The sequence below is a fragment of the Echeneis naucrates genome, chromosome 1 (genome assembly GCF_900963305.1).
Source record: "Echeneis naucrates chromosome 1, fEcheNa1.1, whole genome shotgun sequence".
Taxonomy (NCBI): Eukaryota; Metazoa; Chordata; class Actinopteri; order Carangiformes; family Echeneidae; genus Echeneis; species Echeneis naucrates.
The window spans coordinates 23,516,475-23,744,415 of NC_042511.1; the positions used below are offsets into that span (position 1 = coordinate 23,516,475).

Sequence of the window (227,941 nt, forward strand, 5' to 3'; positions counted from 1 at the left end):
TGTGTATACGTGTGTTGGCGCACGTGTCGATCCTATGCACATGCGCACCTGCTGGACTGCATATGTATACTCAACGATATTCACGTCGCTACCTTTATTAAGGGGCTTGTCAGCAAGTTTATGCCTCAGATTTTGAAGAAGGCATCAATTCTCACAATAATCTTAAACTAAGATTTTAATTTGTGCTTGGATGGCATACTTTGTATGAGGCATATTGGCTTGATGATTAATTCTACCAGTATTTAGATTCTACATTATTTGAAAAAGTAGCTCTCAAGGTGGTCCTCTGCATGAATTTGGAGAGATGACCGGTTTGGTAGCGCAGCACAAAGAAACGTTTCTCAAATGTGGACATTGTATGGTTTTTCTCAGGGTTTGCGGTCAGTTGTGCAATCCTCTGTCTTTGGGCTTAAAAGGAAAAGGGGCAGATGGAACTGGCCAATCCAGAGAAGTAAATGAGGTGTTTTGAAGAATCAGCCTGAATAGTTTTCTTATCGTCCAAAGGAATTGTTTTGAGGTCTCATTTCAGAGTAATATTTCAATGTCTGGCCATAGTTATTTTATATCAAAAAGCTGAAGTGAAAACTTCCCTATTGTCTGGGATCTTATTACCAAGCATGAGTCATTTTTTTTTTTTTTTTAAATGTGCCAGCCTCCCCTGTCAGGATGTTTTTTGTTCTAATCCCCTTCAGTTAGTCCAAGGTACATCTGCAAGAAAACACTGCCCAGTTATTACAGTATACATTTTCATATTGCCTCCCCAAATGTAATTCAAACTGTGGTCTCCTTTGTGTTTTTGGTTAATGCTAGCCATGGAAGGTATTTGGTGGTAGCTTTGATACATCAGTTTGAAGGCTGTACTGTACCAGATTTGCTACTGCTTTTGTCAGCTCCACTCGATCTAAACCCAGTGTGACACCACCATGTTTCATTTTTTATGTCCCGGTGCACCTTGCCCCTGCTATTATTCTTTATGTATCACCTAACAATTTAATAGCTACAAAGACTAAAAATTGGTCATGCACAAGCTGCACGTTAGTCAGATGTTTTCTGTCTCCTCGTGGCCTTAAGGTTTTCATTAGCAGCAGTGTGAGCATTGTGTTGGAAGGTGGTCTCCATGTCGGCCCCAGTGATGGCAGGTTTGAGTCAGTCTTGACATTTTTATATGCACAAGAAACTAGTCACTGGGAAAAATTAAACGCAATCTGTGTTTGCTACATGCGTGGCATTAATCAGGTTTCTATGCTACTCCTTCAACATATTTACAAGCAAAGCCGAGCATATTTTCAGTGTTATCAGTTTCCTTCTTGCTCTTTGATGTATTTTTGGAAGATTCGGGCTTAAAGCACAGTAGGAGAATGCGTTGTGAGTTGGTAACCAATGTCAGACGCATCTATTTTCATGTTATTGTTACTTGAACATCAGATTTCATTCTTTTGAGTATACAGTTACTCATTCCAGGTGAGCACATGGAAGAAAAACCCATAAAACTCAATGCCTATGCGACCAAGAGACAATTGTTTTACCAAAGTTCATCTAAGTCTCTCACATGAAAAGACACAATTAATGCCTTCTTACAAGCATGTATGTAAAGACACAGAGTGTGACAGAGCAGTTGTTTTCCTGGACCCAGACCTCTCTCAGCAGGAATCATCACAGCTGAAAGGGGTCACTGCCCTGTCTGCCGCTGTATGTTTCCATTTCATACCTCAAACCCTCCCTCACATTGACACATGGAGAGAGAAGCTGTCTCTCATATTATCTGAAACCTGCACATGCTCTTTGTACGCATGCTTTGACCAATCAGCACAAGCACAGTAAACATAAAAACAGTTGGAGCCCTATTATACGCCCTAAAATACATAAACACAACTTCACTATCTAAATACTCCCCTTACAGCCATTTAAAGTAGACGACAAATTAATGAAAGTCAGTGACCATAAACACAAGCTAAATGTTTGTACTTTCTTATGGGAAAAATCATTTTATAAATAATTTAAGAAACAAATGACACATCAGGACAGTGTAAAACGCAAGTTTATCTTTAGCTAATTGCAAAGATGAAGAATAGAATTTTTTCGGGGGGTGACGTCCCCACTGTCCCCTACATTCCAGATGCTGATAGCAGGGTTGGACCACCAAGGATTTTAAGTATACTAACTTGCCTTAAAATGGACGAAGGCTATGATAAAATGTTTCCCTACTGCTGCTTATCCATCCTCTCCTTGTCAGAGAGATGTTTCAGTCTGTAGAGCACCTTCTATTTAACAAGTCTATTAGCAGAAGATGTACTCGATAACAACATTTTACAAAATTACAGCATTAATATTCTGTTATTTGGAATTATTTGCAGAATGGTCTATTCAGTAAAAAAACTATTTAGAGTAAAAAAAAAAAAGTCTGTGGATAATGAGTGACCTGAATATTGTTTAAGGAAAGTTACCGGTTACCTTTAATATCTAAAGGTATTTTAAATCTCATGCTCTGCACCCCACAGCCTAAGCCACCACAAGCAATGTCACATGACCAACAAGTATTCACTTTACTGGATCAATACAATCCCAGCGTACAGTCTTCAGTCTTAATATTAAGTCCATAGTTACTGATGTCACCAGTGGGACAACAGCTAGGCAGAAATGTATTCTCAGTCTTCACAGGCTTTTAGGAGCAGGTTTATCTCTCCGAAATAGAAAGACTTTATTAGGTATTGGAAGATGGAGAAATATCTTGAAAACTACTGGATGGATTGCTGTAAAATCTCCAGTATTCTTGGAGCCAAATGGTGAACTGTGAGTCGTTTTTCTTTTTTCTTTTTTTCTTCTAATGCCACTATGAGAGTTTAGTAAAATTGGTATTATGGATAGATAAATAAACATAAAAATAATTAACAGGAAATTTGGGACACACATTCATGTTCATGAACTTGCTCATTCCCTCATAAGGTCAAATGTTTAATTTTTCCATCTCTTTTGAATGACCTGCACTTTTGTTGTACTGTTGAGTGCTACTTGCCAAATGATGTCCTGTTAACATGCTAAAGTGAAATGATGAACCTGGAAAACATAATACCTGTTCTTCATTACCATGTTAGCATATCATTGTGAGCAGTTTGAAACACCACTGAGCACCAATGTAGTCTCACTAAGCTGTTGGTTGGACTAGAGACTTTGGTCCAAAAGTTTTAGATGTTTTTTTTTTTTTTTTTTTAATCCATCGTCCAATGGGTTTGTTTTTTCTATAACTGTGAAAAATGATGGAGAAAATACTGGCCTATTCAATTTCATTGAGCATCAAGAGCAGGGAGATGTTTAACCATGACAACTGAATGTAGGCAAGAGAAAAATACAAACAAAAGATGAAAATGTGTTATTGGGGTGAAAGACTGTTCGAAATAAGAATTCAGTGTATCTGTGTTAATGTGAAGGTGGTGCGTGCTGGACATTGAAATGTCAAAATCTGGACAGACAAAACCAAAACTATCTGTATGAGGAGAAAAGGATAGCATAAGTCTTAACTGTGGATGGTAATATTGTCATATAAAAGGGGGCCTAAATGAGCAGGTGTTTGGCATCGATACGCGCAGATGTACAGTTTGTGGTTGTATGTCGTAAAAGGCTTTGCTGAGAAATATAAAAAAGACGTGGTATCTTGCCAACATCAGGCCAATACCAAAATCAGTATTCCTTAGACACAATGTCTTTGATTAGTGAGGTTGTTATGATTTTACAGGCCAAGACAGGGAAGCCATATGGTATGTTTTTTTTTTACAGTGCTCAGTGAAGCCTTTATGTTCTTGTGGTGGACTGGGCCCACCAAAAGAGCTGTGTAAATTCTGTAAATCCAATGGAGAGTTGCCTGAACTTGACAGTACTGGTGCAAAATTAGAGGATAGATTGGTCATAAATAATTTGTGCACCACAGTGCAACATTCTGATGCGTTTCAACACTTGTCTTTGCTTGGGAAAGTGAATTTTTTTCCTACCAGTCTTTCACAACATGTGGCTTGCATGCTGTTTCAAGGAGAAGGAGACTGCCAAGTATCCCTGCGTACTCCAAATATTTGTGTGGTCAACTGGACAGCGCTGTTGCGGTTGGATCATCACTCTTGAACCGATTTCATATTATACACTGTGCTGCTCAAGTGTTGTGCATTTATTTTATTATTCAATGAATACAATGTGGCAGCTTTTCAAGGCAGAAAACGTTCTGGTGTCATGGGCTAGGGAGCAGCATGAATATTTGGTACACAGTGACGCACCTGAAGGAGCAATAAATTTGAGTTTGATGTAACAGTGTAACATTAATACTGTACATTTTTTGAAAGCCAGTCACTCTGAGAGTTAATCTCAGTATTTGCTTTGGAAGGTGCTGAAATGTTAAACTTTTAGAAGTCTGAGTCTATAATCTGTAGTCTGTTTGAGGTGGGGAAATGCTTTCACCCACGTCTCTTTTTAACAACCCTTTACCTTCTTCTCACATTGCTGTGCTGTCTTATCATTTCTTAACTCTTCTGAAATTTTGATATTAGTTAATATGGGGCTGCCCTACAAAAAACAACAACAGCAACTGACAAATGCAGTTGGAAATCACTAAAAGCTCCTCTCTTTAGGGTTTATGAGCCTTGATACAATTATAATATTGTTTACATCTTTCACAACGTATGGTAAATATTTTGAATTAACGTCATTCAGAGACTCCTACAGGTCAAAGTACTGCTCATCTTTGGCAAATTATTTTTTAATTTGTTGTTTCAGAAATTCAGTGCTTGGCCTGTGTTTTTCAAACTCTGCATGATATATATTAACTCAGAAATGTGCACATGCCCTATATTTATGGTTTGTATATACATGTCAATGAGTACTGTGGTGAAACACAAGAAGCAAACAATTTGTCCTCAGTGAAACAGTGCCATACAGTGCCAGTTGTGATTAAAATGCAACAGTACATGCTAATTGGAGCTACTTTCAATTTTTCGTGTATATCAAACAAAATATTTTCTCTTTATTTCAGCCGGGTGAGAAAATTTTCTGCAATATTTTCCATTATCATACTTTAATTCTCGTGCTCACAAGGTTTTGTCTCACTAACTCTTGTTGGCTACCACAACCGGTACAACATTATCTGGTGACCAAAATAGTATTTGGCAGTATGGTTACCCACAGTCACAGCGTACAAAATTCTATAATTGTTGGAGTCCAGCTCAGTTTCAGTAACCTCCGTGTTGATTCATAACTGCAGTAGACCTCCGGCTGAGATGGAAATGTAACATGAGAGCGAAACACAAACGTGAATGTATTTAAAAAAACCTGGAGGAAAATCATTTCATTTATTGGCATTGGTGTGGTCTCCAAGATCAACTGTAAAATGCTGGACAAACTTAAATCACTATGCCTGCAGCCTCATTAGCAAGCTGCAGATGGAGGGAAGCCATATTTTAGCGAATGTTTGTATACACAAGTGTCACAACTTCTCCAGTGGCCAAACACAGAGGTGTCATGTGTTTGTACCTGTCTTTGTTGAATGCTTAGCAACCGGCGGGTTCGCCATTTATGACTCTTGTAGCTTTACATGACTAAGTTATTTTCCGTCATAACATAGCATTTCAAGAATTGCCGTCATAGTTTAGAAAGTTCAAATACTCATAAAGCGACCTTCGATGTTGAAAAACAAGTCTATGCCAGTCTCTGTCATTTAACATTGTATCACTAATACTAACAAGTCAAGTACTATGATATTCTGAGGATAATGTATTTGCAGTCGCCTTCAGAATACCTTGGTTTTTCATTTTTGTCGTCCACATGCAACATTCTTTTGTTATGTTGCTTTGTATAAAGTATATGAAATGAAATCTGTGCTATTAGCCTTACTTGACTGAGCTTGTGTCTACTCTTCAGGAACAAATAGATGGAGCAAGAGGTGAAGACGGCGAAGTCATCACCACCAACTGATGTCGTTTGCCAGTCAGTAACGCTCACTCCTGACCCTCTTACCATTTAGGGGGCCATGGACTGATATGAGTGTTATTGACCCGGAGGCCATGCGTGGCATGTTTGGGGTCTGCAGAATATATCCCAAGCTTTAACCTATACAACAGAGCCAATTATAGCTGTGAAAGGCCAAACAATACAATCCATCAGTCAGGTTTCTGTGGTAAACAGGAATAGGCGGCCCATGTCAGGGTGTAAACTCCAAATCCCAGAGAAGCTAAGGGTCACTGGAGCTGTTTGATTGTCTAATTGGGGGATTGGACTGCATGAGTGTGTGAGTCTAAGTAAAACTGAGAATAAGAGATTTTAAAAAGTAAGGGAAAATGTTTGGGTTAAGGAAAAGTTTGACTGCTTTATGAGGATCAAAATGGCCAACTTGGATTGAAGGTTCGGGTCAGGCATTCAGTTGTGATGGTTGTGAAGGTTGGAGGAAGGTCCTAGCCAATAGTACATCGTGTCAATCTCTGGTCCTGACAAATATAGTAAAACAAGGATATGTGTGTGTGAGTGTGCATCACTGCTCAAACACCACGGGTCTGGAGGTACCCAGACACCTAATGAATGTGTGTTTGTTCTTCAGACCCCACACACCTCTGTTTATTTGAACATGGGATAGTGTTCCTGAGCTGTTTTATCCTTCTTGTGTTTGCCACTTAACACGTGCACCGCAAGGTTGGCTCATGCAGAACCGTGCACCACACAAAAAAATAAAAGGAGCAAAATATTGTTCAGTCTGATAGACAAACAAAGTTTTTCTGGTGGCTTGTGGATACAGTGTTCCTCTTCATTATTGTTCAGTCTTGATTATGAAGCAGGGTAATAATCCAAACAGCTCCAGTGTAGGCGCTGCCAAAGGCAATGGGCCAGCGGAAGATTGGCGGTCGGTTTAGTGTCAATGATGTGGTGATGTGGGTCAGGGACAGCAGCAGCAGCGGTCATTGCACAGTGGCTAAGAGCCCAGTCAGACCACCAGGGAGGAGGCCTTCACCTCTTTCCTCAGCCATCAATCATTTATGTACACATAAGCAAAGATAGATACAAGCAAACACAACCGGACGTTCATCGTTGCACCGCAACATTAGGTATTATTACCGTTTACCTTCAACCAGAATTAACTATATTCAAGAAATCTGAACACAATTTACACTTTGCTCTCTATTATTCATGCCAGTTCTGTAGGTCTCCAACAATGATTGATGCAGGTTATTCTTAAATCTGTATTTTCATTGCAATGCTCTCTCTAATTAGATTATTATTATTTTTTTTTTTTTGAGGGGGTCAGTCACTCAAAACTGTCAGGAAATGAGCCCTAAAAGCCAAGGTATCCTCAAATGAAACTACTTTGTTATGACATCCAAACAAGTTTGAAGGCGTCATGTTCATAGTTGTACAGTTTCACTAAAAGGTGAGATTGCCAACATAGAGAGGAACAAGATTAGAAAATACAACTCCAACTTTTATTTTTGTCATTATACTCAATCAGCACTGTAATGATCAGTGTGTTAACTGTACCAAAACTCACAACACAATACATACAAGAAAACTGATTCCAAAGCCTACTGAGTTCCCCAACTGAACAGAGATCTAATATAAAATCACGATGTATTTCCCAGCCTGATCTGTGTGTTCAAAGCCACCACAGTCGGAGCAGACAATACTCATCTTTTTCCATCTCATTTGCCTGTTTCTTCCTGCCGCTTTGGATTACCTTTACACCAAACCTGCTCAGCATTGCATATGTCAGTAACTGTGAAGTGTGTCTTTGACCTTTGAGACCTCAGTGTGTCTTGTCTGGAGGCCTGCTATTCATCTGGTGTTAGCTGTTTCATGCTGATATCATAACTGACAGTTGTTAATGTTATGGTTATCAGCATGAATTTCACTCTGACAGTGGCGATGAGAGTGATGAGATGTCTGATTTCAGTATCAAGATGAAATTAACGTGTTTTTTTCACCTCATCATGTACCTGTATAAGACCAGTCACAGGTTTAAGATTAACTACATATAAATGCATGTACACAAACAAATACACAAACTCTTACATTCATAATTCACAGCAGCACTTTCTGTTCCCTTATTGATGGTGTGATAGTGCTAGCTAAGAATCATTCCTCCTGAGTGTTCAGATGTCTGACACACTCTACTTCAGCACAAGACCTTATTGCCCACCCAAAGAGGTTACAGGGATTCTCGACTGCCCACTCTCTCCCTAGGTGGGTGGTCCTCTGGGGTATGGCTGAGGCACAGGTGGAGCATTGCAGGGGTGCTCACAAAAATAACCCCCCTCTCCCCTTCACAACAACCCCTCTTTTCTTTTCTTTTTTTTTTTTTTTTTTGGCCACGCCTGCTCCACAGAAAGGTAGACTAAATTTTGCAGAACCCTCCATTAGACCGTTAAGGCACCAAACACTGAAGGTGAAATGTTGACATACACAAACCTGTGTGTTAGCAATGCTGGGAGAGGCTCAGCAAATTACACACATGTACAATACAGCTTTCTCTGTCATTTCGGCCAATGTGAGCTTCTGTGTTTTCATCATTTTTGAAGGCTCTCAAATTGCAGTCACAACAAGCTGTACATAAAATATCATTCCTAATAAAATTTGAATGCCATGGGCAACAAACTCTTGTTATATAAAAAAAACCACCCCTCCCCAACCAAAAATATTCCCATGCTCTGGTTTTGTAAATAATTATAGTTCTGCTGAATGTGTTTTATAAAGTTTACATGGTAGGTTCAGTGCACCCTATCTGTTGTTTGGAACCCTGGAAACCACCAGCAAGATGTTGACATATGGCAGCTCTGGTGTAGTGCACAAGGCATGGATTACTTGGGACCATAATAAACAGGAGCATAAAGAGGGATCTGTGTAGAAGGGGTTCCCTGAAAGGGGTGATTCTGCTCAGACTTCCTGGTCTTAATATCAGTGGTGCTGTCTCCAGCTTTCCGAGATACTTTAATACTCTTGCTAGAGATGCAGAATGAAATCACATGGATATTCATTCCATAGAAATGCTCTGTGTGACTTGGTTGGTAAGAGGCTGCCAGCCACCTGCTCATATATGTTAACTGAGTGATTTATTGACGCCGGTTGGGACTAAAGGAATGAAGATAGACAAAGAGCACGTGTCCCGATAAACCCCGAAGAGACAGGATGTCAACAATATCTAGTTAAGATATTCATTCAGTCAGCCGCTTATCCATTTCTGGGTTGCGGGTGGTGCTGGAGCCCATCCCAGCTGGCATCTCGAGCAAGGGCGGGGTACACCCTGGACAGGTTGCCAGTCCAACGCAGGGCCAACACACAGAGACATACAGAGACGAACAGCCACTCACACTCACACTCACACTCAGACCTGCAGACAGTTTAGAGTCACCAATTAACCTAAACATGCATGTCTTTGGACGGCTCTGCATAGAATGGTCCCAGGCCCAGGAACTGAACCTGCGACCCTCTTGTTGTGTGGCAACAGTGCCAGTACCACTATGCTGCGGTGCTGCCCTTTGGTAAAATAAGGATGCCATGTCATGCGGTGATGTATAAACTCCTAATAGAGGCATATTTGTGCATGAGTCAGCAGGTGTTCCCCATAGAGGAACTGCCATTTTAGTTGGCACAAAGAGCTGGCTGTGTACTCCATCCACCTGCACTTAGGTACAGAGAGGCCAGAATTTCTGATTCAATGAACCATTTCTTAAAAGGTCGAGTAATATAGTGGTCTACATGCATTACACCTGTACATCAATTTGTGAGCATCCCAGGGCACCATTAATGGCCAAACATGCAGTAATAGGTACTTCAGACAATGACAGGAATGTCAAGGAAACTGCCAACTTCATGTGAGGTTAATACCCATTATCAGAGTTCCTACGCTCTGATGTCCCGCATAACTTCCTGCTCAGATCTTTGCGAAGGCCAGATGGTTACATTGGCCACTGGGGATAGCAAAAAAAAACCCAGAGAGACAGTTTTACAATGTGCAATTACGGGCCAGATAAACTAAACGCTCAACAAAGCAAGGCATTTCCAGATCTGGGACTTCTAGACTTTGATAAGGGCCAAGCTGCATTCCTTGGCCAATTTACTGTCTTCAAAATTGAAATACCAGTGCTAATGAAGACTCTTTCTGTTGCTTGAATGGGAGATCGTTGTCTCACTTTAATGACAGCAGAGTATTGTAGATATACTGTAAAGCATGCTTCACTGTTCCAACTGTGGAACCATCAATGTGTGCTTAAAAAGCTTTGCAAAACATTCAAAGCTGTCTGATTTGTCTTGGGTTTGGTCACATGCCAATTGATGCTAAAGGGGATAGAGTTTCTTATCCAATGAGCGGGGCCCTACATATTGCTACACTCAGGGCTCTGCCTGTTTTGTTCCACATTAACATTTCAGAGAGATCAGACGCCTGCCCTCTGTGTTTTACCCCAGGGAGAAAGAATCCCCCACAAACTGACACTGATACAATCTCCAGGTAATGGCTGCCTGCCTGCAAGCCACAGGGTGTCTGAAGGTATACTGTGTCTGTGTGTGTGTGTGTGAATCAAGGAGGCATCCAGCACCACTGGTGTGGTCACAAGGCCAAAGTTCACACAGAAATGTGTGGCCTGGGGTCGAGAGGTGCTTTGGCCTCCGTTAACGGTGAGGGTAGAGTTTCAACCTCCACCCTCACCCTCTCCTCTTTCTCCAGGCTGCTCTGCCACTTACATTTCCCACCATGACACGCGTGACGACCCCCACCTTCAAGTCAGGTGACATCGGGTTGATGAAGGTGAAGGAACTGCATACAACAAAGCAGGGCACCAGAGAGGTAAAAAGACGGATCAGTGGTTGATGGGTTAGATATGTTATTGAATTTGATTTGAAAAGAGTGATTGTAAATGAATGGCACTCATGTGTGAAGAAAGATGTCCTACCATTTACAGCAAACCCGTCCATCATGGAATATCAGTACTACCACTCAAATTCTTAGCTATCAGTTTGAGGTACGGCATGCAATTTGATAATATTTCGTAGGAAATGATTCCTATAGTCTATAGTTACTTGCTACTTTCCAGATTAAAAAAGCACATATGTAATATACTTAATATTATAGTTTATGGCCAGTATATAAAATAAGAATTACTACAGTTTCTCCAACTGGGAGTAAGCTACTTTTATAGAGTAGCTTTGCTCTTTTAGTTACCCGTCCCGATATCAAAACGATTCTTAGGTATTATGGATACATAATATGCACTTTGTGCACTTTTACTCATGTATTCAACTTAACTTCAGTGAAGAATATTTTTAAACATTGGAATAACTTTTTTTTTAATCCGGCAATATTTCACTTTGGCCACCTGAGGGCAGCCTAAGGAGCTGTGCCCCACAAAGGTGTTATCGTGCTAGCAACAGTTTCCTGTTTAAACATTCAGCAGATGCAGAGCGATATTATAATTTGTTTGTCCCATGAATATTGTCCTTTGAGTTCAACTCAACTTTGGTCTGCACCAACTCCTGGGGCAAAATAACTCTGTTTAGCTCCTAATGCTTCAATATGTAAATAACTAAGTTGCTAGGTTTGTTTGCCCACAGCTTCAGCAGAGCAGGTACAGTTTTGCTTCTTGCCTATGGGGCAACGCTGAACCAAAAGAGGCTGCTGTGAGTTACCACTTTCACATTAAAACCAGATGTGATCTATGGTTAATAATAAAACACTGATTGGAAAGACTTGAACAAAAAGGTCTGAATAGTTCATCCACCACAACGTTCAGCACTGTTTTCTGGAATACAAATCAACACGAAAACACAACTCCGATGTGCTTTTCCCAACAGTTTTCGTAGCAATCTTTTCTGGTAATTTATGGTATTAATTGGCTCATCCCACGCATGTGGCTACAGACACACATACTCACACAAACACACAGACACATTCTCAGCCGGCCCTATTCAAGTATTCCCCAGACAGTATGTGATCCTCAGACAGGACAGTGCTTCCTCTTCTTGTCGTCAGGTCTTGTCTGAAGGATCAGTCAGACGAGGTCATCCAGACAGAGAGGGGAAAGAGGAGCTCTCTCCTTTATGATGCTCCTGAGCCTGGTCTGAAAAATTTTGTTTTTTCAGTCGCATCCAATCTGATATTACTAGCAAATGTTGTTGACATCTTGTTCACATTCTGAATGTGTTTTTTGTGCTTCAGATTTTCCTTTACTGTACTCTTTCAGACTTTCCCCTTCTGTCTGTTTATTTCCACCCTGCTGTCCATGTTCCTACTTCTTTTTTGTCCATGAGGGAGACTTTTCTCTGTTGGTTTTATAAATTTCACTTGCACATAATCACTTTAATATGATTTCCTATACAATGTGCTTTCTCTTGTATTTTATGCCTTTGCAGTGTTGCCTCCTCACCTCTTTCTGTTTCAGTCTTTCTTCTCTGTCTCACTGCTGGTGTTTTTCAAAAAAATAACAAGGTCTGGGGCTGTGCGTGTGCATGTGTTTTGCACTGGCTGCATAGACTGGATGGGCTGGCTGCACTGGGCTCGCTTCTTGTGTGGTCCCCCGGCAAACTTTATGATTTATTCAGCTAAAGGCAGAGGAGCACGACCCCCAGTGACCACAGAGAGAGAGCTGCACGTGGGTTTAATGATTTCACCACAAAAATGTCTGCTATGGCTGGGCCTGCGTGGAGCTCAGAGCCCCCCCACTGGCTGAATGGTGGGTAGGGGAGGGGGGTTGAAAAGACAGCTCGGCTGACCGGCCTGAGTCAATTCAAACGCTTAGCACTACACATCTACTGGGAGGGATTATGAGGGATGGAAAGGACAGACAGAATGGTACATCCGATTGGCATGTCCCAAATGTCTTAAACTCCTTCCTTTCAGCAAATGTTCAGTTATTCCTGCATGTGTGTTCTTGTATTTTATCGCACGTTCGGCGTCGTCTCTCCGTCCCATCTCTCCCCTGAATCTTATAGGCAGTGGGAGATTTCAGAGGCATTATTGAAATGTGGACACTGAGGATGATGTAACCAAGCTTTCAAGAACAGGGAGAGGGGCAGAAATAATAGGGGGGTGGGAGCGTGGGGTGGTGGTGGTGGTGGTGGGGGGGTGTATTTGGCATATTTTTCTTCACTGGTGTCCAGGTCTGCTGGCTCAAGAGAGTGACTGCTGAGGGCTTGGATCTGGATGCTACGCTTGGTGCTGCTTCTCTCTCTGTCTGTTTGGCTACAACTCCCCAGAACAAGATGATGTCATTCACAGGGATTTGTGAACATTCTTGATAAAGACACAAAAACGCAGGGGCGAGCCTAATTATACCGCCCGAGTGCGAGCAGGTCAGAGAGCTACACCATTCCTCTTTCTGACTCACGATTGCTTGCTTCATCTTGATTTCTTATCTTTAGATTCTTTAAAGATGACCGTTTCCTTAATCTGCAAATGGGAACATTTTATGGAAATGGATGGAATTTATGAATGACTGTTGATGGGGCTTTTACACTGAACACGCCCTTTTGCATATTTTCTACATGCCACAGAAGGCAAAGAAATGTTTAAATAATATAATAATTTCATTAATAGTGGCCAAATTCCATCTAGCGGCTTCAGTTTCACGGGCCAGGCCTTGTTCATATCTGGCTCACGCAGTCATGCAGTCTTGGCTGGCTGGGATGTGTGAATAGTTCAAGTCCCCAAAGCAATTCAAAGATGAGCAGTCAATGACTATGTAGTTGTTTTATTCCCTCTCTTTTTTTTTTTCAAGATAAGCGATCAGATCGCTCACCATTCATAACCTTGTAATGTTAAGATGCTTCTCCTGATTTTCCTGTATTTAAATAAGTTCAGACCAATAGCCTTTTTTCCAAAGGCGATATTATGACTTTAATAGCAGTTCTAACTGACAAGAAATTCTAAATAAGTATATCTCATTCAAGTGACTTAGTTCCACAGACTTGTTAATATGCATGATGTCGTGGCGTAGTTGGATCCATTGGAGTTGAATTTGTATCACTGTGAAATGACAAGTCAAAATGCTGAAAAAAAAAAAAAAACAACAGAAAAACAAAGGATATTTGACCAGTGACACCTTATAACCACTGACTCCTGAGAAAGGTATGAAGCTCTGCTGCTGATGGATGTTTGAATTCTCAGCTTCAAGTTAAATCATTCAATTTAAGCTTCATCCATGTTGCATTCTTGGACCGATCCAATCTCCTGACACAACAAAGTTGAACCTTCCCACAAAGAATTCCCATGGATTTACTCCCCCGATATCTGCGTCCAGTGGAAAAAATGGATTTTCCCACAATATTTCAGTTTGAACTGATTCCTGTTGTGGACAGAAGCTCTTGCGGGGAAGTGCCATTTACAGCAGGTTTTATTCTCTGTTTGCACCAATGCCTTGCGAGCATCCCTGCGTGTGTATCGGAGGGTGAAGCCATATCGAACCAGTCATCATTACAAGCTCATTCCACAACCCCAGGAGGGATTACACAACTGTCAGTGCATAGTGGGTGTGACACAGGCTCTTCGGTCAACCCCGGGCTCTGGGTTTTCGGTGAGTAATGAGTCCACCCAGCAGAACCTCAGCACACGCCCAGGGCCTAAGGAAATGTATGTGCTCACCACGTCTGGTATGACAACCCCCCTCCTCGACTAGCCAGGAACAGAAACTCATATCTGCTGCTCTGTCTTTGATCCCCAGCAATCCCTCCCACAAATCATATTATGTGGTTTTCATATGGTGAGCTATGTACGGCTTACTTCCAGTGGCATCGTGAAGGTCTGCAGTAAACAGACAAATGTACATAGTGCATACATATGCCTCATCTCTGCCTGTCTGCTACTTCTTTCTCTATCTAATTTTTCCATCACACGCACACACGTACACACACACACACACACACACACCAATGCTACCAGATCCAGACATAAATCAATATGACTCAAAATGCAAAGAAAACATTGACCCAAAACATACAGGGATGATGAAGGAACTTATTTGCTCACTGTGGTCTGCGATGATATGTGAATAGACTGTTATGTTTGCTGAGAAAATGGAGGTGAACTAATTGATGTGCAGGCTATGTAATTTAATGTTCAGGGGCCTGTTATATTATAGTCAACTGGGGATTTCTCATTGTATAGCTCTGTGGTTAGATCCTGAACACACCCCCGTGCTTGCGCGTCATGGGAGAAAATGCGGCAAAGGTAGGGGAAAAAGTACGGAGTCCCACTTTGCAAGTCATTTCAAGTTATAACTGGAAAAATCAGGGGGAAAAACTTTGAAGTCATGAACATCCAGGCAATGAGACAGCTCTTGTTCGTCTCCACTTTTTCTCTGTCTCACCTTGAAGTTCTGGTTTCCTCCTCCCTCCCACTTGCTTACTCCTGCTCCTTGGAAGGATTTGGTAATACTAAGCAGTTCCAAGTGTGACATATCCTCACGCTCCTGCCCTCCGGCACTCCCCCTTATAACCCCCTGCCACCTTGTCCCTCTTTGAGGAGCGTTTGTTTTGGGCCTTGTCACCCCCCGTGCGCTGTGTGGGTCCGGCCACGATGGTGGCGAAGCGTCTCTCGTTAATTACCACACTCTTGATGAGTCACAGGAGAGACACAGAGAGAGTGGCCTTCTCAGCTATTTTTGGCCCCTGACATTGGCCCCATAAGAGACTTTCCCTTCTGGGCCTACCCCTCTAAGTCCCTCTGATCTCTGGACCTCCTCAAAAGATGAAACGCACACTTTGAGGAGGGCCTCAGTCCCTGGACCCGCTGCTCTGTTTGCTGGTCTGGTGTGAACAGCTGCCTGTTTTGGTTTGTGTCAACCACACAAACATTCATACACACTGTGTTTGGGTTTGAAGGCCTCTCTCTGAAAGTCCTTCGTGTCCTGTGAATTATGACAAACGTTATTATGTTCCCTTTCACATTATTTTAGGCACATGCTGCCGGAGTAGATTGCAGTGTTTTCCTAGAGCATGGGTCATTTGGCCATCCAGTGTTTGAACAGCTGTAATGAACACTCAGCATTAATAACTTCACCGTGGAGCGAGAGAAAGAGAGTCCCCATGAATGGAAAACTAATTAAGAGATTCATATTAGTTCAGTCTAAAAGAGTTTGAGTGACGTTTCGCACCTGAATTTATTGCATCAAAATGCCTCTTCCATCTGAGATCTACACAATTGTTGACTTGAAGCATCACATCCACATCAAGCCTGTTGCTCGCAGCTGTCATATGCTGCTCTGATAATACCCACATCCATTACGAGTCATCAGGATGGGAGTGGGAGTTCTCTGTTTCTTAATGTTTGTTGGTGGAAGGAAATAAAAGAAATCTTCAGGGAGAGAGTGCTTGCTAAATTTCCATTTGTCACTGATGCAAATAGGTACATTTATTAAATTTTCATAAAGTCACAAAGGGAGCAGTTAAAACTACTCACACTGCTTTTAGGCTACCACAGCATTACCCAAATTAGACTTTATGTGCCACTTTGTAATGACTATCTAGGGCCCCAATTTTACCCTTGACAAGATTTAAATAAGGAGCCATTTGCTCTGGCATCAGTGGTGTAGGTAGCAAAGTAGCAGCCTGGCTGGCTGGACATGTGCTCTCAGGCAGAGTAATCTATCATTACCAGTGTAATAAGGGGAGCTGACTTCTTGCTGTCTTACAATTGAGAGCAAAATGAATGCTTCCACTCAAAGTGATAATCATGAAGGCTTGCCAAAAGAAATGCAGCCAGAAATGCTCCACTGCTCTGTTTTTCTGCGTTTCATCCCAGTGGGTTAGGAGGGCTCATAGTTAGCTGATTGCTGTCTAATTCAGAGCTGACGTCAACAACTGCTGAGTCTTCCAAGGTCAAATGGCTGCTACTATATTTGCAGTTTTTAATGTCAAGATTCGAGATACTTGTTTTGTTTCTCGTTGTTTCCATTTATTTTTGCACTTAAATTACCTGTTTTAACCATCTATCTGTCCCTCCCTCCCCCTCTGTGGGGACAGTGCCCTTGATTTTTGCCTCATGTGTTTGTCTAGTTTGACCAACTTTATGGTAAAAAAGCAGGTTGGGTGGCTTTGGTCCTACCTATTTGGCGCCACGTGAAATTATCTTGGTCAATATTCTTTCCAGCCTGCCCCCCCATCTATCTGTATTAAGCTATTTCTTTTCCTGTCCAACTTGATTCAACCTTTTTGCCTACCTAGCTGCTTGAGGCCCTAACCTGTCATCCAAGAGAAAGAACGATATTACACTGTAGACCATCCAATATTGTTCTTGTCGGAGTATTATTATGGTAAGCTGTGTTGGAAATCACTCATTGTTGTGTGGTCTCGCTCCCATTTTCCATTGTGTGGTCAAGAGAATTGAGAGTGCCTTGTACAGTCCTGCCCAGTCAACAGAGCAGGGGGGCCTCACAGCAACCCAGAGTCATTTGAAGATGAGGTTTGTGGCTAGTTTCCACCCACAACGCCAAGCTGTCTCTGATTAAACCGAGGATCTAATTTGAGAAGGGGGCTAAAAGTGGGTTCGGGGTGTGGGGGTCTGTGTGGCGTAGCCGTCCTCTCCCAGAGGGCTCTCTGCTCACGGGCTAGTGTGCTTGACTTTCTCTCCAGAAACACATCCTGATGGAACAAATAAAAGAATTTCTACATGTAGAAATGGTGATGAATGGGACAAGACCAACATCCTCCCTCTGTCCTGTTCTTTTTCCTACTAACTGTAGAGGAATCCCCCATCTAAACCTCTCAGCTCCGATATTTAGGAATATGCCCCTGACTCCGCTTCCACATAAACATACACACACGCACACACACACACACAGAGTCTCTCCTGGTCCCAGTAATCATGACGTAGGTTGACCCTTTGACCCAAGTGATGTATTTCTGTGGAAGTGTGTGTTCTGGCTCCAGTCTGGGTCATGCATTGTCAGGAACTTTGATGAAAAAAGACAGGCTATTATTTCATGCCATAGCTGTCCCCTCGGCCACCCCTCCCCCAAAAGAGGGATACTTTTGAAAAATGCTTGAGTTCATATCAAAAACCACAGTTAGTACTCCAAAATCAAAACGCCCTCCCACAGAGTCCAACTGTGTGCTACCAAAACGCATTTTTCAAGAATTTAGTGAAATAAAAACTTTTGATCATCTTCCCTTCTTCTTGTAGGCTTCCAGTGCCTCCCCCATATTATTCCATTAAGTTCTTACGGACTCAGGTTTCTCTGCGGAGGTCATTGTAGTGCTAATGTTCTGCAGGGTGGGGAACAAAGCTCAGAGCTCCTGAGGGAGGAGATCAGGCAGCTGCAGGCAGGGGGTGTGAAGGTTTAGGTTACCTGCTCGCTGCCTGAATACACTGACTCTTCTCCTCACAGCTCAGGACCACCTGGGTTGCTGGGGCTGCTCTTCGAGGAACCAGATAGTGCGGATACAAGCAGATGGACACATAAAGCAGACTGTAGACATGCAAACACACTCACGCACTCATGCGCGCACACACAATAAATGATGATCGCACACATATTGAGGTGGTGAACCTACACATCTTCAGCCTCCACTGACCCATATCTGCTGAGCACAACTCCCAAGGTCTTGGGTGGACTTCAAGAGGTGTGGTGGCTGTCAGTGATGGTTGACCCTACACCAGTTCCCTGATATCTCCTGTCACACATCACTGCTCAGGAAGCACTTTCCCTTCTCTTCTGGTCTCTACACACTTCATCATCCTGTCTGACAACAACAAGGCTAAGCCCACAGATCTCTGACCAGCATGTGTTCATGACTGTGTGTTGTTTATGTTGAGTACCCCTTTTGTGGTCGGGGATTATATGCTAGTTTTCATTTTTACTCTTAAATTCTGTGCTTCATTGAACAATGATATTTAAATATATTAAAAAAAGACAAACAATCAATGACAGGGAATCAAAGCTTTTAAATGATCATGACTAATGGTGTTCAAATGTGAATCTGTACTTTGGTAGCTGTAATTGGGAAAAAAAAAGATAAACCTGAAACGGAAATTCAATCGGCCAGTGAATATTATGTGATTTAACTTGAACAGCTATTACAAAAAACTTTGATCTTGTTTTCACCAACCGCTGTTTCCAAAATCAAGAACAACTCTTGAACCTTTTCTTTTCAACCAGCTTGTACAAAAAAATATTTTATTGAAGGCACAACTTTCTATTGTGGCTGAATCCATAACACACAAGCATGCAGTCTAACATGGCAGAGTAAACTCATCGTAGCAATTGAAAAACCCATCTAACTTTCTTCACTTTTTTCTCAAGGTAATCTCATGTCTTGTGTTATTGTTTTATTTATTAGGGCGGGACATGTATCCTTTCCTTGTTCGTCGATTATAATGTTTCTATACATAACGTTTAAAATGGCCAAAATTGGTGTGAATTAGAAGTATAGAAAAATGAATGGAGTGGAACACCACAGTAATGTTATCTGTCCATATTGTAGTCCCAGTATAGCACATGTGTACATATGAATTACTTTATTACAGTCGGCCACAATTTCCACCCATTGGAAAGAACAAGTAGATTAAAAGCCTGCTGAGTATAGTTCTTCTCTTAATATCTGGAAGCATTTAGATGTTGTTGTTTTTGCTCAGAAAACACTTCAAAGTGGAAAGAGAACTGTGGTTGACCACAGAGGAATAGATATGGCTTCTGATCAGCTCGCTAATTACCTTCCGCAAAGTAAATATGAATAAAATAAAAACATTGTGAGCCACCCTGGTGTAAATGCTAGCTGTTACACACAAATGTGGTCTTCAGATTCTTTATGATCGAGAGTGGTCTGTGTGCGCTCTTTATGTGGGTTACTACACTCTTGCTGTGTTGCTCTGCCACTGCAGAAACACATCCTTGCAATATCATCCCTACTCAGGCCTCCCCTTCTTAAACAAAACAACAACAACAACAAAAACCCCTTGTTTAACACACAAGATGATGCAGCCTTGATTTGGTTCTTTACGCTCTATCAGTGATCGGAGATCACAGCAGTTTCTCCCCCTGGCCTTTGAAACATTTGTCACTCCCACTCTGTTTTCACTTTTCTGTTCAATTTGATGATCGCTGTCACAAAGCGTCATACTCTACGCTTCATGGCATACAAATGTAGCTCTGCTTCAGAGAATATGAGAAGTTGGTGGTGGACAACAGGTCTTTGGTGTTGCTCACACACTCACACCCTCTGCACTGTCTGCAATTCTTTACATGTCTATCACAATCTTGAAGCTTCCTGCCAAACCCATGTTAATGTTGCTCTTGACTGCAGTCCAGTCTGGAACATTTGGACTGCGGTTTGACATCCACTTGTGCAGAGGTCAGAATCGTGGGTCAGGATGATGATGTGCCTCCCGAGCACCTTCCTCTCTCTGTAATGTAATGTAAACAACTCCAAGTGCATTACACTGGGCTGCTTCCTGCTGCTATGTGTGTGGCATGCTGTGTACGTCAGCTGATGAGACATAGTGAGCCTGTTTGCACAGTTATAAATACATGGACTGTGAATGGAAGCAGCCAAATTACCAAGAACTGTTCTGATTTAACTGTCAGAGACTGGTGTGGAAAATCTTACAGAAATTGATTATGACATGAAGCCGACAATGACGTGAAAATTATTTTTGGATAAATGATTGGTTCTTTGAATGTGGACGCCAGGAGTGAAGATATTTTGCAACATGTTTTCCCTCCAGACTGATGAAATCAACAAAACACAAAAATTCAGACAGGAAAAAGCTGGTGTATGTCAGTTTTAAATGGACTTCAGGCTTCATTGAAGTTCATTCTTCCTTTTTTTCCTCTTTATATCTATAAAGCATGAAAGTCCAAGTCAAGTAATAATGGCAATGTTTGACACACTTCATTGCAAACTGCACACCAAAGTCAGTCAAGGAAACATGAAAGTGTGTTGCTCTGGCCTAAAATCCTTTAATTATATTATTTATTTAATTATATGACCTAGTAAAGTGTGGAGCTAATATCCAAAACAACAACAATGCCTTTAAGTATAGATTCTACAAGTCTCTGTATTATGAATATTCCCTCATGATGATGGTGGTGAAGGGCTCCATCTACAGGTGCTCCTTCACCAAGTTCAAATTTCCTACGAAAAGGAGAGAATGGGAAGAATTGAAATGTTCATAAGAAATTAAGCATAAAGGTAAATCCTTGTCTTGGACCTAGGCAATGGAGAAAGGAAAAAAAAAAAGCATTAGCTGCACCCCAGTTGCATAATGGTTGAGATGCATTCAAGATAACCACAATGTTCACAGTTCAACACCCAGCCAAAGGCCAGACCAAGGTTGCACGTCATTGCCCATGAGTCCAGCGAGTCTCAGCACGGATTGTTAACTGACCAATCAAGGCTTTGTTCATTTATTGATGCTAAACTGGGGCGTGATCAAAAGACTGAGTCCATAGCAGGCTTGCTTCTCAGTCGAACAAGTCAATTTTTGTGAATGATACCAAAGCATTCCTTTACTCCATAAGAAATCCCTGCCAAAGGGTCACATTGGTTTGATTGTGGTTTCCTTCCACATCTTTCCAATGTCAGAAATGGTACTCACAGCCACTTCATGCAAGGCAGCTACTGGGATGGAGATACGATGGGTCAACCATCGTTGTGCAAGACACTCAAATTGCTCCTAATGGTGAGGACGGGGAATTACCCAGCAGCACAACCACAAATGATACACAAATAAATGTCTGAATTAGAGGCAAATCGTAGCCTCGCAACTCATTTGCCATTTTCCATATCAGATGAAATTATGTTTGCAGTGAGAAAATAAAGCAAAGCATGACAAATGTCTTGTTTATAACATAACTCAGTGGTTGATTTTTAAAAACTGACATTTTATGCTGTTGAACTATCTAAACTTAAAGTGTGGCTATGATCAATAGTATCTTTGATTTGTGAGCAAAGCCAAAAAACTCATTGAAGTGTATCTGTGGCGAGACAAAGGGCAAAGCAAAGAGAGAAAGTGGTAGAGAGCACGGTGCCATGACCTGGAGGTCATTGGCAGTAGATAATCTGCTATGAGAACAACTGATAGCCTGTCAGTAATGATGGGGCCTAATGCTAAAGAAGAAAAAGGAGGGGAGCTGTAGAAGAAAGAAAGAAACCTACTGAGAACTCCCCTATGTTTTTTGTCATCTGTGTGCCAAATTAGGGTGAGAGGGGAGAAGGGGTGCAGTGGGGGGTGGGGGGCAAAAAGAGAGAGTGCAGATGGACCACACCGACTGACTGGTAGGACTAATGTGGACGTTTTCTCTCCGGGGTCAGATATTTAGTCCTAATTAGCTGGAGGAATGCAACGCATGAGAGCGGAACAGATACGTTACCGTTTTGGCCGGAATTTCCTCTCCTTCCATGGCATGCGCTGCTTTAACCTGATTAGGTATGGCACTTATCAGAGAAGATGAAAGCACTCGAGGGATCGGTGATGCATTGCCGGACACCCCTTCTCTGCTCCTACTTCACCCCCGTTTCCACCATGACCCTCCCCGTGGTCACTGCTGGTCGTGCCATGTGTCGCAGTACTGGGAGGACTTGGTCCATGATTTACATTAACACTGACACCGTGCCCTCTGCGTGGCGTTTGTTGCGGAACATGATCAAAAGGAAGTTGTTGGTCATTAACAAGCAGGGAGAATTTCTATAAAAAGAATTTTTATTGAAGTAACTTAAAAATGAGATAAACAAGTTTTATGAGGTGGAGAGAGGGCCATGCTGTTGTGAGGAAGTGAGATAATTTTTGGTGTGTGCACAAAGTGGAAATACAAAACCTGGTGGGAGCGAGTCAGAGCAGATTTCATGGTAGCACCCCACTAAAGAGAAACTAACTTCTAATACTAATGATGAATTTAGGTGTTTCATTAGCTGAAGACAGTATTCAGTATCGATAAACCTCGTATGGTGAAACCTAACTTTAATCTCCTACATTTGTGGTTCCCCCAAATAGGGGTGATTCTGGCACTGGGTGGGGAAATATTTCTTCCACTTTTAACATGTTCAAAAGCCATTTGGTTTTAATTCACACAGAACTGTTTGTTGGAATACAAAGGATAGTTTTTCCCCTTTAATTCATTTATATCTTGTGATCCATATAATTTTGGTTTTATTTGGCCAGATTTTGAAGATATTGGGGACTGATTCATTTATACCACCAGCCTCATTCACTGTATGGTGTTCATAATGTGAAATATTTCTAGAAACAACAGCTTTTATTTTTGATGGCTCTCTACCAAAGAACTACTTTCTACTGGGAGAATGATTTACAGGCATAATTTTTCAGCGCTTTTGTTGAATTATCCAGGCAATAACAGCACAGCTTCTGTAAACACTGAATTTTATCCACGTGGACAGCTCCGGCTCTGTCACTCTGTCCATCCTTTGACTTTGTCCAAACTGAAATTTCTTTACAGCTACTCACATAAAATTTGACACGCACACCTTCACAGTTTCCTGACTTTTGTGAGTCCATGCACTGATCCAATACCATCTCTTTAATTGGTGCCACTTCGCTAACAGCTAATGTTCTACTATATCCTGGAGCTCATTTCTTTTTTACACTTGTCTAAAAGTTGCTTGAGAAATTGTGCTGTGCAGCTAGCATTACCAAAGTTACAGCTAATTATTCATTTTTAGGTTTGTTTAACTTTTCATTTGCAGTCTTATATGGACCTAAGAATTTTTCTTTTTGCAAGAATTAGTATTTCATTCATTTCATTTTCAGCCATTTATCCGTCAGGAGCCAATCCCAGCTGATGTTCTGGGCGAGGGCGGGGCCATCCTGGACAGGTCATATGGAGACGCACAGAGACAAACAACTATTTGCACTCACACTCAGACACCAACCAACCTAAATATGATGGCTTAGGATGTTGGGAGGGAACTGGAGAACCTGCAGGAAATCCATGCAAGCAGGGGGAGGACATGCTAACGCAGCACGAAAAGGCCCCAGGCCGGGAACCAAACCGGCAACCCGCTTGTTGTGGGGCAACAGTCTTGCCCAAATAAGATAATAAAAGCAAAAATGGATTGATGTGCAACTGCAGAATCTGAATCTGAATCAAAATCTGAATTGCTTTATTGATCCCAGAGAGGGAAATAGTTTATCTCACAGGTGCGCCTGACACAACATTCAAGACAGAACGAGAACAAATAATAACATATATACAAAATATGTACATAAGAGGTGCAATAGATTAAATATTTGTAAAAATATAGTAATTATTGAATATAATAATTCCAGGCACCTTTTGGGTATCGATATTGGTTGCAGCCTATTCTTGGGTATGCAGAGCAAACACAAAGATCTGACGTTTCCTGCTGAAGAGGAAGGAAATGCACGTGTTGAGGAAGTAATGGGTGGAATTCTTTCTAATCTGGTGATAAATTCAGGCTAAACATATATTTTTGCAGAAATCCCTAACGCAAACTAAACCAATCAGCAGCTGCCACACAAACCACCAGTGAAGTGGAACGCCATGATTAAACGCTTTCCTTATCAGTGTCCATACCGAACCTCACTGAGGGGAAAAAACCTTTTACACAACATCACATTACAATCTGTCTTCTTTCTCCGGTTATACATTTCAGAATGAAATGATGTCAGATTTCACTATTACTACCATATGCCATATGAGAGCTATCATTTCTGAATGCAAGACCTACCTCTGCTTGTAGCCAGCAGCACATCTGTGCACCTTCTGTGATAGGCTTTGCCTGTGGTGGGCTTTATGTGTGTGTGTGTGTGTGTGTGTATCAGTCAAATAGACACATGTAATACGTACATGTGCACACACGTGCTCACAGACAGTTGCAGCTGGGGCCCCAATGTGATAGCAACAACAACAACGTCTATTAGTCTCAAATGAACATTCTCCATCCAGAGCATATTCCCAACTATTGAGCTCTGCTTTTCACATCCTGTGATGTCCGAGCAGGCCCTGAGCATTATGGGTACCTCAGAGCTGATGGTTGGTCTAATGAACTGGATGGATAATATGTAATGTGTCTTACAGTAAATGACAATGAGGTCATACCCTCTAATTTTCATTTTCCACCCCACACAGAGTTTGTTCCCAGATTGCTACAACTACTATGCTCTTTCTCTCCCCTTAAATTTCTCTCTCTCTCTCACAAACACATGCAAATGCATGCACGCAGACGCGCGCTCGCACACACAGACACAAAAACACACACTCACACACACACTTGTATGCTGATGGTCTGTATTTACTCAAGAGTAACTGGAACAGGCCACATTGAGTTCGGGAAGTAAAAGGACATCCAGCCTCACAGCCTCCAGGTCTCACAATTCCACTGATTGACCTGATGAAGACCAAAGGCTCAAATCACTGAGTCGATATGTGTGTGCATGCAGCATGTGTGTGGGCATGGCTGTGTGTGTGAACCCACTTCTGGTTTGTCATCACTTGACCACACACGCAGTTTGGATGAACCGTTATCATTTGCACATTAGACTCTTGAAAATTCTCCAGAAAATTGGTCTTGTCCCTCACGTCTTCCTCCTGCTGTCTTCTTTCTTTATCCCACACAAGAAGGCCCACATCAATGGTCTGTCCAGGATGTGTGCCTGTGTGTGTGTGTGTGTGTGAAGATAGATACCAGTTGGTTTTATCTACTGCCTAGGTGGCACGGTACAGATGATGGTATGCTGGAAGAGCTGGAGGCCCGCCAGTGTGCCTGAATTTAAAAACAGCTGGTATATGGATACTGGCAGAAAGGAAAACTGTAGCCTCTGTCTTGAGTCCACATGTGCTGGAAGTCTCTCATCACTGCAACTATACAGCTGCAACTCAAGATTTTTCCCGTTGGTGAATAATCCACCCATTTTTAAAATCATTGTCTCAGCCTGTAGAAGAACTACGATAAGTGCCCAGCCCTTTAGTGTTGTTGCTTGATAAATAATTCAGATTAAAAGTCTTTTATCAACAAACCTGTAAAATGAGACTTAAATTTTATATCAATTACTAAAACATGCAGCTGATTAATCGTTTAGTAGGCCTGGGGAAAATTTGAGATGGGATTTTTTTGTTTATCTGCTTTCTAGAGATGTACAGTGATGTCACACTGGAGTCTGGTGAAGTTTGATTGTTTTTTTGTTTTGTTTTTTTTTTTTACAAATTTTTGATATTTTTGGACTAAAACATCCTTATATTGATAAATTGTCGTCAAAAAAACAAAACAAAACTGAGCAATGATGAAAATAGTCATTAGCTGCCGCTGCACTGTCTGTATCCTCTGGTTCATACTGCTGTTTACCTCCTGTCTGTGTAATCCCACTACACTGCTGATTAACTGGAAGCCAAATTTGGAGCGCTCCGCTCTTTACCACACACAAACATTTCCGCTTTAGCTCTTTATTTTTTTACAATATTGCAGCAGCGTTTTTCTCGGCATTCACATTGTAATTGTTGCCCTCAGGTGACACCTCTCCCATGGTTAACACCTATTTATAGAAGCGATACTAATGTTTCACTTCCCCATCAAACATGGTAACAATGCCAATACTGTAAGCTGCTTTCATTCATCAAGCATGCCAGCATCAGCTGAGAGATAAATCCACTCAATAGTGCGTGGGTGGTATGGTCTATGTTCTCTGGGTGGTCATATTTGGGAAATGTGAAGTCCAATAAAGGTGTATAATTTAGAGCAAATTTTCATCCAGATGTAGACAAAATGTCCTGTGGGTTAAGCCGGAGATGTTCACAGGCTTTGTCTTCATAATTCACTTTGGCAGGTAACTTAATCTAATGAACTTCCTCGGGAACTGTTCACAAATAAACCTCAACGTTTTATTCAAAGGAATCACTTGGTGATGTTGAAGTGGAATTTGTGCTTTTCATGCTCACATTTCATGCACACATTGTTTTATTTGAAGGCTTATTGTCGGCACAGCTTGGCTGTTGTCACTGTACGTACCCAGCTGATGGATCAGAGAGACTCACTGAGTCAAGTGAGTGACAGAGGGCAGCCCGGAAGAATGAAGAGAGTCAATGAGTCTTCTGGCTTCTTCACCTTTTAGCATAAGAAGTCTTCTAAATTCAAACTCCAGTGATTATAAGCTGAGCTGGCATTTAAAGTGGACCTGCCCCCCCCCCCTTCCTTTTCTCCCTCCCCCTGTCTCCCTATTCACAACGTGCATAAGCTGGTGTGTATGTGTGACCATTTCTATGAGTGGAATATAAAAGTACATACCACATGAACCTGTGTGTGTGTGTGTGTGTGCAGGGGTTTAGTAGTGTCAGTAGGCTGGGTCAGGGGTTGCTTGGTGGGGTTCTGGAGCCAGTGGGTCTTCTCTATTGTTCAGGTTGGAGTGGCCAAAGGGGGGCTGCATGTATTGATGCCGAAGGTATTGCCTGCTTAAGGTAGGGGGTTTAGCAATAAGTGTGTGTGTGCGGACCTTTGCTCCAGGAGGGACCCAAAAGGGGCGGGAAAGGGAAAGTAATTACAGATGATATAAGACCAAAGGGAGGAAATTGATTATAGAAAATGGGTGACCAGGAAGTTAGCAGGGATCTTTGTTTCCTCTTCAATTAAAATGAAATGTTTCAGTATTTTCTCCTTTGAGCTGCATATGATGGATGAGCACAGCACTGTGGGGAACGAGGGTCAGAGAGTGTGGGGGAGTTTACAGAGGTGATGTTGACAGATGGATGGACATCATTTAACTTTCACCTACTGTCTTTCCTGTAGTCAGTGCGTCAACACATTTCAGCTTATTATCCAGCACTCCAGGTTGGATGATAACCTGAAAATCGTATCCTGTTTGATACGTTTCATTTATATCGACTGATTTCAATAAATGTATATAGGTCCAACAAAGTCAAATGAATTCAGTTGAATTTGAAAAAAAAAAAAAAGCCATTTGGAAAGTTGAAAAATGAAAAATTTGCTGTTTGCCAGTGACTGCATGCTAAAATAAACTTTGAAGTCACCTCTCAGCTTTCTCCCTCATTTACTGTTGCTTCTCTGTTACTAGCTTGGCAAATGTGAATATACAGTGTGAATAGTTTTACAAGGCCAAGGGAGAAATAACAGTGAGGGGTAGCGGTGGTGTTGTGTGTGTGTGTGTGTGTGTGTGTGTGGCTGTGTTAGGGGGGTTCGAAGAAAGAGAAAACAGGTTGTCAGTGTGGTTGAACAGCAAAATAGCATTTTCTCCCTTGGGCTCAGCCTCCACAGATGTTTCATTCAGGCCCCATGGCAGGGCCACTCTAAAAAGTGCTCCAGTCCCGACACAATTCAGCCCCTTTGTGCGCTGAAGGAGAGAAGCTCAGCCCACTGTTTACTGTTCGTCCACCCCCATTCCTCCTTGTCTAACCCCCTCCTCATGTTAGCAAGCGGAACAATTGGGGAGGGCCTTGCTCAGAGCTGGGGCGGTGTGGCAGGTCAACAGAATGGGCTGTGAATCCTGTGCCTCTGAATCCTCTGGGTGGGTGGTCCAGCTCTCTCCCCGCTCTGTGTCTCACACACATACACATAGAAACACTCTCCTCTCCTTTCCTCTCCTCTCCTCTGCTCTGCTCTCCTCTCCTCTCCTCTCCTCTGCTCTCCTCTGCTCTCCTCTCCTCTCCTCTCCTCTCCTCTCCTCTCCTCTCCTCTCCTCTCCTCTGCTCTCCTCTCCTCTCCTCTGCTCTCCTCTCCTCTCCTCTGCTCTCCTCTGCTCTCCTCTCCTCTCCTCTCCTCTCCTCTGCTCTCCTCTCCTCTCCTCTCCTCTCCTCTCCTCTCCTCTCCTCTCCTCTCCTCTGCTCCCCTCTGCTCTCCTCTCCTCTGCTCTCCTCTCCTCTGCTCTCCTCTCCTCTCCTTTCCTTTCCTCTCCTCTGCTCTCCTCTCCTTTCCTTTCCTCTCCTCTCCTCTCCTCTCCTCTCCTCTCCTCTCCTCTGCTCTCCTCACAAATCCCCCTGCTGCTCTCTCTCCATTTCTTCCTTCCTCTCCTCTGCGCTCCTCCTCTCTCTCCCTCTCCTCCTCGTCCTCTCCTCTCCTCATCTCTCCCCTGCTCTCCTCAGCCGCGCGATCTGCTCTCCTCGCCTCATTCCGCCTCTCTCTCCTCGCCCCTCTCCCTCTGCTCTCCGCTCCCTCTCCTCGTCCTCTCCTCTCCTCTGCTCCCTCTCCTCTGCTCTCCTCTCCTCTCCTCTCCTATGCGCTCCTCTCGCTCTGCTCTCCTCTCCTCTCCTCTCCTCTCCTCTCCCTCCTCCTCCTCTCCTCCCTCTTCCTCTCCTCCCTCGCCTCTCCCTCCTCCTCTTCCTCCTCTCCTCTCCTCTCCTCTCCTCTCCTCTCCTCTCCTCTCCTCTCCTTTCCTCTCCTCTGCTCTCCTCTCCTCTCCTCTCCTCTCCTCTCCTCTCCTCTCCTCTCCTCTGCTCTCCTCTCCTCTCCTCTCCTTTCCTCTCCTCCCGTTGCTCATTAGCTCATCCAATGGACCAGGTTGTAGTAGTGCCGGTGTTTGGGTTCTGTGATGTGGTGATAGGCGGCGGTCTTTATTCAGGATTAGCAAACTCACAGTTCCTTGTCACTGCAAGCCGGGTCCTACACAGACCTGGTCCGGCCTCTCAGCAGAGGGGGCCTGAGGTGGCCCACGTGGAGCCTGCCAGTGACTGGGTGGCAGTGAACACTAATCCTGCTGCTGATTACCACTGGCATGAGGAAAGAAACCGTAATACACGAACCTACGAGGCTCAGCACACATAGACCGCCACAACAGCTCCACGTACAAAAGTCACGTAGACCCATTTGTGCGGCGATTATTTAGTTGCTACTAAATGACAAGTGGCTCATTAATGTTTTTGTAAAGCACAACTTAGCCATAATTATGTAAGATGAAGGGGAAATTTGTCAAATCATTAAAAAGCTGCAGACAGTGAAAATTTGGCTTTTGAAAGGTTGTAACGGATCATTGTCATTAAAATAATGTATGATGAACACATTTTGTGCGTTCAGCACCTCACGTCTTCACACAGTATGCATTAACTATGGGCCCACAGGGCTCACAGGAAATACATTTAGTCAAAATAAGTCACACCTTCAGCAAGAGGGCAGCTGTCTCATGTTTGTCTGACATATTTTCTCATAGTCACAGCGACATCTTGTGAGCGAAAAATGGTACTGACAGTGATTAAAACACCATCAGTTTCTTGATCACCACGCCTTCACAGTTTTGGCTTGAGAAAACAAATTGAAATTTATAACTTGCCAAGTTAATCACTTGCAGATAGATAAGTATTTGCTCTCAGGTATTAATGTTTGGACAAATTTCCTGCGTCGAACCCAAAGGAGCTTTAGATTCACAGCAAAGCATTGCAGACATGTATGGTCATCACTGAAGAGCTGAAACCTAAGAGGAGAGTACTGAAGAAATGTACCAGTGGCATATTTCCTCTGTCACCATTTAAAAATTTCGTACATCCTGCTGTGGTCAGAGACGTTGATCCTCTTTTTAGCTTCCCTTAGGCGCAAGTAAGACTGTGGGGCCCCGAGGAAGAAGCACCGTATGAAAGTATCACTTTCAAGAGAAATAAATCTTTGATATATTTTCTCTCCCACTGGTGCCATCAAACAAACTTACAATGCCATCGATTGGTTTTATCATCTTGTTCCTAGGTAAGGCTCCTTATATTATACAATTTATACTGAAATGCAGCTGGATACCATTACTATTGTTTTACTACCAAAATTTTTTATAAAAGCTGTACATATAAAAAAAGTATTTTTCTTCTGAAAACTTTGGACCTCAGCTGTTCTCTTTGGATTCAAGTCATTTACTGTAGATGGCAAAAATGGAAAAACAAACAAAAATGTCTTTTTAGATAAGTGCTTTTAAACTGTAAAAACTAGTTGTTTGTTTGATTGCATAGTTTTTTCAAAAGTAGTTTTATTATTAGCCTTCGACTGACGAGTGTAACATAATTCCATTTTTAACTCTTGTATAATGGCAATAGAGGGATCTTTATCTTAATCTTAATCTGATAATTATTTCTAAGTGAAAACTTAATGTCAGACAGTATGTATTTTTCACTCTGGATAAAACACCAGACAAACGGGACCACACCTTGATATACAGTACTTAAGTGGCTGGTTCCCTTTTAGATTGGCGGTTTACAAAAAGAAACACTCACACGCACACTGAGAGCCTGCAAATATAAAAGTTTTACACAAGAATGCCCTCCTGTAAATAAAAGTAAAGCCATATGTCATCTGTGCTGACAGGTTAATGCGCCCCACAGTTACCTTTTATTGTTGACATAGTAGAACATGGTCTGTGCTGGGAGGAGGTTGGGATGGATGGATGGGTCCACAAAATGCACGACTTTGATATTGGAGAGTCATTTTAGTTTTTTTCACCACTGCTGAGGCTTGTCTGCTTATTTATTACTGTTCCCATGACAACAAAGGTTACCCAGTCTATCATGGTAGCACAGCTTCCACGTTAACTTTACCAAAGCATTCCTGTTTCATAAGTTTAAACACGTTGTTCTTTCTGTAGCCATGACAACATAAGAGCCGGTATGATCGCTATAGGGGTTATACAGCAGGTCATATCAGGTATGGACAAATGACCGATGTCATTCATGTTGGAGGACTTGATGCTGAATACGGACATTAACTTGATCATGAAGGAACAGGAACAGAATCCAAATATTAATATTTAAACTTTGCCAATTTTGTGTTCAAATAGATTAAAAGTTGTAAATCTTACAGGTTTGGTTGTGGCTTCAGCTGCACAAACTCTGAAAACAACATTTGAAGTGATGGCTTCAACACCATCAGAAGCAAGCAGCATCAACATCACCTTAACGCCCAGTCCCACCAGTGACATGAACACCACCTTAACGCCCAGTCCCACCAGTGACATGAACACCACCTTAACGCCCAGTCCCACCAGTGACATGAACACCACCTTAACAGCCAGTCCCACCAGTGACACGATCAGCAGCGCAGCCATGCCCTCAGAAACCAGGCAAAAAGGTGGGAGCTATTATCTGATACCTACTCTATCAATCCAAAAACACGGACTTGTCAGAAACTCGGTCTGTCAGAGATTTTCGATCTCAAAGTCGATTCATCCACAATTACATCTCGCTTCTTTTATGACTGTACCTGTTTGTTTTCTTGTGGCTTAACCTGGTTCTCTGATTCAGGTGGCACAACCTCCATGCACCCCAGAAAAACTAGACCAGGCATTCTAACTACTAAAAGACCATCCACCAACGCTGGGGACAAGAGTGAGTTGAGGCTGCTGATGAATTGCCAATATACATCAATTTGGTGTTTCCTGAATATAGAAGGAGTTATTTTTTATATTATACTAAATATAGTTAAGGAAAGTGATAAATAATTTATATAAATGTCCAAATTAGATTTTGGAGCGATTCCCAACCTAGCATTTTCTCACAATATGAAGTGGCACAGTAGGATTACACCAGGATCCAAACATCACAACATGTTGATACTTTTTCAAATATTCCCATTTTCTGAACTTTTTTGCATTTTAAATGCTTTCTGAATTTCTTATAAATCCAGCTGCCCGCAATAAAGGAAATGACAACATTGGTGAGTATAAATGAAATTTACATTTTGAATTATGCTAAAACACAACGTATATACAAGGTTGTTTCTCTACTTCAGGCTTAGAAATACAAAATATATTTCATCTGCCACCAAAACTGCGTGAGGAGGGTGAAGATGCTTTCCTTATTATAAACACAAACTGTGTCTCCTTCAGGAATTATCATCATCATTTTGCTCATCATTGTGGGTGTGGCATTTTTAGTTGCATGCCTTGTTGCCCGGAAAAGAGGAAACGTAAGTAGAGTATGTCAGCTCTTCATTTCTACTTCAGCACAGAAATATTTGCAGTTAATAGTTAATACAGCCTGAGATGGTTATCTTAATTTAGTTTAGATTATTTTAGTTCGATTTAGTTAAACTTGGCTTACTTATAAAACTGGAAGCAGAGTGAAATTGTCCTGCTGCATATTTAAAATTACATTGTAATTCAGGGATTTGATTTTTATTAAACATCACAAGATCTAATGTGTCAATTATTCTGCTTTCAACGTGCCAGGAGGGAAACTTTGTACAGAACTGGGCTCGGCTTTTCACCAGTTTTGAAGCTAAGCTAGACTAACTGGCTGTTGACTTTGGCCTAAATCTGACACTGAAGTGTGTGTTCTCTCCTCAGCATTACTCTGTGGACTTGGCTTCCAGACCAGACGAAGCCAACATCCCTCTTAGCACTATAGAGCCTGAGATGCCCGCTGATGCTGTTGCTCAGAACGGTTTGTCCAATACAACCACATACATAGCCATTCATTCATTCATTCATCTTGCACCACTTATCCGTTTTCCTGGTTGCCTGGGGGTGCAAATCCAAGCAATACTGGGCAAAGTACACTTTAGACCGTCCAGAGATGAACAACCACCCACACTCACACTTACGGACAATTTAGAGTCACCAATTGACTTTAACATGATGTCTTTGGACGGTGGGATCACATGCAAATCCAGCATAGAAAGATCCCAGGCCTGGGAATCAAACTTGTGATCTTCTTGTTGTGGGACAAGCAGCATTAACCTCTATGCCGCTGTGGTGCTGCATGCATCACCAACAAAAAAAATATTAAATGAAGCCTAAAAAAATGAATCCTGACGCCTTTGCATTTTTCAGGTCTGAAAACTTTTGAGAGTACAGAAACAACAAAAGAGCCAGAAGAAGCAGCGGCTAAACCAGAGGAACAACAGGAGCTGAAAGGTGAGCACAAATATGTGACTGATGTGTCACATTACTGACGTTCACAGAAACAGAAGTGAATTTGGCTGTGATGTTGTGTGCTTTCCTTAAGAGCAGTAAAATTTCATCAAAGGAAGTACAGTTTGCGGGGAGCTGTCTGCATCTATATATTTAACTGGCTATTTAGCTGCACATTCCAATGATAGAATGTAAAATGCAACAGTTTTGCCACGTGTTAAACAAAGTTGTTAAATATCAAACCACGGTGTGTTTATAAACCATCACCACAGTCTTGTGTTTTTCACAGGAAGGAAATTTGATGTTAGGCAAGTCCACCTGAGTCACACAGAGCTGAAAACAGCTTGTGTAAAGATAAAATCAGTTAAGAACCTCCACAGAACATTTTGAAATGCCCTGATGGAAACAAACAGAGAAAAAGAAAATGCAGTACCAAAGACCACCACATGATGGAAACGGAAGTCAAGTTAACAACTCAAAAATCTGAAACCTCCAATAGAGATAATATTACAGTTATTTTTTTGTGTGGTACATTTTTAGACAAACAGTTTGTGCCCTGCAGTACGAGGCAATAAAAAATAAGAAAAATCAATCAGAAAAGGGGCAAAATAGCCTTTCCTTCTGCTATTATTTTAAAATGTCCATTTTTCTGAGAAGATACGAAGTGTTCCGGTTTCATTTGGGGATCTTCCCAGCAGGAAAGTGTCTGAGCTTGCTTCTCTGCCTTCAGCCACACTGTGAATCAGTGAATGGCACTGATGGCAGCTTTGGAAAGCACCTCATATTGTTCTCATCTCCTTATGGTGAACGAGTAAGGAAAGTTTTTCAACAACCAGAAGAGGCGCAGGGGCAGATGAGAAAGGATTTGTCTGATGTGTCGGACCAGTACACTCAAACTCTGTGTTTCAGTTACCAAAGGGAACACTGAAGAAACCTGCCAGGTGCTTTTCAAACGATAGTTTCCACAATTATGAAATCTCTGGCTGCACCAAGTTTCATCATTACAGCACACTTGAAAGTCTTATATACGAGATAAGACGGAAAATAACCACAATTTGGCATGACTCAATGCCCCTGCCATTAGTTAACGGAAACCCCTACAGTTTAACCCGACCCTTACTTCCCCTTCATCATCTAAACTTTTTAAAGATATTTTTTTTTAAATGCATTTTCTTTATATTATATTTGTATTTTTCAAGTAACAATTGCTGTCACCATCATTTCGGGAAGGAAAAGGGAACATCTCTTTGAAAAATTTGTAGTTGTGCATGACAGTGATGAGAAACAGCAACTAACCATGAAACAAAATGTTACCAGGAAACACTTGATTTGTCATTTCCTGTGGGTCAAGAGAAGAAGTACCGCTCTGCCTTTATCACGTTTGGGTTATAACCCACATGAAGAAAACAATGACCCACTGTGAGGTGCACTTGTAGATATTTGGACAATGAATGAACAGTAAATATGTGGGAGAACCCGACCACCTAAACATGCTGACACCGCCCTGACAAGATGTGCTAGCAAACTGACTTCCCCTGTCATTATAGAGAGAGTATGGAGTTAGGGGTTTAGCTAAGGGCCAAGACTGGAAGCAGGGGGTGAACTGCCAGTCTACCTGGCTAACTCTAAAGGTTAAAACAGAGAAGTGCGCCTCTCAGGACCACTAATTAACTGTTTGTGTCCTCTCTGTGTAAAGGTCAAGGTTTGCTCAAAACTGACTTGTTTGTGCATGTTGGCTACACTCAAGGGTGAGAAATGAGCTTCGGCTGACCAGGTTGAGATGCAATACTCTCTGGCAGTGGACATCTTTGGATTTTCCCTCTATCATTGTTTCTAAAATAAGTTAAGTTGGCTAGATAATCATAGTGTGATGTGGTGGAAATTGTTTTTGATTGATTTTGAAAGTTTATTGTACCCCCGCCCTCACCCAGTGTGAGCGGGGGTTGGCTCCAGCAACCCAGAAATGGATAAGCAGTCAGAGATGAATGATGAATGAATGAAAGTCTACTGTTGACAGCATGCACATAAGATTAACTGCGTTAAATATTGTACTTTAAACCAAAACTAATATCTAATCTTAGTATTTAAAATAAGCATTCTGAGCTGACAGTTGTCTCAGCAGCCCTTCTGTGAAAAAGAGGCAAGGCCTCAGCCATTAACCACACGGACACGATGATTCTTTTAAAACTGTAATAATGTCTGAGGAGCCATCTTAGTCATAGCAGAATTATGTCTAGAGCCACAGTCACCTACCCTTCATCTCCGCTTTCGCTCCTCCTAACCCTGGCCAGATAATGATGGGGCCGCCCTGCTTTCCCACAGCCTCCAACAGCTGCATGGCTGGAGCTCATTAGAAACTGGTCACTAATCAGCCACCTCATTACCAACATGGTGGCCCCCTAAAATGCCTTTGCCAAGAGAAATCCCCCCTCTGACTATCAGAGAGGGCAAAACCACTTCAGGCTATGAGTGGAAATGTGGTTATTATATGGCAACTAAATACAGAAGACATCCAAACAGCCAATCTGCTGTTCTAGAAGTTTCAAATGACACACAAATTTCTCAAATGCACAAAGCAATAAATCTGTTGTAACAGTTTAACGTCCTATTGAAATAAAAGACATTTTTTTCAGTACATTTCATTAGAACTCAGCCTCCATGTTGTTGGAATTCATCCGCATCATCAACCCTAACCCTTGTTGCTGTGTTTGTCCTTCACAGCTGAGGCTGATAAATCTAATGATGATCCCAGCACTCCAGCTCCAGATCCTTCTCCAGAGAGCTCAGAGGACAAACCCAAAGAGGACGTTGGTGAGAAGAGTCCTCCTGCTCAGCAGCAGAGCACGGAAGAAAAAACGGATGATGAAGGTGTCGTCTCCAAAGACACCTCAGTGGAATCTCTGAAGGAGCCAAATGAGAACAACAGCAACAACACTGACTTCGGCCAGGAGAGAGGTCGGTACTGAAAATAATCTTGCCCTCTCCAAATAGTTACATTAAGCCTGATTTCCCAATTTCACAGTTTACACCATACACACATCTGTTGCGCCGCCTTTGAGTGTAGCCCTGCTTGGAGGTGTTTTTTTTTTTACTCAATCTTATTCTTCTCATTCTCTCAGTTACTTGATGGCATTAAGGTATGTTGTCTTTAGTGTAGTGCATTACAAAAATTCTTGTTTTTTAATTCTACTGAAATATCCATACACTTTAATGGTAACTGTACCCTGAAGATCAACTGAAGCTAATGCTAAGCTGCAGTTGTTACTACAAAATTCCTCAGCTGTTTTATTATTGTGTTGCAGTCAAGTGATAGTACTGAAAAAGTGAGATTTTGTGAGCTCTAGGAAAGCCACATGCAGGTGATTTGGAAAACGCAACCTCCAGAAATCTCAACGACACACGTTCATATTGGGATGTGAGAACATCCGAACCTATCCTTTCTTAACAGCTAACAACAGATTATTTTTAGTGTTTGCTTGTCCTTTCAACAGATCCAATGTTGAGCCACATCTTCTGGGACGTTGCTCTTGACTCTCCAGTGTGACATTATTGCCCCGCTGCCTTTGTCCTGTTCCTCAAAACCTTGGTAAGACCATGAATGTGCTCCTGCAGCTGCTGCTCTGCTCAGCCAGTTCAGAAGTTAGCAAAGGGAAAACCCCCACAACAGGAGGGCAGGTCGACATGTGACCACAGGGAGTTCTGTATTACACCTTCTCATCCTGAATTATTAAAAATAGACGAATGCTCGCCATTAAATCTAAAATTATAAAATGTTCTTGTCCCCAGAATTGTAAGTCACACTGGTAGCCTGGTGTCCGGTTTATAAATACACATTATGGAAGCTGCATCAAAGATCTCACTGCATGACAGTATGACAACATGACAACAGTTTTCTTGTCCCGTAATTGTTTTCTTTCTTTCTTTCTTTTTTTTTAATTCTTGAATCGGTTTTGATGTATTAATATCCTTATAAAATAATTTAGCTCAACTACCCTGGAACTCAAACTATCATAATTATCACGTGACCAAAGATCCACAATTAGGCGATAAGACATGATGACAACTGACGCATGAAGGCTCCTGTATGCATAGCCGCTGTTTATATATCTTTAGACAGTTATGAAATAGCAGTTGCTGCTTTACTTTATTGTATTCAAACCCTTTTACCCTTCTGCCACCTCCTGCTCTATTATTTATATATTTATTTATATTTATATATTCTTCTCACTCTGGTGGTAACACTGACCCTCTCAGTCTAATCATTATGTGCTTGAGGAGTAAAGGCCGAAATATGCACCTGTACTCCCCCTTCCTTCCTGCCACGTTCAGGCTGCAGCCTGAGGCTGGAGGAATTCACACTGCTCTTAACAGCTGATGATAAGCTCACATCTAAGATGTTAACCGCTCACAAGTACTGTGTTAGCAGTCATGGATCATCTCAATTTCCACAAAAACACCAGCTTTAGAAATGCCAAGCATTTCAGGAAAGGTAGTCAGTTGTGAGGGCGAGAGGGAAACCACAATTATATGAAATCTAATATAGTTATGTATTATTATGGAGAGACAGAACATGATATGTGATCTTTAGCAGTCAAACGTTGTTTCATTTGCCAGAACACTTCTGTTTTAGATGAAGTTGCGAGCCATGCTTCTGTCAGGTGTTGTCGTAATGCATCCGATGTTGTCCATTTGCAGAAGAAGTCTTGGTCTTACCAAAAAATCCTAGTGATAGAAAGCAATAATTTATTTGCTGGACTTCGCACGCATTTATCTTTAAGCTTCATATTGACCTTTAATAGACAACAGTCCTTTCACACTGTGAGAAACTGCTTTGGGGCTTTGCCCGAGTGTGAGCCATCCCTCTAAAGTAGCCCAATGAATGTGAGCTGCAAACACAGCAGAAAAAAGAAAAAGTGAGCTCTTCGTCCCACCTGGGTAGGAAAGTGATGAGCAAGTGGGAAACTGAAGTTGAAAAGCTGTTCTCTATTCTGCGTCACTGGATAATGGATACGAACTGACAGGTCATAAACCAAACCAGCATAATTAGACCTGGGACTCACAGTGCTATTTTCCAGTCAGCGCTTTGCTTTCATGTTTGATGACCAATGTTGGTGTAAATTGTCCGAACCACCTGGGACGAATATTTCACAGAGAGGAAGAGGTAAAGGCAAAGGAAAGAGAGTGACAGACTCAGATTAAACTGGGCAACACAAGGCTAGTAATAAACTAGAAGCAACTTGTTTTATTTGCAGCGGCTCCTATTTGAAGTCACTGCTGCCGGTTCAGAGACGGGTCAAAAAGACACAGATCAAAGATCTGAGCCTGGAAAGGGTAGTCAATCCCCCGTGAGCCTTTGTGTGTAACTTCAGGGGAATAAATGGTAATAAAAAAATCATAAAATATGAATATACTTATTCAACTCTTTAACTACTTGCCTGTTTCTCCCCCAAAGAGCAGAAATTATTCACGGAGGGCAGAATGACAATGTTGTTCGTGGTGCATGCAGGATCTTTATCTCGGTAATAACAATGAGTGCTCTCATTGTTATTATTAGCTTCCTGCCTGTGAGTTTTGAAGTGGTTCAGGACGTCAGGTCGCCCATTAGACATCAGCAGCTTTACAGGAGGGAGGGACTGTTGGAAAGCGCAGACTGACACTCCCCTCACACAACAAGACCAAAACAGCTGTTTTGCACCTTCCTCCCAACACTTCTTAAAGACAGCAAAATTGAAAACGAAAACTTGTGGCTGGAAAGTTGGAAAGTGCAGATAGCAATTAGACTTCCATTATTAAAGGGATGCTCCTGCAATATAAGCTGTACACAGTTTTGAGACTCTGTCATCCTTCTTTTAAGACCACTGTTCAGTTTTATAAGCTCTAAAGGGTACAATGACTTTTTGTTACCTTACCTAAGACCAAATTTATCATCGGCAATTTCAGTGGTTTGACCTAACAGTACGTGAACGACAATCCAAAATGGTTAAAGTGAAAATAAACTGAAATGATTTATTTAAGTTGTGTGATTGTGCCTCGTGGTGTAACATTTACTGTAAGCAGTGAGAGCAGATGGACGGTATAATGTCAGATCTCTGGCTCAACTGTAAGTCGTTGTTCTTCAACCCAGGGAAGAATCCAATCCAAATCCAAATAGTAAATAGAGAGACATTTGATTGATCAAACACACCATCATAGTGCAAACACACACCAGCACTCTGTCAGCGTTAACCTACAAAGGTCACGATATAAATGATATACAGCTGAAGTTTGAACTGGGAATTAAAATGTACGTACTCCTTGAAAGATCAACTCTTTAATGTAGCTGAGAGATTAAGTGATTACAAAATGTCTGGAGGAAATGAAGTTGTACTAATAGATGAATGCTTCTGAATCCATTTTGTGCATAAAGAGCTGTCGGTAGAGAGACTTGACCATCATGTTTCCAAGGTCAAACTGAACCACATTTAGTTTCCCTTCTTACAGGTTTAATTTGTTTGACTATTTACTAGGCATACCAACAGCACTGCTGTCCATTCTTGGACAATATATGGGGATCATAAATCTGTCAGGAGGATGCCTTTCCCTTTAACCCCTTTAATTTCCTGTCAACATATTAGGAATTGTGTTCCAAACAAAATAGAGCAAGGGGACAAGCTGATTGTTTGCCAAACAATTCAGGTGAGTTTGTTTTGAAACTGAGCCCTTTATGAGGTTGTCTGGTCTTTTGTTGAAAGCAGTGAGACACTGACAAATGAGGTCAACGGAAACGAATGTAGAACTTTTCCGGCTGTAGTCATCACACAAGTACAGCAGACTGACACCTTCCTTCACTTTAGTCTCCTGTGTCGTGCCTACTGAAGAAAAAAACTAAACACACACGCAGGGTTCGTCCTGTTCCTCCTCTGGTTTCTTGACCTGAAGAGGTTCTGGAGTTGTCCTCTGCAAAGGTCAGAGGTCAGACAATCCTAATGAAAGGGTTCACAGTGACTGCAGGAGAATAATGTGGCCCCAATGTCAGAGTCAACTGGCTCACATTCTTCGCTCAACATTGAGCAAGTCTCTGCAGAATTGGATGTGTGGCGGCTGCCCGGATGTAAAGTGCAGACCAGGATACATTTCAACAAGACCGTAGCACATGTCAGAGCCTGAAATGAATTCAATTGTGAGAAAAGTCGATGAACATGCAAAACTGAATGCTGGCTTGCCTCTATACCGCTTTCAGTTTCTCCATCCTTGTTCTATTTTTTTTTTTTTTTTTAATCTACGATTTCTATATCAGATACAAAATTCTTAGTAAATTATTCATCTTTGGTTAGAATTTATAATCCATTTACGGTGGATGAGTTCTCCTTTCCCTGATGCTTGATCCCTTGATGATAACATTTTCCAAATTCAGTCCTTACTTTGACAGGTGGCCCGTAAGATATTTATAGGGCTTCGTTTGGCAGTGCACGTTCCACTGCACACCGTGCTGCACAAAACTCAACAAAGGAAAAGTGGTGCCAGAGTAACGCGGTGGAATCACAGTCAGTGGTGAATACTTAACACTTAGTGCCTGGTTGATCTGTATATACATGTCTGGTTTCTCATCTTCTTCAATGCTTCATTGTTTTTGTGAGCAGGTGTTTTGTTTTGCATTGTTAGTTCTTGGAGCTCAGGTTCAGATTCAGTTTGTGTTGTGGATGATCTTTATTCTCCGGGTGGTGACTTTACCCAAACATTACTCCACGTAGATTTATTTGTAAAATAAATCAGGTCGTAATCTTTAATGTTTATTAACAATCGGAAAGGTCTCTAATTGATGAATCATTATGAATCATCAATGGTGTGCTTAGCTGCTGTCAAGCATTCAATACACACAGTTTCTTATCTTTCCTTGGTTAATTTAGTTTGTTCACAGGTTAATATTTGTTAACAGATAAGAAAAAGTAACAACAGCTGAGGTAAATGTGAAGGAAAGTAGGTGATGAAATGGACTCAATAAAATGTCTAAAGACCGCATTTATTAAATGAAGACATGACTGTTGGAATCCAACTACATTACAATCAATCTGCCCCCCCCCCCCCCAAATGGCAACCTGCTGGCCTGGCTTTGTGCAATTGGCAGGCCTGCTGACAGACAGGCATTGATTCACCTGCGGGTATTGCCTCTGGCATCAGCTCCACATTCCTCAGACACTGTCAAACTGTCAGAGTATCTTCATTACACCTCTGTCTCTCATCTTTGACACACAGTTTAGTGTGAGCAAAATGAAAGTTCCTAAAAACCTTTAGCGCCCTTTCATCCACTCAAGCTGATGTGGGGATGACCAAAAACTGTTTTGTTCCACACTATGTTATATTGTCAAAGAATGAGTAGGAGGCAGCAGGTGGCCATTGATGTGAAGAGACATATGTCAGCACTATCAAACTTTAAAGCTTCCTGTTGTTGTGTTATCAGCCCTGTAATGCCCGACCCCAGAAATAATGGACAGATAATTCAATTTTTTTCAATCTCATGTCTTTATTTTGCCCTTCAACAAAATGTAAAATAATAATCATATTTGTTTTGCTTTTTGTTTGTATCATATTTGATACAGGGCATTATGTGCGAATTGGGCAATAACAAGAACTTTTGTTCTTGTCTATCTGTAACATCTGCATTGTTTATTTTTGCCTTTTTCAATCTCTTTTTCATCTTGTTGCATCAGAAATGCATGTATGAAAAATGACAGACAGGCTATTACAGGTTTAGTGTGTTTTGTCAGAATATTAAATGGTGGATGCTTGAATTTTATAAACCAACCACCAATGATTGAAGGAGTTCTCATCTTGATTCACACTTGATTCACAATATTTTCTGCATTACACGAACCTTTCTAAGGTTGTGTTTCCTACATATTTTCCTTTGCACTAATATTTACAAACCTCCCATCTGAGCCATAAATCTGCAGCTTGTTTTTTCTATGAAACCGTCCCTTTGAATTCTAGGGCAGAAAACTTAACCTCTGAGCAATCAATCCGTCAGATCTGATGTACTTTGTTGCTCCAGTTGTTACGACTTCTGTTTCGTGTAAAACTGCTGTCATGTCCATTGCCCCAATAAAGACATTCATCACCTTACAGCATCTAAACAAGTGCAGTTCCCTGACCGTACTTTGGCTCTGCTTAGCGGCGCTTTGATGTCATGTCACACTGTCGGCAATGTTAGCAGTTAAAATTTCGAGTTTCTATCCTTTTTGTCTCTCCAACAGTCTATGAACCTTTCTGCTTGCTTTAGATGCAAATTCGGTAGAAAACACAACAAAAAGCCTCCAAAACTGTTTTCACAACCGTGCATTGTTTTACCTGAATAGCATTTGTGTTTTTCTCCATTGGATTGTGACTGAAATGCATGAACATCCTTGTAAGGGATTCAGTGGAGAATTTTCCTCAGCGCTCCTAAATCCCTCCTGGAATTCCAACTCTTTCAGCAGCCAGCTTTCTCTTTAGCAGCTAACTGGTCTCCACAGATCCCTCTCTGTTCCTGTGGCTCAGTCCAACACAGCCGAGAGATCAATGAGAAGTCTCACCTGCAACCTGAGCCGCAGTAGTCACCTGACTGATCTAAACCTCTTTTATACTGGATGCAGTTCAGATTAGCTCAACTTAAATTTGATATTGTGGAGTTTGTGAGAACAAAACACGTTTCTGACAGGAATGATTTCAGTTGAATGATTGTCAGCAAGTGGAGCGTCAACCATCCTGAAAACATCGGACGTGGACGGAGGAATCATTACAACAAAACCCACAACAGATCTGAATAATTACACAAATTTACACATGTATTGTTGACAAACCAGATGATGAGCTTTTTCATTGCTGTTGTCACAGTGCTTTTTGCAGCTGCTCAATGGTTAAGCGTAAATCACTTCAATAGATGTGGAGTGGGATTATGTCAGCCATTCTTTCCCTCAAACAGATGTTTCTCCCCAAGGATCAAAGGTGATGGCAAAGGCCACATAAACTTTGATGAAGCAGAAGTTACAAGTTGCAAAGAGCAGGTGATTGTCAGACACATGACTGTGGGTCAAAATACATTGTCTCTTTTCTTCTTTTCTCTTCCTCAGATGGAAGAAAAGATGGCCGAAGGACCTTTCTCCTCATCCTGTGTGAGAAATTTAAGTGGCTGTTGCCTTCCTTCCTTCCTGGAAATGTCTTTGTTGTAACATAGCAGCTTTTTCCAAATAAGATATCTGCTTAGTTGGGCTTTTTTATTGTGTCAGTGTTAAAATAATTGGTATGATTTGAAAAGTCCCAAGTGTGTTATAAGTCTATATATTTAATGTTTGTTTTTTTTTTTTTTTTGGTGGGGGGGATACAAATTTTCAAGAAGCTACACATTTAATTTTTTTGAATTATTATTAGTCACGTTGTTGATGTTGAATACATAATGTAAATAAATGTGTTGTTTTACTGTGATATAAGTACATGCATTGGCACTCTGTATTTACCTCCACTCCCTCAAACAGCCTGGTAGTCGAAGACTTTTCCTTTTCCTACAATTTACAGGAGCAAAATCTTTTTTTACATAATTTTTTTTTTTTTGTACAGTACAGGCCAAAAGTTTGAGAATGTGTGTCCAAACCTTTGGCCTGTACTGTATGTATAGGCTTGTCAAATTTGAATTTATAATGCATTATTGTTTTATTGATGCCACATTTTGCTCTTCCATGTTCTTCATACTCAAGAGTATTAAAGTTTCTGTTACACTGAGAATTTGCCTTGTGTAAGCTGTTTCTAACTTTTACCATTACAAAACAATTAGTTCAGCTTTAACCAATCTTTAATTCCACAAATATAACAAATAGGTTGACCCTAAATAGCCTGTAGTAGATGTAAGATTTGGCATTGCTCCTCTCTTCTCCTACTGACATGCGTGAGCAATGAGATGTTTATATGAGATGGAAGATGGACGAAAGGAAAGTCTCTGGATGTTTTTTTTATTTTTTATTTTATTTTTTTTTATCATCTGTCAAATGCATGATAGCGTATCTCTGCTGCTCCCCTGCTGACCTTCATAAACAATTCTTCAAAGAGCCTCTGGCTTGTTCTACTGTTAGTGCAAACATGAGCTCCAGGTGCAAACACACATAGTTCAAAGTGACAACGTTAAAAGGCAAGAATCCCACAACACTGAGCTGCACACATTCTTGGCTCAGTAGCCGGGTGTTTCTTCTTGGATCCAGTGTTGTCTGGAACTAAATTAGTTGTTTCATTGTTATTGGTGTTAACTGAACCTTTAATATACCAATAGTTGGCTTTTATGATACCAGATATGGTAGTTTGTGAGCTAGACTATTTATTACTATTCAATTTTGTTGGCATTGTTTAGTAATTAATGCTAATAATCATGCTCATTGTGTGGAGTTTGAGCTGTATGGCTTTAGAGCCCTGTTTAATATCATAAGGCATATAATATTTTTATTATCTCCATCTACAGTGATGTGTTGCCCAGTGTTTGGGTGTGATCCAGCTGCTATATCCAGCCTGTTTCCATGGGCTTCTGCTCTCCTTTAAAGACTAGTGAGAGCACCGGCCTATATCAATCTGCCCACAGGATGCTTTAATCCACCATTAAGCAGATGAAATGTTGCACTGAGCCTGCGGTGCAGCAGTGACGGCAGGAGCGGTTCTAAAATTTGTGTGCATACCCCTCAAACCTGACCGCAGTCATGGACACCCTGCACCAAACCACCCAGTACAGCAGAACACAAACCTCTTCTTCCTCGGAAATGAATCCAAACGTCTCAGGTCTCAGTATCCTCTATTTATACACTGTGTATATTTACAACAGGTCGGATGATTTGGATGCTAGCGAGTAGCGCTTAAGCAAAGAGAATGTAGGAGCAATCTGCTTCGGCTATTCTGAGGAGACAACGAGTTTATTGCAGGTGAATCATCCCTCTGATCTCGAAGCTCGTTTTCAAAGAATCTGCGAGAGCTGCTGTTCTGAGCTTTATCATCAGAGGGACACACAACCATTTAACATGGTTCTGTCGCACATTTGAAATCACGGGTGTGTCAAATACATCTAATTAAGTCTTGGCTAAAAGTTATTACAGTTATATTTACAAGATGGTTTCACAGCTGCATTTTGGACAAACGTGGTTACTTCTCTTTTTACCACCCAATTTTGACAACACACACACACACACACACAAACCAGAAGACTCATCCTCAAGTGTTCACCACAGCTGTTCATCAGCTGTATGATGGTTCAGATGTTCTTGAGAGATAAGTGTTTAAGGATATGCTCAGAATGTGAGGAATGATAACCAAAACTAAAACTAGAGAGAAAACATCCATTAACACTTCTGTCAGCATGTCATATGGTGGAATGTTATAATGAGTCTATTATTTCCTGACCTATTTTTAAAACCACTAAATCATCTAAAGTTTATCAAATCATGCACAAATTCATTTTACATTTAAAAGTCAGCTTTTAATCACTGTGTCACAAGATGATAAATCATTCCATTCACAACAATATTTTCAGGGAAAGACTAATTCTGTCCAAATAATGGGAATCTGTTTCCTTTGTCCCGTGTTGGTTTGTTTTTCTTTCCAGCCAAAAGCAAAATAACACCCAGAATCGAAGTTAACGCTAGCAGCTCTCATATTGAGGCGTCAGCTACCTGTGCATAAAGCTTGATGGTAAAATAACATCCGCACTGGACATCTATGTTTAACATCCTATTTTTCTCTGCCTGTTTGGACAGACGGCACTGTGAGAGTGGAAATAGTGAAGCAAAACGGATGCAAGTAAGACACCCAAAAAAATGACCTGAAAAATATGGGGGACGCAAATGTTGATGCCAAATATTATCAAATAAAAAAAAAAAAAAACTAACCCTCAAACAAAATACATCACTAGAAAGCTCGCGACCAAATCATTATGAATCCCAACGACTTTGGCCAAACTGAACTGGACTGTGATGAAATTTCATCCACAATGACGCATTATGATAAATGCGTCATTTTAAAAAAAAACAAAGAGAAACACAGGTGTGGACTTTAAGGAAAACATGTTTCTGAAGAGCCGTCTCTGAAAACAGACAGATGGAGAAACTGCAGAGAAAGAAAAGAAAGCTAATCCTGACTTGTTGAAGAGACAGGTACGAGCTCTACTTGAGCTTTGTTTTCCATCTATCATGAGGTCATTACTGCCTCCTGGATGAAGAGTTGATCCTTGGCAGGAGGACTCTTGGTCAAGTTATGTCTTTAATGTGTAATGTGGACGAAGACAAGGTGATGGATTAACAAATGTCATGACTGCAGCACAGGAACAAACATGACTAGAAGCTGTTTTCCACTCCCGTAGACAGCTTTGTTGCCTGAAATGCAGTTTCATATCATTTTTATGTGTCTCAAATTTGGATCAAAACTCAAATAATAAGCTTCTGAAATTCATATCTTGATAATTCGTGGTGTACTTCTTCACCGTCAGAGGAATGTGAGTGAAATCCAAGAATAACAAAGTATAAAAAGACTGCTGTGTTTGTTTCTATAGTTACACCCAGTGGTGTGTGCCCCTTTTTATTCTTGGCTGGTCAAGTGAGGAGGGCAAGATTTATTTAGGGGATGCATTGAAAAGTGTGATACAGAATGCCAGGATACAAATGGCATGTCTGCTATTTGGCCCACACTTAAGAGAAGGTTGCTGAGAGGTTGTCCAAAAAGCATTATCATGTCCAGTGAAGAGATCAGTTCTTTAAAAATAAAATAATAACTTAAGTTGTCAACATTATTAAACTGTATTAGGTTAAACCAAAGTATCCGTACTCAGAGCAAAGTATCAGTGTCACTACATCCTTGAAAATGGCTGAAATTTCACGACAGCCGAATGCAAAAATGTAAAAAATTTCAAGCACAAGCAAAGAAACAACTGTGAAAATGTTTGAGGATTGTACACACATCTCTTCATCAAGTGTCAGGCTCAACTCAAAAGATGATCCATAAAAGGCTACTAGATATTTTTATCTTAACATGACCTTGTGTGCCATACTGAATACACATTCTCACATTCTCACTGCATCCCTCCGACTGGATGATGCTGCCGCGCTGTGTTGTGATGTCTTGTTGTTTTCTATATTAGGTTCTGGTGGAAAAATTGTAATATCCTGCATCAGATATTCACACACTGACAGCTAAATGATGATTGGATGTTTTAAATCCAAGCACCCAGTAACGTGGGCTCAGCAACAACTGCTTAAAGAAACTTGACACAGAAGAACTTGAGCAGAATTTTGGCGAAGCAGTTTTTTTTCTCTGCCTGTGAGAGACAGACAGTGGACAGTGACCATACACCTGTCCTGCCAGCTGATGCCAGGTTATTGTCCCTCAGTGTGGGACCAATTACCACTCCGGCGCCGAGTTGGCCCCCTGACACGACCTCGGGCGTCCTGACTCATGGACAAAAGCCTTTGATAGATGATTTCACACACTCAAGTGTATTGTCTCGTTTTGCAAATGGCCGTAATAAAACTTATTTAGATTCAATCGGTCGACTGTAGTGTTTCTTTAGATTCTCTCTAATACAACAAATTGAAGGAATCCGTAATTACATGAGATACACACCGGGTAAGTAAACAAATGCTGGGTTTCTAGCTTCGACCCCCACAGGGAGGAACTAATGTAACAGTGGTAAAGGATTTCACCCTTCATCTTCCTCTGTGGCAGCGTGTGAGATTATCTATCAGACCATATGCACTGGATGCCGTTAGAGGTCCCCGTCACAGTCATACACTCCAGAAATGAAATGAAATTCAATGAAATGCAATTTCCAAAATCAAATCCTGAAAGGATCAAGGAATGATCAGTTGAAAATGATCAGTTTTCAAATGTGGTCATAAAAAACGTGAGGAAAACTAAAGTGTGTTTTTCAACTTGATTTTTTTTTTCTTTTTCTAAATTTCTGTGAAAAAAGTCCATTTTAAATACAATACAGTTCCAACAACAATGGACAAAGCCCTCCATTGAGCACAGATTTGGTTTTCGCAGTGACTTTTACTCCTCTGTGTTTTTTTTTTTTGTTTTTCTGAACGACAAGTGGAGAAGGGTGGGTGTTGGCTGTGGCAGCATTTTCACTGTCTTGTCCAATGGTCTTTCTTAAATTAGCTCTGGGGGCAGGACAGCTCCCTCCCTGCGCTGACAGAAGGAGGAGTCTGTGCTTGTCACTGTCTTCTGTTTCATTATTACCTGCACAGCCCTGCAGCATTCACCACACTTGTATCTCAGTGTGGCCACACAGAAACAGAGAGAGACCAAGGGGACTGAGGCCCAAACCACCAGAAAGCAATTTCTTCTTTGAAATTTTTTTCCCCACTTGGGAGCAGCGGCCTGCAACTGCTGACTTGTAAAATAGATTGCAAGACAACTAGCGGTGGACATGGCTGGTTGTCTGCAAAGCTGCCACCTTCGCAGAAAGTGGGCACATTTTAGTTGCCTGCTTGTGATGTTTTCTCTCAGTTTTTGTTTTGCCTCAGTAGATGCAGAGCCGCTTGACCCAGCACACCTCTATCGCCACAGATCCGGACCTAATGAAGACAATATCATCATTGCCAACAATGGGATCAGGGTTCCCTTTGGGAGGTCCGTCTATCTGGACCCAATCAGTGACCTGGTAATAGACGTGCAGCCTGGTGACCGTTGCCACATCACAGTTTTGGACAATGACCCACTGGCCCAGAAGCCGGGCATGCTGACCCCTAAAAAGTTTCCCTGCTCATTTGGACTGGACAGTGTGAAATACACTCATTTTGGATCACGGAGCCCAAACAAGGATCGCGTGAAGCTGCAGCTTCGTTACGACTCTCAGACGAACACAGTTATTATCCCTTTCATGCTGGAGGTTGAGGTGGTCTTCCAGCAGCTGGAGGTCCTCACCAGGAATATGCCTCTTAATGTAGAAAAGCTCAATGGGGACAGCAACCCCATTGACAAAAAGGCCCTGGAATTTTCCTTTGAAGACGGCGTCACACAGTGTAAGATCACCACTCTGGCCGGCGCTGGAGGACTCCCCAGGTATGGCACTCTTGTGAATAACCCCGGGAATGGCCAAATGATTGACTGTGATGAGTTTGTGAAGCAGGGCATTCGCTACAGGCATAGTGCTAAAACAAATTCACCGAACAGAGACTATATTCCAATGATGGTGGAGCTGCAAGATAATGACGGCAACACCATAATGCAAGAGCATTTCCAAGTGATGGTTAGAATCAGAGAGGGTGCAGAGAACACTGCTCCAAAGCCCAGCTTTGTAGCCATGATGATGATGGAGGTTGATCAGTTTGTGATGACAGCTATTACAAGCGACATGCTGGCTGCTGAGGATGTCGAATCTGACCCCGATGATTTGATCTTCAACATTACCTCACCGCTGAGCCCACAGCAGGGTTACCTCATCAGTACAGATGATCAGAACCTGCCCATTACCTCTTTCTATCAGAGAGACGTCAAAGATCTGAAAATAGCCTATAAACCCCCCTCAGAGGACTCAGAGGTAGAGAGGATTTTCCAGCTAGAATTTGAAATTGTCGACACTGACGGCGCCGTGTCTGATACGTTTGCTTTTATGATTGTGGTGAAGCCTATGAATACTTTGGCGCCTGTTGCGACCAAAAATACAGGGCAGCTATTGTTCGAAGGTCAGTCGCGAGCGCTCTCCAGCTCCCACAATTTAGAGATTAGCGATGAGGATAACCTAGAAGATGTGAGAATTACCGTCGTTGATGGCTTAAAGCATGGAGACCTGACCGTGCTCGGCGCTCGCAGGAAATTCTTTACACCTGCTGATCTAGATGCAGGCATCGTGGTGTACCAGCATGATGGCAGCGACACCTATAGCGACAACATTATCTTTCGAATGACTGACGGCAGGAATGAAGTGGAGTTTTTGTTCCCTATCACCATTGCTCCCACTGACGATGAGCCCCCTATTATAAACGCTAACACCGGTCTGGTGCTGTTCAAGAATGAAATCATGCAGATCTCTCCGTTCATCCTGAGCGCAACAGACATCGATTCAGAAGACTCCACCATAAAGTTTGTCTTGGAGGCGCCCTATTCCGCAGTTGGGGAACTGCTGCTGAGGCAGATTGAGCCTCCATCTGACCCGTCTCTCTGGAAGTTCAGCGAGACAGATGAGATGTTTGAGCAGGTGGTGACCGAGTGGTTTCAGCAGGATATCCTTGATGGAAAGCTGTTCTATCGGCACATTGGACCCCACAGCACCACCACTGTCATCGATCAGTTCGTCTTCCGGGTCCAAGACGATAACGACCCTCCTAATCAATCAGGCGAGCACATGTTCACCATCAAAATCCACCCCGTCGACGACCTCCCCCCTGAGCTTTGCCCAGGCACAACCCTTCACATTACAGTTCAAGAATATGAGCTGACGCACTTCAAGAAGAAATTCTTGTGCTATAGTGATTTAGATTCGGATGACAGGGACCTCAAATATACCATCACTAAGCCTCCAACTGACACAGATGAGAATAATCCAGCCGCTTTAGGGGAAATTGTACTGACTGACAGTCCTGACACTGTAATTATAGAGTTCACACAGGCCCAGGTTAATCACCACAAAGTAGCTTACAAGCCTCCAGACCAGGAGCTGGGCATCACTCCAAAAGTGGCTCAGTTCACATTCATTGTGGAAGACACAGCTGGTAACACAGCAGAGGGGCTATTCACCATTTTTCTACAGCCAGTGGACAACAAGCCCCCGGTTATCACCAACACAGGGTTCACTGTCATGGAAAGAAGTACGTATATCATCACTAGGAAAGAGCTGCACGCCACTGACACAGATACAGATGATGAAAATATCATCTTCACTGTGACCCAGATTCCTCAGTACGGGTACCTGCAGTACTTGGGGATTGACATGTCAAACGGTGAAACGTTTGTGCTTGAGGACATTGCAAATGGGCGCATAAGTTACATACACGGCGGAGAAGAATCTCTCAGTGATGCAATCAAGCTTGACGTCAGCGACGGTTTCCATGACGTACCCATCACCATCAAAATCACCACCGAGCCCGTCGATGATGAGACCCCCACAATTATGCTTCCGGCTGGTCTGCTGGGAGCCTCCATTGACGTACTGGAGAACGGAGCGACAGAGATCACAAGCAATGTCATTCAGGGCCGTGATGAGGACACAGATGACCTCGTGCTCACCTTCATTATTGAAGAACCTCCCAGACTGGGTGAAATCCTGGTTAACGGAGCCCCCGCTGAGAGATTCACACAGAAGGACATTATTAACGGGGTCGTAGTTTACGCTCACACATCCGGTGAAATTGGACCAGTCAAAAAATATGACTCTTTCAACCTTACTTTATCAGATATGTCCGATCAATGGGTGGTAGGGGGCAACAAGGTCCAGGGTGTAACGGTCCACGTCACCATCCTTCCCGTTGACAGCATTCCCCCTATTGTGAGCGTTGGAGAGCAGTTTGTTGTTGTGGAAGGGGAGAAAAATGTCATCACTCTGAATCACATAAAAGCTGAAGATATTGACACGGACAATGAGGACATCTTGTGCACCGTCATTGTCCAGCCAACATCTGGCTATGTGGAAAACATCTCTCCAGCACCAGGCTCTGAGAAATCCAGGGCAGGGACTGCCATCACAGCCTTTAGCATAAAAGACATCACCCTCGGTCATATCTACTACGTCCAAAGCATCCACAAAAATGTTGAACCGGTGGAAGATCGTTTCACCTTCCGCTGTTCTGATGGTGTGAATTTCTCTGAACGCCACTTCTTCCCCATCGTCATCATTCCAACTAATGATGAGAAGCCGGAAATTTTTATTCGCGAGTTTGTGGTAATGGAGGGCATGAGTCTGGTGATTGATACGCCAATTCTGAACGCGGCTGATGCTGACATCCCCGGAGATGAGCTGCACTTTGAGATCATCAAAAACCCCAAGCACGGTACGATAGTCCAGCAGCTCGCCACTGGCACCATTCCTGTGGAAACATTCGACTTAGAACAAATCAAAGAGGCATCTAATATTGTGTATGAACACGACGACACAGAGACCAAAGAAGACAGCTTCGAGGTCAGACTCTCAGATGGAAAACACACAGTGGAAAAAACTGTTCTTATCATGGTTATTCCTGTTGACGACGAGACGCCGAGAATGGCCATAAATGACGGCCTCGATGTAGAGATCGGAGAGACGAAAGTCATCGGCAACAGAGTTTTAAAGGCCACGGATCTTGACTCTGAAGACAAAGACTTAACGTACATTGTGCGGTACGGCCCGGGCCAAGGCTACCTCCAGCGAATCAACAAGTTCGGTGATGTTTTAGGTAACGTCACCGTGGGGATGAACTTCACACAGGACGAAATTGACAAGCAGCTCATTCAATATGTACACACAGGCCAGGAGGGAATCCGTGACCTGCTGAAATTTGATGTCACAGACGGCATCAATCCCCTTATCGACCGTTACTTTTACATCAATATCGGAAGCATCGATATGGTCTTCCCGGATGTTATCAACAAGGGTGTGACGCTCAAGGAGGGAGGCAAAGTCACTCTCACCACTGACCTCCTCAGCACCAGCGATATCAACAGTCCAGATGAATACCTCAGCTTTAGCATCACAAGAGCACCGAGCAGAGGCCACTTAGAGAGCACCGACCAACCCGGCGTTCCCATTTCTACATTCACACAACTGCAGCTTGCTGGCAACAAGATCTACTACATCCACACCTCTGATGATGAGATGAAGATGGACAGCTTTGAGTTTGAGGTTACGGACGGTTACAACCCCGTCTTCCGAACCTTCAGAGTGTCCATCACGGATGTAGACAACAAGAAACCAGTCCTCACTATAAACCAGCTGGTGGTGGAAGAGGGACAAGCCAAGCTCATCACACCATTTGAGCTGACAGCTGAGGATCGGGACACGCCAGACAACCTGTTGCGCTTCATAGTCACCCAGGTGCCGGTGCACGGGCAGCTGCTTTTCAACAACACCCAACCAATCTCATCCTTCACCAAGCAGGATCTAAATGAGAACCTTATCAGCTATAAGCACGACGGCACTGAGACCAACGAAGACAGCTTCTCCTTCACGATCACTGATGGTACACATACTGATTTTTATGTCTTTCCTGACACGGTGTATGAGACCCGCAAAGCCCAGATGATGACCATTCGCATTAACACGGTGGACAACGGTGTGCCCCAAATTGTGATCAATAAGGCTGCAGCATCACTGAAGGTCCTGCAAACAGGCCACCTGGGCTTCGTAATCACCAGCAAGACTCTGCGATCCGAGGATCGCGACAGTCCCCAAAAGGCCCTGAAATACAGTGTGTCCGAGGCGCCTCTTCATGGCTTCATCATTAACACAGCCCTGGGCAATGACAGCATTAAAACCTTCACACAAGGTGAGCCAATGTCATGGTATCAAATATTTCCAAAATCAATTTAAGATGCATTCTGGCATTTTTTACACTTTCTTCTTCACGGAGTTCTGATTTTATTATCGGATATGTCTAACTAATGAAATGTGTAGACTCCTCTGTGACCTATATTACTCTGCAGCCCAAGGGCTGTAACTAAAACCTTGTTAAGATGGTTTAGTTGTCATAACTATGTTTTTTTGGCTACTACTCAATTTCTCTGTGTGTCATACCAACAGCCGATATCAATGACATGAAGATCTGTTACGTCCTTTTGGATGGGAGCAACGCCACAAGTGATATCTTCTATTTCACAGTTGAAGACCACGGTAGGACTCTTAAAATTTTATATTTGTGTGCGTTGACACCAAACTGGGGCCCATTACCAAGAAATCACTTGCCCAAAGGCTTTTCTCAGACTTTATCTGTCTTTTTTAATGGCTCCTTAAAATTAAAACTTCCTGCTCTCTGTCAATCAACCAAGTGTTTGCATCACAAAGACTTAGAGCAGCTAGCCATGACTGACACCCTGTATAGAGGCGGAGGAGTCTTTTCACCCCACTGGAGAGGGGAGCAGGTTTAGAGGAAACAGGTCAAATGAGACTTAAGCCAAACAATGACCGTTGGTTGGTAAAGGTGAAAGAGATGAGACCAGCACAAGCTCCAAACGTTATTGTTAATGAACAATAGGTTTCCCTCAGGGCTCTTTCTCAGATCTTTCAAATGTTCCCTCTCATTATCTGTGAAGTGGCACTGTGTGATGTGAAAATTCTTGCAGGATACTATAATCAGTTAATGTTCACTCTTATTCACAAAAGTATTTCAGTTTGGCCCCATAAATATCATTGTCTGCAAGTGTGTGGAAACTGAAAACAATATTTTGTGGATTCAACATCCAGTCAGCTCCTCTACATTTTGAATTGGATTCATTTCTTTTTTCTTTTTTTTTTAGTTTACGCCGATCCTGACACCACTGACAGACTTTGGTTTTAAATAACATGTTCTTAGTGAGGCAGACAGTCATACAAGCATCATTTATAGAATATTACTGATGTATATAGTGTTATAATATGACATCTTGTGATCGTCTCATTTGGACACATCCAACATATTCTTATCCAGTTTATTATATAAATATTAAAATAATTTATGCTAAATGTGAATATACACCTTGTCACCACTGATTTAGTTTCACTCAAACAGCATTACAAAAATAGCAGATGTAAGGCATTATGATGTAGCAGTCATCGTCTGCTCTCCTAGCATCAGCTGAAATGCAATCAAGACGAGGGAAGAGGGAAAGTGCAGTCTGTAATTATGCTGGATTGAGGGCCATGCTAAAGTTCGCACCACTGTTATCATGAGGACCATCATGTGGGCACCACCAGGAAGATGTGAGCCTTTACCAAGTTATTGTCTTTCCTCAGTAAAGCGAAGCCACTCATTATCCTCAACTGAACACCTACAAATTAACTGTTTTCACAGACCGAAAGTGAAGCAGGTGATCATTTATTTTTAACAAAGGTCAGCAGCCCTGACATTGCTTAAAATAGATTATCATTCACAACTCTTGTAAATATTTCTTTACTTTAAGTTGAGCTATTATTCTGTCTTAAGAAAAGCTGGTGGACATTCCTGTGTCTAACTACAGGAAGGGAGCGAGAGCTTCAATTAGCTCAACAGTCTTTTTGCTGTTTGCTTCCTCACTTTGTTCAAGCTTCCAGCCAACTCAGCTGAACCAGGTGCAGTGAGGCAGGATGGGACAAAACCATGTTTCTGTGTGACTACAGAAAGGCACCGACAAGGCCTTCGGGTCACAGCACAGGATATCGTATATGGGATTAACAGTATCAGCATATATCATTCTACATAACAGCTACACATACGCACACACACACACAAACATACCTACACATCCTTAGAAAAAGATCAAATAGCAGATAAAAGTGGGACAAGTGAAGCGGGGAATCACTAATGTGAGGTGTTGAGGAGGTTACGGCCGAGGGTGGGGTGGAATTATCTTGGACTTGTAGGGACATGCATGATGGGGGGGGGGGCAGCTGATGGTCAGCCTATTTGCTATCTTCCATCATCTAAGTCGTTGAGCTGTTTGTGTGGGAAGCAAATTCTGGGTCAGTAAAGATTTGCTCCCACTTGCGCATAAAGGTGCATTTGCTCTGGTTTAAAAAGGAGAATTCACTAGCCTTGGCCCCAACAGTGAAACAGGAAAATGTACAACAGAAATGTCGCACATTAACAAATATGTCTGACAAAAGGTACAGAAACAGGAAAGTGCGCTAGTTTGACATAGAATCAGAATTCCCATCCCGAATAAAAACTGACCACAGTGACTGTTACTCTCAAAAGTTTGGACACACTTTCCTATTCATTTGAATGAGAAAGTGTTTCCAAACGTCTGGCTGGTAGTGGAAGTTTAATCATTATGTTTCCCAAACACAGTAAAGCTATTTAGCTGAGTTGTTATGTTAAATGCAGCTTAAGTGTGGGCTTGGGTTAAGATATATGCCTTCAGATGCATTGATATGGCCAGATGCTTAAGGGTCTTAGCTGTCTTTAAAGGGTACCTGCCACAACACGTACCACACTGAGGCTTCATTATTAATGGGTCAGTGACACACACACACTCACAACTCATTAACATATCCTTGTGGAGTAGTGTAGCCATGTAGCACACCTCTCAAATGTTGCCAATATGCATCTGTGTAACTGCCATTTCGTGACATTAAGACCTTAATGAGAAACACTAAGCAGTGTGCAGCCAGACACAGCTGAAGTGTGGTTGCTGCAATTGTGTAAAGTGTGTCTTAGTAGGAGGTCAAGAGCGAACATTTAGTTTCCTATGAGGACTCTCAGTGTGGACCTTCCGGTCAGCTCTGTTGAGTCAGGACACAATCAGTTCTTTGAAACTTCTCACTTCTTTCAAGAAGGTCACGGGTTCAATTCCCCGGTCTGGGGCCTTTCTGTGTGGAGTTAGCATGTTCTCGCCGTGCCTGCATTTGGTTTCCTCCCACCGTCCAAAGACATCATGTTTGGGCTAACCGGTGACTCTAAATTGTCTGTAGGTCTGAGTGTGAGTTGTGTGTTGGCCCTGTGATGGACTGGCGACCTGTCCAGGGTGGACCTTTCCCTCGGCCAATGTGAGCTGGAATCCAGAACCCCGCGACCAAGAAATGGATGAGCGTTAAAAGATGAAAGAAAGAATGGATGAACTGCTTGGATGAGTTCTCGCAACATATTGGAATAACAAACACAAACCTCCAGTAATGATGTTGCAGTGACCTCAAAAACAAACTGTAGTTAAACTTGTTCTCACAGTCTGCTGAGAATTTCTATGGGAAGAGCAATAACCTGTGTGTAAGTGGCCAGGTCAGAGACTCCCTGCAGCCAGAAGTTTGCGACACTTGGGCAATAAATACTTGCTTTTACAAGTGGATACACAAATATCCTTGTTCGTCAGTCATGAGCCCACTGGGCCACAGTTTAGGAGAAGGAACCAAGGTAGGTTCATGCTTGTTTCTACGTCTCAGAACTTGTGCTATACGTATGTCGTGCTGCTGAGCAGACACTCGCCAGCTTTACGTCGTGTGTCAATTTCAATTTCAGTTTGACTGAAAAGCTCATCAAATCCTCCTGATAAAGAAAGAAGGCAAAAATGAAGCAAGCATTTGCATTCAGAGAAGGCTTTTTTTATTTTTTTCCTTTTTTTCAATAGCAACAGTCTATAGGCCTCCAGCTCTGGAGAGGGATCAGAGACCCTAGAGGGGCTGTGTGTTATGTGATCATTCAGAGCTGTGAGAGGAATGCACTTCCTTGGAGACTCCAGACTGCAGGGCCACAGACAGAGCAGGGCCTGGAAGTGCAGTCCTATCCTGAGCAGACAGGTGTGTATGTGAGAAGGAAGGCTGAAGGAGGATCTCCTTTCAAAGACACCCGTCACCCCACTCCCAGCTCTGCAGAAATCCAACCCATTCTCAGATAGACCGATAACCTGCGAACTTCCAGTGCAGAGCTTCCTGCTTTGGAGAGACATTCCCCACCAACAAAGAGAAAAACCAATGAAAAAGAGCTTTATGTATACATATAGTCACGCAGTCTCTGCTTTAGTTGGACGATCATCGTTTTTCTTTAATTCAGAGGATGTTTTCTGCTGCACAGTGGGACCGTGTGCTGACGGATAGAGCCATGTTACACCCTAATTTCCTGACTGTGTTGTGGGATCTTACATGTCAGCCATGTCAACAGTCACCAGGAGATTTACTGGCTAATGGTGCCAGTGTCAGGGTCCCCTGTGACTAGAAGAAGCCGAGGCCTCTCAGTCTCCCTCCACCACACCCCACTCTCTGTTCCCGCTCTTTGCCTCCTTTTGCTCCGTGACCTCTTTGGGTATCGCTATTCTACTTATTTGGTGTGGCCGTTTTTCATTGCTTCGTCTCAAATTCTTTCCCCCTCTCCTTCCTCTCGGGTTTTTCTCCTATCTGTCTCAGTGAACTATTGTATCAACTCATTCACTGTCTTTCTCTTTTTTGTCCTTTTTCTTTGGCCTTGATTTATGGTGGTTTGAGGGCTGTTGGGGTGGGGGGGGGGTTATGATGTATGGCCACAGCAGTTATTCTTATCTGCTCTCATATGGCAAAGCTGTTGCTGCTCTAAGCCACGCTGTCATTGAGTTACTCGCACTGCTTTCCTTGTCCTTTTCTTTTTAGCCACACGAGCAGTGAGGTTGCTGTAATGGCGGTTCTTGTTCTATTAGCCGATTCACCACTTTGGGCCTCACTGAAATATTTCAGTAACTTTGGAATGGATAACCATTAGAGCTGTCAATTAAAAACCCCCCGGTGCCCAAGGGAATGCATTTTCCTGATTTAAGCGGCCTTGACGTTTGTTCATTCCTGCTCATTCCAACTCTCCTTCGAGATGAACTGTAATAACTTTGACCATCTGTTAAGCTACTTTATCTGTCAGTCATCGTTTTGAAAGTTTTAAAGTAAGTTAATGAAGTTAAGTAAGTAAGTAAGCTAAGTTAAATTATTTGCTTTCTGATCAAGGCATTCTAATTAGTTGTGCCAGTGCTAGCTATATGTCCTACAACAGTAAACATCTTAAACATTCATTGCCTGCCAAGCATCAGTCTTTAGCATTGTCATTGTAAGCATGCCAACATGGCTGAGCAATCTTTGGCTTTTGTTTCTGTGCAACTGTCCAATGTGACTTGACATCAGCTGTGAGAATCCATATCTGCTTTCCTTCCATCCTCATTCATCATTCGGCAAATAGCTTGGTGAAATACACAATGATTCTCAGCACCATGTTTGTCATTAGATTTCTGTAAAGTGTTACAAACGGCTTTGTCACCATGCCGAGAGTGGCAAACAAGGGGCGAATAGGATGCAGGCCTCAGGCCCTGTCAAGCTATGATTTGTAACATCCTCCAGAGATCAGTTCACCCTCCTGAACGAGAGCAGTGACCGAGCCTCTGTAATGTGGCGATTTACAGCACAAGCTGTCCGGAAGGAATGACTGCGGTTATTAATAAATTTAATCATGCAGCATACCTAACATTTTAATTCCTCGGATCACAGAGAGGAAGCCAAGTTAAGGTCTCACAATTTAAAATATCTCTTTGCTCTATACTTGTTACTTATATTGAAAAGCACAAGAATCAAAATAAAGATGAACTTTTGACATCAGATTTAATAGAGCATGCTTTTAAATAATGCTCTGACATTTTAATACCGATCATAGCTGACTGGGACCTCCTCAGTATTTATACCAACAAGGTGATTAATGAGGAAATGTAATAATGGCAATGCTTGTCACTTGATAAGGATATTCTTAGAAGGTTGCTCCTACTTGCATCATGTCGGTGGACGTCAAGCTCCATACTGGCCTTCCTTTCCAATGATATCTACAGTCTGACCCACTGTGCCGCTGCAGCTATCTAAGGCACAAGCAGCACGGCTGTGTAAGTATGAGCTGAAGAATGTGCTGCCCCAGGACACCAATGCAAAGAAATTCTGAAGCAGTAATATCATGTACGGTGTATGTTTTGATGCTACTGACAGGATATTTAAAATATTTAAAATTTTATCAAGAGCACTCTTTTACTGAGTTGATTCTTCCTGCTCTACTATCATCAAAATTACTCCACTTTCACATTAAAGTCTAAATCAAAATGCTAATATGAGTACACCATAGGAAGCTTCCATATGGCTTTCATCACTAAAGTAAGCCTTTTAGCTTTTAATGAGAGATTGGAGAGGATCTGGTTAGAATCAGTAAGGATGCTCAAACAAAAAAGCATTCCCACTTCTATAATATTCCTTTTCCTGGCTCAGTTGGTGATTTGCATCAATTACTCTGAAGTTAATTTATTAAATAGCTGCTAACAAGGACATTCCAAATTGCATATGGCCAATAAACTTTTCATCCCAGCAGAAATTATGATGATTGTCAGTTTGAAAAGCTAATGGAAATGTGAGCTGAGCCAGGCAGCTACAGTGCGTATTGGATTTGATGGCCAGTCTAATATAGTATGCATGCCATAAAAATTGTAATACGTGAGACCATCAATCATATTTAAATTCACGTTGGAGTAGCTGTTAGGAATCTCATATTTGCAGGTCTTGAATTTGTCATTTGCCTCATTTCTGCTCTGGTTAGTACCATTTATGTGTTACCCTGGAATGTCTTGCATCTTGACTGCTTCTTGATTTGTTGAAACTCATGCCAACTTCAGCCTCAGTGTCTGACAGCATGTACAATGGAAGTCAGAGAAAGGGAGATTCCCCCAGACTTACACTGGGGAGAACAATGTGGAGGCAGGCAGGGAGGCATGCCATGGTGGTAGAGCTGGCCCACCCAGACTGTGGCCTGCTGTCCTTCTCAGTTGTTCATCCCCTGAGCGAACAAAGCTGAGACAGGGAGGAAGGGGAGCTTGGAGGGGGAGAGGGGTGTGGAGTACAGCTGTCACTCTGCTCCACATAATATGGGAGTCTGGCGGGAAGGAGGATTTCTCAGAACAAAAACAGACAGACAGACAGACAGACAGGCAACGACAGAGAGAGATCTTTGCTTTGATGATACTGAGTCGAGCCAGAAAATTGTTGTTCTTGTTTTTGGTCTTTCCTAAACTATGTTATTATGTGACTCCATATAACTCAACAGTGAAGGGCTACGAAAGGACGAGGCATTCTGGACAGTACTGGCAGCCGTAATGCTGGACAGCAATTTTGCTTGTACAACAAAGAGCAGCACCTGTTGACCACACAGTGTTATAAACCCACTGAGCAGGACGAGGAAAAGGGCAGATGTTACTTGCAGTCCCTTTGAGTACAGGTTGTGTCTGCATTTATTTGTTTTTCCTCTATTAAAGATAAGAGAAAAACAAAACAAAATAAGATGTGACATATCTGATAAGGAGCAAATTCTGATGATTTGATAAAAATTCATTTAAAGGCTACTGACAATAGAAACGACAGGCAGTCCCCTTTGCGTCATTTTACATTTGTCATGTTATACCTGTGCCTCCTTTGCACACTGACATATCAGGTAGCGCTGTGACGGACATGGAAAGGCAGCACATTTCATCAGCTCTTTCTCTCCTGCCAGTCACTGCCAAGTTTGAACTATTTCTCAAGTCAAGTGCTCATCACCTCACTGCTGTTTATAGATTATAAACTTCAGAGTTTAACTTTTGTTATAGGACCACCTCAAAAAGTGCAATAGCTGACTGCTACAACATTTCACTGACCAGTGTTAAGCTAACAATATAATAAACTATAATATAATAATAAACTAACTATATAAATGTATTTACGGGTATTATATAGGCGTCTCTTATTCAGCAAAATACAACCTATCAGCCCACGAAATGCCAGTAGCTATGATCTGGTCTCATTCATGAAATCGTTTTGGCTTGATGGTGTTCATTTGATAATCCTCAATGATCTCCACTGAGTGAGCTTCTAATATCACCTCCAAGTTGGGCACTCTGCCAGGACACACTTTCTCCAGCAGAGAAACAACGTGATAATTGAAGCTTGTCGGCCTTCCCGTTTTGAAATCGTAAATCTGGTCACAATGAGGGTGTTCTTCTTGCGGACACAAAAACTTGATTCCAGATTGAAGGAAAGGATATTTAGATTATTCACTCAACGGAATACAGGGAGTTCCTGTACGGAGTACAACAAAGGATTATGCTTGTTAGTTAGTTGCTAGTTTTATGTTTTGCGTGTAGGCCGCAGCAAGACATACACAATATGTTTTTCTTGTATTTTTAAACACAAACTATCAGAAATCTGAGCAGCGAGCATGTTCAGGTCGCTGTGAAGGCTGTCCCATGTCGCCTCTTCTTTTCATTTTGCCATCGTGGATCTGTCTGCGTGCGGACAGAATAGAAAAGTGGTTCTACCACGATTTGAAACTGTTGTGTTTGTTTGTGAGAGGAAATGGCAAAGAGGCTTAATTTTGAACAAATTTTCCAGCTGGTTAACTCCAGCAGAGACCTGATCCAATGTTATCCTTATTCCGTAAAAAAAAACTTTTATTGTTATCACTTCCATCTGAGCATGCCTCTGCCTTTTGGTGAATGTGGTTGCTCCCTGTTGTGACACAGGCTGGTTTGGCTTCAGTGTTGACATGTGGGTTTGAGGAAGGACTCTCCACCATCCTGAATACCCACATTCAACCCCCCCACCAGTGTTTTCATTCTCCCCAAGCACATAGCAAAAAGGCTGCAGCCTCTTTCTTCCTCACTGAGGCAAAACTGAGTTCAATGCTGGCTTATTGTGGCTGAAGCTCCTTAACAATATTGTACATAGTACATAGTTTGTCTTTTCTGAAATACATGTCGCACCAAATAACAAGTTATTAGATTAACTAGACTTCAGAAAAAGTAATGATTTTCATCCTGAACAGATTTAGGTCAAAAGGGCTGCTGTCAGTGTAACCAGCCATACCAAGAGATCCTACCCTCTCTAACCCCTAAGAATCCACTGATCCTGAGCCATTTCACATCTCCTAAGTCACAGGTCACCAGGCTCATCTCACTCAAAGACAGGCCATGAGGACATTTATTCAATGTTAAAAAAAAAACAAACAAAACATTTGCATGATGCAGCAGAACCCGTCATCTTAAATATCTCTGAGGAGGTGAGTATCAAGTCAGAGGCCAAAACTGAGTCGACAGTTTGAGGGATTACATGAGTCATGAGATGGTGTGGATTAGGGGCAGGATCGGGCCTTTAGTTGTGGAGCAGTGACCGGTGACTCTGACCTGTGGATGATTCATGTTGACTGTATTCAAATGTATCTAATGCAAAGCCAGAATATCTGGTCTTTACATACTTTGGCTGATACACAAGAGATCTGCTCCTAAATGAGATAAAACAGGATGACAAAATGTTTTCGTAAGCAGACGATGATGAGTGTATATGTGTTGGTATGAGTCCTGTTGAGAGATGAGTATGTGAGAGGGTGTTGGACACAGGTCGGTGAGAATGAGAAGAAATAAAAAGCAAAGCTCGCCTTGAAGCCCAGTGGAGGGAGGTTTAGGGAAGCCCTGGCATTAAGTTATCATGTTTCCTTTCCAAAATTCAAATGCCTCTTTGATTCTTTTTATCCTGCAGCCTGAAGCGGTTTCTATGGCTCACTGGCTCTTAGTATAAACAAGAGTTTTCTTATTGTACTGTGCAGGTGAGGAGGTCTTTCAGACTTGGCACTCAGGCATTAAGCTTTCTTCTCTCTTTGTCTTCAGGTGGAAACAAACTAAAGCCTCAGCCTTTCCGGCTCAACTGGGCCTGGATCTCCTTGGAGAGGGAATACTACTTGGTGGATGAGGATGCCAAATTCCTGGAGGTGACTCTGAAACGCAGAGGCTACCTGGGGGAAACCTCCTTTGTCAGTAAGTGTTTTCTGCCCTAATGTGTCAACTGTGAAAAAAAAAATGGTGTTGTCATATTTTGGACAGAATTAAACAACAAACAAAGACTAACTACTACATTTCCATATACAATGTGTGTGTATGGATTATCTGTATTGACTTTGACTGAAGTTTTTGGACAGAAGATGTGATTTATGTTTTATTTACTGTTTCCCTTTCAACGTAGCTGAAATTTCTGTTGCATTTGTGTAGCCAATAAATTAATATGGCAGCATGTGACAATGTGACATGTGACTTTTTCGTAAAGAGTAATCGCCCCTTTAGCAGTTTCCCCAGATGGTATTGGGAAATTTATGTGATTTCAAAGGCCAGTCCTGCTATAAAAAGTGAACACAGTGCACTTATTTAAAACCTGTGCAGACTCTTGCAAAGCTGCTGGGTGTCATCAATTTACTCCCTAAGTTGAACTAGATAAAATGTACAAATCAACAACCGAGTCTACAAAACAACGCAAATCTTTGGTTCTGAAAGAGGTATGATTGAGAGACCATATGAACTTTTGTAGAAAAGGTCACAAGGAAATGGCAATGTGTTGATCAATGACATTAGCATGCTGCAGATTTGTAATAACAAATGTTGCCACCCTGTCTTTGAAGACACATGGGGCGCACTTCTTGACTTAAGGTTAAACTGTATCAACGAAATACGACAAAATATGCTTGCTGTGCTTTTTTGTTTCAGGCTAAAATAGAGAATACTAGCTGAGATTTGATTTCAATATGATTTCATTTCACCTACAGAATGTAATTAGTAATTTGAGTAGTCAAACCACTAACCCTAACCCACAACATGTTCACCCCCCTCCCTCAGGTATTGCCACTAAGGATGGCACAGCTGAGAAAGATAAGGACTTTCGCGGTAAAGCCCAGAAACAGGTGCAGTTCAATCCTGGCCAGACCACGGCTACCTGGAGGGTGAAGATCTTCACGGACCAGGAGTTTGAGACTTCAGAGACCTTTGAGATACAGCTGTCAGACCCAGTCATGGCAGTCTTGGAGTTTCCTGACATTGCAAGAGTTGAGATTGTGGATCCTGGAGATGGTAAGAATCTGACATTTGAAAAATATTTGACCACCATGGAACTGACTTCATTAATCCATTAAGTTACACATTCTTACTTATTGTCTCTCCTCTTTCTCTTCCAACAGAATCAACGGTATTCATTCCTCAAGCAGAGTATAAGATTGAGGAGGATGTCGGTGAGCTGCTGGTGCCGGTACGGCGCTCAGGAGATGCCAGCCAGGAACTGATGGTTGTCTGTTACACTCAGCAAGGTTTTAATTCACAAGTTTTTTTTACGCATATCGATTTTCTCTTTTTTGCTGTTTTAATGACACAGCAACTCAACAAGGAACAGTCATATTTTAACTGATATTCCTTCTCTATCCCTATAATTCCTCAGCCACGGCAACTGGCACCATACCCACCACTGTCTTGTCCTATTCCGATTACATCAGCCGGCCTGAAGACCACACCAGTGTTCTGCGTTTCGATAAGGATGAACGTGAAAAACTCTGCCGCATCATCATCATCGACGACTCCCTCTATGAGGAGGAAGAGAGCTTCAATGTGAGCCTCAGCATGCCCATGGGCGGCCAAGTGGGCGCCAACTTCCCATCCACCAAAGTGACAATCTTGGCAGATAGTGATGATGGTGAGTCAGCTCATCTAACTTTAGTTGTTGTAGCCAAGCACCATGAATCCACTGAAGGTGCACATGCAGGAGCATAACACATCTTAGTCTTACACCCTCTTCTTGTTCTTCATTCATACGACACACGTCTGTCTGTCTGAGTATTAGAAACAAGGCTACAAAGACAGGTGTTAGGATGGGGGATGACAGCCTCGGTGGGTGGAGAGCTACATCTGCCCGTCTGACAGATAAAAAGACTTTAAACCTCACCGTGTTCCTCCAGCGAACGCCGTCCTAATTGGCATTCAGAGGAGCTCTGGGGGAGACACAGGGAATCCCTTTGTCTGCAGGGACCAAAAGGCAGGTGGTGGAGAGACAGGGACTACTGTGCAGGGAATCCAAGTGATGCTGCCGTCTGTTTGATGCAATTCAGTGCAACTCTGCTGTTTTGTGTTAAAGGAGTAGACCTTATGTGTGTACATATGTGCGTGTGTATGAATTTGTATGCATATGCGTATGTGCATACATTTTTATATTTCCATATACACATTTTTAATTGTGTTAATTATCAGTTCTTAACAAATTCTTTTAGTGTTTCTTGCCGATTCCTCATCCATTTATTTTGGTTTCAAAGCTAGCTTGCTTTCTTGCTTTCTTTCTTTGCTACTAAAGCTGATTGATTGCTGGTATGTAGCGTGGTTGTTGTGCTGCTGCACTGCACACGCACTTTTGTTCTGCACAAATGATGCTCCTAATAGAAAATTAAAGTTATTTGAAATTGAAGTTAAAGATATTACACTGGCTGAAATGTCCTTTTTAGCTTGAAAGAAGGCAGATTTTAAAGCTATACGTTACAAAATTGTCATTGTCTCAACAAACCTGACAAACAGCTGCCCTCAGAAACATTAAGGATGTTATGTTTGTCTTTCTTCACAATCCCAAAGTCATTTTGCTTTACTCACATTCCTCCCCAGCTTTTACTGAGGCTAGTTTTCCACATTTGCCCTCCACTGTGACAAACCAGTGTGGAGGAATTCACATCCTTCCCATGCAATTTGTAACACAAGTGCAATCACCGTCCATGTAAAAATAATCAGCATGCATTCCCAGACTTGAGGAGACAAACGAAGACTCCTTAGTGTAAACCTCTATTGTGGTTTCAGATCTTGTTGGGTCCTGAGGTAACACCCCACCATAAATCTGGCTCTGTGTGTGTGTCTATGTGAGTGTTTGTGTGCATGTAAAACCATCTGCCTGTCTGAGTAAACTTGTGGTTTGGACTCTCGCCAGCATCCAGTCTCTATTGTTACTGTACTTGACTGCGTCTTCCTCCCCCTGATCTTTACGGTTGCCATGTTGGCACTTGTTTCTCTACAAAAATTGGAAAAAATAGCTGGTTGGAGGTTAAAACAGAAAATCTCCCTTTAGCATCAGTTGTGTATTGCAGTATCACAAATAATCCCAAGATCTGCAAGTTTTTTTTAGCAGATCTTTCGACTTTATTATGTATGTATTTTGGCCTTTGGGCATTCATTGTGTTCATCTAACAGCACAACACAGTACATTTAAATAGACAAAAACAAAGCGCGTGTGATCTACACTGTTGTGTGATGATCCAACGAAGGCTTCACACTTCAGGAGTCCCTTAATATTTGCAAAATAATATCGACTGCTAGTATAAGTGACACACACACACACACACACACTATATATATATATATATATATATATATATATATACTCTAAGTCAGTTTCCAATATTTCTCTCCTAAATAGCCTGCCTGGAAGCAAGTAAAGTAATTTAGTAAATTTTATATTTTATATTTACTGTTAAATAAGACTTTATGGAAAGTAATGTACTCAGTAAAATTTTAAAAGTCAGTAAAAAGACCTTGAATTAATGAAAATAAAAAAAAAAATTAATTAAATAAATAATTTCGGTAATTCATCAGATCAGAGTAAATTATTGTGAGTTATTGGAGGTTTTTCCTCATTGACAGATGCAGAAATGGGAAATTAAAGGGAGCATTCCTGCATTTGTTACTAAAATGGAATTTAATCCTGCATTATTGCCCAAAACACAACCTGCCTATCTGTATTTTATTCTGAAGTATAAAGCATTAATTAGTAGCACCATTAGCATTAGTGCATGAAACACTTATATGTTACTATTCACAACCCCCTTTTTTGAAACAGGTGTTATAATTTACACTACACATTTCTCTGTATCCTCCTTTTCTGTGTTTGTGATTTGGGGTGTGACCCAAAAAGCGAATGGCCCAAATGTCTTCCTCTATCAGTGGATCTTTAAGAGCACAGGCTGGAGTGGAGAGAGACGGACTGACGCTTTGAGTTCCTGGAATCTGAATTCTTGCCCTCTTCCACCACAAAGTAAAAGGTTGCCTCTTTGTCCTAGCCCCCTCATCTCTCCATAGTGCTTATCAGCCCTATCATCAGAACATCCCTTTGCTCATGCATTGTTGTGTGTGTATGCACAAGCACAGGCCTTATTCTTCAGGTGACGCTTCAACCCTTTGGTGTTGGGTTCAGACAGAGCTGTCTGGATTTAGATAAATGGGGGAGGAAGGTGGAGGAGGAGAGGATAACAGGGATGACAGCTCGCTTCCTGCGCTGAGTCAAAAAGAAGAGTTTGCTCAGTTATTCATGCCAGTCTGTTGCCGAAGCTGATCACAAAGCCACGAGATATGTAGCGAAAATACACTCAGAAATGTGTCATTCGCACACAAATGCCTGGGCGTGATGGACAGTTTATGTTGCTTCATGTTTGTAAAAGACACTGATGCTCTAACCACTTTTCATAATACCACAGAGCCCTCATTCTACTTTGGGGAACCGGAGTATGTCGTGGATGAGAGTGCAGGCTATGTTGAGGTGAAGGTTTGGAGGACAGGGACAGATCTGTCCAAGACAGCTACTGTCACCGTCCGCTCCAGGAAGAGTGATCCCGTCTCTGCAGAAGGTAAGATCAGCAGTTTGAGAGAATCACCAGCCCGCAGTCATGATTTTTGCTTTGTAGCATCGATTCATGGTTTCCTCTCCATCTGGCAGCTGGTCTGGACTATGTCGGCATTAGTCGCAACCTAGACTTTGCTCCTGGGGTGACAATGCAGACATTTAGAGTGACCATCCTGGATGATCTGGGGCAGCCGGAGCTGGAAGGGCCTGAGACCTTTGACCTGGTGTTACGGATGCCAATGAATGCTGTGTTAGGAGAACCAAGCAAGACCACCATCACCATCAATGATACCGTCACTGACTGTGAGTGTCCAACACAGCAACTCTGCGTGCATATGTTATGGTATACATAAAACATGCATAAACAGTTTCCTTACTATATTTTACATTTGCTTTAGAACGTAATCAGTATTTATCAAGTCAAATCTTCTGTTGCTTCATTTAAAGTTGTTTAAGTCTTAGTATTGGACAATTTCAATACACATTTTTTGTACAATTTTAAAGTTTACTTTAAAATCTGAAATAGCCATGAAATGTTTTGACACTTAAATCATTCACAGGTTAGATATCACTACGCATTAATACATCTGGTAATATCTGTCCAAGATGCTTCATAGCCATTATATTTGTGGACAAATTACCATTAATCTACTGATAGTAATACTCTGATGTGCTACAGTTTGTGAATTTTTTTAGATACAGGCTCTTATGCAGGTTAAACGTAGATAGTGATTGAAATGCCACAGAAAAAAACAAACTGCCATCGCTTGTGACTCCGATTCAAAGGGTTGACTTTTCCTTTTCCTCTCAGTACCAAAGGTTCAGTTTAAGGAAGGTAGCTACAAAGTGGATGAGTCTGATGGTGAAGTAAAGGCCACAGTGTACCGTAGTGGAGACATCAGCCTCAAGTCCACAGTGCGCTGTTACACTCGCCAGGGGTCTGCTCAGGTCATGATGGATTACGCTGAGAGGCCCAATACTGATGCATCAATCATCACATTCCAGCCAGGTGAGACATACCTCTCTCTATCTCAACTGTTACACTATATCCTGCAGCAATAAACTAAGTACATTAACATTCCTTCTCCAGGTGAGTCAGAGCAGTCCTGTGTGGTTAGCCTGATGGATGACTCTGTCCATGAGGAGGAGGAGGATTTCCGGTTGGTTCTGGGAAGTCCAAAAAGCAAATCTCCATACGGCGCCTCCATCGGGGAGCAGAAGGAGGCGCGTGTCACAGTCACAGATGACAAAGACAGTAAGTGCTTTATCAGCGTTAAAAAAATAAGAAGTTTAATAAGTTAATACATTTAAGAAGTAAAGTATCTAGATTAATGTAAACAAATGAAAACATTCAGTAATTGTCATTAATATGTTGGAGCCAGAGGGATTTACTTGGATGAGAAGACTAAACTGCTCTTACTTCTTGCTTGCTGAGCTGCTCTTGAGCAAAGCATTCATTTGTTACTTCTTCAGCTGAAGTAGTAATGGCCAAGCTGGCGTAAAATCTCAGACGGGATGCTGGAGTCTTGCAGTATCCTGAAAATGAAGAATCTTTGGTGGATTTTGGTGGATAAATAAGTAAATCCCCAACAAATGCCAATAAGAAACTCTGTGTTACTTCGACAAATTCTCATGATCCCCAAAGGAGACAGACCACTTTGTCAAAATTTGAAGGTCCTATCAATGTGGTTTAACAGTAAAATTATCCTGATATACACAATATTGATGGAGTTTTTGCCCATCATTTCTATTTTTTCTGCTTTAGAGCCCATCATCCGGTTCTCTGAGATCAAGTACAGCGTGAGGGAACCACAGGTCAAAGGAGATACGGCAATAGTGAAGATTCCTATCCTGCGCACTGGAGACACCTCAAAGGTCTCAGTGGTGAGGGTGCACACTAAAGATGGCTCTGCAACCTCTGGAGATGACTACAACCCACTGTCAGAGGGTAGGAAGTTGGTTTGCAGTGGCCCGGTAACTAGCATGCTGCATCCTGATACAAATTCATGATTTAATTGTTCCTCTCCTCATTGCCTTGGCTCTATAAGATGTTGAGTTCAAGGAGGGCGACAAGGAACACTTTGTGGAGATTGAGATTCTATATGATGGTCAGAGAGAGATGAGAGAGGCCTTCACTGTCCACATGAAGCCTGATGACAACATGGTGGCTGAAATACAGGTGAGACAACAGACCACACAATACACACACACACACACACACACACACAAGAAAACACAGACATTATATAGACCTGAAGAAGTTCATATTTGTGCATACATGCAGTCCTGCAGGACGGCATATCTACAAACGTGAGCATGCGCCCTGTCATGTCAGCCTGTGTTAAAATAGCCAGGCAGCAGCTGGCATTGCTGTCAGCACGCCTGAACCACACAGTCTTAAAAAAAGCTTTACCCTCTGGAACAAGATGCTGAGAGGAATGTCCCAGCAGAGCTGAGCAGAAGACAAACCTATAAACAGAACTGTCACATTCTACCCATATACTCCGCATCAAGCATGAACTGTTCACGTGACAGAAATAGGTTAACTCTGACTAAACCGTTTTGTGCCTTTACCGTGGATAGAGGGATGGTTCAGTCAAACCAGCATTTTCCTCAGAACTCATCATTGTAACAGAAGATGTTAATAGGTCTTCTAACTATGCTGATGTCTTAGAAAATCCCTGAATTCAGTCAAGGAATATAAGGTCTTTGGGTTAGAGTTAGGGTTATAAGAAGTGATGAAACTTTTTGTGTTACCTCTTCCTTTGCACGTGACATGTGAGTTATGGCTGTGCAAATTGATGGTGTAGCTGCACTCAAGCACTGATGGCTTGAGTTCATATTACATCTCATTTTGGCTATGCAACCCACAGGGCTCTGAAAGTTATGACATGCACAGTGTAAACTGCCAGCTTTAGGAAAACAATATGGTGAAAGGTCAAAGAATGTGAATGTTAGGTGGTTAGATCATTTGAATTAATTAAAAGAATAAATGATGTCATTTAAAGGAAAAAAATGACTATCTATACCTCCAACTTGAGTTTGGCAGTTCTGAACAGAACAGGCCAAAGGTTTGGACACACTTTCCTATTCATTTGAATGAGAAGGTCTCTCCGAACTTTTGGCCTGTACTTTAAGTATTTCCTTAATGGCTACACAGTCACAGAAACTCGTGCTTTTCTGGACCTAATATTTCATCTCACTGGAGGTCAAGGCCAATGAATCATGAGTTTATCATCGGATGACAGCTGGCTGATGGTGCCTCTCTTCTTCTTGCTAGATGAACAAGGCCATTGTGTACATTGAGGAGTTGGACAGTGTGGCAGACGTTACCTTCCCTGCAGTGCCCCAGGTGGCTTCTCTGTTCATGTACGACGACACGGCAAAAACCAAAGACAAGCCCCACCCAATCAATGGATACCCTGTTGTGTGTGTGACGGTGGGTGAAATGCTCCTTTTTCCTTTTCCCAAAGCTTCCCAACCAAACCAGGCTGTGCGGCATTATTGGCATTATTGTTAAATAATTGAAAAGTGGAAAGATTTTCATTCGGTGTTGGGACTTCTCGCCCTCTGGCAGGCCTGTAACCCGAAGTACCACGACTTTGATAAGACTGGTTCCATCTGCTCTGCGGAGAACATCAACGACACGCTCACCCAGTACCGCTGGCTGATCAGCGCTCCCACCGGGTCAGACGGAGTGACCAGTCCCATGAGAGAGGTGGACACTAACACTTTCTTCACCAACACCAAATCCATCACCTTAGACTCGATCTACTTCCAAGCTGGCTCCAGGGTTCAATGTGCAGCGAGAGCCTTCAACGCCAATGGAGATGCTGGTCTGGAGCTGTCCAGTCCCATTGTTGCGATCAGCAAAGACGAGGGTGATTGAGAAGCTGAGATTTCTGTGACAGGTACAGATTTTGTGCTGCGTCAGGAATGAATTGGCTCAACAGACTTCCACTGTTTGCAGGTATGTGTCAGCCTCGCATCCCAGGCACTGTTGGAGCTGAGCCCTTCTCTGCCAAGATCCGCTACACTGGCCCGGATGACCCAGACTTCCCCAACCTAATCAAACTGACTATCAACATGCCTCACATGGATGGTGGGCACTAGATTGTTTTGCAGCTTTTATTTATATAATCGTTATTACCTATCTCGAGTAAATCCTTATATTGTATGATCAGAACAAGCCTTCTCCTCTTCGCAGGCATGCTACCAGTGATCTCCACAAGACCTCTGTCAAATTTCGAGCTCACCCTGAGCCCAGATGGTACACGTGTAGGCAACCACCGCTGCTCCAACCTGCTGGACTTCAACGAGATCCAAACCGGCTACGGCTTCATCACCGATGCAACAAAGAACCCGGAAATCATCGGCGAGACCTCCCCGTACCAGTACAGCACCAACATGCGTTCAACCAACTCCCTGCGCTTCTATAGGAACCTCAACTTAGAAGCCTGCCTCTGGGAGTTCACCAGCTACTACGACATGTCCGAGCTGCTGAATGACTGTGGAGGCTCCATAGGCACGGACGGACAGGTAGGGGAAGGATAAAGGCAAAAACAGCAGCTTGTAATACTGGACTGAATTCCATTCTTTTCAGTGTAATCTGTGAGTTAAGTAGATTTACTGTGAGGAACCTGATTGAGCTTTGAGCTTTATTTTACCAACTTCCTAATATTTTCTGCACAATGTTTTTCTACTCATTTAGGTGCTGAACCTGGTGCAGTCCTACGTCACCTTGCGTGTTCCCCTGTTTGTGTCCTACGTCTTCCACTCTCCTGTGGCTGTGGGAGGCTGGCAGCACTTTGATCTGCAGTCGGAGCTCAAACTCACCTTTGTGTACGACACAGCTATTCTGTGGCAGGACGGCATCGGCAGCCCTCCTGAATCTGAACTACAAGGTATTTTTTCTGGGGCCAATGATATCATGAAAGAAAAATGTTCAGTTGTGAAGTACTGTAAAACTTAAATCTCCGTTTTCATAGGTGCCATGTACCCCACCAGCATGCGTATAAATGAGGAGGGCCGTCTCGTTGTGAACTTCAAGACTGAGGCTCGCTTCAGGGGGCAGTTTGTTATGTCTCACCCAGGTAAGATGCTGTTGCCCAAATACACCCATAACTTATCCTGTGTGCTCATTTGATAAAAGCGGCCTGCTATTGGGTTACTCTGTGGCCCACATCCTCTCTTCATCTATTTGTGGAGTTCCACATTGGGGTCCTTCCTGTGTGAAAGTGCCACAGGTCATCTCAGCAAATGTCAAAATCGCCCTGCTGTGTTTACATTTAGGAAGCAAGCGGCACAAACAATACAGAAGGTCATTCTATAAATAAGAAAGTGGACAGTGTTGCCGGTTTTAGTTTGGACAAAATGCAGCTATGAACATTAATGACCGTGGACGTGTTTGTTTTCAGGAACCAGTGTGTCGTCCATGGTGATGTGTGCCGACCACTCTGGGCTCACGTTCACTCTCGGCCTGGTCAGGACTGAGCCGACATACAACCAGCCCATGCAGCAGTGGAGTTTCGTCTCAGACTTTGCTGTGCGTCATTGTGCTTCGAAGTATTTCCTGCTGCAGTAAAGAATTTCAAAACTTCAGTCATAGTGTTGATGTTCTGGTGTTTGTGTGTGATGTGTAGGTGCGAGACTACTCTGGGACTTACACAGTGAAGCTGGTGCCCTGCATTGCCTCTCCCAACGGGGAGTTCAGCATCCCCCCTGTCTGCCACCCACGAGAGCCTCTCACCTTTGACATGGACATACGCTTCCAGCAGGTTGGGAATCCTACAGTAATACTAACTTCTGTCCCGATTGGGAGATTTATATTCAACAATAAAACCAGAGGACTCAGCAAAAAGACCATTTTAACATAACAGTCTTTGACAGCCTGATGGAACTACTTGTTAATATATATATAAATTTTAATTAACTTTTTTTTTTTTCAATTTGTTTCATTTCATGTAAACCCAACCCTGCTTCCTGTTGCACCATACACGACCACGGTTTCAAACTTCCATTCACTGACACTACTGAGCGACTGACTGTACATGTTATACAGCTGGTTGCTGTGTTGGGTTTTCTTTTATGTAAATAAATGATGGAAGAGTTTATTCTTTATTTCATGGCCAACTGTGTGTATTTCCTTGTTATCGTGGCCGAGAGCTGGGTCGGGGCCATATGGTAACTGTTGTCATGTGCTCCAGGTGAGTGACCCTGTGGCAGCTGAGTTTAGCCTCAACACTCAGATGTTCCTGCTGTCCAAGAAGGAATTGTGGCTGTCTGACGGCTCCATGGGCTTTGGAGAAGGGACTGATGCTGCTTTTTCAGAAGGTACTACAACACTGCCATCCAGTGGCCGAGGACCACAGCCTCATGAGAATCCCATGTTGCATTTAATCCCATCATGTCATCTGACTTGACTTCCTGCTTTATCATACTGAAGGAAATGTACATGTCCTTTACCCCAGGCTCCATGATCTACGGCCGTGTGATGGTGGACCCAGTCCAGAACCTGGGTGACTCCTTCTCCTGCAGCATTGAGAAAGTCTTCCTCTGCACAGGAGCAGATGGCTACGTTCCCAAATACAACCCCACCAACAAGGAGTATGGATGTTTAGCAGATGCTCCATCTCTGCTTTACAGATTCAAGATCTTGGTAAAAAAAAAAAAAAAAAAAAAGTTGTATGTCTATTGTGGAGGCCAAAAGAAGATACGGGATTATTACTAATTACAGATTTCTGTGTGTGATTGTGTAGGACAAGGCCCAGCCGGAGACTCAAGCTTCTGCATTTGGGGATGTTGCCTTTAAGGCCACTCTGGCCCAAGACACACCTGGAGCTCTGCCTTTGGTCCGGCAGCCAGGATCTGATGGCTTCACGCTGTCTTCATCTCCACTTTTTCAGGTCAGAATAAATATCCAACAATGTTCACAAACTGCATAATTAGGTAAATGTAAAGGAAATGGGCTCAGATGTCTCTGTTCTCCAGGTGGCTGCTGGCAGAGAGTGGTTCATCCACACCATTTACACTGTCCGCTCCAGAGAAAATGCAAACCGCAACATTGGCAAGCGCAGTGTGGAGTATCTCCATCACAGTGTCTTCTCAGTTGAGCAGCCCCAGACGGGGGCAACTCGTCGCCGCCGTGCTGCTGCCCCTGCTCTGTCTGGGCCTCCTTTGGCTCAGGACATTGGTGTGGAAAACAACAGGGGCACCAACATTCAGCACATCGCCCTGGAACGAGCAGACCGCATTGTGGTCAGTCAGCACCAACCGTGGTCCCCGAACCGTGACCCCCTCCTGGACCGCCCCCTGCTGGAGAGTTCTGGCAGGCAGCCGGCTGACTCCTCCACCCTGCCCATGTTGGTGGGCCTTGCTGGTCTGATCCTCCTCATCTGCCTCATCGCCACCATTGTCATTCTGCTGCTGCGTCGCAAGAAGAGGGAAAAGAAGACCCAGTTCCCTCCTTACACTACCTCCTCCTCTTCCGCCTACAGCGGCCAAAGCCAAGGTCCAGGGGGCCTGTGGAGCAGTTCAGACAGCTCTGAGGTCTAGGTCTGAAGCGCTTCCACCTCAAACCTCTGCCCCCGATTAAAGACGACTGATAGTTTCATCCACCACTGTGCCTTCAATGCCCAACTGTTGAAGCACTGAAGCCCAGAACAACCTGTGGACACGATATCAGTGCTTGGGGCACACATGCAGAAAATTTTACAGCTTTTCTGTATCTCACTAATCTCTGTTGATGGTTCTTTCGTGCTGTAATGTCCTATAGGTTCTTCTTTTTGCAACCAATTCTAACTCATGGATGTATGTACAGGCCCCTAAACTGTTCACCTGCTTCACTGGGTGCCAAGTTGTAATATATCCCTTTATCCAATGTCTGCAAAAGCTTGAGAATCTCAAAAATGCTATTAGTCACCAAGAAAAAGGCAACCACTTTTTTAAAAATATAAAAAAAAATTCCTACGTTCGTCCTTTAAAGATAATTAGTTTACCAAGTTTTTTATTACTGTGATTCACTGTGTTCATTATTTTATTTTGTGGAGAGTAGCACAAAAAAGATTGAATGTTAGTTGAAGCTGACCTTAATGAATGAAAATGTGACAAGTGATTTTTAGTACTGGTATTTTCTGTCGTGCTTTAAAGAGCCTGCAGTATACCTGCCCACTGCTGCGTTAACTACACCGCTATGGTGTCATCGAAAGGGAGTGTAAATGTCGTCATTTGTCTGCAGATTGCAAAGTTACGGTTTGTTTGTTTTTGTCCCCCCCCCCCCCAGATTAATATGGCTGAAACTCAGATACAAAACAATCTGTGTACATATCAATGCAGGACTTTGAAAAAGAAAGAAAAAAAAAAAAAAAAAAAAAAAAAAAAAAGGGTATTCCACCCTGATGAAACTTGAAAAAAATATGAACTATACATCTTTGTAGTTTATCAAATTCTGAAAAAACAAATGCTGTATCAAAATTATAAATATTCTTCTACACGTGACATTATATTGCAATGTGCCAATTGTTATTAGACTTTTATGGCTTAGTAATTTTGTGTCAATTTCAAAAGTTTGGATGTTTGTAACTTCAAGTGCTAAAATATAAATGTCCTTTTTTGAGTCAGTATCTTATTGCACACATTTTTATATAAAAAAAAAAGGGGACGTTTATTTGTGACGTTCAAAATTTCTGCTTCACATAGGAAGAACAAATGTTTTTTTAAAAATAGGCATACATATTGTTTCAAGCAATGGAATGTAGTACAACAGGCATAAATACATTTATTTCAATTAAGTACTAGTAAAAAAAATGACTGGCTAAAAAAAAAAAAAAAAACTAAACCAGCACAGCTGCAGTGTTTAGGTCAGGGACAACAAGGCAAGCTTGTAAAGGAGCACTTCCTACAACGCAATACAACCAGATCTGTCCATCAGAAAGAGGGAGTTTCACACAGTACATTATCACAGTCTGCAAAACAAACACAGACACTAGAACTAATGGTACCAGAGCTCGCTGCTGCTCTTCAATTCTGATATTGTAGGTTATGAACGGCTTCACAACTTCAGCTTTTTCCGACGTCCACGACCATCTGGAGTTCCCTCCGATTTCCGTTTCTGAGCCTGGGAAAAGGCAGAAAGGGAAAGATTTATGAGCGCTAATTTAATCTCTCACAAATTAACACATTTTAGACTAGTTTACTTTGGTCCATCTGCTTGTTCTTAAATAAAATGTTCACTGCAACTTTTTTTTTTTTTACTAAAAATAAGATAATATGGTAAACAAAGTATCACATCAGGACTAATATTTTAAATATGATAATATATTTAAAAACACCTATCACCTCCGACACAACTATCATTTAGGATTTAGGATTTTAGTTGCACTGACAAAGAAGTTGTTTGCTCTCTGTAATAGTAATGGATTCTTAAATTACCGAGCCCGTCTTTGGGCCACGTTTCTTTTTCTCTGCCTTCTCCCTCTCCTCCAGCTCCATGTTCTCTCTTTCAATCAGTGTAATCAGTGTGTTACAGCGCCTCTGGAGTTCCTATACAACAAATCAAAAAGGCCTTCAATATTAAAGCAACCTTTAAAGATGAGCAAGAAATTTTCATTATTATTATTATTATTATTATTATTTTCTTTACCATGGCAGTCCTGGATTTAAGGAACCAGTCGAATCGGAATTGGGGTGAGTTACGGATGCACTGACGCAGCTCATCATACACGCTCTCTTTGTCGAAGCCTAGCTTATGGAGCATACAGATGAGGAAACGGTCCTCTTCCTCTGTGTAGTTCTTGCCTTTGTTGGTGCCATAGGAGATGCGAAGCTGATGGAAGGGAGCCTTGTAGCGACCGATCTGAGAAAAGAGCCGAGAAACATTTGGGGGTCAGAGGATGATGCGATGAGGATAAGATTAAACAGTTGGAGAAAGATTTATGGTTCAAGTATTTAGTTAAATTTTGCAGATAAACTTTGAACCAGAAATGAACATTGAAAACAGCTGCTGATAGTCAGCTACCTTTGAGTCAAGTGCCTTCTTGATGCTGATCCTCCTCTGAATTCTGGCCTCTCCTCTCTCAATTTGGGCCATGATCTTCTCAATATCCTGGAGCTCATTGCAGCGCTCCCAAAACACAGCTGCAAAAAAAAAAACAAAAAAAAAACAACAACATTAAATCAGGAAATATGCAAGGAAAGAAAAAGCCTGAGTTTGATTTTTGGATAGAGGAGAAACCAGAATATATTACCAGAATATTCCATGACTTCCTCAGGAGTTTTCCCCTCCACTTCTCTGGCAATGTTCTCAATATCATCTCTTCCCCACTTCTCATTAGCTTTGATAAACTGGTTAAAGTCGCGTTTGTTCCAAATAGTGAATCCCTGCAATTAAGGTACAGTTCATTAAAATATGCAAAAGCAATATCCAAGTAATTAAAAGTTTCATTTGGATTTACAGATTATCAGGAACAAGTAATGAATAAATATCCGCCAGTAAGTACAGACTGAGATTAATCGGCACCTGTTGCAGCAGGTTCTCCTTCTCCTCCAGTTCTTCCTCAGTGAGAGCCTCGGCCTCGTCAATCTTAGCCTGCTCCTCTTTCTGCAACTGAGCCGAGTTTGGCATGTCTGGATTACGTGGAACCTGAAGAGACAGAGCCACATACTGATTTAGAGACATTTCTGATGACATTAATAGCAATCTCACTCGTGCCTGAAACATTTCGTTGTACCTTGTAGCCGATGGTCTTCCTGTAGAACAATATTTCCTTTTCTAAAAGCTCAAAGAGACGTGGAGGGAAGAACTGGAAGTCCTGGACATTTGGCTGCTTGGGTGGACGAGGAGCCTAGGAGATGAAGACAGATGGACAAGTTAGGTCACAAACAGAATAACATGCCATCCAGCATAAGAAGAGTGCAATTACACATTTTGTTGCATTAATTCATAATTAATCCAGAGGGTGTTTCAGACCAAGCCGATCATACCTTTGGTGCTTTGGGTTCACTGACTCTCAGGGCTTCTCTGAAGTAGGCATCCACAGCATAATTGGCTTTCCTTTCCCTCTTGGGTGGCTCAATCCAGTTGGTAATGACCTGAATGAAGACAAAAGAGGGGAACGGGTTGAGGATTTTAACTTGCATGCTGTTGGAAGGAAGCAATTACTGGTTGATGCGGATGTAGGTCTCTCTACCTTTTTCTTCTCTCTGTAGTCCTCTCCCTCAAATGTGTAGACGCTGCTGTTCTCTGTGTCCATGGTGAAGTTTCTCAGAGAGCTCTCGCCCAAGGACGACAGTCTTTCCTTCATTTCCATGGTCTATAAAACAAGATTAAAATTAGAATTTTAGAGGATTCATACAAAATAGAAGAGTATTCATTAGGAATAGCTGATTTAAAATATCACCATCATGGATTCAAACCAACCTTTCTTTCACCTCTCTCCAGGATTGCATCAATGTCATCATCTGTGATCTCACTCTCTTTGGAGGCAAACACATGTGTGGCGCCGTGGCGGATGATAGACAGCATCTCATCCTTGCCCAGCTTATTTGCACTTGGATCCACAAGCCTTCCTGTTCAACGAAAGAAAAACAAAAAAAAAGACATTTCTATTTTCTGTCATATTCTGCATTACTATGAACTGTGGCTGAGATTTCGTCATGCACATTAGCTGTTTACAAGTAAAGGAGGTTACTGACCGCGCTTGTCCTTTCATAAGCCAACACCAAATATAAAGAGGCTTTAAACAGCTATAGCTTATAGCTAGACTGATTTTAAATTACAGCAAGGCAGGTTAAAAGAATTACCTTGCTGGATGACAATGGAATCCAGGCGCAGTTTCATTTCTGCCCTCTCTACGATCCTCTCCTCCACTGTGTTTTCAGTGATGAAACGAAAGACGCGTACCTGTTTCTGCTGACCAATCCTGTGAGCTCGGTCCTGAAACGAAAAACAATAAACTAGTCATGTGTCTGTTTTAATATTCACGCCTTTGCAACTTCATCAGGAATGGGGAGCTCTAGAGGACAAACCATGGCCTGCAAGTCAACTTGTGGGTTCCAGTCTGAATCGTAGAGGATGACAACATCAGCTGTAGCCAGGTTGATTCCTAGTCCACCAGCTCTGGTGCTCAACATGAAGATGAACTTGGAGCTGTTTGGCTCATTATATGCGTTGATAGAGATCTGGAAATATACAAAATAAACACAAATGTCTCTGATTCCTGTTGCATAAATTGCAACTACTTAAACAGTTTGAGAAGTAAGCATCTCACCTGTCTTTCCTCGTGAGGTGTCTGACCATCCAGACGGCAGTAGCCATAGTTCCTCCACATACAGTAGTCCTCCAAGATGTCCAGCATCCTGGTCATCTGACTGAAGATAAGCACACGGGAACCTGAGAAGAAGGATTGAAGTTTTCAATTAAATGTACAGTAAAGCTGAATTACCAGTGGATATGCTGAAAATCTCCACTGATGCAACAAATATATACAGCAGCAGTTTGTATTCAACAGTGAAAACTGTATAAAACTATATATATATATATATATATTTATATATATTTGAATTTTATTGAAACTGTTTTAATATCATAATATTTAAATATAGTGTGTGTGTATATATATATATATATATATATATATATACACACACACTATATTTAAATATTATGATATTAAAACAGTTTCAATAAAATTCAAACTGAAAGAGACTAACAGTAGATTTCATATATTCCACTGATCATCTACACACCCTGCTCCTTCATCTTGGGAAGCAGTTTGTCCAGCACTGCCATCTTGCCACTGTTGACCACCAGGTGGAGATCAGTAGTGTAGGGAGGACCTGGCTCAGCTCCATCAAACAGGTACGGGTGGTTGCAGCATTTCCTCAGCTGCATTAGAACATTCAGCAAGCGCATCTTGTCCATCTTACCAGCCGAGTTCAGAATGTCAATGTCCTTCATCAGAATCTTCGTGTACCTGATCGGTTGTAACATAAGTCAGTTGTATATAATTGGTTATGACAATGTCCAGATGTATTACATATGTAGAAAAAGATATTTGCTGTTTAAGACAAATTTTCAACAAATGAAGCTCAACTGGGGGCGCCGAGACGGCATGGTAGATAGTTCCCGAGCCTTAGACCTTTCCTCCCACTGTCCAAAGAGTGAATGAATGAAGCTCAACTGAGGATGCTTACCACTCTCGCTGCATCTTGCTCAGGCCGACGTACATCTTGATCTCCTTTTTGGGGAGCAGAGTTTTTTCCACATCAGCTTTTATACGACGGAGCAAGAAAGGACGCAGAACCTACATAGAAACAAATGTGGGGTTCATAAGTGTGTCTTTTTGGTAAACAACAACAGTACAAAACAATTTAAAATGAACAGAGATTAGCTCAGATACATACAGTGTGAAGACGTTCAACCAACTTCTGATCACCCAAGCAGTTGTTGGTGTCAAACCAGGAGTCAAAGTCCTAAAGAGAGGGTGTTTTCAGTTAAAACAAGAGTACTAATATCTCAAAGCAATCGTCTCTCTTGACGTGTGCATTTATTGTCTCACCTCTGATGAGTTGAAGACATCAGGCAGAAGGAAGTTCAGTAGAGCCCACAGTTCATGGAGGTTGTTTTGCAGGGGTGTTCCAGTCAGCAGTAAACGATTGGTGGTCTTGAATTCACGCACAATTTCTGACAGCTATGCAACAACAAAGAATACCTTTAGGTTTACAAGAAGTTGGAGCATTACAATTCAAACTACAGCTGCAAGAATTCTTATACAGAAAGATAAAATATTAACCATTTTGTGAAATTTGTGAAAAATAAAAACATAATTCTTTTGTACATCACTCAAAAGTCTTTTGTGGATTCACCCCAACAATGGATGTTTGTGTCAGTTTTAAAAACAAAAACAATCTTCTGGCTGTGGCAGTTGCCAGTAGCCGTCTGACCTTGGATTTCTCATTCTTGATCCTGTGGGCCTCATCAATAACCAGGTATCTCCAGTTAAATTTCTTGAACACAGCCTTTTCAATGATGAGCATCTCGTAGGATGTGACACAGACGTCCCACTCTCCTGGCAGCAGCACATCTCTGATCAAGGCAGTCTAAATATCGAAGGGGGATGGTTGAAAGAAAGAAAGAAAGGGGAAAAAAGTGCATAATTAATGCATAATGCATGACTTTTACACAGAAAAGTGTTAAGCTGCTGTAGCTGCCTCACAATTAATCGCATGCATTATGCTAAGATCTTAAAAAAAGAAAAAAGAAAAAAGGAACTATTATGGAATAAAAGCCAAAATCATACTAAATGTTCAATAACAACATTTCAACAAAGCCTACCCTCTCATCTCTGTCGCCAATTAGACAGACTGCACGAAGGGAAGGCACCCAGCGCTTGAACTCATTCATCCAGTTGTATAAGGTGGATTTGGGCACCAGCACCATGTGGGGACCAGGGATGTTTCTGTAGTGCTTCATATATCCCAGCAGGGCAATAGTCTGGAGAGTTTTACCCAAACCCTTGGAAACAGCAAAGAGCGTGATTGGCCACACAGTACGTGAAACTATCTTTTTTCCCTTTTATCGTTCTCTTTTACATTGTAATACATATCCAAATGTAGAAATAACATATTTGATTGCGAGAAAATACTGACCATTTCATCAGCAAGAATGCCATTGATGCCATTTTCATACAAAGAAATGAGCCAGTTCAGACCACGGATCTGATAGTCCCTCATTTTTCCCGTTTTGATATCTAGATGTAACACAGGAAGACAAATAAATACCGCTCCTGCTAATGATACAACCGCAAAAGGTTTCTTCCTCTGAAGTTCAAGTAAAAACCAGGTAATTGCTTACATGATGGAGATTCATCAAAGCGAGCACAGACATTAGTAGTCTTGGTGCTTTCATTCAGAAGCTCTTCATCCTCCTCTTGCTCTGTCCGACGATGACGGTTGCTGTCAAATACACATAATATGAATGTCATCATTAAAAAAAAACTAGTAATTGGATTAAAAATTTAATACACTGGACTTCATAGCTGTGCACTCACTCTCCAGCAGACAGCAGGTTTTGTTTCTCATCTTTCTTGATACGAGGACGCCCAGGTTTCATCTTCAGTGGGGAGGTGGGAGTCTTCTGTGCAGCTGGTTGAATGAAATGTGCAAACAACTCTGTTTGCTTCAGCAGATACTCAAATCTGTTGGTTCGATCGGTTTGCTAGACACACAAGGAAGAGGTCTTTTTACCTTAATTGTCCAAGAACATGTAATTGTGGAATCAAATTCAAGAAACGATGCCCTTACCACTTTCTCCTCATAACCTGGAGCAATATCTTTAGCTTTGGATGAGGAGGAAGATGCATCTTGTCCATCAGGACCAGCATCTGAGGATGACTCTTTTCCAGCATCTGAAGAGTCAGACTTCTCCTGAATAGAAAAAAAAAATAATAAAATAAATAATAATAATAATAATAATAATAATAATTTTTTTTCCAGGAACAGCCAACAGGAAAACACAAGCTGGACTGACAATATAGACCATCTTTATTCCAATCTTCTGCCCTTACTGCCAAGAGTCAATTATGATCAGCTGTTTACCTTCAGCCTTTACAGTACAGGCCAAAAGTTTGGACACACCTACTCATTCAAATGAATAGGAAAGTGTGTCCAAACTTTTGGCCTGTACTGCATGTCTTGGCATGTTAATGCCATTATGGTAGTAACTGTCTAGTTAAAATAATGTACAAGTAGTCATGCAGCACCACCCACTATGATAACTTTATAGCACACATGACTATTTTAAACCACATGAGTCATTTATGATGGCGAGTACCATACTCAATTAGTTTATCCTTGATTTTAGTGCATCTTACTTTTTTAAGTACTTAACATAACAGCATGTTTCTGTCTCTTGTATCCCAATCAATTCGATAATATTAACTTCATAACAGTGTTTTTAATTTTTAACATTGTAATTGTGAGGCAGTCAGAGCTGGGAATCTAAAGCAACAACAGCCAAGTTGTAAACAAGACAGCGCTGCAGTAACAGCAGCCATTGCTGACTGTACCCGCTGAAAACAAAGACGCAGATGGGACAGCGGATCGGGCTGCAGCTCTGCTGTGTGAATCTCATCCGGTAAACCGAACAACAACCAAACAAAGAAACAAACGAACAAAAGCCAAACTTTTTAGCCCCGAAGCCAGCAGTCTGGTCGTTCATGAAACAGGATGGCCTCTCTGCTGCTCCGTTAGCCTCAGCCCGTCCGGGACGGAGCTGCTGCCGCGGAGCTAACCATCGCGGCTAGCTGGCTAGCTGGCTAGCTCCACCAGCCCGCATTAACGTTGACAATGTGAAAGTTTCCCACGGACCAATTCGGGAAACCCACACTTCAGAGACAGGCCAGCGGTCAACATAACACACTTGTGTGGCTGGTTTTGTGAGAATCGTAGCCGCCGCTCGGAGGAGACAATGGCCGTTTTGAACCGTCTTACCTCCGCTCCTCCGGCTTCGTCAAGTTCAGTTTGCTCTTCCCGCTGTTCCACGCAGCTTGCGCTTTCCGACATGTTTTAGTCGAATTTCCTCTTCGATCCCGATATATCGTCCGTGATCCGGTGCCTCGTGTGATCCCGTATAGGAGTCGTTGAAGATTTTCCGAAGTTTGTCAAGGTAAATGAGTAATATCCTCTTGTTTTTAATGAAAGACAAGCCGGTTCGTCACGGACGGCACATCCGCGCTAGCAAGCCTTTTCTCGGGCACCCGCGTTAACGTGACGCGAACGTTACCCGGTATGTGCACTATCGCGAGACTTGGGGATGACACCTTTAAAGACTGTTGGAAATATTGAAGCTCAGCGCCTTAAAATAACTTAAGGTGTTCATTTGGTTCCCGAAAGACTATTTTCACCTAAATTAGTTCCTCTTAAACGCTAAAAGGTTATATTTCTGTCACTTTGTTATTAGTTCTATATTGTGATTTATTGAATGTACCATGACAAATATTGTTATTCAATTTAAAATAAAATTTTTGGAGTTTTTTGTGTTACATTTGTTGAGAATGCAATGTTTGGTGTGTTATGGTTTTATGTACATATTCTATCTCATCATATGTATCATTTATTTGTCGTGGGCCGGAGAGGGGTGGATCCAATTCCACATACCCAAAATCCCACCTTTTTCTGGTAGAATGGATGAATGTATCACCGAGAGTTTGCAACTGCATTTTTGTTTCAATAATAATAATAATAAAACTAATCAGCATAGGGACATACAGAATCCAGAATCTACTTGTTGTGAGACACTGGTGCTACTCTAATTAATTGACCATTCGTGTTTTGTTTTTTTTTTGCCTCTGCCCTTCAATCAATCATTCAATAGAGACAAACATGTTATTATTTGATGTAATCTATTTTGGATGCTAATTATTTAAGTACAATGCCTTACAGCTTTGTGGGTGGGAAGTCTGAGACTACGAAAGGTGAAGAAACATATCAGAAGGCCTAAAATATTTAAATAACGGATTGATTTCATGTAAATATGTTTGTATAGAAACCCTAATTTTTTTTTGTTTGCAGAAGATGTCTGACTTTGTTTGTTCTCTGAAACAGGCAATGCTAAAACGTACACAGCTCCTCTCAGGGGTCCTGCAGCACCTCCGTCCGCAGGAATGACGACAGCGGAGCGTTAATCAGCTGACAGTGACCGAACAAATGGACCACAATAACACGGTTTTATCGGTGTAAAGTTGTTCAGCTCTGACCGACAGTTGAGGATATCCAAGGTGGACACTGTTGACATGCTTCATTTGGGTAAGCGCGCCTTACAAAGCCTCCACAACGTGGCAATAAGTATGTATGTGCTATTTATGCTAAGTCAGTGGCTCGGAACGTTACTAAGCTAATGTCAAGGCCTGGTTGGCTGCTTTGTTTGCCTTTTATTATCATAGAACGTCAAAATCAGCTTTGTTAATGGGGCCCAAGAATTGGCTCCAGGGTTTTACAGCCGTGCTTAACAACTCGATCACGTTTCAATCGCGGGAGATACAGCTATCTGTCAACCTTACAGCTACTGCTAGCACAAGCTAGCAGCCTGTCACACATCAAGCACAAACAGCAGCGGCACAACACCTGTCGCTCATCTCTGCGGGTGTCAATAATACTGAAAAATGGATAAAACTACCTAATAGTTGGTTTCACTGGTTTAAATGTTGTCGGGGCAAATGGCTACTAGTCGAGTCATAATGTTGCACTCAGGAAATGAAAAAGAAAACACCGCATTTCAAGGATTATCTGCAGACCACAGATGGATAAATAAATAATGATAACAATATCTTATTGATCACAAAGGGAAATGTAAGTTTGAAAAATAAAACAGGTAGGTAATTAAATAGTAAGTAGAAGCTATATGTAGTGACTGTGTCGTAAACGTTATTAAATTTAATTTTTATTACTAGTCAGAAGGCTTAAGCAGTCTAAAACAGCCTAAGTAAGTCAACGTTAGCCTTTTATTTGTGTCCAGCCATCATATACAAACAAGAAACATGACATCACTGTTAAATAAACAAAACCCTCATCTTTGTCAATATTAATACGTGAAAACGTATATACACTAGCTCCAAACTACAAAACGGGCTCATTATCTTATTTTTGTTTACACAGTTTGCGACAAAAGTGCTTCAGTCACGTATAAAGGATACTGATGCTGCATACTGGGGAAAAAAAAAAGAAAAAGTGAACAACAATAAAACCATGTGGGATGGTGGTGTTGTTTTAGGGACCTGTCCTATGATGTCTAATCTGCAGGCTCTCAGATTATTCTCTGGAAGTTATCTGCTTCAGATGGTGGGCAGACCTTATGTGTTCCTGCAGCTAGTTGGCTCCTCTCTGGCACATTTAGAAGCACACTTACACCTGAAGCTTATTCGATCTTCAGTAGCTGAACAGCTTTCTCAACACCACTCAATTAGTCTTTCCTCTCTTATCAACAATATAGTCTGCTTTATTTTGACTCTTAGAAGGCCATTCAGTCACATTTGTAGTGCAGTCAGAGGTTCATATTTAGCAGCTAAAACTTACAGATTCGCAGCCGAGCCCGTTACCACCATGTGGTGACGTCATGATGCACTGGCATAGCCTGCTGAGCTCAGCTCTCTTTGCTCAGCTTGACTATGATGAAGTTTAAATTCAAATTATTGTCCAGCTGTAGTATTAAAAGAGAAACCTTCAAGAGCTTACATCGAAATCTACTATAAAAAACAGCAAAAAAACTAAGTAAAATATTCTGTTATAGATGTGGGCAAAAAACATTTCCATTGTTTGTCATCTTCCATCATGTTGTATGTTTGTCTGTGTTTGTGTATTACGAGACCGCAGTTGTCAAACAATGTAAAATGCCCACTTTCAACCCAACTGTCTCTGTTGCTGTTTGTTCAGCTGAGTCAACATGTTCTGCGTTGTGTGTTGACAGTGTTCACTCAACGAACGCAGACAATTGGTGAAAGTGGTGGGTGTTTAAAGCCGGTGGGGCTACACCCTCTCATACGTGTCCGCATATTGAAACGTGGTTGAAATAATATAGACAATTTATGATTTTGCAAATGTGATTTGCATATTTGTGTTAAACATGATTGCTAACATTTTGCTACCTATTGCACTTACAAGTCTCAATTCATTATTTCCTGAAATGCTTTTTACAGACCGTCATTATGGACAAGATTTTGGAGGGCCTTGTGAGCTCCGATCACTCTGTTCCAGTGAAGAGGGCCATTGTGAAGAAGGTAGTGGAAGCAGCAGAGAAAGAGGTGACAGAGGAGCAGTGTCAGGCGCTGTTTACTCTCACCACCCGCCTCATCCTGCTTGGTGAAGATGCCTTCCAGAAGCAGATTGGCTTCCAGGTTTTGGAAGCTTATGCACGCTACCATCGCCCAGAGTTTGAGCATTTCTTCTGTAAAGACTTTGTCCTCAGTCTTCTCCAGCAGGGCTATGGCCAGCTTGACCGCAAAGACCCAGCCATAATAGACTATATTCACTGCTGCCTGCGGCTGCTCATCAGCTGCCCTTCGGTGCTGGAGATTTTCAGCATGATCCAGGTGGAGGTCTTAAGGATGGTGTGTGAGCGTCCGGAGCCTGCTGTTTGCGCCCGCCTGAGCACTTTGCTGTCTGACTTTGTTCAGTGTATCCCAAGGGATAAGTCAGGCATTATGTTCTGCCAACAGCTGGTCAGAACCATCAGTTACTTTCACTGCTTTTCCAACCAAGAGCGGGAGCTAAGAGAGTATGTAGGCCAGGTGACTAAGGTCAGCACACTGCTTCAGAACATTTGGAAGGCTGATCCAGCCACACTGCTTCCCTCACTGCAGGAAGTCTTTGCCATAATCTCTTCCACGGGTGAGTCACCTTTCTTCCTACCCTCCAAAATGGCCATGATAAAGAGGAACACAGTTTGGTTCAAATTTGTATATGAAAAAAAAAATAAATAAATAAAATAGAAAGATTTTATTTCTAGATTGAGAGACGTGCACCTAAGAGTACCCATGATTTATAATCCTTCCACCATATATCTTGTCAGGGTTGTTAGGATAAGATTGAGCACTTGGGAAATGTTACCTCCTCTCGTTTTGGTTTTTCAGGGCTCTGCCAGTGACTGACTTTGATCCACTGGCTCAGTTCTATCATCTCTATAGGCTGGATTCAACACAAATAATATTCAGTGTTATTGTCACTGTGATTATTTTTACTAAGGAAAGAATAACTGTTACCCTCAGATCAACAAATTCAGACTGGATTTCCTTCAATGACAGATATTGCGGTGAAAATGTAGTTGTTTTTGGAATGTTTCAGGCAGAATCAAAGCTGTAGTTCTTTTTGTTGTTGGTAAATTTTAAGAGTTATCATGAGCCAACGGTGCAGAGATGCCAGTTACTGAACTGCAGATCAGCACAAACTAAACAAACGGCAGGCTTCAGCTTGAGTTAAAAAGTTTGAGCATGTATCGCATGAGTCAGTGTGCTGTCTCAGTTGGTTAAAATGTCACTCTGCCTTTATGTCAACAAGATTTTTCAAGTGAAATGCACTTTAAGAGTTGTAGTTGAGCTTCACTATTTTATGTATGTTAGGAAAATCTTTTCAAACACTGCCCTAACATAGCTATATATGCATATAACGTACCAAGTATGTGCACTTGGGATATTTTCAAGTCTGTTGGTGTTGCACTGCATTACGCCAGCTTGTAGGTCTAAAATGTTTAACTGTTGCAAAAATCTGACAGTTACTGTATGTAATATGTGGTTATGCTACTTTGATTTTCATGTGCATCTCGCAGACCCCACTTTCGACCCATCCATCGCCCTCGCCAGCCTGGTCCAGCACATCCCCATCCAGATGATCACTGTGCTTATCAAGAGTCTAACCACAGACCAGAATGTTAAAGATGCAAGCATGACTAAGGCACTCTGCAGGTTCGTTCACACATTCAGTACTTTAGATGAATCCATTTTTTTTGTAGCGTTGAGTAACGATGATAAACCTGCCTGAATTTTTATACGTCTATAAAAAAGCTGGAGGAGTGCTGTTTTGTTTTTGTTTTTTTTTCAGTTTGCATGTATAAGTTCTTTTCACATTGTACCTGAATGTATTTGCAGACATCATATATATTTTACGTCAACACTTCTGTGCAGTATTTACACTTAACATGCTCTTCTTCGAACCGTCAAGGATGATTGACTGGCTTTCTTGGCCTCTGGCCCAGCATGTTGATACCTGGGTCATCGCTCTCCTGAAAGGACTTGCTGCCGTTCAGAAGTTCACTATCCTTATTGATGTCACTCTGCTCAAGATTGAACTGGTTTGTCGTGTGAACTCCTTAGTTCTTGTTATTATATGTGTAGGATTCAGAAATTGTATGCATCCTATATATTTACACAGATGTTAATCTACAGTAATATCTAATAGTAATAGTTTTCTGCAACTGCACGCTAATATAAAGAACCATAAGGTGTTAAACATACTTACTTGGATTGTTTAAAACATGTTCTCCAGGATAAGTAAATGTATCTGTGGCATTAAGCTTTTATTTTTAACTCACAGGTATTCAGTCGTCTGTGGTACCCCATAGTACGGCAGGGGGCACTAGCTGTGCTCTCTCATATGCTGCTGAGTTTCCAGCACTCCCCCGAGGCCTTCCATTTGGTAAGGGGTCTCCTGTCTCCTCACAGCTCATTTCCCTCTCATATGGCCACTTTATTGGTTTTCTCATTTTCTTCTCCTCTGGCTTAAATTACTTCAAAGGATAGACTTCTTCTCCCAGAACCCCAGGCTCGGCAACGCTCCCGTTCTAATGATGTGTGAAGTACTTAAATGCCGAGCAATGGCCCTTGAGTTGGCCAATTTCATTACTATCTAAAAACATGAATAGTCTGAGAAATACAAAGCAAATGAGTCCTAACCCTCTGTGGTGTTCCTTATATGCAGCTGTCCCCTGACTGACCATGCTCCAGATTCGTATGATTGACATTAATACTACCTTCCAGGGTTTCCAGCACTGCAACGTCCTTATCATTTTTTTTTATTTGTTCTCTTAATGCCTCATTCTCAGGTTGTTCCACATGTGGTTCATCTCGTCCAGTCCTTGAGGACTGATGGTCTCCCCACCAGTAAAGCTTTCTTACTGCAGTTCACAGAGCTCATACACTGCATGATGTACCAATACTCCGGTTTCCCTGACCTCTATGACCACATACTAGAGGCCATCAAGGTAAAAGTGCAGGTCATCTCATGCTTTATATACATTGTTTAGTATGTGGATCGAAAAAGTCTGGATTTGTGGTATGTGCCCAGAAAGGACATTGACTAGAGAATTACCGCCTGTCAATACTCAATGTTAATTTTGCCTGGAAACCTTTTTCATCAGTGCCAAGTTTCTGTGCCTGGCAAGTTATTTCAATGTGTTCTTTCAGGATCTTCCAAAACCTGGAGAGGAAAAGATAAAATTGGTGTTGAACCAAAGTGCCTGGACATCTCAGTCCAATTCATTTGTGTCTGGAATATTGAGGCAAGCTGGAAAGTCAGAGACAGGCAAGACAGGCCTGATCAACCTGGGGAACACCTGTTACATGAACAGCATCATCCAGACCCTCTTCATGGCCACAGAGTGAGTCACATATATAAAAATATACGCATTGCATATTCATGTTTTGAATGGAGCATGAGTATTAAATGTGAAATATTTTTCTCAGTTTCAGGAGGCATGTTTTATCATTACATCTAAATGCTTCCAACACACTAATGAAAAAACTTCAGCTGCTCTTTGCGTTCCTTGGGCACACTCAGGTCAGTCATGTTTCGTGTCACAGATAACATAAAAAAAATTGGAGGGTGGGTTGGTAGGAGGCTGTGTGTTTATCATGTATCATGCAATTATGTCTACCTGTGTCCTACAGAGGGCAGCATATGCTCCCAGGAACTTCTTGGAAGCATCCCGACCTCCCTGGTTCAATGTGGGCTCTCAGCAGGACTGCTCTGAGTACCTCAGGTTTCTTCTGGACAGGTAGAAAGAAACACTTGTTACACTTTGATAAATAGATCAGCCAGTCAGGGTCAGATTGGATCAAGTTGGTTTGTCTGACGTGAATTGTGTTTCCTTTAGAACTTAAAAAATGTCAGTCATGGCTTGTTGTAAAGAAAATGTGATATACAGTGACAGCAGACAGTCCTGGTGTTTATTGTCCCTGTCTCCTGATCCCAAGGTTACATGAAGAGGAGAGAACACTTCAGGTCCTGGAATCAGCTAAGCCAAAGATTGTACCTTCTGTTGACACAAGCAGCAAAGACCCGGCAGGTCAGGTTCCTTCAGACCAGAGTGAAGAGTCATCTTTGGTTCCAGAGACCACTTCTGATGATGACGGGAGGACTTTAATTGAAAAGATGTTTGGTGGGAAACTGATCACGGGTATTCGCTGTATGCAGTGTAACTGCATCTCTGAAAAAGAGGAGCCTTTTACAGACCTCTCTTTGGCATTCTGTCCTTCTACCACCTCTCGGGTTGGCCCTCAGCCCGTGGGGCCCTCAGAGGAGCCTGAGGTTCATGGTCAGGGATCTGTCAATGGTGGCAGTGAAATTCCTGATTTAGGCTGTGCCAAAGCCCCAGCTAGCACTGTCCAGTCTGTCTCAGTGACAAATGAGCCTCATCTCTCTGTGCCTGATCTGGTGAACTATTTCCTGGCTCCAGAGATCTTAGATGAGGATAATGCCTATTACTGTGATAAGTGTAGCTCCCTCCAGCGGGCAGAGAAGACCATGAAAGTGGTGTCAGCACCTGAGTACTTGATCCTCACCTTGCTGCGATTCTCATATGATGCCAAATTTCACGTCCGGAAGAAGATTCTGGACAATGTCACTATCCCACCACTAATGAGACTTCCAGTACATGCTGCTTTGTCAGATATACAATGTTCTTCTTCCACCTCTTCTCCTCTGCAAGTGGATTCTCCTGAGAGCAGCGAGAATCTGGCCAAGAAACTCAAACCATCTCAAAAAGATGAGGAGGAAGAGGAGAAAGACAGGATAGATGGGACTGGGCTGATAACAAGAGCAGGAGAAATGGCAGTGCTATCTGTGCCCTATGTCCTTAGCTCCGTGGTAATGCATTCTGGGATATCATCTGAGAGTGGCCATTATTACTCTTGCGGTCGTAACATCAACGGAGCAGATGGAACACAGCACCCGGCCAACCACTTTGCCCTCAAGGAGGATTTAGGGAATGGCCAGGCTGAGTGTTGTCTGTCCACTTGTTCAGCTCTCTCAGTTCCACCCGAACAAGGAAACACACTTCCTAATGGTGTGCAGGAGGCAAGGGATTGGCTACTTTTCAATGACAGCAGGGTGACATTCACGTCCTTCCAATCAGTGCAAAACATTACTAATCGTTTCCCCAAGGACACAGCTTATGTGCTCATGTACAGAAAACAGGAGCCACCAGGGCAAAACGTAAATGGGGGACTGATGAGAAATGGAATGACATTGAATGCTGAACCTCCCCTGCAGAAAGAACTGCTGGATGCTATTATCAAGGACAACAAGCTATATTTGCAGGTAAGTGAAGATGAACAAAAGAAAAACATGTCTCTTCTGCATGTAGGGTTTTGGGCAGCATGACGGCTTAGTGGTTAGCACTGTCGCCCCGCAATAAGAAAGTTGCAGGTTTGGTTCCTGGTCTGGGTCCGTTCTGTGCGGAGTTTGCATTGGTTTTCCTGTTCACCGTACCAAGACATGTATGTCTAGGTGTGTGTGTGAGCGTGAGTGGTTGTCCGTCTGTTTGTCTTTGTGTGTGTCTTTGTCTGGTGGCCTGTCCAAGGTGTACCCGATGTGAGCTGGGATTGGCTACATCAACCCTGTGACCTGGAAACAGGAAAAGCAGTAGAAGACGAATGCGTGTAGGGTTTTGGGCAAGCCTATAAGCTGTACTAGTGAATGCAAATCAGCCACGATGTGAATTATACAAGAGAAAGTTATTTTATTGGATTGAAAATTTTGTAAAAACAAACAAACAAAAAAAGAAACTCTTATTTGTCATGTTCTACATGTATTTGGCATATTGTGTCATTACTTCTAAGTGTGTGGTTATTACAAAAGTCGAGGTCTGTCCAAGATTCTCTCAGGTGGAAAATGGCTGAGAGAAAACAGGCCACACTTTTCCAGATAACTAAAAGCCTGCAGGGGTGGGACTTTCTTTTGACTGCACTTGAAGCCTAATCTGAACTGTCCTGTTATAAGACCTGAGGTGTAATTTCACGAGCCATTGAACTGTATTGTGTTACATTGACATCCCTCTACGCTTGTATAAGTAACTAACATAAATCACCTCTAGAGGGTGCTGTAACAATATGAAGAGGCAGCATTGTTCCCCTGTCAGTCACATAGAACTGCACAACTGCCAGTTTTTTTTCTTTTTAGCAATGGCATTGTTGTTTATTGTGGTTTACACTCTTCCTTAAACAAGTGAAAATAAATTTTTATGAACACATTATGTTGACAGGAACAGGAGCTGAATGCTCGGACTCAGGCTCTCCAAGCCCCTTCATCTTCCTGTTCATTCAGGCCCAACGGTTCAGATGACAACAACCCACCAGGGAGCTGTGGTCCATCTGGTGGAGGAGGTGGTGGAGGAGGAGGAGGCGGTGGGGGCTTCAATACCATTAGCAGACTAGTCTTCTGAAAGACAGAAATGCTGCAGAAACCCCCCTAAGAACTGGTGCTAAGGGAGTCCTGGACTGCTTCATTCAAGAGCCAGACTTGTCATATCATCAATGTTCATAAATGTCATTAAAAAGAGCACTGAAATGATCTAAGAACACACACACACACACACACACACACACACACACACAAACACGCACACGCACACAGAGTATCTGTGCTGGTTCTGATCTTAGATCTGATTTTGACTAAAATTGTTTTTACGCTGTTTCTGTCATCTTTTACTTTTATAATTTAATTGTATTCAGGTTATTTTCGATCATCCCAGTATTGTTATCCTCCATGAATTCTTCCAATTTTAGAAGTTAAGGTCAAAAACACTTTTGGTGCAAGCATATTTTCACCCTTAAAGAAATATGGGAAAGTATAATTTGTAGAAGTACCTTGAGTAGCCATTAGTCTCATAATAATCCCTCCATTACACATGATAGAAATTTGATGTTGGGGCAGTCTAGAACAAGCTTGTGTTATCTGGCTTGTTTTCAGTGTTTTTGATGTTACCTCAGATACACACACACACACTTATATACAAACATATGCAAACATCCATGTGCAGTGCACAGTACAGAAGAAAATGTTCAACTGTAAGATAAACTGTTTTTGATTTGTCATAGTTCTGAACGCAGCTCAAAAACTTGACCTGTTGACTTTTCTGATTTGCATGCAGCACACTTTCCTCATGAGCTGTGGCTTTTGATTTTTAAGGATATTTGAATCTTTTTGATGTGTGCTTTGGTGTTTTATAGGTTTCATATCCCCATGCAATAAATGTACATATGATTTAAACATGATTTCTGCGTAATCGTGAAATAAAAACGAGAGAGTGAAATATGTATATGGGAATTTTCCAAGATAAAAGCATTTTAAGTCAGAACATTTCAAGCTGTTCTCACATTTAGCTAATTTGATTTACACAGAACTAAATGCAAATTACTTATTTAAACATATTTGACAACTGGCAACTGTTTGCAGCATATTTTACTGTATTCCTCTGATGTGATCCTTCAGGGAGACATCTGTGCTCATGCAGATTTTGGGTGCCTTTTGATATTTAATGCATACTTTTCAAAATGGGAGTTTCTCTGAATTGACACCTCAACTGCACTGTGTAAATGAGTAAAAGCAAATCAGTATTGGCTGTATGTCTGAATTAACCAGGGAGATCGTTGTAGGTCATCCTATTCAAAATGGTATGTGGGCAGATGTGGGGAACTAATCTATAAATGTAATATTAAATATATTGCAGAACTAACAGTAAAAGTAAAAAAAAATGAAAACGATAGAAAATGAACAGCCAATTGAACCATGGAAATATGAAACCCGAAGAGAAAACGTAACATTGATTTCTGCACAAGAAGGAGCTCAACACCAAAGTTATGTTCAAGTTGGTTTGCTGAACTGTAACTAAATGTCTGTGTCCTGTGACTTGCTATGTTAACATATTTTGGCATTTCCTCTGAAAAAGAAAATACACTGACCTACAGTGAGTCATCTCTTATGCTACATCTTAACCATTGCACATGATCTCAGTTCAGACAGTTGTCATCCTCAGTGGCAGTAATCTCTTTAGGTGTCTAGATTGATTTGAAAGTGCAAATATAATTTCCTCTCAACTACAATGTTGGTTAAAAAGAGCTCATTGCTCGGATTGCAGACCTCACAAATCCTTTATGAACATGTACATGAACATTTTAGTATGTTAGTGATTTTGCTGATCAAAAATACATCTACATGTGGTTACATGACTCATTGCATTAAGCACTTCTATTCTCCATTTTCTTGCTTGGATTGCAAAATATTTTTGGAGAAATGGAAGTGTGAATAGTCAAAACAGTTAGTGAAAAGGGAACCTGCATGCACTCGCTCACACTGCACAGGCTTCAAACTGATGACAGTTGTAGCATCAGCAAATGCTTGAGAATGTGCCGTTTTCACAAATTTTGCAATTGATGAGGGAAGAAACTTTGCAGTAGGTATAAAGCTTCAAAGGGCATTGGGAAAAATCAGTGGCTCAATTATTTATCAAGCAACCCATTATATTTTTTGTTAACAAGTATTATCCTGGTACTGAAACATTGTATCTTTAAATTTAATTTAATTTCATATTAGCATCTTGTAATATCAACTAACATTTTGATCTGGTGTGATGAAAATGAGTTAGGGTTGAGGTTATATATCCTCAGTGGATCCACATAAACCAAAGATTTATGCCAGACGAGACGTGGTTTCACAGTTACAAATGCTTGAAATTTGATGCATTCAGGGCTGAAAAGGCGCTATTTTGGAGAACAATTCATTAACTGGAATTTGTGTATTGAGTCACCTTTTAATTGCTCCCTGTGTCTTCATCAATACCGAGGCTGTTGAAAGAGGTAATGGGCCCTGTGTGATGGTGAAGTCATTAATCATAGGCTTACAGGGAACATCCTTTGGGGGAAGTGTTTACCATTACAATAGCATTCCAATAAGATTCCTCAGATACCAGTCTCAGGCCGCGGAAAACGCGTGGATACGCAGTTCAGACCTGGAAATTGATCAGGTCTTCTGAGCATTAGGTTTATAAGCTTTTTTTTCGAAGCAATCAAAGCAGTACTTGTAATTTATTATCTTAGTATACAGAAACAGATATATAGTGAACTATTGCACGGGTACAGTCCCTGCAGTAACGAGGTAAAAAAAAAAAACTATAATGTAAACACAGTTTTTCTATGTACAGCTCGTTTTTTAGGACAAAAAAAACACTTGTAGAGGGTTGATGTATTTGTGCAGTCATAAAAACACTGGAGGCGACGTTTCTTCAGGGAACACATCGGGCATTATGGATAGCGTTGTTGGGGACCTTTCGGAGAACACTGGTGCGGCTCCTGTGTCTCCTCTTTAACTGTCGGCGGGTGGATGAGCACTTTTTGTCTTCACCCTGTGGTGCATTCGGCTCTGTTACACCATGGGACATTTTCTAACCCACCCTGCACTCTTTCGTTGTTTTCTTTGGGACGTTGTGGACTACATGTCCCATGTTCAGAGCGCCAGTCTTCCCTGCACGCCGCCGCAGCCTCCCCACTTCGTCCTCCAAACCGAGCGAGGCGAATACGATTTCCGCTCTTAACTTTCAAAACAAAGTTGCCGGCGATTAAGTTACATGGAGAGGGCATGTTGAATGAATATGTGGTGTCTCATAAACACGAATATCTATTCAGAACTCTGCAACAAAGCTTATTCTGAAACAATAATAGCGGTTTTTTTTTTCAGAACTCCGAAACGTCCACAGATATTGAGCGTGCCCAAACATTTCTTTTAAAAAAAGGACAGAAATATCCAAGCACGGGACATCTTTGGTGTCATTTTCCTAGCAACTGTTGATCCAGAGTAATGTTTTGGATTGGTGAAGGGTGTTTTTATTTTGAAAGCCGAACCTCCGTGTTTCCGGCCTCTTGGCGGTTGTGTTGGTGAGCTTGACGCCGCCATGTTTCCAGAAGAGGGTGAGTTTAGGGAAAGACGGAGCCACCCTGTCAATCACAATTAAGCAGCCATGGGAGTAAACTGGTAGGGAAGCTCGGCGGAACCACCGTGTTTAGGCTAAATTTTGCTTTCAATCTGCTGAAATAAACGACAACTATGAGCCGGCACGGTGTGGGGACGTTGAAATTTCACCTCGCCAGCTGGGAACCGCTCCACTTTGATGGGAATTAGCATGAAGCGTTACGTATAACAACAAAACTTAGCGACTTTCAGATTCCTCTGTCTGTGTTGGGGTTTCTTCTTTTTTCTGCTTGTTTTTGTTTGTTTGGTTGGTTTTTTTGCCCGCACAGCCTTCCAGTTTGAACAAAATACACAAGTCAGCGTTGATATTTGTACAAAAGGCGGTGCCGCAGAGGTCCATGTCCACCCTCCGTCGGGATATACTCGTATTTGACTACAACTCGTGGAAAATCTGGTCTGTGCATTTCAGACTGCCGCTTGTCGGTAAGTCGGACTCGGGCAGAGGGGCTGACGATGTTTACTGCTACTCACAAACACACAACTCACTACAAGTTTAACTTTTTTGGCAGGGAGGGAGGAGGGGGGGGGGTCAACTTCACCGTTTGAGCTTTGTGTCAGCGTCTTTCTTTTTTCTCCCTTCCTCTCCCCCAGGTACAAGAAGACACTCCCAAAAACAAACGAGGCCAAGCGGTGATCTCCAACCCTCCAGCTCCCGGGAAAGCAGCAGGAAAAGGAGCCGATATGAGCGGGGGAGATGTGGTGTGCTCAGGCTGGCTGAGAAAGTCTCCTCCTGAAAAAAAGTTGAGACGTTACGTAAGTGCACTTTATATCCTATTTATTACGCTGTTACACAAAATAACCTGTTACACAAAATGTGCCAGACCCCCCCCCTCCGGGCGCATTCATGTGCACGGCAGCGTGCAGTGACAGACGTGGAGGCCCAGTCGTCTGTGCACTAACTTTATTTTAAATCTTTTTTTTTTAATCTGCAATCTGTGTTTGCTGATCCCATAGGAGTGACTTTACAGTAAGCCTGCAAATAGGAGGCCGATGTGTCGCTTAGGGGAAGTTCACAGTTGGTTTGAAAATCTTTCATCATCTTAATTTTTAGTCTTGTGGTCCATTCTCATTGCAGTTCCCATGAGGATTTTGTTTTTTTTGGTACAAATAACACCTTGAGGAGTAATGCTGGCGCAGTCGCAAGTGGTAGATGGCCACAACAAGGGACCAAACAACTGGAATGTATCAAAGAGAGATTTGGTAACAGTGATTGTGTGGCGTAGTCAGATGTGCATAATGACAGCTATTGTTGTGATTAGTGTTTACTGCCCTACACTGACTAATCAATCTTACACTTTCACAAACAAAACACATTACCTACTCAGCCATTCAATACAAGCAGTGAGAATAGCTCCTGTTTCATATGAGGTTCTCACTTTGAAATTTTAATAAACAGCACACTTTAGCTGTCGGGTATACATGTTCCCTTATGGGTCTCTTCAGTACTGCTATTTCATTTAAAGGGTCTGCAACTTCAGAGGACCCACGTTTTCACAGAAAGTACAGGGCCAATGAAAATTATATTTATTTATTTATTTATTTATTTATTTAAGAAGCAGAAAACTAAAACCAAAAAAACATGTCAGATCTAACATTCATGACAGAGTCACGTCTGGAGAAGTCACAAACAGCTGATTGAGTGGTCTTGTTGTGTCAGTGTAGGTTTTTATGGAATGTATGTATTTGCAGCTTTAATAATAAAGACACTACATCTTATGCCCCCCTTTGTTTGAAAAGCAAACCATTTTAGCCATCAGTGGTCTTCCTTATTTACAGCATGGGGGTGAGACTGTTGGTTCCCAATTCAGCGTGTTCTCACTTCTGCATCACTTGATATAATCCTTGAAACAAAGCTTTTTCTATGACAACACCAAAGTTGTTCTTTCTCAATAGAGTGAAAGAGGCTGGAAGAGGACCTAGTTGTTCTCTTGGGGATGTGAGAAATAGCTGCTCCAGTTTTGTTGATTGTTTTCTGGACAGGGTAGAAGAGAATAGGCAGAAGGCAATGTTACTTCGTGTTATGAAGACCCTAGGAGGTTCTCTGATGCTGATTTGGTGAAGAAGAATTTAAGTGGTCCATGGCCTCTCGGCAAACAAGCATTATTGTTTGTTTTAATACTTAGTGCAAATAACCATTGAAAGTTGTTTGAGTGGTTTTATATTGTTGAGAAATTATGCATTCTGTAGTGATGTTTACCCATTACAAACCAGTAGGTTAAACAAAGGAAACATGGGAAACCACTTCTATGTTTTCTTTAGAGCGTTTATAGACCCACAGCATCCCCACCACTGCCCCCCTCTTTTCTTTTCTTTTTTTTTTGACCAGACTTCCAGAGCTTGTTGGCCGAAGAGGACCGTCATGTAGGTTACACAAGAGCTAAAACCCAAACTAGTGCCTCAGGCCCAACAATCGCATTTCCAACCCCGTTTCTAAACTTTGTTGTAGATTCAATTTTCATCATGCGTAGGTGTTACAAAATTTCTATCAAAGGTTACTCACTTGAGATATTCACATATATCGTTAGTCTCCTGATATCAATTAAAATTTTCACCACTGTTCAGCAATTGAATTTACAAAAACAAACCCGGATATGTAATGCAATACAGTCAAAACATCTGTATTTAGTGTGCTATGCATGATGGCATTTATTCAATTGACATAATACTGATTAACAGAAAAGTCAGTGCTTGGTCCATTTGTTCCCCTTTCTGTGGAAGGTCATAGTGCTTGGTCACATGATGCTGTGTAATCTGTAGAAATGCTGACTGTCCTTTTTTGGCAGATGACAAAATCTTCAAACGCTACCTACTTGGCAATTCACCACCAGCTGTCGAAGTTGATGCTCAAAATAACGAGTTGATTTTGTTTCCAAATAGGAATAATGCAACTGGAAGTGAAACGTTGCGGTTTTAAGCTAGAAGGGATCAGTAGGATAGTTCAAGGGCAGAATTCATAAATAGTTTTTCTTTTTTTCTTCAGCTGATTTTATTTTCTTTGTATTTCAAACAAATCTTGTCAAAAGGAAGTATTTCCTGGAATTTAACTACTTTATTTTCATGGAGGGGGGGGGGGGGGGGGAATCATAAGATTGTCAACTTGCTATTAAGCAATACCCCCACTCATTCGTAGCCCATAGTATGGTAATGTTGGCTGTAAAGTTTTATACATCTGGCATGCTGTATTTCGAGAACACGTGTGGCATCACACTCATATTTGAGGTTGTGTATTTAAGTGTGTTTCAGTGGAAATGCATCATGTGTTTGGTGGCAATGTTACAATGTGGTAAAGTTAAAATGTTTTGACTAATACCACATAAAATCTTCTATGTGCTTCTTCACTATGTTTCTAACTTTGTCACTGCCTCAACTTTACATTTAAACTGCTTGAAGATGTTAGCCCTATATTCACATTACTAGAAATGACCAGATATCTCTGCTGATTCTTCGTGTTTACTGGCTGCCTTATTTATCTAACTTACTCACAGCGGTGCACAAAAATCTATTTTGAACCATGCATTACAGTAAAGCTCTAAACTGAACTGAACTGGCTACTTGTATTTCTACAACAACATTGATTCATTTTGCACTCTAAAAAAATGGTTGCTGTGCAGCCAATTAACTATTATATTTCATAGACTGTCAAAGAAAAACAGTTATTGCTTCAAGATTGAGCAGTTAAATAAGTAGTACACAATTAATGCATTTGTTTCTGACCGGTCTATAAGGGGGAAGGAATACATGGTATATAATAGAGTAAAGACATTGATAAAGAACAAGATTCCTAAACATTATTTGAATTTGACGTTTTAATAAAATTGCTATGAAGTAATAACATACGTAGTTTTCTGTCTTGTGTAAACAGGTGAGAACTCCTATAATTGCGACTGTTGATGTAAAGGCAGACAATTCAGTCACAGTATACCTACATTATCGATAGCTCACTGTTTTTTTTCCTACAAATGTGAACAGTTTCAAATGAGCTTTTTCTTGAAATATCAAAATATTCTTGGCACCATTGAAATGGCCCTTGGCCCAGCAAAATGTCATGACATATCTGAGTTTACAAAGCTGAACGATCCAAATATGTTTGTTTTACATCATTAAAAGTGAACATTTGGTGGCAGGGTGAGTGACGATTAAGAAAACAAAAACAAATATGTCATCAACGTCAGCGCTCTACATTAATCCCCATTTCCAGACTGAGTAGCAGTAGACTAGAAGCTGGGCCCCTGCGTACCTGATTAACTGCTTCGGGCAAAGTTTGCCCTGAAGGCTCTGTTGGTGATTGGTTGAGCTCAAAGGTGAAAGCTATTCAGCCAACCTGCCTGCGTCTGAACAGCCCCGACCATCATGGCTTTGACACACTCCACATTGTTGTTTTTTCTATGTAGTACCAATGAAGTAAGTTTGAACAGGCAGTGATCAAAATGCATACAGCATTTTGGCTACTGTCACCTTGATGTTTGCCAGGAACAGATCAGACATAGTCCATTTCATTTTATAATTGATACAAGCAGATAATCTACTCATAAATTATAGAACATGTGTAATATATATGACCTTATCAGTGGAATTACTTCAGTCAGAAATGTCTGGGAAAGAATCAACACTTCCCAACTTATTAACGTCTCATTCACAGAAACTGTGAAGGTATCTTAACCACTGTTGCTTTTGTAGGATTTTTCCCAAGCCAGAGTTTGTCATAACTGTATCCTCTGTGGTTTTTCCTTTTTATTGACACTGGGTTTTCCATCTGGCTCTCCCTTTTGTCTTTTATTTTTTTTGCCTCTCAATCTCTGAATTTGTGTTGAGGTCCACTTGTAAAAACTTCTTTGAAGGAATGGCCTGAAGACTTGTATCTTCAAGACATCTGTAGTGTGTTATCACAGGGACCTGAGGGAAAGCAGGAATGAAGTCACATAGTCATGTTTCATCACTACTCTGAAGAGATAGTCTGCATGTGACAGTATATTGCCTCATCATATCATGGTATCAAAAAAGATGTTCCGTCTCATTGGCACAATTGAGCAAATTGGTGGTATGTCCTCAGTTTTGTGTACAACAAACTTCAAAATTTCATGCCAACATTTTACTCCTTGTTTTTTTTTTTTTTTTTTTTTTTTTTTTAACCCCTTTTAATTAGAAATAATAACAACAGACTTGCTAATTATGACATCAGCTGTGGCCTTTCACCACAATTGTGCTGATGTTGGTGTATTGAGAAGATGTGTTCCCAGCTGCTTTCAAGAGTTGTTCTTTACTGTCACGTGCTTCCAATTCATCATCCCACACTTTTCACCTCCTTAATTCATTACAAAGGTGACATGGACCCACTGGAAACAGATTAAGATTTTGTTCTACACTCTCTCCAGCCCTTAATAGGGCCTCAGTGGTGGAGTACAACGCTGCAGAGTAGACCGGATGAAGGAAAATAATGAACCCTGAAGGTCCTCCTCTGATGGCTGTAAAGGGAGACAGAGGACATGATGCATGCTGATCCCGAGTCCACTCAACTGGGAGAAAATGCATTTACAGCATACACCACATTGTCCATTGGCCAGTACGTTGACTACCGTCAGGAAATAATTGTCATTTGATGAAGAGGAATATGTATGCAACAAATGTGACAGCGGTTAGACGAAAACAAAGGCATAGCTTTTGATTAAGTAGAGGATTCATTAAATCAGCTTAGCAAGTGGAACAGAGAACAAAAGCTCACTTTCTGTTAAACCACCCCCCACCCCACCCCCATGCTTGAAGAAACAAACAAACAAGAAACCCAAGTAGGATGCAACAGAGGGGTGCTTGTGCAGCATTAGCCTCTTAGGTTAGCGAAGTAGAAATTAGAGAGCCATGTTCTTACTGCCATAGCTACGCAGTTCTCCATTTTGACCAAATAGATTACTGTTGTGTGATCTGCCACAGCATGAAAATGGATTGTATGAGTCATTAATTATTAAATGTCCATTACAAACAAATAACCATTAAATATTAATATATGTGCTACTATAATAGTTATCCATGCTAGTCCACTTTTGTTCCAGACAAAGAATATCATCGCAGTGTTAGATGTAGGCGTATCTGTTTCATTATACCTAAACAGGGGCCAAAATTAGACTTTTGTTAGACAATACAACTAACATATCAAGAAAAAAGAAGCAGATTTTGTGACACTGAATTCTGTTTGATCCTCAAACTAATCAACAGAGGTGGGTGGACGTGACTGAACACACACTGATTTTTGTTTTAGAAGTTAAAGTGACAACCCCACAAGGAAAAGTAGTGTAGACGATGGATGGTAGGAGATATTTTAACTTCAAGCTGTTGTTTCAGTCTTTGTTTCAGAATACAAGAGAAGTGGACATGATTGTACTTGGGCTCCATTTACTTTGAGTGTCAAAAAAAAAAAACAGCCAATAAGGATAGACCATTGAAAGTTGGCAGCATAGAGCATTTTTTGTTTGGCACATGGTTAATACCTGTCTTTGCAGGCTTAAATAAGAAAAAAATAAAAAGTGTAATAAATATAAAAATTTTTATCTGTTTTGATTTTATTATACATATCATGCCATACTCTCAAAGGGACAGTCAGGGAAAAATCTTAATGTTTCTGTTTATTCACCAGTGTCTTTGACATCTCGTAATCAACTGTCTCTGTCTGGTAGCATTGGGACACAAGTTCTTAAGTTATGCCATATATGTGGTGCTGCACTGCAAATATTTTAATTGCGTTTTGTATTTTGCGACAAATAACTGAACGTTACCATCCCTGTTTGCTATCAATTTCATCTATTGCCTCTGCTGTGGCTGGCTCTCCTGCAGCAGCATGTTTGCTGCTGTCCTCCTCCTCCTCTCCTACATATCTCTCTTCATTATTTGCTATCCCCTCCCGACCCCTCTTGCTGCTTCAGCTACCACAGAAGCACCAAATGAAGGCTGGAAAAATTTGAAACATATTAATTGGAAAGCTAATCACACTGGTCAGACTGCACAGCTTTTCTACCTCTGTTATTTTGGTTTCCACTTAAGTTTCTAGGCACTTTGTTTGGTTATGCTTCTCATCAAGACAGACTTTTCAGCTCTGCAAGGACCAAACATTCAATGTCAAGGTTAAAGAATTAACATTTATGCTCTCTATTTGCATTTGATATTGACTAGCAACTCTGCTAGCTGTCTCCTCTGGGGAAAAGCCTACAACAATCGTTTCTCCTGTGCACAATCATGGTTTGAGTCAGAGTGTGCATGGAGAGGAGGGGCTGTTCACAGGACGGTCTGCTGTCAACGTGTTTGAGAGAGAGAGAGAGTGGGGCATGGAGGGTTTGAACGAATCAATGCGTTGCATACACAGTGAAACAATATCTTACCCATTTGGAAAAGTAAAACAATATAAAAAATCAATATGTAGTGGTTTATGTTGATATTGTCGTGGGTTGCCACAAATAACAATGTATGGCAAACACTGAGCTGATGGTTTAGATATTTTGAGAGCTCATCTATCAGGAGATTTTCTTGATCTCAAATTTTGTTCAATGGTTTGAGCCATTAGTGAAAGTGAAGAAGGCACAGTTAGCTGTTAGCAGTTAGTAAGTCACAGCGATGTATGTACTTTCTGAGCTAAAAGGTAGTGAAGTGAAATATGTTGGCAAAAAAAAAACATTTTTGTTGCATCATTATGAAGCCAAAACTTTGATTGATAGGGGAAGTTACCACATAGCTAACACTGTGTGCTGATTATGCATTATTCCTCCATGAATGTTTACATTGTCATCTTATCCTTCCCCAAAGTTAATTTCTTGCCTTACTGAAACAATACGATTGCTCCATTTAATTGGCAGGTCAAGGCTGAGGTGAAGCATTTTGTAAACGTGTGTCTCTTTTTGCCCAGTGCAGCTGTTTACTGTCCTTTGTGCCAAGTACTCAAAGGAGCATGGGGAGTGACTGTAGAGAACTGGTTCTAATGCAGACTTGGTTTTTCTTGTTTCAAACTTGGGAACAGATTCTGAGTTGTGTTTTCTGTTGAAATATAATCCTATTCAGTCATAAAAAAGATCCCTTTGTGCTGTTTGTCACTGTGCCAAGTCGAGCAGTTTCAAGTGCTGCTATTATTAAACACAGATGACAGAAACTATTTGGCAGGGCTAATTGTACACAACATAATTTCTTACGATAGAACCACACAGTTCTCGGCATATGCATTCATTCAATTTAAAGTTTGATTAGATGTAAATAAATATTTTCTGAAATCAAGAGTCTCACACACTTGATTTATTTTGTTTCTTGTGTTTCAACTGTGACACCAGGCAATAAAAATAGTATGTGTCCTAAGTCTGCTCTCTATTTCCAGACTGTAGTTGTAGCGTGTTCTAGACATGGAACAGGGCTAGTTGAAGAATGCAGATGGCCAAAGATGGTCTACACTAACAAGACCAAAAACTGATTGGGGTCCCTGTTCCCATCAGATTGCTGTGTGTGTGTGTTTCTGAATTGTGGAAACAAAACATCATTTTGGCCAAATTTCTCATAAAGGGCATTCCCAGAATTCTTACAAGTAAGGAAGAACTTCAAGACTAATGGTGTTGGTCTACGTTTATGTATGCAGTCAAGTGCAGGCTAGGATATACCACAATAACAATCAATATCTTTGTCATCATTTTTGAAGAGTGTAGAAAAAGCAAACAAGATGAGAGTGATCGCAGTGCTTCTCAAAGCAACACCATTAGGCCGCCTCCAGTGAGACCAGCTCTCTGTTCTCTCCCTCTTTCTTTCCGTTCCCAGTGGTTCTTGGCAGTCACAGGCAGCAGGAATGTGAGGTTGCTCTGTGCTCGTCTTTGCTGGTCTGCTGGGGTGTGAGCTCCTGGTCCTGTGCTACTGCTGCTGCCTGTACAGCTCAGGCTAGGATGGGTTGGACTGCACTGCATTGCACTGCACAGCTATGCAATGCACTGGCCGATTGTTATTTCTGCAGCATTTGGAGGGAAGAGTAGCTGCTCCCTGGTGCCCCAGCAAGGCATGGCCGCCCCTTCCTGTGTGAGGCGCTGATGGCTACCAGATGGTGGGTGAAGAGAGAGGAGGAGGGGTCCTTTGTTCCTTCCCTCTTGTTCTCTCTTTATCCTTTCTTCATATTAAATATATTTTTATTTAGCTTTTTTATTCCTCTATTCCTTTGCAAAGTCTTTCTCTTAACCTTGCATATCTTTTTGGCTAATGAAAAGAAGACTGATAATGAACATGAACTTTCAGGCATTCTGGTGATGCATCATCCAGTGTTTTTCTAGGTGTCGCATATTCTCAGACAAAAGCATGTCACATTCATTCACTTCAATGACCTACTTAAGGATCCTATACATTCAAAGTCTACTTACAACATGTACCTACTTCATAGATCAACATGTAACTGCTTCTTCAACGGTCTGATAAAGAATCAAGCTTTGTCACTGTAACTGCACCGGAGAGTGCATGTGGTGTTTGGAGAACTAAAGAAAAGTCTGATCTGGCTGACCACTTTACTCCTCACTAACAGGAGGCCCTCTAAACTCACAGGATATAAAGACCTTTACAACCTCTGTAGTTGACTCTCCAAGATACATACATACTCAAAATTAGAAGAATGACTCGGTTCATTTATGCAACATCTTTCTCAGGTAAAGAGAAGTCAGATGTATTGCAGGCTAAGCTTGATGGAAGCCATTTGCCGTTTTTCATTGATGACTCCCTCACCTTGAACTCTCTGGGATTGACTACTTTTTAAGGTGAATTGTTTTTTCACCTCCAACATGAAATTCCAATTTTGTGTGTTGCATTCTTTTCTGTGTATCCAATCAACTTAGAAGCAAAAGCTAGCTTTGCTTCTCAAAATTTTGATAGCTGTGTTTTCCTTCTCCCTTTAATGTGAATCACTGATTGTCGCTCAGGCAGTATTGGATTGGGAAGGATTTCAATGAAGAAGTGAAAAATGACATTACAACTTAAATTTTGACTAGAAGTGATCAATGCAACCTTGCCTCAGGTCTGGAAAAAATATTGGCCAATGTGGTATTAATGATCAGGTTTGTCTGACAAAGAGATGCTATTGCTGCAAACACCTTGTGAACGGATGCTTAAAAAATCCAACTTTGCTGCATAGTCACATTTTTAGATCAATTTTGATTCTAACGAGACATCACCAAACGGTTTTCCATTGTATCAAAACATCTATTTGTGGTGTGACTCAACTTAATTTTAGATGTCAGAATTTTTTATCTTGAATGTGTCAGAGGAGTAGAGTACTCAGATACTCAGGTTTGAAGGTAGCGTTTTTTTGTTACTCCATCTGTTCACATTTAACTCCACTCACCTGTCATTTCCCACACACACACACACACACACACACACACACACACACACACACACACACACACACACACACACACACAGATGCAGCTGGCACTTAAGTTATGTGGTGCTATGTGATCTGACCCTAGTCGCTGTGTCTGCAGCCTCTTAATATAGCCCACTGCTGTCATGGTAGTTTTTGCCCCCCGTCCCTTGCTCTGCGCTTTGTGAGACCCAATATATTTGTCCCCTTGTACAGGGGGAGTACTGGAGCTGTCAGCCTAGAGTCTGGATGTGAAGTATTGCTACTGACCTGTGTAATTTCCCAAGTCACTGTGATGCAGACAGCACCACAGTAAAATAGATTCTGTCTGGATTTAATCTCCATTAATTTGTTACTTTAATGGGTTTTCAAATCAGTTTATTTTGTGTTTTAGAGTTGAAGTCCTCACAACAAACTGAAATGGACAGAAAGATGGACAACTCTTTGCTATTAACCAGAGGTCCTGTTGTGACCACCATCCCTGATTGCATTAGAGTCACTATGGTGCTGCTTGATATCTTTGGCCTGGCCTCCAGCCAGAGGACGTGGTTGAACTTGCACAGACAATCAGACACACACACACACACACACACACACACACACTCACAGATGCAGCTGAGACCCCTGCACTCAGAGTATTCGTTTCCAACCTGACTGGAAGCTGAGAGCCTGGATGAACTACTCCCCTTGTCCACCTACTTTCCTGGCATTTGTCTAAACTTTCCCTGACACTTTTTTTTTCATGCTTATTGCTTGTGTGTCCCAGAATCTTGTGGAATATCTTGACCCACTGTCTTGGATATAACCCTATGGCTTTTGGATGACCAAATAGTGTTTGGATTTCAAGCAAAGCTTAAGGTTGGTCATTTTGCTATATCGCATTAAATAGCAATTTTGTCATCTTAAAAGATAGCAATTTTCCTTTTGTTTGTGTGCAGGGATGCAGACAAGAATCAAATTGATAAATGAGTTTAAAAAATATCAACTATTTCAATGTGCTTTAATTTTCTTGTAAAGTCATGAGGGGAATTTCCAACAGCCTTTTTGTGATCATAAACTTTGGTCACAAGTGTTTCACGCAACAGATTGAAGGAGAAATTTTTGCTTCATTGGAATTGTCTTTCTGCTGTGCGTATGCATGTACCCAATGTACCCAAGTTACTGGGTACATTGATGAAATTGCAAAATCTTCCTCTTAAACGGTCTTTATCTCAGAGTCTGAATTTGTAGCTCTTGGCCAGGTCTGAAAACTTCTCTTATAATTTGTTTTGGCACATGTCTGGAGAGTAATATGTATGCTACAGTCTATTGTCCTTTGTGACTATTTTTGACGTAGGGTTGCACATTTGGCTGGTTTACACCGTTTGACTTTGTATAGACCAATAGAAGCTGAATTGTTTAAGCCTCTCTCATCATCAGTAAAGGAACAGCGCAATCATGTGAACCAAGTCTGCCATGCCAAAGGAATGTGTTGAATTCTAACGATGCAGCTTTGACAAGTGCATGTGACTCTATCCAAGAGTTTAGATTGGTGAGGCCAGGAGAAGCAAAGGCAGATGGGATGAAAACAGGGGAGGAGTTGCAGGTAATCAACAGAAAGAATGCAATGTCAAGGTTGTGGCAATGCAACATTATAGCATGCTGCTTATCTGAAGAAAGTATTAAATCTCTCAGTCCAAAACAACAAGGGGGGAATGTGATTAACTTGTGTTTTCGGGAGTATCCTGAGGTCAGATGAGCTGATCTTTGTCTGTAGTACAGCTTTGGTTTTCGTGGCAGAGAGAGGGCTTCCATCTGCACTCACAAATCATCCTCAGATAATGTAGATTGAAAACTACACCATGATTTTGTAGCAGGATTTTTTCTTTAAAATGAAAATCCTTTCTTTTTCTTTGATTTGTCACAAAATGTACCAAATACTGGCACAGAGGGCTGAAGTACAACACACGCAACGGCTGTACAGCCCCTTTATCTCTATGTCCCAAGCTTAATGCTGTTTCCTACTCACTAGGGTAAAAGGTATTGATTGATGACCTGGATTTTGCTCTCACCATCAAAAGCGAACATAAGTGCATTTTCACCATGCTCGAGGAGCAATGAATTGCAAGAAAATTTGGAAAAAACTCAACTAATGGAGGTAGCTGTGATTTGTGATTTGGTGATTTTCTTTCACATGCAGCTTTTACACTTATATTCCTGTCATGAAAATGTCACATTCAAAGCTGATTAGTACAATTGCTAAGTGTTTGCATATTGCATTGTTCCTCTGATCAGATCAGAATAAAAGCCCAGGCAGTGAGAGACTTTGCTAAGAATAAACTGGGCCATCTGGAAAAAAATGCATTTTGTGAGAAGGTGGTGAAATAAATAATTTTTATTCTTGGATTCCTGCTTAATTTCATTTAATGGAATGTATTATGAGTTGGGTTTTTTTGTCAGGTTTTTTTTTAGGTTATACAGCTTTTCTTTTTTTTTTTTTTTTTTGCACATTAACAAATTCTTGAGTTAATTCGAACATTGTTCTGGATACACAAACACGCTTTTGTCCTTGTAGTTGGTCACTTCCATCAGTGGTCACATCCAAGTGTCTTATCCGCATGAGCCAGTTATGTTAGAGTAATGTGAACTATTTTGTCATCATCATTTGAAAGTATTACATGCAGTTCAGTTCTATTTGTTTGTCTCATCGTCGTGAAGGCTGGCTTTATTTGGCTTTAGTTTGGAGCTTTCTGGTGTAAAAAAAAAATTAAACCAAACAAAAAAAAAAACAAAACAAAACTGTGTCCTGCCTCAGTACATGCATTAACAGTGCAGTGAAGGTGAGATGAGTACCAATGATTGCAAGCTGTTAGAACAAATCTACAGGCATGCAAGCACACACCCACAGAAGCCAACCCACATCTGAAGATAGTGGAACGTAAAAAAATTGCTGACATTACTTTGGTATTTGCATAATTGTTGACATGGAAAAATACATTGCATTGTTATCTTTGCTTCTTGTACTGGTCGCTTAAAACAAATTTGTTGGAGGGATTCCACACATTCTATACTAAATCTGAATCTGAGTCGCATGAACACACATGCAGGTATGTGTTTGCACCACACGCATTCCCTTTCAACTGAAAGTGAAGCAGTATCATCTGAATGCGACAATAGAGTGTGGAGGTGTGTACCAGTTTCAGGGGACTGGCTGGAAAAGGAGGTGTGTCTTTAGGTTGGCAGGGGAACAAGCCTCGGCATGCTCAATAAGCTCAGCTAGTAAAACAGGACACCAACCACAGTGAAGCCAGAGCTAAAAATCAGAATGTTGTGTCTTTTATCTGTAGCATTTCAGATACAGTTTGCATTAGTATTTGAATATATAAAAACATTCACTGATTACCAATTCTTCAAGTCCCTTTTTTTATCTCCTGTTCTGTTGAGTAATCAGGCATCACTTTTTGAAAGCAACACCACTGGGGGCACAGAAGTGCATATCGGAGTCCATTTCCATATCTGTGTGTATGGCATCTGAAGCCATTTCCTAGTGGACAGTCTCTAGAAAGAGAGGGGCTAATTAGATCATGTCTAAAGCAACCTCTCACTGGCCATGAAATGTGATTTGGAATACTTTTCATTGGACTGATTTGATTAGACTTCTGCTGCTCACTGCATGGATAAGGATTACGTTAGATGCACGCACTGAGTGGTATTGTAAGTATTAACACTGTACCCATTATCCAGTTGTTTTTATGTGAATCTTATTGGATTTCATTCAATCAAAAAGTTTGATATACAGAACCTAAAAGTATGCTTGATATATCCTGCTTTTGTCTGTTGTGAGCATGACGTTATTTAACAAATGAACCAAAACACTCACACACAGACATGAACTCACTGTCATCCACAGATGCTTTTTGGTGCTTGACTATGGAAAAGTTGTGCATCTCACCATTCTGTGGTCCCCCTGTAGGAAGCAGTGGGAACATCATGAGTCTGCCGCTCTACCCACATTCTGCTCTAGTGTGAAATACTCTGCTTGACTGAGAGCTACAGGCCTGTGCCACTGCAGGCTCTTATCAAAACGTTAAATGTAGAAATATCTAAATGTGGATTTTCTGTTAGTGCAGACTGACCTCTTTGTAATGACTTGTGAATGTGCAGGAGTAAATCAAAAGCCGTGTTGGAAATTCAAAGTGGGATGTTGCACTTTTTGGCATGTGGGCACACTGTGTTGAGCAGTGGCTGATATTTTTGGTTCTACCCACCTATCTTGAGCCGGTGTATTGTAGGTGTATTGTAGTGTGCAAGCAGAGCGCAGGGGGAGTTGCAGTGGGTAGTTGTTGCCAGGGGAGGTGGTATGTTATTTTCAGTCCATTGTGTCTACTTCCTGTGGGTCAGGGGTTATTGGATCAGGGTGTTGCAGACTTGACGGAGTAAGAGGAGGGGAGGGAAGTCAGCAGGGAAGGCCGGAAAGTAGCCATACTCACTCAACAACAGTGGCTGGTCAACAGCCTGCTTACCTCGCTTTTCTTGTAACAGTCTTACTGGTGCAAGGCTTGGACTCATCGAAACCAGGTAAAGAGAAACAAATGACGATTTGATGACCATTACACTTTTTATTTTCGGTGTTTTGTGTTGCTTTAGATGATTTCTATACTGTTATCAGTGTTTTGCAAAGGCTGTTAGCTTTGTGAAACTCAGCTGAAAATCAGAGATGGACTAGTGTTGAGATCTTTAACATAAATGTTAGTTAGAAAGTGGATGGAAGATGGATGACTCTTGCATAACATAGTCAGCACTATAGTGGTGGTAGTCTTTAGGGAATTGTGTTATCCAGAGCATCATTAGTTGCATTGCGATGCATTGCTAAAAGTAAAATTAATCTTATGTCATACTATATAGAAATAACAGATAGCACAGAAATAATATTTACTGCATGGTTTGTTGCATACAGGGGGGGAAAAAAAAAACAAAACAAAACCATGTACCCTAAATGATGGTCAAGCAGTATTGGCATAGGAAGTATCCAATGTGGTAAGATTTCAAAGTTATACTGTATTAAATCCTATAAAATCATACAAGCATGGTCCGTGCCAGGAAATGGCCATCATGAGCCCAGCTGCTTGCACTGAGAGCAGTGACAGCTTTTGTGCGGGGGAGAAACTATCTTTGTGACCAATACTGTACTTCAACAAGAAATTCTGAGACCTCAGCAAACTGAAAGTGAACAAAGTTTATCCATGAAACATAATCTTGCCAAGTCTTTGTGCTGCAATCAAGTGTCTCTGTGTGCTGATTGTTTAGTGGCAGACTGGTCCTGGGTTGTTGTACTCATATAATTTATTGTTTACGATAAAGTTCTTGTCGGTGACGGTATATAGATATGCATTATTTTTAAACATGTCCAAAGCCTTTGAGATAAGCTTGTCTGCTTATCTTATGCTGCCATTTCATCCAAGATGATCCTTGATCAGGACAGCGCTCCATCCCATGTATCCATCCAACAAAGACCTGAAAAGTGACAGAGTAATGACCTGGCCTCCTTTCTCACCTGACTTCATCCGATTCAAGTGTGAGATTTACAGTCATAAAAACATTGTGTTGCAGTCTAGTACACTGAATAATAGCTGCAAATAAGTAGATGTTAGGTTTTTTTTTTTCTTCTAAAGTAAAACAGCTATACTGTTATGTTTTAGTTTGCTTGGTATCATTTCCAGCCATGACAATAAAATGAACAGTAAGTAGGGACTATTGCTTCAACTCAGGTGAGCCATTTTGTAAAAAATTTGTTTTATAATATGAGGGGAATTGCCAACTTTGGTTATTGAGTTTTCATAGTGCAGAGCTGATTCTGTCATTGCTTTTTCCATTCAAAGCATAGAAAGACAGATTTCCTCTTAAACTTCCAAAGGAAAGACAGTCTGTCCCTGTCTGGCTGCATTGTTTGGGCTTCTTAACCAAGGACTCAGAGTTTTAAACAGGTTATGAGCCATTAGCTTTTGCAGCGTAAGATAAATGTTAATACAGAGGAGGCTCTAAAGTTAGCACCTGACAAACCCCCAAACACAACCACAGTGACAAAAGGAGGCAAAACAGGAAATCTTTTTGCCCAGAGTGTGTATTGGGAACAGATGACCAGGAAGATAAAAAGCGCTAACAAAGTGGAAACTTCCACTAAGGGATGTTATTTTGCCTTGTGTGTGTTTTTCTCTCCTTTTCTCTGTTTCACAAAGCCCCCCATTTCCTGGAAAACACGGTTGGAGGTAGTTGGCTTAGTTTTAATGAGAAGGCTCGTACTATGAATCCTTAAACTGTTTCCTATATTATATCTAACCACTGATTCGTCTGTGCTCCCTCAGTCATACATGATGTGAAAGTGCGTTAATGTTTAAACCCACTCCCTCTGAGTTAATGCTTTACTCTGTGAACACGGTTTAAGTCTGAAGCAAATCTATCTGAAGGGATGCCAGGGGCTAGCTGTTCTTATTTATTATTTATTGTAGATGGTAAACTTTAATGTGAGCCATAGAAAGTTCATTGCACCATCCTGGTTTTTGTAAATATAATAGGCCACCACTGACAGGTACAGCGCTGAAGTACTGATTAGCTGGTCGCTTCCCTGCGCACTCTTCTGTTACATCCTCCCCACCTTCTCCCTCTCACTCACCCCCTCTCTCTCTCTTGGTCACTCCCTCCCTCTGTCTGGGGATACTCTAATGAATGATATGGAATGATTACTTGAGGGAAAGTTACCGTCCCCGCCCTTTGACTAAGAGGCAGTAGAGCAACTTTAGCAACTGCAGTTGCCTGTGTCTAAGCCAATAGAATAACTGCAGGGCCCGGTCCTGGGCTGTATGGATTAAGTACCAGGGACCACACGATTGACTGACAACACCTCTCCAACAAAGCCTGAGATAATGTAATACCTCCTGTTGAAAACTTCGGTAAGTGCCACGATTGCTGCTGCAGATATTTTAAGATGGAGATTTTTTTTTGTGCTGACTTTGATAATAGCTTTGAGTTCAAACATTATCAATGATTATTATTATTCCAGAACAAGCTTCTTTGCATTTGCCCAATAATCGGATAGTTCAGGGCTGTGTTTTTAACCAAAAAATTTTGTTATTAATGTCATGTAATAGAGTATGATGAATTGTGGCATTGTCTTGTTACTGGATCACCTGTGAAAGCCCATAAATTAGGAACACCTGTTTGCTCTTCAAATGCTCTTTCGTGAGAATGCTGCTCTTTGCGTGCATTGTTTGCAAAGATAGCAGTATGACTACTAGGGCCTGTGTTCTTTGGATAGTGACCGTAGACTTTTCGGGCTGGGGTCAGATGGCGTCCGGCTGGGTGAGAATTTCACAGCTGCACATGAAAGGGACGCAACGGTGGAATGGTAAATTGAGGGAGGGAGGGAGGGATTGTGTGGATGTGAATAGGGGGAATTGGCTTCTTTCGAACATAACATAGTTGCTCCATATGGATCAATACACCATTGATGAGCACACAAAGGATGGCTTGCTAACTGATGTATCATGCGCTTTCAGGAGCTGCTCACTATGCAGATACAGCCACTGAAACTTTTAACACCTAAAAGCATTTATCAATACTGAGCGGTGTCCCCATAAGAGTATAACAAGCTATTTTTACTATACAGACACACACATACATGCTATCTTTACATTACATAGCAGATGTCAGCTCACAAGTTCAATTCTGGCAAAGGAGGAATGCACAAATGTTACCTACATAGTATATGCCCAGCTGCGTAAAACAACTGCTCTGTTTTGTTTGGTATAGAGCCAATTTATTTGGCCCTGTAGCGTGCACAGGGGCTGGTTTCTGCTCTCATTGCTGCACCAATTTCTTTACAGAGCCCAGAGCTTTTTTCTTTCTATCTGGTTTTGTAGCAATTCAATATGATCATTTATTATGATTTCATTGAAAGGAAAGCCACAGGATCAGATATTTTAAACACTACATGGACAAATGTTTCACTGTAATGAATGATTTTAAATATAACATGATATCATATTTATATGGATGATGCTGATAATTATCAGTATATCAATCTTGTCAATATTGTAGTCAATGCCCCAATCTGCCAATATACTAAAATATTATACTTGTAAATTATCAGAGTAAAAAAATTACCAACTGTCCATTTTAGACTCATTAATCAACATTCAGCCCTGTTGTGATTTATACGATTTCTAAATATAACATAATCTATGGTTACCTCTAGGCATAAACCTAGAAAATGGAAAATTCAGTATGTACGGCTTCTGTGTTAATGTAAGGTGTGCCATTTGTAGTCCTGTAAAAAATGGATGTCTAGTTTCTGAGGAATTTTGGATTTGAACTTTGGTTCTTCTGGAAGAATTGAGACTTGAACTTCTCACTGTTGTGTCTTTGACCTGTGTGGGAAGATGGGGCGCATGCACACAAAGCAAGGATGTGATGTTTCAGTTTAACAAAGATTTGCTCTTGTTTTCTCTTGGAGGGGAGAGAAATGAAGAGGTTGACTTTCACATGGGAGCAGCACTATTCTGTGCACATGATAATTGATAAGTTCAGAGACAGTTGGGTTTTGGTTGTGGGAGTTTCTGACATGGAAGTGAAAGGTTTCAATAGGACACACACAGGCACACATAAGCTAATGTTGCTCTTACTTGAGTCTGTTTGCCTGGGTGGTCCTATCTTTAGCCCTGTTCTCACTCTATTTCTCTTTAATATCTTCTGCTGTCTTTGGTTACAGTCCTGCTATGGATGCTAGGAAAAGACTCAATAAAAGGTTTATTTGAATAATCATTCTTTGTCAGTTGTTTTCTTTTAGTATAGTATGACATACTTTGGCGGTCTCGCTTTTAAGAGTAGTTCTCATTGAGGTTTAATTTTTACTCTCAAAGATGTGGTAATGAATAATCAGGCAACTGAATTTAGATTGTGATGAACAACATAAAAAAAATTGTTGGGAAACTGATCTGCCTGATTGGTTTGACAAACTAATTTCCCAGGTGTTAAGACTTGCAAAAATTGACTGTGTTGAGAGTAAAAGTAGTTGTGCATGCATAGAAGTGCAGTCTGGAAAGCTCTCGTGGATGACTTGGCTTTCTTGGGGCTTTCCAGGAACATTGGCCATCTTTGTGCTGATGGGTGACAGCATAACAAGCATGTCTTTGCTTCTAACGTGTACAGAAATTGGACTGAATTGCAAAGCAATGCCTCAATACTGGTTTAAATCTGGGTAAGATCTCTGCAAAATTTTCTAAATGGTTCCTCTCGTTATACTTCAAGGGGCTACAGTCTTTATGTTTACTTGCAATAATAGCAGTCGTGGAAAAGTAGAGAAGTTATGAACTCACTGCTCTGCCAAAGGAGAGGGTTTGTGAAGCAGTCATGTAGAGGAAGCTGTCCATGCTGTGGCATCTCTGGCCTATTTTTATTGAGAGTGCAGATGGGAAACAGAATCACAAAGTCACTGCAGGAAGCAGAGGAAAGCTCACATCCAAGCAGAGGATGGAGCCTTCAGATGCAACACCAGAAAGAGAAATGCAAGGCATGATTTAAGACTTTGGATTAGTATATTAATCAACAATTGCTGTATTGTGGGAACAGGACTACATAGCTGGCCTGCTAGGAAAAGCAACACAAATTGTGAGATGAGACCCCATGAAATTCTATCTTGACCTACTTAATGTGATGTCTTTCCTATTGACAGATGGAAGGACAAAAAGCAGCAAAGGATAATTCAATAAAGCATAATAATAATAATGCAATAAGGATAAAAACTGGTTTAAAGTCTCTCTAAATAACTATTTTAAATAAAATGATTCTACTTGTTTCAATCGAGTAGGTTGGGGTGCACACTCAATACATTTGTCCTCGTGCCACCCCCTCTGATTTAGTGGCAGTTAAGGTCTGTGGCAACCTGATTACACACAACAGGAAGCTGCAGAGGGAGAGGCCACAAACTGCAGACCCTCACACATGCTGCTGCCAATGATAACGTCAGAGGGGGCAAATAAGTGAAAATACAACAACAACAACACCACACTTGCTTACTCATTATCAATAACTGAAACCCCACAACACAGAATGAAAACAGCTTTGGATACAGAACGTATAAGAAGGTAGGCTCGCTGTCTTTCACTGAAGCTTAAATTTGTCACAGATGATCTGTAAATCAGTAGAGCTAGTTGAATATCCTACGTTTATAATGATAGTATTGGCGATGCCAGGTAGTGCTTGTCCTACAATATAAGTTGAAATTATTCACCTGCAAATCACATGTTAATTGTGTGACTGGGCATTGTCCATTGGCCAACTTGATTTCACAAATATATTCATGTTAGAGCTCATCTGTTTCCCAAAGCTTAAAAACATCCCCTGTATTTTCATTTATTTGTGTGTTATTTTGTTGTTGTTTTTTTTTTTACCTTAAGTGGAACATGGTATTGTTCTATAAAAATAAACAAATGAAGGAAAAAAAAACTGTCTCAATGATGTGAAAGTGAAGATTTGGATTCATACTGCCAGGGACTTTTTTTTCTAGTATAAATGGGAACTAGGAAATCATTTAATGCTTCAATGCAAATATTGTACACTTTGTAGTAAGTAGTATTATATGTACCTGTTGAAAAGCTCAGTGATGTCCATACCCTTTGTGAACTGTCCCAGTGCAACCATAGTTTTCAATACTTTGTTGGAATAATGAATCATCTGGCCTAGTTATTGATATATCAAAGAGCATATGAACCTGTGTGAGCCTACTTTTTAAGATAATTCACAGGTAAACATGGAGACAGCTGGAATCTTTTTTTTTTCTTTTTTTTTTGATGGCCAAACTGTCCATTTGAATAAAATATAGTGTTTCCCACCACCTGTGTCAGCTGTCGTTCACATATGGTCAAGCATGGATTGCATTATCTAACAAGAATTCATCAAGCATGACTGTGATCTGAACAGAACAAATCTAGTGTTTACCTTGGGCTAAGAGACTCACCATTAACCACTGTCCAGGATGGTGAACCTCAGGAATGCACATTTTTCCTGGAAGTCCCCTGTCCTTCCAGCAGGCGGAGGGCTGATGACATTTGCTGAGCCACATCAATTTAGCCAAAGGCCATGCACTCTTACTTGTACGTTAACTGCCCTCTCTGGTGTTCAAGGATGTAAAAATAGCTGTTTAGCAAGAATCCCAGTCATGTCTTTTGAACAAAGACTGATTTATACAAGTTGCAGCACTAACCATAGAGGAGCTTTTGTCCCTTCTCTCCTTCTCCTTCTGCAGACCTCGTCACCAAGGCCAAGAGCGCCAAAACCTCTGACGCTCTTCACACTCCTTCCTTAGAAAAGCCTTTGTTCAGTACTGTCTTAAGGTCCAAATAGTGAAACTTAGGGAAGTACTGTGGTCTACAAGATTGCATATTTGTTTACTGCATTTGTGTCAGATTGCAGTGTCACAGAAATATTTTGTTTGTTTTTTTTTTTCCCCCCTCTGCGTCAGTGGTTGCAGCTATCTAACATTCAAGTATTTGCCCAAATAACTGCAAATGTCACATTCACTCCTTTATTTTTGCTTGCGCAAAACCTGTATTATTCCTTAAACTATATTTCTGCATGATATGTGACTTGCTCAGCATTTGACATCACTAAGGGAGTACTTTTGGTGAATTTTTCTTTAGGCCATGATTGAAGTGGGCGATGTTATTTAAAATTACAAAATCATTATTATTGGTTTTGATGGTGCTGTGTGAGTGTAATTGTGTCACTCCTGTTCATCACACATTTCCAGAGCCTTTCTGGGGATTATGAATTGGAAAAATATTTGTCCAGGCACAATTTTGTAAATGTTAGCATGATTTAATATTGTTGACAGGAAACTATTATGACAAATTCAATAATGAAAATGTTCTGTAATATAGCAAAAAGTTATGAACTTTATGTACGCAGGTCCACATCAAGGTTGAGTAAAATCACAAATACCTCTATGTATTCCTACTTCTTCTAAGGAGACTAACCTGAATAGGTCACACCAATATGGGCAATCTGTAATCTATTGTGTGTTTCATTTCCTGCTTGGGAGATGTATGCTGGTGTGAGTGTAAAGCTAATATGTAATATTTACTGGCCATGAAAGGTGGTTTGTTTCCTGTGTGGCCATAAAATGTTTTCTATTGGTGATTTCTGGCAGATTAACCGATGGCACAGACTAATTTCTTCTGTTATCACCAAAAATTTTAGCCTACTCTCCCACTTTTCTCCACCCTGTGGTCATCCTATGCCCCATCTCTCCCTCATGCTTTCCCTTGTGTTTTTCTGAGGAACAAACAGAGAAACTGTCCTAGTCAGGATGAGTCAGCGCAGCTGGGGTGCAGGTCATTTACCCACAACCCACTCAGGCGGGACAGATGGCCCAGCCACTCGCATGCTGCTGAGCGCCAACTATGTATCCAGAGTCTGGTAGCTAAGCTAATGCTAATATCTAATGGGTGAACTGGAAAAAGTTCAGCTAACAATATCAAACCGTTTCAAGTTGTGCATTCAAAATAAGCAAATTAGCAGAGTTTTCTCATATAGAAATATGTTGTTTGGTGATATACAAAGACAGCTCAGACAGAATGTACAAAGTTATGTCTTTGTTCTTTTTTGTCTCCCTTCTTTAATTATCTGTGACCGATGACATTCTGTTTTCTTTATTGTTTTTTTTGACTGTGCAACAAGACAGATATACCACCTCTGATCCTTGATAAAGTCAAAATTGCTCCACAGTAACTTTGCTATTTTTGTATCGATGCATGGAGTATGTTTTAAAGTTCATGCTGAGTAATCTGGGACAGATGAACACTGCTAGTGGCACTTATTGTGTCAAATAAAATAAATAAACGAAATAGTATTGGATGAGGGGAAAAAAATGGTTTTCGTCTTACACACACACACAAAAGATACTATCCCTTTTTCCAAGCACCTAGCACCTTTGTGTCTTTGTGTTTACAATGGAAGATATTTGCTGTACACTTTTTTTAGGTTGTTTATTCTTGAAGACTAAACTTGTATGAGACTTTGCAAACTTTCCGAGACTTAAAATTCCAAGATACTTGACAGCCGGTGAAGTAATAGGTTACCAAGGTTTTGTGGGTAAATTTGCCTGTGCAGTAAATTTGAAATACTAAATCATTGTTGTTTCAGAGTAGGAGCAAGTCTGAAAGTTTAGGGTCCTTAAAATAAAATGGACAATAAATGGACAATAAATCTAAAATAAAATCACAATTTAGTGTTCATTTAACAGCCCTAAAATTCCTGTCCTGAGAGACAGTTTTGCGTACTGTCCCAGCTGCTGCCGAAACACAGACACTGGCCTGTAGAAATATCATTTACCATTAGAGGTATGGAAGATGAGTTTAAGTATGCAATTTAACAGCCTGTGATGACAGTACATTCACATTAGCAATTAGAGCACTCAAAGCACTTAAGCTGGGAAGCACAATTAGCTTTTTAGGGACAGTAAAACTGGCTCGGTGGAATTTGAGTGGTGTTGGTAAGATGGTACACTGACATGTGGTTTCATATATTCAATCTAATGAATTAGAGAGGTTCTCGTAGTAGACTGATGTGACCACACACTGTCTTTTTCCCAACTGTACATTTGTGCAAATCCTGCTGCAATTGGGATTTTTGTCATAATTAAATGTATATTAATGTAATATGTTGTCTCTTTTATTTATTTATTTCCCGTATTATAGGTTTTGGTTTGGCATGGTACCAAGCAGGACTGTCAACACTATATCTAGAGCAATGAAATATAGTGTACACAAAAACAAATGAGCCGTAGTAAGGGGGTAAGGTCCCTGTTGACGCCAATCAGTGTCAAAGATTAGCTTTACAATTACTCTTTATCACTTCACTTGCTGCTACACAGCAGTTGACAAAAAATGGCCATTTTAGACTGGTTTATGTGCCGGACTCTCTGTTGGCTCACTGTAGCTTCATCAATGCACCACTGACTCGAGAATGGTATTCAGTGACTCATCAACCGTGTTGCAGAGCTCTTATATTTGACTGCATTACAATATACCAATATGCCATGCCATGCTGGACGATACAGCTAAGCTCTGGCATCTGTCTTTCTTATTGTCCATTATTCTCTTTCAGGAAAGACATTGGCCCCTCACTTTTGCATATTTTGTCCCTCTTTACGCACTCAAACTCCCTTTCTTTCTTAAGTCATGTTCCAGTGACCGTTGGGTCAGAAGGCCTCTGACGGCAGAGTGACTCCACTCCGTTGGCATCTCCCCCTTGACACTCCCACCCTTCTCTTCCCCTATCATCACCTTAGTCAAACCCTCAATACCATCTCTGTCTGGCTCCCATAGGCTGTAGGACAAGAGTGGGCGAATGGTGGGTGTCTTACTGTGTTTCACCCTATCAGAAGACATAGGGACCCTTGGAGAAAAAGGGGAGGGGGGATAAAAAAGGGCTGGTGGGGACAGCTGCCATGCCAAGGGAGCCCTCCCCATATCAGTCCAGTATTGTTCCATGCCGTCCCATTACCAACCCTGGTACAGCGAACACTAGACTCCTACATGCTGAAGTGGGCTCTGATTGTTACGTGAGCTGAGTGGTTCAGAATCTGGTGTGTTAAGGAAGGCTGGAATGGATATGCATGTATATTGCATTTACCGAGTACTGCAATCTGGCTTTGACTATTTGGGATTTAGCCCTTAATGCAACACCACACAAAAGGGAATGGCTACCATGGAATATATAATAGTAAAAGCAGGACTACAGGCTTCTGTGTGTTCTTCATGAGCTTTGACAGGAGGTATGTGGACAACTACAGTGTTAATTCAATGTGTGGTGTTGGGCTAAGAGCAGGTTGGTGTGGTCTGTGGTTCTGTCATTATAATATTACATGTGTGTGCATGCACTCAAACAGCTATGTATGGAATTACTATGTGGGCTTATCATGTTTAAAGTTTTTTATTTGTAGTTAAGCAAGATAGTTCTGGTGGACATTTGTTCAGCTGGTGTTTCTTTCAGTCCATTCATTCTCAGCATTGGAGGACCTTGTAAGGCCATGCTGAGATGTAACCTGGTTTCCTTCACCTAACTAAGTGAAAAGGTAGAAGGTTAAGCAAAGTCAGATATTTACTTGTTGCAGTACATTGTTCTTTACAGTACAAGTAAAACTTAAAACCAACTCCAAATGTAACTAAATTCAGTGCAAGTCTATAAAAAGCAGACCCATCATCACACATTCACACATTAGAGAAAAACTGCCTCACTACAAGGATCTGCTCTCCCTCTGTGATGGCAGTTACAAAAAACGGAGGAAACAACACTTCAGCTCAAGTACAAGTCAGTAATGCATTTTGAAAATGCCAGCGCTAGTTTATAAATAAAGTGAAAGTTGTGGGAGAAATCTTGTTATTGGTTTAACCGGATGGTACTGAAACTAGGTATACGAATTAAATATCTTTCACTTATTGGCCATCATTACCTCACAGCAAGAAGGTTCTAGGTTTGAAACCTGGGCTTGGGGCCTTACTGTGTGGGCGTACTTGTTCTCCCTGTGGGTTTCTTGTGGGTAGTCCGGCTGAGGAACAGACCCAAAATTAGGTTTTGTGTTTGTGTGTGAGGGTGTGTGAGTGAATGGTCATTAGGCCATGCAACACACTGGCCATCTGCCCTTTCGCATCTTGCAACCCTGTCTGATTAGTGGTTTAGAAAATGGATGAAAATAGATTCCAGAAATTTTGACTCTCATGGTCTCATAGACAAAGGCCATATTGGTTTGCAGAGTGTGACAGCTCACTCACAAGGTTATTTTCATTTTCATGATCAAAGTATCATTTAACCATGCCGGCTTTGCTAAATGCTATGGTTTTCCATTCTCCAGTGGTTTGCTGAGGTGGCTGCTGTCTCACAGAACTGCTGCCCAGATGTGGGTTGGCTATGTACGGTCTACCAGAAATTGTGTTGTACATTAATAAAATTGTAGCACTTCATTGAACCGAGCAGTATTCCAACTCACCCTATCAGGGAAGTATAGAATATAGTCGGCCAACTTGGAAGTTAGTCAATATGTCTTGAGCTTGTGTTCAGCTCAGACCTCATATGGGGTCATAAGGTGTCTATTCAGAAACCAAAAAAAAAAAAAAAAGCAGTGTGCAGCAGAATAGCAGTGTGAACTTTCTAACTTGTTTTTGGGGTTTATTCCTGCAGCACTCCATTATAGAAAAAGTGTGTGTGTCTGGTGCTGAGCGGACGGTACAAATTAGCCTTTTATAAACAAGAATGTGTGTATAATTGTGCATGAGGAAAGCTGTGTGAAAGCCCACAGATGGTGTATGGATGCTCCTGCTACCACACAGCTTGTCATACTACAACTAATGGTATAAACCATGCTAATGTAGCAGTGGGTGCAGGCTCCTCAGAGCTCAGATGGAGAATGATAACGCCACATTACTTTAGGATTTCAAATTAAGTTTCTGCTAAATAAATGGCCATACATTTTTTCCAGTCAAAGATTCCGAGGTCCTCATGTATACTGTGAATCTGCTTGGATCATTAAAACTAAGAGCTGTGACACCAAAACATGCTTTTCTGCTCTTGGAAACAGCTGAAATAGTCATACTGTACCAGAGGTGCTGTCTTGGTTCATATGGAGCTGGCAGTGTAGAATGATTATGTGATTTTAATGTGCGTTCTTAACAGCTGCATATTTTGATTGTCAGTTCTGGGAGTGAATTGCTGTTGATATGGCTTGTTTGCCATGGTCTTTTAGACCATTATATTTTTGTAAATAACTTAAATATTTTAGCATTTGTCTTTTTTTTTTTTTTTAATATATATATTTATGCTCTTTGTGGTGCCATCTACTGGGCTTCCCCTTCCATTGGATAGTTTTTGATCAATATCCTTAATAAGATGTGAGGTATTATCGTCAGTGAACCTCTCATACTTTTATACAATATAGTACAGCTGGGCGGTATGACCAAAGTTCTAGATCACTGTATTTTTCAAAATTACTCCGGCCTCACAGTATTTGATGTTGGGTTTTTATTTTTTATTTTTTTATTTTTTTATTTTTTTTTGCATGCATGATTCAGTGTTGAACACATTTTCCACCGATTAAGAGAAGATTTACTGCACATTGGCTAAGAATAGCTTATTCCAATCCATGGTCATGACTTTTGAGCATTGTGCACAGGCCTGGAGTGGCTAATCGGGAGGACCAGGACGATTCCCGGTGGGCCGGTCTGATGTTTGGGCCGCAAGGGCCAACTTACTTTTACTTTTGTTTATTTTTATTTATTTCATGGCATTGGGTTGAAATATATCACGTATGCCGCCTCTGCTGGCAGCTTATTTTTTTATTTTATTTATTTATTTTTTTTTTACAGTCGCGCACGTAACCATGGGAACGTAACACATCTGTTCTCGTGCACACCATGGATGTTTAAAGAGCGCACACGGTCAGTGCAGGGATCTAAAGTTGGCCGATCTGAAGCGTGAAACTCCAGAACTGAAAATGAAAACTCCGGCCCTGATTGTGCACAAGTATTAATAGCCTACAGGTTTGCACGGCCCCACAAAGTGCTGTCCGTTCATCTGTCCTTTAGCTTTGTCGGTTTTACCTGATGGTGTGGGAGCTGCAGATTTTAGTTTCATAGCTACATATGACCTTTACAGCAAACAAACCCATAAAAATCAATATAGTATTCAGCGAGTTCAGATTGATTAAGTGCACTGACAGTTCATTGCGCCTACCAAACATATTACACCGACTGGAGCAGGTAACCGGTCCAAGATGTCAGCAGCATCTACTCTTTATATCTATGTCCACCACGCTCAGTAACTCCACTATTTCTGCTCTGTTCAATGCATGTTCAGTGAAAATGGTCCCCTGTGAAACTGTTGATCAACGTGCTGCGTTCCGGATATGTTTGGGCTATTTAAACCGGTGTCGCCGGTGTATGAAAAATTCAAAACAAACATAAAAACCAGTTTTCAGTATGAACCGGTATACCGCCCAGCCCTACTATATAGTAACTTTTTTGTGATATCATGGCCACAGTGTTGTCATGTACAGTTTGATTTTTAATTGCACAGAAGCTACTCACACCCACTGTCTGATTACTGCACATACTGGTCTGCTCTACCAAACTTCACAGAACTCCGAGGGATTACAATGTTGTATTTTAAATTTATTGGCCACTGTTTTCTCAGTGTGTGGCTCTTAGGTTGCCTTTCTGTCCTCAGTTTGAGCTTGTGATTCATCAGCTATAAAGACTTCTTGATTGTGCACACTCCACTCTGTTCCCTTAAACTCTGCATGATCAGTTGTTTCCTCACAAATTTTCAAAGGCAACTTAACTCCATTGCCATTAAGCAGTTTTGTTTAACAGGTCTCACTTGCCTCTGTCTTGAGCATATACAACTCACCCAGTTGTCAACACCCTCACCCTGGGCGGGCCTGGCCTTGCTGTAACTTAAGCTCTTGGTCCTTCTGTTCCCAACAGGGTAACTTGACCCAGGATTGCTTTGTCATGTGCCAGTGAGAGAGGTTCCCTCTGTCCACACCCACTATCTTTATCCAACGAACGCAGTACAGACACATCAGTGTTGTCTTTGCACATTCACTTTAGCTTTTATGGTTAAATTTAGTACTGCGGTGGCCTGTCTTAAAGCCTGGAGGTTCAATAGGTTTATGCCTCATTTCAACTATGTTGTTGTGTTTGTAATTAAATTGTTTGCACTACAGTGTGTGAAACATGTGTTGCATGTGCGTACAATGTGTCAGTGAGGGATGTGAATGTTTTTGTTTTTGTTTTTTGTATGAAACTGTGCTATTGAATGTTTTGTCCACGTGTTTTATGCATGTCTGTGTGCCAGTTTATGTCCAAGGGCTTTGCACTCTACTTCTTTCTTCATCCTGTTTTTGGAGGGAAAGGCCCGATGTGCTTCTTGCTGTCTCAGTCTGGGGATTGGCCAACTAACAAAAGACATTCTGTGGATGGAAAAACATCTTCAGGATGAAAAAGCCTTAGCTCACAGCATGGTTAATACAGTCAAACTCTTACCCCCAAACAACAACAACAAAGCTGTATTTTTCATTCTTCACTCTCCGTTGGTATTCTTCCTCATTTGTCTGATCTCCATGTGGGTCTTGTCTATTATTTTAAATTTCATTTCACACAGTACTGGGAAGGTTTTAAGTTTAGGTTCAATCCTTCACTCATTTCGATGAATGTTTTTTGGTACTGCCTGATTAGATTGGTGAAATGTACAAAATGTCCACATATAGTTACGCTTGCCCAGGCAAAAGAAGGAAGTAAAACACACTTGGAAAAACCCTTATCGTCGGCAGAATCTAGTGATCACTCAGATGAGCCATGCTTGTGTTTTGAGCAGAGCTTATTTTGAGCCCTTGACAAAGCGTTGAACCGAACTGCATGACTCGGCAAACTCAAGAGTTTGTGATCTCTTTGAATCAACGTTTTAATGAACCACTGTTAGATATGTTGGGCAGATAAAATGATGAAAAGTGTGAAAAACACAGAACGAGCAAAGCTACAGTGGGATTGACATGCCAAAATTGAGCAACTCAGAATTTTAAACTAATACTAAATATCTGAAGAGGCCTTTTATGCCTTAACCCTTTTGCTCACTGACCTGTATCTTTCAAACAACCTGTGATATGCATGGTACAGCAACAAGAATTTAAGCTATAGTTCAAATTTGCAGTGGCAGGGAGGATATTAAACATCTATTATCTGTACTGTGACCTCAGTAACCTAGTAGTAATTTATTTGGTTATCCCAGGAAGTGCTCTCACTGTCTTTCTCTCTGATTCACTATAGGATAAGGATTTTCCTATTAAAGTGTCTTTTCATGTATACTGAGTGGAAGTAATACATTTTATCTGCTTGTGTTGCCTTTCTTTGTCTACTATGCTTGAAGTTAAGCTCTTTTGTCGGCTTTATGGTGCCATATTCTCACAGGCAAAAAATCTCCTTTAAAAGAAAAGATTCAATTGCTTGTTTCTCCTTATAGATTTGGTTATTCATCCAAATCAGGGTGCTAGACCAAACTGTGTGGCTTTTGTTCTGGTTATCCAAGGCACATATTTCTGGTTGCGGGCCTCTTCTCTCTGTCTCTCACAGTATTCTTAAGTAAGAGCAGTGCAGCTGGTGGAGAATGCACACAGAGACACAAGCTATGCTAGGACACATTGGATAAACTGCACAAATAAAGCATTTGGCCAGCCTGTGGTTAGTTGGGAATGGAGCAGTCATTGTGAGAACACACAAATAACCTTTGGCCTCATTTCTGTGCTCACCCTGCAGGCATGGAAGAAGCGATGGTTTGTTCTTCGCAGTGGCCGTCTGTCAGGCGACCCAGACGTGCTGGAGTACTACAAGAATGACCATGCCAAGAAGCCCATCCGCGTGATTGATCTCAACTTGTGTGAGCAGGTATGGTTTTTCATTACAAAGAGCATGAATATCAAGGATCCCAGCTCCACGTTTCTGCATATAAAACGAATTTAAACTTTAAAGTGCAGTTGAAATAATACTTAGTTTGTACCCTCATATTATCAAATTATCATTAATGATGACTTAAAATATATATTTTTTGGCCTTTCTGGCCTTATTAGTTAGGACAGCTTATAGAGTGACAGGAAATTGAGGAGAGAAAGGGAGCAATGACGTGCGGCAAATGACACTAGCTGGAACAAAACCAGTGTTGCCGACCAGGACCTTATAGCCTCCTGTATATGGAGCATGTGCTGTAACCACCACGCTATTGACATTCCACGTGCTTTCTTCTTTTTTTAAAGGCTCTAGTTACCCCAGCCTGAAGTAAAATTGGTTAAAAGCAATACATTTCTAAAATTAAGCTTTTACATTAGGGAAATTTTCATTGTCAAGTTGGAAATATTCACTCACCCAAATTCTTCATGTCTGGTGCTTTTGGGTGCTCCCTCAGGTGGACGCTGGGCTGACCTTCAATAAGAAGGACTTGGAGCACAGCTTCATATTTGACATCAAGACCATTGACCGTGTCTTCTACCTTGTGGCCGACACTGAAGACGAAATGAATAAGTGGGTTCGCTGCATCTGTGACATCTGTGGTTTTAACCCCACTGATGACGGTGAGAATTGGCTTAGATAGCTTCCCATCAATACTAAAATATTTTATACTCAGCTGCAGTTGTCTTTGTTGCATTCACTTGACTCCATAGAGTGACAATATGTTTTTTTGCAGTGTAGAAGAAAATATTTTAATGCAACCTCCTCCGTAAGACACCTTCTATAATATGTACATGTACAGCAGTAACTGTAAGCAAATTAAAGCAAATGCATTGCTAGAATTAAACTATGCAATATAAAATGGCTAGATAATAACTACTGTACATTTATTTCATTAGTTTCTCTTTCGTCTGCTCTGCCCCTCAAATGTCTGCCTCTTTCTTTCTGAAGGAGTTAGGTTAACCACCTGAATGTGCCAGAAAGCCTCTATTCAGCATCGTTTTCAGCCAAGGTCTAATGATCCATGTGTTGATCCATGTTATGTTGAGGTTCACGTTACACTTGTTCCCACTACTGGATAATCAAAGCGGCGTGTGCCTGCTGGTCTAACCATCTCTCTTACGTCCTTTTCCTCTTATCTGATTGTCATTCTCTCTCATTTCATCATCTCAAGTTTGCAATATATGCACCTTAATTTTGGTTCTTCACATTAGTGTGACAAGAGAAGGCGTAAATATTGCATAAAGCACTGTTGGGCATATAACAGTACGTATTATTTCAGCAAAAATAAACTTTTTAAACTTGAAACCAAAGTCACTAATGGTGCTACTCTCTGCTAAATTTTGGCTATGCCGCCACATCAGGTATATTGCTTGTGTTACAGGGCAACCCAGTCTTCACAGTATTCATATTGCTTTGGTTATGGATGTCTATAAATATTCTCATTCATCCAGGTCATTGTTCTCTCTCTCAAAATTCATTCGTAGGCAACTGGACTTGGTTATGGAATAGTTGAAACTACCATGTGAAAACAAACAGTGAGACTATTCAAGGAGAAACAAGGTCTAAAGACAAGTATCTTTGCAGATAGCCTTCCTCACTGCCTTCTCTTAGAAAAGAATGTCCTTGGCTCTCTCTTTTGCTGCATTTTACACTTTTCTGCATGTGAGACCCAACTCCTACTCTTCTCTTATGTGTGGCCACGCTAGAGTGCTTCATGGATGGGCAGATATTAGAGGAGGGAACATTAGGAGGGCTGTGGGGTGAGGACTTGAGAGATGGTGTAGGAGGTATAGATGAGCATGAGCAGAGGGGATTTTCCCTGCTCCTGCATGAATCAGCACTTAAACTTTCATCCAGCAAATAGGAGAAAGGGCAGACGATAACAGAGGAGAGAAGAGCAAGTGATGCTCGTAAAAAGAGATATGACTTTTCAAAAAAGAGAAAGTACAGACTGTGTATGAAATACAGCCAGTGACAGTTATAGAAGAGTGGGAGGAGGACTGTGAAAAGAAAAGGAAAGTAGAAAGATGTGAAATGAAAGCATAGATGTATATTACCCAGCATCCACATCAGGCTTCTTGGCTCTGTGTGCAGTTCAACAATCAGCTTGAACAGAAGAGTTTGACAAAGACAGATTTGAAAACTCACAGTGAAAAAGTGGAGACCTTCAGGAAATGCTCTCTGAAAAAGACTGTGTGGGAATCTGAAGGCAAACATTGTATTCAGACAGTTTATGAACAAGTGAGGCTTTGAAGTGGGTTTCATGTGTGAATGTGTTGGATGTGCAAGGCGATGAAAATAATTGATCATTATGTTGTTTTTTTTTTTTTTTTATGGACGCTCACAGCAACGCCCGCAATGAGATTAAACTTCGTATCAGCTGCCAGTACTATTTAGGGAGTCTTTTCACACCTATCACATGCACACTCGTATTTCAACATTAGCAATATATGTTAAAATTAAAAAGGTTTTACTTCTCCCTGGAAATCTTCCCAAGTGAGGTTATTGATTGATGTGTCATCCTCAGTCAGTTGATAGGGGTCACACAGTGTTTTCATTTGTTTATTAAACTCAGCCTCAAATTAAAGCTGTTAGCCTGACAGTATGGTTCCAAACAGATAACAGAGAAAGATATTTCCTTGACTCATTATTGCGAACCCACACACACACACACACACACACACACACACACTCCTCATGTTCAGACATTGTAGAGATGATGGTAAAATGTCAGTCAAAATGCTGCAGGTGACTATAGTATGTTACTGTAGGTAGGATTGGGTTGCTAGGAAACAGCTTACTCCAAGTTTACTCTGCCAGAGTTGACATTAACAAACAGAGCTTACTGTTTACTTTCTGTCTGACATTATCAGTCACCAATATATCGTACACTGTCCTCCTGCAATAGGTTTTGCAGATCCTACCTTGTGTGGATTGTGACTTTTGGAGGAGCCATACCAAGGAGTTGGAAAAGTAAAATGTGAAAATACAACAAAATGGTCATAATCCAGCATGTTTGCTTTTATAATTGATCATTACAAAGGCAAAAAAAAAAAAGAAGAAATGCAGAAAGGGAAACAAGAATGAGTCTGCAAAATTTAATGAAATACATTCAGTGGACGTTTAGCTGCAAGAAAATAAACTCATGTTTCCCTACAGATGATTCAAGCCCTGCTGCTCAATACTAACTTAATTTACATGAAGCGATTATTTGGCTGTAGATCTGAGCTTTTTACTGCTCCGATTAATTACAACAAAGCCACTGAACAGTGTGAAAGCCTGATCAGTCATTCACATGTCTGTTAGATCATTATGCTATCTCATTTTTTAGGATCAGCACAGTCACGAGAGTCCTGTAACCTTTCTTGTATAAAATGACACCTCTGTTTCGTTACCTTAAAGGTTACAGTTTCTGTATTCATTCTGTTATTAGTTGAGATGATCATTACATCAGAGGTGGTAATCCACCTCCTCTATATTCTCTCGAAATCATCTATGGAAAACAGTTTTGAGACAGTCATGGGCTGATTTACATATTCACAGTCTTGGGTTAATGCCAGCCATCTAATTTCTCTCCTCTAGAGGCAGCAAAAGCTGCTCACCAGTCAGCCATCAGTGGCCTGGTCGTGGATACCCCCCCTCATCCAGCACTGGGTAATATTGTTGGTCCAGCGGCAGGAGTACTGTCCAGTGTGCCTCCCCCATACCAGCCGGTCAGTGTGCGACATCTGGACTCTCAGTCCAGCTCAGAGGAACCTCAAGATTACCTTTGGCTGGCCAACTGTGAGAGTAAAAAGCCTGAACCCAACAGGTGAGTTAGTTTGTGTACTGGGCATTCAATGCCAGAGCCTCTGTGATATAAGCTTTTATCTGTGCATTTTTTTTTTTTTTTTTTTTTTTTTTTTTTTTTTCCCAGCCCATTTGTTCTTTTTGTACATTTTATCTGTACTGCCACTCTTGTCCTTGTCTCTGCTGTGTGTTAGCTCAGTGCAGCTTCACTCTCCATTGGATGGAGACCAGGAGTATTTGCTCCTGGAGGAGTGTGAGAGCAAGACTCTTTCTCCCCAGGCTAGCCTGTGAGTGACCAGCTATTCAGCTGGAAGTGCCTGCTTGTGTGGAGTGCTGCACATGCATATAAAGAAGAAACAACAACACCGCCTTAGACACTCCACCATAGATGTATATGGTGTTCTGGATGATTGTTATAGCTAGACTGAGTATTTTACCTTGATTTTGTGCATGCTTAGATTCTACAGCAGCTACACAGTACCTCAGTCATCTTCCAAAAAGAAATGACTACATGACATGAGGTGCTAAACTTGAATGATAAAAGGTGCCAGACTTTAACCTTAAGCTACTAACAATGGCTTGCCAACAGTGCTCTGATATTTTACTCTGACTGATTGGATTTCTTTGAAATTCACTAAATTTTCATGTGTAATTCCCTGTTGTATATGTGTTTTCTTCTCAGAGCCCATGCTGAGTGTTCCAAGTCTACCTCCTCAGAGACAGACCTGAATGACAACTTGCCCTCTCACCGCACACCTACATCTTCCACCTCATCAGCTAAACACACCTCGCACAACGGCTTCTTCCCACAGCACCCGGCCCCTGCCTCTGCCTCTTCCATCTACGACTCACCTCCATCACGTGGTGCCTCGCTCTCCACTGACAGTGGCCTTTACCACCTGCCTCGCAGCTACTCCCAGGACACTGTGCTGCTCCCCAAGTCTGCCTCTTCCCCTCCAGCCCATCCAGACAGTGGGGATGCCTCTGAGTTATATGTCTTCAACACACCATCGCGTAAGCCTTCAATGGAGACACAGTTGCGCAATCTTTCCATTAGTTATGACATCCCACCTACACCTGGTGCAAACTGTACCTACCAGGTGCCCCGTACGTTGTCATCATCAACAGGGCTAGCAGGCTCAGAGGGTGGGGGAGATGTAGTCCCCCCTCCAAGGCCTCCCAAGCCTTCGCTCAGTTCCACCTCAGGACCCCCACCACCCCCTGCCGAGCGCTCGCCTACGGACACCTATTTTGTGCCCCGCTCAGCCTCAGAGACGGATGGGAACTACTGTGTACCTACTAGTGCTGGGAATAAGGCATTACGCAGCAACACTATTGGCACTGTGGACTGTACCCGCCTCCGTAAAGGTTTGTGTCACAGTTTTTTGTTTGTTTGTTTGGTGATTTTTATTATTATTATTATTATTATTATTATTATTATTATTATTATTATTATTATTATTATTATTATTATTATATATTTTTTATTATTAATAATTTTTTTGGGAGTAGAATATAAGACAGCTACTATGAGATAAGATATTTAGCATTAAGTTGGACATTTTGACCTTTATGATATTTTTCATCAACCAGACACATTATATTTGGACTTACAGGCTTTTCCACAGCTTTTATGTCTGCATTTGGTGGATTTTTTTTTTTTTTTTTTTTATTTAACTCATCTGTTTTGTTCAAAAGCTATTAAAATTGTCAGACGCTTATCAGACCTGAACAGAGCAGACAATTTTCTGCAAATGCCCCAAAGGTCTTGGACGGTTTGTCCTGCTTTGTCCAATCATATATTAGGAGCAATACTAATATAACATTAAACAGCAATTAAGATACATCAAGATTCATCTCCATTAGTTCTCAAATAACACAGATATGAGTAATATGTTTTTGGTTGTGAATGCTATATAATCATTAAACTTGGTGTCCTCTATCCATTTTAAAGTGGGAGTAGCTAGTCTTTATCACATAACAATCTCTGTGCAGTATCATCACATTCACTGTGAATGTTAAATCTAAAAATCTCATAAATTAGAACCCAAGTCTCCAAGTGATGCCTTTTATATATAAAGTTACTTTGTAGAGTAACTATCCTATCAAGTCACCCCCCTTGTGGTGACAAATGTAATTACAAAAGTAACAAGATAATTGTTTACACAAGTCCCTAGTGCAACATAGTAGTCAGGCTTGACTGCGTCTAACCTTCCATCCAACTAGTACTGCCCAAATGCTGATTAACGTGGTTTCATCTGATGATGTCTTGTAAAATTTAGCACTTAAAGTGTGATGAATAATTCTGCGATCATGACACTGGGTCGAAGGACTATTCCGCACCTTTATGACATAAAAAAACATGAAAATTCATTGCAAAGAACCACTGTACTCAAACACAAAAAACCCTCACGTTTTAGCAAGAATTAGTAAGAATAAGATCATATCTTACCCATATATATATATATAAAAACAAAAAAACAAAAAAAAAAACAAAACTATATATATATATAGTTTTGGGTTTTTTTGTTTGTTTTTTTTTTATAGTTAGTTTTTCACAAAAATTACATCTCTTGTTGCCCTCACTTAAGGCTCCATGTGGCCTTCAGTAAAAAGCATCAGTGCCCAATGAGAATGAGGGGAAAACACAATAATGATACCCCTCACAGTGGAGTCCATCAATAGAAGTGTTCTTTCCCACTACGTAAATGGACATTTGTTGAGTCATGAAATCATATTTCAATTGGACCTCTATACATATCAGTAGAATTATGATAGTCATAGAAAGGCTGCAAACTATTACTGGTTTGAAAATAGTGATGTTACCATGTTTTGTTTGTACTGATGAATTACTAGTTATCCTGTTATTCTTCTAGAATATATTGAATTATGTGTATTTGTTGTAATATGATGTGTGTTTTGCAGATCTTGGATCCCAGGACTGCTATGACATTCCTAGATCATTCCCCTCTGACAAAAGCTGCTCTTTTGACTTCAATGAAAGCTTCAACAGCTACTTTGTAAGTGATAAGATCATATTATGCACCGATGCCTGGTACACATTTAATGTTGTGATTGTGGGCAATGTTATATCTTAAATATCAGTTTTTACTCCCCTGTCAGACAATGAAAGGAGAGCAGAGAGAGAAAATCAATTGTTACTTTTACTTTGTAAATGTTAATGCTCAAATGTATTATGAAAGTCTCTGACAAACCATTTTAACCCTGTCCCGGCCACATTAGCCTTCATGCCATTATTGTAAAGTCATATGGCATGAATTCATTTAAGGAGCGAGAAGAAATGTGCTGGATGATGGACATACCAGATACAGCAGGATTTTTAAATTTCACTGACTGTCTTTTTTTTATTTATGCAGTATGTACTGGCTACAATCAAAAAACGGTTAAGTCCAATCATTTTAGTTTTTCTGCCTTACTGGCAGCCAGCAGTTGTATCTTGTTTTTCTTTTTGAACATGTGCGTATGCTGTTTCACCATCAGAAAAACAAAGGAATGATGCCAGTTGGTAGCCATTCCACAGAGGAAGTAGACCAGAACTACGTGCCCATGAGTGCCAATTCCCCGTCACATCATCACTCAGGCAGTTTGCCAGAGCCAATGCATGAAGCCAACTATGTGCCTATGACTCCAAGTACCTTGGAGTTTTCCTCTTTGGGAAAGCAGGTCCCCCCACCTGCCCACATGGGATTCCGCTCAAGTCCCAAAACCCCTCCTCGTAGGCCAATGCTCAGTGACTGCCAGCCCCCACCTGTGGACCGAAATCTCAAACCTGATCGTAAAGGTGAGTGGATAATAGGGAGGCATGCATGTGTAGCTTTGACTCAGTTTCCTAAATGTTTTGATTCATTTTATCACATTGGTGCTGCATATTTGATGTGTGTTGAAAAGTCTCTTGCAGTTAACTTGCTACTTACAGTTTGCTCAGTATTCTTTAACACAATGGCTGTCCGGCCTTAACGCTCAGCTGCTGCTCTCGGTGCTGGCTCATGGTCATAAATCCATCATTTCCAACCATTTCAAAACACTTTCTCTCTTCATCATTAAGTTGCCTTTGTTATGTGGAAAAAGGGTCCTTTTTATTTTGCCTTCCTCGGTTTGTCTGGTGTATTAAATATCAACCACAATTTTCCAGCGGGCTTACACTTGGCCAGCTTAGATCACCTATTGATGAGTTAGTTTAATGGCTGCTACAGGATTTCAAATCCAACACAGTTAGTTCCTTGTCAAAAGCACTTTTGTCCTGAGCTCAAGAGGCCCTGTAGCCTGTTTTGGAGGGAGCTGGCCTCTGTGCCATGGAGTGACCGAAGCCCAGAGTGGTCACCTCCATCCCCTTTGTTCCCATCATCTGAATGGAGCTCTTTGATGAAAGACCTAATAGCAAAGAGAATTGCAATCTGGGTGGATTTGAAAGGCTGAGTAATGGGCAAGCAGAGAATGGGACTTGAAGAATGTCAGGGAGTCATCACAGAGGCGAACCAAAAGCCAGGCCTGTAATTGTCACAGAGGAAAACTGGATATTTTATGGAGTTCCATCCTTCCATATGTTGCCTTTTTTCCGGTAACCCCTTGAAGTCAGTCAACTCCAACTTAGCCATGCCGCATACTGGACTTTCATGGCTAAGTTGTGAACAGACTTCTATTACTCCAAATCATCTGTCTTCTCTGTTACAGAGCAACCAAATTAACAACACTGCTCATGTTTCACAAAAAACATACCTTGGAATATTCAATTCTGATAAGACCACATTCATTGGGTTAAAAATTACATTATTTTGGTGCAGTAAACCAAACAGTAGAATATTTATAACCCTGAAACACATTGTGTATGATTAATAGTATACAGTTTGCTGTGTATTGAACTGTTCCTGCATTTTCAGAAATGCAGCCTTTAAACTGTATTCCAGATCTTGGAGTAAAGGTCTTGGTGGTGCTGAATAGATGTTTGCAATCCATCATTTCTTGAGAGGTATAAGAGTCAGAAAAATATGACTAATTTTTCAACCATTTTTAGTTTTTCTCACAATCCATCACTCCTTATTTTTTACCTTTATTTATTTATTTATTTTTTGTTTCATTTAAAGTCACATGTCAATTTGTCTTGGTTTTATCAGGAGAACTGAGGGACAGAATCTAATGTAACATTTTCAAAGACATAGACTAATAAGCTTTCTTTTCTAATGCTGTCACTTTTTTGGAATTGCGTTAATTTATGTTAATACCCTTTATAACTGATGATGTGGAAAGTCCAAAAAGACATTATAACAACAATTATTCAGTCCGCCATACTCAATGTTGCTTGCTATAGACACAGCACAGAGACTAGTCTGTCTGTTTCAAATCTTCAACAGTCGTCCTTGAATGTTATGCATTCAGTCAAACTGGAATTGAATACAAGTAAAAAGTAATGACTCACGTCGCTGTTCAAAAGCAGTGATTAGAGGGTTTTATACTTCCATTAAGTTTAAAGCCTAGTGCATTGATGAACATGTTTTCAAAACATGCTCCTTTGATTTCTGTTTTGCCAGTTGCTCTTTTTGTTTTTATTCACCATGAGCCATGCAAAATTAATCTCTACTCTGGACTAATTCTACTCACCACATCTATACTCATCTTTGGTTCATTGTCAATCAGTTTCATTCCATTAAAGCTATTTGTGAATCCAATGAAATTGATTTTCTTTCTTCTTTGGAGATTGTGGCACATTCAGGCTCTTTTCAATACTGCAGAATGTTGTTGTGTGTTGTATCAGTGTGTTAGAGTAAAATTTGCTCTGTGCCTCATCAGTAAGTTAGTCTACAGGTTTGTTTGTTTATGTTCTTCTCGGAATTACACGATTTCTCAGTGTACTGTTAGTGCTTATACACTGCTCATTGTGCATGCACAGCTGTGATGTCAGTCTTTGTGTGGGAAGCCGTGGTGCATGGAGTGAGGTGCATGTTGGGCAGTATGGGTCTGCTGTTGTCATGACAATCATCCTCTTGATAACTGTGCTGCACAAAAAGGTGACTTGGTGTACATGAGGGTGTAGTTTTGTTGTTCAGCATAGTCTCATCTTTTGCTTTGCATGGCAGAGCAGATCTTACAGCAGGGCTTAACTGTTGTGATCGCAAAAAAATTCTTATAATAAGCAAAGTCTTCTTTCACCAATCAGGTCAGAGTCCTAAAATAATAAGAGCAAAAGGTGTTGGTTTAGAGCGAACCGACTCTCAAACCATAGGTGAATTCCCAAGACGACGCAAGGGTAGGTACTCCACACTGAACGGCTATGTGTATCTAAAAACTTTCTTCTACCTGTCCAGACTGTACTTTGTCACAACTCTTTGCATGCTGTAAACAGTTTACTTTGGTGTTTCGCTTGTTGGTTCCACGAGATAAAGTGTGTTCACACAAGAACAAGCCACATGTACCTTAGTATTTACTATTCGTGAAGAGCACGTCCACTGAAAGGAACACAATAGGTTTGAGCAAAGATTAAATAGAGTCTTTAAGTTGTAAATGCAGTGGCTGGATGGGTGTGCACTCACTGCACATACTTCTTCAGGAACAGCAAAACACCTTTACATTCCAACTGTTATTGCCTCTTTAATATCATCTTCTCTGATGTTATTTCTTCTATTCAGTAAACCAAATTTCTTTTCTCAAACTTTTTTTTTTTTTTTTTTTATTGCAATATAACATAATTCCAAAACCCGCATACGCAGACGTTTTGGCCACAACAGGACTATTGTCATAAAAACGCTCACATTGGCTCTGGAAAGTATTAGAGGGATTCTTGGGAGGAAATTGAACATTGATATCATCTAATGAAAAAAGACTGACATAAATGACCATATCCTCTCTCCTGCTCATGTACTGGCAGGAGCTACCTTTTATGAAGTTTCAAATGTTTTCATCTTAACTCCTGTAACAAAGGACATAGGCATGGGTGAACATCTATTGTGGGTGTGTTTGTAGTGTGGTATCATCCAAACTATCATATTGCACAGTTTTCCATGGTTTGTTCATAAAACCCAATGTTTTCAGCAGAGCAATGCAAACTGTATTAATATACTCGTATGCAAATGTTGTTTTCCTGCCAAACTGTGCAGGAGATGAGATCTGCTTGTGATGTGAGAAATATGAGTAACACAAATTTAAAGGTAAATTTAATGGTATTCATTGATTCATTAATTAATATGTATTTGAAAGGAATAAGAATTGGACTTGAAAGAGTAGCCCTATAGATGGGCTTTTAAAATCCAGATTTTTCTCCCAGACTTTCCTCATCTCTTTTATATGTTCAATCATCAATTATGTAAATATAATGTTACCCCCTCACATACATGTACTTTAAATTTGTGTCTTAAGCAGTGACTGACTGTGTTGTTTACCGTCCTTCAGGCAAACCTGCCCCACTCGAGATCAAACCACTGCCAGAATGGGAGGAACCCTGTACGCCTGTCCGCTCACCCGTCACACGCTCATTTGCTCGGGAGTAAGTATTTGAAAGGATCTGCAGGATTTTTCATTAGTCAGCATTTTGCTAACAACTGAGGGGCATGTTCACACTACTCTGCTTCCCCATGAGCATTGTTTTTTTTTTTTTTTTTCTTTCTTTCTTTTAGCATGAAGTTGCATTTCAGTGCATTTCAGAGTTGTGTTAACTTTTCACACAAACACAGGCCATAGGACATTGAAAATGAATGACTCCAGCTCATCCCATGGTGACGGAAAATAAAGATTTTTCTAGGGAAACTAGGTGTTGTCCTACCTGCTCAACCAATCATTCTACCAACACCATTCTGGTGTGAACATGCCTTTTTATAGTAGATACACGTAACTAAAGATGTAGGAACTAACACTTCATGCATTACTGTAGTGTCTTTTTGACCGAAGTTGCACTGCACATACAAACAGGTCTTAAATATGCCTCAGAGCTACATCATAGTGGCCGCAGTTTGTTGGCTTATCAGATATGAGGTCTGCTTCTGTGCCCAGGGACTCTTCGGGCTGCAGTGGTTTATTTCTGTGGCTTTTGTCTCTGTATTATATTTTGTTCTCACCAGAGAGTGTATTTGCATTGAAGTTGGTGTGTAAATATTGTGAATGCTGCTCAGTCTCTCTAGGTTTCCAATGCCAGCAAGACCCCCATCAGTGCATAGCATGGCCTCCAGCACTGACTCTGAGGACTGTGACGAGAATTATGTACCCATGGTCTCTAATATGTCCACAGATGATCCAGTATGTAACACAAAACTATCCTCTGATATAAGAAGCTGTATAATTTACTTTTTTTACTTCTCAAATCACAGATAATCAAAGTTTCAGAAAATTTTGTATGTCCTTATGATATGTGGTTTTTGTAGTCTCCTGAATCTATGTTCATCTATTCATATTAAATCTACAGACAGTTTTCACAACAGATGCAACAAAAACGCAGCAGAAGACTATATGAGGGAGACAAACAGCCTAGGATGTTCAGCTGTAGTAGAAACCCCATCTCCGGTCCCTGTTCCTCTCCTAAAGCTACACACTAATCTGAATAAATTACTTGTTGCCGCAGATGGACTCCTCGCCACTTAAACTATTTTCTTTACAGCTTCCTCTCTTTCCTCTGCTTTCGTTCCTTTGCTTTTCAGGTACTATATTCTCTAAATAATGCTTGTTTTGGTCACATCACTACCTTTTAGTTATTTACTTTAGTTACTTTATCAGTTTCTTTAGTTGAAAAGATCAATTTTTGTTGTTTGGGCATTGGTAAGATGGAATCAATTTGTTGTGCCTGCTGAAACAGGCACAACTTGTTTATTTTCCGTTTTAATTTCTGAACACTAATATTGGGTACATCAGCGACACACTGATAGGATGACATTTCTGTCAGGAGGGATAATTTCACTTACAGTTTGAGTACTGTATTATTAGATGTACCGTTTTCTATTTTCTTGCTGTAACAATCTATTTACATTTTTCCACTATTTGCTTTAAAGTGATCTGCTGTTCTTTCTTCACTCATGTTAATTTCTTTCTCCCTAGTTTATTTTCTCTGACTACACCAGACTCTGGCTTCACCCATTTTCTTTTTGCTGCATTTTGTTCTTGACCATCTGCTGTTCTCTTCCCCCCCTCCCCCCTTTGCAACTACTTCCTCCTTACTGTGTGTAGAGAGGAGTCCTTCTACTGCACAGTCCCCATCACCCCTGTAAAGAGGGAGGTGGAGGAACTTGACACCGTAGAGGAGGTGAGCAGGGATGCCAGGTTAGACGTGCATGGCCTGCCCTGTCAGAACATCAAAGGTCACCAGTTTCAGATGTGATTAGATGGCATTCATCAAGTACACAGAACAGACTTTGCGGTGCTTATACCAGCTGCAAACGGACACACAGTTTGCCTTGATTTTCCAATGTTGTATACCACCACAATTAGTGTTTTCAAGTTTTGTCACCATCGTAGCACTAATAACTCCACCCCACTTGTAGTTCAAAATTAACACTGGCTGTAGGTCCAACATATGTCACAGTGTTGTCACAATACCATCATTTTTTTCCTTTTTGGATTTATGCTGAAGCTCTTAAATCTTAAACTTGATGATTAGCTATAATGACAATATACAGGAAGAAAAACATCATTTACCCATTGCTTTATTCAAATATTCAATTGTACAATCTGATGACATTTTCACGCTTAAGAAATCCAAGAGAAAATATATTAAAATCCGTTATTAGTTTGGAGCAGCTGGACTTGTTGTGTACTGTTTTGTGCCCTTTTTTGTTATCTGAATTTGCAGAGTGGCACATTCAACTGTGAACACATATTTTTCATCTGGTGCCTGTCAGATGTTGAACATGGGCTAGATTAAAATATGTTCCAGTATGAAACAAATATATTTTGAATAATAAAATTGGTCCCACAGAAGATGCATGATGAATGAATATCGTTTTTGGTTATTGTGACAGCACAAATAAATTTGAATATGGGCCCAGTTTCACTCTGACTTTGCTTTAATGTTTCCCTTCTGTCATTCAAAACATTCTTTCCTGGCTTATGTAGAACATGAAGCTTGCTCCACCCATGACTGCAGATGGTGGTAGCAGCCCCATGGTGAAGCCAAAGGGAGACAAACAAGTGGAGTACCTGGATTTGGATCTTGATCCCGGAAAGTCCACACCACCAAGGAAGGTAGGAGGGAATAGGCTTTGATTATCCACACAACCTGAGCAGCACACAACAAAAACTGAGCCATGTGTTTTTTTTCTTCTCTAGATGAAAAGCAATGGAACTGGCATGGCAGCGTTAGATGAGCGTGTTGACTATGTGGTTGTGGACCAACAACGGACACAGGCCCTCAAGAGCACCCGGGAGGCCTGGAACGATGGCCGCCAATCCACAGAGACAGAGACCCCTTCCAAAGGACCCAAGTGACCCCGTTGTCCCAGCTATCAACCCACCCTCCAAACCCCCAAAGAGTTGGGTCATTTACACTAGTGTTGGTTCTAGTTTGTGCTTTGGGGCAGCCAGGCTGTCACCTTCCGCCTCAAATAGATCCTTAGTGTAGGGGCCAGTGGAGCTTCATAGCCACTCAACTGTCTATAGTTTACACTGCTGTCAGGCCGAGAACAGCACTGCGTGTACAGTTGTAGGAAGAGGTGCGGGCCAGGAATAAGCTGTATGCAGTATGAAACCAAGTGGAATGATTGGACTTGTCGCAGACTCGTGAACTTTGAACATTCACTGCCTCCTTTATTGGATTAGGTTTTTTTTTTTTTGTTTGTTTGTTTGTTTTGTTTTGTTTTTTTCTCTCTTGCTCATCTTTCCACGGTGGGCTTATCCTGAGTTAACATTTCCTTAAATTATAATGCTGTTTGATGTTGTTTTTGGAGTGTAAGTGAAATCACTTGATAACACGATCACAATGCAATGCAACACTGTTCTAGTTAGCATAGCTAACAGTTGAAAGTGTTGATTTCCCCCGCCTTCTCCTATGAACAGTGAAGTGTCCATAGACACTGTTCACAGGTCGGTTTAATAATTTCTTCACTTAGTCAGAGTGGATTCCTGAGATAGTCAAGTATGACAGAATTTCTTAGAGATTTTTATTTTATTTATTTATGTTTTGTTTTGTTTTGTTTTTTTCTCTTTTCTCACTCACCACAAAGGCAGTTGAACTTGTTCATTAGACATGTAACCAAGTGCTCAATTTAAGCTTTGGATTCACTCAAGGTTTAATCCACTGAACATGATTTGGTTTCCATTTACTTTGTAAATGGAGATGCTTCAATCTGTTAAAATGGAAGTGCAAAGACTGTACAAAAGTGTTATGTATATAAACAGGAAAAGTGTCTTTATTTGTATGGAATATCCAGCGTGTTTGGCCCGAAGGTATGTGGATTCTGCAGGGTAGAATCCTGTGCCTGTCTTCAGTGGTATCAGGACTTGTGATTAAAGAATGAATTACTGTGAGTTTTTAGAAAGTGACAGGTTTTCTATAAGTTATGCAAAGGTATCAAACTTAGGCTACAGAGAGAAAATCAGGTACTCTTTAAATGCAAACTAATACAACTATCCACTTCTAATTTATTTCTTGAGTTATTTCATCAGGTGGATGTTGTGTCCACTACTCAGCTCAGTATTCTTGATTCATATGGAGGAACATTTGCTAAAGTCTGTTAAAATGCTTAGTTTGACATGCGTTGGTCAATTAGTTTCAGATGTTCATTTTTATTCCTCATGTCTCTCTCCTCTTAGGTTTAATTTATTTCAACTGGCATACAGTTTTGGGAAATTGACTGCCTTGTGTAGTCAGTGAGATATATCTTTTATAGATGGTGAAAAATCTTTGTATAGGTCTGTACTTATTTACCTGTGAACTCTCAGTCAGATGTCCCAAGCATGTGCTGCCACAAGATAAAAATCATTGCTGTACATATTTTGCCACCAGTTAGATTAACGTGTATCATCTGAAAAATGTGCCTACTAAGTCATCTACCTTCTACTTCACTCTTTCCTTATTGCAGTCTCTTTGTGATAAAGACTGCAACGCTGATGCCGCTTTCTTTTTTTAATGAATCGCGACAGAAAATGTACATTTTAGAAGTGGACTAAATAAAATCAAACCTCTTAACCACGTGTTGTCGCTCTTCATTAAGATTTCCACTCAGATGAAGGTCCTGTGCGTGTTGTGTGTACTTCCAACGGATGGATAGTGACTGTTGTTGACAAGAGGCTGTTACTTTGTATGGCTACATGAAAAAATATATTTTGTTCAAGTGGTAATGAACCTTGCTTTATCAATTCTGCTTAATAGCTTAGCTACCTTTTACAACCATAGAGCTTTATGCAGCTTGGTGTTGATAGAAGGTGTGTGTGTGTGCATATAGATAGAAGATATGTCACTAAAGCAAAATCTCCCAAAAGGTCTCAGTAAAGTGGAACAGCAGTTTAGACTCACTACACAAAGCCAGTAATTCACTTATTCCCCTATTCAGAGTTTTACCTGCATCGATCACTAGATGGAGCTGTTGTTTGAAGAACTATCCGGCTTCCCTCAGCCCGTATACTTCCTTTGGCCCACACCCTCCAGTCTGTTAATTCTCCAGACATCACTGCGGTGACAGCCTTAAGTGCACTGACAAAATCTCCACCATGAATGCCAAGCTCCTGTCCTTTTGTTTTATTGTATGATTTTGTAATGCAGATGCCTTTTTGTTTTAAAATCGGACATTCACTCGTTTGCCTTACACACAGTATCTAACGAGGAGGTCTCTCTGCTAGAAGGGGTTCCTTACAGGCTTTTAATGTCTAACTCCATCTCATTTACACTTCATTTATTTACTTACTTAACCAAGACACTGTTTATACCTGGGGAGGTAGCTCAGTGCTAAGCATGCAGCGGTCCCGGGTTCAAAGCCCAGCCGCAACCAGTGTTTGTACCGGTCCCCAGCCCGGGTAATGGGGAGGGCTGGACAGGAAGGGCATCTTGGTGTAATAACTGCAGCCAAGTCAACCATGCCAGTACGGAGCTGACTTGCTGTGGCGACCCTGAGCAGGGACAAGCCGAAGAGGAAAAACATCAAGAAAAAACAAAAACCAAGACGCAGTCTATGATTGAATGTCCGAGACCACTGCGCTCTAACAAACATTCATATACATACTTTTCAGTCTATAAATATAAATGCATTGGAGATAGTCAAAGGATTTATTTGCCTGAAAGTGAAGCTTCTTGTTGTGCGATCCAGAGACCCTGAGATTCCTGAAAGGAGCTCAGATATTATTCTCTTTATTGGGAGATGAGAGGTTAGCAACAGCAGTTCTATTATGGATCACACAAAATAACATAATCTGATTTTGAATCTGGAGCTCCTTACATCTCTGCAACGTTGCACATGAGTCAAATGCTTTGCTGTTTTACCCGTTACCAGCGACTTGCCATAGATGTATGCATTCAGTTCTGGCTTCCAGTTCACTCCAATGTAACATACTGTGTGGGCTGACTTGCCTCACAGTCACACCTAATCCCATAAATCTCTTCTAGTCCACCTCAGGAGATATACTTCAGCCTACATAAGTCTGTCTTTAATATCAGTGGCTGTATGTAACCTTTTAAGGGCTGTGCAAATAGCCTGATTAAAACAAATGTCATGTTGGTGCATCATTATAATTGTTACTGCGACATGCAGCAAATTACAAAATGTTGCCATCATGTAGATTCATTTGTGGTTCAAATGGAATTTTTGAAAAAATTCATGTTACTCCGATGGGGCTGATCACATGACAGGTTAACATATGGCAGTTGGTTTTGACTCATTTTCTTTTTAAATTGCTCCCTTTTCAGTGTTCATATGAGCGGTTGGTTTTTATATGCTTGATGTGTGAGAACTAGATTACTGATAATGTCATCATCTAGGACCATGCCAGTTATTTTTATTTTAAACTTGCTCATGGGGGACCTCAACAACATCTCCCCTTCTGTCAGCATGTGTTCAAGACTGCTACAAACATGTAGAATGAATATTTATATAAATGTGTGCAGTTTCTTAGAACTTGTTTCATTTATTATTTGCCATGTGTCAGTTCCTGAGCCTTTTCATTTTAAATAGCCATTTGAACAGAGATATGAGTGATTGTGTTGACCTACTTCCAAACAGCTAATCTTTGAATCCAAATGAGCGTTTGTCCCAAATTTGAAGCAATTTCTCCAAGGTGCTCCTGAGATATTGCACTCAAGAGAATGGAATGAGGGGGGCCATGAAAATGGATTAAAAAAAAAACCCAAACAAACAAACCAAACAAACAGATTTCCTAACTTGCTATTAAGAGTGAGTAAATGACAGTTGTTTGAGGAAACAATGTCCGATTTCCACTCAGTCATTGCATTTTTAACTTTGGTATTTAGATCTTGCAAAGCAAATGCATAAGGATTGCTCTTTATCCTTTATTCACTCCATATCCATTATTCATTTAAAAGCTTCTGGCCATTCTGTTGTGAGAAAAGCATTTTAATCACGGTGTCACAACGAGGAACTGACACTGCAGTACAGCTGGAACTTGTCCTGTTTGTTTACATGTGTGCGTCTGCGTACACAGGCGTAGTTGTGTGATGGTGTAGCCTGGGGAGCCTCTATGCAGGCTCTCTGGCAGTGTGTGAGTAATGGGGCAGGGAGAGAGTCTCTAGCTTCTTAACGGGGCCAACAGAATAATTATGAGGCGAGCTGAGCGGATGTTCCTGGGCAGCAGGGCGCCTGTGAGCTTTATTGGTCCTAGCCTGTCTTTTTGGACCTCTGCCTGGACTGATGGTGGCCTCAGGTGCTGTCTGCTGGGGCCAGTTAAAGAAGTATGTGTGTCCAGTGCCAACCGTATTGTGTTTTGGTGTTTGGTCGATGACGGAGGGATTCATGACGCACCTGAATTTTCCAGAGCAAAGGAATTAGAAGTACTGTTAATGTGAGTGAAACCTCTAACCCTCATCCTGCTCTAGACTTCACTACATTATGCATATATATGTCATATTAGAGCGTAAGTCAGTGTGTGTTCAACATTCCTGCAGCCACACGTTTGCCCTCGGCAGTGCAATCCTTTGATTAGGCTCCTGTCAGCTGCAACAATACCAAAGTTAAGATGTGACTTTGTTTTTTACAAAATGTATTAAACCACGTGCATTCTTCATAAAATGGTTATTACCTCAGCCAATAAGGTTTTAAGTTTTTTTTTTCTAAGTTACCTCAATGATTAGAATCAGCTCGTACAGGGATGGGCCATGTCCCCCAGTAAAAAGCATTAGATTCACATATCCAGTCAAGTCAACGGTCACATTACTAATCATTGTGAAATCGGGCGGCTTTTCACCAAATTCTTAGGAAATCATATATAGATTTTATGTAAAAAAAACATTAATACTAGTACTGATTTTGTACCCTTTAGGGCAGAATACCTCACTAGCACATGAATTGAACCGAAGACGTGCACTGACTGACAGATTTCAGGTGGGAGGATAAGATGCGTGTCCTCTGATAGACTGAATTTTCTGAAAAATACAGTTTTTTTATAATACCACCACAGAATTGTCTCATTAAAGTCTTGTTCTAGGCAATAGATTAATCAATAAGAAAAATTGTTGCTGATCCACTGACGAATTGTTTTAGAGCTACACCTAACACATAACACTACCAGTTAATTATACACACACACAAATGGCAACATCACCTAAGATGGATAAATCCAACTGTCATGAAGATTACAATGATCACTTTTTGTTCAACTGTTTCAGAGAAATGTTGACTCAGCTTCATTCTTATTTTGAACACTGGTTTTTATGGCACTGTTGAATTGCACTTATAATATTTAGTCCAATCCATTTATATCAGGGTGGTTGACTTAATATTATCACCCTTTTGGATAACAGAGAGATTCATCCACACTGCAGCTGAAACCGTTTCAACAAAAGCCGAACATTACCCCTTTTTATGGAGGTAGGATTTATTGCAGGGCTGCCGTATCACGCTGCATTAGTCTTGTATGGGTGTACCTAATAACGTAGAAACTGTGATAACCTAACATTAGTGTGCAATATCAGTCTGGCTGAATTATTGTTTGGGCTCGAGCTGCGTCACTGCATCACATGCAGAAATAATTGGTGGCTTTTGAAGGACCAGTGGACACAAGGTGTTTTCCCATTCATAGTTGTTTGTAGGTTTTCATCATAAAAATGAATCCAAACCTGTTATGACAGGTAGAATTTGCAATCTTTAAGTTTTGTTTTGTGCTTTTATATATTTGTGTCACTCTTATTTCTGCCATTATTCCTGTCTGGCTGTTGGGTGAACGTCACCTGTCTCTGTGAATGAACATCCTGAATCTTGGACGTACCTCTTATCTACCGCATCTCATTACAGCACTTCCTGGCAGCCCCGCACTGAGACATGTTTACCGCATCTGTCGCACTCCTGGCAGACATTCTGTCATTGTCTTAACCCTCAACCCACCCAGTCAACCTCCCTTCTCTACCGCGTGCCATCAATCTGTCTACTTTCCTTTTTGTCCGCTTTGCTTTGTTTGACTTCCTCCTAGCTCTTCCTCTGTCCTCTCCATTTCAAAACCTTTAATCACATTAAGGTTGAACTGATGCTAAACTGGATCTGAAATGGCTCACAACATGGCAACTGTTCAACTCTCAAGTCAGCCGCAAAGCATTGTCCTCTTTACACTTTTCCAAATGGATTGAGGGGGAGGGGGGGCCTGTGGCTTTACAAAAACTACAGAGAGCAGAATAGAGACAATATGAAGTTGTGTGGAAGGTTTTTTGTTGTTGTTGTTGTTGTTTCTTGTATATTTTCTACATCATGGCCACCTTGCCAAATCCATCCTGGCCTCACCTCCCTGTGTGTGCCCTGTCTTTGACATTACACTATGGATCCCACTTCCAGGCAGTGAGCCAGAGGAGGAAAACGTGAATGATTTCAAACCTTTCTCTCTCATCCCACCAAGGCTGGCTCTAATCAGATTTTGCGAAGGCTTGGGTTTTTTGCGTGTTGATGCAATGTCACCAGCAGAGGTTTGGAGCAGTAAAGCCATTACCATATTGGGAAGAGTGGTAATTATATTAAAGTGGGATTCAATGAGGAATTGAAATACAGCTTATGGTTTGGATCATTTTCCCACTCCAGTTTCACTGCATTTATTGGACACTGGCACAGGTCCATTAACTACTGATGATTATTATATCACCAGAGATACGACTGCGCGTTGCTATTGCTCCAGATACCAACTTTACTCTTCATAATGAGGCACTATTAATTTTTAATAGCTTAAGGAATTTGCTTGAAGCTCACTCTAAATTTATCCCTCCTGATGCACTATTATCTTTAGGCTAATGGCGGTCATTCCATGCACAATAGACCAAATGTTGCCCAACAGTTCAGTGATTTATTCATTGGATTTTGGTAACAGACAGCATTGCAGATCATCTGCTTCTTGATGTTCTCGCCTCCATGACTTAATGTTGCTGCAGTATGAATTGTCAGCGAGACAGGAAGCACGGCTGCATATACTAAGATGATAATGTTTGATCATACAGCTGCCTGAAGATGGTGTGGTGCTTTCTGCCTCCCAAGCGCTGACTATACGAGTCCCTCGACTCAAATATAGATTAGCTCCTGGAGTCTGGTCTTGGATAAATCTGGATATGTTTCTGCCTCGGTCCTCAGTTTTTGTTTTGTGGTGCGTCAGCTGTTCATCTTTGGAGCTGGTTGTCTTACACAGCATCTTGGAGCACACCGGTCTGACAGACTGTCAACGGCACTTGTGTCACATTATTGTCAGGAAAAATCTAAGTCAGGGAATATTTGAAGTTATTGAAAAGTCATGTAAGGCTTGTTGACTTTAAGCACCTGTGAAGAAACCTCTCAGGTCTTTATCTTTTCATAATTCAGATGAATGACACAATGAGCTACTCTGACCAAACTGCGAAGCCCAGATTCTTCCATTGCTGCTCCCTCTTGCGAGATTTGCTCTCCGTAATGAGATGCAAGCTGCTCTGCAACATCCTAGCACTTCTTTACATGAGAGCTCATTAGTGCGATGATTAGGTAACACCGCCTCTGACATGGCAGTTCCTGTTGGAAAGAGACACGTCAGATGTGAGCTGCCTGAAGTGTTTTTAACAAGGATTTGTTGGTGAGGGACACTGAAGAGGAATCACGGCTCAGTTCAGCCCGTCTGTTTTCTCCCAGTGAAAACGTATATCCACCTGTGCTATAGGCCTTGTCAAAAGTTTACAGCGATTCAGCAACTGAATTTGAGAATAGGCTGCGCTCGCCACTGAAAGGGACTCTGATAAACTGTGAGAGCCCATTGAGGCAGTGAGCTTTGATGCTTAGTGATATCTCGACAAGGAGTCGTCCTCCTCTCAGCCGTTTTCCATTGTTTTCCATTGAAACTAAAAAGTTTGATGCTTTGTGTCAGTGCACATTCTTCCTCCCCAATGCAGTCTTATTTTTTTAGTTTTTTTTTTAACAAGGAGGCGATAAATGCAGCAATAAGTTCATTATCATCTTTAATTCATGTAAATACGGGATATGTCATTGGTCTACCTCCCATTGGCATTCCAGTTTATTATCTGCCTTTTTTGAGTCAGATATTGATCTCAGTCGTGACTCAGCTGCCCGGGTATCCACAAATGTCCACCTTTCTTCTGGTAGTTATTCATTCACACCAGTCATTCAAAGGAATGTACTGTCTACTGAAAAGAATGACTGAAATCTGTGTGTTTTGGCTGCCATAAAAGTTTTGTATGTCTGTAACAGCTTACTCTTGGTAATCAAATCTGATAATGGCAATAAGGGATACTGCTATAAAATATATTTGTACCCTTTTGGGTTATTCTAAGGTTACTCAGTAGAATATCAAACACAAGCAATATTTTGTTTCCACCAATAGATCCTAAAAAGTTTTATATTGTAGATAGATATACCCCTTTAAACAATAAGCTATGTTTTGCTTTTTTTTTTTTGTTGTTCAAATCCTTCATTTTGTAAAGGTTTTTATCATTTTATTTTTTTTTAAAAGGACATAACAGCTTTGGCCTCTTTAATTCAGAGAAAAATCTTAGGAGCTGTGCAGACCTGTGACTGCTGTGTCACATGGCTTGTTGCTAGAAATAAACAAGGGTGTCATTTGACAAATACTCTGAACCTCCTTCTCTTGTTTGCATAAATTTATTGCTGTGAGTTGAAGCGTGCGATCCAGCACCGGGTAAAATGAAGAGAATACCCTGCTGCTGGATGTGCTATTGGCTGACTGGTTTCTGAAAAGAGCATGTAACCTCTTTAACCCTCGTGTTGTCCTGCAGGTCAAAAATGACCCACCACCATGTTTAGCTGCACAAAAAAAACAAAAAGATATAACACTCTTTTTATCAACTTGGAATTTTATGACTTTTCATAAAGGGACCCCAACATTAAAAAAGTGAAACTCTGGTTTGGTTGACATTTCCATGTGGGCTGTACACCACGAGGGTCCTAAGATTGTGTGTTATAAAAGCATTTACATGACAGAAAAAAAGTTCAAAGTCCACATACACAAACTCTCTCTAACACACACACACACACACAAAAGGAAACTGGATTCCTATTGATGTATGAATTGCACTTGAATTTGCACCTGCACCTCTGACCTGCAGCTAACCTCTCACGTCACACAAGATCCCAGACAAAACAAGCAACAGCAAGCCAGCAAAATATGTGTGGCCTGTGATGCTAATTCCAGCTATGCATGGAATATGCAAGTCTACACCAGGAAGCTGCCCAGTGGAGCTCCAGAGAAGAACCAGGGGATGCGTGTTGTACTTGATTTGACGGTTGGACTGAGGGGGCACAACGTCACATGTGACAACCTTTTCACCTCCGATGAACTTGGCCAGCAGCTCCTGAAAAGGAAAATGACCATGGTTGGCACTGCTCAGAAAAACAAGGCAGAACTCCCCCCTGCACTCCTCACAACAAGAGGGAGAGTGGTCTTCTCGACAAAGTTTGCCTTCACCCCCACCACCACTCATGTTTCTTACCTCCCAAAAAAGAACAAGAAAGTGGTCATGATGAGTACACTGCACAATGCAGCTGAAATCACTGATCGTGAAGACAGGAAGCCAGCCACCATCCTGGACTACAACCACACTAAAGGGGGCGTGGACAACGGCGACAAGGTTATCGGAATGTACAGCTGCAGAAGGATGACTGCACGCTGGCCCCTGGTCATCTTCTACAACAGCCTTGATGTCTCATCATACAATGCCTTGGTGATATGGCAGACGATCCACCCAACCTGGATGGCTGAGAGGAAGACCAGGAGGAGGATCTTCCTGGAGCAGTTGTCACCCCCTGCATCGCAAGAAGGGAGCGCCTCCCCCGCACAGAAGCCTCTGCAGCAACTGTGAGAGCTGCTCAGGGAGCTGAATCTTGTCCTGAGCCAGCTGAGGCTGCAGCTGGGTCAGGCAAGAGAAAAAGATGCAATTTCTGCCCCTGGAAGAAGGACTGCGAGACGAAGGTTGTGTGCTGCACGTGTGAGAAATGTGTCTGCAAAGCTCATACTCACGTTTGCACATACTGTCCCACATGTGCTCATGTTCACTGTTAAGCAACCTTTGGCTGTTTTGTTGTTAGACAAGAGAAGAGAAGAGAGAAGAGATGCATTAGATAATTCACTTCCTAAAGAATATTAACAAAGAATAAACTGTTGGAAATGTTCCATACTGTTGACTGTTATTTTTCCTTTCAATAAAATGTATTCAATAGTAATTTCTTCACATTGATATGATAGTAATCAAAAACCTTTACTGTATAAAGGAAAACTATTATACATATTAACTGGTAAATGTCTTTTTTCACTGTTAGAAAAAAATATACAATAAAATTGAATAAAATTGAGTTGATTTGATAAATAATAGGAAGTTTCATTGCACAAAATAGATATTGGATTTAAAATTCAATGAAGCTGCTTTTAGGGCTTTGGTGAAGGTGGGTCATTTTTGACCCACAGGACAAGGGGAGTATACAGAATGTTAAGACCACACAAGGGTTAATATGTTAGGCTACATAAACTTAGGAGGAAATATTAATATTATGTGGTTTTGAAAACTCATTTTGCCCATTTCTATGTGCTGAGCACTTCACGGGTGAGTGATAGGTTCGATCGACCAATCAGATAAAGTGCCCCGCCGAACACAGCTGAGCCTGATTACTGGTTTTGTTTAGTGGTTCTGTTTTATTTGGCATGATTGTATCATCCTGAATTATCCTATAAAGGTTATTTATAAGAAAGAGTGTAATATGTGCGATGTCGGATGTTGGGTTGTTGCCATGGTAACTGTAAGTAAGTAAGACAAACTGTATCACTGAGTAACTTGTGATATTTCTCTGACATTGTCTGTTGACAGGTCAGGTTTTGTTGTTGTTGTTGTTGGTTTTGTTTCCTGTTCCAGACCTTCCAGTCCCACTTGATCTAGAGTGAACCCCCTCAGATATCCTGTGGTCACTGGGACGGTCCTGCTACACTCAGCCCCGCGGACCTGCGCTCACCTTTTGACTTTATTCTTCTCTGTTGGGAATTGGAAACTCATGGCTGTTGTGTAGGAAATTCTCCTCTACGTGAACAGTGTTTGTTATTTGAACTGACATTTTATTTGATTTTTTATGTATTTATTTACTGAAAAGAGAAATAGAACTTGAGGTAAAATTTTGGAAAAATAGATTATTAGGGTGCACCCGAAATAGAATATTTGACCATATTGATACTTAATATCTGATTATTGTGTATAATATCTGTGTAATTGTTTCGTCTTGTGAGATTTTGTCTGGTTTAACTTATTTATTTACCTATTTAACTATTTATTTTAATCAATTAACTGAATAAAACTGGCATTCATTTTTATCGTTGCCTCCTGAGTCTCATTTCTCACATTCCACCTCCAGTAGTTGAACCTATCTGACACAATCCACACATAAAATCAGCCCATCTAAGTGTTACGTGTTACAAGCACGAGAGTGCGATTTGCCTTTTTCTTCGACATTTCATGCATGTTGGGAATTTGCTAATCTTTTTAGATATTTTCTCAAATAAAAGAGAGCCATTTTTAACGTCACTGGTTACGTTTGTAATGGTATAAGCCTTTGGTAAGTCGATTCAAAGTGTTGGCTTTAGCTCTGTGATATTTGGATATCATTTCCAAATTTTGAGTATTTTCTGCCTGTGGATTAATAGATAAAACATAGAAAGTAAAACATTATCCAGTCAACAGGGGTTGAAATCTCCAGATATCAATACAAGTACCTCAGGATGTTTAGTCTGTATCCTGGAGAACTTCACACGGAACTTCAGCAGTTGTCTCGGTTAGAATGTAAGTTGTGATATGGCTGAATTTTCTCGGTACATAGTGTGGTCTCATACCAACTGCTAATAATTCAACATCTGGACAACACATCTTCTCTTTGACAGGCATAAAGCCAGTCCTGCTCCTTTCTTCTTTCCAGCAGCTTTAGTGTCTCTGTCCACGGTATACTTTCTGAGTCTTCACCAATCTCTCCATCTCATCACGTTTGTTGGGCAGTGAGTTAACATTTCCCATGACGAGCGATGGCAGAAAGGGCTGATATCTCCATTTCCTGGCCTTCAGCTTTGTACCAGCACGACAACCACAAAAACATCTCTTTGTCTCAGCTGGAATCGGGTGGTATCCTCCAGATTTGCCCAGTTTCAATGAAAGAAGCTCTTCTCTTGAGTCAACTCTTCTCCCCACAGAAATATCCATCAGCAACTGATGAATAAAAATACAGTAAAATTTAGTAAAAATTGAGAGCTACCAGACTTGTTCTAGAATTGTTGATTGTTAATTAATGTCTTAATGACATTCATTAGATCTTATGTTACATCAGAAGGTGTGTTTGTGGAGGCAGATGTGCTGAACCAGAGAGCATTTATGTCATTTTGATGCGTAATCTAGATGAAACGCACACAATAACCATTGACTTAAATGCCTGCTCCCTCTAAACTGCTCGTTACTAAAGGGCTTTGTACAGGTGCTGTTAGCCAGCGGCACTCCAACTTCTATGCGATACAGCTGCAGAAACATCTGCTCAGAGGAGGCTGAGCTGCTTGTATTGAATGTGAAAATTTTTGCCACGCCGGCTCAGGGAGGAGGAGGAGGAGGAGGAGAGCTACACTGCTCCTGTCCTTTGAACTGCTTCCCATTGTAGGTTATGGTTCAATATTACATTAAGGGCCAAACAATGAAAAATGTCACATACACCCCTGAATCAAGCACGTCTTGAATCTGCTCGTGAACACTGATTCAAAGCATCATCATATTAAAAAGCCTCTTTCAGTCCATATGCTTTGAATACAATGCTGAAAACCTGCAATGCAGTAAGCACTTGTAATTTCTATGCTCAAAATATATAAAGGGATTTAAATTGATGCTGCATTATATTTAAATGCATCTGACATTAGGAATATACAACATACCAGTGGCTGACACATAAACAATGGGGGGCTTTTTTTTTCTCCACACTGGATGCACCCTTCAGTGTGACGTGACATGTAATTTGGATAATTTTGGATTGCTAAAAACTCACATAGCAAAATTACCTATGGAGTAGAAGATTTTCAATATTTGATGTTGAATCCAAAATGCTTTCACAAATGACTTCTCAGACAGGTTGTTCTTATTTATTTTTATTTTTTTCTCACCAATTTTTCAGCAAAACAAAGATCAGCAATAAAAAGGCAGCAAATTGCAGTGAAATTTTTGAGGAAAAATCCCTGCAACATCATCATTTTAGAGAGCCACAATCACAAAGAAACTGTGAGATCCTGGAGAAGACGGATTTAGGGGGGTCAGTTTGGCATCTGTAGATACAAGAGACCATGCTGGAGTAGAAGTCATAATCTGTTTTGTTTATCAACTATCAAAGTTTGCTCATCAATACCTTTCTATGAATGATGTTACTGCCTTTGACATTTGACAGAATAGAAGAAAATTGTTGGTTGAAAAGTCTTTTCATTTTTAAACAATAAATTGTATTGTACGGTGCAAAAAAAGAAAATCATTTTATTTTCGTAATTTATTGGTGATAGCAAACAGGTAGCAAACAATTGGACATTGTTATGATGCCTGATTCTGTGAAATCAGGACGTTTTCAAATATGTACAGTACAGTATGTGTCGGTAGCGTTACTCTGGATAGCTCGTATACCACAGGACCAGTTACCTGAGCCTGGTGCCTGGCATGGTGCTCCCTTTGCAGGAGTATTCTCTCCAGGCTTTGATCCAATATCCAGCCATTTTAAGGCTGGAATAAGAGGGATGGGGCAGAAAACAAGGCGACATTAGTTTATATTGTGCAAATAAATCATATCATACAATACAGGGTCCCTTCTAAAGTTATAGGCTCCCTCAACAAAAGCAGTTTAACACTTGGCAAGTATGAATAGCAGTGAAACATCAAGACAGGGAGATGTTTAGGGATACATTTTATGTATCCCTGGCTTGGCATGATGAAATGCCTTTTAAAATTGGAGTCTGTCCAGTTGTCAGTGACAATGATGCTGATTTACTGAGGCAGAGCGAAGAGATGCAGGACAGAAGCTATGTTTCCCTCTAAAGCCTTCCATTTGGTAAATGGTGCTTAGGTGGTCACTTTTCTTTGTTGACATGGGCCTAAAGCACAGCAGCATCTGCACTAACGCAGAGAAACATGGCGCTTTAGTCCGTGTGATTTAATAATGATCTAACACAGGAAACATCAGAATCAGATCTGAGAGAGGTGATTTTTTTTTTGACACTGCATCCTTCATCTGATGTTGTAATACTCACCTCCGTCAAATGGAGTTCTATTGTATTTCAGGAGAAGAATAATGGCCTGCAATTATCATTCACTACACTTGATTAATTCAAATCATGTCACACAACATTTGCACAGTTTTTTTTCTGAATTGAATGGACGTTATATTTATCATTGAAATCCTCCTTTTGGGAAGATGACAGACAGATTTGAATATCCTCCAGCAGTGGCACAAAGGATGAACATTTAAAAGTTTAATTGGTTTTCTGTCCAGGCATTATCCCTGGTAAATACCACCGCTTATAACAAGCACATGTATCTTGGTTGAGTTATTGTTTGCCATAGGTTACAGTGTAAAAGGGCGAGTAAAAGTCACACCATAAATTCTACAAAGCTGGTCGCAGGAGAATTGGGTGTTTACTTGAAATACTGCTGACCATTACATAGTCCCTCTATTTTTTTTTTTTTTTTTGATAGATTTTAAACACCCAAGTTAGGTTTCTTGTTTTGATTTTTTTCTTCTTTTGTATACCCGGATTCCACATCAAGCCATGTCCGCACCTCACACAAATAATACTAACACAACCACACCAATTATAACACAATCTTATGAAAGATTAATGTCTGTGTCTCTCCGTGTCTCTCCTACAAGTATTTACTAACTAGAAAATTGTGCGGTCTAGATATTCATATCTTCATGAGAATTAAACAATAATAATAATAATAATAATAATAATAATAATATGTGTTGTTATAGTTCCCAATGGCATCAAGAGAAAATAAAAAAAAATATAATGGACCAATACAATATTAAAATTTTGTTTGTAAAACATCATTTAATATAAGTCTATTCATGGCCTCCAGCAGAAATACAGCATATATTTTGCTTGTTATACTGTTAGCACGATATACACTCATTTGCACAGCAGTGAAGTGCTGTCAATATAATGATCAAACATCATTATGTTGACTCCACTTTGCTGAAACATTTTACACTGTGCCTGATGTGCTATCAGACATCTGCAAGGGAATGACTGTGAATATCAATGTTAAGGACTAAATGGGCAGTCTGTTCTCACCATGCATTAAAGATGTTCTGGCTAACAATTCATCAAACTATGCATACTTTATTACACAGATATATGTTAATGTGAACTTTGTTTAGAAGGAGGTGAAACTCCTTCTAAACAAAGTTTTTCCTTTGCATATTAATAAACGTGAAGCCAAGCTTTTTCCCTAAATTCTGAGAACAGCAGATGATGATGTGCATTTCTTGGTTTGTAGTTTTAAACAATAGCCATTGTTTAGGCTCATGATTGCTTATGATGAACCAATGACCTAATTTTTTTAATAGCTAGTTTATTTACTGACGAAGAAAGAAAAATCAAAACAAATACACTTGAAGCTTCCTGGTTACCAAGAAGTTATAAAAGATGTTAAGCTGCTTCTAGTGAAAGTCATTGAGAGTTCTACAAAAATTGGCATTGATTGTGGGGGGGAGGAATAAAACAACACCTTTCAACCCATCAAGACATCTTCATGCTGACCTGAAGCAATCTGGAGCTTGTTGAGCTCAGCTCGTAATACGTGTCGGCTAAAGCAGATAGCATTCCACAGGCAAAGGCCAAGGAGGACACCAGTAGTGAAGGGCAAACAAAATCGACCGTTTGCAAGATAGTGTCTATCTGGGATAATGTTCCACAGGAGTGCTCTGCTGTGCATCAGTTTAAAACATGGAACCTGAGGCATTGAAAGCATCAAAGCAACGATGAAATCAGAAGATTACCAATGCAGGACAATGGCCCTAAGCACACATCCAGCTGTACAGAATACTGGTTGAAAGGAAAAAGAGGAATTGTTTTGAACTGGCCTGCATTGAGTCCTGACCTAAATCTCATCTGAAAACCTTCAGAGAGCTGAAATCTGCCGCTGCTGTCCAGCTGTATACCAGGTGGTGTTCTGTGAGCCTCCAGTTAAACCTCTAAACCTACAATGGGGCGCGATGTTGCTGTTGTTGGATGTAGGTCAAACTTCACAGAAAAGATAGCACATAAAACACAGAGAAAAAAAAGAAAGAACCAGTTTCAATTAAACATTCAGAAGCCCTTAAAGATTACAACGAGTTGCTCTTTAAGTTACTTTGCATATTATCGCTGATTGAAAGTGATTTTCCAAGTTCAGTGAAAACAGACAGCATCTGCAATGTAATGCAGTCATTAAAAGAGATTAACAAAGTACTGCAAGGGGGGGGGGGGGGGGGGGGGGGGGGAAATCATTAAGGGCCTTCTAAATTAGTAAATAACACCCAGAATCTGTTGTGTATTTCAGTGAGAGAGAGCCATCGACATGCAGGTCAGAATGTGGATAGTAATGATGACAAATATTATCCAAGCGTACTCGCATGTCATCATAATGTTGAGAGTAAAGTTGCTGCGTTAAGAGTCCTTCTGTAATACATATGAGATGGACAGACTTGGCTCAGCTGCCCTGCACTATTTTTTTTTTTTTTAATCTCTTTTCCAATAAATAAACAAATAAACAAATAAATATGTTTTGCCTAAACATATGCACCAATACCTCTTGACTTTGTTTGTTACCGGCTTGAAATTGATGGCATATGTACACATTTGACAGATTTGACAATCAATACTAAACTTTCTATCATTGGTGAACACCAAATACTAACTGGAAGAAAAGAGTTTAAGTATCAAACAGTTTGCTGACCTTTATGGTGGCATGACATTTGCGTAATACATTTTTCCACTAAATCGTGTTCTCTGTCAGAATCAAATTTTCTGACCAAACTGAAACTTTAAAATGAAATTAAATCTCACATATAGACTCACGTTAAACGATAATGGCAAATACATAAGATACCAGATTGTTAATGAACAGTAAAAGATATATGTGGCAATAAACCATTGATAATATAGTGCAGAAGAATATGCACAGAATTAAAAGTGTAACGCAGTTTAATAGTATTCAAATACAGGATGGTGCAGCATATCCTAATGAAAACAATTCAGCCAAACATGGAGGTGACATGGATGCACGTGGTGGGAGGTGGGCAGCCTGTGAGGTGTTCTTGGCTCAAGGTCCTGAAAGGTGCCACTGAAATTTATTGGCAAAGGAAAGGCTAATCATTTAACAGTGGAGTCGTCATTGTTGTGAAAGATTCTGCAGCCAAATGTAAGTTAAGTGTCAGGTTTTGAGTTAATTCTGGTGTTTAGTGTTCTGTCCTTGCTGTTTTATTTTGAAGTCCTGGTTCTGTTGTGTTCCCTGTTACTTTACTTCCTGGTTGTGTCCCATGTTGATTGCCTTCCCTGCCCTAATGTGGATCACCTGTGTCTTGCCTAGCACGGTGTATTTAAGTCCTGTTTTCAGTTTGGCCTTGTTTGATCCTTGTCATTTTGTCTGTTTTCTTGTTCAGTTTCTGTTGTAAATTTGGTTCAGATTAAAGTTTTTTTTTTTTTTTTTAAATAAATCGTCTCCTACCTGGTTTCTGGCTCCTGCATTTGGGTCCTCATCCTGCAACACTTGGTCTGCGTTTTTCCGCGTGATATTAAGGCTGTTAATAATTGGGAAACATCAGCTATTACATTATTTTACAATTTTGTTTTGTCTTTTGCTCAACAGCCTTAGACAGTTCTTTTGAATATTTTGGCTCTGCAAAAGTGGTTCATGAAAGGTTTTGAGAAATTTCTATTTTATGTTCTGCATCTCTGCTACTTGGTCAGAGCTGTCTGGCCCCTCACTGCTGCCTCTTGTTGTCCGTTCTTGTCCTCCGCCTTCACTCTCCTCCAGGCTGACCTTTCTCTGAAGGTTTTACTTTTTCTCTAAAGATTTTGGTCGGGGATGGTTGTTCAGGCTGCTGCGCTGTGACTGCTGCAGTCGTTCTCAGAAAACTCTCGATGAAGCTCCAGTGAAATAAGAGAGGCTGAAGCATTTTCCAGAGCTGCTGTTGGCTGTTGTGACGCTGTCTCTTCACATCTGTTTTCTTTTCTTCCTTGTGCCTACAGGCATAGATGGAGGATGGACAAAATGCTGACAGGAGTGACTAAGGCTTCATCTGTGAGCTTCCTGTGAAACCGGTAAGACAAAGCACAGAGAATTATCATTCCAAATTATCAACTTGCTCAGTGCTCTTTCAGCTTTTGTCTGTGTACCATCATTTGAAGATGTATAAATCTGTAGGCTAACAAAGGTGCCAAAATAATCAAGCCAGTGTGAAATACTGTGTGCAACAGAGGTTTTATAGTGTGCAATATCAAATAATTTAATAGCTGACTGCTGCGAAAGCCAGCAACATAATACTAAGAATTAACAAGTTAACGTCAATACTTGTGCATCCAGCCAGTTACAATGTTTTCTGTTTTGAAAATGAATGCCAACTACAGTGAAGGCCAGTTTGTTTGTGCATCAGTATGAGGTTTTTGACTAAGTGGGCATGATGAATCTATTGGACCACAGTTAGGAGCAAAGCACTGAGATGTGAAATGTAATTGAAGTTGAAAAATCGTGCAGCTTAATAAGTGCACATCTGCATTTACTCAAACTCGTTTTGAGTTTGCATACTTGCAGCTTGCGCATTTTTGTGCACACGTGTCCATCTGTGCTTGTGCAGGTGTGTAATCTTCCCAGATAGCAGGCACGTTCAGAGTCTTCTGCTTCATTATGAACTTTTGTACACAAGCCAAGAATTTTCATTTTAGCATGCTTGATAGGATTCGCTGTCTTCTCCAAGCTTCTCTTCTATAAACAGACAAGTGGAAATTGTTTTCTCGTTTCAACCAATGAGCGCTAAATGCCAACTGCCGAACATCCAAAAGTACTCAAGAAGAAAAGAGTTGTTGCTATTAATTTAATCGCACTTGCACCAAAATTCATGTTGGCATGCACGCATGCGTAGACACAAGATCTACATTCCCAGGCACACAAACATTTTTTTTTTAATTGCAGCCTGTCGAAGTAAAGGAGGGGAAGCTGTTATGCAGCATGCTTCTCAGGTTCAGGTCCTATCCTGCATGTCCTAATTCCAGAGGAGGATATCTGAGGTGAGCAAACACAATCATGTGAACAACAGCACAACTCCAATCCAGTTTAGAGGCTGTGCTTTTTAAGCCTAGGTGCCAAGCAGCCGTCGAGCTGAGATCATCTGCTCCTTTCAGATGAGGTAAAGCACACAGTGTTCCTCAGTAAGATAGATGGGCACATTTGCATGCTGGGCTGTCAGTTTGACCACTACCAGGTCTCCTTCTTCCTTAATTTCTCTTTAGGCTGTCTTTTCCCTGTTTCCCAACGTCTGGCTCACAAAAGAGAGTACTGCTCTGAACTACGATTAGATGAGGGATGGTGTGGTGGTTAATGTATTATTCACAGTCGACTGACTGCGGTTCATAATTTTTCCTTCCCTTTTAAATCTGACTGTGTGTAAAGGGATGAGCAACCCACACACAAAAATGATTGTGGCTAATGATTAGGCCTTGATAAGCCAGGTTTTCCAGGCAGTTAGGCTGGAGGTTCATCCTGACTAAAACGACATATGCTGTATTTCAGTGTGAGCATCGTCGTCATCTTCAAGCCTAATTACTGAAATTAGATTTCTGATTAGTGAACTAACAAATCTTATATTGATGATGTCTGTGTAATGTTCTGTGACAGCGTGGTTTACGGTTTTCTCACTGAAAAGTCTGAACATCATAGCAGAGAAATGAACAGTACCCTTCAACTTTAGAGCAACAGATGCATGGAGGAACTTTAAATGTTCATGGGAAGTATTCCCTGCTCACCGTCCAGTCATATGAGCCAGGGTGACAAAAGGACACTCACATGGACGAAAAGATATCACTTCTAGATCTGAGCTCTGTGTCCACACTCTGACAGGAAACCGCTTTCGTTTACAAGGGTTGCTGTGGGCTTACTTGTTTTACACACAAGTTCAAGGGTTTAAGGGAATAAATAATAGTTGGACCAATACACATAACTGATTTATGTTTTATGGTGACATTGACTGATTTCTCTGAGAAGTGTTTTATTGGCTGAAAAACCTCCAGAGGAGCCCCTCCGCCATGTTTTGAATTAAAAACTTCTCATGGCTATGCTGGAGCCAATCGCAGCACACATTGGGTGAGGGTGGGGTCCACCCTGGACAGGTCGCCAGTCCATCGCAGGGCCAACACACAGAGACCAACAACCACTCACACCTACGGTCAATTTAGAGTCTCCAGTTAACCCATACATTCATGTCTTTGGACAGTGGGAGGAAACCCACGCAGACACGGGGAGAACATGCCGGGAATCGAACCCGTGACCTTCTTCTAATCAAATCAAATCAGATTTATTTTTATAGCGCCAAATCATAACAAAGTTACATCAAGGCACTTTACATATAGAGCAGGTCTTGACCAAACTCTTTATGAATTTATTTAAAGAGACCCAACAGACTTCTGTGGGGTGACAGCGCTAACCACTATGCCGCCGTGCTGCCCCCAGTTTAATCTAGTATCCTTTATTTTATGCCACAAAAACAAAGAATTTTTTTTAATTCCTATTGCATAAGATGGTGTCACCAGTGATATAATCTCCATCAGTGTTTGCAATTTACCACACTGAAGCCTTGTTAAATTTTTATACATTTATTAACAATAATAAAAATAATGTAACAGTATTTCCTTTCACTTGATATCCACTTAAACTGGGGTTTTGCACTCAGTGGCCTTCTCACTGACTGCTCCGCTCACCAGCTGCACCACACCGGCAGGAACAACTGCTCTCACTCTCCCTTGCTCCACCATTCATTGCTCAGTGTCACTCCTGGAGGGGCCACTGGCAAAAGAGGTGGCTACTGTGCTGTCATATGAATAAAACAAAGATCTGATGCAAAGTATCTTCTTTTACTCAGCTGTTTTCCTGAGGAGCTATTAAAGCTAGTTTAATTTTTAAATTCCCATATTTGTCCATCAACCTCTAATGAGCAGTCCCTAATGACGGCGTGAGAAAACGTCTCTGTGGCACTCCAGACTGGTGGTTAGCGCCGTCCTGTTTGATTTAATTGTGGTGCGTCTAGAACTTCTCGACTGGGTGTAGTTTTGAAAGACATGCTTTTGCAAACAAGATTTCTCAATTGTTGGTGCAGACCAGGACAAAAAGCAAAATGTAAAAGTCCAAGGAAATCTCTGCGGACCTCTACAATAAAAGTGTAGTGAGGCATAGATCAGAGCAAAGGTATAAAGCTGAGGGTTCCCAGAAGCACAGGCCATTCGGTAAGAGTGGACTCCAGGAAGTTCAGAGCCACCAGTGCTCTTTCTGGACTGCGCCGTGTCATCAAACTCATCAAAGTGAGCAACAGTTGTTGAAACTTTAAGCATTCTTAGCAGTGTAGTATCAGCAGATCATTTGGCAAAGATTTTACCGTGTTCTGGCAGATCCCTTATGTACTGTGAAGTAGGATGACAGTGTGCTTCTTCCTGGCCACTTTCCCTCCCTGCACATCGACCACACATCGACCTGACGCTCCAGCAGAACAGATCTTTTTCCCATGCTTCTTTCTGCCTAATATGACCTGCTGAACTTTGTAGATCACTTTTTGGTTGTGCATTACGTAATCGTGACTGCCTTCATCGAATGAATAATTACTGAGGAGATATTCGACTGAGCTCATATCGTGTGTTTGTGTTGATGTACTTTTTGTATCATTCAGTTGCAGTTGAGCACATAATGTCAGTGTGGTGCAGAATAAATTTCAGATATTTGAAGGTGTCTTATATATGCAGATAGAATGAGAATTAAAATTGGGACGTACTGTATGTAAAGACCATAAGTTGAAGATGAGTTTGGGAGCCAGAGGGAAATATTTATGATGGAAAAGTGAAGGTGCTGACTGACTTTCAACATTTGTGGCTTTTATTGTTTGTTCTCTATGTGCTGGGGTTGTTATGAGATCAGTTGATGGAGGCTCAATGCGAGCCTCATGTCTTAATGGAAACCTAACAATGTCCCCTGAGCTCTCGGCTCAGCCTGTTCACTGACTGACAGGCAGTTTCTGTTGATCACGGAACATAAGTCCCATTGGGGAGCACTGACGGCTCCTGCTCATGAATACTCATAAGTTTTACTGTAGAAAACTGGATATCTGGTTCACAAACCTCCAGGTGTATCTTGGAGGGATTATTAAAAATAGCTTAGGGAGGAGGATGAGATGTGCTTTAGGGTCTATTTAAATGTCCTATGTCAAATAATATCTCTAAGAGTGGCAACATATTCTTTAGAGAGTACATTGTGGTGGTTGTGTTCAGCTCTAAAATGATGCCACCAAACAACTGTTCCTTCTTCAGAACATCAGGCAATGAATTCATCCATGTATATTGTTGCTGTATAACAATGATTAAAGAAAACGTGAAGCATCATCATAAGCCCTGGAGTTGTGGCATGGTGTGCAGGCACCACTATGCCTCCAGGGAAAGATGGTGCACGGCAAAATGCTGAGAGATTAGCCGTTGGCTGAAACAACCCCCAAAAACTCTTATTCATTCCTCCTGTCAACATGAAGTATTAGTGTCTCTTCCAGTCTTGACATGCTCTTACCAAATCCACGAGGGGCCTTTCGTTTAACGGCTGTTCCCTTCAGAGAGCTGTTAAATGGCTCATTAGTAAGGCTAAGGTGTCATGTACTGAAGGACAAATGTATCGGCTCTGTAGCCTTACCTGTGCTGTCATATACACGGAGAATGGGGAACAGAGATTAGTGCCGTCAGGGCACATCTGAGAATTGTCTCGAAACCACGAAGGGGATTCAGTGAGGATATTTCAGTTGTCTCTTGCATTAATGATATAATCATACCCAATTATGATATCAAAAGGTATTTTTCTGGCTGCTGTTATGAAGTGGAGTGTTTTTGAGTGAGTGACGGCATGGCCAGTCCTCTGCCCACAAATGTCCTCTCTTGCTGTGTCTGCTCCGGTCAGTGAGTGGAAGGGAAACAGAGGAACAGCTTCTTATCCAGAGAGAAGCTGTGGGCTGAAATTGAGTCATTTGATTGCATTTATTTTTTGGGTGATTTGTGTGACACGGTGTCAGAGTTGTAAAATCAATAATTTAGCAGTGGGTTGTAACTTGGCGTGTAATTTCAATGGGCTGTCTTTAGTCACCATTTCATAGTTGTTCCAATGGCTGATTGGCTGACAGAAAAACAGATATATGAAAATGTTTTCATTGGGAAAGGAGTTATATCAAATGGCTGTATATGGGAACAGGAGAGAAGCAGACAGACAGCTGAATGCAAATATGAAGCAATGGTGTCAGTTGTTTACAGCTCTCATCTTGTTTTGTTTTTTGAGGGGGGGTCTGCATTTGTCCTAATTTAACACAACAGGGTGTGCCATCTTTTTATGAGAGCGATGCACTTTCAGTCTTGCATTTAAATATTTTATTACTTCTGTGTGTGTGTGTGTGTGTGTGTGTGTGTGCGACCATCACAGCCCTCCCTGGAAGCAAATTTGCTGATTCTTCGTTGAGTGAAATGACCTTTGTGTGGCAGGGAGGGCAGTGCTACACCTCAGTGAATACAGAGAAGATGCAGAAGGATGGACAGGAGAAGGGAAGCAGGTGGTGCTGCCTGGAACTGCTGGAGTGAAGGATGCTGTGCTTCTCCTGCCACCTCACTCAGGATTAAGAGAGTCCAGAAGGTTTCTGTGCAGATCTCTGGAGGGAGTCCAGATAGGTGAAGGTGTCCTAACAGACGAGCTGAGTCAAAGATAGGGTACATAGTGATGGAATGAAAGAACAGCTCAGCCCATTTTAGGCAGGATTCATCAATTCTTCATGATGTCTGATCTTGAATTTGCTCAAACACAGTCCAGCCACTTACTTTGTGTTCACTTTGTTCAGTCTGTTTAAATGCAGAGTTGTCTTCAGTAAGATCTGCTTTACTAGCTGCTTCAAAACACAATCATCTGGCAGTGAGGTTGTGTTTTCGCCTCTGTCTGTTGGTCTGTCTGCAGGATTACATTAAAAGTATGACACACTCATACACTAATGGAATGGGGTTCAGAATCGTGCCCTAGGACCCTTTAAAACATGAGCTGATGGAGCCAGAGATTAACCACGGACCGTCTGATTAGTGGATGGACCACACCTCCTGGCCCACCGTCCCGCCACCTTTAATCATGCCGCTCAGCATCTATAGATCTAAAGTGCAATGGATATGCATTAGCTCTGTCCCCGTTTTGCTCACTACGTGGCCTGGAGTCGGGGGTCAGGGGTGTGTGGAGAGGCCTTTCCAAAGATGTGGCTTTTGTCAGCAGCATCCACTATAATTAACATACTATTCAGTCATTTAAATCCCCTATCAACAGGACATCTTTCTCTCAGTATTGTTCAATGCAATTTATTGGCATGAATGCCAGGTGAACCTCATTGCCAGTGTCAACTAAAAAACTATTCAGTGAGGAGGATCGCCAAGACCAAACAATAATGTGAGAGATGATGTTTCTCCTGTTATCTGCACAGCATATATTTTAAATAATGTGCAGTGTGAGGCTGTTTTTGGTCCATCTGTAGGGGCTGTTAATGCTTTTAGGGTCCTGTTTGTTTGTTTGTGTGTGTGTGTCTGTGGTTTGCCAGCATTATTGTTGGTCAGCAAACCAAATCCCAGCATGGAGTCAATCACTCCCAAAGGTGCGAGGCAGTCATTCCTGTGCTCTCGCTTGGACTAGAGGAATGTATATTGGCTGGATGGAAAATGTATTGGAAGTGTTGAATCTGCTGTTGTGATTGTTCACAATGTTTATTTAAAAATAAGTGTTGCTGAGCAGAGCAGCAATGGGCACAGTGAGGGACAGTAAATGCAGCCCCAATGCTGGAGGAGACTGTTTTCTAAGTTCCTGTTAAAAAAGAAAGAAAATGGATGAAGTGCACCGCACTAAAAAACAGACAAATGTTTTTAATGTCAGATCAAAGATGTGCAGCAGAGGAAAGGGAGGTTATACTGACCAAGGAACTTTAAAAACTGAAGAAAATAGTCCCGAGTCAGACAACTAAGCCTCTGAATATGATCGATGAAAGCCTCCTTTCTGTTTTATCATGTGCTGCTTAGACACCTGAGTGATTTCAGCGCCTCCACACTCAACCAACATGGAGCCAGAATTTTAAGGAAGAGATTGAGTATGTTTGAACTTGTCAAATTCAAAAGCACTTATGCGACATTGGATCAAGAGACACAATTCAAATGAGACTGACTTACTGGGAGTGGGATGAGGAGGCAATTTTCTATCATTCAAGCACAGCCAGCCCTGAGAGATGTGGTGCTCTTCTTCTCTGAAAATTTTTCTGCCAAAACCTCATGTAGTGGAGGAAATAATGAAGCCCTGACTGGTGGTGCCCAGAGCCAAATATGAAATTTAAACTAATGTCTTATGAATGTGTAACCTTCCAGACTCCAGTTAACCCAGAGTGAGCCTGAAGTTTTTTTTTTTTTTTTTTTTTGTAGGAGATTTCAACGGTGCAGCGAACAATAAGCTGGAGAGAAATCACAATGAATCTCACGCTGCTTCAAACTGGTGGAAGCTCACAGGTTAAATGACATATGGAGGGAAAAGCTTGACAAAAACAGACCTTACATCAAAGCAAAGAGGATCTTTTTTTCCATGACCTGATGAGCATTATTTTAGTAATTTTAAAGCTTTTCTTTCACAGATTCCGCAGATTGCAGATACTCTGGGGACTTTTGTAGACACAAAAAGGATAATGTGGGCCGCAGCATTTTCCTTTTCATATGGACAATCTGATTTGGGGACACAGTTGTGGACAGCACCCAAAATTGCAGAACCTGCTGCTTTACGGTTTGTCTCATAATTGCTATTATTGCTGTGTTTTCAAGCTATCAGGGATTTTTTTTAAAGTCTGTTTGCGTGGGCAGGATATTTATGCCACTATGCAAACAACAGCCAGGGCAGGAGTCTGTCCCTGTTCTGAGCGATATACTTCTCCAACGCCTTGGGGCAACTTCATTTTGTCTTCACAATGAACTGATTATGTTTCAGTGGTCAGAGATCAACTTCACTCTGACCCTACACCCTTTTTTTTTCTGCTCTGGCCCCGTGAACACAATATCTCAGTAATGCCTCGAAAGAATTTCCTCAAATTTGGCACAAAAATTCAGTGGTCGAAGGTCACAGACTTCAGAAAAACATGATTTTGGCCATAATTCAAAAATCCATGGGGTCATTTTGATACAATTTAAGTGTGCAATGGGATAAAGTGAAATGTGGAATATCCAATTGGTCAAAGATGACGTTCACTGGACAATAAGAGGTTCTGCAAAAACACATTAATCAGCACTAAAACGGGATCCGGGCGGTGACCAAGTTCGCTCTGTCCACGGCGGGGCTAATTGTGCAAGGTGAAGCAGGAGATTGTTACCAGGAGAGGACAATCCTGCAGGGAGCGCTGTCTCACAGCAGCTTTGTTTTCAAGGATAGCTTCCCAGTGTCCATCAAATGTCCATTTTAAAAAAAGGGAGAAGAGGAAGGATTAACCCTGATCCCGATAGACGTTTCAGGCAAGGAGCTGTTTTAAATATTGAAGTCATTTGCGAAAGCCACACGGTGAATTTTGGATTCTACTCGTGAACAATGCTGATGAATTTGTGTTTAGCGGTGCTTCACTAAAGCTCTATTTAATTTGGTAATTATGTCACGTTAACCTATCCTTGTGTCCCTTTTCCACCACATTGTACCAAATCAACCAGCCCAACATTGCTCCCTGTCTTTGGTTTGCCATCAGGCAAAAATCATGATTAGCTGCTACAGATCTGAGGCAATATGAACATTTGATCGAAACACCTGCAGACTATTAACTAGCCAAACGAGCCATCACTACTGTTGTCATTGCGTGAGCAGGGGCATTTTGTGGCTGTTGTGTGGTTATACTATTGAAAAATAAAATGTCTGACCCTGTCTCTGTACCTCCCACCTTTCTCAACCTTTGTGAAGAAATGGATAGTCTCCTAGCTCCTACAATCAATTTGTCACCTCACCAGATGTCTCTCTGCAGCACTAGGTATTCACCAAATGATATAATTGGCCACCATAAATATGGTTTGTTTATCTGCAGCTGTTCCGGGCCAAACAGTGTGAGCATTTACATTTGTGACTAAAACTAGATGTGCGATAAGGACAACTTTTACAAATTAAATCTACCCCAAAAAAAATCTTCTTTCCTTCTTTTTACATATAATAATGGTGATAATGGTGATTCTGAGCACTTACCAGCCGAGCCAGTGTCAGTCAGTCAATGCCCAATCAGTCTGCATGTGAGGTTTTAGGTTTAAAAATAAATAAATAAATAAAAAAAAACGACCCGGGATATTCGACAGTCTCTGCATGCACATCAGTTATAAGTCACACAGCCGACCAGTAAATGAAATCAGTTTATGAGGGCGCACATTTTGTGTTTTATTCATTTTATACAGTATGAAGCAGGTTGATGTCACAGTTGTGTAGCCGTGAAATGCAGTTTGAAGCAGGACTAATTAAGAGCCTAGTATACTATTTAATTGTCTCTTGTGGTTGTCAGCAGTAAGCAACAGGGAGCAAGTGGCATTGTGACTAATTCTGGGATGATGGGGGGTAATTAAAAAACATTTTGTGTATGTTTCACCGTTTTTAGTTAAAGTTCTTTGATATTCCACAATTTAGCTTGGAGTTCAGTTAAAACCATCATAGTAGCAACAGCATCCAATGATATTTCTCTTGTTTTGAACAAACTACCACATGCTGTGATATTTCTGAGCACCCTAAATATAGCTATTTTTCATCTTTTACCCTAAGGCAGAAAACAGCAACTAGGTAGACACATAGGTCTGCACACACTTAGGCATTGAAATTCATGAGGAGCGGGATACAAAACAAGGCTTTTTAAGAGCAGATTCACAAGCAGCAGGCCATTTGTAAAACCTGTTCAGATGAATGCACATGAAATAAATGTTAACTCTGCTGACAGCCTATTAATAAAAGTGCTTGATTTAGAGGCAAGCCGAGGGTGTTTGCCAGGGGAGGTTGGGCTTCTATAAGTGGGCACAGAGAGACCCCTCTCACACATTTTGGGCTCTTTGACTCTCTGTTTGATTTGGACTTTGCTTTATCATGAATCATACATGTCAGAAGGATTAGCCAGCCAATTCTGGATCAGTGAAACGATGCTATAGTGGTGACAACTGGATCGATTATATCCTCAAATCACTAATTAAGATGTACCACATCTGGTCGTCTGGGAGCTGAATTCAATTTATTGTGAGAATAAACCAGGTTCCCAGATGAGCTGGGTGGCTGGTGTTGTACACAGTGTCCCATTATGCATTTAAATTGGTGGACAGTTTGGCTGATTATGGAGCACCTGTTATTGTGTTGACAATAGGCCTTTCACGGTCCATGAGTGTGAGGTTTCAGATGAGTGGTAGGAAAAGAACAGGTGTTAGTGGTGGCTTTAACGATGTCTGTGTTCGGTCGTGAGAGTGTGACAGCATGCACAGTACTAAAACCCAGAGGAGCTGACTGTAAGTCAGCTGTTATTGATTTAATGTACACCTATGCTTTCCTCCATTGACTTCTCAAAATATCTTCTGTTTAAAAGCTGTGGTTGCTGAAGTTGCTACAGTGAGTTCGCAGTTCACAGTTTGAGTCTTGCTTTTTGTTGTTGGAATCATAAAGCAGTGCGTCCTTTATGTCCCACCAGGCTCACTCAGTGTACTTTCCTCCTACACAGCGAAGAGCAGGACATTTATGTAATTCAGGGATCAGTAATGATGTGAAGTGTGAAACTTGATGGACCAAAGTCACATCACGCACATGCTTTGGGTAAGCAGCGACTCTTTCACCGTACCTATACTCTTTCCTAAACCACAGAATAAATGGTTGCACGCTTGCTCACAATAATGTACTTAATTACATTTCACCTCTGTTTTAATTAGTGTGTGTTTGACAGTAAAAAAAAAAAAACACTTGAAGCGAAACCAGTCAAGAAGAATTATTATCCACTGAAAAGAGCTTATAGTTGTGCCTGCAATCAGCAGACTGTTGATGCTTGGAGCTGTTGGTTTACTAAGTGCCGAAAAGGCTGATGGTTACCTCTTGTTGCCCTCAGATACTGCTCTGCAAAACCTGCTGTGTCCACCGTTTCCCGACGGACCTAAAAAAACAAACAAACAAACAAACAAAAAAGAAGCCACTGTGCAGAATTGCCCATCTGTTGGTCTGCAGGGCGCGTCGTACAGCGCTGTATGTAAGATTAGGAGATTAACAACCTGCCTTTTAGCTTTGGGTTGTGTAATTAACTTGCATGTGTGCTGCTGGTTTCCATGAGAGTAAACGTGAAGCAAAACGAGAAAATGACAGTGCAAAAAAGAGTGAATTTTAAGGGACCACATGCTGTGAGAATGTTATGCCACAATTTGTTATAATGAGCCCTTCTCCCTGTTATTCCAGGGTAAATGTCATGTAAATAGCCGGCCATTAAATTCATATTCTAACATTACTGTGTGTACCCTGAAGCAGTAAGCAATGTGATGTATCACATTTCCGTACAGGAGCGGAAGAGGGCAACTAAGAATTTAGTTGGAGGGAAAAATGAAGACATTTTTGAAGCTATATGGAATGTAGATAGCAACGCATTACACTGTCATGGCGGAGAGTCCATTTTCACCAGGGAAATGTGCCAATTATTAGATAAAGTTCAGAACAACCCATCGTGGATTAAAGCTGTGCTCAAATGAAGCCGTGTTGATCAGCATATGCTCAGCTTTTCCAGCTACCACATGAAGTTTGAGGCTGTACGGAGGACTTCAGACCCGTCATGTACCTGTAGTTTAATACATCCACCAAACCATGCTTGATTTGTAGCATAGTAACAGCAATTCAGAGTCCATCAGTGGTGCGTTGTTGAATTTTGATCCTGACCAAAACAGCATTAGTTCTGTACTGTCCGCTTGGGTTCATTTGCACTATAGATTAAATCCACAGTTTTCCATTAATTGTTTGGACTACAAAAGAGATATAAAGTTTGAAAGACATCAATATTACAGTTGCAGATTAATCTTCCTATGTTTGACTAATGGATGAATCAGCAATTTCTTGTGGGTCTAGTCTTCATTAATCAGTCGTTGTGTCATAGTGTTTTAGAGTTTATTGCTTCTAAGTAAATTGAAGTAGTGAGACGCATCTGTTCATCCAAAAGCTTCTGTCAGTTTTGTCTACAAAAAATGCATTCAAATTAATTAGCTTTTTAAAGTTTCAATAATTTTGTCAGGTTGCTACAAATGAACAATGAGCCACACACAGCTGTGGGGCATGTGATCCATCTGACATTGCCCATAGGTTGTATGGTTTTGAAGGAAACGCATACTCAGATTTTCAGGACTGTTTTTAGGGTTTCGTATTATAGGAATATAATACGTATTCGTATTAAAGTTTTCTTTTCTTTGGTAGTTTGCCTAGCTGGCGTTGCGTTTTTAATAAATAAATAAATAAATAAATAAACAAAGAGCCATTTTTAGCACTGTCAAGGCAATGATTATGACGAACTCTGCAAAAATCTCTTTTTATTTGTGAGTTTGAGAATTTAAGGTCGGAATTTAACGGAAACCGAGGTAAACAAGGACAAAGCCGTTGAACTCCTAAGTCACTGTTTATCTGTCTTCTGATCCCGTGGTCCACCCATGGTGCTTTTTGATTTTTATTGCTGCAGGGCTTGTCCTTTCACCATAATATTGTCAGACTCCTATAAAAATGCCATTCTGCTAAATGAGATGCATTTGCCTTTTGGGGAACTTACTCTTCATCAGCTCTCTTTAAGCTGGAGTGATTAACACATTTTCTTTAATGGTGCTTAAAGAAGAGGCTGCTTTCATTTCTGCCTGTAGCCAATTAGTCGCTAATTCATCATTATCTTTAAGGAGTAAACTGCCATCATAATGACAATGATGTTTCCCAATTCTTAAAAAGATAATGCTTTAAACTTTTGAGGAGACCTTTAAGATAATTGGTGTATCACCATCAAACAGGAAAGTCATTAGGAATCATCCTCAGAGCACCATGAACATCTGCACCACCTGTCATCTGAGTCCATCAATAATTCAACTTGGTGATGGTGTTATAGGATGAAGTTCAGTTCAGGAGACCATGAATGTCTTTGATCCAGACTGAATCTCCGACCGCTAGATAGCTGGTCAAAAACGTAACAAAGACGAAATGCGTTATTTGCACTGCATGAGCCACACCGTCCTTTGTGTTATGAAAGAGAAAGCTTTCCTTCAGTGCCTTTTTTTTTTAATGAAAGTAAAAACACAACAATTGGGTCACTGGATCATTATAGTAACACATATTTGTACAGTTTGGAGGAAGAGGCTGGTCTTGAGAATGCTTTCCAGATAAATTAAGAAAGCATGGCATACATTTAGCAAGAAATGAAACAACATCTCTGATTGGCAGTCAATTTCTTTTGCATCCATTCAAAGTAACTATGTGACAGAAAACTTTCTTTTCCCGCACTAATCTTTTCCAGTATAAATATAAAAATTATAATAATGACAATCAACTCTACACCTACAGGCCTGTATGCCAAAAGGCATCCGTCATGAATTTGATAACGTGCCTTTTAATCACATTCATGTCATGCTTCCAGACCACTGTTCTATTACAGAAAGTAATGGAAAAGCAACTTGTTTTATCAACTTAGCTTTGTTTTTTTTTTTTTTTTAATCAAATAATGATTAGAGTAATGCTCTTTTAACGGAATTATGGATGTGAATGCTATGTGTTTCCACATTGATGACTGATAATGCTATTTCAGAGAAGTTTTCAGGACAGCAGTAATGGAGTGAAATTAAAGTGTCAACTTGTTATCTCAATTAGCTCACACTATATAAAACATTTTTGGCGGAGGAGTTTTCTGTCAAAGTGCTGACATTTTGTTGGATATGTGACGTCAAACACATTACCCCACTGTATGAAACGCAGTTGTGATATAGTACATAGTAATTACTTTGACGATAACAGCTGAAAGGAGAGAGAGGAAAAAAAAAGAAAAGCAAAAGTGTGACAATAAAAAATTCAGTATGATAATATGATAATTATTATTTTTTTAGGTATGAACAACATGCAAACAGAGCACAAAAGGTTTGCAGAGTCCAGAATGAAAAGTGCTACTATGTATTAAATATGAATGAGCTCAGTTCACAGAGGGACAAAACAACTGACAGCTTTTTCTCATTGTTATGAATTCATATCCTGACTTATTAAAATGGAGGAGAGAAAAACACAGACAAGAAGAAAAACAAAGGGAACAAACAGACACATCCACTGCTGGGACAGGCATGAAGTTGTTTATAGTCATAGTTGAGTGATACAGATGTGCAGGAGATGGGAGGTGTTGGCAACGCCCTGTTTCCAACTTTCAGTCTGTGGAGGGGAGGTTGTTGTACCTTCACACTTTCCTCTGCTTTTTCTTCTCTTGCCTTTTTAACAGTTTTAACAACCTAGCCGGTGCCTCTGTCTCTCATTACACACTGCAGTTTAGTATGACTCTGGCTCATAACGATGAAGGTGTTAACTACAGTATCACCATCACTTTCATTACCTGTTAACTGCGCAACAAAATTTGTGGAAATAAAGCAACTGCTTTTTAAAAAAAAAAGAAGGAAGCAAAACAAAAAACGTGTAATATGATCTAAAATTTGGAAAGGAGAAAGGTTTACCTGAGGACCGTTAGATGGAAGGACACGGAGAGCAGCCAAATAACTCATTACAGCCTGGGCAAATTAACTACCGGATATTATGGGATGGGCAGTGCAGATGGGCACACTGAGCAGCATGTCCATCTACGGGCTGGATCATTATCTGGTGAGATTTATGAAAAATGACTTTGCAGTGACCACAATATGCACTCTTACATCTCCTGTGTATGTTTTAAAAAGCTAAAAATCACTCCCCGCCAACTTTACAATCCTGGCTCACTGTTTTTTAACACTCAAAATCACAAAATATAGTCCAGTAGCACACAGAGGTTGAGATGATGAAAAGGAATGTCTGCAGACAGAGTGGGGTGAGGGAGCAGGGAGTAGGAATAGCGTGAACATTTCTGATATGGAAGACAGCCCAGGGAGAAAACTGGCATTTTGTCTTCTCTCACGACTTAAAACCCAGTCAGGCAGCAGGGGTGCTGACTTCACCTTCAACAAAATCAGGCAATACAGACAGCATTACGGGCTTTTGTAATCAAAAAATATGTCTTTTTCAATGTGAGGTTGCCAGAATAGTCAAGTGTCATGGCTCAGGACAGTCAACAAGAGTACAAGACAATCTAATACTCTTTAGAGCCTGTGACATTTATTTTAGAGTATTCATAAGGTAATAAAAAAATGTTTACGTACGTATCTGCTAACGTACATTTTGGCTGTTTTCAATGGTAACATTTGAATATTGTGACTAGAGTGACGTGTTCAATTTAAAGTATTTTAGAATTGCCTAGTTTAGTTTGGGATCTAAAATGCTATTAAGGTTTCCTCTGATGGAAATCCAGTTTTTAACACTTGTTAACATCTCCACATGATGTTTTTATATAATACAAGAGATGCCATGAGTGAAATGGAGGCCCAAGAATCGCTTTGAACCAACGAGGAAATGTGCTTACATCACCGTTTTCATTTTATTTCTTTATTTTTTTACTTTTCTGTGGGGCGATATATCGTACAATATTTTACATAGTTTAGGAGTCTGGAGAGAAATTTTCAGTCTTTAGTTACGTATGTAAAGTGCACACATGTACGCTTACGTATATGTAGTTCACGTGGGTGGACTGTAACTAGCAGGCCAAGCTTTATTTAGCTGTGTTACGCTCAATGTTAGCCATAAATATGATTTTATTTTCTTCCTTGTTCCACTGTGCAGATGAATCATTAAAATACCCCTGCAACATGGGGATGACACAGCTGCTTTTGTATTCTTTCAACTCATAGCAGTCATCTTTGTGTGTCTGTGTGCTGACATGCATCATTATTATTTGGAAAAATTGTTAGTTTGTTTTTTTTTCGTGTCAAACAAAAAGTATTATTTTCTATAACTGCCGCTGCTTTGCTTCTCAGTTGTGCACCTTCCTGATATTTTTTTTTTTTTTTTCGTAATGCTTGTGCCCCAGAGCTGAATGAAAGCCTCTGCAGAGAACGACTACAGCTTTCAGTGTTTATCATTCAGTGTCCAACATGGAAGAGTTATGTATCCCATGCCTGTGCTTTTGCGGAACCGTGTGTAAAGTTAGTGAATCATTGAATATCTATCAATGAATATCTATCACTTCACTTGTCACCAAGGACTTATGGAGATCTTGGAAAAGTAGACCACACAATGTGTTCAGCACATCTCATATCTTATAGCTGTTATAAAACATGCATTTCTACGTTTCGATCTTTCCTCAGCCTGAATTTTGTTGCTTGTACTGAAAGTGTAAATCAAAAAGAAATTTGAAGCAATTTTGGAGTGCAGATTTCAAATCTTTTCTAAAATGAACCAATATTTCAATAAATGAAACTGGAATGTTCTTGTTTTTTTTTTGTTTTTTTTTATGTAAGATTTCAGTATGTTAGAGACCAAAAATATCCAAGGGCAGAATGAATTTTTTTAGTTTAATAGAACAACACCTAAAGCTATACATGTATCTGGCTGGACTGCCGATTTCAGCCCTTTCTCTGTGTGCTTGTGTCCTGCTGCGTTCTCGCTGACAGTATTTTATAGCTCAATTCCAACAAAGCTCTTCTCATTTACGCGTTTTCTTTCGTCAGACAAAGGAAGTGGTATGGAGCACAACCCGTTCAGACTACATGTTATTCGACTGTCACTTCCAAGCTATTTCCAAGCTTCTGCTCAGCTGCTAACAAAATCCTGATGTCCATAATCATGTGGTCTGACAAAATCAGACATGTAAGTTAAAGAGAGCGGCTCTGCTGTGAATATGATGCACGTATTCACATCAGCTACTGTGTGGCTAAACATGGAGAAATGCGTCTGAAGTTATCTAGATTTTGTTGTTTAGTTTTTCAGTTAATCTTATGACAAAGGTGCCAACTTGGCAACGCTGCTTCTTTCTGCTTAATCATTATTGAATTGGTACCAACCAACTGGGAAACTCTAACACTCAGCTGGCCGACCAATGGCATAAATATATCAGTCGATCAGCGGCGGTCCCACTTATAGGACAGGTCTGGCCAAAAGTGATGGAATCTTAAAACATATTTGCTTATTTCGAAAACCAAATTTAAAATGCTCACTGGAGCCTTCACTGCCTGCTGCTGCTGCATGTGCTTAGAGCCATATACTCAAATTTCTGCGGTCCATGATAGTCTCCCAAGTGATGCTTGGCTCAGTACTCGACACTTGAAATGCGAGAGAGAACTACAGGCCATTAGCAACTACATTGCACTTGCCACCCACACAACATCAGTTTGGGGCTGACAGTATGTTTTCTGTGGGAGAAATGATAAAGCAAAAAAAAAAAAAAACAAATATGAGAGACTTTTAGCATCAGTGCCTTAAGCTCCATAATATCAGATGTAGCCCTTTATCGTATGCACACCAGGTCCGTGAAAAGAAAATGTGGCAATGTAGCCGATTAAAAGACTGAGGAGTGTGTGGAAAGCTGTGACTGTTCATAGGTTTGTTCAGATGGCAAAAATATAGATTTTCTGATTAATTATAAATATTATTTGATCCCAATATCAATCTTTGTATTTCCGCCTTTTCTCCGTAAGCTTATACCTCTGGAGTAAACTGTGTGTGCGTGCACGCAGCAGGCCGACCTTTTCCAGCAATGGCTGCATATTGTTTAAAATGGTAACTTTGTGCGGCTTCAGATATTAAACAATGCTCAGAAAGTGACTCGGGAAGCTTGTCGGACTGGTTACTGTGCGCATGTGGAGATCACACTAATCTTCAGCTGACAGATCTGAGCTCTGGTGTTTGTTAGTGATATATTATCAGTGGCAATGAAGTGTGAAGCTGGGAACTCAACTGAGCAGGTTGTGGATTTACTTTTATTCAGCGTGTCCCTGCTGGGGAGCTAACGTTTGCTAGCAGCTGTCCTCAGATATCAGGCTAATGTCTTGTCAACACAAATGGTGCAGATGAATCAGTGAGCAGTTTCAGTTTCTGCTCCATCTGTGATCAAAGTGATCACTTAAGTGGATTTGCGCAGCTGTACGGGGTAGTTTTTTCTTCTTTTTCTGTGTGTTATTAATGATTTACCTCAGTGGTGCAGTTTTATGACCATGTAGGGCAAAAAAAATTATTGATACCATGTCCTGCATCGGCCATCTGATCAAAAGACTAATGCATACATTTGCGCAGCGTTATTTCGAAGGAAACCACAATTTATATTCTGAGGAGCACTTAACAAAATGTTCACATTTAACTGCTGTGATTGAATCATTAAGAATTGAACCGAAAATCTGCAATTCTTATTTTAGATGAGAACCAATTTGGGGCTCCATAATACTCCTTACGTGCATTGGCTTTCTTCTAGTATTCCCCTTTTTTCTTGTCGCATTCTGAATGAACGTGATTTGGGAAATTTTAGGAAAATGTTTTCTCACAAAAAAACTGCTAAACTCATTGTAAAATCAGAACTAAATCAGCCTGAGCTCTCCCGACCTTCGACGGCAACATGAGCCACCCAGTGCCATGTCCTCTGCTCTGTGGCTCTCCCTCTTTTCTTCTTGTCGCTCTCTGCAGCTCTCGCTTTCTTTTTCTGTGGTGTCTGGGGCACATAACTCCTACGCAGACCTGCCCACCTGACACCACAGCAGCCATCACATTTCAAATGCGTTGTTTTTACGCAGGAGATCAATGTTTGACTTTCCCAGCAAGAATGAATTAATTTTGTTGCCAGATACTGCCCTAAGCCTTCTCTCCTCTCTCGTTGTGGTCACAATGGACCCTTCTTGGGATCTTTTCTTGTCCCAGCGTTGAGTTTCTGTTTGCCACAGCAGCCTCAGGCAAATATGTAGCAGATCCATTCTCAGGGGAATTTGGGAGTTTGATGCAGTTGCTTTGCTATGTCCTGATCCTTGTCCTTACCTTGATGCATGGCACCCATGGCTTTTACTCTCCTTTTCAACCCACTAGGCTCTCTGCGGCACTGACATGTCTAGCTCAGTGGAAATGACTCTTCAAGGGCTGAGAAAGCCCTTGAAGATGATGCCATTTTCTTTCATGAGCAATTCTCCTGTCAGTATCGCAGGAAGCCTGGAAGCAAAGCGGGAGCACAGGTCTGAAGCACATCGAGCTGTCACCTTCAAAGACGCGCGTTCTCGGGGTTCACCCAAAACTTTACTGACCACCCAGATTTGAAAGGCGGTACCAAGATGAGCCGTGTTGTGATTACGCACTCTATTTCAGCATTAAAATGAAAATTTATTCATGTACAAAATCCCAGCATTTGGTTTGTTACATGTATTTTCACTGCTAATGTTCCTCTCTGTAGAAATCTCCAGGTGCCTAATTCTTCTTTTTACTTATTTGAGTTGAAGGGAACACTGCAGTCTTTTTGCACAATACTTTCGACTTTACCAGTTACTTTCTTTGTCTTTCTTCTCTGACTTTGTGTCCGTCCTAGTCTATTAGAAAAGCCCTGCAAATTTACTGCTGTACTTGACTTCACTGCAGCTTTAGGAGTACTTATGATTTTCTTTTGAGAACTAGCTCTGGCTCATTTTACTGGGGCATTACTTTACGTTCACGTTTTATCTTTGAGCTATAGACACATTGATTTGTTTAAATTTTTCATCATGTCATAAGCCCTGACACGCTGTTACTTGATTAGCTTAATTTTTATTGGGAAAAATGACCCATATAATAAATGTAATGTAATTTTGATATTCTGCATATTGTGAATATCTTTACATTATGCAGAATATCAAAATGTTTACCATTTTTAACATCAGTCTCCCCCCAATGAGCCCCAACCACCCCCATCAGCACCATTAGGGACTTGCTGCTCATGACTTCTTAAATTAGAGAATCAGTGCTCGATCTTGAAGTGTATGCCATGTTACCACGCAGGATCCTTCTGTTGGCACCATTAGATGATGTTGTCGTCCATCAGCCTGGTCTCAGTTTCTTCTATAGCCAATCTGAATGGGTTGCATCCTGCGTTTTTCTGATCTCTGGGTTGGGAGAAGTTGGTCTGAATTCATTGCACTGACAGATTAAAGGCAGACACACAGACGGAAAAAAGGATTATTTTTCATTATAGCCTTTGGAACTCATTGTTCAGGCAGACGGGTAAAAAATGATTACTGCCAAAAAATACTGAGCAAAACTTTTAATTATGTAAAGATAGATACTTCAAGTCATCTCTAGAACAAACCCAAATACATATGGTCAACCCAACTTAAATATTGTAATTTTTAAATTATCAAAGGTCAAGCTGTTGTCAAATAGGATGGCTCCAGCTTAAAGGAGATATATTAGCAGGGATAAAATGATACTGACTGGAACCGTTCTTGACGCAAATGAATTTTTATGTACTTTTTTTTTGTCAATGGTGAGTAAACCAGTAAAGCTTTAACTATATTAGAATAAAACTAAAGACGCCTGCCTGCAACTTCTCTACTAATTTAAGTTTTTCTTCCTTTGGTAACAGTTCCTAACTCTGCTCGACCTCAGAAATGAGACAGCACTTTGCTTTGTCTTGTTGGTCCACAATTCAAAAGCCCTCATAAACCCCCAACATTCACCCAAGCCAGATTTACACTTTATATACCCAGCACCAGAGCTGGTATAATAAAGTTGACTGCTGTGGGGAAAAATGGGGAACAAACTGGAAACATCTGCATGTATTTCTTTTTTGCAGTGCTACAGAGCATTGAACTTAGAAAAAAAAGCGGTCTCCGGTGGGATGCTGTCGCTTTACCTGCACAATTTAAAAGAAGGAAGTTGTTTACAAACACATTAGCCATATGCATTCGATACACAAGCTATAAGGGCTCTGCTAGTGCAGATCCGTCTTTCTGTGCCCTGACAGATACAAGGCATCCAAAGCAGCCCAAAGCAGTGCGTTTTCGTCGTTGTGTTTTATGATATATCTATTTGCTGAGATGATAATTCAGTCATTAAACATTTGCTGTACACAATGTTTCTGGATGTCCACAGTCAAAGTTTTGTAATCCATTAACATATTTGCTGTCGACATCAAATAAGATGATATGAATTGACACAAATTAGGATTTCAGTGCTGGTAAATGTCACATGGACACTCACATTGTGATTTATCTTTCTCTGCCGCTTATTTCTCTGGCTCTTGTTGGTCACTTGGACTAACTTGATAAAGTGATGAGGATTAGGTGTTCAATGGAAAAGGTCCCTGTGAATTCATGAACACATTTTTGTCCTAATTTATACACGCATTATGACAAAACACATGTAATACCTTATTAAGTCCTTTAAAATCCTCTGTATGCATATTATATAATTAAACTGCAAATTGACTGATTGGGGGAGATTTACAACTGTTAAGAGGTTATGCTACTTAGAGTATGACTTTAATTATGTTAATTCTTGAGCAGTCGTCAGATGTGGTTGTGTTCAGTAAATCATTTTTCACAAGCTTCAACCAGCAGGTTTAACATCAGGCAATGCTGTTTGGAAAAAGCTGCCTATGGAAGTTTTTACCAACACTGAATCGCAGAATGTTTGGCATAAATCCTGCTAGTATTATTTCACTTGAATTTCCCCTTGAAGTGCCCCCGCTGCAGTCTGCCAGCTCCATTTAAGTGAAGCAGCTGCTGCCTTCCAAACAATCAATGAAAAGATGTGGCCAGCAGAGTGCCACAAGGCACTAGCTGGCCATTTCATTAAGTTAAAAATCAGTGAACCTGGAAACTCTATCATCCACTGTGCGAAAAGCCAATCATTCTCAGTACACAGTACAATAATTCTTTATTAGCATGCAACGTTCATGTCTTCCTCAAGTGCTCTCACAATAATAGTTTTGCAAATGTTGCCAATATTGTTTTCCAACTGCTATTGATTGAAGTGTCATTTGAGCAGATAGCAGATAGCATTAAGTATTGGTTCAGCATTTAGCATGCTGTGCTCATTTTTTGTAGTGGTGAAAGAATATGTGGGTCCAATTTGTCCTTTTTTTTTTTTTTTTTTTTATGTAATTGTTCTGTAATTATTTCCCAGCAGGTTAATAACTTACTCCCACAGTGAGTGGTAGAAGACCTTGATCCTGCTGCTGTCTTCTAACATAATGTCAGTGCTGTTGCTGCATTGTGAAGCTCACCATGAGACTTTTATTACAAATAATTTTACATGCATGTCACACTAAGTCCAGGAAATCCAGCATGCAGGACGCACACAGCATTTCTCCCATGTTTTTTTGAACTATACCTGATCAAACGCTTTTCTGGAAACGGCTTGCATCCGTACAATTCTGCTCATACAGCTACAGCCAGACAGGTAAGGTTCATTAGATGAGACATGATATATAGCCTGCTCCGACCTCACTATGGTTTGCGTCCCATCATTCATGGTTTTCCCAGACTTTAGCACCATTAAGCTGACTCAGACCCTCTTCAGAGCTTTGAAGTGGTCCCCGAGGCCCCCGGAATAAGGCACACAATCTTTTAAGTGGAAAGAATACAGATACAGCATCTTTGTCAACTATCAATGCAGGAGTACTTTTGAAAATGATGGCTAAAATAATACAAACCACAGGGGTAGGTGTCCTGCTATATAATTCAATTACCAACGGTTTCATTACATCCAGTCTTATCAGCACTTTCTCTTGTGAACCATGTGAATGAAATTGGCAGCTTCAGGCAAGCATGAGTTATAGCTAAATAAAAACTCTGAAAACAAATGTATGTTTTGACTTTCAATTGAACATCTGACATTACAAAGGTATTTACTTGGATATAAGGAAATATGAATGGAGAGCTTTGGAATGTAATTTTGGTTGATTAAAGTTCTGCAGTTCTGAACAGCAATCTTCAGAGATGTCACAGGTTTCCCTTATGTAGCAAGAAGGAAATTAAACTTATTTTAGTTCAACTTCTGTTGGAGGTCTCTCATCGCTGTACTTCTGCAGTCCTTCTGTCATCGATAGACAATGAATAAAAACGCAAACGTTGGACCGCTCCAATGACACTGATTAATCCTTAATTGTGAATGGAGCCTTTCTGCTCCAGCTCTCTTACTTACACAGGTGAATGCAACGTATTTGGAGTACTTTAAGTGTGTTAGGCACAATTTATGAGTGAAGTGGGGACATTAGCAACGGTAGTGACAGTACTAAGAGTTGTCTGAAACACAGTGGTGCTAAGCCATTGAACAGATTTAAAGATCCAGTTGCAGACAAGCAGAGGAGAGATGGCTTTGACATGAGCCCGACGAGACTCGGGGCAGCTGTGAACTGCTCTCAGCTAATGTTTACAATTACAGTGGTAGCAAATTGGAGATTGGTGGCCAGTTTGCATATTGATTGATGCTGAGGAGGAACTCTTTGGCTTTGGCGTGCTGGAACATGTTTACTCAGCAAACAACAGTTTAATTGGGAAAGTAATTTTCCAGCTGCTGTGGATTTCAGTCAGAGGCTGAGCGTGTGTATGTATGTGGACATTTACAGTAATCAGTACCAAGCTCCTAAATTATTAAAAGCAGCCAAGAGGAAATTAATGAACCTAGCTTGTTACTGGGCTGCATCACGATAAGACCACCAACCACTCAGCCCCTTAAACAGACCTATCAAGATTCACTGCATGTGACAGTTGCCATTTTGTGTTCTGGTGGCTAATTGATCCTTGTGAAGGCTGCCTGCAGAGAGAGCTCCTCACAAAATGCAGGAACAGGAGAAATAATTGACAAATTGTTGGGGAGACTGAGACGACAGTGCACATGCTATTGAGCAGGAAACATTTCCTTTGGGCAAACATGAGCCTGGATCGATGTTATGGTATGAGTTACAGTGAATGGGAAGCAGCCTTGCAGTTCCAAAATACTGATGTTCATTACAAGATATGGATTTGACATATCTGCCGTCTGTATGTAGATTGACACAGTAGTAAACTGAATTTATGCTATTGAATGAGTGTGAGTGAAAGTGAAGGAGGGAGAAATAGAAATGAAAGTAGAGTCATTAACTAAAAAAGAACCTTGGCGAGACTTTAAGTACAAGACACTCGAAAGGACAGAAAAAGTTTCAGCATTCGATAAAATACGTTGTTGCCCCCAAAGGGCCTGTGGCATTTTAGTGTTAGACGCTTAGCCGGTACATCAGCACTTACTACTGTAGAAGCTGTTTGTACTTCATCAGATCAACTGTCCAAACAGACATACAGGTGCTTCCTTTACGCTTCCTCTTCCTCTCTCATCTTTTCTCGCCTTGAGTCTCCCTGCGGTGAAGGAGTCATTAGGAAGTGGGCAGATGCACTTTGTCAATGTGGCCTTGTAGTCCCCTGCCCTTCAGGCTGAGTCTGGCTGAGCTGGACCTGCACAGTGTTTCTCTAAGAGAAGAGCAAGGGCAAATGAAAAAGTGGAGGGAGATGAATAGTTATCACTGGTAGACACAGGAAATGAGGAAAAAAATGAAAAGGACACGGATGGATAGGTGCGTGTAGCCCAAGAGAATTACTCTTGTGTGGCCCTCCCAGAATTTGCCCTGTGTATAAATTGAGAGCGGCTTGTGTGTGCATCAATTATAAAAGGTAGTTATAGATAACCTTCGCCTTTATTCCAAAACAATTATACTGCGCTTGTTATCTCAGATGTTAATATCCTTCAGAGAAATTAGATTAACGCAAATGTCCTCTAGGATGCCGTTAAATTTTCTGAATAATTGCAGCCTGCCTTTTTCGTTTGACCTATTTATTAATTATGGCTTTGTAACAGTTTTGTCACAAAATATCACACTTTTATGTTTAGTCTGAGTTGTAACATTTTTTGTAAGCTTCAAAATACAAATTGCTTTGGCTATGATGTGCAAAGGCTTGTGCCTGATATTTCCCGTTTCCAGTTTCGTGCCCGAAAATCAGTATTTATGAGGAGGTTCTAAGTGTTTGGTAGAAACTACGTGAGCACGTGCAGAAACATGGTCTCCAGTCCCAAAGGAAAGGTTTCAATGACAAATACAGTAGAATGACTAGCTGCCTGTGTGTCAGTGCCAGTTGTCCGAGCAATCAGGCACCCAGCTGGACTATCATTTGGTGCCACTGGGGTGGTTTCAAAAGTAATAGGATTTCTTGCCCTGCAGAAACACAGTAGTCCTTCTGTGTGTGTTTGACCAAGAGGAATGAAGGAGAAGAAGTCCGAGACAATGTGGGACTTCCTTCTGATTGAAAACAAACTCATTATTTCCCCTCAGGTGGAAACACAGTTATTTCCAAAATCATGTTGAATGGCTTTTTTTTTTTTTTCCCCTTTTCTGTTTCCATTCTGTTTTCCCCCTCTGATAGTCTTTGTTGTATTGATAAGAGGGGTTACAAAAGCAAGATCAAGAGTTTAACAGGCGCTGTTGGGATTTTTGTCTTGCAGGCTATTTCCTAAATCTTTTTCATTAGTGCATTAGCACACAAACTGAGGAACTTAACATAATTAAGATACCCATTATAAATCAAGCATACGCACACACACACACACACGCACAAATGTACATGTTCTTGGCACAAATAAATTGCCATGCTTCAGAGAAAAGGGTTTTAACACTGTTTTACATTATAAAAGCCAGCCTGACTGACAACCATTACACAATGACAGCTTGAAGGCATACACTGCCACAAAGCATCAGTGTGCCATTTGACAGAAACAAGTATGGACATCACAGTGGGTGATGTAGCAGTGAATATGACCTGCATGCAGAGTATAATTGTACCTTTTCTTAAATCCAATATTTGCCATTACAGCTGAATCCTACAGACATGAATTCTTTTTCAGTGTAGTATGATTCTCTGCAAACTCTAACCAGAGAGAAAAGCCGTACATGAAGATGGAGACAGTGCCAAATAGGCTGGATTGTAAAGCAAGTCACATTCAGCTGCATCGCTATTTTCTGTGTAGAGAGGATATCTTTAAACTGAAATGTTTTATGTCTTTATTGAACTCACGAGTGATCAGCGAATTAGAGAGCAGATTGTTTTGAGATTGTTTTGTTTTGGGGTTTTTGTTTAACATCGTAAATAAACTATTCAATAAGAAAATTGTCTTGATTGCCTTTGAAGTTACAGTTTGTTGTTGTGTTAAATGGAAGAAAAAGCCCTTCCGTATGATATTCTTTAGTGGGTCTGGTAAAGCCCCGAATTCATCAATCAATCATTTCTGTGGTGAGATCAGTCATCGTTGCTCTACTGCGCTGATGTTGAATGCCCTCATGTGGTGCACGTTTGTTTGTTTGGTAGTTTTTTTTTTTTTACAGTGTGGGAATTGTTGACTAATGCGGCCGTTGGAAACTTCAAACTTGGTGCGTTTGGCACCGTAAAGCATTGCCTCCAGAAACGTCAGGTCAGGTCTGTTACTATTTCTTTGAAGATTGGTAATTGACTACTGCTTGAAATGTGGCGTTATGTATAAGGTTTACTTCACAGTGTCCCTTGGGGGGGGTGTTGAACTCACTCTCTGTGAAGCAACTGATCGATCCTTAACTTAAAACTCAGTTGATCTGCTTCTCTTGTCTGTCAACAGGAACCATTTGGGGGGGGGGAGGCCAATAGAGGGCATCCATAGGGACATTTATCTGTCACCTGCATGAGGAGGCTGGCCTGCCACTCTCTTGGAACTGAAGCTTTATGAGAAAAGAGGGTAAGCAGACCAGAGCAGACATCTCTTGCTCCAAAGATCCATCAAAGGCAGAAATGCTTAAACTCGGATTTGTAGATTGAGCAATTAGCTCAGTGAAAGCCCCTGCTCAGCCTGGCTGCACCTTTCCATGTTCCAGTTACCCTGAAAGGACCAGTCTACCCTCTGACTGTTTCAACTTGTTGAACTGTGAATTTCATGGGTTCTCATCTGCCCTTCAGGGCAAAACTGTACAACCAAAATATTTAAAAATACTTTTGGCTCTGGAGTGTTCAAATAGTGCATTGTAATAGACCGGCAGTAACAGCACAACTCTGTACTTGTGACATTATTGTTTTTGCGTTGTGATTACATTTTGGCCGTCAAAGATCAAAATCACTGTGTCCGTATGTCTGTTCCATTCTTGTGAAGAAGAAATATCAAGATTGCCTGGTGAGAGTTTCACGTGGCACAAATGTCCGTTTGCTCTGAATGATAAATTGATAAAATTGATAAACGGTCAAGATCACCGTGGCCTCACAAAACACATTGCTATAATTTAAGATTTTATATCGTCACTATGACAAAAATGCACTTAGTCTTCCAAGTGTTTACTCCAACCGTAGATTGAAATTTGACTGGTTGGCAGAGATGTATAACTAACACTCATTTGGTCAGGACTATGTAAGATGGTTTGGTTATTGAAACTGAATATTAATTTAAGTCAATTAACAGGTAATTAAAGTGTAAATGATAATGCAACTGTCGCTGACATTTACAAATGATTAATTCATGAATTGGAAAAAAAAATCAGCAACATAAAATGATCATTTAGGAACTTTTACTGTTGGGAACAGTAAATTTTAACTTAACATTGTCCAAGGCTGGATAAGTGACAAAAGATTAATGTATGGAAAAATCTTGTCATTATCTGCTGCAGTAAGAACGGTGAACCAAACAGTGCTGACCATAGCTGAACATAGTTCTTCTTCATTTTCTGCTTGGATGCACAACATGTATAACAGAGGAGGCAGGAGGAGATGAAGGAGTGAAAGAGGACAAGCTTACAAAACATTGCTGCTTTTTTCTCCGTTTTCGTTTTTTCCCCCAATTCACATCTCACTTCATTCATTTCATTTCTACAACCCTCTGGCCTAATTTGTGAAATCATTACAGGTGACAGACTCTTCCTTGAATTCACTTGTGACCAGGATGGTGGGATGAAAAGGATCTGCCATCACTCTGCCCTTTTGTCTCTCCCAAGATGCATGAAATGCTGTGAAATCTTGAATGGGATTATCCTTGATTATACTCTGCACAGCCACAACATTGAAAGGTCCCCATGGGCCCCGACTAGCTTACTCACACCTCTGTAGATTCATCCTTTGCCAGGAAAGCCTGACCTGCAGGCAGCACAAACAGCTTTTGTGCCCCAGCCTTATTTTTCTGAATGTGTTCTACCACTATCTTGGTATTATAGCCAACCTTCCCTTTGAGAAGCACTAATGAATAAATGGATTGTGAAATTTGATTACTGTTGCACTTGTAATAGCCCACCTGTTGTTCTTTATACATCCCATTTCCGGTGGTGGTGTGTAAATTTACATTCATTATTGATAGTACAATAGCCAGCTACAATATAGGGAAAATGAAAAGCATTATGGGGGCACAGGTGGCGTGGAGCCCACTAAGAGGAGGCTACAAGGTCCTCATTACTGACACAGGTTTGGGTCCAGCCTGTGCCATTTCTCTTTGTTTGCAATGATTGCCACCGACCCCCCCCCCACCCCTTCTCTCCCCCATTTCATGTCACTCTTCAAGCTGTCCAATCGAAAAGAGCCAGAAAAAAAAAGAAAAAAAAAGAGCATTTACACAATCACAAAAATGGCCCTGTTATACTGTGATACAGGCCATTTAGGGTTTTTCCTAGCACTGGGTACTCACAAAATCTCAATACCAATAATTTCACTTAGTTATTGGTTCCTGAATAACACCTCTTTTGATACCAGCTTTATGAAATCCATTTTAACAAGGTGGCATTACACAAAACTGGAGTTTTATTTTTCAGCATTTTACACAACATCAACAAACAAAACTTAAATAAACCAAAATCAGACAGTCGGCCTTCAGATTACCTCCTGAGCCACTGCAGCTCCGACAAAATATAGGAGCACCAAGGATGAAAATAAGTCAGTGAAAATAGTTTCTAGTTCAAAACACACACACACACATGCAAGTCAGTATCTAAGGCTCACTTCTGCATAATTAAAGCGTTACATCTGACTCGGCAGATCTTTAAAAAATAAAAAAAAAGGTACAGGTCTGCTTTGTCAGGTAACAGAGAAGCCCACTCCAGGCTGGCAGTCTTCAGCAGCAGAATTCGGATGCTCTGAGGATGTGGATGATGCTTTCACACAGAGATCAGAAAATGATGCAGTCTTCTGCTTACATATTTATTTTGTGCACTAGTCAGTGCTTTATTAGATTTTTCATGTTGCAAATACTATCTTGCGTGCTGTTGGCTATTGAGCTTGATGAAATGCAGCCACACTTTAGATCTTTTGGCCGTCTTTAAATTTTTGTTGTTGATGGGAAGCAGAGTGGCCATAATGCATACATGGTGTGAGCCTCCTCTCTGAGTATACTACAGCATGCACGCCGTTCGCTTCATGCCTCATGCTCATTGGCCCACTGCCGTTGATGAGACTAACCTCTTGGATATTGAAATTTAGTGCTGAACATCAAGACATTTTCCTTATTTGAGGGTATCGAGGTGTTTCGGTCGGTGCCAAAAAGAGTATCGCCTTCGAACCCCCGGCCTGAACTGTGTCATTACTGGATTTTGCTCCACTGTCTGACAGATTCAATAGGTATTACATCGCTTCACAATCACCGCTCCTTCAGGTCAACCAGACCAGGGCACTGAGGAGTATGATTTCTAAACCCTAGGCTTCATGTAAAAATGTGCAATGGACCCAATCCAATGTCTCACCGAGGGAACACAGAGGGAACATGAGAGAGCTTAGTCATGTCTTATTTTTTAGCTGTGTTTGAAAACCCTGCTAGTTGGTTTTAACTGCAGTCAGTTGGGCAGCTCATTTAGGACCTGCTCCTCTTCCCCCCTCTAAAAGCCCTTCTGTTTCTCTCTCTGAGCTGTTCAGTATGGACATCAGTGGGCCCATACCACTCTCCCCTCACTCCGTCTGCTGTCTCCCCTACTGGCCCGCTCTGCCATGGCCATGCCATCCACCCCTGCAGGACAGCCAGGGGCCAAACGTCCCCATTTGTCACAGCTGGTACCTGACAACCTGCTCCACTCATCAATATCAGCTCCAGTGACTCCTCTGGCACAATCACCTGTGCCTCCCCCCACGCGCTGAAACATCAGCTCAGGTGGCCAATCTCTCCGCTCAGCTGCATCCCACCTATTCGTTAACGCTGAGGTTTCTGTGCGCAGTGAAACTGGTGAGACTGAACAGCCTATCATTCGATTTCTGAAGCCACCTGCAGCTCTTTTCTGTCTATTTAGCATAAGTTAATCTTTTCTGCCAGAATTTCACTAATAATATTCATGTTTTTGATTAAGAGTTCTGAATCATGACCCAAGGGTTTTGTTTTTACAGGTCCCCATGAAAGCCTCAACAACCTCACTTAGTCTTTCCACCTTTAAATTATCTTTTTAATTTTTATTTTAAGGAATCATTTTTTTAATCATCCAGAAGATGTTTATTGAAGAATTTTTAGACATGTGCCAGTATAACACAGGGCCTTTGGTTATTAATATTCATCTGCGTTTCATTTCTTCCTCCACACTTTGATCTGACTTTTTTAAACTTTAAAACTTTTAAGTTAACCTAGTACATCAATTACAAAAGATTTATTTTTGACCTTTGGACCCCAATGGTTTTGCTCTAAGTGGTGCTCTCTCTCTCTCTCTCTCTCTCTCTCAACTTCAATCTCTGTTCTTCTCTATTAAACTTTTGATGCGACAAACACACTTCAATGTAGGCTCGATGCTTTTGGTATCTACTGCACAAATATTTAAATTCCATCCACCAACTCAAAAAGTAAAAGTAGAATATACTTAAGATGAGTATGGCCTTCACAGCTGATGTCAGCTTATCAAAGGACTCTTGTTTTTTTGCCTCTGATAATGAAATGGAGTCATAATCCTATTATTCTCACAGAACCATAAACTGTGTGATTGGTCATCCTCTGACTGGCCAGCTGAATCCTCCCAGAGAGATGTGATGAAAATTGTCATTAGTTCTTAGAAGTGTAGATTTTCTTTTTTTTTTTGAGGTGTTGACTCCCAGCCATCTTCAGCACTAACTCACACGTCTCTGACAACTCTAGAACATGCTGCTGCTTCTTTAAAATCATACAGCTGCCCTTCAGTCTGCAATCTTACTTGATTTCAAAAAGCAGTATTCCAGATGATTGGCCCAGAGATATTAGCCATTGTGAGCTGCTCTCTATCTACGGGCCTTTTTCCTTTCAATTTCAAAGATCCCGCTGTCTATTCCCCCCTTGACCCCTAATCATCACCATCAGCTTTGTTGCTTTGGATTGATTCATCTCATCATTCTAACAAGTTCTTCGCTGTTGTGCTTGGAGATGCTTCCTCCTCTCATACAGATGCTACTTCATACTTGACGTGCAATCATGCATAGACATAATATTTATTTTCAATACTATGCAACCGATATCCAGTCAGATGTCCAGATGGGGCTTCGTAACAACAATTTGTCATCTGTTACTTTCTTGTCTAGATGAAATCAAGAACTCAAAACTTGCTAATAGTTTTCCACTGTTGAATGAATTGGAAATAAATGAAAAGCTCCTGGTTCAGCAGACTTCAGCAATATGGCAATGCTAAAAAAGAGGCCTGTAACCGTCACGCTATTTCTAACTGGAAGTCATCTTGTGACAGTCAGGAGCTTGAACATCCATGTTTGTATCAGCTCCAGACTACGACTATTGTTTGGATATTTCATGGCGTTAGCATGGACAAACATCCAAAGAGCTTTTAACCAACCAACCATTAACTCATTTAGGAAAACACTTTCTGAGGTAATAGGATCAAGAAGTTGAGCTATTTTGTTAGTTTTAAATGTTTTTGGCGTTGTTTTTATTTGTTTTTATCCTCATATTCTACTTGCTGTACAGCACTTTGATGGAAAGCGTGTCATAAATAAATTTATTATTATTATTATTATTATTATTATTCATTTTTTTCACATTGACTTCTGTCCTAACTGAGTTCTTTAGAGAGAATGCAGATTTAAGGCACTTCAGCATTGGCTGCACTCGTCAGCTCTGGAATCGACATCCATTTTGATACACAGTCTGTGCTTTTAACACATCCTGAGAGAAGTGGCCTAATCCAATTCCTGGCAGGCTTTCAGAGTATTGTTTGCATTCTAGAGCCTATTTTCAAGATCTCTTCAGGGTCTCTCTTATGAGAAACAGAAGGGGGACCGTTGCTCCATTATGCTCCACAGTATTATATGTTGTGATTTCTGGAGTGCTTGAAAGGAAATGATGATGTTATGAATACGAGTCAGTTCCCTGAAAGGTGAACAATAGCTGCCTTGTTTCATAGCTCTTAAGAGGCTTTGGTAAAATACAGAGCGGAAGTAAGGGGAATTCTGAGTTGTTGACATAAATATGTCCGCAGGGGAAGGCAAGGCCTCCTGTAACATACAAAGCACTTACTGATCCGACAGCCACGAGTGCAGAAACTGGGTCCACAAAGTGCTTGTAGTCCCACAAGTGCATGCAGTGTGTTGACCGCTCTTCATCAAATGGGCTTACATTCGCAGGATATCGATGACTCAAATCCGAGAGATGATGGGTCCTGAAATGTTCATTTGTTGTTGTAAAAACGAGGGAGAAAATAGCATTTGTCTGTTGGTGACTGTGAAAACAGACCCAGATAAATAAACACAACACAATGCAACACACACAGGGCCTTTTAAATGCATTGTGTCACCATGAAGTGGTCTTTGTCTTCTTCAAATGAGAAGAAGGAATGACAGTGCAAGAACAGCGACATCCTCAAACTTGGCTTGAAATGTTCATAGTTAAAGCATTCATAAATCTGAAATGGGATTGCTATTATGTGAAAGCAAAGAAAATTAGCTATGCTCACAGCACAATTTAGTTTGGACTGTCAAACTGTCAAACTGTTGAAATCTGTGTTTTTATCTTACCTCTGGATTGCCGTCCAAATGTTTTTTTTACTTTGCTCCTGTCATACCGGACAGCTACATATTTATAGCTTGAAGAAATGCACGTATGAGCAAATTTAGTTTTTTTTTAAGGCTTTGTGAATTGCTTCTTAGTCAGTTAAATTTCAGATATGTGTGTGTGTGTGTGTGTGTGTGTGTGTGTGTGTGTACATGCATAGAGATATGAGTGATTACCAGCCAGATGAAGCCATCAGTATGCGCTCCATTGTGCAGAGCAAAAACTGGGGAGGCAAGCCAGATCTCTTATAGATGTCAGGAGCTGGCTGCCATATTGTCCCAGTGGTCCACTCTTCTGGCTGTGTCAGGCTATTCAGCTAATATCACTGAACTGTTTCTAACATGGGGACAGATCTCCTAGGACCCAAGTAACATTCGGAAACATTCAGAACGGCGTTCTGTCCCAACATAATTCAATGTAAGGTGTCATATGTTAACCTGTGGGGGTCTTTCTCCTATTGCGAAAGAGCGTATTCTATATCAACTATAGATTGTTCCCATATCACAATCTTGTTACAGCATCCAGCTTTTAAAAGGAAGGAAGTGGATGATTTGATTGTCTCCACAAAAAAAAAAAGGACATTGCAGAGTTCCTCATCTCACCTTGTTTCTGCTACACGGCTGTGGCATGTTCTTTTCCTCATGATCAGATCAACAAACTTTCCAGCGGTCACTTCACGTATACACATAAGATGGGTGTGTTGGAAGAAAAATGTTTCTTTCATAACCTACTTTAATGTTATTCTCTCTGGCCTGGATGTTGATTATTTTAAACTGTTGAATCAAAGGATTTGCAGGATTTGATTATTTTTTTTGTATAATACTGATCTTTTCCTTGTTGGAGTAAATGACTGATAAGGCTGTAACAGTCTGCTGTTGCAGGGCAGCTTCATGTTAGTGAGCAGCACACACGCTGATGAACATCCGTGTTTTGAAGTGTGTCACGGAAACACAGCTGTCTCTGCGATGCTATACTGTACTACTGTAGTACTTTATGAAAGAAGCCTTACTGCTTGGTTGGCGAGGCAGCAGCCCAGATAAGGTGCAGCTAAAGGACAGCAGCAACTCTGTAATGGTCTCTGACTTCACCTCAGTACACATCCATCTCTGAAAGAACTCAGCCCAAAATTAGCTGAGATGTAAAAGTAAATTTCTTTTGTTGCTCAATCCAACAATGAATTTGTGTGTTAAGTTGGAGATTTCTTCTCTCAAGAATTAAGCATGATCTATTTAGAGCAAAAAACAAATTCTCTCTACATGTGGCTTTCTTTTCTGTGCAGTTTCTCACTGAGACAATCAATCAATCAAATCAATCAACTGCATCGCAATTAAAGTGTAGCAGCACTCAGTTGTGTTATCAGTGATTTAGTTTTTTTTTTTTTTTTTTGATTCATCGGGAGATGCCAAATTTAGAAATTTTAAAATTGCACAGTAAGTTGCTCTCTACATAAAGCATACTCTCCATTAGCAGTTGGTCTTCACAGACAAACAACGCACACTTGTGCACACACTGTCCCTGTGGCCAAACTCTCCATCACTCAGAGTTATGGTGGCCACTCTGAGCCTGCTGGAGCAGCCACAGACTCATCCCCATAGACCTGTTGTACATGGTTCAGTGCCTCATTTTCAATTGTTTTTAAGACCCTCATAAATCACCCTTGAATGTATGTGTGTGTGTCTGTGTGTGCTCCTCCCCATGTTATGGTCTCTAGCAGCTTGTTCACACATTAACAACGTGGATAGCCTGACCCCCGAGCATGCACCTGCCATGTTCCTCTTCATTAGCACTTTTCAGTGGACTATTAAAGGCTGACTTATCTGAACCTGTAAGGGAGACTTTTCCCCTCCTCCTTTCACATTTCCTCTTCATCGTGACATTTCAGGTTGTGTGCATTCTCACACTGTTGGCACTCCTCATGTCAACAGGTGTCAATCATAGTTTACATCAGCTGGTTGGTCCCATCCTGATCTTTGTATTTCTCTGATTCTGTTATGACAGCGCAGCTACCATTGACAAGGTGCTGCTTAGTTTACTGCTAATTTCAATCTGACCTTGTTTTTCAGCACGTGTCCACCATTTTTGGAGTGCTCGATGGCAAATGTGTACCTAAATTCTGAGATTTGGCTCATTGTTTGGTTGGTTGTGTGTTATTTTTCTTTCATTCCCTGTGTTAAATATCACTTTTGCCATCAGCCTCTGCTGGTCATTTTTAATTTATTTCATGTTTTCACCCTGATTCTGCTGCTATGTCCAGTTCCAAAAGCCCTCTGTTTCATACCCAAGCAGTAAGTTTTTGCATATAGCTGCTGGTGCAGTTTCTCTTTTCATGAGCCAATTTTTTGTGCTCTGCTATGGGATAATATGTGTCCTCTGGGCCTTGTGGAGGTCCTGAAATCCTCATCCTAGGCTAAACCCACGTCACATTGCAAGCCGGGTATATCTTTTCTTTCCAGTTTTGTCCATATATTCCCTCCTCTTGAGAGAGGAGCAGTAATATTCCCTCAATAACTTAACTTTGTGTCAGGGCCATATGCTGACCACAAACACTCTTCTGTTTTGGGGACTTCATTTTCCTCTGTATGTTTCTGGTTTTCCTCTTTCTAGTATTGTGTTGAGTTTTAACTTTTGAAAACAAAATTCAGTCTTATACAAAAGCTGCTTCTTTGCATTACTGGGATATTCACTTAACCAAGCATTTAATTGGTTTGGGTAGAGTCATCACTTCCCCCACAGAACATGTCTATCAAGGGCAGCATCAGATTTAATAATGGAGTGGATTGGAAGTGGCCATTTGATCTGTATCAGCATCAAGCAAAAAAATTTACAAGTGTCACAAATTTAGAGCACCTCAATAAGGGAAGGGCATATTCAGTTCTTCCCCACTCAGACTTATCCTGGCAACCTACCAGTCATTGAGCCAACCCTTTCCCAACATTGTCATCGAATAAAGAGGCTGTTTATAGTGATAACATCTTTTTTTTTAAATCTTTTTCCAACAGTGAACCTTCAAGTCAGAGATAATTTTTTTCTTTTGTTGTTCATGTCTATAACAAGAAACTTTTGAGGGAAAAGCACATGGACATTACTTAAAATGCTTGGCACATCAACCCCTTTCATTTTATTGTCCACGCATTTTTAACTTTTGAGGTTTTCTAAAATCTATTGTAACTCTTTAAAAGGATGAACATGGATGTTTGCACTATTCATTCCACTTATGGTGCCACCTTCGGTTGTAAAATTACATTCATACTCCCCAATTTGGGTTGCAATGTATTCCATGAAATATGTTGAGGCTTTAAATCATTGTTTTAATTTGGTCAACCATTTGGTTGATGTGCATTATGGTTCGTTACTGGTACTGATTCGTTGTGACAGCTTAACTGTCTGAAGGTACTTGGTCAAAGTTCTAGAAATACTTCTAACTAATAGTTTAGTGGGATACTTTCCCCGCTACACGTAAAAATGGTTCATCACTGCTGGCCTCGGTGTGTTGGTGGGTGTTCATCTACAAATTGCCCTAATCTGATTATAATGTTCAAAGCCACATTGTCATTTCAGCAAACAAATTTAAGTTTTTGAGACATTCAGGAAAAACTTGACTTGAACAGAAAGCATAGAGGGTAGCACGACGCAGAGGCATACAAACTATACAAGGATAATCCTTTGACTGCCTCAATCTGGAGATGCTTTGAATTTGCTCCTGGAATACAGAACTCCCTTCAGAGGAGAAAGAAAGGCAGAGAAAATGATGCATGGTCAGGTGACTTGGTTGCAGCTGGTCCTGTCTATGTTCAGGTTGTAGAAGCATAATAACAACTGAGAATTCTGCCAGCAGGCAGAGTTCCTCATAGGGAATCTGCTCACTTTGTGGCAGCGATGATACACAGTCAGAGCTTCTCCTGTCTTCCTACTGTGGCATGATGAGAAATAATGCAAATGCATTTGGCAACTGTTGTTGTAGGATGTTGTGTTTGCCTGCCTACTAACTCAAAACACGAAGGAGACTTCCTCCCAGAGAGTGTGTATAGGTTTTCATGTGGAGCCCAGGAGGGCAGAAGAGGACACATCAAACTAGCTGAATATGACCAAAATTTGCAGGGAAGGTCACACGCAGGGCAAGCTTAAGCAGTAGGGCACTTATAGATCTCCCCTAAGGCCCTGCCTTCCCATGCTTTTAGCAGAGGACTCTAAATATTTTGGCGTTTTGTGGTTTGAGACTATGAGCCAAGTGATTGATTGTCAGGTTGAAATCACATTTTGGAAACAGTCAAAGTTAGCCATCAATCACTGTCTGTCCTGCAGGGAGGACACTTGGTATACTGAAGACAATCTTTTTTTTTTATTTATTTTTTTCAAACCCCCCAACATCCACACACACATAACTCAACACTAAACTACTACTCACTGTAGTATAAGAAAAACTCTTAAATCTTTCAAATGTTTATTACATACATAAACATTAGGGGGTGGACTAGTAGAACATGTTGCATGATGATAATGACAAAAAAAAAACCTATTTAACAGCAGACAGCTTGAGTTTTCTTAAAAATTGGGCACTAAATAGAGAGTAAAAAAAAAAAAAGTAAGGCCCTGTACATGGGTGGACGACAGTATTTTTTATTTTGGCACCAAGTCAAATCAAATTAAATTCACTTCTATAGTGCCAAATCAGAACAAAGTTACATCAGGGCGCTTTACACATAGAGCAGGTCTAGACCAAACTCTTTATGGAGCTGTTAAAGAGAGTTAGTATTCATGCAGCAGCGTTCAGAATCGACTGAAGGCTTTTCAGAGAATTGTTGGGAATCCTGAAAGTAATAAATTACAGTAGTCTAGTCCAAAGGTAACAAATGCATGGACTAGTTTTTTTGCAGACAGGATGTTTCTGACAAAGGACATGTCCTGATCAAAAGTGACTTAAAGATTCCGAACAGTGGAACTGGAAGCCAAACTAATGCCATCCAGAGTGGTTACTTAATGCTTCTGTAAAGTGCTTAGGGCCAAGTACAATGACTTCAGCTTTGTCTGAGATCGGAAGAAAGAAACTGCAGGTCATCCAGGTGTTTGTCTAAGATGTGCCTGAAGTCTGATTAGTTCCAGTCGGCTTCACTGACAAGTACAACTGCGTATCATCAGCATAATGGTATATAATATTGCCAAAGGGAAGCATGTATAGGGTGAAAAGGATTGGTCAGAGAAATGTAAAGCTGTTGAATTTTGGCTCTGATTGTTACGATTTTATTAGTAAAAAAGCCCATAAAATCCTTGCTAAGAGCTAAAGGAATCAATGGTTCCACTGAGCTGTGACTTTCTGTCAGCCTGGCTGCAGTACTTAGAAGAAAACAACAATACCAGGTTTCTCTTATCAGCACAGACTAGCAGGACCTTCTGGCAATGTGAAGAGCCTTTTTTCTTTTTTTTTAAATATGTTTTAAAGCTTTCTTTCCAGGCTAAGTAGAATTCATCTACATTACTGGACCACCACTTCCCTTCCAATTTTCATGATATACCTATACTGAGGTGCCTGCCTCCTCCGGTTCATTACTTTCTTTTTCAGAGGAGCTGCAGAATCAAGATCTGCGGACAGTAAGCCCATAGTGCTATTCACAAGGTCATCAATCTGTGTAGGGGAGAACTCCTCTGTTGACTTTAGACAGAGCAGTTTAGCAAATTATGACCAAATATTCTCCTTCATTTTAGCCACACCATTTTTAGATAAACATCTGCTATCGCTGAATTTGTTCCCAGATGCTTTGCAGCCAATTATTCTAAGCTCAAATGTTGTGAAGCAGTGGTTGCAGATAGTCATTCTGCTGAAGCCAGGTTTCGGGGATGGACGTCATCTCCCCTAATCAGACCAGGTCTACCCCAGAAATTCTTTCAATTATCTTTGTAGCCCACATTGTTTTCTGGACACCACCTCGGCAACCAGTGGCGGAATGACGACGTGGGCCTATACATGTCATCACTGATCACTATTGATTAAACACTTCCCTGCTGATGAAATAGCATTTATTTAAGTTACAGCGTAACGTGCGCTAAATCCTCGATTACTCAGAGCCGTGCGTCCTCTGTGATGTAAAATCAATGTTCAAAGGGGAGAAAAGCAGTGGTGCAACTAATGGTACTGACTTTTTATTTTAATGCCTCAAACACTTTGTCTGCATTAAATTCAATCAATTTCACAACTTTTTTGAGTTAGGACTCTGATTCTCATTTGATGCAGTAGACAGGCTAGCTAGTTGGATTATGAGGTGCCAGGCACATTTCCATTCTAAACTGCTTTGCACTGGAAGTAACAGCTATCTGTGAAAGGGGAATAAAAGTGTCTGCCCTACATTGGAATCAATCTTCTTCAAAGGCAAGGGAGGATATTTCAGGAGCCCCCTGGCTGTCTGTGATAACCCATAAACAGATGATGGTACAGTGTGTGTGACCATGTGTTTTTGTGTTCCTGCAAGTGTGTATTGACAACATTTAACAAGGCTTTTAAATAATTAAAGCCAGTAAATGGGAAACTAATGGTTCCTCCGGTTTACTAGATTCCATCATGACAGGGCAACAAACCCTGCCAATCCTCGCTCTGCTGTTTTTATAGTTGTTTGCACTGATGATGAAGGATGTGGAAACCTTAAACACATGACATTTATTCAGAGAAGGAGTTTTGTACATCAGCCCTGATATTATCCACAAGCTGCCTCCTTCATTTTTGAGGAAAATATTTCTTTTTTATTTTTATTTTTTTTTTAAATTAAACTTCTCTGGCTATCTTGCTTTTAGATGATCACAGTTTTGTTGTGTTTGACAGTAATGAAAAATGCCAGCCACATTCTGGTTTCCCCTCATCAACTGGGCGACGCTGTGTTGTTCAAGCTGGGTTTCTTGTGGGACCCTTGGCTATCCATTTACGGTCCCTATCAGCCTCACACATGTGCAATTGCTATATTGACTTGCCCTGAGCACTGATAGCATCTCCTTTTAATCCACAGCCACCTTGTCTGAAAGAGGGGTTCAGTAATTGAGCGAGAGAGAGAGAGAGAGAGAGACAGTAGATGCTGACAAATGCCCACCAGCTCACATTTTTTCTTACATTTTTCTGATAATGTCCTCTAAGCATGGCTGCTCCGGCTGAATCAGTTGTTGGGAGCACAGAAAGACTGTTACTGAGATGCAGGAGCAGATGTGAAACTGGTGACATGGGAGAGGATTGGAAAATCTCTGCTACTAAGGTGGGACTTGCATGAAATCTTACAGAAATGCTGCAAAACCAATTTGGCTACTCAGTTGAGAAAGACATAATTATGATTTTAATATTGAAATCTTTAATTTTCAACTTTAAAACAAAAATACACAAATACTTTTTCCCCTCTTGCTCGCCGTTTGCACACGGTGTCTGCTTTTCCCACCGAAGCCAAATTTGGGTTGCACTTCATAATACTGCATAATAAATGAATCTTTGGGGAAGATGAATGTTGTCTCTGGAACCTCCATACTTTGGTTTTAGTTTGATATGCTTTGATCTGCAGACTCGCCACCAGCTGACGTACGAGTTGTGCTCTCTAGTGACGCGGCTACAACTGTGGTGGCTGAATCGTTTTCACTGACAGTGTAAACATACACATCTGTATTAATTGGGGCTGATAATTATCCCTTCCACTAGCTCAAAGTAGAATATTTATTACATTTTTGGGGAAACTGTGTGGTACAGAGACCCAGATTGTTACACTTGCTACCTTATGATTAGAAATCGAAAATCTGACAATCCATGAGTTTTTGGGCAATGTAATCATATGAAATACAAAATTTACCAAATAATTTGAGGCATTTTTCCCACATTTTTTTTTTTTCATTTTTGTAAGAGGTTCTTAAAGATTCTCGTATTTCTTGACAGAATTATCAAAGCTTCAAATACTTTGATGCACTGCAGGTTTAAAAGTGACAGATACCACCGGCTGAAAGAACGGTTTGTTTGCCAACCTTAAATTGAGATTTGTGCATGAGAATTCAGTTCTACCTGAAGACTGAAACCTGAAAAGTAGCCCTCCGTAGCTATTGAGTCATGCTTATGGCATGCTGAACCGGACCCCACCAGCTTCTTTGCGAAAACAAAGGCCATGATGAGCAAAGATAATTGCCACATAAATTTAATACGTGCAGATTATGGTCAGGCTGTTTTGTGATATTTGTTACGACCTTGTAGCTCTTCTCCGTTTGGATATAAATCCAAACAACTGGCATTTTTGCAATACAAGGATGAAAGCTCCAGTGCTGCTGGCTGCACAGCGAAACAGGAAAAGCTGAAGACCTCTTTTCCATACCGTCGTCTATGGAGATTTTATGAATAATGCAGTAAACATGAGGATTGGGAGGTGGAGAGTGGATGCCAGTTTGAGCTTTAAACATAGAGTATTTGACATCTGAGTGAACATGGACTGACTGTAGATCTCTGCTCTGACAAACACATCCCTCACTTGACTGTGCCTGTCGACCTGGCAGAGAGCCAGCCATCTTAATTTCACTTTGCCAAAGTGGATTGGAAAAATTGGATGTATGCATGTGCAAGCTCTTATTTGGTGCATAGTGTCCTGTATTCACTGCTTATTTATGCATTCAGTGTAAATTATCACCTTAGTGTTCACTAGTACCTGATGACAATTCTTTAGTTTGTGATTGCCACAACAGGAGACAAAAGGTTGTGGATAACATTTCCTTTCACTTGTGATCGTGTGTCACATCCAACACCTGCAACGTGCATTACATGTATGCTACCCCCCTTTGGAAAGGCTTTCTGGTTGTTTTAAAGTGAGCCATTCTGCATATCTGTACTGCTGTGCAGCTGGAAACTGGCAGTTTCTCAGATTAAGAATTTGTCTCACTTGGCTGATAATTACATGCTGATTTTAACAATTGTTTTTAAAGAGCCAACCATTCTTAATGAAGCCTAAGCCAAAAGCCCTCAAGCTTTCAAGTAGAGTTCAGTCCCCCCACACTTAAAACATAACATAAAGACACAATATGCAGCACAAATCTCAACGACACATATAGCAGGTCAGGCTCTGTAGTCGTCTCAGGTCAGATTGTTGGATTCAATCATATTCATAAACATATATTTTATATATTAAAACAATTGTATTCATATAAATTGTGTTGATATTCTGATATCTTTTTTTTTTTTTTTACTGGTTATATTCATTAGGTAATGTATTATGGTAGGACAGTGAGAAATACAGGGGGCTAACTTCCTTTAAAATGATTGTTCCTGCTTTCGTTTGTTTACAGTTCTGATGAATATTATAGCGGTTTAATGTCATGACCATTTTGAGGAAGAATGAGACAAACTTCAATTGGGGAAAAAAGTGCAATCGCTGTGTGGGAAAACTCACTTCACATGCAAAAGAAGGCCTCCTCTGTCACCCTCAGATTTGGAAGACAGAAATGAATAGCAGTGAATATTTTAATGTCAATAAGATGGATTCAGGTGCATTAATAAACTTGTTTGTTCCCCAAAATAGCGATTGCTGTGAAAAAATGAAGTTGGGGTTCTCTTTAGCAATGATTGTTGCTTGTGTCTCTGATAAAATAACATACTGGTGTGAAAACCATTGCAGAGTTATCCACTGACAGATCATTATATGGAAGTAAAAGATAAACGGTACCCAACATGTTTTGCAGCCAGGTTGCATTCAGTTAGGTGTACAGTACAACTGATGCTCCTACGTTTTGTTGTTCGTATGATAGTGATGCATCACATCCTGCTTGCTTCTGATAAAGATGCATTTTGGTTTTAATGAAGTCTCTAAAAATAGCCTATGAAGTGTTTTGCAGCTGGTAAGATGTTAACAGTAAGTGTAAAACGGCAGGGAAAGAGAAGAGTGAAAACCGTAACAGAGAAGGGAATTAAAACAATTCCTTAGAGGTGGCAACATAAAGCTTGTGCAACACCAATAAAAATGTTAATGACTGAATTTGATTAAAAACATGTTTATAAAACCAGGCTCATCTAACAGAATATTTGTTATGTAGCTTTATGACTTAAACCATGCAAGCTTTTTCTTCCTTTGACGTAAGTCAGGAGCTGGAAGGTGTGAAAGAGCCCAGTGGGTTGAGTGAAACGTTATTCTGTTTAGGTATATGTTCAGATTGAAACATGTGACCAATGAAATCCTAAAATCGAGTATGAACTGACAGCGGCAATTATCTCTGTAGCTTTAAAGTAAAGCCAATATTATTAAGGACATAGAAAGCTGTGCAAAGGTAGCACTATTGTTTTAAATGTGTAAATATATTTTCTTTGACCTTCCCTTCCTCTTGACCATTGTCCTTCTTTTCTTTTCAAACATTCTGGGGAAGTCTTTTGAAGCCCGTGGGTGGGTGTTTAAGTTCTTCTCCCCTTCAGCTCAATCATTTATCTGAATGTTTTAAACGATTAGGCACTTGAGGGTAAAAAGCAAAGAGGAGGAATTATTTGATCAAAATTCAAAGGTGGTGCATTGAATAACAATCTAGTAAACCTCAACCTAACTTTAAAGAAGCGCTGATATATTTATTTTTTTATTTTCTTAATTTAAAAAACAGCAAAGAGGGATTAAATCAAATGGGTCACTAATGTGCTCATGTCACATGCAATACTTGTTATAGTAGAATCAAATTATTGTTGGATTTGGGTTTGTCCTGGAATCTGTTGATGGTGAGACAAGTGTAGAATATATCACTAGCTTCATCCTCTCCTTGCTCTTTCCGTGTTTTGGTGTAAGAAATGAGATTATATTACATTAAAAGTGTGAAATTAGCTGGATTTATAAGTACATGGAAAAACTGATTATCTGCTTTGTGAGTTTTGCTTGGGCCATTTTAGAAGTTCCTGTGCTCCAAAACCCATGAATAGAAAATTGGCCCAGACAGTTAGACAGTTGAGTTGTGACTATTGCTTCCAAAGGTGCATTCTGAAGGAAATGAGGTAGAACAGCAAATAAGTAGCTGCAATTTACAAGGCCCACACCGTGTAGTGTGGTGTCAGTGGTTGGTATAACAATGCAGTGGTTTCTCGAAAAGCACCCACTGATGGGAATCTGAGTTGTTGCAGTTCATCACATTGCTGTGAGTTACCTTTAACGTTATCAGCTCTCTGTTTTGAGTATTGTGCAGCTCTGAGGCACTCCTTCCATGTCTCTCAGCTGCTAGTTCTCTAAGCGGAGAACAAGCAGCAATCCCAGTCAATTGCTGCTTGTTCTCCGTTTGGATCTGAAGATCTTTTTTTTTTTTTAAACCGATTTGATGCCTTTAGGCAGCTATTTCCTCCCCCATCGTCTTTCATCTACACTTCTCTTCTGCTGGGTTGGCAAGTAGTAATAATAGGACGGCTCCAAACCCACCGCTGCTCACGGCATGCCTTGTGTATACTCAGTTGTCGTGCAGATATCATCAGCTTGCGTTTGCAAACACACACTATCAATGCCTCCAGATATTAAATCACAAACAGAGTCAGTTACAGCAGGATCCATTGATTGGATCACCATGGAGGAATCCTAGACTGTAGAGATTTCACATTAAAGCTGATTTACACCTTTGCAGCAAGAAGGAAATGTCAACAGCCCTCTTGTGTAAATGTTCTGTCTATTGGCCCATGTTAATATTCAAGTTCCTGCACTGAAGGAGATTAGCTCATATAATTATTACGCTTGTCAAAATTGAGTGAAGCTAATCCTAAAAGAACTTCATTCAAACAGTTGCTGTTGTTTCAGGCATGGAAGCCTCCGCTGCCACTGATCACCTGTGCATTGACTCTGACCTTGGAGGAAATGTCCACAGCGAAAATGAAATTTAAAATAAACATTGGAGTATATTTGGAATCACTGCCCCGTAACCCCCCCCCCCCCCAACATCCCCCAAGTGCTTCATCACTTTTGGAGGTAGCTGGTGCAGTTCACGGTACAGCATGCAGTGAAGCAGCAAGAGCTTCAGGAGACAGGACTCCCACTGTTCCACAACCCACTGCCCCCATTATCTGAAGCCATGAAGGTCAACAACACCAAGACAACAGCACGAGCTGCCATCATTCAATAAACGCAGTCTGCTGTGACTCTTTTGGTGGCTGTAGTGTTTGTTTAATTCTGTTACAGGATATCACTGAGAATCAATTAGGTTTGATATAGAGAGGGGTGAGCGAGACAGCGCGCATGTATCTGTTCAATTTTCTGCCCCTGCATCATTGTCTAAGTACATAAACAACACGATGAACATTTTTATTCATTGAAGAACGTAACCCTGTGATATCAAAGTTATTGATTCTTGATCTCAGTCTCCTGGTGTATCTCAGTTTCATGTACTGGTTGTGATGCTTTGTGATAAATGTTTATGTAAAAGATTTACACCTGCAGTAAGAACTATCTTGAACAGCAACAGAACAACCAAACTTTGACGTTGTATCCTCCAAGTTCATATGTGGCAAAATTAGCATTCTTCTTACGTTTGGTTGCTTTTCGCTCAGTTTTGATGTCCATAGCTGCTAAATACTCCAGTGGCTTCACCAGGCCCGAGGTCAGGTGCTGGGCTGGTAGTTGGTGTATAGTTGGCTTTTAGAGCACTTTTTCTCTGAAACCACCTCCCTGCTGATGGTGGGAGACAGTCATGTTCGAGCATGGAAAGTGAATCGAAAAAGGAAGTTACCAGCCCACCCCCCCCCTCAAATTTATCAACAACATCACAGTATTCCCAGGGAGTGAAAACATGTGGGGAAGTGCTGCTCTTCTCAAGTTGCAGAGTTTTCTTACCATAGAAAGTCCCTGCATCAACCCCAGCCCCCTCAGTGAGAGTACTGCAGCACTTCCCCTGTTAGGTGGTATGCTCTGTCGCCTGTGTGAACGTCCTGATCAAAGCTTCAGCGGGAAAAGGCTCAACACAGCAGGGCCAGATTCTCCCTCCACAGCTATAACAAGACTGAGAATGTGAGGAAATAACTTTGCAGTCATGGATATTCTCCAGTAACTAAACAGACACCATGCAAATACTTGCAAAAAAAGTACACAGATGCTGTTCACACTTAGACTTCAGTGTAAAAGCACAGTATCTGAGCTCTGTGTACTTAGTATAGATCATTTCAACTGGCCTCGGTTTAACCTCAAAGCGCTGTGTTTCTGTATATGTTTTTTTGTGAATGCATGTATATTTAATGATATGTTTCAGAACATCAGAGACTTCTTTAGGTAGCATAAAAGCGTATTGGTAAATATTACTGAGCTGATTGAACTCGAGCCTTTTGACCAGCCTGATTCCATTGTAAATCCTTCATGATGGATGATAGAGCCTTGTCTTGAGAGTCTAATTATGTCTTGTGCAAATTGGCCCCGTTCATGGAGTCCCAATGCGCTATGTTGAATTCACTTTGAGGCAACAGATTCAATTTAACACAAATAAATACAATAGGCAAAGAAAACACAATAAAAAGGCTCTAAATAAGTCTGATAAATGAGAACCGTGTTGTATATCACAGGACTACGTCTGTTGTAGCGGAGACTGAAAGCTTCATAAATCAATGTAGCTAATTGTATCAGGGTTAGACGAGGTATGCCATTAGATTTGAATGAGACATGCCATTATTCTGTGGGATTTTTATTTTATTTATTTATTTATTTATTTACTGCTGTCTAGTTACTAAGATGTTATGGGAAGTAAAAGTGATTGCATGGAGCATGCATTTTCATTTCCATCACCTCTCCTGGAATGATAATTTCATCATTATCACCAGATTGAATTCGCTGCCATTTGGCAGATATTTCTCGCTCTCTCTGCACAGTTTGGACCATGAGAAAAATATAATCCACGCACCAGCGTTCTGAACAAGTCATAAAAGCGATTGGCCTGTCTCTGCCTTGTCTTTTTCAGAAAGCTTTTAACCCCAGTGATTAGCCTCCGTCAGCTCCCTCAAGTCTTTCTGTGACACCTCTTTGGGCTTTTTATTGCCCATTTGTTACTTTTCATTCTGAATGCTGGGAGAAAAATCATCATTAGCTCCCGCCTTATCGCCTCTTTATTTTACCCCTGTGATGAGCCTTGTCGCTGGGATTTGGCTGATAATGACTGGTACAGCAGTGTAAGCTTAATGGCTTCTCTTTATCTTCAAAGGCTTTGATTCCTCATTGTTGTTGCTTAGCAGACAATTAAAGGGTAAAGGCCCTGTTGGTGATGGGTTTATGTGAGTGCTTTTTTTAACTAAACTGCTGAGCCGTAGCCCTGATTAAAAATACAGTGTGCGGTACACAGTATTACTGAAGAAACCTGCCTTTTAATGGTGCATGTTGACTTGTTCTTACTGTTTCAGCTCTATATATTACAGGTAAACACTGAAATATGACTCAAATGTTCATACAAATGCAGTCGTGCTGCTTTGAATGAAAGAGAATTACTTCCTGCACCCTCTTATGCAATCTGACCCTAAACCCAGCGTTAGCTTTTACATTAATTATAAGGAATGTTTGATACATATGAGGTCATCTAAAGAAGCACTTCAACTATTTGAGTGGCTGTACAGAAATGTCATAAAGTTTTATGACATTTCTGTTTCGGATAATTGAAAATTGTAAGTCAACACAGTCTGACATGCATCGACTTTTGTGCAGATATCTTCTACCTTGGTCTGAGGGGCTTATCACAGAAGGATCCGTGAGGACACGGTGGGAAGACAGTGTCCCTACCGACAGCATGAAGTCCTGAACTGAAAGAGACACAGCCTCGATGATGACCCCCATCCTGGAAAGCTGGCGACTTGAAATTTTCAATAACCCAACACAGAATTGCCACAAAAAGTTATCAAATTCAATCTTTCTGCACAATCCCTCAAAGAGCTGAGCTGCATGCACACAAAACAAGAGCTGTATGACCCATCTCTCATCTTTCTACCTTCACAAATTTATTAATCACTCCTTTGCAGATTTGCAGCACTTATGAAGCCAAGGTAGGAGTATGTGTGTACGTGTGTGTGTGTGTGTTTGTGTGTGTGTGTGTGTGTGTGTGTGTACGTGTGTGTGTGTGTGTGTGTGTGTGTGTGTGTGTGTGTGTGTGTGTGTGTGTGTACGTGTGTGTGTGTGTGTGTGTGTGTGTGTGTGTGTGTGTGTGTGTGTACGTGTGTGTGTGTGTGTGTGTGTGTGTGTGAGTGTGTGTGTGTGTGTGTGTGTGTACGTGTGTGTGTGTGTGTGTGTGTGTGTGTGTGTGTGTGTGTGTGTGTGTGTGTGTGAGTGTGTGTGTGTGCGCATGTTATGTTAAGTATGACTCGTACAATAAAGTTGGTTAAATACTTAAGTATTTAAACTGTGGTCATAACAAATAAGTGGCACTCTTCTCGACTGTCGTGTCATGACAGACACTACGAGACTTTGATACTTTGATCAGTGGCTACCTCATAGTTGTACAGTATATAACAGCACTTCACCTTAATTTAGCAAAGTGCAGTGTCGTAGCTCTCAGTTCAGCTTGTTCTAAAACACTTGACTTAATTGAGGCTGAATTAAAGATAACACTCTAAATGTTCTGTACAATACAGAAGGTAGAAACATTCACTTCAGAGCATTTCAGACATTGCAGTAAAATAGTAAACATTTTTGTTGTGACTTCATTTGAAGTGCTGCTGCTATTATTTTTCTGTTGTGTATGACATTTTACTGACTGTTTACAGTAGATATTGGATTAATATCAACTTGTTAATCCCTACTTACATTAGTTTTACTGTTTGTTTTTGACATTATTTTCTTGTTCGTTTTTGAGCAAAAGTAAAAAATTACATTATTGTTTTACGTTGTGTTGTGATGTTTCCGTGAGCGGAACTCATGAATAGTTGTTCCCTTGGTAGTGGCTATTGGTATCCAAATAAACACATTTCCCTTTTGTTCCTAAAATATATTTCCAGGCAGGGATGTCAGAAAGCTGTTGCACAGCGTGAATGAGTGGAGTCAAGTGCACAAGGTCTTATATTATGAATTTCACTCACAGTCCACACTTCAATCTTTCAGTTGTCTACATAAACTTTGCCTGTCGAATCTCCGAGGACCAAAACAAAACTTATCCTGGACTGATTTCATGGAAATCTACTTTGGATTTCGAAATGAAATTTATTGTGAAAACTCACTCTGTTTCTATGTCCGTAAAACATGATTATTTGGAGTGTCATAACAAGTTTTGGACGATAGACAATTGGAACAGTCGACTTTGAAAATAATAAGAACTTGTTTTGTTGTTGTTTCTGTACTGAAATGATACAGCAGTGGCTAGTTGCATAGTAGCATGGTACAAATTCATAACTTAGAGCACTGAGAACAGAATCTATGCATTCAGATGGGTGTGTTTTCATTTAAAAGGGAACAAAGTAACAGGACGTTTACTCTAGCACAGTCATTAAGCTGACGTTTCCATTTCAAAAAAAGAAAAGAAATAAAAGCATTTACCAAATTCATGGAGCAACATTTTCAATTAAATAATGATAATGGATCGAATGAAAAGAGAGAGAACTTTATTCAACCTCTGTGTTTTGTTGCCCCCGAAAAGTTGTCCAGTTAAGGATGTGATTAAGCAGCTCTCTGAAACTAGCAGCCATCTCACTGTCTGTTCTGGGGAAATCCTGTGGTTGTCCCTCATTAGTCCAGCCAGACAACACATTGGCAAGAGAGTTAGGAGGTTGGAAAAAAGACCCCTGCTGTGAATAACTGCCCCACTGTTTGACAAAAAATGGAATGTGGGCTGATTCCATCCTCCTCCATACTTCTGCGAAGAAACACATCAGATGAAAAGAAAGCAGCAGCAGTAGTGTAGGAGAGACAGACAGTTTTTAATCTGCAGGTAAAATAATTCAATTTGACACTATTAAAAATGAATTGCAAAACTGATTAAGAACTGTTGAAAGAAAGTCTTCTTTTGTGTTTTTACTTTACAAGAAGCTCCTTCTGCTCAGTGCTTCATGGACTTCATCAAACTCCAGCTGTTTTTTTTTACGCCTTGATGGTCTGTGGTGTCGGTGGGAAATTTATTGGTGTGTGTGTGTGTGTGTATGTGTGTGTGCACTTTAACTCTGTCCCACAGATCATCAGAGGAAAACTCTGCTGTACCAGGCAGGTGGTTCAAAAGAGTTGTAGTTGGTCTCTTAGTTAATCATGGATGTATTTTGAATGCACCGTGGAATAAAGCTATCAAAGTGCCTTTAAAAACGGCGCTCACAGATTCACAGCCATAATGGCATCATGAATAGATTCTATTACTGACTGACAATGGAGTCCAGCCTGGGACACACACACACACACACACACACACACACACACACACAGAGCACACCATGCCATCCCAAGGAGGCACGTGAGGGCTGAGGAGTCAGGACTTCAGACACGAGGCTTTTGTTGGTCAATTGTGCTTCTGCCACCGTGAGATAGCAATGTGCCAACAATGCACATGATCCCAGCTCATTTTAGGACAAAGGCACCCATGGGTGCTCAAACGGCTACAAGTGAATTTACTATTTTAAAAAGATGGATGCTGGCACGATGGAAAAACAAAGCTGGCAAAGACACTTGTGCTGCAGTGCTTGTCGTTGCTTTACTTGATGTGCAAGATTAGGCCCAAAGGGCGACGTGATAATTAAGCTGCTTGTGCTTCAGAGGCCAGAAACTGACCCTTTTTCAGGTACAGCTATGATATGTATGTCTACAAAGTCAGAACTAAAACTAAAGCTGTTAGTCGGATTTTCCCACAGTTTTGAAAATCATAATCAATGAGGTAACTTTACTCATCACAACAATCGACAACTCCAAATCACTCAAGTTATTCTTCTGCTGTTACAACTAGTGATCAGTTTAATATGAATTGGCATGCAGATATAATCTTCATGCTGCAGGTAACATTAGTTAACACTTAACATGACATCACGTTAGTCCAGTTCACTAACGGAGATGTTCAATTCCAACTAAACCTACAACTACCAGTGCTTGTAGGAAGGCTTCACTTGAAACTGATTTTACAGACCAAAAGTCAGGATCCTTCCTGACTTTTGGTTTGTAAAATTCTTGTTGCTGTACTAGCAGCTCCTGCCAGGGGAAAGTGGCGCCTTCACACGCTTTCTCTCCAGGTGAAGCTCATTACTGGCAGGTGAAAAGAAAAGCCTGGTGACACCTTCAGCCACAGAGGCAGCACACGAATCCTCAGTCCAACTGTGGAGTTAGGAGTGATTCACTCTGCTGGATAGGGAAAAGAAGAAGGGAATTCATTTTCACTGCTTTAAATGTTTCATTTAAAGATCATATACGTTTACAAAATATTTCTAATGTTATACCAACAATGGAAACAATGGAGGGATGAAGGAAGTATATACATGCAGTTGAATGGTTACGTCGGGAATGGTGTGTAAAGCTGAATTTATTTGATGGCGTACCCTCTGCTTCTACTTCCATGGCATACCTCAGATTTATAGATACCAGTGCCATTATCAACTCTGCTTATCATTCTGATGACTACCTATGGCAGCAATGATTCCTGATTGTTTTCCTGTCTGAGGGGGGAAAAAATAGCCCCACGCAGCTTCTCAGCATCAGGCTGCAGTTTGACAGCCAGCTGTAGAAAAAGTTTGACGCAATCTAAAATGGATGGAATGAGACAATATTTTTGTAGCCTTTGTTTTGATTTAGGTTTTTAATCAAAGGGAAAACATGCTAAGCCTGCCACGACGCAGTGTTTATGTGGTTATAACTTTGGTAATGGGTGTGCTGCTTAGCTTTGTAGTGGCCACATTCAAACATAGTATGTCAAAAGCATACAATTTCTAAAATTTAAGACAAACTTTAAACGTACTGTTGCTGTTTCCATCTTTACTTGAATTAGCCATTTTGCAGGTATTGCAGTGTTTTCCGCAGTGTGTGACCAATGTGCATTCAGAGACTCGTGTTGTTTAGATGTGAAAAGTGTAAGCCTTTTTTTTTTCCAATGCCCCCTAAATGCCTCATATGCAGGCTAATGGTAGACAGTAGTTATGCATCTGCTTACAGAGATGTACCCATTCAGTTATGGCTGTACACACACATCAGGTGTGTGTGGCCATAAAGAATTTAGCAAATGCCTTTCTGAAATTCCTGTAATGAATCTCTGGTCGAGCTTTTCTTCCTCCCTGCCGTACTTCCTTCTCGTTGTAGGTTTTCAGCAGTGTGGATGCATGAATTTGAATGTTTTTGTTTGGCGATGTGCACCCATTCGCCACATAAAAGATTGATAAGCTCAGATCATCTGGACAATTTGGATCTGGCCCACATTAGAAGTGGTTACCTCTAATGTTCACAGCAGTTAAAATGAGTTGAGCTGAATTACGAGTGTTATTATTCCCACTCTCCAAGGACGGAGATGCATTCTTGCATGCTATCAAGTGCTTTAGAAGAACGTGGACTGGCCGAGATGTAAATATGAGCCCTGCAGGTGAACCCGAGTGCTCGGTCACAATGTTCTGCAGCACTCTGTGCAGAAATGAGTTCTAACTAACGTGACGGTGCATGCTCACACATACCCAGAGGTTGCTCTAGTGTGTGTGTGTCTTTTTTTTTCCCTCCTCCCCTTGCCTGTGTCCTTTTTGCACCGAGGTCTGCTTTGTTAAGCTGTATTGTACCGTTGGTGCATCCTGAGTGCTTGTGTCAAGAAGGCTTGCACGCATTCCTTCACTTCTCTGAGCCATGCAAATAATTGTGTTCCTGACTGATGTCCCATGCATTTTTCATACTGAAGCTGGACTGAGTGAGCAATGAGTAAAAAGTTCTTTCTTTTCTTCTTCTTCTTTGCCGGCATCTCCCTCCCACCTCACCACCTTACAGTATCTTTCACCTCCTCACACCTTCACCTCATTCTCAACCCTCCACATACACGTTCCGAGGCTCTATCATTGAAATCAATGGAATTGATTCTCCTGGGGTTAATGGATTTTGCTGCCAAGGTGAGGAGGATGCACTTTAATCATGGCAGATCTTAAATATTTTATCATGGAGAGCCAAAGGTTCAGAGCTGGAGCTGGCAATGTAGAAGAGGAGGGATCCAGGGGCAAGGTGCACTGTGCATCTATGCACGCTGACCAAATATCGCATGCTTAAAATAATACAAATGGCAACAGTTTGCTACGAAGGATATGTACCATAAAATAATCTTGGGATGGACAGGTAAGGACACTGAATAAAAACTCAAAATGGACTTTGAAGGAGTCCAAAATCTGACATTTTTGGGGACTTTAATGCAGCAGTGCACTAAATGTCGCTTGCCTCTGGTGGTGGCGTAGTGATGAGTAATTTCACACCTCAAACATGCAAGCTAAAGATTGTAAATTCTGAGCTCCAAAACGGCATGAAAAGTGAGAATAACTGCTACAGCCACATTTTTACGTTTTATGTGAGTATTGATGCATGCCCTTTTTAGCTATTTTAAATAGTGTGTATTATTTCAGACAACATCTCAGTGACACTCCTTAAAGCAGCCAACACCAAGAGCATTGTCTTTATGGGATGTGGAATATCCGCAACATATTTTGTTCAATAGACTTTAATGTTGCACTTGTTAAAGTGACATACTGTCTTCCATCTTTTTTATTCTGCATTTTTTCATCTTTCATATGTGAGCACACTCTGTGTTATTAGTGCAAAGCCAAATGAAAGCATTACATCTTTCATCCCTCATCATTTCTATTTCTACATTTGCTTCCCCCTTTTTTTTATTGTCCTAATGTCCATTTTTAAGTACGGCAGTAACACATGATGTCACCAGCCATTTGTTGGTGCATCACACACCACTGTGTTCACCCTTACCAGTCAGATGAGGATCAAAATATCTGTGTTACTCTATGAGACCTCCTACCACAAACAGAAAAGAAATAAATTAAACTAATAACCTAATCTATATGGCAATATTAGTCTGAAATAACTAATGATGGATGGATTGCTCTGATTCCTTCTGGCTTTTCTGTCACTCGTTTGATATAAAGTAATTGCTGATGACATGATATGTTGACTCAGTAGCACGTCTCACTGGTAAATTGATCAAAGCCAAAAATAGTTTAAATGGTTTATTCAGTCCATTTACACAATCCAAGGCACTGTATTAACTGAAATATGAGCAATAGTTTAAAAAGAAATGCTGGACGCGCTGATTCTGGACAGTTTTCAGTCCAGAATCAGCGCGCCTATAAAAGTAATCACTCATTAACCCTTTGAAATCCTGCTCAGTTTTGGTATTCACTCATGGTGAATCATTTTGCTGATAGAGCTGCTGTTAAAAAGGAGAACGTAGTATTTTATTTGCCAGCCGTGAGATGCCGCCCCCCTGGCTACCTACGCCAAATATGTCTTCGCACTGCGCCTTACATTCAATTTGCGTTCATAATCTGTGAAATTAGCATCTGATTTGCAGCTAATTATTCTACCTGTGGCTACGACAGCCTCGTGGGAATTGTGTATAATTAATAAGATCAGAAAAAATACATTTTAACTGCACACATTTGCGCGGAAAGACATATACTCATTAAATGAAAAAGACACCATTTTAGACTGTAATTTAGCAGCAATTCAGCGATCCTTCACAAAATTATGAATTTATTGCATCAAATTCTTGAGACATTCAAACCAATGAAACAGGTATGTATCTCCCAATCCAAACATGTAATAACTTGTTCTTCTGAAAAATACTCACGTTGAAGGCACCGCAACAGCACTATTATACTAATCCTACTCTGCCTTTTGTCTCCTTTTATCATTACACATGTTTTTCTTAGTTTTTGTCCAAAGGCATGTGACTGAGACTTTTGGAGATATCTATTAATCACCACTTAATCGTCCTTCTTGAACAGCAGCGCGAGACATATGAGACATACATCTTTCATTGTGGAAACTTCAAATGCACTGGCTTTCTGCGCACATTGTCCTCATCTGTTATTCTCTCAGCAGTCACTGATGGGCCGCTGGGGCATTCTTCCTCTTGTGTCACCTGTTGTTCAGTGTGCTACTGCATGTAGCATGATTGAGTAACAAGCAGCAGCTTATTAATCATCCCAGCCTGCTCTGCTTTCATAAGCCATCTACACACTGAGCATGTCCATCCCTGCAATGCCATATCCTGGTTTCAGTGACCTGAGAAGCCACTTGGAGTAGTTAGAGAGAAGTTAGGATTCTGTCCAGAGTGATAAAAGGTTTATCAATAAGACCAAAACAATATCGCCATTTAAAAATAACCGACACACTGAAATGGCAGTGAAAATCAGACTCCAGTAAAGAGGAGGACTCATTTTATTGTGAAGTTCATAAAATATATCAAACTCATCCTTACCTGCTACGGTAACTTAGTTGATGCCAAAATTCCAAATGTGCTGGATGTTTGATGATCAGAATTACATAGGAAGGCAGTTGAATCGTATGATGCAGACACACACTCAGTCTCCTAACCTATCAGTGAGTGGAGGTGAGTACACTTGTGTACACTGTAACCCAGTGAACCCTGAAATACAATAAAACTTGGTGGTCTTCTCCTGCCTTTTTATAGGAAATCTGTCCCCCTCAGGATGCATGAGAGCAGGAGACTGTTTGAGGAGGAGGAGGGAGGGATGAAAGGATTAGAAGAGGTCTCAACGACTGTGTCTCTATTAGAGACGTGTTGTAAAATATTCAAGGTAGCTCACAGCCATTCCTTTTCAGACGTAGGTGTCAGAGTTACTCAAAACTCAGAAAACTAATGCTTTAAAGAGGCTTCCCCACAGCCTCGCATGGCCCCTAAAAGCCAAGCTGGTTCTCATCTACCTGCTGTAAAAAGAAAAGTCAGCATGTTGAGTCAGCAGAGAATCACATTGAAGAGGGAATTTTCTTTAGGAATCATAAGGAGGTAACCAAACTCATTTCCTGCTCAGCCTTTTGAATCTGACGCAGGTTTCCATCGATAGCTTTGATGGCCATTGAACTTGGCGTCTAACACAGCCAGACAGTAGTTAATCACCATCTCTTTATATCAGCCTCAACTTCATGGTGAGTTGTCCTACACTGAGTGCTCTTGGGCATCCTTTCCTTTTCTTTTGTAGGCACAACATGTTTAACACAACATTCATCTTAAACTTTTTGCACTGCGCCACTGTGGCCTCACCTTACTCTTAATGAAGTCAGTAATGCACAGCCTTTGATGCTGGAACTTCGTGAATAAGGCACTCAGGGTGTGCGCCCATGATGGGACTCACCCTTTTTCCTGCATTTAGCCCGGCCACCAGTAGCACACTTGTTATTCAGCAAAACGGCTGCTTTTAATTCTACAGAGAAGAAACCCAAAAATCCTGTACATCTTTTGTGCAGAAGTGTCACGTCTTGGCAGAATTTTGACAATGAACACAACGTTCAGGTTTTATGGAAAAAAATAACTTATTACTTAACTTAACTTACTTGACAGCATAACTATGGTTTCACTGCATCTTATTTCTCATATATCAAAGTTTCATGACTTTTCCATTTTCTATTTACGTGCTTCCTGTCTGCAACATTAGCCACAAATATGTTGTCCGTTTTCACACATCTCATCTCAACAACTCATTCTAAATCTAATAACAATTGCACCACTCAGAAAAATGACATAGTACTTGGTCAACATGCAAAAACACAAATCATAGAAAACGTGAGGTGAGCGAATAAAAGTTGTGCAGTCATTTTTTTTTTTTTTTTTATCAGTTGAGAAATATAGCCAACGTTAAATCTTATTTCAGTCCCAGATCTGGAGAAGCTCTTATATGCCTTTAACACCTTACATACCTGTCTTAGAAGTCTTTCCACCTCCAGCTGGTATTTCAGAATGGAAAAAAAACGTGTTCACCTCTCTACACATCTCTGAACCTGCTGCCCCAGAAGTTTTTCAGAACACAACTGTTTTGTGCATCAGTATCCTTGAAGTTCGAGGAAATCTTCAAGAAGCATTAAACAGGATTTTTTTTTTCTCTTGCACTCGGAGAAAAAGGTCCTTCTCTCCTGTCCGACTTCCAAGATACAGAACAGTGTGTGACATTCAAGATGTAGATTTTAGCTAGAAAGTTTTGAAAAGTTACACACATGAGACAGATGCAAACTTTCATAGCCCTTCCCTTGTCTTCCGTCAGGACCAGAAGTCTCCCTGCATGATGTCTGAATATGACATGACATCATAATGAAAGCAGTTACAAGTTCTGACTTAATTGACAATAACTTTTGCGCTTCCGCCACAGAAAACAGTTTGAAGAATAAGATATCTGCATTCTGAGAAACCCCTGCACTCAACATCGGAATGGAAACACTAAATTAGATATAATCTTATTCACCAAGAGGCTGATGCACCACAGAACAAGTTGATAAATTATTCTCCTATTCCCTCCCTCAGATTTATCCATTACTGTGAAATGTTTTTAAATTATCCTTAATTTTACTGTAAACTCCAGAAAAAAGGAGAAAAAAAAAATTCAATGAAGAATAACATAAAAGTACACTTTAAATTAAGTCAGGTAAAGCTTTTATTCTTTATCGTTTGCTTGCAAAGCCTTTATGTTCTCAGTCTCTGTGTCCTTTGTGTTACTTTGATTCTTATCTGTGAATATTAACAATTGTGCGCCAGCTTGAATATCTTATATCACAGGTCTCCAATAGAGACACATCAGCCCAGACCTCTTCTTATCTTTTCATCTCTCCTTCCTGCTGTAAAGGTGAGTCAGTCGCATGCTGGGAGGGTTTCATCTAAAAAGAAAGGAAGGAGACAGCCAGTGCATTCTGTATTTTTCCGTGCATTTAAATCCATCGTGGTAATTGGTTCTGAATCTTATTTTGGCTTTGATCATATTCAGGTCATGTCTGCTTTGGTATAGAAGGCTCAGACAGACCTGGTCATTCAACTGCATAATTTACAATTCTCATTATCAAGCAAATCTGTAATTTGTGCTACAAGCAGCTGTTGATCAATTTGGTTGGCTGCCGAATGTGTCCTCATCGTTTTCAGTACCAGATTATCGCTGTCGTTTCAGTGGGTTGGTCATTATTACATTATCATAACTTTTACAATCTAATTGATTAACCTTTGAATCACTCTGGCTGACAACCCACATTTACAAGCTACAGAGTCCTAATTTCTCTCCAAGTGCTCCAGGTGTCTGAAACCAGGATATGACATTTATACGCTCAATTAATAAGTGATGATTAATAGAACTGACACACACATACTGACAGAAAGCTGAAGACAATCAGGCAATTTATAATTACACAAGGCACAAAATCAGAAATGATTCAGCGATTGGTCTTGGAGGACATGATAATACAAAAAAAAAAAAAAAAAAAAAAAAAAAAAAACAGTGCACAACCCTTTTTTTCCAAAATGTCACAAAAAAGCTGTAGAGAAACTGAGAGGAAGACAATCAATGAAGGAATGTACAGACAATTATATTTTGTGAGTTGCGTTTTATTATTTTATGTTGTTTTTTTTTTTTTTTATAACTGAATGATCATATTTTCCTGCATAACTGTGTTCAGTTAAAAACATATTTCTCTGATCTTGGAACCTCAGACAATTCCCACAAGGTCGTCATAGCCACTGGTTGTGTAATTAGTTTTAAATCACATGCTAATTACACGCAGATTATGAACGCAAATTGTGGCACAAACACACATCTCTCTCTGTGTATTGATACAATATAGGCCTTTCCTTCCCTTTTTAATATTTTGCTGTGCAGAAAGTGAGCATTCTTTGTTTTATACGGGAACGCTGAAAAATGTAATGAAAAACTGAATCAGTTTTACTCACAGAAAGATTCTTCTGTGTTTGTTTGTCTGTGTGTTTGTGTTCTTTGACCAGAGTTATCTAGAAGACAGAATAGCCCGTTTCTGCAGCCCATCTGCCGCCTGTACTATTAGCTGCATTCACAATTCGCTCTATTTTTACAGTATGAGGACTTGCTGTTTTGTCCTAATGTCGTCTAGCAGGGGCAAACCTGCTGTCAGTCTTTTAATTACCCATCAGTGGCCTATCTTTGTTATGGCTCTGTGAGCTAGCGGCAGTGAGACACATGCCCGGCAAACAACAGGAGCACATGGAGCTGTGTGTGCCTGCTGTCAGAGAACGACAGCAGGCACACACAGCTGACAGAGTGCAGGATCACAAGAGTACTCCTGTCAGCTGTCTTTCTGCCTCACCCCCAGCAACAGCCTGGCATGAGCTACGAGTTGGCTGATCCCACGTAAATTGGTGCCATGCATTTAAATATAAATCACTATTTTAAAAGCAAAATTGCAAAGGAATCTGGTGAAAAATATTTCAGTGTGTATTTGTATTTTTATTTATGTGCGATGGAAGCCATCCTGCTGGCCCGGTGTGATGCTCTCATGCTGCAGCATCAGCCCTTTGCCCAAGGTGCTTAATAACAGCTATGATTTGGAATAAACCCATGTCTCTACCTATCATATCTTTTACTCCTCCTCTCATCCTTGCCTTCCTCCCTGTCCCTCAGGATGTCTGACCTTTCCAAATAAGACTCTGACCAATTCATATCCCCTTTCACAAATCTATTTCATGTTGCAATGTCGCCTGTTTTCAAATACAATGAAAATACCTTTTTTCGTTTGTGCGTGTGGGGGGGAGTTGTTGTTGTTGTTGGTTTTTGTTTTTTGTTTTTTTACGTTGTCATGTGTAGCATGTAGGGAGCTGTCTGCATCAGTCTGCTAATCTACTTTAGTCCTACACTGAAGTACATACTGAGGCTGTGTGACTGAAGTGTGAGGTTTGTCTGTCCACTGAGCCAGTTGAAACATGAGCCAGTGTGTCCAATGAAAGAAGGAGCAGGTGTGAGATTTATGGTTTGTGGTTGACTTAACACTGAGCACATTACCAGGTGACAGCATACTTGCTGTAAAGCATATGATTTATCTTGCAGAGGTCAGGATTCTTCAGATTTGATCCCACCTTTATTTTGGCACTGAATCCTTCCTGAAAATTTCTTGCTTTGCACATATTAAACTGTCACACACACATTAATTGGAGCTGAGTTGGTTGTTGATTGTTATACTTGAAGGGATTATTCGGGACTCACCTGAGCCATCCATAACTTTTACTTTTACTGTACATTTTACTAAGGATCACCTAACCCTAACCCTAAGGACAACAGTTTTAAGCCCTGTCATACATTTACAGTCGACAAAGATGTCTTGATTTCTACCTTTTAAATGTAAACTGGGAGCCGGTTTCAGAGTAGAAGAGCCTGAAAGCTGAAGGCTCTGCCTCCTGTTCACACAACAAAATACAACAAAAATCAAACATAATAGAGAAGAATGAGCTCTATATGTGTAAATGGTACCTCACCATGAATAACTTTCTGAGGAGATGAGAAGAATTTGAAGTTATATTCTGGACTTCATAGAGAGCCGATGCAGAGAAGCCAGCACAGGAGAGGTGTGATGTCTTTTTCACAACATTTTGCTGTTAGAAGAAGGATGTCCTAGATATTTGTTTAATATTTGCTAAGTAAAAGTCTATGCAAAGACTGCTCAGTAACACATTCGTGCTAATCATGGGTATGTTGCAGTAACAAAAACTTACAAATAGCTCCTGTTAATACTAACACAGTAACTGGTAACAAAAAAAAGTGTTCCCAACCGATCTTAGGTAAAAACATCAGCTTTAGATATTTGTGCACTCAAGATTTGAAGAGTTGATCTTAATTATGCTAAGATGTGGCACAAGAATTGCCGATGTACAAAACCTGATTCTTTTGTAATAAGGAAGCATTACAATATTGTTGTCATGATGCTGTTCGGTCTGGAAGCTTGCTGTGTGTCGGTCGGGAGAGTAATCGCGCAACAATCTCTGCAGGTCAATATGCTCAGGTCAGCAGAGCACATTTGGTGTTCATTCATAAGGTTAGTTATGATGTGCAGCTACAAGACAAACTGGAAAAATAATGTAAGCATTGTGTTTGTTTTTATCAAGCTGTCCTTTCTTGGCAAGTAAAGCATTTTAATTTGTGTGTCTGCCGCTGACAAAGTAAAGGGTACTGTTTCCTGCCACCGGTCCTCAGTGTTATCATCTTCTCTGACAGACCTGAGAAATGGGAAACACTGAGGGGCCTTCAAGAACGCATCACTCTTCATGTCACAAGTTTTTGGTAATTCATTTTTAATTTTTGCGTGCCAAGCCTTGTTGAAGAGCCATTCTTAGGGAAAATGTACATTTAGAATAGGCTGTGTATGAGAATAGTCCACGGCTGCACACAAAAACACAAATGTTTGTTTTTTTTTCTTCATTATATTAAATTCAGATTTAAATAGCATACTGAATAACAAAAGGAGAATTTCTAAACCAACACAACACAGATTTAACTCAAATAAATGTTGAAGTAAAAAACAAATAGTAGCCAGACTTTCAAATGATTAAAACGGATTAACAAAAACATATATACATACTAAATCCTCAGTGTACAGAGTGTGCTTTGCAAAATGAGCATAAACGTCTATAACATGAAGAAAAGTAATTGAAATAAATAGCAAAAAAAAAAAGAAAAAAAAAAAGAGCAGATAAACAGAGTTTGCATCAGAAAGAACACAGTAGCAGAACAGAACAGAATTTTTCTGACCTGAAAACAAAATGAAACGTTTAGGTCAGCTTTTTTTATTGGCTTTTATTCAAGTAATATGTGCACATACAGTGGAGTTAGTCCTGTGTCTGTGCATTTACCTCCACCCAAGAAAACCCTTTCAGACGACATTGACTTCAGAGGCTCCTCGTTAGAGTGGCCAGCATGAAGACGCATGCCTGATTAGCCTGCTGCCAGTCAGGAGGATTAGTATGGAAGAAGGGGGGGTTGCTGCTCATGCTGGTGACCACCTCTGCACACTGGTCATTCTCTTGTTGAATACTAGACATCTCTCCCAAGACCGATATGACACCATTACCCTGGCAGCTTCACACAAGTCCAGCCAGACCAGCAGACATCGTTGTGTCATCACCCCCCCCCCCCCCCCTTGTAGTGTGTAAACTGTGCAATCTCACCTAGTAGCACGAGTGGCAGACTCTCAGTAGCACAGACTTTTGCTGGTCAATCTGTGGTGAACAGTAAGGCCTAATTAACGTCCCTGTTAATTCACAGATGGGCCAAATGTCTTTCTTCACCGATGAACACACACTCTGAGTGACCTCGTCAGATGTTTTTCCTGTTTTGTTGGTGGGTTGTTGTTTTGTTTTGTTTTTTTTGCTCCCCTATCATACAATGCTTGTGGGTGCCTGGCTCATAAGTCGTGCTGCATTCTCCTCGTACCAATGCTATTTTTCAACACGTTGCATATTTTGCAGTGAGTATGGTTGAAATGATTTTGCACAGATGTACACAGGGGAGAAGCCTGCCCCTGCAGTTTGTTGTATACTTTAATGATATGCAGTCTATAACCTATGTGTTTTTTAATTGTTTAATGGATTGTGTAAATTGTGAAATTGTTATCGTTAATGATTAACTATTATTAATTATAAGCTTCACTGTTTGTGTTAGCTTGATGCCAGGTATGGGAGGACTACATTACTTTGCAGGCTATATAATAATAATAATAATAATAATGATAATAAAATAAAAATACATTTTATTTCTCGGTGCATTTCTGGACACTTAAGGTCAGCTGACAGAACATGACGATAAATTCAAACAGAAGTAAAATGGTGAAAAGTAAAGTGAAGTCATTCCAGTCCTGTGTGCACACACAAACTGATAAACTGATGAAAGCGGGCAGGCTTATCTGAGAAGGTGTGTTTTGAGGTGGGATTTTAAGGTGCTGAGAGGTGGAGTGTTGTATCTCCTGAGGCAGAGAGGTCCAGAGGTGGGGCGCTGAGTGGCTGAAGGTTCTCCACCGCATGGTGGTTTGAGGGTGAGTTGGGTGGAGGAGGACGACCTGAGAGAACAGGTCTCTCTAGAATTGTGGAAATGAAGATGGGGTGGAGGTTACTGAAATTATTAGGGCCAGCACCAGGTTTATTAAGAATTGGGGTCAGTGCAGCAGGTTTAAAAGATGTAGGAACAGCGCCAGAAATGAGATAACTGAGAGTCATCACACCTCACAATTCTCAGCTGACTTACTGTATTTTCATGGATTGATTTTTTTATTAATTTTTTTTAAGCTTAACAGCAAAGAATAAAGGCAATTGAAACACACAGAACATCTAGCCATCCACAGCGAGTGGTTGGTGAAGAGGCTAGATCTGTATTGACCTTTCTTGGTGAAGATAATGTTTCCTTTAGTGGACCAATCCTGTTATGGAACTATCTAATTAATGACCTTGAGTAAGAATGATAAATGGATGTTGGCACAATGGTCTATGTTTTCTCTGGCAGCTAGAGTAATTCAGAAACATAATAGAAACAGCAAATCTATATCTCTCCTGTACTTTTAACATTGGGGGATTGAGTGGCGAATTCTATTTTGCTTTCACTGTGTCAGAGCCACTCCTGGCACAGCTGGAGTCCTTGTCTTACTTCTTTGTCGCAGAGAGTATTGTTACTAAAGCAGAATTAAAACTACAGATTTTCTTGTAGCACCTTTTGCTGCAAAGGCTTATTTAAGACATTTAAGACGTTTATTTGCCCGGGCTAGGTGTGTGAGCGGTTGCCTCAGCAATTGCCTGGACTTTAGTTTGAGTTTAGTGTACATAACACAGACATAAATGGACAACAGTGATTTGTGTGTGTGTGTGTGTGTGTGTGTGAATGTGTTTGACAGTGTTGAATAGGGACTAAGGCTGGACAGTTGAGTAAAAACATGTTTTTGTTCTTTTGTTCATAACAAAATAACTTTGCTGAGAGAATGTGGCTTCGCTCAAAAAGTTAACCAAAGAATTGAAGGACAGAAGACTTTGCAAAGACGGTCATATTGTGACACAGGAAAGGGAACATTTTTAAGTGTCCTTTAAAGTTTTTTTTTCCCCCCATTGTGGTTGCAATGGATGCATAAAAATAAAGGTTTGCAGCAGACCATAAACAAAATTTTTTTTCAAACAAGTTCATCTTCACATACCTCCATCTGCAGCTCACAGAAAGAGTTTCCACTGTCCATCTTCCTGTCACTTTTGACATGAAGTAAGCTGCAAAATGAATGATGGATGGCAAACGCAGAAGAGGGAACTCTGAAGAAGCTGATTCTGTTGAAACCTTTTTTTTTTTTCCTTAATTGAATTTAGTAAGAAATACAGAACAATGACTGGGAATTTTCTGTCCCATCTATTGCCTGGGAGTCGTACTAGTGAAGGGTCCTTCGCAGCCAATACTGGCAGGAGAAATGATCACAGCGACCAAAAGCTCTTTTAATGTGCTGCACATATTTCCCTTTGAGTCCTGCTTTAAGACATGCTAGGAAAAAGATAATATAAGATTCTCTAATGTGTTTGATTGTTTATTATGTTGGTGTAAAAATGCCAAATCATGTCCATCTCCTTCAAATGTAAAAAACAAACAAACAAACAAACGAAACAAAACCCAAAACCCAAAGATAACATCTGGGATGTCAGTAGTGGTGCAGTAAAAGAGGATGTTGTAACCTGACATGACAACACATGAAGAGAAATCAATAGCTTCATCTTTCCACAATCTGAAAAGAGGCACGGTGAAAATAAAAGGTGTGTCAGTCCATTTTTAATGTAACCTTAGCAAACATTGATTCTTGGCCTCATTAGACCAGATGATATAGCTGACGACAGTTAATGTACAGACAGAAACACAAAGTTTCCACATATTCCACAAGCGTATATAGACAGTAAAACTATATACAGTATTAAGTATATTCTGTCCAAATATACACACAGGTCATCTGCTTTTTTTTCTTGTGTCAGAATTCTTTATGAGCACCAGGGTCAGCGGTCACTCTGAGTGCTCCTCCTGCCTGTACAGGCCACAAAAGAATTCATTTCAAGAGCCATTTCACTGCATATGATGCTTGTGCAAGCCGAGCTGTATGAGTCGTGTGCAGCCTGTTCTGTGTTAGAATGATACTGAATAATACCTTTAATGCCAAATGCTTTGTTAGCCAGGAGTTAAAGAGAGACCTGTAAACCTGAAAGATTATGTTTCATTCTTCCTTTAACTGATCCATCTGAAATTTTGACTGGATATCAGATGAGGTTTAGTTTTTAGGTTGAAATTGTTATATTACTGCTCACGTTGGCATTTATTTTGCAAACAAGCTGCATTCCCAGTACCTGTGTGTGTGTGTGTGTGTGTGTGTGCTCCTATGTTGTCTGTTTTTGTTTTGTGCTGTCACCTGATGTGTGCAGTGGCTTCAGTTTTTGCTCTTTCAAAAACTGTTTAAAATCCAAGAAAGGGCACCCAGCAGGGGTGACTGTCTGAAAGACGAATACTTGGATGACGTCCTTATTGTCTCATGTTCACCACATGCAGCACACTGCATCCGCTAATTAAACATTAATCCCCCAAATATGTTGAAAATAAAACAGCAAGAGCTAAAAATCTATATGAAAGTATGCATCATCAATAGACGTATGAACTTGTGCGCAGGGTTTATAACACTGAGAATCTTCCCTGCCTATTTTGACAGCTGTATGTATTTACATCATCAAAATGGGATGTGTCCCGCTGATGCCTCCACTGCAGCACAGCTGTCTAACCCTAGTGGAGGCAATAGTGGAGGCACCCCTGATGCTCCTCTGAATCAAGCTATTGGCTTTCCTCAGGTTAATACTGTGAAGGAGTGTATCACAAATTCTAATGGGCCTCAAGTGCTATTGGAATGGGTAAATGTGAGGATCTGTTATCCTGGCTCTGGGGCCGAATAGCTAAAAAGGGCATGTTTATTTTCTTCTCCTCTCCTCAGTGCACTTG

At 40.9% G+C, this 227,941-nt stretch overlaps 5 protein-coding genes across 11 annotated transcripts; 4 read left to right on the forward strand and 1 right to left on the reverse strand.

Annotated features, from left to right (window-relative positions):
- The first annotated feature begins 30,468 nt into the window (after positions 1-30,468).
- On the forward strand, positions 30,469-44,053 carry LOC115048607 (uncharacterized protein DDB_G0290685). 2 transcript variants are annotated; one of them, XM_029510220.1, is made up of 10 exons: positions 30,469-30,597; positions 31,696-31,962; positions 32,136-32,219; positions 32,518-32,547; positions 32,720-32,808; positions 33,179-33,275; positions 33,665-33,748; positions 36,467-36,700; positions 37,237-37,331; positions 43,831-44,053. In XM_029510220.1, the coding sequence occupies exons 1-9, from the start codon at positions 30,564-30,566 to the stop codon at positions 37,287-37,289; spliced, it is 972 nt and encodes a 323-aa protein (XP_029366080.1). In that variant the 5' UTR covers positions 30,469-30,563; the 3' UTR covers positions 37,290-37,331; positions 43,831-44,053. The 2 variants fall into 2 exon arrangements, with proteins under 2 accessions (XP_029366080.1, XP_029366089.1); XM_029510229.1 differs by having other exon boundaries at positions 32,720-32,799.
- A 4,963-nt stretch (positions 44,054-49,016) lies between these two features.
- Positions 49,017-77,452, forward strand: frem3 (Fras1 related extracellular matrix 3). Of its 2 annotated transcripts, none has more exons than XM_029498707.1 (24): positions 49,017-54,180; positions 54,435-54,524; positions 63,971-64,117; positions 64,967-65,197; positions 65,305-65,430; positions 65,559-65,810; positions 68,620-68,769; positions 68,859-69,068; positions 69,577-69,774; positions 69,856-70,020; positions 70,531-70,713; positions 70,814-70,944; positions 72,046-72,204; positions 72,343-72,646; positions 72,736-72,867; positions 72,973-73,304; positions 73,477-73,675; positions 73,751-73,858; positions 74,183-74,310; positions 74,408-74,542; positions 74,972-75,098; positions 75,236-75,423; positions 75,524-75,670; positions 75,756-77,452. In XM_029498707.1, exons 1-24 carry the CDS (start codon positions 49,152-49,154, stop codon positions 76,317-76,319), a joined length of 9,435 nt encoding a protein of 3,144 aa, XP_029354567.1. In that variant the 5' UTR covers positions 49,017-49,151; the 3' UTR covers positions 76,320-77,452. The 2 variants fall into 2 exon arrangements, with proteins under 2 accessions (XP_029354567.1, XP_029354560.1); XM_029498700.1 differs by having other exon boundaries at positions 73,477-73,669; positions 73,754-73,858.
- A 69-nt stretch (positions 77,453-77,521) lies between these two features.
- Positions 77,522-85,511, reverse strand: smarca5 (SNF2 related chromatin remodeling ATPase 5). 2 transcript variants are annotated; one of them, XM_029498720.1, is made up of 24 exons: positions 85,254-85,511; positions 84,066-84,188; positions 83,813-83,979; positions 83,617-83,717; positions 83,412-83,512; positions 83,098-83,277; positions 82,707-82,862; positions 82,322-82,453; positions 82,167-82,235; positions 81,957-82,066; positions 81,510-81,736; positions 81,032-81,153; positions 80,790-80,942; positions 80,565-80,697; positions 80,182-80,330; positions 79,952-80,074; positions 79,746-79,853; positions 79,493-79,606; positions 79,282-79,404; positions 79,010-79,142; positions 78,781-78,899; positions 78,406-78,618; positions 78,195-78,305; positions 77,522-77,880 (listed from the first exon to the last, which is right to left on the reverse strand). In XM_029498720.1, exons 1-24 carry the CDS (start codon positions 85,323-85,325, stop codon positions 77,815-77,817), a joined length of 3,105 nt encoding a protein of 1,034 aa, XP_029354580.1. In that variant the 5' UTR covers positions 85,326-85,511; the 3' UTR covers positions 77,522-77,814. The 2 variants fall into 2 exon arrangements, with proteins under 2 accessions (XP_029354580.1, XP_029354589.1); XM_029498729.1 differs by having other exon boundaries at positions 84,066-84,182; positions 85,254-85,325.
- A 917-nt stretch (positions 85,512-86,428) lies between these two features.
- On the forward strand, positions 86,429-95,800 carry usp38 (ubiquitin specific peptidase 38). The gene is made up of 11 exons (XM_029500788.1): positions 86,429-86,567; positions 88,454-89,144; positions 90,079-90,214; positions 90,471-90,600; positions 90,843-90,944; positions 91,351-91,509; positions 91,712-91,905; positions 91,991-92,084; positions 92,195-92,301; positions 92,501-93,845; positions 94,789-95,800. The coding sequence occupies exons 2-11, from the start codon at positions 88,463-88,465 to the stop codon at positions 94,966-94,968; spliced, it is 3,129 nt and encodes a 1,042-aa protein (XP_029356648.1). The 5' UTR covers positions 86,429-86,567; positions 88,454-88,462; the 3' UTR covers positions 94,969-95,800.
- Positions 95,801-98,495: 2,695 nt separating this feature from the next.
- gab1 (GRB2-associated binding protein 1) lies at positions 98,496-145,338 on the forward strand. 4 transcript variants are annotated; one of them, XM_029500255.1, is made up of 14 exons: positions 98,496-98,972; positions 99,141-99,302; positions 129,243-129,371; positions 129,886-130,051; positions 133,014-133,242; positions 133,415-133,507; positions 133,903-134,588; positions 136,146-136,240; positions 136,722-137,022; positions 139,393-139,482; positions 140,622-140,715; positions 141,338-141,461; positions 143,268-143,396; positions 143,481-145,338. In XM_029500255.1, the coding sequence occupies exons 2-14, from the start codon at positions 99,231-99,233 to the stop codon at positions 143,637-143,639; spliced, it is 2,367 nt and encodes a 788-aa protein (XP_029356115.1). In that variant the 5' UTR covers positions 98,496-98,972; positions 99,141-99,230; the 3' UTR covers positions 143,640-145,338. The 4 variants fall into 4 exon arrangements, with proteins under 4 accessions (XP_029356115.1, XP_029356121.1, XP_029356128.1 ...); XM_029500261.1 differs by lacking the exon at positions 133,415-133,507; XM_029500268.1 differs by lacking the exons at positions 133,415-133,507; positions 139,393-139,482.
- The last annotated feature ends 82,603 nt before the right edge of the window (positions 145,339-227,941 follow it).

What these genes read in the sequence shown, in the direction of transcription:
- usp38 (XM_029500788.1), top strand. Translation starts at nt 88,463, where the DNA reads ATGGACAAGATTTTGGAGGGCCTTGTGAGCTCCGATCACTCTGTTCCA. An exon ending in CGTTCCTTGGGCACACTCAG is followed by an intron (nt 92,085 to 92,194) that starts GTCAGTCATGTT and finishes TGTGTCCTACAG; the next exon opens with AGGGCAGCATATGCTCCCAG. An exon ending in ACAACAAGCTATATTTGCAG is followed by an intron (nt 93,846 to 94,788) that starts GTAAGTGAAGAT and finishes TTATGTTGACAG; the next exon opens with GAACAGGAGCTGAATGCTCG.
- frem3 (XM_029498707.1), top strand. Translation starts at nt 49,152, where the DNA reads ATGGCTGGTTGTCTGCAAAGCTGCCACCTTCGCAGAAAGTGGGCACAT. An exon ending in ATCTGAACTACAAGGTATTT is followed by an intron (nt 73,676 to 73,750) that starts TTTCTGGGGCCA and finishes TCTCCGTTTTCA; the next exon opens with TAGGTGCCATGTACCCCACC. An exon ending in TTTACAGATTCAAGATCTTG is followed by an intron (nt 75,424 to 75,523) that starts GTAAAAAAAAAA and finishes GTGATTGTGTAG; the next exon opens with GACAAGGCCCAGCCGGAGAC.
- smarca5 (XM_029498720.1), bottom strand. Translation starts at nt 85,325, where the DNA reads ATGTCGGAAAGCGCAAGCTGCGTGGAACAGCGGGAAGAGCAAACTGAA. An exon ending in AACCTGCTGTCTGCTGGAGA is followed by an intron (nt 83,718 to 83,812) that starts GTGAGTGCACAG and finishes TGTATTTGACAG; the next exon opens with CAACCGTCATCGTCGGACAG. An exon ending in TCAAGAATGAGAAATCCAAG is followed by an intron (nt 82,454 to 82,706) that starts GTCAGACGGCTA and finishes GTTGTTGCATAG; the next exon opens with CTGTCAGAAATTGTGCGTGA.
- gab1 (XM_029500255.1), top strand. Translation starts at nt 99,231, where the DNA reads ATGAGCGGGGGAGATGTGGTGTGCTCAGGCTGGCTGAGAAAGTCTCCT. An exon ending in ACACGCTCATTTGCTCGGGA is followed by an intron (nt 140,716 to 141,337) that starts GTAAGTATTTGA and finishes AATGCTGCTCAG; the next exon opens with TCTCTCTAGGTTTCCAATGC. An exon ending in AGTCCACACCACCAAGGAAG is followed by an intron (nt 143,397 to 143,480) that starts GTAGGAGGGAAT and finishes TTTCTTCTCTAG; the next exon opens with ATGAAAAGCAATGGAACTGG.
- LOC115048607 (XM_029510220.1), top strand. Translation starts at nt 30,564, where the DNA reads ATGCCATCGATTGGTTTTATCATCTTGTTCCTAG. An exon ending in AAAGAGGAAACGTAAGTAGA is followed by an intron (nt 32,809 to 33,178) that starts GTATGTCAGCTC and finishes TTCTCTCCTCAG; the next exon opens with CATTACTCTGTGGACTTGGC. An exon ending in GGAACAACAGGAGCTGAAAG is followed by an intron (nt 33,749 to 36,466) that starts GTGAGCACAAAT and finishes TGTCCTTCACAG; the next exon opens with CTGAGGCTGATAAATCTAAT.